This window comes from Pristis pectinata, chromosome 7 (genome assembly GCF_009764475.1).
Source record: "Pristis pectinata isolate sPriPec2 chromosome 7, sPriPec2.1.pri, whole genome shotgun sequence".
Classification (NCBI taxonomy): Eukaryota; Metazoa; Chordata; class Chondrichthyes; order Rhinopristiformes; family Pristidae; genus Pristis; species Pristis pectinata.
Genome location: NC_067411.1, coordinates 58,429,397 through 58,717,754, shown reverse-complemented (window position 1 = coordinate 58,717,754; position 288,358 = coordinate 58,429,397). Strand labels below are relative to the sequence as shown.

Sequence of the window (288,358 nt, the reverse complement as noted above, 5' to 3'; positions counted from 1 at the left end):
GTAGTGGCATCATCTGGGAATGGAGCAGCTTCCCAATGGCATTGGGAAAGTATAGTAATACTACACCACCCATCGCAGACATTATCTCTTCTTTCCCCCTCCTGTCGGGCAGAAGATACAAAAGCCTGAAAGCAAGTACCACCAGGCTCAAGGACAGCTTATATCCCGCTGTTATAAAACTATTAAATGGTCCCCTTGTACAATAAGATGGACTCTTGACCTCAATCTACCTCACATGACCTTGCAGCCTATTATCTGCCTGCACTGTACTTTCTCTGTAACTGTAACACTATATTCTGCATTCTGTTACTGTCTTTCCCTTGTACTTCCTCAATGTACTGACATGATTAAATGATCCGTATGGATGGCATGCAAAACAAAGTTTTTCACTGTACCTCAGTACATGTGACATTAATAAACCAATTTACCTCCACATCCCTCCGGTGTAGTGATTCTCCCATTAGTGGAAACATCTCCACATTTCTCCTGTCATACGCCTTAGGATCTTGTTGATTCAAAATGTTCACCCTTCATTCTTCTAAACTCCAAAGAATATAGATCTAATTTCTTTAGCCGTTCATAATAGGGTAATCCTCTAATCCCAGGAATTAGCCTATTGAATCTCTTTTGGATTGCCTCCAATGCTAGTATTAACCCTGCCTTGGAGATCAGTTTCTCCTGCACTTATTAGGAACTCTAGCATCACTGGAGGTTTGAAGTACATCACCCTGTTACATTGGTATTCCAGTTCCGAAACACATTAACTAAATTTTAAAGCATATTATACCAGATATAAAACTCATTTTTTAATTAACCTGGAAGTTCATCTCTAATTGCTGAAAACCAAATCAAGTAATTTCACATTAATAGTCTCCAAAACATAAATCATCAATTGAAATGGGAATAAAGACCATATGCTTCCTTTGTTCCTCATCAGGTAAAGAAGGCTGCTGATGGGGAAATGAAACACTCTGGGTTTGACCATCTGGTCCTGGTATGGGAAGAATGCAGACAGACAGAGCCTTTGCAACAACAATCAGGTTGTTGGGATGAAAAGGCAATAGTCCTTTGCCACTGAATCCTCATGTCCTGCATGCACAGATGATAAGAACAGGCTTCAATCCTTCTTCATGTAGTGTTGTTTCAGAATTCCAAAATATGTTTTGTTTTGGTAACCTCAGTCAGTCCCTGGTGATATGGTTCCATCACACTCAAGCAACCATTAAGGAGCTTAAATTGGGAACATCAGCAGAGAGAACAAAGGATTAATTTACTGAGTTGGCAGCGTTGGCAGAAAGCCTCACTAGCAGTCTGCTGCATATACTGGTCTTTCATAGATGTGTAGTCCCATTAAATGTAGAGGCATTATACCCTATCAGTAATATACTTTGCCCAATGAGTACAAAGGAGGTGACAATGTATCAGAAAAGTGCTGGAATGTTTTATTTCTTGTCATAATCATCAATTATGTTTATATCCATTTTGTCTATGCTTTTAAAATACTTTAATAACTCAGTGATAATCTTTATATATAGATCTTGTGAAGTGTAGAAAACAGCCAACTACAAATATTTAGCTAATGGAAGATAGGTTTGAAAATAATCTCCAGCATTTCCTTCCTGCATAAAAAGAGAGTGTGCAGCACAACAGTGTAGCAGTCAGTGCTGCTGCCTCACAGCTATTGAGTTTGATCCTGACCTTGGGTGCTGTCTGTGTGGAATTTCCATATTCTCTCCGCCACCACCTGGGTTTCCTCCAGGCTGCTCCAGTTCCCTCCCACATCCCAAAGTCAATTGGTTACTGTAAACTACCCCTTGGTGAGAGAGACAAGAGACTGCAGATGCTGGCATCAGGAGCAACAAACAATCTGCTGCAGGAACTCAGCGGGTTGAGCAGCATCTGTGGGGGGAAAGGAAATGTCGACATTTTGGGTTGAAAATATGCATTGGGACTCAGTAAGAGATAGGTGCGGGAGTGCGGGGTTAGGGTACTATCAGGTTAGAGACTGTGGATGGGAGATGTCCTGATGTGATGAGATCTGTGACAGTACGGGAGATGGTGGCCTGGTGTCTGTTGGTGTGGTCATGGTCCATGGGTGGGTATGAGGAGATATCTGAGAGCTGTCATCTGGCTTCTGTAAGGTAGAGGTCAGTCCACCAGACTACAACGGTGCTATGCTTGTCTGCAGATTTGATAAATAGGTTGTGATTGGTGCAAAGTGAATGGAAGGCTGCACATTTGGAGGGAGTGAGGTTGGAACAGGTCGGGGGGTGGAGAAATCAAGGTGGCTGATGTCACAGTGGCAATTGGAGATGAAAAAGTCAAGAACGGGTAAAAGGCCCGAAGGGGGTGTCCAAGAGGAAGGGGGCTGTTGGAGACATGAGAATGGTTCCTGATGCAGGGTTTAGAACCAAAACTTCAACAATTCCTTTCCCCCCACAGATGCTGCTTGACCAGCTGAGTTCCTGCAGCAGATTGTTTGTGACCCCTTAGTGTTGCTTACAGTAGTTAATGGCAAAAAGAATTAAAGGGAAGTTGATGGGTATTTGTGAGAGAACAAACTGCAGGGTTATAAGGAAATATGGAGAGGCAGAGATAGGCTGCTTCCCTGAGAGCAAGTATGGAACCAATATGCTGAATATCCTCCTTCTGTGTTGTTATAAGATAGAAGATAAAACTTCAATTTGATGAATTGATGAAATGTAAAGTCCAGACGAAGCGACTTGACCCGAAACGTTGACTGTCCATTTCCCTCTACAGATGCTGCCAAACCCACTGTGTTCCTCCAGCAGTTTGGTTTTGTTTTGCTTCGGATTGCTACAGCTGCAGTCTCTCCAAATGTAAACTCTGGTTTTCCCTCCGCAGATGCTGCCTAATCTTCAAAGTATTTCTAGCATTTTTTGTTTTATTTCAGAGGTTCACCCAGGACCTTGTCGAGTGCTTATTTTCTGGCATGTTTCCCTGAATTATAATAGTGACTGCACTTCTGAAGTACTTAATTTTGTGAGAAAAGTTCAATAAAAGCAAGTTTTTTCCCATTTTCCCCCTTTCTCTCTCTCTCTCCTCTCTTAGAATTATCACTAAAACCCACCTCATTGTCCAATTATCAGCTGATTTTGAGGGAGTGAGGCATCTCGTGGTGTTCCCGTCAGATAGACATTTCGGGAATTTAGTTGTTAACATTTTTGATCAAAAAGTTGGTGTTATCATAGTCCTGTAATGGCATGGCAAGGGCCCAATGGCATCTAGGTGAACAATAGGTCAAACAATGGAAAGGCCGAGAATGAGGATGAAATGGGCTAGATAAAATCAAAGTCAAATTGAGTAGCAAATGAAATAAAGGGAAAGGGATATTGGATGAGGGAGGGAGAGAAATGAGTGAGAAAGAGGAAAAGTAAGAAAAAATGTAAAGTTTTAGAACTGGCATTTTAAAAATCTCCAACAACAATTCTCAAATAGAGCAAAATTGTCCACTTTAATTGTTCATTTTCTAAGCAAGAGAAGTCGAATACCTGAAGTTAAATGCATTTCTGTGGTTTAATGTGCAAATGCAACAATTTTAATAAAATGACAAGGACATTAAAGTAAAGACCCTGCATGCAGAACGAACAGTGGAGTGGTACAAATCGGTCAGCAATCTGTGGACATTGCACTTCACGAGGTCACTCTTCCTCACTACAAGATACTGATTGATCTGTGCACATCATTTAAATACCACTGTTTTACACACATTCTGGATCAAAATCGGTTTGTTTAGTTCACTGACTTTTCTTTCATCTCTTCTCTTTGGGGGCACATTGGACTGTTTTTCTTCATAAAAGGCACTGTATAAATTCAGCCTGGTGTTAATGTCTTAATATTTCACTCCTTTACTTGACTGACTTGATGTGTTACATCACTCCCCATGATTCCTTTCTGAGCCTATCCATTTTAAAATGTGAACATTTTCTCCCACCCCTTTTGAGAAAGATCACTGACATATCTCAATGCAAAATGCATATATTGTTAAATTAGTGTCGTACCCTATATTGGTCCCAGTCCTTTCTCACTGACACAATACTTCAACACTGTCTCCCCTGACGGTGTCATTAGCACTCAGTTGAAGCGAAATCACACTGTGTGATATTAACATATAAACATGTGGGCATATTCAGATGAAATTTCTTTGTCTGCTGATTATAACACAATCATTTCCATGTTCCACCACTGATGAAGAAGCAGACAAAGGAAATTTGGAAATGTTTTTAGCTTAATATCATGAAGCATTAATTCATTCTGTAGTTTATGCAAAAATTGTAATAGTGGCAAAAAATTAAGCAGATCAAATAGAAACAATTCTCAAAAGTTCTTTCAGGAAGCATAACAATTCCAAGCAGCAATTATTTTTTTAAACAGGATTGCTGATGGTGAAACTGCTTTCATTCATCTATAAATATTTGTTGCCTGTGTAAACGATTCCTTTGCCTGACTGTATGTTAAACAGTTTCCACCCAATTAGCATGTCTGCACCTTTTATTAATATTAATATGGTTTGCTCAACTTCTGCTAATTATTATCTTTTGACATTTGCTCAGGAAGGAAGAATAGAGATTTCAAAAACAGAGGAACTGAAATGTCTGCAACAAAGAATTAGTGCAAAAGAACTGACTGAAAACCACAAAACGGTTCATTATTTCAGGCCTGGGTCAAAAAGCATCAGCACTCTCTAGATCACATGGTACTTTTGAATGAGTGAAACCATTCACCCTTTTCTGGTATATCCACCCAAAACAATCCCACATTTCCCCTTTGCAGTAGCTGTTTGTTTCTAAAACATTTCAGGGTTGCCACCTCCCCCACATTGTCCAATCCAATTGTTGAACACTCTTTAAAAAGAAACGTCCTTTTATGTTAAAAAGGAAGAGTTGCATTTGTATAATGTTATATATAACACTTATATAACACTCCCACCTATGCACTAGTGTGTAATCTTAGATTTTTGCCCTCAGTTTCTTGAGTGGGACTTTAACCCAGAATCCTCTGATTAAGAGGCAAAGTTACTAGTGAGGAATTTTAGAAGGAAAGCTCAGCTACCTGCCTAATTCAGACAGGAGTCTCCCTAAGATATACAAATCAAGATCCTATTCCTACTGTGATTACAATTTCAAGACACAAATGAATAGCGCATAAGCAGCCTTGTTGTCCTTTGTGTGCTGGACCAACAAGTACCTAATTTGTTTTGGTGACCACAAGAATAGAGGTGCACCCACTGCTGAGATTGCATCCTGCTCCACCTGCCATCGACCCTCTCCCACCACCACCTTATCCCCAACATTACTTCTTGGGTCTGAATGTTTTGGAGGTGGAGGACATGGGCTAGGTCCTAATTAAGTACTTTGTGTCAGTATTTACCAAGGAGAAGGACATGGACGATAGTGAGATCAGCATGGAACATGCTAATATACTAGGGCATTCTGAGATAAAGAAAGAGATAGTGTTGGGTCTCTTGAAGAATGTTAAGGTGGATAAGTCCCCAGGGCCTGATGAGATATACCCCAGGTTTTTAAGAAAGGAAAAAAATGAGATTGATGTGGAGAAACAAAGCACTGCAGATGCTGGAATCCAGATGAAAAACACCATGATGCTGGAGGAACTCAGCAGGCCAGGCAGCATCTGTGGAGAAAAGCAGGCCATCAACCTGGAGGACTGGTGAGTAACTAATGTTGTTCCGTTGTTCAAGAAGGGAAATAGGGATAATCCTGGAAACTACAGACCGATGAGTCTGATGTCAGTGGTAGGGAAGCTATTGGAGAGGATTCTTAGGGATAGGATTTATGAGCATTTGAAAAAGCATAGCCTAATTAGGGACAGTCAGCATGGCTTTGTGTGGGGCAGGTAATGTCTTACTAACTAGTTTGAGTTTTTCGAGGAGGTAACGAAGGTAATGGATGAAGGCAGAGCTGTGGATTTTGTCTGCATGGATTTTAGTAAGGTGTTTGACAAGGTCCCTCATGGTGGGCTCGTCCAAAAGATTAAGATGCATCAGATCCATGGTGACTTGGCCGCTTGGATTTAGAATTGGTAGTGGTAGTGGTCAATGGGACTTATTCTAGCTGGAGGTCTGTGACTAATGTTGTTCCGCAGGGATCGGTACTGGGACCTCTGCTGTTGGTGATATATACAGTGGCATACGAAAGTTTGGGGACCCATGGTCAAAATTTCTATTACTGTGAATAGCTAAGTGAGTAAAAGATGACCTGATTTTCAAAAGGCATAAAGTTAAAAATGACACATTTCTTTCATATTTTAAGCAAGATTACTTTTTTATTTCCACCTTTTACAGTTTCAAAATAACAAAAAAGGAAAAGGGCCTGAAGCAAAAGTTTGGGCACCCTGCATGGCCAGTACTTAGTAACACCCCCATTGGCAAGTATCACAGCTTGTAAACACTTTCTGCAGCCAGCTAAGAGTCTTTCAATTCTTGTTTGGGGGACTTTTTCCCATTCTTCCTTGCAAAAGACTTCTAGTTCTGTGAGATTCTTGGGCCGCCTTGCATGCACTGCTCTTTTGAGGTCTATCCACAGATTTTTGATGATGTTTAGGTCAGTGGACTGTGAGGGCTATGCCAAAACCTTCAGCTTGTGCCTCTTGAGGTAGTCCATTCTGGACTTTGAGGTGTGTTTAGGATCGTTATCCTGTTGTAGAAGCCATCCCCTTTTCATCTTCAGCTTTTTTTTTTACAGACTGTGTTTGCTTCCAGAATTTGCTGGTATTTAATTGAATTCATTCTTCCCTCTACCAGTGAAATGTTCCCCATGCCATTGGCTGCAACACAAGCCCAAAGCATGATCGATCCACCCCTGTGCTTAACAGTTGGAGAGCTGTTCTTTTCATTAAATTCTATACCCCTTTTTCTCCAAACTTGCTGCATCCCCACCACAAAATTCAGCATCACAAGTTTGCAAAGGAACATCTAAACAAGCCTGATGCATTTTGGAAACAAGTCCTGTGGACTGATGAAGTTAAAATAGAACTTTTTGGCTGCAGTGAACAAAGGTATGTTTGGGGTCTTCGATGAGTGCTTTACCGAGGCAGTGAGAGGTATAGATAGAGTCCATGGAGAGGAGGCTGGTTTCCGTGATATACTGAGCTGTGTCCGCAACTCTCTGCAGTTTCTTGCAGTCCTGGACAGAGCAGTTGCCATGCAAAGATGTGATGCATCTGGATGGGATGCTTTCTATGGTGCATTAATAAAAATCGGTGAGGGTCAAAGGGGACACGTCAAATCTCTTTATCCTCCTGAGGAAGTAGAGGCACTGATGAACTTTCTTGGCCATGGCAGCTACATGGTTGGACCAGGATAGGCTGTTGGTGAGGTTCACTCCTAGGAACTTGAAGCTCTCAACCCTCTCGACCTCAGCACTGTTGATGTAAACAGGAGCATGTACAGCATCCCCTTTCCTGAAGTCAATGACCAGCTCTTTCGTTTTGCTGACATTGAGGGAAAGGTTGTTGTCATGACACCATGTCACTAGGCTCTTTATCTTCTTTCTTTACTCCAACTCAGCATTACTTGAGATATGGCTCACTACGGTGGTGTCATCTGTAAACTGGCCACATAGTCACATCTGGCCACATAGTCATGGGTGTATAGGGAGTAGAGTAGAGGGCTGAGGACACAGCCTTGAAGGGCACCAGTGTTGAGAATAATCATGGTGGAGGTCTTGCTGCCTATCCTTACTGATTGCTATCTAGATACTTAATTTTCGAATTCATCATTATACGCTGATTTGCCTCAACTCTCTCCACATATTATTGAACTCGATTGTTATTTTTGCGCTTTCTTGTTACTAGATTGATTTGAGGGATTGAAAATACCAAAGACTATTTACATATTGAATATATACTAGTCAGTAAATTATGCACCTACCAGATCTGGTCAGTAGTCAATGATTTAACTCAATAATGCAATTAAATATTTATTTGATGGCTGTCAGAAGATGAGCTGTTTATTAGAGCAGAAACATAATTCTGTGAATATTACATTCACTCTGGAATTTATCTCCGAGGAAATTGTTGTTGGGTTGAGCTCTAAAGACAGTTGGCTACAAGTATTGTCAGCAAGTGGGAAATGTAATCTTAAACTGATGTGTTTTGGAGTGACTCAACTGAAACAATAATAGGAGATTATTGTGAAGGAGTGGATGGTTTGCTATGGCTAAAATACAAAAAATGTGATATAATTGTTAATGGACTATAAAAAACAAAATGACTGACAACCATCCTAAAATTTCCTTTTGAAAGGAGGTTGTCTACTAATTTGTCAAAATACAATGAATGACTTAGTGCAGCAAGCTTTTAGATCTTTCAGTTGTAACTGCATCCATCACACAGCCTATGAGCTGGATGGGTAATCTAGACAAATATGGCTGATAGCCAGAGAATGCCAGTGCTCTGCATGGATGGTCCAGCTAAAGTTGACCATTCTACTAAGGGAAGGAGGTACAGGGAAAGAAAATGCTGGAAATACTCAGTGAGCCAGGCAGCCTCTGTGTAGACAAAAGCAGAGGTAATATTTCAGGTTGATAATCTTTTGTCAGAACGAGAGGTCTTCTACTGAAACATTAACTCTGTTTCTATGGGCTCCGAGGTAGCAGAAGAGTCCCATGTACACCCACAGGCTTTACCAGAGGTGCGTGGTCAAGTTGTTTAGGATATTGTGATCTCCTTTCATTGTTTATGCATGGCCTCCTTGAGAGACTAGAATGGCAGCATTTCTGTTGCCAACACTGTTTAGGGGTCAGGTCAGTGGAGATGACAAATAACAAGCTGCTGGAAGAACTCACCAGATCGGGCAGCATCTGTGGGAGGAGAGTAATTGTTGACATTTCAGGTCAAAACCCTGCATCAAGACTGGTGCAGTCTGATCCAGGTTCCAGCATCTGCAGTCTCTTGTGTCTCCTGGCGGAGATGGCAGATTGATTAGGCAGTGGTCAGTCCAGCGGTTGTCTGCACTTGTCATGGCCCAAGTTATTGGACATTCTTGCACTTCCTCGCTCAATCGATGATGTAATCAAGCAGGAGCAGTGGGCATTTGTTATGAGAAAAGGTTCTTTGAGATCTCAAAGGTAGAGGACTCTGGACACAGTCCTTGGAGTTTTAAAAATGATTTAATCACAAAGACAAATGCGGGAACAGAATGAATGGAAACAGATGCACACTCACAGACAGGTGACTGCGAAACGTGGGGGAAATCGCAACAGGAGTGAGATGCACACACACACACAACAAACTGGGTACAAACAAATCAAGGAAGAAACAATACGACACCTGCCACCTGCCTTGACTCAGTGCAAGCATCAGCTCTTAGGTCCCAGGCATTCTTAACTAATTACCCTTGCAGTGCACAGTTTACCTCAACATCCCTCGGAGAAGACAAAGTGGCACAACCAATATGCGGCACTTTTTATACTGCTGGAGGGCTGGGTGATCCAGCCCAGGTCGTTCAAAAGGGCCAATGGCTCAGTGCCAGCAAGGACAAAGGTGCTTAAACAGGCCAATTGTTCAGGTGTGCAATCGATGGGTGGGGTGGAGCCAAACCTTGATTGACAGTGGTGTGTCTTCCGACCTGATGAGCAATGCTGTCATCCAACCAGAGGGGTCAGTGTTGTCACTGTCACATGACAGCCATGACCTTTCACACTACATTCCACCCCTCGGAAGTTACACCACATGTCAATCATTACATGGAGATAATTATTTCTAAATCTACAATTATATGTCAGTATATACAGTACCAGTGAAGGGCAGACATGCTCTTAATCTGACAAGCACAGCACAAGATACAGATAGCTACTACAATTAGAACAAGGGCCGTGGCCCAGCGGATGACAGTTGCCCACCATCACCCCCAGAGACCCAAATGGCCACCAGTTTCCCCATGAGGTGTCATGCTGGAGGAGCTGGTACCTCACTTTTTGAATTTTAGCCACCGAATCCTGAATGTGAGCAGCCAAGTTGGTGATGTTGCTGGACTCATCAGGGATAAAGGTACCGCACTCCTTACCAATCACTGCACAGGTGCCACCATCCGCAGCAAGTAGGTAGTCCAGGGCATCCAATTCTGCAGGGCTACCAGCCTGATGGCAGCCAGCTCCACTGCCGTCCTCGTCAGGGCATCCTTGGTGTGTTGCAGTGACATTTTCATTTCGTCAGCCAGCGTCTGGAGCACGCTGGTCATCCGGATGACTTCACGGGACAGTCAGGCTGTGCCATACGTGGGAAAGGCTATCATCCAGAACCTCTCCACCTCATGATGGCTCTTTTGTCCCAGTGGCCGCTGTATGCCAGATGCACCCCAAGGTCATTGAGAGCGTGGATATAGGGCACCACAAATGCCAGAAAGCAGCAGCTGTACCAGCTCGTGGGGAGCCACGGGTAAGCATGGTAGCCGTAAACCCAGTGGGTCCCGTTCAAAGTCCAGGGAGCCCCCAGCTTAGCAGCACCATCGGCAGTGGTCACTGAGGCACCCGGATACCAGTTTTGCTCCCACTCACTGTGGCCAACTGAAAGGGTGGAACTGTGCTCATTCTGGAGCCTGCACCAGCATTCCCCAGGTTTGCCCAGTGGCTGTGGGATGACTCAGAGGGTCGGGACTTGGGTGGAGGTCAAAGTGGAGGGAGGGAAATACCAGTTCCTGAAACACCCACCCCATCGGGGTTCACTGGAAGGGATGTCCTGTAGTGGTGAGGGGAGTGATGGGGAACTGCCATCTGGCCCCCCCCGCCAAACCGATATACTGAACTCGACAGGCACAGAAAGTCTGTGTAAGCAGTTCATTTGAAGATCATCCAGGGGGAATCGGTGTAAGTAATAGAGCTTCACTGGTGTGTGCTGGGGTTTGGACACAAATCCAGCAGTCTGATTTATTGGAGGTGCTGGCAAATTCATAAGCGACTCTGCATCCTTGAATCTTCTGCCAGAGGCTCCAGTCGGCGACCTGCAATCCAAAGGGACACCTGCCTGGCAGGGAGCATGTGGCAGTGCTTATTCCACAGCTTGCTTTGCTGCTTCAAAAGCGGCCGGTTGTTCGGGTCCCCATAAGAACGTAGCTTCCTTACGAGAGATTAAGCCATGGCAGATAGTAGGGCTACAAATATCCAAATCCACCACTGCATGCCAAGGCTTGTCCAGGCACCCTGCAATGGCCTCAGTGATATCACGGCACTCGGTACTGTCGACTATAGATGACCTTGTAGGGAGGGGGAACAACAACTGGTTCCCATTTGGCTGCCCCAACCACAACTGTAGCCCGCGCGACCTTGAACGTAAACTTGCCCCGATTAGTATGAAGGGACTGTCCCTTTAAGACATTGATCCCGAGGATGCACTCAGGCGAGTTTGCTATCAACCTGTTACAGGTTGAGGGGGTTGGTTCCCGATGGCCATGCGGACTGTGACCTCCCTCGCGGGCAAAAGGGAACCCCCCAACCCCTCTATCTGCATCTGTACCCCCGTCCACACGGCAGGGTTATCTGGAATGATGATGTGTTTGGCACCCATGTCGATGAGTGCCATCCACTTCTGTATGTTCCCCCTCCCCCAATGTACTGCCACAGGTAAATGTGGCCTCAGGTCTCCCAGGCAGGAGAGGGCGGTGGAACAAATGTGCCGGGACCCCTGGCCTTCAACTTGTGGGAGGGGGGTGGGGGTCTGCCACCCTGTGGTGAAGGTTCCTGCTGGTGGAGATGGGCTATTTCCTGTCTCAGCAGGTCCCGGAGCTCAGCCTTGAGGGCAGGAGCGACAGAGGCAGTGGCACCGGGGGCAGCCCGCATGGCCTAGAGGTTGGGGGCGCCCCCTGTGTTGGGCTTGATCCCAGGGTTGTTGTGGGTTTTCCCCTGGCCAGATGTCCCCCCACAACGCTCTTTCCAGAGTGCATAAATGGTGGAGGTTGGGATCCCATCTATGCTGGCGTGGTCCACCCCTGCACGCAGCAGGTCCAAGAATATCCGTTTGCGCGTAAAACGGGAGGTTGTCTCTCCAGCCCTCATCTTTGCCCTACAGTCCTGGGTGGGCTTCCCCCACTGCAAGAACTCTAGCCCTTCCAGGAGGGTGATGGCATCCTGCACGGTCTTCCCATTAGCCGGTCCCATGAGGGGCAGGACCACTGGCCTCAAATTGGGGCACACGGTGGTGACCAGGTACCCCGTTAGCATGCTGATCACCCTGGTATTTTCTAACAACTCGTGATCACTGGGCCTCTCATAGATGCCAGTCACCAGCGCCCATTCCCTGACAACCCTGGTGCCCTCACTGACCGTGCTCCACTGCGGTCACCTGTACAAGTCCCATTCGAGGAGGGTAGGGTACTGGACCCTCACTGCGGTCACTACCCGATCCCACAGGGTGGTGTCATTCCCAGCCTCTCCTGGTGGTGCCTGCAGGGCACTGTTAATGCTCTGTCGGTCAGACAAGCTCCCTAGGGCGCTTGCTTCCTGGTGAGAGAGGCTCACGTTGGGGGCCCTCTCATCCTACAGTTGGAGCAGCCATGTGACCAGCTGTTCACCCAACCGCTGGCAGTACTGATCCGCCAGCTAGGTGAGTTCCTTGACGGAGAGATCCCGGGTCTCCGTAGTCTCGGAGGGACAACGGGCACTTTCCACTGCGGGGGCCTCATCCTGAATCCCCTCCCCTCTGTGGCGGACCTGGGACCGCATGGTGACGGGTTGAGCATGCAGGGGTTCGGGTGGGTAGGGGGGAGGGCAGGTGTGATGGGGCCCCGGCTCTTCAGGCACCCCCTCCTCATCAGTATCCATCCATATATCCCCATCCCCCAACCATGCATCCAGCTTGAAGCTGCGCCCAACCAGGGCTCAAATTTTTAATGGGTCTGGCTGCCAGCCAGACCTGCAGGTTGCCTGCGCCTGCTGCATTTGAATCAGCCTGCAGGCGACCTCGGTACCCCTGGCCTCGAGGTCGTTGGCCCGGGTCTGGGCAGTCTGAACTGCCTCCTGCAGCGTACAGTATCGCTGCTGGAGCTCCTTTATTGCCATGTCTTTCTGGAGACATGTATTCTGCATCTGGCTAGTAATCCCAGCTTGGCGTCTCAGGAGGGATGCAAGCAGCCAGAAGGCACCCCTTTGACTCCCTTTGGCCCAGGGAAATCCTGATTTCTGGAGGAGGGCGACCATGTGGTGCCCCAGTTTCTCACCACGTGGATCTAACTTCTCGGCCCAGTCCACTGGCTTACTGTGGTCTGCCAGCATGCTGGCCAAGCTCCCAAATCCCTCACTCTCATCGGTCCACCCGAAAATTCTCTCCTCAGTGCCTGCACTGGCCTTATTTCCCCTGTTCCAGAACATCCTACCCACGTCTGTGTCCAGCAAGATCTTTAAGGCTCTGCTCACAGCACCAAATGTTATGAGAAAAGGTTCTTTGAGGTCTCAAAGGTAGAGGACTCTGGACACAGTCTTTGGAGTTTTAAAAATGATTTAATCACAACGACAAACACAGGAACAGAATGAATGGGAACAAATGCACACTTGCACACTCGCACCCAGGTGATTGCAAAATATGGGGGAAATTGCAACAGGAGTGAGATGCACACACACACACACACACACACACACAAATTGGGTACAAACAAATCAAGGAAGAAATACAACACCTGCCACCCTCCTTGACTCAGTGCAAGCATCAGCTCTTAGTTCTCAGGGTTCCTTAACTAATTACCCTTGCAATGCACAGCTTACCTCAACATCCCTCGGAGAAGACAAAGAGGCACAACCAAGCATGTGGCACTTTTTCTACTGCTGGAGGGCTGGGTGGTCCAGCCCAGGTCATTCAAAAGGACCAATGGCTCAGTGCCAGCAAGGACAAAGGTGCTTAAACGGGCCAATTGTTCAGGTGTGCAATTGATGGGTGGGGTGGAGCCAAACCTTGATTGACAGTGGTGTGTCTTCTGACCCAATGAGCAATCCTGTCAACCAACCAGAGGGGTCAGTGTTGTCACTGTCACATGACAGCCATGTCCTTTCACACTACAGCATTTCCACAATTCTTGTACATATTTCACTAAAGAACCAGGTGTTGGTTATAACAAGATTGTGTCCTAGATATTTCAACAGTAGAACATGAGAACGTAAAAGAGGGAATGGTTCTTAAAATGGTGAAGCTCATGCCAAACCTCTGATTTGGTATTGATTGAAGGCATGAAGATTAGAAGATGGACACTGTCCAGAATCACTGGGAATTACTGGCAGCGAGGTCTGGATTTCCAGATCGAACTCCAGACATTGCTTTGAGTTTTATAGATTAACAACAGTAAACACAGACAATTCCACCATCAGGGCCATTTTCTTATTTTTACTTTCGTGTCAAATGTTGTTTGGTAATACCCATTGAAGTGCCATGTGATGTTTTATTATTTTAAAGGTTCCATATGTGCAAGTTGTTGTTGCTGTACATTGTAATTTAGAATACAATTATAAACAGGAATTAGCAATTTGGCCCCTCATGCCTGCGCCACCATTCAATTAGATTACAGCTAGTCTCTTACTGCAGCACTTTCCTGCACTGACCCCATCTCTCTTGATTCCCTTCATATTTAAAAATAGCTTGATATCCATCTTGAACAAACTCAATGACTGAGTATCCACAAGCTTCATAGGTAGGAGTTCATCACCCTCTGGGCGAAGAAATTTTTTTCTTATTTAGTTCTGGCTGGCTGACTCATTAACTTGTGACTGTGAACCTGGTTCTTCACAGTTCAGCTCGGGGAAACATCATCCCTGAATTTACACTTTCACGCCCTGTTAGGATGTTGTACATTTTAATGAGATCATCTCCCATCCTTCTAAACTCAAATGAGTACAAGTCCAGTTTGTCTAATCTTTCTTGATATCATAAACCTGTTGATCCAACAAAAAAATCTGCTGATCCTTCATTTTACTCCCACTATCACAAAAATTCTTCCATAGATAATGAGACCAGACCTGTACACAATATCCTGGATGCCATTTTGTCAGGGCCTCATATAATGGGAGCAAGACATCTCTACTCTTGTACTCAAATCCTCAATTGGAATTCAGTTAGAATTAGCCCCTTCCTTACGATCACGCCTTTCCAGAAATTTGTGACCTTTCAGACAATGGCATAAGGTCACCAAGGCAGATCAATTTGTCTCCTGTTGGGACTATCCTGGAGCAACTCCACTCAAGGCTGGAGCGCAATTGCTGTTTCGGTTTATCTGTTGCTTTCAAGTTTGGGGCAAACGTGCTGTTGACTGTAGCGTCCTGGTTCCACACTAGAGTGAGCCAGAGGGTCATGAGACATTTGCTTAAACCACTAGGGAGTTGTAGACTACCACATTATTAATTAAGAAATCAAGACCAAGAAGACTGTTCCTCTTCCAGTTTGTTCTTCCAGAAGAAGGTGCACCTGCTGCCTTGATCTTTGAGATGACTGAAATGCCACTGTCAGGTCGTTCACTGTATTCCCACGTACGAAAATGCCATGTCCAGATCTTCAAATGTGATGAAAATATGACATTGCAATAAAGTAAGGTTCAAGTAGGAGTTGTGGAATTAGTCCAGAATAAGTAGACAAATAAAGTATTAAATGAAACAGCTTATCTTAGATGTCTAATGAAGCCAGCTCTGGTTAGAAATAGGCTGAAAAGGGAGTCATTTAAAACACCTTTAAGAGCCACACTATTTCAAAGACTGATGTCAGGCTCCAAGACTTCAGATCAAATCAGATTTCCTTCTCTTTACATAAAAACAATGTCTAAAACCACAGTCTTAAATAGAACCTCTGATCAGAAAAGTTTTGCCTTTATACATTAAAAGCACAATTTTACATCTGCAATTCTGTCATGAGTCAAGTGAAACCACACTCTAAACACTAGCTATTCATTTATTTTAATTTAACTGCACAAGTATGTTATTCCTCTGTCTCAATCACCAGCAGTAAATTAATTGACCCCAAACTAGCAGACAGAACTCAGATCAAAAGGACAAATGCAGACAGCTGAGATGAGCAGTTATTGGAAACAAAGAGCGAAAATGGCCACTAAAGATTTTTCATTATGGCCAACTAATTATCAGGAATTCTGGACTTAACTATTCAGGCATAGAATTAAAAACCTTAATTATATTGTCACCTTTATCCAGTGCTTCTCAAGCCTACAGATGAATCCATTTACTCTAATTGCTACTGATCAGGAGAAGTTGATGGCAACGTCTGCGAGGGGGAAAAGCTGTACACAGTCAGAATCAGAGAGGCGACACTTTCCACCAGTGCAGTCTGCCAGCATCAGCTTTGCACAATAATGAAAATATTTTAATGGGACAAACGCACATGGCAGGACTCAAGTCTGACTCTGGCAGGAGGCCACATTACTGTGAGGAGAAAACAAAAGGCTTTTGTTCTACAAATCCAAGAGAAGAGGTTAGCTAACCTTGTTTCTCATTTTTTCACTCTTGTTAAATATGATGGCTGTTACTGTATGACCCTGGGTTGCTCGGCGAGTGGAAATTATATCACCCTGGCGTGATATCATTGGAGTCAAAAATAAATCTGAGCAAACAGAAGCAGGTTGAACCAGGTACTTCCTGCAGCGTTCACTGATTCAGCTGTGATGTTAAATAGGGGTGAGCATGTGACCAACGAAGCAAGCATCAGGATCCCTTGGCTTGAGCCCCACAAAATTTTAATTATACTGGGCTTGACTCCTGCCTGCATAGGGTAGCAACAGTGTTAGGCTGTAGACAGAAGGCAGGCCACTGTGGCCAAATACCGTCAGGAACATTTCCCAGCAGTTAGTGAATTGTGGGTGTTGGGGCGAGGTGCTGCGAAGGGTAGTCAGGGTCCCTTCGTTTCCAATGTGGGGTCTGGAGAGGTTTTCCTTTGCAATGATGATGGACATTAAGGTCTAACCTCCCCCACCAAATGTATGCATCCATGCATCAACAGAATCCATAACCTACCGTGAGCAGCAGTGCATGAGATATTTCTTACAATTCTTTTGAAGCACTGCATGCAGCGTGTTGCCAGAACAAAGAAAACCAAACTGAATTTTCCAGGAGACAGTGAAAAGAAGTTTGTTTCACATTCATACAGAGCATTCTAACAAACCTCTTTCTACATTCCATCAGTGCATCCTCCGCTCTCTGACTCACCCTGATTACTCACAGGAGGTTGTTAGATTACAAATAAAGATATATTCAGAGCATGCTTTGTCCAAACCTATCAAATCACAATTCAATACTTTGGCAATATACTGAAGAAAATGGGAAAGAGCAACAAGCAATTAGGGACTTAAGCACAGATTTTTAAAAAAGCAAACCTTCAAAGTTAACCTCTAAAACTGAAAATAATTAATGTGTTCTATCTTTTGACAATACTTTAGCCACTAAATTGAACCCTTAGCAACAGAAATAACAATCTAAAATGGGTAGAGGAATATCATTTCCATTAGATAGGAAATGGCATTTTCTGTGTTCAAGTTCTTGCATTAGTTTTCATTCTCACCAGGAAACCACAGCCACGATTTCACTAGATTCCCTAAACAACCAAGGGCAGCTAAGGAGACGATAAAGATGATTCTGCAATCCTGGAATCCCAGCAGGGATGACTTAACCAGAGCTGCAATTATTAAAATTCATTTGCAGATATGTGGCACTAACTGTATGCGCTGGGCAGGAAACAGATGAAAGGTGGATCAGTCAACAGGAAAACTGAGCAGTGTTTGAATGCACCTCCTGTATCCCACCTGGTGGGAAAAATTCAAATCTTGTAATCTGAGAACACTAGCAAAACCCAATACTTAGAAAAAGCTTGGGAGATGCATAGACAATATTTGTAAACTCAACGTTATAACATCCAGATTCTGACCTTCCACTCCACGAGCCTTCACATGCATTATACTATCCTTTGCAATTTCTGCCAGATCCAACGTGTTCCCACCACCTTCCCCTCTCCTCCCCTTTCTGCATTTCACAGGGACCCCTCACTTTGTGACTCCCTGATCCACTCTTCCGTCCCCACCCACCACTTCCGATCCCACGGCACCTTCCCATGCAACTGGAGGAGATGCAACGCCTGCCCATTCACCTTTCCCCTTCCCACCGTCCAGGGACCCAAACCATTCCAGGTGAAGCAGCAGTTCACATGCACTTTTTCCAATCTAGTCTACTGCATTCAGTGTTCACAATATGACCTTCTCTATATTGGAGAAACCAACACAGGTTGTGTGATCACATTGCAGAGCAGCTGCACCCAGTCTGCAGCTGTGATCTTGAGCTTCCTGTTGCTTGCTACTTTAATTCTCAATCCCATTCCCACTCGAACCTGTCTGTCTGTGGACTCCTCCAATGCTGCAGTGTGACCCAATGTAAACTAGAGGAACAATATCTTATCTTCTGTCTAGGCACTTTGCAACCCCCTGGAATGAATTCCAACTTCATGCAAACTGCTCTCTCATTGTTACCATTATAGGCACAGTAGTGTAGTAGTTAGCGTAATGCTATTACAGTGCCAGTGACCCAGGTTCAATTCCAGCCACTATCCGTAAGGAGTTTGTATGTTCTCCCCGTGACTGCGTGGGTTTCCTCCGGGTGCTCCGGTTTCCTCCCACACTCCAAAGACGTACAGGTTAGGAAGTTGTGGGCGTGCTATGTTGGTGCCAGGAGTATGCCGACACTTGTGGGCTGCCCCCAGAACACTCTACGTAAAGATGCATTTCACTGTATGTTTTGATGTACATGTGACTAATGAAGATATCTTATAATTTTATGATTTTATGATCTTATAATCATGTTGTGTCCCTTTCTTGGCTCATTTCTATAAAATGCCTCCCAAACGGTCAGTACTCATGCTCCTTACCTTAACCAATTTCCATAAGTTTTTTCTTCCGCCACCCTCCCCCCACCCCCACCCCAATCCTGTCCTGTAAACTATAACCCATCCTGTCTTCCTCCAGTTCTGTGGAAGAGTCACTACTCAAATGTTAAATATAGAACATAGAACAGTACAGCACAGAACAGGCCCTTCAGCCCAAAATGTTGTGCCGACATAGCTAATCCCTCCTACCTACAGAATGCCCATATCCCTCCATTTTCCTCTCATTCATGTGCCCATCCAAGCCCCTCTTAAAAGCCCCCAATGAATTTGCCTTCACCACCCTATCAGGCAACACATTCCAGGCATCCAGCACTAAGTAAAAAATGCACCCCTGACGTCTGTTCTGATCCTACCCCCTCTCACCTTAAATACATGCCCCCTGGCTTCTCTTTCCACAGATGCTGTTTGACTGGCTGAGTTCTTTCAGCATTATCCATTCTTGTTTCAGTTATTCTCCATCCAATGCCAAACTCAAGCCAATGGAGGTGATGCCTCTTCTTTCTCCTCTTTTTGATCTCTACGAGTGCAGTCAATTCCTCAGAGCAAACTTTAGGATTCACGGTCTGCGGTTCATTAACAGATTTAGTAGACTGACTAGTGAGACTGATCTAGGAGATCAGAGGCACATGGATGTAAGAAAATTGGAGGGTTATGGGCTGTGTAGGAGGCAAGGGTTAAATTGATCATGGAGTAGGTTTATATAGGTCGGCGTAACATTGTGGGCCAAAGGGCCCGTACTGTGCTGTACTGTTCCACGTGACCATTACTGTGAGGCTGAGCTGGCCAATCCCAAGAACCCACTCTATCTACTTTCATGTTTTGATGATGCAGTTTCAGGCACTAATTATTGCCTCACACACCCTTCCTTCCACAAAAAAAATAATGTAAAGCATGGGCATCCTACCAAAAACAATAAATCTTCATTAGGCTTACCAACAGACGCAGGTTGGAGGAACACCTCATATTGCACCTTGGGAGTCTCCAACCTGATGGCCTCAACCTCGATTTCTCTCATTTCCAGTAACCCCACCCCTTCTTTTTCTTCCCATCCCCCCCACTCCTTTGTCTTCCCTTATTCCTGTGGCTTCCTTCCCCCACCTTGATGACCTGCCCATCTCCTCTCCTCCCCTCATCCATCCTTTATTCCATGGTCCACTGCCCTCTCCTACTGGATTTCTTCTTCTTCAGCCCTTTGCCCCTTCGACCTATCACCTCTCAGCTTACTACATCTTCCCCCCCTCCCCCACCCACCTAACTTCCCCCTTCACCTGAACTCACCTATCCCCTGCCTGCGTGTGCTCCTCCCCCTCTCCTCACTTTCTTTTTCTGGCTTCTGCTCTCTTCCTTTCCAGTCCTGAAGAAGGGTCTCGGCCTGTTTATTTCCCTCCATAGATGCTGCCTGACCTGCTGAGTTCGTCCAGCGTTTTTTATGTATTGATCCATAAGGAATATATGGGGCAATTTTCTCCTTGGAGAAATTGACGTTAACAAGGCAGAAATAGCTTCAAATGCAGCCAACAACGATGCCAGCCCACTTACCCTGCTGAGGCAGCCAAGCCATTTTGAAGAGGCTGCTTGCTGGGCACCCAAAGCCAGTTTCAGGTAGAAGACTCTATTAATATGAAAACAGCATCAGTGGACCCACAACATTGTTTAACATAGAATATAACAACGAAAGATAGCAAAATAGGAGCAGGAGTAGGCCGCTTGGCCCCTTAAAGCCTGCTCTGCCGTTTAATACAATCAGAGCTGATCGTCTAGCTATAGCTCTTTCTTCCCACCCATTGATGCCATCTGAGTATAAAAATCTGTCTATCTGCTTCTTAAATGTTTTCAACAATTCAGCCTCCTGAGCCTTCTGTGGTACAGAATTGCACAGATTCACCATGCTCTGAGTGAAGAAACCTCTCCTTATCTCTCACTCTGTATCCTACTGGGTGCTGTGGAGATTAGTGCTTGCGTCTCAGCTATTCACAATATATATAGCAATGATTTGGATAAGGGAACAAAATATAATATTTCATAGTTGCCTATGACACTAAACTAGGTGGAATTGTGAAGTGTGAGGTTGCAAAGAAGCTTCAAGGCAACTTAGATAGACTAAGTGAGTGGATAAAGAGTTGGCAGATGCAGTGTAACATGGATAAAAGTGAAGTGATCTACTTTGACAGGAAAAACACTAAATGGTGTCAGAGTGTGAAGTGCTGATGTGCAAAGAGACCTGGATGTTCTTGTACACTAGTCACTGAAAGCAAACTTGCAAGTGCAGCTAGTTTTAAGAAAGCGAATGGTACTTTGGCTCTCATTGTAAGATGATTGAGTTTCCAAAGCAAGGATGTTTTGCTACAATCACACAGGGCCTTGGTAATACCACACTAGGAGTATTGTGCACAGCTCTGGTCTCCCTATGTAAGAAAGGAGTGCAGTGAATGTTCCTTGGATTGATACCTGGGATGGCAGGGCTGCTACATGAGGAGAGAATGGGTCAACTGGGTTTATATTCAACTGGGTTTATTAGAATGAGAGGGTAGGTGCTCTACATCAGCGAGAATAAGCACAGACTGGGCAAACATTTCACAGAGCAACTACGCTCGGTCCCCAATGGCCATCCCGAGCTCCCAGTTGCATGCCATTTCAGTTTCACTCCTCATCCCCACACTGATCTGTCCATCCTCAGCCTTCTGTACTGCCAAGGTGAGGCCCAACGCAAACTAGAGAAAAAAAAACCTCATATTCCATCTGGGTAGTCTACAACCTGGCATCATGAACGTTGGATTTTCCAATTTTAGGCAACCCTCCCCTTTGGTGGGTTGTTGCCCCATTTTCCCCCCCTCTCTCTCCTTCTGATCCTCTACCGGTCCTCCCTGTTTTTGACTACTTTCCCTCAACTGCCTCCCTGCCAGCCCCCCTTCACCCATCTTCATTCCCCTCCCTCTCCTGATTCCATCCACCCACTACAAACACATTTCATCCACAGCCTCCAGCCCCTCACCCCCACCCCCAACTACCCTATCTGGTTCCGGTTCCACTGCCCATCACCTCTCTCCTAATGGTTCCCATTCTCATCTCCTTTACGTATCAGAGTCCAGCACTGGCAGCCCTTTGTGTTCCTGGTTATCTCCCTCCACCAGCTGTCTCCAACCTTCATATCCCCTCCCCGCACCTCCTTCTGTCTGCCTCTCAATATTTTTTCTCTCTCTCTGTCTGCCTCCATCTATCATTCACCTGCCACAGTTTCCCAACTTCACCCCCTCCCCTCCCTTACCTGGCACAACCTACCTGTCATTTTCCATCCCTCCTCAGTCCACCGATCACCTCGGACTCCTTTCTCACCGCTCCCTTTCTCCTCTTTATACTGGCCATTTCACCTCTCCACTCTCAGTCCTGATTCAGGGTTTCGACTCGAAACATCGACAATTCCTTTCCTCCCACGGATGCTGTTTGACCCGCTGAGTTCCTCCAGCAGATTGTTTGTTTCTCCAGATTCCAGCATCTGCAGTCTCTTGTGTTTCTATAATTAATACAATTCAGTCTTGTAAATTTTGGAAACATTGTAGATCAAAGCTGAGGGCTGGTGTCATCAACAAGCTCTTTTGGGAAGTCATGGGATGCACATACAGAACTCAATTCAGCTACAGTGCATTCAGTAGATTTTCCGGGGTAACAAGCTCAAATGATGGTCACTGGCCTAGGGAATCCTCTTGCCTGTGGCGAGTAGTGCAGCCAAGCAAAGAGGGACGGAGGGAGACAGCAGCTTTCATCACATCCCACAGGAGGCAATGAGAGAGACAGTAGGATCTGGGCAGTCTGTAAACAAGTGGGGCAGGTGCTGTTAGTCCCGAGAAATGGCCCGTCCTCAGCCTGCTCGTTCGGGTGCAACCCTGAGACCCATATCCCAGCAGATGCACCGCTCACCCCAACCCACCTAGCATCAGCCCCCACAGGCAGCCTCTCCACATCAAAGCCCTGGGTGATTCATTGCTGCAGGAGTGCCAATGGATGACAGAGATTGCACCGGATTCCAGCACAGGGAGAGCAGGGATTTGTGCAACTTTACAGCCTAGGGAGCCCAAATGGATTTAAAAGCTTGGCCAGTACGTACCAGTGAGTGTGGGGACTTGAGGAAAAATTATTGATCTGTGGGTTAGCGCTAAGCATGCTGCTTGTGTCATGATGGCTTTAGTGCCCATGGTGTAATAGTGCTGCTTCCAGTGGAAGTCCATAGGTCTGCTCATGGCAATGGTGTAACTCTGTGGAAGCTGACTTCCTCAGATGAAACTTCTGCAGCCTTCAGCAGCGCCCCGTCCTGAATGTTCACAACGTTGTGATGCCGAGGTGTTCTGATACAGAGGTGGCAGCAGGTCATGCCATGGCCCATACTGACACCTGACCAGCCAATGGGGTTGCCTCTCATTTTCTTCCAAGAAGCAAAGATAAGCAGAACCTCCAGTGGGATTCTCAGTGTGCTCAGTCCAAAAAGAGGAGGGTGAAAATAACACCCCTTAAAACCTGGCGAACAACCAGATCTGAAACAAAACATGGAAGCATCCCAAAATAAATGTCAGATGAAACACAGTAATAAGGATGTTACACCACCTGTACATATCTCCAGTGTTTTTATCTTTCAATGGGCATCAGTGTTGGCAGTTCTTTGCTAACGGGAGTGATGGTTGCACCCTGGTGTCAATGAGATCGTTGGGTTGTGAAATGGCATCAATAGATGTCTCTGTGTATCGACCACCTTCATTAAACAGTCCGAATGTGGTCAAAGTTACGGATATCTGCCACGTTCGCCCAGCCCGAGACACACAATGACCAGCCAGCCACCAGTGCCGATACAACCAAAGCAATACCAGTGAAGCAAGCTGACCTCAACAAACAAAATATGTAGTTGCCCACTCACACACAGAAAGGAACTGAATCTTCAAATTAATAATCTGAGGTGCAAAGGGGAAGTGCATGTTTTTTTTAATAATCGTTTCTTTTATCGTCGGATAGTACTTACCAAGTTATTTACACTTAAGTGTATCGTATTCTTTATATATTTATTTTTAATCCTAGAATAACAAACCTCACAGCTGAAGTACTGTGCTGCAAACGGTTTGTCACAGGTGTCGGGGAAGTGAAAGTGACTCTGGCGGTTTATGCAATCAGTTTCTATCCGCTGCTTTTCTCTGGTTGCTGAAGCAACGGCGAGGAAAAGGGAAAACAAAAAGCTTCTGATTACCGTCCCCGAGGACTGGTTTGTCGCCTGTGCTTAGACCTGATTCAGTCTCCAGAAACAATGTGAGAGGATTGAGGGAGGGGTGGGGGGATCAATCTGCTCAGAGTCTGCTGCAGGCAGGGGTCAGTTATCACAGTCACACTGTGGAGTGGCACAACTCAGCCACTGACAGTGGCTCGAGTGCTGCACAGAGGGGCGAGTGCGGGCTCATGTGCATTGCAATATCGTGAACATGCAAACCACAAACTATATGAAAAAGAGAACTGCTTGATAACAATAATGTGGCTGGATATGCAAACAGGAGAATGGAGTTAAAGGAAGTGCCTCAGATGGAGAAAACTCTTGTCCAGATCTATGATTCCTGGCGCTTAGTATTCCTCGTGAAATTGCAATTGTTCATTTTCAACTTAGTTAAAGAGTTGATGAATTCTGCAGTTCTATAATCTTATGCATGAATATTCATCAGACGACTGCACCCCTAATGCCAGAAACCATGCTAATAAACGTTGTTCGGCATCAACAAAACGCATTGAACACCCACACATACAGATGCAGACACGCAGAGACATCCACAGGAGCAGAAATGCAAACGAACACGTGCACATATACGAGCACACGCGCAGAATTCGTCAAGTGTACGAGCAGGATATCCCCAGCATTTGTAAACAAATCCTGAATGCTACCCTTAGTTACAGAAGTAAGACCAGTGTCGGCATTGAAAGTCTTGTTAGCTATGCCAGGCAACGGAAACTGCAAAGCAGTGAGGCAGGAGGTTATGCTATTAGACAAACTCTGGAGCTCAAAGGGACTTGGTAATCTCTAGACTGTTCAAACAGTTCTTGATAAAAATGACTCCATTAAAGCTTAAGGATGCCTTCCTTTGCTCTGGGCTTTGTTACCTCATGCACAACTAAGGTTTTTGAATTTACGACTTCTGTGTCATCTTATCATTACAATTCGGCATATTTGCCTCCACGTATAAATAATGAATCAATATTTTAACCACAGGCTTTCAGATGGTAATAAGTTCATCCTAGATGTGCTATATGTGGCACATAGTAAGGGAAAGGGAAGTATGGGCTCAACCTTAAAGATACTTCCTTAATTTCTAAATTATAAAGTTACTAAATATTATTAATGGCCCAGAATCTGCCCACATCTGACTGAGCTGTATTTGTTAGGTTTTACTCTTTCACTTCCTAAAGAGCTCCTAGTGCAGTAATGGGATCCCCATTAGAGGAAGGATATTCAGGATTTAGAGAGCGTATGGTGCAAATTTACAGAGAGTACTACCTGGTATGTTAAGATGCAAAGGATAGTTCAGCGCTATTTCACTGCATCAGGCAAATTATTGGACAATATGTAATTTTTAAGGCCCAGATTGTGCCCAATCAGTCTCACTGCCCACACTCACCTCACATGCTATTCCTGAGGCCCTCCAGCACCAGTCGAACTGGAGGCCAAGCTGCCACAGTTGTACATGGCGAATGACTAGGCGTCAGGTGAAAAGTCCTCAGGTCCCACTCCTAGACAATACTATCTAAAAGCCTAGTGCTGTCAATGGCCTGGTACTTAAAAACAGTTCAAATGGATTAAAGTAATTAAAGTAAATATTATTAAAATGAATTTCCTTAAAATCACCTTTTAGTGCTGGAAATTAATTACAAACATCAAGTTCTTAAATGTGGGTCATCATATCTATTATCCCTTCCCTCTGTTCTTTTATAATATGTAGATGCAATCCATCCAGACTAGGGATTTTATCCTCTGAGTTTGATAAGTTTATTTAATGCACACTCTTTATCTGTTTTAAGTGCACTTATCTCAGTGCACATTTCATCATCCAATGTCATGTGTGCCTGTTCTATCCCTCTGGTAAATATCAAAACAAAATAACGATGTAATATTTTTTGCCTTCTGCCTGCTATTACCCACGGCTTTGTCCTAATCATCCTTTATTGACCCTATTCCCATTCTAACTTTCCCTTCTTTCTTACTGATGTATTCATGAAATATTTCACGTTTTTTTTATATTCCTGGAAAGTTTAATTTCATGGTTCCTCTTCATCCTACTTTTTTTTGTTTTTCTCCTAATCCCTTTATATTCTCCCTTTTCATGGGCTCCTGCACTATCTATGCACTTAATGTATAGGTTTCATTAGCCTCAATTGTTTCTTTATGTTTTTAATCACCTGTGGAGTCACTTGAATGTTTATTTGGTCTTTTCATGTCGCAGATTATATTTTCCACGCACTCTATTGAACACAACTGTAATTATTTCCCAGTGTTGTCCTAGATGTTAAAACTAACAACAATTTGAATACCACTTGTGGATCTTATGGTGCTAATTGCCACTGATGTTGAATCGTATTCTCACAGCCACCTACAATAGTTTGGAGATGCATAAGTAGTGAGAGTGCGAGAATCACTTCAATTTCTTTTACTTGGGTGGTAAAATATTCTGTGGTCTGACCAGTGAATGTCACACACACACCTAATTTGTTCACTTTTCCAATTTACACTCCGGACATGCAAGGATAAGGTCTGGAAATTAGCCCTCAATGATGAACAAGCAGAAAGCAGACCATGAACATGATCTTGCTGTACAAACTAATCAAACTCCTATGTCAAATTAATACTTCAATTTCAGAATGGCGAAGCAAGGTCAGAAAATAAATTCAATCAAATAAAACCAAGGGGACATAAGTTTGACAGAGTGAACATCATAAGGCATTAAATGTATTTTTCATTCTGTAGTCAAAGACCAAGTGAAAATTTTATATTTTGCTCAAGGTGTTATTTGTTGGTAAATGGGACTCACACACCATTAAGATTAAACATGGACAGTAAGCAGGCAAGTTAGGCACAATGAAATCTTATGGGGTAATTTTATGAGTATGTCCTCAAGGATTAACGCTCCTACCCCAGGGAGAACAAAAGGGGTAAAAGCAACTTACAGCTCAGCAAGAGCCAGGAGCTTTGAGGATGACTGACTCATAAAATTAACACTGCCACTCCTGGAAGAGATGAGAGACCCATTGACATTGTACCAGAGTATCAACAAGCAACACGTGTCTCTTGGCAAATGGAAAGTTTCAACAGAACCAGCTCAATAACCGCAGTTGGTTGTGTACATGCCACAAGAACTTCGGCAAATGAGAATTTCAAAGGAGTTTCACAAGCAGAAGTCATTCAGTAAAGTTCCTGAAGCTATTCTGAACATCATCCCGTACATTCTTGCTATGGCAAGGCCACAAAACTATAACAGCTAAACTTGCCCAGCTTGTTAAAAGTTAGTATGCAGGTCTGAATACATCAATACCTAAATGAATGGGGGCAGTGGGGTGGTTGCTGTTGAGAAATGACTGTAGAATACAAAACATCTTACACTCAGGATTCATAGAAATACATGGAAAGCCATGTCACAAAAACAGACCATTCACAACCAGTCCAAGTCAGCATTTACCATTGAGTAGTCTAATCTCATTTACCCACCCTTTATATCTTTCATTCAACCAAGAGATGGCAACTTTACAGATGTTCCACGGTAGCCTTCTTCTATAGAGCAGTCCCAGTGCTTACCATTCCTTATCAATTTTTAAATTTGGTTGCTTAGCTATGACAACCCCCACCATGAGTGTGCAGAAAGATTGGTAGGGGGAGGGGAAGTCTCATCAGATTTGTCCTTCCTATTGCTGTAAATCTCACCAGCACTCTGAGGCTAACATCCAGTTTCTTGTAATTCACAGTTATACATGCAGTAACTTTATAACTGAAGGACACAGACAAATGTAAGTGACCTTCAGAGGTTTCGAAGAGCCACTGATTTGATGAGGCCCTAATTAGAATCCAGATGGTGCCAGAGTGTTACTATAGGAATCACAAGAACAGCCTTGTGCCCTGATATTAACCAGGACTGTTTAGAGCTGACAGAAACTGTAGGAAAAACTTTCAACCTTAACTTACAATGAAGGAAAATCTATGGACACTCATTCAAGCTGAAAAACAAAAACACTTTGCTGCATTAAAGACGTGGTCAATGACAGGTGAGATTTAGGAGAAAAATGAACTATTGGCATTCTCTAAAACGTTCTCGTTATTAACGTTAACTGCCTGATGAATAGTACACAGGCCTGAGAGTGTGATTGAGAGTAAATGAGTAAATTGTTGCCAAATTTTGAGAAGAGTAAAGGGGTATTTTATCTTTAATGGGGATGTAACAGTTTTAAAATAAATTGCAATACTTAGAACTGACAATAGTCATTTTTTTCTGTGTTGTCCTTTCAGGGATATTATAATTAGTCTGCTGGCATCTCAGCAGTGCCCCGGCCTGAACTGAATGGCCTCACCTCTTGGCACAATTTTATGATACATCCCTTTATACTTCCCAGGAGCAATTAAGAATAACCTCATTTTCTCATGAGGTAGCCCTTCATGTCACAGAAATCCTCTCCCATTTATTTTTCATATTTTTCAGGATCACTTTCTTTCTTGTAAGGGGTTTCTATGAAGGATTCAAGAGAGTAAGTGAACAACATTTCAAATCCTAATGCTTTTGACTATGGCACTCCACTAAATCCACCACATCTTTATCTGCAGAAGTTCAAATTCTGAGCTGGCTCCTCGTGACAATCAAAATGTTCAAACATTTATTAGCTTATGAGAAAGCCATGATTTGCCATTTGGTTTCCCAACATCATTTCTCTTAAGACTTCCAGCATGCTAATATTTAAATTAGAGCACCTTCAGGGTCAATTTCCACAAGTGAGTCAAGTTTGAAAGGAACATCATCTGAAGAACTGGGCAGCAAGTATGGATCACTGAATTGGAGATTTGCAATTGTGATCGGGGGAGGATTGTGTTGATATTTCACTTCCATGACCTAGAAGACTGTGAGACAAGCTGCAGCCAGATTGCTTCCAGCAAAATAACAGAGGTGCCAAAAGACCTTCTGATTCATATCATCTGTCATTCATTGTTATAGCTTCCTCTGTAGAAATTCCTTATTCTAGCTCATGGAAGTGCGGCTTCCTTGTTACGAATCCATTTCTTGTCATTTTCCCAACTGTGCCACTCTGAAAGCAGCACTGAGATTTATGTCCAGAACTTCAGGTGCTGCCAGTCCTGATGGGATTATCAGACACAAGGTATGGTGGTAGCAAACTGACTAAATTACCTGACTAGAAACCCAGACCTGTTCTGAAATGTTACCTTTGTTTCTCTTTCCACAGGTCCTGCCTGACACACTGTGCTTCCACCATTTTTCATTTTTATTTCAGACTTCCAGCATCTGCAGTTTTTTTCATTTTTCTTTTTAGAAACCCAGGGGCTTAGATTAATAATCCAGAGATATGAGTTCAAATTCCACTGTGAAATTTAAATTCAGTTCATATTCTTTTGATTACCTGTCCTGTTGTCTTCCTTAGTTCTAGGTAAATCTTTATCCGATTACTCATATGAAGCATCTTGGAATGTTTCACTACATTAATGGTATTAGAGCAGCCACTCCTCTCTAGTCTGGGACCAATATGTGTTACAACAAGCAGCAATGGACTCACTGGCCAGGGTTCTGTGTCATAGGTTTGGCGGCTCAGTGGACACATACTCTAATCACAGAACTACTGAACTTCCAATTTCCTCAGAGTTGATCCAGTCAGTCCTTCACTGTGACACTATGAAAAGGATTCAATTGAGTCTACCATAGAGTATTATGTAAGGAAATTCTGAAGACTGAATTCCTTACTACAACTGGGACAATGGCCTAAAACTTTAAAGCCACCTCACAAATTAGAAGGGAAGTATTTCAGGCAAGTAGTCTGTGAGTGAGGAAAGCAGACTGGAGTTCGCTGTCTCTCTCTATTGCACACGCAGGAAGTCTTGATTTCAGGGCCTTTATTCTCCTCTCACTCACACTTATGCTAGGAGTTTAATGATTAGCTGCCCTGCCCTCAGACATTTGGGTCTGTGAAGCTGTTTGATCATAAACAATACCATATTTGGATGGCAGTTTCTGAATAAGGGCAGGCTATTTAGGTCTGAGATGAGGATTTCTTCACTCAGAGCCTGATGAACCTTCGGTACCTAATTCTGTTAATAATAAAATACTTTTGGGGTGGGGTTTTGATATTTTGGTATCATTTCAAAATGTTATGTCACTGCTGGTAAGTGCTACTGGACTTTTGTACTGCTGGGATGCAATTCTAGACATATTACTAATGGAAATGGTTCTACTGAGATATGGTACAGTTGGAGAATTGTTCTGCTGGAACAGGGCGCTGATAAGTAAGCCCTCCTGGAGTTGGTCAGATAGAATGCTCCATTCTTCATTATGGCAAATCTTGCCTGAATGGTAATTGCATTTTTGCTGAGTTCTAAACCCTTTTCCCAATCAGGAACATTTCACTGGGTGGGGGGAGGAGTTTAAAAAGGTGTCTTTAAGATGACATCAGTGCACTTAAAGACCAGTCGTGGTCTTCAACATGTGTTAGGTAAGGATTATGAGGGCCAAGGGAACTGCCTACATTGTAGCTGTAAGTACTTAAAAATAGCTGTGACAAGCACTTTGGGAGATCCAACCCAATATAAAGGGCAAGTCTGACTGCATTATAAAATAGCTTTGTCACATCAAATTGTGAAAATTGGAAACGAGGGGGTCAGTTGCTAAGCTGAGTAATGGTCCCATTATTTCAGCAATTGCACTGATTCTTTATCTGCCGACATTGGCCATGTAGCTTAGAGATTTTACCATTTACCCTCTTTGAATCAATGGGGGATAAGCTGAAAAGATCGATGATCACAATTATTTTCTGAAGGTGGCTCAATTTGCCACTCTACACAAAGGGCCTGGCTTTGGCAACACCTGCAACCAGACCACCTGCTAGTTTCCCAACTGTAGCTGATCACTTTATATAAACAAAATTACATAAAGAAATAAATATGTTTATACACCATCATTTTCACTGGGCTTCACACACAGGAATGGGCAGAAAATCTGTTCAGATGGTATCATTTAAAGGAGGGACATTGGACATCAGAATATCTTGTTAGTCTTCAGTTTGTTCAAGGGGCAGCTCAGGCGCAACCTGGTCAATATACCTTATGTATTTCCAACATGCACTCCTGCATTCTCATCTTCAAATTTGTTTATTGCTGTTGCTGTTATGAAGCTGATAATCTCAGAAGGCAACTACAGAAGAAAGCGACTTTTGAACAGTATAAACAAGCTGCAGAAATATTCAATTGTTGATGACTTAGAGGCACCAAAATAATATTTTTGATTCTTTGACTTGGATTTTCTTTTTGGGGGATGGAGCTTCCAAGAGGTAGAACTTCTATTTGTCCATTCCAGCTCCGTCCTATTTTTCAACTCAAGGTTCATTGCAGATGAAAGGCAAGTTCTCACCATCAAGAGAGAGCCTAATAGAGCCAGCTAGAAAACTCAGGTGGTGCTGCAAACAGGAATCCAAGGAGTGCCACATCCAGGAATCCAGCAAGGAACAGAAGTACCCCAGAGAGAAATACTGAACCCTTTTGGGACTATCTAAAGTGAAAAAAAAGCCTGCTACCAGGCTTCTCTCTTCATTTAGTTTAATTCACTGTTGTTTCCTTCTATCTTGCATGTTAACCTTGAGAAGAGGCAGTAAGTCTGATGGAGGATAGAGAAACTGGGAAGGATTGCCAATTCCCTCTCTCAGTTCCAAAGTATATAATAAAGGAACATGAAGCTTTTTGGGCTCCCAGTCTGAATACAATAGTATATCCCTGGTTGGCACCAGCAAATTGGATAACAAACTTGCAGAAACCTAAGTGATACGTTCTGAAAAAACACTGAGTCACACTTTAAACCCAGCTCGTTATCTCCTTTGGACAAAAGGTTAAGAGTTTAATAAAAGAACAGTCACTGTAAAAGACATTATCAATTGAGTTATGGAGATTTCCCAGCAAGATATTTCTTAGTAGTTCACCATTCGAAACATTGACACTGCAGAAATTATGCTCCTGATATTACTTTGTCCTAGCAGTGACACTCCATAGTTTAAAAATTCAAATGCTTTAATAAATTTTGAAATGGAGCATTCCATTTGAGAGGTGGTGCTGATTTTAAAATAACAATTCACTAACATGTTCAATACTCTAATATACAGTATATTCCACTTGAGTAGTCCAAACAAAGCTTTCAGACATATGTCCCCCTGGATACCGATTACATACAGCCTTATACATACATACATGTATATCCATTGTGGTGATAAAGCAGTGAGCCAACCAACATTGGTATATTCATCCAAATATGGATATAAACATGTCAACCTGTAGTGCTTATCACCAGTTGGAATCTTTCCCACTGCTTGAAGACAAAGATATTTAAGGTCATTTAAGTCTTTTATCAAGGTATTATCTTTTATTTATACTCAGAAACCATTCCTTGTGACAGACTTAAACATTCCAGATTGTCACATCACAGGTTGCACCATATCACCTTGACAGAAGCCATCATTGTTTCATTCATTTTTGTGTGCTTATTTTCCAGGACCTGATTCTAACTATGTGCTGATTTTGGTGGGAGGTAGCAAACTGTAAGTTGGAACTCACCTGCCACTGGTGAATTCAGTCCTTAGCCATCTCAACCCAATGCTGAGCTGGTTCTATGTAAAACAGGTAATCTGCAGAAACCTGAAGAAAACAGTCTTTTGAGAGGGTAAAGGGAGGGAAGGAACTGGTGAGGGGATGCCTTAGTTTCCTTAATGAGCATTCTTGCTCTTTCTAGCCTCACAAACAAAGGAAAAACCTTTGGGCCTCATTGCCTTCCAGTTGGCTCTGACTCTCTTCAGTCTCACAGAAAGAAAATAGAAGCATTAAAATTATACTCTGCTTCCATATGTTTAAAGGAGGACCTGGCTCTTTTTGGGTGGGAGGTTTAGTTGCCCGTCAATAATCCTATGTAAAGGCTACATTTGCAGGAAGTCCTTTGGACAATTTCATTTGCCCACCCTTGTGGATTTTTCAGGATGGAGAGGGTTAAAAATTGCTCCATGCCTTTCAAATTCCTTTCTTAAATGAATGCCAATAAAAAGAGATTATTTCTTTTCAATAACCATGCTCAAATGTACAGCAGAAAAAGAAGCACAGGATTCAAATTCATGGCTGGCAGAAACCACAAGGATAAGGGTGACATTCATGAATGAACACCCTTTGTAATAGAAAAACCATGTCCTTTCTTCATTAAAATATTACTAAATAGTTCTCAACAGCAACAAAATCAAAATGCTGTATTCTTGTGCTTAGTTCTGAAGGCCAACAAAATCTTCAAGAATAATAAAATCAGTGCAACCGTAATTAATATAAAAGGCAAGAGCCATAAGACTTCCTTGAAAACCAATCCTCTGAATTAGACTGTAGCATCCACCAATTCCAAGTTTAGAAAAGTCAAGTAAGTGCCTTGGGTAGAACTCCAGTAATTTAGCATTCAGGCAGTGTGCCAATACTCTGATACTCTTCCAGTACTCCAATATTTTAATACACTTCAAATGTAATATACAAATATTACAATAATTTAGTACACTTTGCCTGAGTAGTCCTCAATATTCAAGTGCTTTCAGTGCTTCAGTATGCCAGTACTCTGTGGCATTGCTCTAACATACTAGTAGTATTACACTATGCTCCAACACACCAGTGTTACAGAATTCTGGTGTTCTAGTACTTTAACATTCTAGGACACCAAATGATGAGTGACTGCTGCTGAAATCTGTTGGTTAATATTATATTATGGAATTTGCAGAATCTACAACAGAACAAAGTTAGAATTTTGTAATTGGGGAAGTATTCCAGATGCCACACATACAATGCCGATTATGATTTGCTTTTATTAAGTGCCTTTTATGACCCTATAATGTCCCAAAATGATGATTAATCAAGTAAGTACATTTGCAGTTAGTCACAGCAGTGATATAGGAAATACACTGCCAAATTGTGCATAGCATGATCTCACAGAGTTTTTTTGTATTATAAGCTGAAGGATAAATATTGGCCAGGACACCAGAGAGATCTCACCTACACTTCTTTGAAAAATGAAATGGCCTCCTAACTAGGCAGACAGGGCCTTGGCAGTATCTCCAACAGTGCAGTATACCCCCAGTATTGGAGTGTTAGCTTCAACTATGTCCTTAAGTTTCTGATATGAAATTTGCACTCACAGCATTGTCTCAGAAGTGAGAATGATACCAACTGCTCTTCGTCTGACTCTGCATTCAGAAAACCCATACCTGCATCCTTGTGCCTGCCTTCACTAACTATTTCCTGGCTGAGGAAGGCCCATGAGGGTAGATACATTACCAGAGAGTGAAGAGCAAGGATATAGACCTCTGCTATATTTCCTACAATTTGTAGCATTTGAGCACTGAAAATAACGATTTAAGCAACTGCAGTGATATCTGCAATGAAGGAGGCCCCTCCCTGCCTTCCCACCTAATGTTGCCTTCACGAGTGGAAGACCTAGCAGGCAGTAAAGGGCACAATCATGCCCATGACTTCATATTTTTCCTTGCTCCAGCTCTCCGGTTGAAGTATATTAAAAACACCACTCTTCAGATCACTGATACAGAACATAGAACATTACAGCACAGTACAGGCCCTTCAGCCCACAATGTTGTGCCGACATTTTATCCTGCTCTAAGATCTATCTAACCCTTTCCTCCCACATAGCCCTCCATTTCTCTATCATTCATGTGTCTATCTAAGAGTCTCTTAATGTCCCTAATGTATCTGCCCCCACAACCTCTGCTGGCAGTGCCTTCCATGCACCCACCACTCTCTGTGTAAAAAACTTACCCCTGACATCCCCCTTATATCTTCCTCCAATCACCTTAAGATTATGTCCCCTCGTGTTAGCCATTGTCACCCTGGGAAAAAGTCTCTGGGTGTCCACTTGATCTATGCCTATCATCATCTTGTACACCTCTATCAAGTCACCTCTCATTCTCCTTCCCTCCAAAGAGAAAAGCCCTAGCTCACTCAACCTATCCTCATAAGACATGCTCTCCAATCCAGGCAGCATCCTGGTAAATCTCCTCTGCACCCTCTGTAAAGCTTCCACATCCTTCCTATAATGAGGCAACCAGAACTGAACACAATACTCCACATACACAATACACGAAACACAATACATTTCATTTAGAACATGCTGGCAAAACAGTCTGAACCAGATTAGGTCAGATACCTGCTTTGAACTAGATCTGAATATCTAGCAATGTAAGAAACAGAAGCAGGTGTAGGTCACTCAGTCTCTCATGCCTGCTTCACCATTCAGTAAGATCATAGCTGATCGTTTCCCTTTGTATCACTTCCCTGCCCTAACCCTGCATCCCTTGATTTCTTTAACATTTAAGATCTATCAATATCCATCTTGAATGCCTTTGGGGACTGAGCCTCCACACTATTCCTGGACAGAGAATTCCAAAGGTTCCCATCTTTGTTCTGACTGGCTGACTCCTTATTTTGAGACTTGTTCTAAACACCCTCAGCCAGGGGAAATTTCAATTTCAAGTGTACCCTGTACAGCCACTTAAGAATTTTGCATGTTTCAATAAGATCAATGCTCACTCTTCTAAGCCCTATAGAGTTTAGGTCCAGTTTGCTTAATCTCTCCTCACAGACAAACCCACCATCCCAATAATCAATCTGGTGAACTTTCACTGTGCATTTACAGCTTTTCTCTGTCCCATTGATCAACTTTCAAAACAAAAGCTTATTTTGAAAATGTTTTATGGACACAAAAAAAGGCAGTGTTTCTCAAATCACGTTAGTTCAATTTGGTTTCAACAATGTCTTCCACGATAATGTCCTTGTACGTTCTGCAGAATGCAGTCTAGTGGTGTATCAAAGAATCAGACTACTATCTCTCAGAAAAGTGTTTGTTTTATTCCAATATTGCTATGAAAGCTGTCAGTGCTTCTCATACACCTGATTCATCTGTTTAATGCTTGTGAACCAGCTTCAAACTATTGTTTGTGATGTGCTTTTAATATCTCACTTTTACAGCTTGTGTCTGCAAACAACAATTTATATATATATATGTGTGTGTGTGTGTGTGTGTATATATATATAAAATTGTTATACACCTGTTTAACAATTTGCCCTAAAAAGCATTCAACCTTCTGAATATTGAAATGACATAAGGAAACACAGAATTATGGGGAATCATCTGTGTTCACCCAGGGCTCGCCATCCCACCTGTTGTATAATGAGATAATGAGAGTGCATGGGTTTTGCTGGATATGAGAAAGGTACCTGGAATGAGCTTGAACAATTATTTTAACTATATGTGTATAATAAGTCACTGTACATTAATGATTAATAAAATCAAGATAGCTCTCTCATCTTTGGTTGAGAAGACAATAGTCTAGAAATTGGATGCATTGGCAACCTTTTTTAAAGTACAAATCAAACATAAAGCCAATTTAACCCAGGTTAAATCTGGGTGAAATTGCCATGCACATTTCACCTTAGCATGCCTTATATTTCCCCAGTATCAGTCATTCACTTAATGACATCACAAGTCACACATATCCTACGTTACCAACATAAATTGAAACCTTTGGATCAATGCTCACAGAATAACTAAGAGTACATTGTGCTATTTTGTTGTATGTGTCTATTTAAATGGGACACTTTAATGACATCAGGAAATCAAAATGAGCTACAGGCTGCTCAAGTACCTTCCAAAGAGCACAGAGTGTGTTTCAACTAACATGTTTTTCAGCAGATAGTTACTGGCATATTAATTCAATAGTTGTCTCAGTGGTCATAACATTGGCAGCATTTCATCTGCAACCTTTATGCAGTCTGCAGCAATGTCAGCAGCTGCCCCACCAGTGTCACTTATCTCTGCACAAGTGAGGATACATTTCAGCAGTGCTGATTTGTTAACAATCTTTCATAACAGAAAAAAGCAACCAATACAAACACTGAAAATTATAACATTTTAGTGTAAGATTACACAATCCAGTGCCTTGTCCATTTCATTACCTTGTTCATGTGTTTTGAAGTCCTAGTGCTATGTTGTAGTGTTCCCTGTGTGCCTATCTTTCACTTTTGGCTGCCTTAGAGATTGAGATGGGAGATGAAATGTTGCCCTTATAAGAAGGATCATTAATATCTTGAACGTGTTCGTCAATTAATTGAGAGGACAATGATGTAAAGGTCTGCTGAAACCAGTTCTGATGAAAAGTCATCAACTTCCACATTTCCTCTGTATCTCTCTGCACTGAAGTTGCCTGACCTGCTGAAGATTTCTAGTATTTTATATTTACCATGATCCAGAAGCTTTAATGACAAGGCAGGTGGGCATGTACTGTGAGCATTTGGTGAGCTATCAGGGCTGCTTCAGTGAATGTGTTGGCGGTGGAATGCTACTGGTGATGTTGAGAGTTGAGGGTGGAGCCACGGTTGCTGTGTCAACATAGAGAGTGTGATTACGATTATTGCAAGTGCATGACTGTCCCCCATAAGGTTCTTTTAGTACAGGTCCTGAAAGTATCTGGGAGACGATCCTGGGATCCCACCTGGCCATTATCTCCTGCACCAGAATTTCTTCATCACTTTGAGGGCCATCTCCCTGTCCCCTATAGGAAGCCATGGCAGCCATATGTGTTGCTGCTCCCCAGTTGTCATAGGGAGTGTGCCTTTAGGACTAATCTCCTTCTGTCATTGGTGTGCAATGAAGTATTTCTAACTGTGCTAAATTGAGTGTGGCCCCATCAGAAGGTGCAGAGGTCTCATTTGGGTGCTTCATTATAGGTGCAAAATACCATAACGCGATTTCTAGCATAGTTATGACCTTTCTCACATTTATTTTTGGAGGTTAGGCATTAGTGCTCCGCACAGCACGTTAAGTGCATCTCCAATAGTGCAGCATTCCTTCAGCACTGCACCAATGTCTAAGCCTAGAGTTTTGTCTAATCGGAGAATTACAGCCAAAATTAAAAAGTTGAGATGCAAAGTACATTTTATTCTTTGATGGTTCATTCTAGGAAGTTCTGGAACCCATCAAGAGGCTCAGGACTTTATGGCAATTGTGGTAAAGGACCTTGACTGGCTGATGAGTGGCTGATGGGGGCACTGAAGGCTTCTTTGAGGGAAGCAATCCTCAAGATGGAGTGGGGAGATGGGGAGGTTGGATGGGGAAAGCACACTTGCCACAAGAAGCAGTAACCTGCAGATGCTGGGGGTTTGCCCTCAGTTCAGCTGCTGGATCTTACCTGGCAGTTGTTAAATTTAAAGCAGTGGGAGCCCGATTTATGGAGGATAGCATTTTTCAACCTCCCAAGGATACAATGGGCATCTCACACAGCTCTGCTCAGTGTAAAAGCAGCATCAGGTGGATATTCTACAGTTGAAGACTCATTCCCCTATATTTAACTTGTAACCCCAACCCTCTGTCACCCATTGTCACTTGATTAATATCAAGACCAGATAAACCTCAGGCACTGTCAAATGTACAGCAGTGCTGGCCATTCTTATAAGGAACCTGCACCAAGTTAGGTAATGAATAAGAAGTTCAGGTGCAGTCATCATTAACATGAATTAGATGAGCAGAACTGCCTTTCACAATCTGAGCTTTCAGGATCATGAACAGTAGTGGTGATTATTTAACTTTGCATCCACAGCTAGGGGCTGAATATCAAACCCAGCCACACCCCAAATCCTCCCATGTCCTGGGAACGTATATCAGGAACGCAGGGGTGTGCCACATTCAGCCAACACTGTGATATCATCCCCTATGCCAGAATCATAACATTGTCTGGATTTTATCCTTGCTGTGCATGATTGAAAAGTGGAGGTCGTACTAGGCCTGGGACAAGGCGAGATGGAACATGAAGCGCCTTCAGCCAGCTGTGAAGGACAGAAGCCAATATAACATATTTTTGAAGGAGAAGCTGTTGTCATGGTAATATCTGCCTGGTTGGTGAAATAGCAGTCATTTGGAGTGGATTATCTCTGAGTGGATCATGAGATAACTTTTTCTTTTGGTGGAACATCCATTACCAGTGGGACTTAAAAGTCCTCATATATTAGGTGCTGCTTGCTGCATATTATTTTTGAATTCTCTCATGAAATGCTACCCAATTACCAAGCAATGCATGATAACTTTTAATGAAAATCATGAACAGTTCAAATGGTTATGTTATATAACTGTAACCGAAGCATGTTTTATTGAAGTCATAGTGGTTTGATTGTTGAGTTTACTGAGTTATTGTAATAATCCATATATTGCACATTCAAGGCTTTCCATGGTCAGCATAAGTTCAAGTGACTGTTCGTGAGGTCTCAAGCAGTCAACTCCTCACGTTGCAGCACATGGAAGGAAGATGTCAATTATTCTACTGTACAGAGCAAATTAAATTAGTTTCAGGAAACAGAGGGGAAGCTGCAAACAGAAAACACTAGGTTTCCCAGCTGTTTTGCAAATGCCATTTCCATGCACTTTTCTTCAATAACACTCACTTTATAAGCTCCAGTAATTTTGTTTTACTTCACAAGTTTAGCTGAACAAATTTTGACATGTTAAATTTATATTCATTAAGTTCCAGCTCAAAATCAACCCCCACAGGTGCTTCTACAGTCTCTTTGAATGGGAAAAATGCAAGTCCCTTCAGAATCGCATTCTATGAAGCATAAGGTGGTACAATATGGTTTTAATGGAGGTGGCAAAATCAGATACACAGTCAGAACAAAATCTCTGCACTCCTCATTTCTTGTTATCACTTTCTGAGCTGACAAGTTACAAGGCATATCTAACTAACCCACGGGGAACTATCAAACTTGCACTACTTATTGACTGCAATTAGCATTTATTTGAATGTTCGCGAGCTTGAAATGCTCATTGAGGAGCTGCTGCAAAAGTATTTACTTTTGTCAAGTTGGAGTTCAAAGGGGCTGCTGGAAACATCTTGTTAATAGCAGAATGCAAATTACAAAACAAAACATGGTGGTAACTCACTGCAGAGCAAATAGTGTCTACCCTCCAATGGTAGGTGGGTTGCTGAAATGGTTGATCCAATTCAGCTTCTGGTCAGCCCCAGGATATTCATAATAAAGGAAAGGAATGTGTGCCCCACGCCATCTCCCTTCACTAATAATTATCTAAAATATGTGTAAAACATGATGTTATGGACAAGCATGCACATATCTGGTCCATAATGTTAAGGATTTATACATGGGCCTTTCCAAAAACCAGTAAGTTTAAATCTTGCACAAGCTCCTGTGAGATGACTTGAGTGCAGAGTTGGGACTCCTGCCAGGTCACTATTACATTATTCTGATAATGGAGAACACTAAAACACATTCAACTTACTCATAAGACTGTGTTAGATAAATAATCAAGGACTGAGGGCTGGTTAATTACCAATATATGATGCAGCCGATATCTGTCATTAGGATTAGTTTATGTAACCTACGTCTTATGGAAGCTTTCCACAGATTTTTAAACAATGGATAAATATGAACTGACAGTAAAAATCATGAGCAATAACTTATGTGATAGCTCATCATTCACCCACCTTAAGTTTCCAAAGCTTAAATATGTTTGGGGCCAATCCATAAATGGGAGGTTGCAGCACTCCAACAACTCCTGTAACCTCTACTCCCTACTGTGTCAACCCAGTATCCAACAAGATCTTCATCCCATTTCTTCTGAATACCATAATTTCTCCTCATCACACAACCACCCACCCCCACTCTACTTATATAAATTGCCTCACTAGGAATGACCTCAGCTTTCTGGATGAGTGATCCATGTAAATCTGTGAATCCAACAGCCTCAATGTATGTACCAATAACTACATTATATTGTATTGTTTGATACATTGCTTTTACTCAGCAAAATTATTTTTTTCATACAATAATGGGTCTTTATGCAATTCACAAGTATAGTTTATTTTTGTAGTTTCTTTTTAAACTGATGCATGATGTCTTCCCATCTTGGTTCTCTTACTCTACCACTCTTACTCAGTGTCTGCTTATGAGTAAGTTGAATGTGTTTTAGTGTTCTCCACATCAGAATAATGTAATAGTGACCTGGCAGGAGTCCAAACTCTACACTTGAGTCATCGCTCAAGGGCTTGAGTGAAACTTAAATTTACTGGCTTTGGAAAGGCCCATGTATAAATCCTTAACATTATGGGGAAGACATGTGCATGCATGTCCATAACTTCACAAAATACATAGCAGGGGGCTCATAGTCCTGTCCATTATATCTGGAGGCTGGCCAGAAGCTGAATTGGATCAACCATATCAGCAGCCCCCCCTACAATTGGAGGCTGGACACTATGTGCTCTGCAGTGAGTGGCCTTCTGACCCTCAGAGTCTCTTTAACATTGATATGGTTCAAGTCAGGGAGTGAGGTGGAATATTCACCACTCCCCTGGATTGGGTGATGTACCCCTGCTATTGTCTCAACTCAAACCATCACACTGTTGATTCACTGGATGTGATCTACAACTTAAACTGCAAGAGTTACTTCAACACCAGCTCCCTTTTCTGGGATCTCCACCACAAAAGTAATGAGATCCTTAAATAGGACAATAATGGGAAAAATAACTCCTGGGTCGAGCCATTCTGAATTTTGGTGGACTTCAATTTAGGCAGCTGTGGACAGAATTAGGCCCTCATTAATAAACGTGAGTGGGGTCAAATTGATATGGAGGTACTGTTTCTGTTTCCATCTCTACCTGCAATGTATTTATTTAATACATTTATTTAAGACCATTTATTTAAATGTCCTCCCTCATTGCAGTTGCTTGTTGGGTCTTTATCCTTAAAGACATCCAATATTTTATCCCCTTATTGCTCTAAGTGCTCCAGAAGTTTCTTCAAATTGTTGCTTCTTTTCCCTCTTACCCTCCCAGCCCTCCCTTTTAAGATGCCAGCAACATTGACCACTCTACCAGATTTGTCACTCTCCAAATCATTGAGCTGCATGTAAGGGGCATGGTTAATGCTGGGAACTTATTGATTTACTGGTAGTGAGCCCCAGCTGTAAGTACTAATCAGGCCCACCTGTTGGCTGCATAAGCAGATGAGGAGGTAGCTCCACCACCACATACCCTAGTATACATTTTGAGAAAATTGACCTAGGCATTCCTTTAATGCCAGTCAAGGATACTAATGTATTGGTTATGTTACAAAATTAGTAACAAAAAGAATGCAAGGTCAAATCCCAGTTTAGCTGACTATGAATGTGAATGCATTTTACAAATATCTGGAACTAGAAATCTGGCATCAGTAAAATGGCAATGAGCATCATCATAAAAACTCAACCTCTTCACAAATGTCCTTTTGGGATGAAGACCTGTTGTTCTTACCAGGTCAAGCCCAAGTATGGCTTCAAAGCAGATCGTTGACTAGCAAGTCCATGAGCTGTGTCAAACAGAATCTTGGGGCAGCTAGGGATGGGTGATATTTGACATCCTCGTCACCCACATCCTGAGAATGAATTGAAAATAAAGAACAGAGAGCTATTTTGGGGGTCCATATTAAAATGAAACTTGTTTCGTGGGTCTTCAAATAGAAATTAAAACATATTCATGTAATAATGTTTCACTAACTCCAAATAAAATTGATTTCAAAGTATCATTTTATATATTAATTTAGATGAATAAAATACAAAGCTACATAATAACTAGGTCCTGATATTATGAATAATAGCCCCATGGCTAATTGCAGGTCCAGGGAGGTGAGAAAAATGACAGAAGAGCTTGGGTCAGCCATGTAGGTCAGGAAGACAGTGTAAGCATGTCAGGCTACTGAGAGCAGTGTGGAGTACTAACTGCAGTAATGCATTCCGGCTCCAGCCACTAATGAAACTATCCATACTCATGCTATTAGAAAATGGACCATGACAGGAGAACATGGTTTATTGAGAACTGCGGCTCATTTCTTCAGTGGCTGAGTATCGCAGATTGCATGGGCACGATTTTCTGATGTATGAGATGTCAGTGTACGTTTGGAAATTTAAACCACAACCCACTCGCCACCATCCCTCTGACCCATGCCTCCACTCCAATCCGGCATGTAGTTATACCAGCCACTATGACAGTGAGCTGCCGTGACAGTCCTTGCGCAAAAAACAAGCTGCTGGAGGAACTCAGTGGGTCAGGCAGCATCTGTGGAGGGAAATGGACAGTCAAAGTTTTGGGTTGGGACACTTCATCTGGACTGAAAGAGGGGAGATAGGCAGGATAAAGAGGTGAGGGGAAGGGGTGAGGCAAGAGCAGGCAAATGATGGGCGGATCCAGGTGAGGAGCATTTGATTGGCAGATGGAGTCAGATGGGGAGGGAAGGGTGGAGATAGTGACAGAGGCTGGGAGGTGATGCATGGAGACAACAAAGATCTGCAGATTGTGGAATCTGATAAGAAAGGAAGGTGAAGAGTGAAACCAAAGGGAGGTATGGTAGGCAGATGGCAACAGTCAGGGGGGAGAGGATAGGGGACCAAGTGGGAGGAGTGTGTGGGTGATGGGTAGATGGAGTAAGTGGGGGAGAGGAAAGAAACTAGGTGATAGGGGACTGGAGGGGGGGTGGTTTGGAAAAGAAGGGAGTGTATGAGAGGACCTGGGTAGATCAAAAGGAAAGAGGAAGGAACAGAGAGGGAGCAGGTTACCTGAAGTTGGAGAATTCAATGTTCAAGCTGTTGGCTTGTATATTCTGATGGGGGATGAAGTGTATAGGGACTGGGTGTCCATGGTGAAAATGAGGCAGTTGGCACCAGGGAAATGGAAGTTGTTGAAATGGCAGAGAGCATGCAAAGTGTCCCTTACAAGCTGCTAGAGGAACTCAGAGGGCCAGGCAGCATCCATGGAGGGAAATGAACTGTCAGAGCTTTGGGTCGAAACCCGTCATCTGGACTGAAAGAGTATCGGGGAGGTACAAGCTGGTGGAGGAACTCAGTGGGCCAGGCAGTATCTATGGAAGGAAATGGTCAGCCCATGTCCAGGGCTCAATTAACTGATCTGGTGGTGTAAAATTTGCATAATTGGAATTCCTATTCTCAACCATGATTTCATTATAAAAAGCAAACTCCTTGAACACCTGGAGCTGGTAATTTATTTCTGTGACAGTTAGGGCTATTCAGCCAACCACTCAGCTTATACACAACCTTATAACCTTATTTTTGTTCTAATTTTGTGCAGGATGCCTGGGGACCAGCAGAGGCCTCAAGCCCAGCAAGTCCTTCCCCTGGGAGCTGATGATGGCAGCAGAGAGCCACCTGTGATCACCAATCACCATCTAAGATCTCAGTTATCCTCAACCACAAATGCTGTCAAATCTTTCAAACATATTGAATGTAAGATGTTCAAAAATGACTAAAATTCAAACCACGTACCAAATCTAAAAACTATGAAAAATATTTAAGCAAGCTCAATTCAGTAAAACACTTGTAAATTATCTAACGCGTACAAAGCTCCATTAAAGTTATTTCCCTCCATTGAATGAATGGACTTGCTGTTCCTGCATCAGATACAACTTGGTGCATCCTAAGTGAGCAGGGAGTGAGCAGTTCCTCAGCGCAAATATAGAGAATCATCACAACTTCACAGAAAGTAGTAAACAGGACCTCAGCAAGAAACTATCAAGATGTCTGGTCTGGGATCCTGTAGATCATTTCTACTGACACTAGTGGGAAACTACTAGTGGGCTGGCACAATGGCATAGCTAGTAGAGATGCTGCCTCAGTGCCAGACACCAGGTTTATTCCTGACCTAAGGAGATATCCATTTGGAGTTTGCATGTTTTCCCTGTGACTGCGTGGGTTTGCTCAGGTTCTGTCCCACCTCCCAGAGATGTGTGGATCAGTTGGTTAATTGGCCACTGTAAATTTCCCCTGGTGTGCAAGAGAATGGTAGAAAATGGGGGGAGTTGATGGGAATGTGGAATTAATGTAGGAGTAGTGTAAATGGGTGATTGATGGTCAATGCAGACTTGGTGGGCCATAGGAACTATTTTGGTGCTGTATGTTTCTATGACTATTTTCCAGATACATAAAAAGGCCATTGTTATCCTACTTCCTCCCTCCAAAACACACCAACTGTTTCTGCCCCATTCCTCCTCCCCAGCTTTCTGTCCTTTTATTTAGCAATGTTCACCAATATATCATTACTTCAAATTACTTCACATTATCATTTTAGGAAAACAGTGAAGTGCATAGAAAAGAAGGCAGTTAGGAAGAATCCCTTGGAACTGACATTGGTCAATGATAGTAAAGCAAAATGAGCCAATAGCAAATTGGGATTGATATTAGTGCATAAGAAATGGTAAGCAACATAAAATGGGCGTCAAATTGTTAACAGTACATTTATGATGAGGCATTCACCAATTTTGCTCCCTTACAGTTCTGAATGAATCAGATTTTCAGTTTTATTGTCATAGATTCAGACAGCACAGAAATACACCCTTCAGCCTACCGAGTTCATGCCGACCATCAAGTAACCATCAATATCAATCCGTAGCCTTGCCATTCAAGTGCTCACCTAAATACTTTTTAACTGTTGAGAGAGTCCTAACCTCCACACCCACTTAAGTGGTGCACTTCAGATTTCAACCGTCCTCTGGGCGAAAAGGTTCTTCTTCAGATCCCCTCTAAACCTCTTACCCCCTACCCTAAACCTATACCTTCCAGTTTTAGATACCTCTGCAGCGGGGAAAAGATTCCTACTATCTACCCTATCTATGGCCCTCATTATTTTGTATACCTCAGTCAGATTCCCCCCCAACCCCCCAGTCCCCTATGCTCCAGGAAAAACAAACCCAGCCTATCCAGTCTCTCCTCATAACTGAAATGCTCCATCCCATGCAACATCCCAGTGGATGTGCTTTGCACCTTCCCCAGCACATGTTCTTCCTATGGTGCGGCAACAGAGCTGCACACAATACTCCAGCTGTGCCTAATCAATGTTTTATAAAGCTGTACCATAATCTCAAATGATCTTATATTCTTAGCCCTGGCTAATGGAGGCAAATATGCCATCATTGTGCCTTCTTCAACACCTTATCTACCTGAGCTGCCACCTTCAGGAATCCTTGCATGCGTACACCACGGTCCCCCTCTTACCAAAGACTCCTTACCATTCACTGAGCAGGTCCTACCCTTATGAGTCCTCCTGAAGTGCATCCAATGACACTCAGGGAGCTCAAGTTCTTCAACTGGACTGATCTTATCAGATTGTATCTGATGTGGTTTGTCAGTTTGTTGAAATGCACCATCTATGCCATTGATAATCAGTGAAAAGAGTCTCCATTGCTTAGCAGGCTGCTGCTGTTCGATTCTTCATCCCTTCCATCCCTTGTTCCCCACATGCTGTGGCTTTCCCTGTATTCAACTTGGCTGCTGCTTACTGAATAAAAATCACAAGATAAAGTATTAGGAAATTAAATGATATGGAGCCAAAGGGCATAAACTGAGTGGTGATATAGATCTAACAGAATAGGGAAACAGACTCGAGGAGGCTCAGCCCTCTCCTGTTCCAAAGAATTAGGCCAGTTCACGTACCTTGCAATGCGTCAGCCCAAGATATTTTGAGATTACCTTTTATGGACACAGGCTCCAAAATTCGACTCTTGAGACACCAGCATATAAACATTCAGCATGAAAGAAATTTCACATTAATGTTATCAGTAGAAATGTTAACCATTGTCAAAAAATAAGTTATCATCTCTGTAGGATAGGGAAATTCAGATGAAGATATGAACTTTTGCTGGTGTCCCACACCTCAGCAGTCAATGTATACACCCAGCATCCTCTGCCTTGGAACATTAAGGCTACTCTATGACAAATTGTGTTGAGTATAAATTTCCTGAGTTGACCCATTGGTTAATTCACCAACTTTGGAGATTACTTCCCTCACTCTTCTACCAATGTTACAAACTGCAGTAAATTGGATCACATATTAGTGAGGTACCAGAGCAACCAAAACAAAATTCAGTGCCAGGAAGGATTTAACTCTGCATTAGGTCAGAAAACTTCAAAAATTTTCAAACATCTATACAACTGGCATCAGTCATGCAACATGGAAACAGGCACCGAGCATCCGTCTTATTCTCCACACATTCCCTTCAACACACACCCACCCCCCCTCCACACCTACCCCCAGATTCTACCACTCTCCCACACATTTGGGGCAAATTACAGTAGACAATTAACCTATCAATTCGCATGTCACTGGGTCGTGGGAGGAAACCCGGACATATGGAGGAAACCCATACAGTCACTGGGAGAACATACAAACTCCACATAGACAGCACCACAAGTCAAGATTTAACCCAAATTGCTGGAACTGTGAGGCAGCAGCTCTATGTATATATAAGATCATTTATATCCAGTTCAATAAACATGCAAAGAAACCACTCCACAATTAATGTAAAGAAATATGCAAGCTTCCTGCATGGGCTGTTCTCAAATCTCCTAATTTTTTTTACTCTTCACGAAACAGTGAGGTCACAGCCAATATCTGATTGAGCAAGTAGACTGCATGGAAATGAAACACTTTCAATATTGTTTTGTATACTAAATCCCGTATTTGTCTTTTGACAGGAATGCGTGTGTTGTGCTTGAGGTACAAGGTGTAATTGTTTCTCTGTCAAATCTCCAATGAAATACCAGATTAACACAAAGACAAACCAGGGATGCTGTCAGTAGCAGGTGTTGACAGCTGCAGTGTGTTCCACTCACTCACAGGATGAATGCCACTCAAAGCTGTAACAATATCATTGGATTAAAGGCTAAACTGGCACATCACCAATCAGCTGCCTGAGATTCGTTTGATACATTTTGCTTTGGATTGGTGCTTTGTATCCGAGATGCAAATGATTTCTTGGGTGGTTTACATTTTATTTTTAAAATATTACTGTTTCAAAAAGGCTGCTTTGTTGTGCCCCTGTAATTTCACCTATTTACCCTTTCACCCTACCCATCCCCCATGTTAACTCTTGCCCTGTGCATGGCCTCTTTCAATTAGTAGGATAAGACAAGGCCTTAATGCTTAGCCAAAAGACACAGATTTACTGCAGTGAGGTGGCATGCATCAATAGCTCTCTCCCCAATAAACCCCCATCTTCCACCCACCCCTAAAACAATGTGTAAGCAGTGTTTTCTGAGTCAGGGGCCCTTTTTTTCTGTAGTATGAGGGTGAACAATGGATGGAGATAATTTTCCTGAAATTTAGTATTCTTTTGTGGATGCCCTTCAATAAAAACAAAAACAAACTTTAACTGTTATTTCCCACAAAATTTTATTTTGAAACATAAAACTTTTTCTGTTTGTCTGCAGCTGGCCTGAGTAGGTACTGACAGGAGGGGCTGCTTGACAGTGCCTGTGAGAAGCTCTCCAATCCCCTGTTGAATCTGATAATTAATAAATGAAACACCGAGGGACTCCACTAAAGCTTCCTCAGATGACATATCTGTCGTGAGCTCGGCAAAGCATTAAATGGCCATTTTCTGACAGAATGACTTCACCGCCTTAGAGCTTCCTTGACTTTGTGCGGAATTTTTTCTTGTTGACGGCTCTAGTTCATTTCTGCCTATTTAATTGGGCCCCGGATGAATTTGCTCGACAAGGCCATTTATCATGTGGCAGGAGTGCTGGACGAGTCCAGGGGGAGTCGGCTGACAGCTCTGCTCGCACTGAAGCTGAATTGCACTAGAAGTTCACATATTTGGGCATTAGTGCAGCTATTAGTTTAACAAGCTTCGTTTATCCTTGTCACTACCACTCCAGCTTCCCATGTAATCATTTGAAATGTAGATTACTAGTAGACAAATGGGACAGAGCAGGAGCAAGCAGCAAAGTGACATGGATAGCTTGTTAACCACTGGTTTTAGATGAGAACACTTTGATTAGCTTAATATTCACATTATTCCTATGGTAAGCGTTTTGTCACCTGTACACAGCCTTTGGAGAACAGTTTTCAGAGGTGTCATTGACCCAGAGTACGAATTAAGGTAATTATATCAGGAGTCTGAGGGGAGACTGATCAGACCATGACAATCTCTGCTCAGACAGCAACATAAGGGTTGGAGGGGTGGGGCTGGGGGGGAGGGGAGACCATTGAAACAATGAGCCAAAGTGCAACTAGGCAGGAACATTGACACAGAGAAGCGATTAATGTCACAATGAAAAGCAATGGAAAAACTTATATCACATGGGAGTCTCTCAGTTTAAGTTCCTGAAACTTCCTCTGGAGCACAGATGGCAGTAAAGAGGTGCTGTAGTGGAAGCATTAGTGGTCATTAGCTGAGGCAGTCACACCTTCATTCTTGTTCTTAAGTATGATTGATATTTCTGGGATACTAAATACTGCTTTTCCAACTGAGCTTCCTTACACCCAAAATCCAGGATTATTCAGGGCCACTGCTCCAGTCTTATCGCTAGTATGGGGTTCAGACACAGCTCCGATACAAGAAATCTTGAAGAGTCACTCTGTCAGGTGTTGGGCTTTTCCAACACTGTCTGCTTTCATTTGGATAACCCAACTTGGAGTTATCCAATCTTATGCGCATATAAAACGAGCTACTGATCAACAACAGTGATCTACAGACATGACTTGGAGTGTCATTGATCGACGTGCCAAGATTTGCACATGTTTAAGCGCTATTCTGAAACCAATTTTAGCCACACCCAAAATAAAAACCACCACCTGTGCTTTTTTCTAAATCATCCCCTTGAGCTAAATATATTTTTAAAAACAGGAAATGTTTTCACTCATTTTGAGCAGAGTAAGTGTTTTTTTAAAAAATTTGACCTCAACAAGTACTAGTTTCTGTCGTACTTTCTTTCCTCACACATAATGATCCACTGGCAATATCATTTAATCACATTTCAGATATTTGTTGTAAATAATACAAATCATCACAAAGGCAGGTTGGACTGAAGACTGATACGGGACACTCTTAAAGCAAACACATGAATTCTTTCAGAAGGGGCTGGAGGTGTTTTTAACCATGGCCAAATGCACAAAATATGATTGGCCACTACTTATTTTCCCAAATGAACGTCACTTCCAAGGGAAAGGAAAACCAGGAGTGGTGCAATTGCACCATCTTGCAGACCCATCTGTAAAGAACTGCCCCACACCCTTACCTTCTCGTTCAGCTAGACCCTACTCTGCACCCTTCCACTCTGCCACCATCACCTCCAAGCTATTGAGTGACCTTCCTCTCACCCCTCCAGACCTTCGGCTCGCTCTGCAGACTCTCCCCTCACCCATCATCACTTGCTTTCACCTCCCAACCTTTCCCCTCACACACTTACCTCTTGTGGCCTCCATAGCTGCCCATCCACCCCACCCCCTCCTCTCACCTCCCTCTCTGCCATCCACCCCACCTACCCTTTCAATCCTCCCACTGCCACCTACCCCACCTCACCCCTTCCTATCACCCCCTCCATCGCCATCCCTGCCTTTCACAATCCCACCATTTCCCCAGTACTTCTCCATGGGCCCCTCGTCTCACTCCCTCTCTACGGGAACTCGAAGCCGGAGTACAACGGCGCTCAACAGTTCAACAGTCCTTCCTGCGCTGCTGCCGGTTCTGCCTCAAGTTCGGCGGCAGACGAACGCCCCATGGTCGGCGGTCCGAATGGTCCCGTACTGCCCGCGGGCGCGGGCATGGTGACAGCCGCCCCGACCTTTGCTAGGATGGGGTGCTCCATCAACAAGGGGGAGGCGGGTATCACGGCCCCACACTCATTGGGTCTCAGTGTAGAACCTCATTCCACCTGACTTCACAAATAGGATCAATTACTTTTCCAAAAAGTCTTCGCGCTCCGGCGGAAGAGATGAAGGGCATACGATCCTTGAAAATTTATCAGACGACGCTGTTCGTTCGTTAAAATCATGGACCCTCCCTGATTAGGCGAGTGACTGTAATTTGAGATTGAGAAGGGGCTTCGGTCTGGGAGGAGGCGCTCTCACTCTGACCGCCACACCTTCAGCTCCATGGACTTTTAACATGAAGGTGAATCGAGGTGTGTAGGGTGGTGCTGAGGTAAACATTGAGTGGTGGATCAGACACAACGGGCCGAATGGCCTATTGCTGCTTTATGCTGTGGACTGAGTTGCATTTACTTGGACCATACGGTACTAGGAGAGCTCCGCAGGGCAAATAGTTTATTTGGAAATCACAGGCAGTAGTCTTTTACCAAACGATTTTGGATTTCCGGCATCTATAGTTTTTTTTGTTCCAATTATTCCCCAATATCCTGTTTGGATGAAAGTTGAGATAAATAAAAGTTTTTACTCTCAACAGATGCAGCCTGCTCTGCTGAGTATTTTCAGCAATTTCTGCTTTTATCCTCAATAATCCGCCTATTGTTTTTGAGTTTTCAGTAAATTACACCCTCTATTCACTATCTCTACATTCAATATCTGTTTGCAATCTTTTGACTTTTACCATTATACCACTGCCTCTCTATCAGTCACTCTTTCCTCTGAGACCAAAATTGTTGTTCTTTAAATTTTAATGGATATGATGTTCTTGTTGAATGGTGATATACATTGGTTTCATGTTGCCAGTGAAAAGAAATCAAATAGACTCTGGTTATGAGAGGTGTCACTTTATGAAGCTTTTGCAGGATCTGCAGACCCTATCACAAGTGGGACAAGTGTGCTTAACCACGTGGTAGTTAGGGAGGTTGTGCCTTTGGTAGAGTCTGTGCACTCCAAATGGATCTCACCAACTACCTCAGAATCCACAGAACAGAAGTGAAAGCAAGTCACTGTCAACCCTGATTGTCCTAAGGGAAAGTGTTTCAGTTTGTAATTCTTACTTATTGGTTTCTCCTCATGGCAGTTTACCAGGATTTGAGGAGTGTATACTTTACTAAACCCATAGGATGGGATCTCCCAAAATGAGTATTTAGTTTCTGCCTCTGGAACTGAGCTAAATGCACAAGATTATAGTTACCAAGGAAGAACAGAGATGAGAAAAAATATTTTTTTCTCTTTGTGTCACTGGTGCATAGAGTCTTCTCATAGTTGATGGAGGCTGTGGTCCTTCAAAAAGGCTGTGAATAATCATCTTGTTAGGATTAGTTTACAGATAAACAAGAAAGAATTTACATTCATGTTACACCTATCCTATTAGCCTCAGAATACCTCAAAGCACTTAACAGACAATAAGACAATTCTGGACTATTCATTGTAATATGGACACATGGCCAGTTTGACCACTACAGAAACAGCTGTAAGATAGTTACATGGCATTGCACAGAATGTGGAGATCTAGCCATTCAACTCATTTGTTCTCTTCCTATTGTTTATGCTTTACTCAAGACTACTCACACTTTACTTCACCTCACTCTGTCAGTGTCACTTCTTTTATGATAAAGTAATCTGTTTTAGTTGCATTCATTGAGGAATAAATATTGATCAGTCCCCACCTCTTCTTCAAAGTAGTGCTGTGGGATCTACTGCAGCAGAGAGTAAATTCAAGAAGGTATAAAATAGATTCCGTTCCTGATCCATCAGAGCGAATCCCTTTGTTTCTCACTGGGCATTTTCATGAGGAAACACCCATTAACTACCCACCTTTTTAGAATCTTCTGTACATCGTATCTATTGCATCCTCCATTCCTTCCTTACTGTAATTACTGAGCATATTCTTTGTTTATTAAGGCTAAGCATCGATTTGTCCTCCTTGTGCACACAGCTGCATAAGTGTTGGATCAGGGACCATTTTTAGACAAGGTGCTGTCAGTTGTCTCATACAGGTTCTCACAGCCTACAGCAACCTCAAGTTCTCCTTATGTGAGAAGACATTTTGCATTTTCAATTTTAGGGGATTTTTTTTCTAAATTTTCTGCCCATTACGCGTAATTCACTTTGAGGATTTGCATTTCTGTGTTCTCCGCAATATTTCCCCTTCAACCATCTGGGCAACAGTGTCACCTCACTCACATGTACCCAAGTACCAAGGTCACCTCTTGAGTCATACCATTGCTGCAGCCTCTGCGGTCATCCTTGAGGCAAGTGTTGGGAATCTAGAACACTGGCCTGTTAAGTTCTCTAGACTTTATGAAAGGCAAATCTGATACTATACACTGCATAGGACTCTATTTGTCATTTTCAAACAGTATGTTTTGAGGCCCTACTTGCCATCTCAGGTGGACACAAGTAATCTCAAGGAACTATTTCTTGATAGAAATGTATAAGATTATGAGGGGCATAGACAGAGTGTACAGCCAGCACCTTTTCCCCAGGGCGGCAATGGCCAATACCAAATGACATCAGTTTAAGGTCAGAGGAGGAAAGTTTAGGGGAGATGTCAGAGGTAGGTTTTTTTACACAGAGAATGGAACACACTGCTGGGGTTGGTGGGAGAGGCTGATACAATAGGGACATTTAAGACAGTCTTAGGTAGGCACATGGATGTAAGAAAAATGGAGGATTATGGGCTGTGTAGGAGGGAAGAGTTAGGTTGATCATGGAGTAGGTTTATATAGGTCAGCACAACATCGTGGGCCAAAGGGACCGTACTGTGCTGTACTGTTCTATATTCTATGTTTTATTTCATAAAGATTCTGTGGATTGTCCTGGTATAGCAGCTAATATCATTTTCACAGCCATTATTGATAAAACGGGTTTCTGATCATTGTGTTTGTGGGAGCTTGTTGTGCATAATTTTCCTGCTGAATTTTTTACTTTACAACAATGGTCAGGAATCACTTTTGTCATCCTAAAGTCACAAAAATTGATCGATATATACATTAACAATTTGGATGAGAATGTAGGTGGCATGATTAGTAAGTTTGTGGATGACACCATAACTGGTGGTGTAGTGGAGAGTGAAGGAAATTGTCTAAGTTTACAACAGGACCTGGATAAACTGGGAAAATGGGCACATGAATGGCAGATAGAATTTAACTCAGACAAGTGCAGAGTGATGCATTTTAATAAATTAATCCAGGGCAGAACATACACAGTGAATGGCAGGGCCCTGGGGAGTGTTGTAGAATGGAGAGACCTAAGGGTACAAGTGTACGTAGTTCCCTGAAAGTGGTGACACAGTTAGAAGGGGTGGTGAAGCAGACGTATGGCACAATTGCCTTCCCCTATCGGAGCGCTTAGTGCAAGAGTTGGGATGCCATGTTACAGCTGTACAAGACATTGGTGAGACCACGCTTGGAGTATTATGTGCAGTCCTGGTCGCCATATTATAGGAAAGGTGTGATTAAGCTCGAGAGAGTGTCAAAAAGATTCACAAGGATGTTGCCTTGACTGGAGGGCTTGAATTATAACAAGGGACCGGACTGGCTGGGACCTTTTTCTCTGGAGTGAAGGACGTTGATGGCTGATCTTATTGAGGTTTATAAAATCATGAGGTGCATAGACAATGTGGATGGTCACAGTTTTATTCCAAAGATAGAGGAGTCTAAAACTAGAGAGCATAGGTTTAAGATGAGCCAGGAAAGATTTAAAGGGAACCTGAGGGGGAAGTTTTTCACGCATGATAGGTATGTGGAACAAGCTGCCAGAGGAAGTGTAGAGGCAGGTACAATTACAACGTTTAAAAGACCTTTGGACAGAAATGCAGGCAAATGGGACCAGCTCAGGTAGGCGCCTTGGTCAGCATGGATGAGTTGGGCACAGGGGTGTTTTTTCTCTGCCATATAACTATGACTCTAAATGTCCTGCACTATGTGGAATGTCAGTCCAGTCAAGAGTTAGCTAATGGGCAAAGTTTGTGTTTTTTTTGTGGAGCAGCAAAATATAGACTATTTCTCTGGTCCCTGACATTATGGACCATGCTTGGGATGGGTTAAGGATATAAGAGAAATGGCCCAATTTACTTGTACCAGGAGTGGATCACTGTGCCTACTGAAATTCAGAGACTTGCTATCCAAGGCTGCCTCTCCCTCAACCTTTAGATGGCCTCATGATCTACATGATCTGCACTGCTGGGCTTTAGCACACATAACATGACATGACCAGCAGCACCACCTTAAGAAGACTATCAGGTATTCAGCGCTGGATAACAGAAGTTTGAATTAATGGCACTATAATACCAGGAAAAGCTACAATATGTGACAGAAGACAATTTTACTGTTACCTTTTTTGCATTTGCTCTCAGGATGTGCTTGTTGCTGGCAATTACCCATCGTTAGATGCCCAGAGAAGTCATCCTCCTACATTCCTTCTAAGGGCCTTCTCATGATAATGTGTAAGATAACCTTACTTAAAATTGACATATCAATATATGTTATATTAAACAACTGGATGCTACTCTGGTATATATTGTGTTAACTGTGTTGGAAAACTCCATCTTAAAATATGCCGAGTAGTTGGTCAGGTTCACCTTTAGCAAAATCCATTTGCAAAGTATTAGTATTTACCTGCAATATCTGTGAGGCACGTGGTATGATAGGGCTTTTCAGTGTCTAATGCTACATATTGTTGGCAGCCTAAATAACAGCTGTTACATAGCAGACTGAGAGTTAGCACCAAAAGAAAGCGGGTTTGTATGAAGTTGCAAGCTCCAGATCCTGAATGCTGATGTAGAACAGCTTATTGATTTCAACCTTCATTGCCATAGCCAGCAGCCCTGCTGGTACAGGTGAATAAAGGAGATAAGGGTTAAAAAAAAACTACACACCCCTCAACCAGTCACTTCTCCAAACATCAACAACCCCACCCCCACACAATTGCTTTTCCAACTTCTCCCACAGCTCTCACTCAATAGAAACCCCAACCCTCAGAGTCCCAACCACTATCTGAATCTAAATCCTTCTGACCCCACCGTCACTTCCCCCATTCCCCTAATCTGAAACATAGTCTGTTTTCCTTCACCAACTCCATCTTGGGCCTTGAACAGAATATTTATGCCAGAGTGGTCAAAACTGGCAGGGGACCCAGTGCAGTCCCTGTTTAATGCACTTTTTGAGGCACAGGGGAATTTTCAGACCTTGATCTGTCTTTTAAAAAAGGGAAAGGAGGACTTAGCAGTGGTCTGCAAAGTTGCAGGGCATTTATTATAGCGTAATTAGGAAGAAACTGCGGTTGTGGGTGGGTTGATAAGTAGATGGCATAGATTTATAAACATGGAAAATGAACCAAAGGGGAGTTCAGAAGATTTAATTTAAACAGTGGGTTGATGTGATGTGAACTGCACACCCAAAAGGGTAGTGGAAACTGAGTGAACAATTGGACACGTATGTTGTTGACCATGAAGAAATTAAAAATCTGCAAAATAGCTAACTGAAATGAGTCAAGGACAGTGGAGGTAGACAAAACAAATGTCTTTGCCTTTGCCCTGTGGTGGAAGGAATGGAGGCCACAATTCTGTGAACTATTTTGTGAACTGGCTTTTGCTCAGGGAAGGCTGGATCAGAGTAATTGAAAGTGGACTCAATGAAGCCCCTACCAATAACTTGCTGCAGACTTATGGAAGAGCAGTCTGTGTCTGTGAACTGAAGTAACCTGAGCCCAATGTCTGGCTTGAGCTGGCTATAACTGGTTTAAATGCCCCAATTTAGGGAAAAGCAAGGGAGTAACATCAGAGGCAAGTCCTTATTTGGCAGAAGAGCAATGAGGTTATTCTACCTGTAGCCAGGTAAGCCGGAACCAATGTAATCAATGCATAACGGTGCAAAACTGATAAGAAAATAGAACAAGAATGAAGGATTTTGCATGTAGAGCAGTGAGAATTCTGGAGACTAACTATTGCAAGGAAGATCCTCGTGCCCAGGGCAGGGAGAAGACGAATTAATCATTTGGCCAACGGGAGATCCCCTATTTCAGTGTTATAAGTTATTGGCCAGAGGTCAACAACATGAAAAGGAAAAACAGATATTGCTAACCAGTGTGGCAAAAGAGCAGTAGAGTGGGACTATTTAGAAAGCTTTCTCAAAGAGCTGGCACAACTACAATGGGAAAATAGCTTCCTTTTGCACTGTGATTCCATGTTTCCATTTAAAGTGACTTCACTGCCCATTAAACAATGAATATAAAAATACTCTACCAAAACTGTAAGTGTTGCACATTATTTTAGCCAACACCAATTATTACTTTTTTGAATTAGATCATCTAAGTATGTATAAGCTATTTCCAGTATATGAAATACCAGAATACGTAAATCAAATGTTTGCTTTTCGTTTTGGAATGTGATTAGTTTTCAAGTTTGGAAGGCTGAGTAAAAGGGTGAGGAGTTTCTTGTTTCTTCCTCTTTTGACAGCAAAAACTTTGTCAGGAGATTGACAGGAATGCTCTTAAACATATAAGCATCACCAGGGACCCAAGGAGAATCATCCAATTCCCCCACCACCGCTGCTGTTCCCCCTGCCTCCCTAAGAACAAGGCTCATGTTGAGAGGAATAGCTCACATAAAATAAATAGAAATGTTGATTGTGTCTGTGTGATCTAAAAAAAATGCTATCCGGAAAAAGCTAAGGCCACACTTCATCCTTCTTATGTGTAGTCAAGCATAATGAAACATTTTCTGGACTCTCAGCCCTGGTATCTCTAGAGAAGGAGCCAGGTTATGACATGTGCAAGGAGTGCTACACTGGTTTTCTGGTAGCAAATGAGCACTATCCATGTCTACCAGTTTGACCTCAGTATTGGATCGTTTCATCTGCAGCAGTTGTCTTCTGTGCTTAAGGCAGGATTGTTTCCATGAAGTTGTTTAGATATAAGCTTGGTAGAAAAAAAGAAAGAATTTATTATGTCTATTTTACAAATAAGAATTTTTTTTTAAATTTTATTTACAGCGTAGTAACAGGCCCTTCTGGCCCAACAAGTCCGTGCCGCCCATTTTAAACCCCCAAATTAACCTACCCGTACATCTTTAGAATGTGGGAGGAAACTGGAGCACCCGGAGGAAACCCACACAGATACGGGAGAATGCACAAACTCCTTACAGACAGCAAGGGGAATCGAACCCCAATCGCTGGCGCTGTAATAGCGTTGCGCTAACCGCTACGCTACCGTGCTGCCCCAATTTCACAAGATTCTATTGAAAGTGATACTACATCAATTAATCTAACAATTCAAATAAAACAAATAATTTTTAAAAATTGTCAGACAGCAAATCAAAAAAGCTGCAAAGCCCTTGAATTGGTTCTGTCAGTGGCCAATCAATAACTTCAAACATAGAGATAGAGGAACAAGATTAGGCCATTTAGCCCCTCGTTAATGAAATTATGGTTGATCCATGGCCTAACTCAATATACCTGAAACAAAGACAGTAGGCCAGACAGCATCTGTGGAGAGAGAAGTAGAGTGAATGTTTTAATTCAATGACCCTTCATCAGAATAGGAAATGTGACACTCCTATATAACTGCCTTTTTCCTGTAGCTTTTAATACCTTTGGTGAACAAAACCTTTCCGATCTCAGACTTAAAATTAGTAGTTAACACAGCCTTAATTACTATTTGCAGATGAGAGTTCCAAACTTTCACCACCCTTTTGGGTAGGAATGTTTACTAATTTCACCCCTGAAATGCTTGACTTTAATTTTTAGACTAGATCCTTGAAAATAATGAGTTAAAAAAAGAGCTGGAGAAGTAAATGACACTGAAAGTTGATAAATACCCAGGGTGTGATAATATACATTTCCAGGGTACTAAAAGATGTAGCTATAGAAATAGTGAATGTATTGGTTGTCATCACTGAAATTCTGAGGATAATGAAATAATTCTTGCAGATTGGAGAATGGTAAATGCAATCTCTGTTTTAAAAAGGGAGTAAATAGGGAGCTACTTAATAGTAATGGACAATATAAGAGTCTATAATAAGGACTGTGACAACAGAACATTGAGGAAATATCAATGGGATCAGAGAAAGTCAATGTGGATTTATGAAAGGGAAATCAGATTTGATAAACCTTCTGGAAGTTTGTGAGGATGTAGCTGGTAGGACTGATAAGGGAAAACCAGTGGATGTGGTGTACTTGGACCTTAAAAAAGCCTTTGATAATGTCCCACAGGTTTGCAGATGATACCACCGTAGTAGGCCCTATCTCAAATAACGATGAGTCGGAGTACAGGAAGGAGATGGCGAGCTCAGTGACATGGTATCATGACAACAACCTTTCCCTCAATGTCAGCAAAACAAAAGAGCTGGTCATTGACTTAAGGAAAGGGGGCGGTGTACGTGCACCTGTCTACATCAACGGTGCTGAGGTCGAGAGGGTTGAGAGCTTCAAGTTCCTAGGAGTGAACATCACCGATAGCCTGTCCTGCTCCAACCACGTAGACACCACGGCCAAGAAGGCTCACCAGTGCCTCTACTTCCTCAGGAGGCTAAAGAAATTTGGCATGTCCCCTTTGACACTCAGCAATTTTTATTGATGCACCATAGAGAGCATCCTATCTGGATGCATCACAGCTTGGTATGGCAACTGCTCTGCCCGGGACCGCAAGAGACTGCAGAGAGTTGTGGACAGAGCCCAGCGCATCACAGACACCAGCCTCCCCTCCTTGGACTCTCGTTGTCTTGGTGAAGCAGCCAGCATAATCAAAGACCCCACCCACCTGGGTCATTCTCTCTTCTCACCTCTCCCATCAAGCAGAAGATACAGGATCCTGAGGACACACACCAGCAGGCTCAAGGACAGCTTCTACCCCACTGTGATAAGACTATTGAACGGTTCCCTTATACGATGAGGTGGACTCCTGACCTCACAATCTACCTTGTAATGCCCTTGCACCTTATTGTCTACCTGCATTGTACTTCCCTGTAGCTGTGACACTTTACTTTGTATTCTGTTATTGTTTTTACTTGTACAACCTCAATGCACTCTGTACTAACTCAATGTATCTGCACTGTGTAATGAATTGATCTGTATGAATGGTATGCAAGACAAGTTTTTCACTGTACCTTGGTACGAGTGACAATAATAAACCAATACCAATAAGAGATTACTATGCAAAATTAAAGCACAAGAGATTAAGAGTAACATCCTGGCATGGATTGAAAATTAGGTAACAGATACGAAGCATAGAGTAGGAATAAATAGGACTTTCTTAGGGTGACTAATGAAATGCCCAGTGCTTGAGATCCAACTATTCACAATACACATCAATGATTTTGATGAGAGAACCATATGTAATATTTCTATATTTGCTGATGAAATGAAAATGGATAGAATTGTGAGTTGTTAGGAGGACGCAAGGAGGTTTTAAGGTGACTTAAACAAGTTGAATAAGTGGGCAAAAACATGTGAAGTGGCATAGTGGTGCTGCCTCACAGCTCCAGGGAATTGGTTTCAATCCTGACCTTGGGTGCTATCTGTTTGGAGTTTGCAAGTTTCCCCTGTGACTGTGTTAGTTTTTGCTGGGTGCTCCGGGTTCCCACCACATCCCTGAGATGTGCTAGGAGGATAATTGGCTACAGTAAATTAACCCCATCCTCCACCCCCTCCCCACTCAATCTCCCTACCATTGGTGTAGGTAAATGGCAAAAGAACCAGGAGAATTAGTTTCAGGACTACAGAGGGAAGGGGAATGGGTCTGATGGGACTGCACTGCTAGGAACTAGCATGGACCTGTTGGGCTGAATGGCCTAATGTACTGTAATAGTTAAGGAATGGCAGATGCAGAATAATGTGAATAAATGTGAAGTTATCCACAAGTGGCGAAAAATCATAAAAAGGAGTATTATTAAAATAGTGAGAGATTGGGAAATGTTGAAGTATGGAGGGATCCAGCTGTCCTGGTACACCAGTCACTCAAGTGAAACATTCAGAAGTAGCAAGTGGTTAAGAAGGCAAAAATACATTGGCCTTCACTGCAAGAGGTTTTGAACATGGGAACAATGGTTCTTCCTATAATTATACAGGGTTTTGGTGAGAACACCCGTAGGAGCGTTGTGTATAGTTATGCTCTCATTACCTAAGAAAGGATATATTTGACATAGAGGGAGTGCAGACAGATTCCTGGGATGACAGGACTGTCGGATGAGGAGAAACTGAGTCAACTAAGCCTATATTCCCTAGAGTTTACAAAAATGAGAAGGGGATTCATTGAAATATACAAAATTCTGACAGGGCCAGATGGTGGAAGCAGGACAGATGTCTCCCCTGGTCAGGGGTTTGAGAATGAGGAGTCACATTCTCAGGCTATGGGCTAAGATATCTAAAACTGAGATATGGAGGCTTGTGAACCTGTGGAATTCTCTAGCGCAAAAGATAGTGGAGGCCAAGCTGCGGAATGTACTTAAGAAGAAGGTAGCTAGATTTCTGGATAAAAAAGGCATCAAGACAGAGGAGAAGAGAGTCTGAATATGATATTTTGAGGGTGAGTCACTCATGAGTAAATTGAATGCAGAGCAGGCTCAAAGGGCCAAATGGCCGACTCCTGCTCCTGTTTATGGGACTGCCCAAAAAATAGGATGGATTTGATCAACTATCTCTTAACCTTCTAAATTCCAAGGAATACATATCCATCTCCTTTAATCTCCCTTTGTAATTTACGACTTAGAGTCCAGCTGTGAATCTGCTGCATTTAGTCTGCACTCTGCTCAAGATATATTTTTCCAGGTGCGATTGCCACATATAGTCTAACCAAAGCTTTGCAGTACCTGTGGCATAACTTCCAAGTAATTGCTTCATGTCCTGCAGATAGAAAGGCCAACATTCATTGGCCCTTTTGATTGTTTTATATTAATGTGAGCCTCTTATAGAGAAGATTTCTGAGGAAATGGGATTACTCTGTGAGCCAGCATTGACTCAATGATCTCCTTCAATGTCGTAAGGAAAATATGGAAGTAACAGAGAACAATAGGTTTAAGTGAATGAGGAGCTGAAAGAAATAAGCATGAGTAAAAAAATTGTAAAAATTAATGGGTCTTAAGATCAGCAACTACCCAGGACCCAAGGTTATGAAAAAAGTGTAGTGGATAAAGTGGATGCAATGTTTATCCTTTTCCAAAATTCCACACATTCCAAAATAGTTCCCACAGAATGGAAGGAAAAATCATAACCTGGCCATCTAAGAAGGAAGGGAGAGAAAAAATAGAGAATTGAAGACCAGTTAGCCCAATATTGGTATCAGAAAAAAACGCTAGAATCCTTTATTAAGGAAGCGGTGACAGGGCACTTAAAAAATAATAATAGGACAAGGCAGGGTTGATGTGGATTTACAAATGTGAAATCATGTTTGACAAATCTAGTAGAATTTTTTAGATTGCAACAAGCAGCGTAGATAAGGGGGAACCAATGGATGTGGTGTATTTGGACTTTCAGAAGACCTTCGATAAAGATGTTATTAAGAACCCACACAAGAGCACCTGGAACTGGTTGTAATATACTGGGGAGGGCTGAGAATTGGTTAACAAGAGAAAGACTAAAACGATCATTTTCAGGTTGAAAGGCTAGAAGTAGTGGTGTGTGAAGGTGATAGGTACTGGGGCCCCAGCTGTTCACAATCTCTATCAATAACTTGGATGATGGGATCAAATGCAATATATTCCACTTAGCTGAAGATAGAAAGCTAGGTGCCAATGTGGGATGTGATGAGGATGCTGAGGATTTAGGTGAAGGGCATTACAGATGGAAGATAATATTGAAAAATATGAAGTCATCCAATTTGCTCAAAAAAGTAGAAGCTGGATCATTTTAAAATGGTGAGAGATTGAAAGTTGTTTGTATGCAAGTTACTGGAAGTTAATATCCAGTTTTAGCAATTAGGAAGGCAAATGGTATGTTGGCCTTTATTGAGTGAGGACTTGAGTACAAGAATAGCATTATCTATTGATTCTGTCCTCTCTACCCTTGTCCAGTCCTTTCCCATCTGCATCTAGGACATCTCGCATGCCCTCCACCATTTTGACAACTTCCGATTCCCTGGCCCCCTTTGTCTCATGTTTACCATGAATGTCCAGTCTTTATACACTTCCACCCACCATCAGGAAGGTCTTAAAGCTTTTCTGTAACAAAGATCCAACCAGTTCTTCTCCACTAACACTCTCATCTGCCTGGTACAACTTGTTCTTACCCTAAACCTCTTTTGATTCCTCTCACTTCCATACATATCAAAGATGTAGCCATGGGCGCTCACATAGGCTCCAGCTACACCTGGTTTTTCGATGGGTACATGGAACAGTCCTTGTTCCAAACCTTCTCTGGTACCACTCCCCAAATCCTTCTCTGTTCCATCAATGACTACATTGGCAGTGCTTTCTGCACTTGTGTGGAACTCATCAACTTTATCACCTTTGTTACTAACTTCCACCCTGCTCTCAAATTCACGGACCATTTCCAACACTTCTCCCCCTTTTCTGGATCGCTCTGTCTCCATCCACGAGACAAACTATCCACTGACATTTACTATAAACCCACTGACTCCCACTGCTACCTTGACTACACCTCTTCCCATCCTGTCTCTTGTAAGGATACCATCCCTTTCTCCAAGTGCCTCTCTACCTCTGTCCTCTGTTCTCAAGATGAGGCCTTCCATTCCAGAACCTCTGAAATGTTCTCCTTTTTCAGGAAACGTGGCTGCCATTCTGCTGTGTTTGATGGAGCCCCCTCTCATGTTTCCTCCATTTCCTGGACTTCTGCTCTCACTCCCCTCCCTCCAAATAGAACAGAGTTAGAGTTCCCCTAGTCCCCACCTTCACCCAACTCGCCACCACATCCAGGTCATCATCCTTCATCCTTTATGCCAAATGGAACGGGATCCCTTCACTCGTCACATCTTCCCTCTGCCCCCCCCACCCCCGCCAACCTCTGTCCACCTTCTACAGGGATCACTCTCTCTGTGACTCCCTGGTTCACTTATTCCTCCCCACCCACCCCTCCCTGACCTCTGGCACTTACCCTTGCAACCATAAGAGGTGCAAACTTGTTCCTGCACCTCCTCCCTTACGACCATCCAGGTGAGGCAAAGCTTCATGTGCATCTCCTCCAATTTTGTCCACTGCGTTCGGTGATCCCGATGTGGCCTCCTCTACATCGGTGAGACCAAGCGCAGACTAGGCAACAGATCTGTAGAGCACCTGCGCTCTGCCTGCAATCGCCACCCCAAGCCCTCAGTTGCATGTCATTTCAGCTCCCCTTCCCATTCCCACACCGACCTGTCTGTCCTCGGCCTTCTCCACTACCAAATGCAAACTAGAAGAGCAACACCTCATATTCTGCCTGAGTAGTCTAGGATCCAGTGGTTTGAACAATGAATTTTCCAATTTTAGATAACCCTTATCCCCTGTGTTCCCCTCTCTCTGTCCTTCCTCCCACTTTTGTTCCGTTTTCCATGCCACCCCATCTCCCCATTCCACCCACATCACCCATTTTTGTCCCCCTCCCCTCTTGGCTCCATCCATGTACTACCCACACACTTCACACACCAGATCCCTCCCCCATCTGGTTCTACCTGACCACCTCTCCCACAACTGGTTCCCATTACAACCTGCCTTCCTTATTAGATTCCAGCAGTTTTCGCCTTTGTGTCCCCAATCATTACCCTCCAGCTACTGTCGCCACCTTCACCCTTCCCTCCCCCCACCTGGCTCCACCTGATCCCTTTTTTATTCCCTTATCTTCTGTCACCTATCACCTACCTCTGTCTCCTAACTCCACCCCTTCCCCCACGTGACTCCCTGCCCATCATTCCTCACCCCTCCTCGGTCCACCTATCACCTATCAGCCCCTGTCTCACCCCTCCCCTATATCCCCCAATATAGACAGGGACCTCCTCAGTGCAAGAGGTTTAGACAGGGCGGAATTTGTTAGATGCTTCCAGGAGGGTTTCTTAAATCAGTATGTAGATAGTCCAACTGGAGGAGGAGCCATACTGAACCCTGGTGTTGAGAAATGACCCTGGCCAGGTGACTGACCTTTCAGTGGGAGAACATTGAGGGAACTGTGATCACAACTCTTAAGTTTTAAGATAGCTATGAATAAGGATAAATATGGACCTTGTGGGAGAGTATTAAATTTGGGCAGGGCAAATTATGACAATATTAGGCAAGAATTAGGGAGAGTTAATTGGGAACAGCTGTTTTTGGGGCAAGTCCACATCTGACATGTGGAGGGTGTTTAAAGACCAGCTGCACAGAGTACAGGACAGGTATGTTCCAGTAAGAAGGAAGGACAAGGATGGCAAGGTGAGGGAACCTCGGATGTCACGAGAGGCGGTAAATTTAGTCAAGAAGAAAAAGGAACCATATGTAAGCTTAAGGAAGCTAAAATCAAACAGAGGATTATAAAGAAGCTAGAAAAGAACTCAAGAAGGGAATTAGGAGAGCCAGGAGGCGACATGCAAAGTCTTTGGCAAGTAGGATTAAAGAGAATCCCAAAGCATTCTATACCTACATCAAGAGCAAGAGGATAACTAGGGAGAGGGTAAAGGAGGGAACATGTGCTTGGAGGTGGAGGATGTGGGCAAGGTCTTAAATTAGTACGTTGCATTGGTATTTACCAAGGAAAAGGACGTGGAGGATAGTGAGATCAGTGTGGAACATTTTGAGATAAAGAAAGAGGTAACGTTGGGTCTCTTGAAGAACATTTAGGTGGATAAGTCCCCAGGGCCTGATGTGATATACTGCAGGTTATTGAGAGAGGCAAGAAATGAGATTGCTGGGGCCGTGACCAAGATCTTCGTCTCTTCTCTAGTCAAAGACAAGGTCCCAGAGGACTGACAAGTAGCTAATGGTGTTCCATTGTTTAAGAAGGGAAATAGGGATAATCCTGGAAACTATAGACCAGTGAGTCTCACATCAGTGTTAGGGAAGCTATTAAAGAGAATTTCTTAGGGATAGGATTTATGAGCATTTGGAAAACCATGGCCTGATTAGGTACAGTCAGCATGGTATTGTGCGGGGCAAGTCATGTCTCACTTTGAGTTTTTCGAGCAAGTGACAAAGATAATCAATGAAGGTAGAGCTGTGGATGTTATCTACATAGATTATATTAAGGTGTTTTACAAGGTGCCTCATGGTAGGCTCATCCAGAAGATCAAAATGCATGGGATCCACAGTGATTTGGCCGTTTGAATTCAGAATTGGCTTGCCCACAGAAGATGGAGGGTAGTGGTCTATGGGACTTATTCTGGCTGGAGGTCCATGACTAGTGGTGTTCCACAGGGACACCTGTCTGGGACCTCTGCTGTTTGTAGTATATATATATATATATATTATATATATGATGTGGATGGGTGGATTAGTAAGTTTGCAGACAATACAAAGATTGGTAGCATTGTGGATAATTGTGGATAGTGTAGAAGACTGCCAAAGGATACAGCGGGATATAGCTCAGTTGCAGATATGGGTGGAGAAACTGCAGATGGAGTTTAATCTGGCCAAGTGTGAGGTGTTGCACTTTGGGAGATCAGATGTAAAGGGACAGTACACATTTAATGGCAGAACCCTTAACAGTGTTGATGTATAGAGGGATCTTGGGGTCCCAGTCCATAACTCCCTGAAGGTGGCTGCACAAGTTTGATAGGGTGGTAAAGAAGGTATATGACATGCTTGCCTTTATTAGCCGATGCATTGAGTTCAAGAGTCATGAAGTTATGTTGCAGCTTTATAAAACTCTGATTAGTATTGCATTCAATTCTGGTCACCCCATTATAGAAAGGATGTGGAGGATTTGGAGAGGGTGCGGAAGTGGTTTACCAGGATGCTGCCTGGATGAGAGGGTTTGTGCTATAAGGAGTGGTTGAATAAACATGTGTTGTTTTCTCTGGAGCAGCGGAGCCTAAGGGGAGACCTGATAGACGTTTATAAGATTATGAGAGGCCAAGATAGAGTAGACAGCCGGCATCTTTTTCCCAGGGTTGAAATGCCTAATACTAGAGGGCATGCATTTAAGGTGAGAATGCACTGCCAGGGGTGGTAGTGGAGGCAAATACGATAGAGGCATTTAAAAGGCTCTTAGATAGGCACAAGAATGTGCAGAGACTAGAGGGATGTGGACATTGTGGAGAAGGGATTGGTTTAGTTAGGCATTTAATTACCAGTTTAATTAGTTCTGCACCACATCGTGGGCTGAAGGGCCTGTTCCTGTGATGTACTGTTCTATATTCTATTCATATTGGATATCCTGAAGAAACCATAATAAATCAGCAACAATCACCAAAGTTCATAGAAGCATTGAAACCACTGCCATTTAATCCATCCCGTCTGTTACAGCTCCAAGTAGAATAAATCTCTCAGTCCTATTGTCTTTTTAAATCTGGCTTTCCCCAACAGCCCTTCAAATTATTCAACCTTTTGTTCTTTACATCTCTCACATTTCTATCCTATTTTTCCCCTCTTTAACTTTCTCGCTCTATGGAAATCAGTCCCTGTTCTCTAATCCAGTCACATACATCCTTACCTTGAAGTAAATCTCTTGTCCCTTCAACAAAGCCAACTTACCTTCCTAACGTTGGGCAGAATGCTCCTGCAAAGATTTAGCACTTTTTTTTATATAAGAGATTGTGTAATTTCCTTGTTTTTCTTGCTCTCCCAATGAGCATCCAGAAGCAGAAATGCAACCAATGTGTTTTCACAGGTCAAACTGTGGCACTCACCAGCTGTGGAAATATGTTTTGTGGTTCTATAAATTCTGTCACAAATCCGGTAATTTTACAGAATTGGAAAGATATAAACATTTCAAATTTGGATGAGTTCCGTGAGTAAATGCAACAGATTGGATGGGAGGTCCTGACTCAAGCTTCACATTTTAAAGTTGCATTGATGAGATACCATGCTTTCCTGGAAATTTTGCCAGTTCCTCCCAGATTTCAGAAAACTGTCGGCATTCCTATGTGAACTCAGCGAAGAATATGGATACATGTGGCACTCTTTGAAATGTCAAAACAATCTCAGAGGTAGATGTCCTGTGGGGAAGCTTCCTAGTAGTAATATGGGAATGGGTGTCTCCCATATATAAGTGACTCATTGATTGGGATTTGTGGTGCAGTTATGCTGGGACAGACAGAAAGAAGTCCCACTGCCCTTGCTTTCTGATGATAATGCTCACAGACAGGATCATATGAGGGTTAGGTCAATTCTTGGTTGTTTGCACTAAAGATGTGCTGTAGCTACATATAAGCATTGAACTCAATCTCTAAAGATCAATTCCACTGAAGTTCTGCAGTATTTTACTTTTGACTTAACGACATTTTTTACATATTGGAACCATGGAAAATCTAAGAAATGATTGTTCTCTTCATTTTAAATTTTACTTGCAGTTCTAATTGTTAATGTTCTTCCCAGCAGTGTCTAAGTCTGCTACTAAACTCTGTTAATAAGCTAAGCTGGAAAAGATCTGTGAAAATATCAAATTACCACTTCAATATGTCTGAAACCTGCAACAATCACAACAGTTTAAACCATGCCAACATTTGGAAATTGATACTTTGGACTTTTCAATCTCGATGATGTTTTAGAAGCAAGACAGAGAGTAAACAATATGAAAGTAAAAATCTGGAACAGGACTGCAAATTAACTCAGAAGTGTAATACGAGGAACACAGTAGCAAGGCAAATTTAGGGTACATGTCACGAAATTCCTGTGCAACAGGAAATGATCAATGTTTAGAATTGATTATTGATTAGGATCCACTGCTTAGCCTTGTTTCCTGTCTTGGTCCAGTTTGATCTCCATTCTCTTGGGGAACACTAAGCAATATCACTGTATCACTGAGCCATTTAGGCAAGTGAAAACTTTGCATACATCATGGAGGAAATCACAAATATACTTTAAGATATTGTAGGTAAAAATTGTGGAACAACTGAATTGTACAATACTGAGAGAAGTACATTATGTGTGCCAGCTCTTTAATAGAACTAATTATCTAATTCGTCCCACTTCCCTACTTTTTACCTATTTTTTTCTCTTCCAGTATTTATCCAATCCCCTTTTGGAACTTATTACGGAATCTGCTTCCTCCAACCTCCAGCTGGTACAGTCCAGATCAGAGCAATTCACTGATTTTAAAAAAATCCTCATTTTTTTTTTACCAATTCTCTTAAATATATGTCCTTTGGTTTCTAACTCTGCTGCCACTCAAAATAGTTTCCTCTTATTTACTTCATCAGAACCACTCATAATTTTGAAACCTCCTTTGAATTTCCACATAACCAAAGTCCTGCATCCCTGGCAATGTTCTACTTATTCAATTCTCCACTCCTTTTATGGCTTTGATATTCTTCCTAAAGCATGGAGCACTGACTTAGAAAAAAATTCATCACCCAGAAGATAACCAAGCATAAATACATTGAACTTAAAAAAAGTTTACTTATATTCTTATGTATGAACCAATAAAATTATAGTAAATATTTACAAATAATTATTCTTATATTAAGATTACATACATTGACAGGTCACAAACAATCGTCCTTGTGAACACACATACATTGAATCTACACCCATCTTATTGCGTGGTACTTTTAGCTAAATCTAATATCAGAAAACTCAGGTTGCATTCGACAGTTTACTTGGAACAGAAAGCACAAATCCCAGTATTGCAATAATGATAAAGAAAAATATCAGATATCTTTGGCAAATTGGCACTGCAGTCATTACATTCAAATGTTATTACACAAGAAAGCAACACACACAGCACAAAATAAAAACACCAAGAATTCATTTCAGTCTGTAAATTACATCCTACAAAAACAGATAGAAAAACAGAGTTTAAAGAAGCATTTCCTGCTGGAAGCAACTTTCTCTTTTGTCTCCACCCTTTAAAGGCAGTCATTTTCACAAGAATTTCTTAATATTTCTATATTTACTGTACAGGGTTTCTATAGGACAGGCCAAGTGACCTTTGGTGAATGCATTAGGCATACATTACACAAAAGAAGTGTTACTTTATAAGTTTGCAAGCTGGTTTTACTGCCTTTTCTTGTTGTTCTTTAAAAATCTATTTGTTATTGTGTTGTGAACACTCATGCCCATCCTGGTGTGGCTACCCCAGTTCGGGAGGGTGTTCCGAAGCTGATGAAGGGAGAAATAAACTTGGAACTTGGGTAAAAGTAAAGGACATCAAGGGTGAAAGATCAGGCACCCTGGCACAATTGAGCCATATGACTCAAAGAAAGGACAAGGTCTCACACTCTTGGATATCAAGTTCCTGATCTCAGGCAGGTCATTGAGGGAAACCACCTGAAGGGCTGAGGGACGGCCACAAAGGACAAGAGGAAAGGAGAATGGTAGGAGAGAAATTCAACCTGTGATATTGTCCTGTACCTCCAAGCAGCCAGTCACAGAGTGGTAAATCTAAATGCCTGTCACCCTGGTCTGAAGCAACGCATTGGAATTAATCTGCATGAACTGAGTGAGGAAAAATTCTAAGTGACAGCATTAGTTAGATTTTAATAATTTACTATTAATGGATAATTATTGAAATAATTTCAAAATCATAGTGATGAATAAAATTAATGGATTACCCAGGAGTGGGTGAGAGAGAAGAAAAGTTAATGAACCTTCTCTACCTGTCATCCTGAGTGAAGAGGGGACTAAATTTAGGGCTCATCACTAAAGCTAGGCTGCTTTAGAGGGCATTAGGAGCCAACCACAAAGGACTGAAATCACATGTAAATAGGATTAGGCTGAGCTGGTAGATTCCCTTCCCTGAAAGAGATTACGGAACCAGTTATGGTTTTAAAACAATCCCATGGCCATTTTGTTTTCCTGCTGTCAAATCCACATTTTTCAAAATCAATTTCTGATCCTGGTCTGGTGGGATTTGCGGACAAAGTGTGAATTGCTAAACCAGTATGAGAGGCACTACATCATCATCCCCTTTCTTACCAGAACATGCAAAGAATGCCAATAATAGTCAAAGGTGTAGTCAACAACATGAGTAGGAGAAGGTGCTCCCTGTTTTCTTCTGTTTGCATAATGACAGACAAATAGTAAAAATAATACTAAAAGCGCAGGCCTTCTGGAAATGTCAATAGTCCTACAGTACTTTCGGATGAGATAGTAGTGCCTCATGTACCATTACGAGGCTGAATCCCTCTGAACCAATGGAGGGCAAATTCACACCTCAGCCATGGCAGGCTCCAGGGAACCATCCAGAACTCAACTTGGTTAAGGATTAACCAAACTTGAACAATGAGTTGGGAAATGTTAAAAATATTGTTTACTGATCAATCAGATAAGACAGATGCTTTCTTATCCCATAATTCTGTTCTCACAATCATGAGATGGGCGACAATGTTTGTGAGAAATGGTGCACGCAAATTTGATATCTGTGTGTGTGTGTGTGTGTGTGTGTGAGAGAGACAGACAGACAGACAGAGCGTCAGAAAGAGACAGAGACAGAGAGACAGAGAAAGAAACTGATGCCTAAATCTTCAGCCTTGATTGGTATCACTTAATGGATGGAGTTCTACTCTGCTTCTGAATTTCATTCATTGAAATCACTTCCATTGAAGTCAGAATTTCAGAAGAAACCTGTGTAGCATATTTAGTGTTATCCAGCAAGGATGAATTTCCGGACATAAATGTGTGTGAAAGTATGTGTCTGAGGCTAAAATTTGGCTTTGAGGGGTAACCCCAAAATGTCTGTGGCAGGTTGGTAGCCAGTTTTATATTCCACTCATTCAGATTTTTTTTATTGGAGTATATAACCTGGTTGCCAATTTGCCATCACCCATTTAGTATTAAAGCCAAACACAAATTTTTGACCTGTATGTTTCCATGCAATCAAGTGTAAAATGTCAATAAATTTAATCTTATTGTCTGTGTCTCTACTCATCTGGGGCACAGATTGAATGCATTAGTAGAGGCAGGCTGATACTAAGTTTAACCAACGTGAGTTAAAGAGTTTCAAATCCACTGCTTGCATACCACTTGTGGTTTGTGGTGTCTTCAGTATAGTGAACCAAGCTAATGTATCTCATTCATCTCTCCCATGCAACCCCTCTAAGCTTCATTTAAATTGGACAAAGTGTTGGGCGACAGGAGAGCGCATATAGTCTCCTCCTCGCCAGGAGCAAGATTGCTTAAGGACACTGATGGTTCATATTAATATTGTTTCAGAAGCAGTGAAATGTTACTTCTTCTTCTCTATAGGAAATGGTGACAGCAAAATTCTGCACACACTGGGGCAATTTTCACCTAATCTGTCCCCTGATGAGATCAAAGGGAGAAAGCTGTTAATTTCACTTCATTCAAGTCCAGGGAGGGTAAAATTCAGCAGCTTGTATATCAGGAATAGGACCTCAAACTGTCCATTTCCCATCCAGCAGGTTGAGTTAAAATCACTCCCTATCATTGTTTACCTAGTCATCAGATTTTTAAGGATTAAAGTCAATCCCAGGAGTGCTGCGAGCTGATTGAAGCTGCTTTTAAAGATTTTCACAAGTGCAATTGGCTATTTCATGTAGATCACTGAAGCAAGTAAAATATAGGAAATGACCTCTGACACCAGTAAGAATTTAGCAACACTGCTAACAAAAATGGAGAATAAAAGATGCTCAGGATTTAAAGTACATAATTTTGATATTTGCAGTAATAAACTTGTGAATGAATTTACATTACTATTACTGCATGTACAATATCTGTTAATAAATAATTGGGTCTGTGTGCTGCCTAGGAGTTTACTGATAACACTACACTTTCCTAACGAAATCAAACTTTTGTTTGTTGTGATAATCTGAACATATGCACATCGTTCCCAGTAGCTGAAGTTCACCATATTGGAACAAAAATGATCAACATTTCTACCATGGTTGGGGATTAGCTAATTTTCACATGGCAAGTCTGGTAACACCAAGACTAGCAGCCAACCTTCAGAAGTGACTAGACCAGCTTCTCACTCAGGGGAAAATTCCATGAGTGAAAAAGTAGCTGGAACACTAGGGAATACATGCATGATTATTGTGTTCTTCTGGAGTATTTTCCAATAGCTAGGAGTTCCAGATTCTTTTCCCTGTTTACTCTTCTATGTTTATCTGCATTTTCCGCTCCAAGATTACCTGGGTGTTGGTGGAGAGAGTGAGGGGCCGTATCTAGTCACATATCTAATCTCATAACTATTTTTAGAGCAGGCTTGATGGACCAGGTGATCTTTCTCTTCCCTTCATTTATATATGTTTAACTTAATTTGCTTAAATGGACTGACTCAGGATCCCATGCAGTGTGAATATTTCCTTACTTCACCCAAAGTCGTTCCAACCTATGAAACATAGTGGAGGAAGAGAATGTGTTTATCCTCATGAACTGCAGGTTTTGTTCAAGATAATTCTTACTTCCATCTCATGTTGTGCATGTACTACAAAAAAGACAACCACTTATCTACCTTTTCTTTATGCAAAACAGCCTACAAGTTAACTTATTGACAAAAGAACCTGTGCGTAGCATAGAACATAAAATGGTACCAATATGATTACGTAGTGCACAAAACCAACAAACATTGGGGACTCAGTAAGAAAGCGCCGAGTCAGGAATGGCTGGCTACGTTTCTTGCATCTACTACATCAATAGCATCAACTTATATTTGACTTGGGTGTTTGCTTTTGGGTTGAAAACAGATCTACCCAGAGTAAACCAATATCAAAAGTTGGAAGGCAAAACTCTAAACAAAGAAATGGCAACCTAAGAATGGAGATGGTTTGTGCGCACTCTATGTACATGGTGATGAGACAAAAGATAGTCTAACAAAAGCCAAAGCTCACTGCATATTCAAAGAGATAGAGAGTGAAATGAAACAGTGTAACCGATATCAGGTTGATTATAAAAGCAACAACACGGCTGATTACAGAAGGATTAGCTGGGAAGAGGGCAAAAAAAAATGAGAGGCAATGACAGAATTTAAGAGTATCCTGTAAGTCAACATAAAATGGAATTTTAAAGCCTTCTATAGTCATATAGATAGCAAAAAGGGTAGTAAGAGGAGAGATAGCCCTGATGAGGGCCAAAAGAAAGATTTATGTTTGGAGGCAGAATTCATGGCAGAGGAATTATACATCTATTCTTGCTCAATGGAAAGATGCTGCCAAATCAAAAAGAGAGGAGTCATTTGAGATAATGAACTAAAATCTGATAGGACATACCAGAAATGCTGTCTGTACTTATGGATAAGTCACCAGGCCCATACTGGATGCATCCTAGGATGCTGAAGGAAGTGAGAGTGAGAATGGAAAAAAGTACTGGGCAGAGTTTTCCAGTTGTTCTTAAATAGGGAGGTGATGCCAGAAGACTGAAGAACTGCAAATGTCACACACTTGGTCAAAGAGGGTGCAAGAAAAAAATCCAGTAACTTCTGTTAATTCAACCTTGGTGGTGAGGAAGCTCACAAACAATAACCTTGGAAAAAATTAATAGTCTTTTGGAAATATCGGAAATAATAAAGGAAAGCTAGCATTGACTTACTAAAAATAAATGTTTAACTAACTGAATTAATTTTTAATGACTTAACAAAGAGGGTTGATGCAGGCAATGTCTCCACTTCAGAGGGCAGTTAAGAGTCAACCACACTCATGGACTTGGAATCCTATAGACCAAACAGGGTAAGGATGGAAACATTTCTTTCCCAGATAGACATCAACAACTCAAATTTTTTTATGACAATCCAGTAAAATGAGGGTCTAATTCTATAGTGGGTGTGGGAACAGCGAACCTTGGGAGTAAATGTGCAGAAACCTTTGAAAGTAGTGAAGCAGGTGAGGAAAGTTTGCAGGATCCGGGTTTGTATAAATACTGGGACAGAGACATACACAAAAACATGTTAAAACCCTACAAAACACTGGTTTGACCACAAACAGATTATTGTGTCCAATTCTGGGCACATTTTCGCAAAGATGAGATGTCCTTAGAGAGGTTGTAAAATGAATGCTGGAATCGTCCTGGGGATGAGAGACTTGTGACATGGATTAACTGGAAAAATTGGGATTATCCTCCTTAGAGCAGGGAAGGTTGAGGGGACATTTGGGACAAGTGTTAAAAATTAAACAAATGAATAGACAAAGTAAATTAATTAAAAATATTCTATCAGTGGAAGGTTTGAGGACCAGAAGGCAAAGATTTCCGGTGACAAGAAAAGTAATCATAGGAGACATGAGGAAAACCTTTCCTTACACCAGGTGGTCATGATCTGGAATACAACACCTGAAAGGGTAGCAAAAGCAGGTTTAATCAAGGTTTTCAAAAACAAATTGGATACATATTTAAAGGAAAAACTTGCAGTGGTATGGGGGAAGAACCAGAGAATAGGACTACCAGATAACTCTACCTAAATGATAGGCTGAATGGCCTCCAATTCAACAGTTCTATTAACATAGCATCATTAAAGTAGTGAAATATCACATGGAGATGTCATCAAAACAAAATTAACACTCCAAGATATTTAAGGAAGTAAGAGAAGGAAATGATAGGCTTTAAGTAGGAAAGAAAGATAGAACAGCAAAAAGGTTTAGGGAAGATACTCCAGAGGTTAGTGCCTTGCATTTGAAGGCCTGGCCACTAGTGGTGTTGATTAAAATGGGAGGTGTAGAAGTACTCACAGTTGGAGGAGTACAGATTCACTGAGGGTTGTATGGCTGAATGAGATTACAAAGATGGGATGGGGAGAGGCCTCGAAGGGAAAGCAAGGATAACAATGTTAAAATCAGGAGCCCATGTAGGTCAGGCGGGACAAGAGTGTTGGGTGAATAGATGGTACAAGTTAGGACACAGGCAGTTGAGTTTTGGATGACAAATTCACAGAGAATATAACATGAAAAGTTGGTTGGACGTGCATTGGAATGACAAACTTAGAGGCAAGTGAGGAATTGATGAGAGTTTCAGCAATAGATGAACTAAGGCAAGGAACAGTCAGATAATGTTACAGAGGAGGGAATAGGCTCGCCCTATGTTGGCATGCATGTAGTCAATCTTGGGGTCAGATATGATACTGAGGTTGCAAGGCTGGTTCAACCTCAGACAGTTGCCATGGAAAAATGGATCAGAGATATTGGTGGGAGTTGAAGACAATGGTCTTCTCAATGTTAAGATGGGAGAAGTTTCTGCTAATCCAGCTCTGGGTGTTGGACAAACAGCAGGGGGGTCAAAAGCAGTAGAGCTGGCCATTGCCATTATACCTTTTTGTCTGCTGAATATTTAAGGGATTGATTCACTCACTGATCCTGTTTCCTTCCAGCTACGCCCCAAAAAGGAAGGAAGTGATGTGACCTGCAATTTAAACGGGATGAGCGTGGGTAGAGGTGGGGGAATATTAGCTCTTCTGAAAGTCAAAGCCAGCTGGTGATCTGATCCTTGGTGAGGAAAGACCAGAGGAAGGCAAGCTTTAGAGCAGTTTATGGGCTGGAAAGAGCAAGAGAGACTTCCAGTATTTCACTAGCAAATCTTGAGACTCCTTTGAGTCATGCTAGCCTCTCATTCCAATTGTAGTCAGACTCACCCAACCCATCCCTATGTCCCACCCCATTCACAACACTGAACCCTCGGTTTTCCCCCCGGCCATGGTACTGAAATCCTGTTGTCACCTTGTGCTCTAATTTTGCCAGCCAGGCATCACAGCAGGAGTCTGCAGCAGGTTTTGTGTTAGGTTTGTTGCCATCACACTTCCAGCACCCTCCCTGTACCCTCTTTAACAACGGAACCTTTAATGTTACATATGAGAACTCACACACTCAAAGGTAGTTTTGAAATGGAGCCAGACCGTTACTGAGTGCCTCCCACATTACACCAAGATCATGGATACAGCTGCAGCATGTGGCCATATCTGGTTTTCAGCATGTTTGGCTGTTCAGAACCTGCTCATTATTCTGGGTGTCCTGTGTATTTGTTACTATCAGTGCAAGATCTGTTCTGATTCAGTTCCCACTTGACCCTCAATGTAGGACCTCCTGGCAACTTAGAAAATCCTGTTGCAAAAGTAGTGCAACAATCATTTTTAAATTATCATTGCCAAATATTACTTCGATAAACTCTAATTCACAGTCTGGAAGTAAGTGCAATATTTTCAACTATTTCAGGAAACGTGAGTATTTTAATGAAGCTATTTTAAAGTACATTTTGTCCTTGTACACAGAGGGTTAAGGTGGAGGGTCTTGTGATAGAATGCAGTGTGTCATTAACGTACATATACCTTTCTCTCTTGCCAATAACACTCCGCAAATATTCAAGTGCAGTGATTCAGTAATCAAGGTCATGGTTTTAAATATTGGCAGCCCTTTGCTGCCTTTCATTTTGAAATTGTTTCCCAGAAAAATAATTATATAGAATAAAATATCAACCTCCTAATAAAACCATATTTTTAAATATTTAAACAAAAATGAACAGCCTTTCTTCAATAATAAGTGGATGGACTCTGTCGGTTGCCTGGATAATTATCAGGTTGGGTCCAAGGTCAGCAGTTTCCGTTGCTCTGCAGTGAAAACAGCAAGCGTTTGGCAGCAGTCGTTCCGAGAGGGAGTTTGATTATCCTGCAGGAAGTTCACATCTGACCTTCTCAGCATCACACATTTCCTGTTGTCTCAGACCTGATTGATATGTGTTGTAAGTGCACAATTTCTTCACTACCTGCAGCCTGTGCATCCCCCCACCCTGGCTAGTGACGATCGTAGGCTGCAGTGGCGGCAGCAGGTGCTGACCCACGGGCTGCGGTGCTGTAATAATAGGGGGAACCTGAGAGAGAACAACACCAGAGTTAGAACACTTGGAATAACAAACAGAGGGAAAGTAGTTCACATTATGTAGGCCCATGCCACCTCTGTAAGGAAATCTGGGCAGATGCGCTTGATCTCAACCATTGACAAACCATTGCCCTTTTGGATTAACTCTGACTGGTTGACCACTGGTGCCCCATTTTTATATATTAATTAAGTAATTAAAGCAGAAAATGCCCGGTATTGTTCAAGGACAAGCAAGTAAACAAATAATAGTGTCCATTTGCAGCATTTCTCGATCATAACAACAAAAACAACTGGAAAGGTTGCATATTTCAAAGAACAGTTTCTCCATTCAAGCACATCCCTTGGAATTAATGCGAGTGGAAATTCATGGCCCTCAGCCCCTGATTTTAAATTAATTAATGCACATAACCTCGTACTGCAGGGGCAGGGGCATAATTGCATAACCACCGTCACTCCTTGCAGCAGTACACTTAAGGATATTAATTCAGATATAAGGTAGTTTGAACTCCTGTTTGGCCATTGTTCACTTTTTTATACAGACTGGTATATTCATTTCAAAGCAGACAGCAAATATAGACAGCTCCTTTCCCAATTTTTACCTGCAGGAGTAGTGATCATAGAAAAATCTATTTCATTTGTAGAAAAAATGTACAAAATATTCAGCTAGATAAATAAATCTGTACCCTTCATGGATTTTAATTACAAATATAATAAAAGTTTCCCTAAGCCATTCATTACAAACTGCTGATCAGTAAACACAGAATATACAATGGATAACATAAAATCCTTCATTGGTTGCACCTTCTGTTTTACATAACATAATTCTCACCCCTGTACTCAACAGTTCCTTTTAAGGTAAGTTATCTCTAATATAACCTAATATTACCATTATATTTTAGTTGAAACAGAAGGGAGTGTAATAAGGTTAGGTGGAATAAATAGTGCAGAAACAACACAAGGCAGATTGCATCAAGAAAGCACACTTCCCTATTCAGAGGGCAAGATGAAGGGTGTATTATATTTAGTGTCTATTCATACTGAAGTGCTTTGACATGTTTACTTAAGTTGAAGTTAATTTAGTTATTGCTATAATAATGTACCTTAACATCAAAAAAATCACCTACTATGTCGCCTCTCTACGTTGCCAGCTATCATTGTGCTCTCTGCTGGTAAGATTGACTGGTTGACCTAAACTATAAACATGTCTGCATTAGAAGACTTTGCTCAATTGGGATTCTAAACAGTCAATCCAAATCCATTTTACGTTCGACCCTTACAACAAAAGAAGACTTTAATCTCTTACTGAGCCCCACAGTGAAAGGACAGCATTGAAATCCCTGGACCTTAAAATGATATTATTATTTACTTCTACCCAAAAAGCATTAAGAGGTAACGAGAGCGAGAGCAAAGGAAACCCCATGGAAAAAGAACATGTCTAGACACAGATCATTAAGCAATACCAGAGAATTTAAAAGTTCTCAAGACACAAAAGAGAGCAGGGAGTTCTCCAAGTGTTCTGGCCAACATTTAACTCACAATGAAAGCATACCAGGTCAGATTTTATTGCCATAGAGCATATTATAACATGGGCCATTAAGCTGAATTTGTACCTGCACCATTCAACTAAAAAAAAATTACCCGCTGGGTTTCTGAAGTATGGGATAATAGCACAACGAGTGAAACAGTTTTTTGGAGATCTGAGTTAACAGAGTAACTGATAGACTATCTCTGACAGGATTTAAGAACTAGGAATAAATAGCAAATGATAAGGGAAGGGGTAATCTAAAGGTGGGGGGAGAATTCAATGTAAAATCAGGAAGTACTCGTAGAAGCAGAGAGAGGAAGGAAGATTAAATTAAGAGAGAAAATTGAAAAAGAACACATATAGAGTACGAGAGGTTTAAACTGGTATCCTATCAGTCCATGCCATAATGAGTATATTAATACAATCCTTCTGAGCCAATATGTTTACACTACATCAGGGATTACATTTCAAAATTTGTACTTTGACTGTGAAGTGCTTTGGGGCTTCCTGAACACACAAAAGGCACTGAATAAATGCAATTCTTTCTTTACCCATCAGTTTAAGAATAGAACCATAGAGATAAGTCCTATGAGTATAATTTGAACAGAAAAACTATCCAATGTAACAACATTCAATAATATTCAACAACTTTTTTACGTTGCACACTTTATAGCAAACATTTCAGTGAAACATGTAACTAACTGCACCTTAATGGGCTGTAGCAACCCGGACATTCGTTGAACATTTATGGTGGTTGATGTATTATTGTATTTATGTCAAAAATAGTAACAATAGTAAATCCTTAGGAACAAAATCGAAAGGTTTGTTTCTGTGGAAGAAGAGTGAGGCCATCTTTAATTACAAAATAATTCTGACTTCTACATTTAAACCTCAAGAATGTAATACTGGGTTCAGACTACAGATATGTCCTAAGAACTCTTTAGCAAGTTTGTAAATATAATCAAGAATTTACTAAAACCACTTTTAACTGCAGACTGAATTCCAGATACAATCATCTTATGCAGTGAATCATATTTATTGGCCATGATGCACCAGTCAGAATGGCAGTGATGATTTCTGTTAATTGGCATCACTGGTGATGCTGCTCTCCAAGGTTATAAAAAGTTTCAGTGAATATGAACACAAATGCATCAGAAGGCATGTAAAAATAATATATTGAAAAGCACAATGATGCAATGGTGACAAGCATCACACCATTTCACACTACACAATTATATCCCATTCACAGGACTACACATCCGCTTCACTAAGGATCATTTGAATTTTCACCTCACCGTCATACATTTCAGGCCTCATTGGCCCAAGAAGAAACAAATAGGTGAATTCTCATTATGGGAGCACAATTTCACCTTGCAATGAACCTCTAAAGGTCAATGCCGTAGTCCCCTCACCTTTCAACTGTGAGTTTGATCTAACTCTTTCTTTCAAACTGTCTGTCTGTCAAACCGGCACAACTCATCCCTTCAAGAATAGTGCATCAGGGAGCTGAATGAACATCACAGGGTCTGGTAACACCTTGCTATAAAACAAGCATTGATCATATGGGCAACTGCTATATAGCTCTAACCAAAGGACTGATATTTTTCCTACTGTGGTTCCAATTACATATCATGTGCCTGCTGGCAAACTGGCATGGTGACAAGGAAAGACAAGATAGTGGTGGACGGCTCAACACATAGATAATGATTTCACTTAAAGAGGTAACCCTGAAGCCAACTACCACAACTGGGCAAAAATTCAAGAAGTTAGTCAAAAGGATGCAAAGTCCCTTTGAAGAGTACTACCTTGCCAGAAAGATTATATGACATGGTTATTTTTCACTTCTCTTCAACATGACTACCATTGCTACAAGGCCTGATTTCCATTGTCACAAAGAACAGCCTTCTTTGTGAGTACCTCAAGTGTGCTGCCAGCCATGCTGCATCCTCAAAAGCTAATTACCTTTCAATTTTAATGCAGATCTCACCAGTACTTGACCCTAGTTGATGGCACATGGTGCCCTGGTAATCCTGCATAATGTTTACAGTAGCTGATTTTGTAGTATGGTATAAAATTCTGATTATGTGCAAAGTGTATGAGAAGCATTGTCAGACAGGACCCTGGAGCCAAGAATCAAGGAACGATATGAAGTATGGCAGGATGTCAGTGCCTGTTTAAAGGAATGCCACTCATATTGAATTCATTTCATTTCACAATGGGTTGAGGTAATTCAGCATCCCCCTTCCTTACAAGTATTCCCCACCCCCACACTACTACCATGGCACAGAATATTAAGACAGCAACATACAGTGAATGCAGTGAAGCTAAGAAACCTGAGGGTTAACCAAGAGAGCTCTGGAATAATTGAGGTGGGAGGGAATAAAAGAGTGGATGGGATTTTTAGCAGCTAGTGGGCTGACCAGGGAAGAAGATGGACAAAATAATGGAGAGAAAATGGGATTAGATGCTCAGCTCAGGATAAAATAGGAATACAGTTTGGATCCATCTTAGAAGGTTTCCAGCAAGTGACATAAAGTTGGTGGCTAGGGAATGGAGTTCAATGAGAGACTTGAAAAGAGTGGCTTTAATAATAACCTCTGTACTCTGTGGGAATAGATCAAAGGTGGCTGTATTAAACATCCCCAATCCAACTAAACCGGCAGTCATTTTTATGGCACAGGCTTACCTTGGAGATGAGAGATACATTCCCTGTTTAAGACTGTGCTGTTGAAAGTCTGATTTAAACATATCATCTGCTGCACAAGCTTTTTTTTATATTCATTTGCGGTGTGTCACTGGCAAGGTCGGCATTTATGGGCTATCCCAAATTGATCTTGAACTAAGCAGCTTGTTCGACCATCTCAGAGGTCAGATAAGAGTCAACCTTGTTGGTGGGTCTGGAGCCATCTACCTATTGGCAAGTTTGGTTAGGACAGATTTCCTGAAGGGCATTAGTGAACTAGATGTATTTTTTCAACAGACTCAGTCACTTTTGCAAGTGTTTTAGTTAATTGCATCTAAACTCCCCAGATGCCATGGTGAGATTTAAATTCTTATCTCCAAATCTATAATCCAGGCTACAGGGGTTCTACTCCATTCTACTATTTCCCTTGAGATTCCCAAGCAGGAGCAAGAAGTGAAAGCATACAGCTAAAGTGGGAGACACTGTTGCTCTCCATGGAGGTGGTCCCAACTGTCCAGTCCTTTTAAGTGGGTGGGCTGTCAGAATACAATTTGGAAGCAGAAGGGAAAATTGAATCCATAAATATTTTGTGAAGCTGGTTTGGAATGCTGAGACCATTGAATAAATCCAGCAGCATTTACTTTAAAATAAATCAGTTGGAATGCACTTCAATAACACATCCATCATTCTCACACCATTTCAGAAACCCTAATGGTCGAAGTCATTTTTATCAGCCATGGTACATCAAGGCAGCATGACCTCAGCCCAGAAAGTAACCTAATTATTAAACAGTCATGGGGCAAACAATCATATACAAGGACCCCATACCCTTGTAAAATATAAATGCTTAAGTAGTTGGGTGTATTAGAGTGGGGATTCTGTCATCTTGAGTTAAATTCTGCAGTATAGACATATCGATGTCAGTGAGAAGATAGGAACAATGCATCAAAAGAAATTCATCTTGATCTATGTCAAGTTAAAAGTAATGAGCTAAAATGGCACAGGAGTTATCACATTCAAAGAGCATGAAATTGGATCATTTTTCTTCATTAGATTTTGTTACTTGCATTTAGAGTTCTTTTAAAATATCAATTTGAACTCTCTTCCCCTTTGTTCATTTATACTTAGTTTTAAGCATTCTATTTGAATTTTCAGTGATATCAATATCCACACCATCTACACACTCTCAGTGCACACCAAAAAATTCACACCTCAGCTCCTAATAATTTGTCACTGAAATGGGCAGCCTCGATGAGTCATCATGGCTTGGAAAGCCATACATCACCCGAGACCTCATGGGCCAGCCATTGTTGTAAGAGGCAAGGAAAGAATTGGACACACCGTTTGTGTCATGTTGTATTGGAAATATAAATGTGAATTATTGTGGTCAGGAAAAAATATTCTCGTTTCTTAACTGGGATTTTAAAGCAATCCACGAATTGAAAAGCTAGGCAGTCAAAGACAATGCCCCGCAATGGACTTTTGGCCAACTATTATTAATAGGTATGATATTGGCAAAACAAAGAGCATATGCCAATCGCAAATGCATGAATGATGTGTGTGAGGATCTCATGGATAGAATACTAAAGGATGGTAAACATGCAGAATAAAATAAGTCTGTTTTAGAATAATGTGTGTTTGGAGTGAATAACAGATAATATATGTGATCTCGACTCGATTGTGAAATAGTATATGACTAGCATAAATAATAAGACCACCCAACCCCCACCCACTCTTGTGCCCCTCACTCCCTAAAGCACAGATAAATCTGGACTTTATCCCATGACTACTTGCTTTTATTATTTTTAGAAATGACATGTTTTTATTGAGTGAAGGAAAACTGATTGCGCAAGTGAAATAGTTGTTCATTTTGAAGTGCAGTGGCTGTCTAACAACAGAGATTACAACCCAAGTCATAAAAATACCTCCACATTGTTACCACAAGACCACATACACCTGGAAATTTCAGAAAATGCCAGGGAATGCATCCTCAGTGTAAAGGATCTCTTGATGACAGACATAGGGATAAATCAGAAAAAGGGCACAGTGAGTGGGTACCTGTGGGATGCTGGAAATCATATCCATTCAAAAACCTCTCTCTATCCAATATTTAAAAATAAATGTTTTTTTAGGATGTAAGCATTAGTTGCAAGGACACAAGGGGATATTTACTGCTATCTCCAATCGTCAGAATACCCCGGCTATGGCAGACTAGCCACTTCAGTTCTGCTTTAATAATATCATTTCATAAAACTGTATTTGTCATCACCTACTATAATGTTAAGTACTACAGAATGTTCTTTATTATATACCCAATGATATCTATAGATCTTCATTACATTTTGTATGCATCATATTCAAATACACAGGTGATTTTTAGAAGATGTTAACATACATACTATAACATTACATCATGTTTATACATTCTGACTCAGTTGAAAATATAATACGTGTAGAATACCAAACTACGAAGCAATGTTTCCCAAACATTCCATGGAAATTTTTGCATCTCCCACTGTTTATCCTTTCATATTTAGGCAAGTGGAAGATATTTCTGGTCTACTCTGAACACACTTTGGTACTAGCCATGAGGAGATACAATGGATAGCTCAAACTTGAATAAGCTCACCTCAATTACTGGATATTTCACTTAAGGCTGTCACGTACAAATGATTTTGCTTGGCTATATACAGTATATATAGCCAATCAAAATCATTTGTACATGACAGCCCTAAGTAAAGTTGAGGTTGGGAGTTGCTGAGGGGTTCAATAGTGAAAAAAATTAAATTGTAGTGTTAGTAAAGCAGACCTTTACTAAAAAAGGTGTTTAAAAAGGCTTTCATTACTGAAAAATCCCATAACAGGTTCCATGAACAGATTGACAAACAAAGGACAGAAATATATCATGGCACAATGTAAATAAGATGTAATGATACGACTTGAACATGAAATACATTATGTGTAATACTTTCTAACATAACATTTTATAATATATAATACTGTATTAAATTCCTCTCTCATTTATAGTAGATTGCATACATTACAGCTACCTGAAGCTTTTCTCTATAAATATAACAGAGAATCGGTTCAAATACAATTTACCACACAATGTCACCACCTTGTTAGTTTATAACACTCTCTGGACTTTATAATTAGCTGATTATTTGATGAACCTGTTGAATTCACTGCGTCATGAAGAAAGCTGGTAATTATTAGTGAGCCATAATGCCCCTATTTTAGGAATGAAAGATCAGTAACTGAGGCTTCCAGAGTCATTCTCAATTATATTTGTAAAATCTCTTAAGAGCCTTGACAGGTAAGATGCTGGGAGGATGTCTCCCTTGGAAGGGGAGTCCAAATCCAGAGGACCTAAAGAGTCAACCATTTTTGATGGGGATGAGGAGAAAGTTTCTTTACTCAGAAGTTTCTAAACGTTTGGAATTCTCTGGAACATAGAACTGTAGATGTTAAAAAAAGAGATATTGAAAGATTTTTGGATAATAAGGGAATCAAGGTTGCAGGGAAGGTGGAGGTAGAAAATACACTGTAATTATTATTAAATAGGGGAGCAGGCTTGAAGGGCCATGTAGCCTATTGCTGCTTCTGTCTCTAATGTTTTGATGTGCTATGGAAGGTTAGAATGAGGGATTCAAGCCCAAAGAGCCCATGGTTATCTGCTCCTTTCAGGTAGCTAACTGAAGTGGGACAGAGTGAGAAGAGGAAGAAAATGAGTCAATTCCAAGATGGCCATTCTCATTGTCTAGTGGCCAGATATAAAACAGCGATACCAGATCAAAATCCTGGAACTCTCTACCTTAAAGGACTTTGTCACAGGGTTTGCAGTGATTCAAGAAGGCAGCCCATTGCCAGTGATAACCACATTCCATGAGTGAGAAACAAATAAAAAAAAAGAAAATAGTTCAAATAAAGTCCTTTGCAGCTATTTTATGTTTAATAGTGGAAAGACAAGAAGAAAATAATATAAATACAATGATCCATTATCTTAGCACCTTCTTCATCAACCTGGAATCCCTCACTAGAACATCACCTCTAGTCCATCGCAAAACACAGCAAAAGCTAGGTAATGCTAGCACACAAAAGTGATTGCATATACTCATAAAGCTCTTTATGACAAAATAAGATATTTAAAAATGCATAATTTGGAAAAACTCTTACTTAATAATCCAGCATTGGGAAATCTCCAGGAGTCATTATAAGTTGTATACTGCGGATGGGAATATGGGCTCCCAGAAAAATCGCCTCCTAAAATGACAGAGAGAACAAAGAGGGTGAGATGATGTAAAGATTATCAAGATAATTAGTCTGGTTTCTCTTGGAATTGAAAAATACAGTGAAGAAGTAGTTCAACATTATGAACCAAACCATCATTAATAATCTATCTACATCTAGTCACATCATGCAATTAATATGTTTTTTAATTTTCTGGGAGCCTTTCATTAATTTAACTGCATTTCATGTAACATCTGGGCTCACTGATACAAGAAATATGCTGGAAAACAAGTTGAAATTTATTCACACAATCAACTAACTAGCTTCACTAATTAGTTGTTTGTTAGATCATCTCCACAACATTTTTCTGTCTCTCTCTTATTAATCTCTTTCACCTACATTGCCTTTTCCAATCACAGTTATGACATTAGATAATCAAGATATGAGGGCACGTGATGATTATCACCAGTTTTATTTTGTGAATTCTGGACATTAACCCAATGCAAATAGCCTGTTCCAATTGCTCACAACCTAATTAACATCAACATGTTAGCATAAGCTAAGTAAATACAATAACCAGCTAAACCATTAAAATTCAATTCCTTGCATAGCTTAATGACTTCATTAGAATATTTGCTGTTTTCCCTTCTAATTTAACAAAGTCTGCCTCCTTTATTCGCCAAACTTTGCCTTACACTTCAAGGCTGACAGAAGTGCAGCCATTTTCCCCAACCCCTTAGCTATGAAAATGAGGTGATGGCAATTTGTGTTGCTGTGCATATTAATCAGCAGGCGATGGGAAATTTAAACATCAGGCTGCACTCCTGCTCAGATGATTTGAAGCAAGCCGACACTTCACAATGTGATTCCCTTCGTTCCCCCTCCTCGTTCTCAGGGGGATGCGCCAAGGCCTGACAGGATCAGAGTTCCAATTCTCTGTTTTTTATGCCTCAGTGGTCAGGGTGTCAGGCTCCTGCAGTACAGACCAGCGGAGAGCTGCAAGAGTCACTGAGCACCATCAGCTCAGTGACAGAACCGCTTGCTTCATCCAGAAATATTCTGCATATCGAGCAGGAGCCAGGCTGTGCCAGAGAAGTGGCAGGAGCTGAGTAAAACTGGAGCAGATCAATGAACATGAAAACAGCAAGCCTGCCCCTTTATGGAAATACCACAGTCCATCAGAGGTAATTCTTGACAGCTGAACTCTTCAATCATCAACTGTGATGAGAGGCCGCAGAGAGAGAAAAAACACCTTGATTAACATCAAGCGTCAAGAATTTTAAGGGGCATCAATTCTCCTTATATCTCAGTCGCTACCTGCCTAACAACACAAAATGTTTAATGATTACTGATTAATTAGCCTCCAGTGGACCCTTTGTGTTTCAGCTGTAAAATTCTCCCAATGGGTATCAGAGGTGCTGCAGTTTGTTACTTAATAGCAGTCTGTATGGCTCCTTGGAAAAGAGCTTTGGCATAATCACAGCAAATCAACATGACAAACAATAAACAAAGATCCCAATTAACAGGGATGTGAAGGATTGAGTTTTGCAGGGGGTACAAAAGGTCTTTAAATTCCACAAATAAAGCCTCTGCAGCTGAGCACTCCAGAGGAGATGTCCGAATGGCTGATAACATCCCAGCAACCACCACACTTTCCCCACAGACTATACAAGAATTAATTTTAACACTGGGTCTGGAACAATCACTTTAAGTACTTACATCCCCATCATTAAAACAAAATATACATTACCGTGGATATGAAGCTAACCTAGCCGGGTTCAGGTTGGCTAACTCCTTGTCCAATTTTACTCTCCTCTGAAGTCAGCAGCTGGCTGAGTTAAAATCAGGGTCACTCTAAATTTATATAAATACAAAAATTCTGGAAAACAGCCATAAATGCAGAAAAAAATCGTAGGCATCCACAGGTTGTTAGGATCTGGAGACAGACAAGACTTTTTAATGTTTCCTATGTTGTGACTCATCAGAAAAGATGTCTTCAGTTCTTCTGATGGAGCATACTTGAAGGGTCAGGACTTTGCCTTACCGTCTGCTGAAACTGACTAACCCCCTGGGCATTTCCAGCATTCACTCCTTTTATTTCAGGAAGCAATAATTTTGTAAACTCCCATCACTGTGTTCAAGTTAAAATATGTAATCATCTTATGTGTGTCCTGGTTGCTTCTTACCTGATCAGTTTAGGCCGTTACACACATTTCCTGGCGGCACATGCAAGATCCCTAATATTGAACATCTGTTGACAGCACCACATTTGCCAATGAGGCAGAGGAGGGCACATAACTTACCTCACAACAAGCAGCAAACAAAAGGCAATTGCTCGGAATACAAAGTTTATTTAAAGAAGAGAGGAAACATCTTCTGACTCAAACAATAGCATCTTCTCTTTACAAAAATTATGTTATAAACATGTAACTTTCTTTATTTCTCTCTTGCACTAAAGTCATTACACTGGTGTCTCTGCATATCAGTGCCTATGGCACTACTCACTGAATCAAAACATATGAACATAAATGGATGTTGGTGCAAGCCACTCTGCCCATCAAGCCTATCCCACCATACAATATGATCATGGTTGATCTGGCCCAGGCCTCATCTCCTCTGCCTTGCCAGTTCTGCAGACCCTTCCATTTCCTGATATTTCAAAAATATATCTAGTTCCTCTGTATATGCCCCCAGTGCTCAATAGAAAGGCCAATATGCCATTTGCTTTGCCTAACCACTTGCTGTACTTACTGCTAACTTTTTGCAATTTGTTCCCAAGAATACCTAAGTCTCTCTGTCTTTGCTCATCTGCAATCTTTCTCCAGTTAGATAATAGTCTGCCTTTAGATTCCAAATACCCATGTCAAAGAAACCTCTGATCCATCACTCTTGCTTAACTAGGGCCTTTTCTCTAAGGAGAATGATGGCTCCTATCAATCCTCTTAATGGTGCCAATGAAATACCCAAAGCCTAATTAAGTCTTCACACAATCTTCACACAGATGTCTAATAAAGGTTTCAAATATTAAAAGTTTAAAAGAGCTAAACAGTAAGGTATGACTATTTTCATTGAAGGGACTACTAGAACATGGAATACTTTACCACAAGGAAGGTATTGGGGCAAAGACTGTAGCATCATTTAATGTTCATCATGTGATGAAAAGATGGGGATCGACTGAAGTAGAGATTTAGGGAGCCAGGGATGATATTGGCATTGAGGCACAACAGGGCTTCCACTGCCATCTCAAATAAATATACATAGTTCTAAAATTCCATTTTGCCAGTCAAGACCAAAATTGGATGACTGGGCAAACTGGGACTACAGTTTTAAGTATCCTCAATTCATTTGGATCATGGCTTCCCGTTGAATGGGTTGTATAATTTCAGGATTAACCCTGATTGCTTGCACTGAAAGGCCAAAGTACAAAAACTTTGGTAACATTTTTTTAAAATTGTCATGAATTCATGCACTCATAGCTTTCTTGTTTGCTTTTATCATCAAGTATAATTACAAATGTGGGACTCATTTTTGCATCCCTCTATTCAGCAACAAGTGCTCACAAGTCTTACGCACACCATCAATAGATATCTGTAAGTCGCCCATGTTTTCCCCAATGACTTATTTTCCTGCTTCAGAAGAACATCTCTGCCTGGTGCTAGTGTGAGACTTTTCTACTTCTCACATGCCGTCATACGGTTGCCTCTCTGAGAATGCCAATTTGAAGCTAGTTAGTAGCCGGTAAATGTTCTGGGACCACTAGAAATTGGTTCAAGCAAATTTTCAGTCAGCAACATTGTGGGCCGAAGGGCTTGTACTGTGTTGTGGTGTTCTATGCTCTATGTTGTGTTCATCTTATCGACCTCAACTAGATTTGAAACTTGTTGAATTGTCCATTGCACTATATTGTAACTCCTCATTGATTATTTTGCCTATAATTGGAATGTGCTTATGTGTTCAAACTTTCCCCAATTTCCCCTGAGATAAATGAGCTTAGGATCATGCTTCATTTCAGGAATTTTCAAGATGGCCACCATTTTGCTTGGTATCATTGGGAAGCCCGTAGCCTTACATGGGCTGAGTCTCTTTTCTCTTGGAAAAAGGAAAAGGCAGCTGAGGGGTGCTTGCTAGTGTGGATGAGGCAAAATGGGAGGAAGCTCGAGTGTAACATAAATTCTGCATAGACTGGTTGGGTCACATGCACATCTCTGTGTCACATATATTCCAGGTACCATTTGCAATAATCTTCATAAAATAAGATCTTTCAAAACCTTACACGTGGTCCATAATTATAACAGACATCGTAACAAGCCAAATATTCAGTTACCCAAAAGAGGGGGGGATGGAGTAGTGAAGGAGAATTCTAAGATCCCCAGTAGATTAAAATGGTCATCCTGCAATTTCCCTCTGCATATTCTGATTATAGTATAGTCATAGTGCACATCATACATTTTAAAATATAAGTTCATAGGTCCACAGGGGCAGAACATGTTTGAAATTAACATAAAGACTTTAGGCAATAGAATCAATGTGAGTCTGTATGAAGCAGATCAAATAGAAAGCAGAGCATCACTAGGATATCTACTAGGATTAAACCCTCAGGAGGACAAAATAAAATAAACCTCAATTCAATTTAATTTAACTTAATTTCTTACTTTAACAATTTCACTTTACATATGAATTAATTAAAACCAGTCTGAATCTGTGTAAAAAATGTTAAATGGGAAATAGAATGAAATATTTAATGTATTTCAGATGGAATCTATTACAAACAAGGAATGACTGCATTAAAGTCGATGGCTGTGTATGCTCTATCATAGCAGCAGTAAATCTATTTCATTTTACAGAATTAACAAGAACTAACAGCAGCAAGATGCAGTTTAGTTTATACAAAAGAAAATCCAATCTTTTCAAAGTTATTAAATAACACAAATGCCTTTGGTGTCAGCTATGGCTTAGTGCTAGCACTCTCATCACTGAGTCAAAAGGTTGTAGCTTCTGAGACCCGAGCCCATAATCCAGCCTTACACTTCAATACAGTATTGAATGAGTTCTTTACTATTGGTGGCACTGTTTCTGGAATGAAATGTAAACTGAGGTTCCCGCTATCCTTTCAGATAGATGTAAAAGATCCCTTGAAAAGTATGAAAATTTCACTGGCAGGCCCCATAGACCAACATTTATTCCTTAAGAGATCATAATTCAAACAAATTATCTTATTATCATCTCAATGCTTCATGTGCCCTTTAAGTATGTGAATTTACAGTTCTATTTCTAACATTCACCATAATACAAGTCTATTTGGTTGCTGTAAATCTGAGAACAGAAAAGGTGATATATAAATGCAAGTCATTTTCCCTGAGATTTTCCTGTTTTACTGAAATGAATGGAGTGGGAGTTAGAAGGAGACACAGAGGAAGGTAATTTATCCCAACTGCACATACAAAAAGCATTTCTAAGGGACCAAATCAGCTTTGGAAGATTTGTACATCAATACACTCTGTTTACTTCACTGGTGCTTCACATAATGCAGCCTCACTTCTAATTTGGAAATTGAAAATATTTTGTTTACACGGGTCATCTCTTCTGTTTTCCAGCTGCATTGGGTGTCACAGTCTTCTGTGTCTATCCAAGAACATGAAGAATTTAAGGCTAGATGGTTCTGCAGCTTGGTTGAATGTGTGACTTGGGGAAGGCATGAGCTGCTCTCTATTTTCTGAACTAGATTGTTTTTCAATATTTGCATGTGCTTTATTATAAAGATGAATATAATTTTGATTAACTGAATTATTTCCCATTAAAAAATCAATTAACATCACTGATTTTAATCAGTAACATTGGAAAATAATTGGTTATTTCTTATTGAAGAACCTCTAACTGGAATATTGGGATTCAAGCAAATGAATATTTTTGTACCACTGTTTAAAGAATAATGAAGGCAAGAATATTCATGCAAAACTCCCTGTCGTAACCTTTTATGGGCTGGATTATTTTAGGATGATCTTTAGGGAGCTCCCTAAATCTTTTCTGTGCCAGGGACCTATAGCTGAGTTCCTTGGAAAGCAGTACTGAGGTTTGTAACACGATTGTACTTTAATTTTAAAATTACATTCTGATATTGCCTTGTCCCATGAAAGAACAATGCCAGTAACAGATCTGGTTCAATAGAGACTTCAGTGCTAAAATGAGTCAACAAAAGGAAGGATAACTTCAGATATATATCTCCAGCAGTTTGCCCCAGCTGACATCCCCAAGTTGGATCAGAAGTTGGTGCCAGAGACAGGGCAGAGAAGGGGTTTAATTTGATGTTGGGGGTAGTAGTGTTTCACAAGCTCAACATATACACTGGGCGCAACATGTGTCTTGGTGATGCACAAACTTCAGATTAAACTATCACCAACAAACGTATAAAATGGTCATTTCTATTTCTCCCCTCTTCCAAGTATCAGTGAGCATCACTAATTAAAATAAAATTTGACTAAGTAATCTGCCCTCTCTGTACTTCCACTGGAGAAAATGGAATGTAATGCTAGAACAAACATGCATTTAATAAACAGAAGAACCCTTGAGAAATATCCCCGGACTCTAGATCAGCTCCACCACCACACTGTGTGTCATTAACAATCTCATGGCATTAATATTCCATAAATGAGTGATGAGTTTTAGGTTCAGGTGGGCATACCTTGCTGTGAAGTAATTGTTCCACTCTTGGCCTGCAGTCGCATCTATGAAAATTTAATGCTTCCCCCAACACATTTATGAAATATTTCAAATAGTAATTGCAAAAATAAAAAATAATTACTTCCTAGAATTTATCACCTCCAATTTTCAAAGAACTGCACTTGTAGGCAGGCAAATTAAATTACATATAGTTTGAATAAAGTACTAAGACTCCCATGGGGAACCAAACGAAGGAAACAATAATATCCTTTCCATGTTGTTTTCTGCAATTCTCTCTCACCTCTCATCTGGTTTTAACAGAGAACAACAGCATGCGGGCAGGGTTACTTTCTTGCCATATCATTTATCTTCTCACAGGGATGAAATTTAACTAGTTTACACCATTATCTGAGGCTGTAGGTCACTCTCTACTCTCTTCAGGACTGAGATTGATTTCTCTTAGTTAAGGGTTTCAAGGGATATAGAGCAACCATGGGTAAATTGGGTTGAAGTACAGACTAGCCACGATTGATTAGAATGGCAGAACAGACTTGAGGGACTGAATGACCTCCATTGTTCCTCTTGTCCTTTATAGAATTTCCAACCCAAACTAGGCCTGGGGTGGGCTGTCACTGCAGCTCATGTAAGGTTCACTGTAAAGTTGCCCCCGTTAACTAAAAGACATAATTTCATCCATATCCCAGTTCACGACTGTACCTATTTGCAAGTAATTACACAATAATGGAAATTCAGTTCTATACTCCAATCTGCAGGGTGGGGGAGAAAAAGTAGGGTAGGGAGCTGATTTCAATTGTCAGCACTCATCTCTCTGAGATTGAAAATTGTGGTTTCAAGATACATAAAGACTTAGGCTGCCATGTTAATGCATTACTGATGCATTGTTGGAAGTCCTGCATCTTGGATGAAATGTTACCCCAAGACATCATCTGCACCATCTGCTACATCGTCTTTATGGTTGTGAATGACACTATATAAATGAGAGTCTTTTTTAAAGACCAAGTGAAGAAAGACGATGCTGATGTCGACCAAAGCGTATGAGCAAATTATTATTAACTACCAGCTGCTAGAATCCCGTGGAGTCAGCACGGATATAATTAGAAAAGTAGTGGATGTGTATAATTCCATTGCCCAGTATAAACATCGTTCACCTCAATGAGCACAATACAAGAGGTTTGATCTTGATCAATTAGTCAGAACTTTCAAGGTTGTGGTGTATCTTTGCAGCAAATCCTTGCACTTATCCAGGCTGCCAACACCAACTCAGAAGCTTGGTACATGACTAAGCTTCACAGGATACCAATGATAGAGGCTCCATTTTTGTAAACTCAGCATTCCAGTGCTAGCTTTCCTTCCTTGCACCGTTCAAAGCACCCCCCTCCCCCACCACCACCAATCCCATCAATTCACATCACACCAATCTGTGTTGGCACACAGAGAGAGCTGGTAGAGAGGAAGGCCAGCATGCAGCAAGACAAAATGTCACAGGGCAGAGGGGAGCAGACAATTGGCAAACATAGAGCCAATGGAAGCTAATGTGGCAATAAAGTGCAGTAGCATCCAATATGCCATCCACGGAGGTATAAAGCAAGTGAATAAGCTACAAAACAGCAAAAGATTGAACAAAGATTAATTGCATGACAGTGCTGCCCATTTTCTCAAATAAAAAGGTCCTTAGCAGACACATATCTATACTGTAGCTGATCCAATGCATCAGTATATGGCCAAGCATTCTGCAAGCTGTTTACATTGGGCACTTTGAAAATGTGAATGAATTAACTTTAAATTGCAGTTTGAAAACATATCCTGTTGGAGCTTGTACATGCATGTGAGCAACAAAAGTTATATCGATGTTTGAATATATATTGTCAACAGCAAATCTGGAACTAATTGATGGAAAACCCTTGCCACCAGCATGGCTGGACCTGGAACACCTAATAAACTGTGCTGCAAAATAGGGCTGTACTTTTGGCATCATTTTTCCAGATTGTGAGGATATTGTGAATAAACTTCATCCTGACAGATATACTGTTCTCTGAGAAGGGTCATTTTCAAAAATCAAACAGGGTAAACTACTTTGCACCATCCTCATGCAGTAACACATTGATTTCACTGATTATCAACAGGGCTTTTCCATGCTGGCTCTGATGGCCTTGATTGCAGACTCCATTTCCAGTCTCCAATTTACTTAATATCCTTAGATCTCACAAGGCAATCCTTTCGCTTTTTCAACCACTAGAAAGTATGAAGTAGTTATTCTCCTGTTTCCCATTGGGGCTTTCCACTTCAATTCTATATACCTTCTCTTTCCCTACACAAGCATAAGAACATGAAGCGGGGGTAGGCCATTCTGGCTGCTCTGCCATCCTATAAGATCATGGTTTATCTCAGCGCACTTTCCTGGAATGAAACCTTGATTCCATTAATGTTTTAAAACCTATTGATCTCTGCCACTCTTGACACTTAAAGAGCAAAAGTCAGGGGTAGTCAGAAGGGCTCTATGTTGCACAAGGACATGATCAGCTCCAAGCTCCCATCACAAGATTAGACCTGGGGTTTGCCAGTCATCAGAAGATTTGGCAATGTGATTCAATAACTGGTTGCAATTAACTCAAACTTTGCAGGTAGGCCTTGTAAATGAGGAGTCTGAATTATTGAAATTAACAGATCCACCACCGCACCCCCCCCCCAACACACACACACACACACACACACACACACACACATAAAAATACCACAACCTACACTCCTCAGGTGCTTTTTAAAAACTAATTATAATACATTTAAATCAATTCTAATCGTAAAAGCCAGGTTAACTGAATGTAAACATAACCTGAATCCCAAGATTACAACACCACCTCCATTACTTACAATAGGTTTCTGAGGGTACATTAGCTCAATTCAGGCTCAAGCTTCACCTACCAAAGCTGATGCTACACATACAACATATCTTTTCAATTCTCGTGTCTGAAGTCCAATAATGTCCAATAAACAGCAACCAGTAACTGTACAGAAGTTAGTTCAGCCCTACCCAGACACAAACTTCCAGGGATCACCAGGAAATAGTCCATTCAAACTGCATTGTACATTAATGTAATAGATGTTTCGCATCTGTTTCTGTATCATAATATTCACATTAGTGTCTCATTGTCAGTGCATTGCATTTAATGTATCTTCACATTATCTATATCACATTATCTATATAGCTGTTCAACATACAGTATGTGAGACATTTATTGTTTCCTCTTATCGAATAACAATCAAATTTACAACAGATACATATCATGCATATCACATTCACCCTAACAACATAGTACACTTATCACACTCAATGTGGCTCTCTTAATACATTAGATGAAATTTATAAGGATTTTAGCAAGACTTTCGACAAGTTCCAACATGGCAGACTGGTGAAAAAAGGAAAAGCATACAGGATTCAACGGAGTGTAGAAAATGGGATCCAAATTTGGCTCAGTGCCCGAAACCGAAAGGTAGTGCTTGAAGGGTGCTTTTGCAATTCAAAGGTTTTTGCCAATGAACCTCCACGGGTATCAGTACACAGTCCCTTGTATTTAGTCGTATATATTAGACTGAATTGTGAGGTCAATGATAAAGAAGTTTGCAGATAGTGCCATGACAGTGAGACAGAATGCTTTAGACTGCAGAATGAGGGGCAAAGATACAGCATGGATGGGGTAGATTTTCCCCATGGCAGCTGTCTAAAACCAGATGCCATTGGTTTAAGATAGGAGTTTTAGAGGGGAACTGAGGAAGAACTTTTTCACCAGAGGGTGGCTGGAATCTGTAATACACTGCCTGAGGGGGTGATGGAGACAGACATTCTCACATTTATGAAGTATCGAGAAGAGCAGTTGAATCAGCAAGGCATGCAGTACAAGGCTATGTATCAAGTGCTGGTAAATGGGATTTGTATAGATAGATACTTGATGATCAGAATGGACATGGTGGGCCAAAGGTCCTCTTTCTGTGTTGTACAACTCTAGGACTCTTCCGATATGGATGGTCTTGTCAGCTGGTGAGAAAAGCAGCAAATGGAATTCAATCTGGAGAAGCACGAGGTAATGTAATTGGGGAGGTGCAACAAGACACAGAAATATAGAATAGATGAGAAGATACTGATTGGATCAGAGGAAGAACATGGAATGTACATCCACAGATCCTTAAATTTAGCAGGATAGGTTGATAAGGTGATTAAAAATACAAAAAGGATTCTTTCCTTTTATAGCTGAGGCATACAGTTCCAGAACGGGGGCATAATGCTATTTGACAGTTGGAAAAGCAGGGCATACAATGTGGCAAGGGCTGATGGCAGGCCAGAGCAGTGGGAAGTTTTAGGATCCAAACACCACAAAGCTCATAAGAAGGGAGAACATTGATTTTGATGGAATATTGGTATGTAATACCAAAACAAACAGTAAGAGCTTCTATGGATATATAAATAAGAAAAAGGGAGCGAGGGTAAGTGTGGGACCTCCAGAGAACGAAGCTGGTGAATTAATAAAAGGAAACAAAGGAATGGCAGCTATATTAAATCAATTTTTGAATCAGTCTTCACCATGGAGGATACTGTAAATATCTCTAAGATAAAAGATGGGCTTATTTCATATAACATGGATGAACTTGTAAAAGTCCCAATCACAAGGGATAACATGTTGGAGAAATTCACAGGGCTAAAGGCAGTCATATGTCCAGGACACGATGGCCTGCACCCAAGGGTTTTAAAGGAGGTGGTTGCAGAGATAGTGGACCCATTTGTTGAAATTTTTCAAAACTCACTAAATTCAGGGTGGCTACCAGAAGATTGGAAAACAGCTAATGTGACTCATTTGTTCAAAAGGGGAAGAAGATGCAAGGTAGGAAAGTATAGGCCAGTTAGTTTAGCATCTATTGTTGGCAAGATGGTTTTATGAAAGTTGAGTCACGTTTGACAAATTTGCTTGAATTCTATGAGAATGTGTCGGGAGAGTGGATAGAGGGGAACCTGTCAATGTAATGTATTTGGATTTCCAAAAGGCATTTGACATAAAAGGCTGCACCACATAGAAGGCTGGTGCATAAATTAAGAGCCCAATGTATAGGAGGAAATGTGTTAGCATGGATTGAAAATAAAGAGTTGTAATAAATGGGTCCTTTTCAGGCTGGAAGGATATAACTAATGGAATGCCCCAATTGCGTCTTGGTCCTCAGTTCTTTACTATTTACATTAATGGCCTGGGGGAGCGAATGAAATGCAAGGTTCCCAAGTTTGACAATGATATGAAAAGAGGTGCAAGGGCCTGTGACAAAGACATTGTGATTCTGCAACAGGATATAGATGGATCGAGTGATTGGGTGAAAACCTGTCACATGGAGTTTAAAGTGGGGAAGCGCAAGGTCAGGCACTTCGGTAAGAGGAATAAAAAGGTGGATTATTATCTAAATGGAGAGACACTGCAAATGAGTGAAGTTCAGAGGGATATAGGTATCCTAATGCATAAATCACAATAACAATTATAAAATAATAATTATAAAATATAAAATAATATAAAATAAAATAATAATTATAAGATAACAATAATAAAAATGAATGACAACAACCTTTCCCTCGATGTCAACAAAACAAAAGAGCTGGTCATTGACTTCAGGAAAGGGGGTGGTGTACATGCTCCTGTCTACATCAATGGTGCCGAGGTTGAGAGAGTTGAGAGCTTCAAGTTCCTGGGTGTGAACATCACCAACAGCCTGTCCTGGTCAAATCACGTAGAAACCACAGCCAAGAAAGCTCACCAGCGCCTCTACTTCCTCAGGAGGCTAAAGAAATTTGGTTTGTCCCCTTTGACTCTCACAAACTTTTACCGATGCACCATAGAAAGCATCCTATCTGGATGTATCACAGCTTGATACGGCAACTGCTCTGCCCAGGACTGCAAGAAACCGCAGAGAGTTGTGGACACAGCCCAGCGCATCACGGACACCAGCCTCCCCTCCTTGGACTCTTGTCTTTACCTCTCGTTGTCTAGGTGAAGCAGCCAGCATAATCAAAGACCCCACCCACCTGGGACATTCTCTTTTCTCTCCTCTTCCATCGGGTAGAAGATACAGGAGCCTGAAGGCACGTACCACCAGACTTAAGGACAGCTTCTACCCCACTGTGATAAGACTATTGAATGGTTCCTTTATACAATGAGATGGACTATGACCTCACAATCTACCTTGTTGTGACCTTGCACCTTATTGCACTGCACTTTCTCTGTAGCTGTGACACTTTACTCTGTACTGTTACTGTTTTTACCTGTACTACATCAATGCACTTTGTACTAACTCAATGTAGCTGCACTGTGTAATGAATTGACCTGTATGATTGGTTTGTAAGACAAGCTTTTCACTGTACCACCTCGGTACCAATGACAATAATAAACCAAACCAATAAGTGAACACGCAAGTCCAGCAAGTAGTTGAGAAGGCAAATGGCATGTTGGTCTTTATTGCGAAGGGGTTGGAGTTTAAGAATAGAGAGGTTCTGTTACAGTTGTACAGGGTGTTGGTGAGGCCACACCTGGAAAATTGTGCACAGTCTTGATCTCCTTGCCTAGAAAAAATGTAATAGCATCAGAGGCAGCCCAAAGTAGATTCACCAGGCTAATTTCTGGGATGAAAGGGTTTTCCTATTAGCTTGGTCTTATATTTCTTGCAGTGAGGGGTGACCTTATTCAAACATACAAGATCCTAAGGGGATTGACAAGGTAGATGCTGGAATGTATTCACTAGTGAGAGACCCATGAACAAGGAACATAATTACAAAATAAGATTTTAGTCATTTAAAAACTGAGGTGCGTAACATGTGAAAAGTATTTGGATATGCACTTGAGGAGCTGTGACCTGTAGGGCTACAGACTTGGTGCCGGAAGGTCAGATTATGCTGAGTAGTTCTTTTTTGACCAGGATAGAGACAGTGAGCCAAATGGCCTTCCTGGGTGTCTATGAACCTATAAGCATTACTTTCACAGTAGCAACTCATTGTTTATATCACAGTTATTGTTTTCTCTCATTGCAATTATTTTAATTTTACTGTAGCCTTTTATTTCATATATATAGTTTATTCACTGTGGTCTCTTATTGCATACCTCAATCGTAAATAAAATGCATTTGTTGCAGTCTCTCATTATACATTATCACATTCACTGTATTCTCCTATTGTATGTATGACACATTCCCTGTAGCATCTCATTATATATGTATCACATTCACCATAACTTGTTGTATGTATATGAGATTCACTGTAATCTTTCTATATAGGTATCATGTATACTGAGGTCTCTCTGTATACTACATACTAATTGTAGCAACTCATTAGACATATATCTTGCTTACTGCATTCTCCCATTGTATCTATATTCACTGTAGCTTCTCAATTAAAGGTATATATCATTTGCTTTAGCCTTTCTTTGTATATATCACTTTCATTGTTTCCTCTGATGTACATATATCACACCATAGCCCCCCCCCATGTATAAATATATATATATATTTATTTATACGGTCTCATTGCACTGTTTGTTAAGTACATCTCTTCATACTAATTTTGAATATTCTATTATCTCTCTCTCATTCCTTTGTTTCCTAAGCATCTGTCCTTTCTCTATACATATCAGCTTCTCTTTCTCACCTTCTCTTTCTTTCTGTCTGCCTCACTGTCACTCACCTGCCACAATCAGCTTGTTGGACCATACATGAAGGTATGACAGGGTAGAAGCTGAGAGCTGTTTCCTCAGCCTGGAGATTATAACACCAAGGGTGCGGTCTCAGATAGCGGTTGGCATTTAAGCCTGAGATGAAGAGAAAACTCATTACTGAAAAGGCTGTAAATTTTTGGAATTCTTTAACCCAAGGGTTGTGGATATTCAAGGGTGAGTTTGGTAGAATTTTGACTGCAGCAGCAATCAAGGGGCAGAGGAATTGGGTGGCAAAGTAGTAATGGATCAGCAATGATGTTGTCGAATGCCAGAGCAGGCTCGAGGGGCCATTTGGCCTATCCCGGTTTCTATTTTTTATCTTATTCCTCTCTCCTCTCTCCCTCCTTCTCTATTTTCTCTCACAAGCCTGCAGGTTCTTGGCTGGACATTGTTAACCAGCAAATTTCTAATTAATTCTGAGAATTCAAGAGTCACCAGTATGATATTAACACATTGCAGAAAATGTTCTATATATTTAGACCATTGAAAAGTGCCAGGATTTATAAACTGATAATCCACCTTTTCTAATAAAACCTAATAAAAACAGCATAGGGAAATACTGATGTTAGCAGGGAAAAGCAAAGCAGAGCTTCCCCTGCACCTGCATGATTGCTCTGTTAAATTTCAGATCTCTGTCATTAATTAGTCTCCTGATTTGGTTAAACGATTTCTCGTCCTCAGCACTGTCCTGATTTTTTTATAATGAGATTAATATCCATGACTCTGGATGGATCCTGATAATTGTGCCTTCATTGACATAAAGAGTGAATCTTTCAAAAACCTGGCAAATTTCTGTCAGGTCAATATGTAGAACAACTGTTCTGGTTAAATTGGAGCTTGTAGTTCCAGAGCTCTCATTGCATTTATTGCACTGGTCCATCAGCAAAGGGAATACTATTTTGAAGACTTTCCTTGCCACCAGTTGAATCAACCAGAAATCTGTGTTATTTTCTGATAATTTGTTTAAATCTTAAAAGTAAAAAAAAATGTAAAAGTAGCCTGCATTGTCTTAAATTCCTGTGACCATTCTAAGTTACTAGATCAGGATCAACATGTGCAATCCTTCCCTTGACCTTTATTTTAGGAGAAGGAGATTAATGAAACTTAATTCTACAGCAATGATAATGGATATTGTAGGAGTTTCACTCCCAGCACACAAACGTTCTTGGGAACAAATTCCTTGTAATGATGTCATCTAGGGGATATTTTTAAATTTTTCCCATTGTTGGGCTAATATTGCTCCAGGAGCACAGATAATCTCCATTAATATGTTTCAAGTAAACAAGAATCCCAGATTTTGGACGAGATTTCCAGAGTTTGTGATGGATATAGGGGAATAATTTTGAATTTCAGGAGCGTTCCAGCTGCAATTACTTGTTGAATAGAGTTTTTCACATTTTGCAGTGATGCTTATGCATTGAGGCATTGTTGGTTTCAGAGATTACTTTGCTCTGATTGAACAGCAGGGAATTAGAAATTCATTCCCAGTCAATAGCATAGCCTGTTATATGGTCGAGTCAATGTGTTGTATTCCGTGTCTGAAAATTATACATTGACTTCAACACAATGAATTTTGGAGGCAGAACACACACAATATATGACACATGTGACACTACCAGTTTGGGATGAACTTCTCAGTACTAAGATGCTTACTGAATACTCAGGAGAAATCTAAAGGAAGCCAGTGTTCTCAATTTCAATTACAGCTTGAAACCTGAAGGAAGTAAAACTGTTTTAGTTAATTATTACGAAAGGACTACAACAGATAAATTAACACTGCATTGTTAAAACTGGGCAGCTCTATATCAGGCTGCTTTTCTGAGTCATTGATCTGTAATTAGTCAGAGAGCCACACATAATAAACAAGGGCCTAGAATTTTAATCACATGGCACATGCTTTTTATGTGCTATGTGACTGAATTGTAGCATGAAATAGATCGTTAAATGGGATTAAGCTCTTTTCATGGGCATAGTTCATAATGGTACTTTTAATCATGTGGTTCTGTAATGCATATAAGCTAAAGAACACATAACATGCAGGAGTAATATCAATCCTCATGCAATGTCCATCGATGCTTCCCTTGTGAAATTAATTCATGTATATAGAATTAACACGCAGTATGGGCAACCCAGGAACTGAGGAAAGCTCTTCCCTGCTCTACTTAAAGGGATCATCAATTACTTGCAGGTTATTGGAGAGCGAGTTGAAGCATGGCTCATTGGAGTCAAATATGTGGAACACAAATTTGGGAGTATCCTGAATATTGAAGAGATGAAGTCATTTGCTTGTCTCCTAAAAAATGTGTGCATTAGCTTCAGTCCTGCAGGTCTTCCAGCCTGACCAGTAAAAGGAGAGATGCCAGAGAAGCTGAAGGCAGAGGAGAGAAGGACTTTGACCACGAGACAAGTCCCCAAAGACCCTCTCAGGAGCAATGCTCCCACCTTAAATCTGTCAATGAGACTGAAGGCTAAGAATTCCAAAGTCAGTGACCTCTGTCAGCTTCTACAGGCAGCTCTCCAGCCACACACCCATGCCTGTTTTGCACTGCATGCAAAGGTGGAGGACTGGCCTTGAGATCATCCCAGACAGATAAGTGCTATGACATCAATCTTCAGCATAACAGTGGATACAGGACCACATAGGTACTCCCTGCTCAAGAGAGAGGAATTCATTGCATTTCCACAACTGACCGCATCTACATCGCACTCCAGGTTCCACAGCAAACCTGAATGTTCTCATTAACCATCACATCCTGGAAGAGAAAAGGATGAGTGCTAGGGATTTGCCATATCAATGAGCAATATACATGTAATGGCTGAATAGCCGGATGCAGGTAAGGTGTGAGATTTGCATACGTGTGTTAAGTAAGTGAGTGTAGTGTTGCATTTGTTGGTGGGTGGACTTGTTGCCATTTCCACCTTTACCACACATGGGAGGCTATTCAATTCTGTTTGGATCAGATCCTCAGGTCACCCGCATTCCCCTTCCACTAGTCTTCTAGGCTTCTGGGACCCCTTCCCCTGTAGGATCCCTTCTTCTACTAGTTCAACATCAATAAAATGAGGTGCCCGCTCCCAGCTCCATACTGCCACTGTACTTCCTTGTACATGCGAATAGCGGTTAGCAGCCAACTGCTAAGACCAAGTGTACTATTTGTTTCAATAAATGGTGTTTTTGCACTTTTAGCCCAAGAGATTTGTGGCCCTGCTTTTCCCTCGGAGGTGGATAAGATTTCTTTGTTGATGTAGAGATGGAGTTTCGTGCTGGTCAGAGACCTGCCCAAAACCTTTCTCCAGCAACTGTGGCTTGCTCCTTCACGGCAGCCATGACTGCAGATTGAGCAGGCAGACAAGGCGTCACATTACAGTCAGGTGGCAGTGAAGAAGGAAAAGGAAGGCAACCCTTTGGACTATTTTCTTCTCTTCAAGGAAGTTCTCCTGGATCACTCTAGGTTCAAAGCCACAGACATTGTTTGCCTTTGTTTTACCTTTGGAAGTGTTGCGGGATGTCTAAAGCTGCTGCCAGCTTTCCAGGAAAAGGGAAGTGCTAACATCGCTTCTGAAGGCAGAGCCTCTGTGCACCTTCCTGACGCAGGAAGAGTGTATGCTGACGGTGCGCGTGTTCAAAGCCCACCTCCATAATGTAGATGTGTTGACATTTCTTTCCAGATACATTGAGGGAGGAGGAAATTGCATTAACATTAACAACCTCTTCCAGAACTGGACTGGCAAGTGTCCAATTAAGTAGAAGCATGAAGTGCACAGAAAAAGAGCTGTCATCCACCCGCTCTCAGTTGTCACAGTGGGGGGTGAATCAGAGCTACGTGGTTTATGCAGCCATATCTGCACCAAACCCTAACACCTGGTGTCATAATGCAATGCACTCATCTGTAAAGCCTGCAAGCACCAGACCAAAGACACTTGGAGGAGACCAAGTGCTGCAGCCTGTGTGGGGAGGCAGGTCACCTCTACAGGGCTTGCCCCAAACATTCTTCTGGCTAAACACAGGCAACAAGAGAGGGAACAGGAAGGAGAACACCTCCCCTCCCCCCACTGAGGCTCCAGCTGAGAATGTGCCCAGTGAAAGTCCGGACACGTCAAGCTGCCAAGACCAGCTGTCAGTCCCGACCTCTTCCCCAAGAGACCGAGTCAATGGAAGAAAGGTCACAGAGGAACAAGCGGGGAAATGGCAAATGGTGAAGACGGAAAAAAATGCAGAAGGTGCTCCCAAAAGCAAAGTGACCTTTCACAGTTGCAAGATGAGAGGAAAACTGCAGCAGCTTCTCGTCTGGGGACGAAAGCTCACAGGCTGGTTGATGCTGCAGACGTAAGAAGCATCAAAATGAAGGGGACGGAAAGGAGGGAAAAAGGAAGCCCCAGCCAGGAACCTGCAAGAGAAGGAAACTGCCAAGTAGCCCCCAATACCAGACCAGGAACACCTCAGCATCCAACACACCCCAACACCAGGAGAGCAGGAATAATACATCTTCCAACACACCTCAGCTCCAGGAGATCAGGAACAATGCAGTTTCCAACACATGCCAGCTTCAGGAGACCAGGAACAATGCAGCTTCCAACCTACCCCAGCTCCAGGAAACTGGAAACAATGCAGCATCCAACACACCCCAACTCAGGAGATTGTGAAGAATGCAACGTACAACACACCCCAGCTCTGGGACACCAGGAGCAACGCGGCTTCCGAGGATCCCAGATGTGGGAGACCAAGAGCAAAACAGCACTCAATTCACCTCTGCGCCTCATTGCCCTATCCAGCTTAATAATGATAAAATATTAGTTTGTAAGAAAGGCACCAAGTGACCCAATGCAGAAGTATGTTATTCACATTCTGACTCCTGCCAACAAAGAATCCTCACTCGTGTGCTATGATGTGTTTTCTTAACAAGCAGGCTCAGCAAATGCTGGATAAATTCTAAACTCAGTTATTGCATTTAAAAGAAAATCTCTAAGAGATTTTTGGTTCATCACAGCCTGAGGCCTGAAATTTTACATGCTTCAGCTTGGATTGCCTGCCTCCTCATTGCCTGAAAATAGGCTCTTCAAAGCACTAAACCCCCAGGATATGCCAGTGACAATCTGCAGATATCACTCTGACAGGACACAACTGATAGATGTCACTCTACAGAACACAACTCTATCTATGTCACATTGTTGGAGCACAACTCCCATTGTACACCAGTGTCACACACTGGATGTCACACTGATGACCACAGCTCCCAGAATGCGCGAGTGTGTCTCTCTATAAATTCCATGCTTCCAGAGTACAACTCCCAAAGTACACCAGTGTCAATCTTTACATTTCACACTGAATGATTATGTTGCAGAGAGCATGGCTGCTTTTATAGATGCAACACTCTGATAGTTCAACTTTCCCAGAATTCAATTCATTAATTGTAAATCTAATAAGAATTGCGGAGAGGAGGCCCCTGCTAATAGGCACTAGTGCTATAGGTTCACATCTCCTTCTTCCTGAATGGACAGCCAGAACAATTGTCCCTTCCAAATACAGCATGCTAATTGGAAATCAAAGGCAGATTTCCCTATAATTGTCAAGTAGTCTATGTTCTTGAAGCCCTTCTGCATTCAATTTTAACCAAAAGATGCATTCCTACTGCCATTATCTTTGGCACTCAATTAGTTGAATTTCTGATGTTAATGGTGGTGGACACAATGGTAATGTCACTGTATATCAAAGGTTACCAATAATATTTTCTTTTATGGAGATGGTTATTGACCGGGACTTTTGTGGCATGAATGTTGCTTGCCACTTATCAGCCCATGCCTGAATATTTAGGTCTTACTGCATGTTGGTACAGCCTGTTTCACTTGCTGAGGGGTTGCAAATGAAATGGAACATAATACAATCATCAATAAACATCTCTGCTTCTGGCCTTATGATGAAAGGAATGTCATTGATGAAGGACCTGAAGATTACTGTTCCTAGGTCACTACACTGAGGAATTCCTGCAGTGCTATTCTGGGACTGGAATGACTGATCTTCAACCACAACTATTTTCAAAAATGCGGGTTGCTAGCAAGGCATCTATTGGTTCTAAAAGGTTCAGGAGGACTACCTTTTCGAGACTGGGTGAGAATATGAGGATATTGATCCAGTGATGATAAAGGAAGGAAGGGCATGTCCTAGTCAGAATGGTGTAATGACTTGGCGGCAACACTGTTCCCATGCAGGAGCTGCCTTTGAAAGGTCTAAAGGATGAGAGGTTCTCTGGGAAGGTGTTTGTTTATCACATGGAGGCTATATTAACAGATGCCTGATTTTGTATCCTGCTACTTTAAATGAAAGTTAACTAGTTGATTAGGTTTAAATTACATGCAACAACTTTTGGAGAGTTTCACATTATAATCTGTTTTTTTTTTAGGTAGTTGTGACACTCTTGTTACCCAGGTTATTTCACCTGGCAAGAAGTTCCATTGAGCAGCAATGTTTATTTCAGCACCACACAATTGCAGATGGACTTTTCCCCAAAGTGAAACAGGATAGTGACCACTTCCAAGCAATTGGAAAGTTCCCAGTCTGATATACATGTTTAAAGTATTTCTAGGAGAATTAGACCATTTATCCCAAGGAATGACTGCCACTGGTCACTCTCTGAACAACCATGCCTTCGCTGCTGTTTTGAAATAAGGCAAATCCTTACTGTCCATCCTTTGGACTAATAAATCCCACTTCCCGTGGCACCTACGTACCAGTCCTCGTTGCCCACTGATCTTATTCCCAAACCCTATTTGCATATGGGCCTAATCTGCCCAAATGCCTGATTTACCAAACCCCCAATTGTAAAAGCCCTCCTCAAACTCCCCAATCGTTGACACCCTGAACTTCCAGGTTCACCCCCTTCCATCAGTTGCTGAGTCCCTAAGCTGGCTGGCTGCAAGCTTTACTCAGGTCTGTAATATCAGGCCCACTTTAATGGTCTTCTGTGCTACAACCATACCGTACGCCTTTAGTGGTCCATTACAATTTCTGGGCATCTTTTTCTGTCAATAGCTTCTTTTATTTTGCTGCCCTAACTCAGGCCAACACAGTCTGTTTTGCACATGCTGTTGACCTGAACATTTTCACTTAATAAGTGAACAAAAATAGAGGTTTTAAAATAATGTTCTATAATGAACCATCTTTTAACAGCTACTAGTTACAGCAGTTAGAGCAGATTGGTGTTTTAATTCATGTTCTGCATTCCCAAAATTCTCCCAAATTTTCCCATCTTTATAACAAAATAAAATCCTGGCTTAAAGGGGAACATCCTTTTGAAGACTTACACTGCCTTGCTATACTCACATAGGTTATTTATTTCACTGAATGTAAACCCAGGTTGTAATTTTCCGGCACCATTACACCAAAACTGTTAAATTATAAAGAAAATAAAACTGGCCACAGGAACTCTTCTGTACTAAGGCTCTCCTCCTTGCCCTGCAGTGCTGGTCAATGACCAGTCTACTTTTCCTAAATCCACCTTAATTAAACCAAGGAAAGTTTAGTTCAGGAGTTCAGAGGTTCCACCCACCCATCTTCACCACCCAACAAACAGCAATACTTTAATACAAGTTGATGTGACTGACTTATTGAAGGAAACTAGACAAACAGTCTTTCACTTCATGCCCCAAGATGCGTCTTATGGATGTATGTACTTCAAGGTGGAAAATGGAGGAGCCTCTACCAACAGGAATTTCAATTCAAAGGCTGGCAAGGGTAGAATTGACAGCTCAACTGTAGAATGGAAATATTTGCATGTTAATTTTCACATTGCTTAACTTGCCAGCAGACTGTGGCAGTGAGCGAGTCTTGCAATGCTTGAAAAATGCTTGACTGATTTGGTTACGTTAATGAGCAAATTATGGTAATTTTATTATTACAAATGCACAGAAATTTCTAAAACAATTCAATACTGTTTTGAGGAACCCTTATGTTATATCAGTTGTCATTGGTTGTAGTGTTTTTCCCGCCTTAAGAGGAGATTTTCAGGGATGCTTTATTTGGCATGATCACTTTAGCTAAAGAGGCAGATAGGGGGCATTTGTAAACATGAATGAAATGGTTCTTGGCCAGCACTGTGAGGCAGACTCACAGCAAATCGAATGCCCTTTTGTTCTGCCCTGATTTATTTTTCCAGTTGCAGAAAAAAAGAGAAGAAAATTTGTCATCATTTTAAAAGGAGCTTCCAATTTATCATGACCACTTTGTCCCTCCATTTTTTTGCGGCTTTGGACTTCACAAACGTGGGGAATCTCACACTCAGGGAGCAGTTACTGGGAATCACAGTTACTGGGAAACACTACAATGCACTCAACACCATGGGCAAAATACATCCAGTTGATACCGCAGGGAGAATGCCTAGGAAAATTCTGCTTCCACATAAGACCTAGGCAAGCAGAGAGAGAGTCAAACAAAGACTTCCCTAGCAACAAATTTATCCCTCCATTTTAAATGGGAAGGGATTATAAATTGTGCAATATGAATAAAAGCAACAAGACATCTATTTCATTTGGATTATGCTATTTCAACATGTACAAGAGGTGTGTTTTCTAAGAAATTAATGGAGCTTAATCACTGTGTTAGCATGTGGGTCTTTGACTGAAAGCACCTTTTAAACAAAAAAGCAAAATACCAACTATAAATGATCGGCACTGGACCATGGCTGCTCTGCCGGGGTACAGTATAATATTGGGGATAAATTTCAAGAATAAAATCCGATCCTAAAATTGTAGCATTTCTAACTTTTTTCTGGTATGTTGATTATTATTTTCTATAGACAACTATTTTGTATTTCCCAACCTAATGCTTGAATGTGTGAATGAGAGACAGACAGTAAAAGAGAAAGAAAGGAAAGTGTATGTGTGTGAGAGAGAGAGAGAGAGAGAGAGAGAGAAAAGACAGGGTAGAGAAAAATAACAAGAGAAGAAGAAAGAGATGAATGAAGGAAAGAGGGAAGGAAGAAATACAGAGAATTAGGGGCAAAGAGAAAGGAGGACATGCAGAACAAGATACAGAAAGATGTAAGGAAAGAGTAAATTATACAGAAAGAAGCAAAAGGAAAAGGAGGGACAGGAATAGATGTGGGGGAGAAAGGGGGAATCTGCTACACTATTTTTCTAAAGCTGCTAGTGTATCTTGTATTTAAAATTCTACAAATCTGATTAAGTACAACATTTATAAAAAGGAAGGCTCATTTTCTGCTTGCTGTAATGAATCTGGTTCTCCACCGATTTCAGACATTGGTCTCTCACCTAAGCCACTATACAACTTCCTCAGCTGGAAAGATGAATCAGCCCTGAGCAATGGAGCCTGTCACCCATAAGCAGACACAGATGAATTAAGCAATGAAGAAACCTTTAGTTATGAATAAAATATGTGAGTTTGAGGAAGAAAAGCAACACGAGATACTCACCAGCCACTGTTTGATTTGATTTCAGTTCTTAACCACTACTGTCAGTTTATCGAATAGCAAAAATTATATTTTAAACTTAGCATTTGACTTCAATCCCTGGTCATACATCAATAAAATATAGCCACTAAGAAACAATAATGGATCTAAAAATGTACATTAAAGTAGTACTATACATTCTAATATTGTATAGGGTAGAATGTGGTCTTGCATGACGAAATATAAATGAAGGCCTTTCCCCAGTGATCTCTTGCTATTTTGTTTAATGGAGATTCCAGAGGAAGTAAATAGTGGGTGGGATAGGAATGGGAGAAGACAGCTGCGGGTTGAAAGTTAGGACAGAAAGTTTGTCTAACTCTATAGAGAAAATCAGGGCGGATAGGTATCACAGGCTGTGGAGATAATGGTGAGAGGTTTGGCATTTATTTGGAGGCAATTGGGAGTGTCAACTTTGGGGTTAGTTGGGGGGAGTGGATTGGTGAGATCATCAGAGGAAGGTGTTGGCTTTGGAGATGATTGGAGGAGGATGGTTGGGGAAAAGATTGGAAGGTGGTTTTGGTTTTGAAACTTGTCAGAAGGGATGTCAGGAACTGGATTAATAGGGGCTTGGGAGATATTTAGTAGGTTTAGGGAGGGGCATGTTAGGGTGATGATTGAATGAAGACTGAGAAGTGATCAGAGGTGCCTGAGGATGATGGCAATAAGGGCAGGGATGTGCTTGCTTGGAGGTGATCAATGACTATGAAAACTTATAGATGGCATCTCCCTGCAAGAGCATTGACACCTCAGATCCTTCCATATGGTCAAGATAGACTTGGTCCCTTTAAATTATGTTGAAGCAAGCTTCAAATTTCCCATTATCTAAGCCCCGAGTCCTTTACGTGTCTCACACAAACAATACAACCCTGCAAGTGATGGCAAAAAAAGCATCATTGCCATTGGTTGACACAGCTCATATCCAGTGTGTGCCATGTCACATACTGTACACTGAGGAACAGAATTTAATTTCAGAAGGGACACTACTGATATACAAGGTACCTGATTGTATTCAGTGACTGAGTTTTTTTAAATTACTTCAGATAGTGCATTAAAACGTGGCATCATGCATTGGAATTTCTAGGCTGGTCAGTCCACTACTTCACAGAAGCATTACCAAATAAAATTTGTCACCGAGCCAGGGAAGGAGATATTAAAAATAAAACACGTGCTAACTTTAAAAATGTATATTAGTCAGCTTAAAGGACAGCTGAACTTCTAAGTCCTGTTTAATGACCAAATGGCTAAAAGTTTGGTCAAAGAGATTTTAGGAAGCAAATTAAAATAAAAATGGTAAATAGCAAAGTAGAAAGGCTTACAGAGGCAATTCCAGAACTGAGAGCCTTGGAAACTCAGAACAGTCACCATTGCTGGGGCAATTAAAATAGGAGATGTTCAAGAGGCCTTCAGATATTTTAGAGGGTCAAATGGCTGGAAGAAATTGCAGAGGTAGGGGTCAGCGAGGTAATGAAAGAATTTGAGTCAAGGATGACTATAATAAAATTAAGGCTTTGCTTAACTGGGAGCCAATGCAAGTCAGTAGGGGCAAGGGAGATAAGAGAATGATACCAGGGCAAATTTTGCATAGCCTCAAATTTACAGAATGTGAGGAATGTGTTGAAATGTCTTATCTAGATCAACAAAGGCACAGATGAGGAGACACAAAGCTGAGGTAGAATAAGGCCATGTTACTGAGTTACAAATAAGTAGTTGCAGTGATTACACAGATAAGTATTTAAGACTGGATAGATAAGAAAGGGAAAAGGGGAGTGCAGCCCACCTAGCTGGAAAGGCAATAGAGGAAAATTGTGTGGTTGCAAAAGGCAATGTTTAGCTTATTATTGTTCATGTAAGTCTGAGTCACATCATTATAAATAATGCTGAAAACTAATTTGTTAAGGGTCATTTAAAAATAAAATGCATGTTTTCATTAAAAACAAATTACCGGTCTTCTTAAAGGACAGCTGGGCTTCTGAGTCCTGTTTAATGACTAGATTTTCTACCTACATCACTATCCTGAACACCAAACCCTTTTCTGTCGCAGTATGTTGAACGTCCCAGGAGATTAGTATTTCTGACAGTTAAGTGAAGGAAGAAATATTAGAGATGTATCTACGTGTTTTATCCCTGTGGAGAAGTGTCTAACTGTAGAGAGGTTAATGAGACCCAGCGTCTTAGCTCCTTCTCACACTGCTTTTTTTCAGCCAGTGACTGCAACAGAGATCTTTGTCTCCCCTGAAATATGCAGAACCTGAAACAGTTCAGAAAGTTCCCTCTAAACCCAGCATTTTGCACCAAATGCTGGTTCTCACACTCACCAGGCACCATTCCTGTCAGTGTTGGGGGTGGGTAACTGCCCTGTGCAGCAGGGGGCACATGTGTGAGGGTAACCAGGAAGAGTCGTGCTGGCCAAATCGCGACCTGGAAAACCAAAGCAAGATGTATGAGACCAAGTCATGGCCTTAAATATGTATCCTGACATAAAAGCCTGTGGCTTCTACTGAAATCAGGTGTACTGTGAAGGTGCATATAATGACCACCCCTGGGACTTATCATCTGGTGCTCTCTCCAGCCAGGTGATCCCTTAATGCAGGTTCATCCATGATTCATTGGCCATTCATTGAGGTTGACATCAGATACTTGCTATAGAAAAGTGGATATCAGGCATTGTGTTGCCAAATTGAGGAAATATTAATGAGACTACAGACTGAACAGATATTGTGAGACTTTAGATAGAGGAACACAGAGTCTATAAAATCAGTGGACACTGTAATACAATATTCAGAGGCAATAATGCTAGAATACACATGAAAAGTATAGTGTGAGATCAGAGAGAGATGAATAGTAGTCAAGCAAGCCAATGCTACAAAGCTGTACCTACCTAATATTATGAAAGGTACACATGAAATATCTGATGTATTGTTGGGGTACATATTTGACATGTCTGTTCTGGTGGAGTCCACACCCCAGATATCTGCTGTTTTCGGGGTATACACATCCAGAACATCTGTTTACAAGGGGAACATATGAAAGACATCCGTTTGTATCAGGGAGTACACACTCAAAATACTCATTTTAGTGAAGGGTGTGCACACAAGATTTGTGTTGTTAATGGGGGATGTCTAATTTTTATTAGAAAGGGAAATTTACTCAAGATAATTGTTGGTGTAAAGATGTGCAAACCACATTTTCACATTTGTTGTTTTCAAGAAATATCTGCCCGGACAGCTTCTGTTAAAAAATGGTACACTTTCAAGATGTTTGTTACAATAAAATGGTGTGCACCCCAAAGATGCCTGTTACTATGAAGGGAGGACACTGATAAGAAGCCTGTTCTCAAGAATGGATACACCTTAAGATAAGATAAGATATTTATTTATCAGTTACATGTACATCGAAACACACAGTGAAATGTGTCTCTTTGTGTTACTGAGAATGGGGGCAGCCAACTCTTCTGGCGCCAATATAGCATGCCCACAACTCCTAACCTGTACGTCTTTGGAACATGAGAGGAAACTGGAGCACCCGAAGGAAACCCACGCAGTCACGGGGAGAACGTACAAACTCCTTACAGAGATTGGCGGGAATTGATCCTGGGTTGCTGGCGCTGTAATAGAGTTATGCTAACTGCTACACTACCGTGCCACCACAAGTGTTATCCTTTCCTAATATTTTCAGCTTTTCGAGTTATTTCACAAAAGCCTAAAGAAGACTAGGGGCTCTGGACACAATAGTGGAGCTAGCACCCTTTGGGTACAGTTTTACCTGAAGGAGAGTTTCAGGCAGTGCTCTTACTTGGCCTGTGCTGGCATCTCACTGCCGCACTTGGCATTGACTTGTCCAATTGACACCATCTTACACAAGCATTATCTGCAGGACACAGTACAATGAACAATCTACTTAACAAGTTAATAAGATGGCAAGTGAAGCAATTACTAATGTGCTGAGTTGTAATGATTGCCTGGGTTGCTAGAAGCTTTGCCAAGGTTTATTGATGATGTGCTAACTGGGGCAATACAAGCTAATCACTGGATTGTTAATGCAGCATCAGAATATTTCTCCACTTAGTCCTTTGTATTGCCATGATAAGGATCCAATCTCTCAATTCTAGTGTGATCTGTAATTAAAAGAGTTTATAAATACTGGGAGATACAAGAGACTGCAGCTGCTGGAATCTGGAGCAACAATCTGCTGGAGGAAAGAAATTGTTTCCTCCCACAGATGCTGCATGACCCGTTGAGTTCCTCCAGCACATTGTTAGTTGCTTATAAATACTGGGGCCAATTATTAACTATATTTGTAAAGAAATTCTTTAGATTTAACTTGTTTCTGGTGCTAGAACTGAAGTAGTTGGTGGTCTATTTTATCCCACTGTTTAAATTAAATAATTCACTTTACTGACAAAAGAACTCCCAGCAGCAAGAGCCCCATCATTTGGTTTCCAGTCCAAAACTTTAGCCAATTTCTGTAAAAAAGAATGATTACTCTGCAATAATGCCATAATTTCCCTTAAATGAGCAACACTTAGCAGGGTTAAACCTCTCAGAAGTAACTGAGTGCAGCAAAAACATATTCTGTTCAAACATTCAGTTAAAATCAATTTGAGTTTGATCACTAGTTGTATATGCCCATTGTCATATTATGAAAGAAAGACAGAAAATTTGCCCTGTACTGTCTTCGAAGAAAGCTTAACGCACTGATTCTTATGACCCTAGAATTCAATTGTGCCCTCTTTTGGCAGCTTAATCGAGGATTCTCTGCAAAGCCCTCAGAGGGTTTAACATAGCAGAAATTCACAGGAGACAGCTTAGGAATGGCACAGACAAATTGGAACAGACACTGACAATCGGCACAAGGAAATATGCTTCTGCAGACTCAAATTTCAAATGCCATTTACTGATCCCACCCGATTAACTCATTGGGTTAAAAGCAAGCAAAGGAACTCCTGGGGAAAGAATTGATCTACAGTACCTTACAGATAGTTCTTCTGCACAGGCTTACAGGTCAAAGGCAGTGGTATGTAACACACACACACACACACACACATATATACACACTTCTGTTTCACATTGAGCAATACTTCAATACATTCAAAAAAATAACTAACTTCACTCGTGCTAACAGTTAAAGCCTCATAAAATATAAGCAGAAAGTGAAACAAATGAATATCTGGAAATGCATCACTGATGATAAATGCCTCTCGTGGGTATGTTCATACTGAGACAACAGCACAGTTAATCAACATATTGTTGCCTCTTTCACAAAGGTAGTAAGTACATCTGCTGATTTGGATCTGCTGTTCCAAACTGAACACCTTGGTTACTTCACATGGCTCAATGAATAAATACACCTTGTACAGTGACACTGTGCCACATGAATCACAGCTCCTATTGCTAGTCTCTACACATTGACAATGGGATTTTCACATGGTTAATCAGGAGCAGATCTTGTACACAGTGCATCTTGGGGAATTACAGGCATAACATATGACATTCATCAGAGTAAATAAGGAGAATTTCTTCAGGCAAGAAGTTGGGTAACCAGAGAGCACATAAAAAGCAGCAGAAAGATGAAGAAACTTGTTTTTAACCAGCAAGGTGGTGCAATCTGGAATACACTAACTGAAAGTTAAATTAATATTTGAAAAATAAACAGTTAAGAGAGTGCTTGGAGTGGAATGAAATAGATGGGTCCAGCAAAAAGCTGGCATGGGCACTACGGAGTAAATGGCCTCCCTTTGTAGTGCATCATTCAATTACTTCTTGTTCATTCATTTGAATCAATTAAAAACTATGGTCCATGAACTTGAAAATTCCCGGAATGCACCCACCATGAGAATGTAAGAAATGCAGGCAGATGTTGGCCATCTGGCCCCTCGTGCTTGCTCCTCCACTCAGTAAGGTGTTGGCTGAGAGTTAATTCTGTCTGGGCATACAAGATCATTGCCCTCAGCATTACCAGAGGGACAAATATATTACACATTGTCCCTAATTATAATCACCATAGCTAAAATGTGGGTGCCCTTCCTGTCCAATAGCTTGCAGACACTAGCTAAACTTTCACATAAATAAGGTTGCACAGAGTTGTGACAGACATAGACCTTAACCCCACTCCCAGTCATCAGCTTAAAAAGAAGCAAAGATGATGAAGGTTTGGACTGAATGGGTTTGATTAACTTATCATTCAGGTGCTTGTAATTGTGAGTCACACTACTGGCCTGTCCATGTAAAGGGGCTTTTATTGTGGATACAACTCAGAGCACAGTCTGACTGGGAGAAACTTTTCACCTTGTATGTGTGGGCAGGCAAGAGCAAAAAGGGAAAAAAAATAGTTTGAGCAGAGAGAGCTCCAATGAAGACTTCAGCAGGACTCTCCATCAATGTGGAGAAGCTTAGGCACTCAGCGGCTCTGCTGCTGCTTCCACACTTTCAGTGTTCATGTTGAGTTCCTTCACACATTATCTCATTAGTGTTGGATAAAAGAACATTAACATACATTCAATTGGACTGCTTTCGATGACTAGATTACTCTTTCTGACAAGAGGTCTGCACATTATCTGCACAGGATGGCACTACAGATTCTAAATGAAATCAGTAGTGAGAATGGGACTGACCCAAGGACTGAGAGGGCAAACCTAATAACTCTTTACATTAAATGTTGATAGGGTAGGCACAATTATTGATCACATAACTAGTTGCCTGGAATTAACTGCTGAAGATGGGGGAAGTTAACATTAACTAGAAACATTACAGTAGTGATGTTATGACCCAGACAGGAGGTGAATAATAATGAGTATTCCAGCAGATTACTGTCATTGCAGAGAAATAATACAAGTGAAAGGAAAGCATTTAGTATTAATCAATCATATCTAGTGCAGTGAACAAGCACCAGAAAAGGTTTCCTTAAGGCAATAATGCTGAACAGCTAATAATAAATATAATGTTGAGGTGATGTGACAAACTATGCAATGATAAAAAAGCTCAATGTGGTTAACCACTTGCATTCCACCCCACTCCCACTCTCACTATTGGTCTGTGATCTCCCTATACACTTACAATGAGGCCCAACACACACTTGAGGAACAGCACTTCATCTTCCTTCTGGGAACGTTGCAGCCTTCTGGACTCAAAAGTTAATTCTACAACTTCAGGTAAATATTTCTGTCTGTATCAATCATCCATTTGTGATATTGACTCAGCTTGTTTGTTTTTTTGTCCCCTTTTTCTTTTGTTTTACCTCTGGGAGTGGAGGACATGCCCAGCCTGACCTGCTGGGCATGTTCTCCTACTCTGTACTTCACAAGTCCTACATTATTTTAACTATGTTCTTCTGTCTATGGTCTCACCCTATAACTGCTCCCATTCACTCATTCACCAGGTTACCTTGTTCACAGCTTATCCTTAAGGTCACTTTGGTTTTACCCTAGCAGAGACATTCCCCCCTTCCCCAGCTCCCTGCAGTTTAAAAAGCTTCTTTTGTCTCCCTCCCAGTTCTGGTAAAGAGTCTTTGACCTGAAATGTTAACTCTGTTTCTCTTCTCACAGATGTAGCCTGAGATTTTACAGCATTTTCTGGTTTTATTTTGTATTCCATCTGCTTAATTTGCTTTATTGGCCTACCATGTTAGATTTAACTGGTCTAGCACCAAGGCCATCTTAGAATTCTATAAATCCACTCATCTTTGCAATATTTCCGACTCAAAACCATAGCCGAGGTAATAATCCAAAGCCATTACAGCATTCAAAAAAGTCCAAACAACATTGGCGAATGTCTCACTGTCCTTTCAATTTCCCCTCCAACTTTCTCCCCAGTCACCATTTCTGAAAATAGTTCAGGGCTCAGCCCAGCTTTTTCAAGTCATTCTTCAGGTTCGACCGTAGACAACAAACATTATTTTGGCTATTCAGTCATGAGTGTATCACATGCAAGCACAGACTGTCCTCAACCAAACACATATTATAAGGAATTAACTGCAACTTATGATCTGGATCACCATGCCTCCTCTACCTATTCCATATGATCAATTCTGATCAATTCTTGGGTTCTGTAAAGGATTTCCTCCAATTTTTAATCATAGACTCATACAACATGGAACAGGCCATTTGGCCCACCATGCCCATGCTGACCAGTGAGCATCCTTATGTACTAATCGCATCTTCCAACACTTGGCCCAACACCTTCTATGCTTAGGTGATTCAAGTGCTTAAATGCTGTCAGTGACTTCGCTTCCACCGCCAATTTTATAATATTAATGATTATTTCTGCACTATCTTTCACATCTCCATGTCTGTCTTACATAATAAGATTTAACAGCAAGTCCCCGTGGGCATTAGGATGTAGATTAAAGGTACAAGGTCATGAATTATAATGAATGGTCTTGCACTACAAATAGTAACTTTCAGAACGTCAGGACATCTCAAACTGCTTTACCATTATGAGGTACTTTTTTCCAAGTGTAATCACTCTGGTAGGAAAGGGAAACATGGCATTGCAAGATCCCACAAGCATCATTGAGGTAAACAGCACAGTATCAAGGCAACCAAGTGGCATATGGGACAGATGTCAGTTCCTTGTGTTTGAGTGATGTTAGTTGAGGGATGAACGTTAGCCTGGCTTAAGACTCAGACAGAATAATTAAACAAATATGCTGGAGACAATGACCGACAGCCTAACACTCACTGCTGCTGCACCAACTCTTCAAGTTCAGCAGGGATCAATCTTGCGAGAGGCCAGGGGATACCACTCTGGATAGTAGAGATGAGGTATATGCACTGAGAGCAGATACTGGAGTCAGGCTAAGAAGCAGTAGTTTGCAAGGAGAACAAGCTGTCCCCTGGGTTAGAGGCACGAACGTGGGGTTAACTTTCTTATCACTGGCAGCTGTGCAGAAAGTAAGATCATTCTGAGAACATGAGTAAAACAGTCGTCAATGTCAAATAGCTTGGTGTGCCTGTTATTTATTTTATGTTTGAGTAGGTAAGTGAAGCTGAATGGAATAAGTGTTACTGATCACAGGAGGTAACTTGTATGATCACATAATGTGAAAAAAGCAGCATGCTATCTGATATCAAAGATCCTCTGAGCTAGAATTCACTAATGGCATCTTAATAAACTCATGGAAATACGTACCTGAAAGACATGGATTTCTGCCTCAGGCCACCTGAGGTAATCATTTCAGTATCTCCCATATCCCATCCCACCCACTGGCTTTTGGAATTAATATTGGGCTATACTTTACCTTTTACAATTACTGGTGATGCATTTTTATTATCTATCAGAACATGTGGACGAACTTCGGCTTAGCATATTTTCCAAAAGAAGGTGAGTGTTAACTTGACCCTGTGATAACACGCAAGCTTTCAAGTCAATGGTTTGGGTTAAAGCCCCACTTCATTGCTAGAAAATGCCTGGATTAAAGCTCCAGTGCAGCGCAAAGGGAGTGCATCATTGTTGGATGTGCTGTCTTTTAGAGGAAATAGTAAATCCATTTCAGTGTTAATTAAAGGTCCAATGAGATTAATTAATGGACAGAAGGGAGCTCTGCTGGAGTCAACTAATACCACCATAAACCAATTTAATAGTAATTATTTTACTTGATGTTTGTGGGACCTTCCAATATATAAACCGTTGTATGTAAATTTACTGCAGCATTTATTAAGTATAAATAGATTGGGTGTGAAACATTTTAAACTGCTCTGAGATGCCACATAACTGTTTTATTAAAATATACATATACTTATGATCAAAAATTATGTCAAGGATACCTAGAACAATATTCTCAATTTAAAATAACTTGTAAAATTCTGATCAGTTAGTGGGATATACTTTCTATGTCATTTATTGACATGCACATAAAAGAGTAAAGCTAAGAAATATTAGATTTAATTTTACTGTTTCCTAATCTTCCATTTATTTGTTTTCTTGGTAACCTGGCTTCTTCAACAATTACTGATGCCAATTCTGAAGCTGAATCTTGTTTATTTGGGTGGGGGGGGGGGGGGAAGTGGGGTGGAATCCAATATTTTTTTAAAAAATCATGAATTGTTTTTATATTAAGGGGGGGAAATGACTACTTCTGTCTGTGCATGATAAATGACCTTATTTACAAAAGACATCAGTCATACAGGCACACACACACACAGGCAGGCTATGGTCATTAATTCCACTCAAAACTATAATTAAATACATATCACAAGTCTTCCCACTTGTTAGGCAGAATTAAATTTACTAAGCACATTTACCAAACACAAGTACTGGGCTGAGGTTCTCAAATGGAGTGGTGCATTCAATGAGCTGGGGGCCAGAACTGAGCATTGTCTTCAACAGCCAGGAGAATGTAAGTCTCCTCTGGACTTATGAACTCATTTACATCAGTTTGCCCTAAAAATTGTGAATATATTAGATCCATTAATACTGGAAACATGAAGCTATTGTTGAATATGCTGGAATAATCTATAGGACAATGTTGCAAAAAGAGGACCCCAAATAGCAGCGGGAAATTGCAAAAAGTTTTGCAAATGATCCTGGGATAACTGAGCTAGAAGAGTTTGGGAATTATTCGCTAGGCCTTCCGGCCAACTAGTGTGAGGACTTGCATATTCTTATGAAAGGTTTTCTTAGAGGTTTTATCACATGAATTCCACCTCCCACAGTCCCATCTGTTCAAACAGCCTTTTTCCCCTATTTCCAATATTGTTATTACTAATTGATATTGAAAACAATGGTCAAATAGTTTTCTAATGCCCTTATCATTTTCTCCTGGGTTGTTCAGAATATTCCTGGACAATCTTGTGCAATTGGGACCCCTAACAAGTGCACATAAAGAGAGATGCCTCTTTCTTACTGGCATCTCTGCTGGACTGCTGCATAATAAGGCAGGCAAAGGAAGAGTCCCTGTTTAGTTAGCAGAAATGAGTGGCCAGGAGAACACTACCAAAGAAATCATGAAATGAAAGACTAGACAAACAGGACGCTCTAAGGCCACTTCAACCTTTCACCAAGCAAGTATGACAGGTATTCACAAGTTCAGTTTAGATCTGTGGGTTAGCTCAGCATCAGGCCCAACAGAATTCTTCAAGCTCTATTTGACTTTTAATACAGATGAAGATAACAGCTCAATTTTGATCAGGCCTCAAGCTGTCATCTTCGGGAGTATGGTCCCTATGCACGACTGGAGGAGAATTTCATGGAGGCAAAGGGGGTTTTGAGGCAATCTGCCCCCAAAAAAAACAGTTTTCCAAGTATCCTGTTTCTTTTCAAAACAGAGCTTCTTTTCAATGTTTCTTTCTGTCTGGTCCCCACCCAGACACAACCTGACTGATGTACTAAAAGCAGTCTATGAAAATAAGCAGATATAGCACAGGGGGTTGAGAAGGAGCGGTCCAGTTTCAAGAGGGAGAAGGGGGGTATGCTGGCAGTGGTCTGGTGTAACTAATAGCAGTTTAGGGGAGGGGTTTCCATAGCAACTGTGGAGACCTATAGTGACTATAGGGCTAGCAGGTTAAAGAAATTGTGGTTTTTATGCCACTGCGGGTTCTTACTCTGTACTGGGATAATGTTCAGATTATGCAGAGAAATATGCTAGAGGCCAGATGTGTGTGTTTGGTTTACACATGGTTCTTCTAAGACTGCGCACAAGTGCACAATGTTACATATATGATCAGCTATATCATGCAATGTTGTTACTCTTACATACACACACTACAGAAATAGTTGGGGCAGGGAAACCTGGAGTATGCACTCCTATTCCCCAAGGCCCACGTCACTGCAAAGGCATACAACAAATAAATTCAGCCCGTCTCACCTGCTTTCAGTTGCTATGTCTTCCAGTGCCTGGGAAACCCAGACACCTATTGTTCAAAGTAGAATATGGACAGACTGTTTCATTATAATATTTAAATAGAAATCTGCCTTCCCTAAGCAGGTAGCCCATCTGCCATTGGACGAGTGCCAGTAAAACAGATAGGTTCTAGGTGTGTTCAATTCCTGTTCCACATTTTTTACATTTTGACCCCTTAGCACCTGTTTTTGGGAGCTAGGACTCAGGCCACAGATGAAAACAAATCAGTCCATTGTATCTGTGCCACTTCTCTCAAAGAGCTTTTTGATTCGTCCCATTGTCTTACTCTTTCCTGATTGCAATATAATATTTTTTATTTTTTTAACAATTGGAAATAAATGTAGTTACCTTTCCAATTCCCTTCTGAGAATTACTTTTGAATGTGCTTCCATAACATTTTCAGGGAATGTTTTCAAGGTCATAGCAATCTGCTGCACCAAAAAAATACTCCTCATCTCTTGTTTTTTTTTTCTGCCAATTATCATAAATCAACCTTTTGATTGCCAATCCTTGTGCCTGTTTTCGGCACAAATTGAATAAATTCTTCCACCATAGATCATGAGCCTTTTGGAAACTGTGGAATCTGGTTCACATGGAATTGTCACTTTTTCAATGCATCCTAACTCCCCATCATTAGAACTGAAATTTACACAGAACCACCAAGTAAAATGAAATTATAAAATTCAATAAATACTCAAACCAGTTTCAACCAGTTTAACAGTAGCTATTTCAACATGGCTTTTTTTAAAAAGATTCTCTATGAGCTTTAATTCTTTCTTTCTGAACAGATTTTCCGATCCAGTTTTCTAACACTGCCTGTCATGTTGAAAAGGCTTTAAGGACTTGACTCAATTCTTTAATTGGGACACATTCTCTTCTGTAACCAGCAATGTGGATAATTCAGGCATCATTGGTGATAATATATAATACCTGACAATAATCTACATTCTGAGAACCACCAGAATCTAATCATGCCCTGTCAGTAACAGAACTCACAATGCATAGAACCATTCTGAATCTGCTGAGTAATTTACTAATGAGAACATGTTCCAGGAGATTGACTGAAAAGCATTCACTTTTCATCTGCTACCATAGTCACTTCCTTTCTTGCCAAAGGTTTGCACTGTCAGTAGATGAAATGAAATATGACCAGGAGCCTATTCTCACCACTGATGGGGAATTTGGGGAAAACCCATTTTGCTGCTGCAAACCTTTGAAACTCCCTTAATCTCCATGTTCAATACATTTGGATTATCCAAACATTGCAAGCTTATTGCTGAAATTCTCCTGCTTCAATCCTTTCCCTTGCCCCTCCTTTCATCGGCCACCGTAACCAGCCCAGAATCCTGCTATTCTTCTGACAAACCTTTGACAATCATCCCTTCCTCTCTTCACCTCATAGTGGTGGTTTAAACCACAATTTCTTGATTATCTTTCTTGAAGCCTAATGTATAGGTTAAGGCACTGCAGCCATGGATAGCTTGCCAAGCATCCGTGTTCTGGAATTCTCCCTCTCAGCCTCTTCCATGTCGCCATCATTCTCCCAACTCCCTCTGCCTTTGACCAAACTGTTCGCCATCCCTCATAATACTTCAATTATGTTTATTATGTTTTTGTTATGATTACATCTGGTCACCGAATAATTGACTTTGTTGCAGGATTCTTTTTCAGACTCAAGGACAGCTCCTATCCCATTGTTATCAGACTCTTGAACTGATCGCTCATACACTAAAATATGAACTCTTGATCTTCCAATCTACCTTGGCATGGCCCTTGCATTTTATTTGTCTACCTGCACTACACTTTCTCTGTAACTGCAACACTATATTCTGCATTCTGTTTTCTTTTACCTACCTTGATATAATTAGGTATGGAATGATCTATCTGGATGGCATGCAAACAAAAACTTTTCACTGTATCTCGGTACATGTAACAATAATAAATACCAATACCAATATTCATAAAAAATATATACATGAGGATGTTACTGGGACTGGAGGGCTAGAGTTATAAGGAGAGATTGGATAGGTGGGATTGTTTTCCCCAGAGCGAAGAAGGATGAGGGGTGACCTTATAGAGGTTTACAAAATTGTGAGGGGCATAGATAGAGTAGATAGTCACAATCTTTTACCCAGGGTAGGGGAGTCTTAAACTAGGGGGCATCAGTTTAAGGTGAGAGGGAAAAAAATTAAAGGGGAACTAAGGGGCAAGTTTTTCACACAGAGGGTGGTGGGTGTATGAAATGAGCTGGTAGAGCCAAGTACAATTACAAGGTTTAAAAGATATTTAGAGATGGATAGGAAAGTTTTAGAGGGATATGGGCCAAACACAGGCAAATGGAACTAGATTAGGTAGGCACCTTAGTCAACATGGATGAGTTGGGCCAAAGGGCCTGTTTCAAGGCTGTGTAACTCTATAACAAGAAATTCAAAACATTGCATGGCCTTTTTTTATATTCATAGTATCGATCGGTCTATGCATTGATACTGTTGTCAAGTCAATACATTCGTAATGTCATCAAGTTAATACATTCTATGTGCAGAGTACCCTCACGTGCTTCTTTTAACAAAACAACGTTCAAGTGTTTGCGGGTCTGTTACACAGGGCCCAGCCCCTTAGTGTCCAGTGGCAGCAAGACCTTAGACTACAGTCCTTCCCACTGAACCTTTGCGTTGGTTGCACCAAGTCTGAATGCATGCCTTAGATGTACTCCTGCAGTCTGGAATATGCCAATGGGCAGGATTCTCTGACGGACGTCTTATTGTGCTGGAAGACCAACAAGTTTCAAGAAGTGCGTTGATGGTCCTCTAGCATCGGTTGATGTTTATCTTTGTATTCGTCCTTGGGAACAGCCCATTGTTCACTGTTACGTTCCTCTTGGGATCACCCCTGATGTAGCATTGGGAAGAATTGTATAAACTGTTAGGTTACAGTGTTTGACTTTCAGTGGACTAGTGAAGGGAGCCACTAAAAACGAAGACACTGAGTCTACCTACCATTATTCTTTAAATGAACCAACCCTTTGTTTTACATGTCTTATGGTGTGGGCAATAGTGACAAAGCCATAGTTTTTGCCCATCCCTTCTGGTAGAATAAAGATAATTGCCATCAGTTTATTCAATGAAGGCTAGCTTCAAATGGTGCTTAGAGTCAGCGACAGAGTAGGATTGGGGTTGGTAATGGGCCTGGGATCAGAGATGAGTATCATGTTCCATTCTCTGACAGTACTTGAGAACCAGTTGTATTTTCATATACCCTCCATGAGTATACGTAAATAACCAGTTTCAATATTTGCCACAGCAGGATTCAGAATCCAGATCTCTGGGTTTCTCACCCTGCATCAGAACTATGAGTTACTGCACCTGAGTTTGTACAGAGACCAGAACTGAGATTCCTTCCAGAATATGCACCAAGCTGTGATTTATTACTCATCCGATCTCTCTCGGGACCTTGCACTATTTATGTTGCCCTCCTCTAAAAGCGCCGCTACCCTAAAATACCTTATCTCAACTGCTCCCCACATTACAACATCCAACACAGGATCTTGTCCCCAATCAGCTTTCTCGAACGAAAATATTCATTCCCTCTACCATAGTGGCTGCGGTGTGTACTAGCCACAATACACAATGCCACAAAACAACAAATTTCACAACATACTGTATGTCACTGATAATAAACCTGATTCTGATTCTTCTGTTACTCAGCAATCTACCTTGTTATGACCTTGCACCTTATTGTCTACCTGCAATGCACTTCCCTGTAGCTGTGACACTTTACTCTGTACTCAGTTATTGTTTTTACCTGTACTACCTCAATGTATCTGCACTGTGCAATGAATTGATCTGTATGAACAGTATGCAAGACAAGTCTTTCACTGTACCTTGGTACAAGTGACAATAATAAACCAATACCAATACCAACGCTAGTCTGACAGCATCCCCCAAACCTACAACCTTTACCACCTCCATTACCTCTGTGACTGAATCTGGAACTCCCTACCCAGCAGCATTGTTGAAGTACCTTTACGAGAAAGACTCCAACAGTTCAAGAAGGCAGCTTATCCCATGTTCTCTAAGGCAACTATGGAAGGGCAATTAAAGTTGGTCTTGCCAACAATGTCCAGATCCTGAAAAATGAACACATAATAAATAAATAGATAAACAAATAAAGGGTTGCCTTGGTTTACGCTGTTGGTAGTTATGTTTGTGTGTGAAACAATTCAATAGAAATTTTTGTACTGTGCTTTAGCTCCAAGCCTCCCTCTTAATATCCTCTGAGAAACTAGTGACAAATGATTTATTTGTGGGGCAGTTTAATGATATTCTCTAATTCATTAGTTTTCTTGGAAACCAGTGTAAAGAATCAATGATAAAAAGTTAGCTCTTCCTCTAAATCTTTCATGATAGAAATCAAAGTTAAAATATGTTTGACATCCAGCTCCCTATGTATTATTGCAAAGATACTAATGAAATGAAAAGGAAAACTGAACCTTTGCCCATTAAATCTTGTTTCATTTCCTTTTATAATGGCTCACAAAGTCCTTTAATCCAAGTTGAAAAGAGCTTCTGGCATTTTACTGATAAAGAATTGTAAGAATTCTCAAAATAAAGTAATCAAAAAGTCATGCATAAGTTCTTAAACAGATCTGTGCAAAGTATAAAGTAAAAAAGAAACAGTAAAATAAAGATTTATGGGCAGAGAGAGAGAGAGAGATAGCTGGGAAGAGAAACAGGTAGAAACAGGCATGTGAATGTGCATGGGGAGAAATAGAGTGACAAATAAACAAACCTGAGACAAATAAAGTGAAGATAGAGAGAGAGAGAGAGAGAGCGCGCAAGGCAGAGATAGGGGCTAGAATGAACAGACAGTGAGAGAAGGGCGGTAGAAAAAAAGTCTGACTACAATAAGGTGTGCTTTCATTATCTAGTTAATGGTAATTCTGTAGTTTACAGACTTCTAAGACTTGCTGCCTACATACCACAAATTACCAGGAATGCCACATCCAATGACCGCAGTAAATACAATAAAATCTTATTGACTGGAGCTTGCATGTGCATCTTTAACTTGGCACTATAAAATCTTGTGTCCTACACTCAAACCATTACATAAAGGGTAAAATAGTAAACCAGACTGGGCTGCTCAGCATACATCTGAATGAATTAAAACACTAAAACGTCTTCAAGCTACTTGAGAAGTCAATGCTTAACATTAGTGCTAGTGTCATATCACTGTAAAAATCTTGAACTGCAGTGTTGGGATTTCTTAAAGGTAAATCTCCAGGTCTGGGAAATGATGAGATGTTCTCACACAAGGGAGCTGTGTGAGAACTGTGTTCCAAGTTGATCAATATTAGTCTATGATTGTAAATAAATAAATGTTCACTAGATTTTCCACACTGGCCTAGAATGTGTACGCCACCAGCCAACACAATTAAACCAGACAGATCAGAAGGTCTCAGTTTTCTCCTCATTTGGGCTGAGCTAGCTGGCTCTAGTCAATGGTTGATTTCTTGGATTAAGGAGTGAAGAATCAGCCACAATTCCAGTTAAATGGATATTGTGGGGAAGTGCCAGTGTGAGAAGGTCAGGTGTAAAAAGACAAGAGAGTGATTTCCTTTGGGATTAAACAGGTAAACAAGGCCTTGTAAATTCTCCACACAACCTTGAGTCACTGATGTGAACTAACATAACTAAAACAAATTATCTGGTTACCATCACCTTGCTCTATTGTGGGACATTGCTATGTGAAAATTGGCTGCCATAAGGGCTTACAAAAAAGACAGTACTTCAAAAAATATTTCTTAGCACTTCGAGACACCATGAATTATGGAAAAGCACAAAATAAATTACATGCTGTTTCACACACCTTCTCTTCACTGATTTTACGAGACATTTGCAAAGGTACTTATGACTCTAAATGCACTAAGAAAAAGCATGGAAACAATTAATCTCTCCATAAATCTCCTGGTGTGGTTTTGTACTTTGATCTGTTTTTAATATACCTTTAACCATTACTTATTTTTGTTGTTCTTGCAACATGGTCCTGCCCTACACTGCCCACTCATCGCAAAAAGATTTGGGAAGGTTGGCAGGTCACAACATGCTCCCATTCCCCAGCACAAATGTGACTGCAGAAGAGGAGCAGGCATTGAGACAGACAGACCTCCCAACAGCCCACTGCCTGGACCTATGAATGGCAGCTTGACCAGGCTCAGGAGGAATCCATTGAGGAGATCGCCAGATCATCCCAAACTCCTCTGTATTAGGTTGTCCAAAGAAGCATAAAATCGTCTTTTTCTTGATCCTTTCCAGCAATTTATTGGCAATACAGGTAGATAAGGAAGTGAAGAAGGCATATGAGTCAAGACAGAGAATATAAACATTGAGACATTATGTTACAACTTAACCAAACGCTGATTAGATCGCACCTGGAGTATTGTGTGCAGTTCTGGCTGCCACACTGCAGGAAGAATGCGATTGTGCTGGAGACAGTGCAGAGGAGACTTATCAGAATGTTGCCTGGATTGGAGGACTTTAATCATGGGGAAAGATTGGATAGGCTGGGCTTGTTTTCCCTGGAGCAAATGAGGCTGAGGGATGACCTGATTGAAGTATATAAGATTATGAGAAGCACAGATAGGTAGATAAAATCTTTTTCCTATGGTAGGGATATCAAAAAGAAGAGGGCATAGATTTAACATGAGGGGAAGGAGTTTTAAAAGGAATTTGAGGGGAAAGGTTTTTTTTGCACAGAAAGTGGTTGATATTTGAAACTCGCTGCCAGAAGGAGAGGTGGAATTAGATACAATTACTAAGTTTAAGAGGTATTTAGGCAGACACTTAAATAGGCAAAGTACAGAATGATACAGTCCTATTGCGGGCCCATGGGATTAGTGTAAATGGGCAAAAAGGTTGGCATGGACATGGTGGGCCGAGTGGCCCATTTCTGTGCTGTACAACTCTATGACGCTATAATTTTTCCTTTGCCTCCTCTTCCTCTCTGTCATATAAATGGAATACATTCTCTATTTGTTTTGGTTTGTAAATATTACTTGGTTTAACCTATTTGCAGCATTGGATTCTACACTAACCCTTTCAGACTACTAGACATTACTATTTTCTCACTTCACTAGTGATAGTGGGATGGTGAAGAGAATTTCAGTTATACTAATGATTGCCCAACAAACCATTTGAAACTGTTAGAAGCATAATAAATTAACAATTACAAAATAGGATATCTGGAAAGCAGCATTTTTTATTTAAATGCCTCAAACACAGATTGTTCCTACTAATGAAAATATTTTACTTTTGTGGTCTTCTTTTAAAGATCACCGTGCCTTTTTATAAAAAGAAGAAAAGCAGATGGAAATGAAAACTTTCGAATGAAGCTGAAAAGGATGACGAAGGAATGGAGCAAAGGCCCAATGGGAATTGCAGACGGTGTTCAATGGATGAATTATGTTGAAGGAGAAATGGGTCAAAAGGTAGGTCACTGGAGGAGTTACTGCTTCGAGATAAATGGTCTCATTGCAACCACGCTGGCATGGATCCCAGATGGAAAACCAGCCATAAGCACAGTAACTTTCTGAATATAATTATAATTTTATCTGGTGTTAACTTTTCTTAAGTTAGTAAAAGGGACTTTTGTTTTTATTAAACAGCTAAGAGTGTGACATTTTGTAGAAGGTGACTTTCAATCCAGGAGTGATTAGAGAAAATATTCAAAGTGACGGGCTGTTTGAGAAAATATCTCTTTCTGTTTTGTTAATTAAATTTTGAAGGTCAAGCCTTTAATCAAAGTGCAGTGGAGGTTATTGCTGAAAGCATGTTAGACAATTGGAATTTATTGCAGTTGCATTAAGAAACAACTACCATGAAGACAATTCAAAAGTTTGTCTGCTTTGCCATTTTTGTTATTGAGCTATAATCATCCACAATACACTTTTAAAAGAGGCCATTTAATGCTGCTTTCTTATAAAGATTGGGGGTCAAATTAAATGTTTATGATGTTGACCATGGTCTTGTTTTTATATTCAACGTACTGGCAGTTGGGAAGAGAGATTTCAGAAACCTGCTCCATGGAGCCATTTTGTGGTTGAGGCCTGCAACTACAGTGCGATGTGACCTGACAAAATTGAATTGGAGAACCTTTCACAAATACAGGGCCTGAAAATTGTGACAAGAGGAACGTGGGATGTGGGCGGGGTTTTTTAATCATTTTACAGATTTACCCAATTCAGGCTTCGACATGGGATCACATCTGCTGAAAACCACACACTAAATGTGAATCCTGACGTACAGCTTCCCACTTCAGTGGTGAAGGTGGCAATTTGGTAGTTGGGGGGTGGCGGGGGGGGGGGGGTGGGAGGAGAAGTCAATTGATCCAGAGGAAGATTAAATCATTAATATACAAATGTCTGATGTAGTCAGCTATGCTCAGAATTCTCACTACACATTCCTGTTAGTTCCTAAGAACTAACAAAATAACAACTACTTTCATGTATAACCTGTACTGCCTTGGACACTACACTCTGACTTAATCTCCTGGGATGATATCTAGCAAAGCTCCTTCTGCTTCACTGTGGTGTGGTAAAAACATGTCAGGACATTGACCTGATCACAACATAAACAGATTCCAGTCAGTCCTTGCTGTCTGAACATCCAATGGAATGAAAAACCAGTCTGAAGCTGGTCTACAGACAATGACCTCCCTGTCCTTTGGAAGATCTGAGTTTAAACAATCTAGCACCAGCCAAGTGGGAAAGAAAGAGAAAATATATCTAAAAAAACTAAAAAGCAAAGGAGGATGGGATTTGGGTGTTTTCTCATCTGCTCTGGGAACTGCTGGGTAACAAGGAGCTGAGCAAAAACAACCTGCTGGAGGAACTCAGTGGGACGAGCAGCACCTGTGGGAGGAAAGGAATTGTCGACGTTTCCGGTCTGAGTGCTGACGCAGGGTTTTGACCTGAAGTATCGACAATTCAACAATTCCTTCCACCACACCCCCCCCCCCCCACCCCCACAGATGCTGCTCGACCCTCTGAATTCCTCCAGCAGCTTGTTTATTGCTCCAGATTCCAGCATCTGCAGTCTCTTGTGCCTTCATGGAACTGAGGACTGAGCCTCAGCCTTTGCTGTGTTAACTGCAGCTGGGCCTGTGATAGAGGCTGCACAGCTCACCTCAGCACTCTGGGATAGAGAGGAAAATATCAGCTGCAGATCCCGTTGCTGATCAATGGTCACCTCTTGAGATAAATAGAAACCAAGTAAGAGTGAGACTGGAACTGAATTTTAATGACATTAATAATCTACACTTACACCAGATATTCTTTGCCAGGTATTTAGTCTGGAAGATATGCTAATTTTGAACATAAATAAAACTTTTTGGTCTAATAATTTTTCCAGGCAGTATTTCTGGCATTTAAAACACTGCAGAAACATCCTAATCCTATTGCAAAATATGCATAAATCACAAGAACTTCAGCTGAAGTTCACATTGGCTAGTTTCAGCTCCTGGGGGGTCAGAAGAACCTGGGAAGGCTGGTGAAAAAATACTCTTTATGCATGGGTGCCAAGGAGACTCTGCAAGAGTCTCCAGCAAGGTGTTCCAGAGTGCAGTCTCCAAATGCCTGCACTTTGGGGAATGCATTTACCTGCTCTCCCTGCCCCAACCTCCACAGGCAAATGAGTGAAATGTGAGAGTGTGTTTGAGGTTACAGGAGGTCAGAGATCTTAGTGAGTGCAAAGAGTGTAGTTTGAACATCGGACCTTTAAATAGCGCAGTTTCAGAGGAAACAGGGTTAGTACATGATGGTTGTTCTGAGAGAAAGTAAGAAATTTTCAAATCAGTTATTGAAAATTTCACTGCAATTGAAATTTGCATTTCACACAGCTGTTTTTACAATTTGGGGGAGTTTTACACGAGAGGAAAGTGCAAGAGAGAATGAAAATCCCACCTAGAAAAGAGGAGACAAATTTCCCAGTGGGTGATAAGGCAAAGATTCCCCCATTGCAGCAGTGATATTTTACCACAAAGATGCAAGGAACACATGTTAAAGCACTGAAGCTCACACAAAGCCATTCCCTCCTTGAACCATTGCAGGTAGTGGCACTCGTTGAGAAAAGGCAGCTGAGCAGAAGTTTGCGAAAGGGGATTGCACTGGGGGAGAGAGACAATCATGTGGTGGAGGGGAAGGGATATTGCCAATGAGGATCAGTCAAGGAATTGATGATGGGGAGGATTAGGGATATGAGAGAGGATAGGGGTAGGCAGTTTTTGGAGATGATCAGTGGAGAGGCAGGGAGTTGAATGGGGGAAGGAGCTGACACAGGGTAGGTGCTGTTTGAGAAGACAAATGGAGAGAGTGTTTGGGGACAGAGTTGGGGAATGGACAGGGACATTAACGGGGCTGGGTGTGAGTCAAAGGAAGATTTTACAGAAGAATCTGCCTGGAGAAAAGCGAATGCCTCAGCACCGTGACCTACTTCTCAGGCAAAGCATGCACCGTTCATGGGCTTCATCTAAATAGTACAGTTAAAATAAGCATTGTTGGAATTTCACTTCAATGCACATACCCAGCTGCCTCCACATGAAGGAGCTGGAACAAAAGTCCAGCTGCACTTATCATGGAATACTCCACTGTGTTTTGTAATCAGATCTTTGATAAAATTCTATTAAGTTGCACACTAAAGCAGTGCACTGTACAACAGAAAGTTCTGGCCACAAAGTTTAACAACAACAATAGCAGTTTATGGCAGTGAATTTTACATACTAAAACTGCCCAAAAATTAGTAAAGAATATTCACACGAACATTTATATGGAGTCAAATGAGATATTAGGAGAGGTGACCAATCGGTTGTCAGATGAGTGGATTTTATATTGGGTCTTTAAGATTTAAGATCTTTATTAGTCACTTGTACACCGAAACACACAGTGAAATGCATCTTTTTGTGTGGAGCGTCTGCGGGCAGGCCTGCAAGGGTCTCCACGCTTCCAGCGCCTACATAGCATGCCCACAACTTCCTAACCTGTACGTCTTTGGAATGTGGGAGGAAACCAGAGCACCCAGAGGAAACACACACACAGAGGAGACACTGAATGTAGAGGCAAATGGAGACACAAGAGACAGCAGATGCTGGAATCTGGAGCAACACACAAATGCTAGTGAACTCAGCAGGTCAGGCAGCATCTATGGAGGGAAGTGGACAGTTGACGTCGAGCTTCTGCAACCTCTTGTGTCTTTGAAGAGTCTTAACCCTAAACGTTGACTGTTCATCTCCCTCCATTGATACCCGCCTGACCTGCTGAGTTTCCTCCAGCGCTTTATGTGTTGAATGTAGAGGCAAAGATGGAGAAGAGAAAAATGCAGAGACTAGGGCTGATGACATATTTATATAAGGATAATATTGGTAAAGGTGTCTGTAGGTTGGTAACTGATGACTAGGCTCCATACAGAGTTAGAAAATGCTGGAGCTTCCTTTGCTCTCTTTGAATACTTCAGACGTTTCGAAGCATGATATTTTGAAGTGTCAGTAACATACAATCTACACAATGGGAACAGGCTATTTGGTCCATGTAGTCTTTTCTGGTGCTTATACTCTATACGAGCTCCTGTTCTCTGTCCTCACTCTGTCAGCATATCCCTTCTTCTTGACGCTTACGTCAAGCCTTACCTTAAATGTGTCAGTGCTATCAACCACTCCAAGTGGCAGTGATTGCACATTCTCAACAAGCAGAAATTTGCTTATGTTTAAAATTAAAACTCAACCTGAACACAACTTGACTACAACCAATCTGAACCCAACCCAAGCCCCAAGACATAAAAAGTTTTTCCCACACCTGACCTGACCTTGAAGCAGGGGCATCTGGGAAAGAATGACCTGCTATGCTGCACATGCATTGCTGTTGATCAACAACAGGATGAATTTGGTATTGCTAAACAAATTGCTGAGGAGATCCAGAGAGCCAGGACCTTATATGAAGCATTATTCCCCTTTACAGTTCCACATACGCAACCAATAAACAGCTTCACTTAGACACCACTCTGAAAATTGATGCATTGGGAAACTACACAAGGGGAACATATGATAACAAAAATCTATTCTGCAATTCATTGTAGCTGCAGTATTATGCTTCTTCATTCATTAAGCCGATTAAAACAATGGGTTAACACCTTGCAGTTGAATCCTGAAGGCTCAGTCAACTCCGACATACTGTTTTCCTCAGAAAGTCAATGAAAACAGTTCAGAAGATCGAACAATTATCAACAAACTACACTTATTTTTTTTCAAAGCCATAAAGCTCTTGTGTCAGATTTCACTAAGCTCAGAAGTTTCATCTGCACATTTCTGAGCAGCCAGTCGACAGTTTGATTGGGTTGGTCCCTGGTTCTTAATGCAAACTGACTCCTAGGCCAGTTAACTCTAAGCTGGCTGTGGGGTTGTCAATTTCCCCAGCGCTGTATTGGAGAACACTGCTGAAGTGTCAATTTCATTGTCACTTTGTCCTTTCAAACTGATGGGACCGAGCTGAAGTCAGCACGCTGAGCCAGGGAACTGTATCTGGCAGTAATTAGTAACAATCAGAGGCTGGGAGAGTGCTGACTGCAGCATTTACACAGCATGTGGGTGTCATTGCCTTGCAAATGGTAACAAAGCTTATGAGTGCAGCAGGAACTAAGGATTATTGCAAGTGCTCTGATTGTCCATTTCTTTCACTCAGTACACCACTGCACAAATCGAGAGATTTGGTTATTTACACAGAACTAATGCTGGGCTAATGTATCAATCTGTTTCTTCAGAGCTTTTTGGTCCTTGCTAAAACACATCCTAATTAGAATTTACAAGCCAAACATTAACCACAATTACAACCTTCAGACTGGCTGAACCCTTAAGTCTCAAGGTTTTTATCCCATCCATGTGTCCTCCGTCGTCACTGCACTGAGCATGCCTGCACTTAACTGAGCATCACCCTGCTTGACAAATATGGCTTATTCCCAATATATTTTGGGGTTGATCTTTAACTTGTTGAAATAAGTATAAAAGGCTTGATACTGCCCTCCAAAATGGAATCAGTGGCCAGATCATTCCACAAGTATTAATACCACATATGATGCTGGACACGAAATCAGCAACTTTGGATTGCTGATCCAAAATCAGGCCACCAGATTTTCTTTTCTATGACTATGGGGTCATGATGGCAAAATGACAGATGCTGATCACCTACTGCCTGTTTTACACACCTGCTGAAGCTGAAAGCTTTGCCTTTTTTATGGGAGCCTTTCCACCGGACAGTGGGCTGCCTTCTTGTCTAGAAGGGTAAACTCCTTTTAATATGCTAATCAGGGTTCTTTGACATAAGAGCATGAAGCATAACAGACAGAATCAGGACTAGGCCTCACAGCCCCTCCTGGTTCTGTTTTGTTGCTCTGATGTCAAATAAGTGAAAATCCGCAGCCCACTGAGGTAGACAATTCCAAGATTTACAACTCTCTGTGTAAGAAATTTTTCCTTAACTTAATGTTGAAGCCACATTGTGAAACTATGTTCTTCGTTTTAGACTCTCCACCATACAGAAACAGTTTCTTGGACTTACTCTGCCAATTCCACTGAGAATCTTAATGGACAAACATGGAACCCCAGTTAGCATTTCAGTCAGTATGATCTGGTTAGTTTCACTGAGATAGAATTGAAGAAGCCCAAGAAAAGTTGGTTCCTGTCTAGACCTCCTTCTCCCTCCATGATCATAACTCAGATGCATTAAAGTAACAGAAGAGTAAAGGCAACTCATGCCAAGGTATCCTCAGGGGGCCCTCTTGTCTCCTCTTACTTCTCCTTGATTCTTCTTCTCCACAAACAGAGAGAATCCAGTTAGTGGAATGTTACCTGCACTTACACCGTTAACTAAGCAGCACATCAGCCACCAACCACCTGAAAACCCTGTAGAAGTGAGAAGCAGCAGCGGATGAGTGGAGGTCTCCCATTTGCTACCCCAAAGTATTTGGTAAGCATGAAAGACACAGGTTTAGAAACTCAATCACGTCTATTTCAGTGCAACACCATTGAAAATGTGTTTTACTGGGACATTTAGTGTCACTCTGAAATTTCACCAAGTGTTCCTTGACAGGAGTCATACTTGTTCCTGGCAAATTAGATCACATTGTTCTGGGAGTGACCGCCATTGGTCACTATTAGAACAACCATGTTTTCATTGCACCTCTCTGGACTGGGAACTGACTAAGGTAAATCTCTTTACTTACCTTCTATCCTCTGGGCTTCTCCCCACACCAAGTTACCAACAACCATCCCTTCCCCCCACCCACTGATCTCATCCTTTTACCCCATACTCCAAGCCTTCCCACTCCCCTTCACTCCAATTCCCCAAACTTCTAAATTTACAAACTTCCCAAGCCACAAACTGCCAAAGTTCTGACCTCCCAAATATCTAGGCACCAAGAACCCCCTATCTCCTCAAAACCCATCACTGACCCAACAATCCAAACTCCCCAATGGAAGCCTTGATTTCCATTCCTGGAAATCTGGATACCAACCCCCAGGTGGGTGGTGTGGGCCCTGATTGGGCATGTTGGCAGCACCCACAAAAGATCAAGGGAAAAATTGCATGGAATGAAATATTTTAAAAGACAATTACTGTCATTGAATTTATCATTCTCACCTCCCACAATCGCCACCCTATACCCAGCCTAGCCCCTACTCCACAACACAAATCATGGAACAGCTACATCAATGCACTCTGTACTAACCTAATGTAACTGCACTGTGTAATGAGTTGACCTGTACAATTGGTATGCAAGACAAGTTTCTCACTGTACCTCAGTACAAGTGACAATAATAAACCAATACCAATACTGTTCAGTAATGGCTGGAACTTTTCGCCTCATCTCTCATGCTTGATTCCATTGACTTAGGTTGTCTTTTAATCCTTGTTATTGCCCATTTTAAAACAGCTCAGAATGTACCACCCTAGGCATTTGAATTAACAACTTCAATACACATGCAAACACTGAATGAAATTTATGTTTTAAATATTCAGGGAAGGCACAGTAATCCTGATTGATTTATCACTCCAGGTGGAAGCTAAGCAAGAAATTGCATTTTAGTGATCTGAGTCTCCCAGCTTGTGGAGGAACCCACTGCCTTTATATCGCTGAGGCTGGAGAGGAACTTTATAGATAGTAGATGCTTCAGGAGTCATTGTAACGAGATGATTAGCTGCAGCCTGAAAGGGCTCAGGGACAACTAAATAAAAAAGTCCCCAGTTCTGGAACATCAATATTACAGTGCCACAGAACCATGCCCAGGAATACTCGAGAACATCCAGCTCTCCAAGTCACTGACAAGACTGACAGAGCTTCGGAGACTTATTTATTGGTCAAATACACCATTCGCCTCCACAGTAAGAAAACAAATTGCACAAAGTGAAATATTTTAAAAGAGAATTGCTGTCATTGAATTTTCCAGTGTTCGTGGTATAATCTTCAATGAGTCCTCTCTCTGGCGGAGAGTAGGCAACAATTCAAGCATCTTTATACCACCACTCCTGATGCAGTATCAGCACCAAGGTTCTGTTGATTTGTCATTGGCTCTAAGCTTTTACAGTCTGTACTTTCTAATGCATGTGTATAGTTAATGTTTTGACAGTGAAGGTGGTCATCAAGGATTTACCAAGGGATCTTGATCAGCTGAGTAAGAGGGCCGAGGAATGGCAAATGGAGTTTAATTTGGATAAGTGCGAAGTGTTGCATTTTGGGAAGACAAATTAAGGTAGGACATTCCCAGTCAATGGTAGAGCCCTGGGGAGTGTTGTAGAACAGAGGGACCTAGGAGTACAAGTACATGGTTCCCTGACAGTAGCGTCACAGGTAGACAGGGTGGTGAGAAAGACTTTCAGCACACTGGCCTTCATCAGTCAGGGCAATGAGTACAGAAGTTGGGATTTTATGTTGCTTTTGTACAAAACGTTGGTGAGGCTGCATTTGGAATATCGTGTTCAGTTTTGGAAAGATGTCATTAAATTGGAAAGAGTGCAGAGGAGATTTATGAGAATGTTGCCAGGACTCGAGGGACTGAGTTATGGAGAGGTTGAACAAGTTGGGACTGTTTTCATTGGAGCGTAGAAGAACAAGGGGTGATCTTATAGAGGTGTATAATATCACGAGGGGCATAGATAGGGTCAATGCGCACAGTTTTTTTTCCCAGGATCGGCGAATCAAGAACTAGAGTACATAGGTTTTTGAGAGGGGAGAGATTTAATCAGAACTTGAGGGCCAACTTTTTCAACTAGAGGGTGATTAATATATGGAACGAGCTGCCAGAGGAAGTGGTTGAGGCAGGTACACTAACAACATTTAAAAGGTACTTGGACAGGTACATGGATAGGAAAGTTTTAAAGGAATATGAGACAAACATGGGTAAACGGGACCAGCTTAGATGGGAATCTTGGTTCTCATGGACCAGTTGGGCTGAAGGGCTCATTTCCATGCTATATGACTATGACTTTTTGCTATTTCTTCCTTTATTTCCCTGCAACCTATTCTCTCTCTCACATGCTCATTAATACCACCCCTCCAATTCTCCCACCAGCCATCTACACAAGGGGTTTTTACAGTAGCCAATTAACCTACCAATCATGAGATTTGGGAGGAATCAGGAACATCCAGGTGAAACACATGTAGTCACAGGAGAACATGCAAACCCCACACAGACACCATCTGAGGTACGAATCGACCCCAGGTCACTGGAGCTGTCAGATGTTGTACCACCTGGAGCACCAGTCTGCCGCCCCTGCTTCAGGCCTGCCAGTGGATGCTGAACCCAGCCACAACAGCACATTAGAGCTCAGACTCCAAAACACTGGCAGCAATATGCATCAAAGATACTCAGCCATATTGTAGCATCCACTGCAGAATTCATTGCCAAGCATAACGACAGATTGGAGACAAAACATGTTTGGTCTCTCAGTGATGTGGGATTGGCTCAAGCATGGGCCTGGTTCCAAACTACATTCCACTGAGAATCAGCTCAGCAACAAAACTGTCACCCAATTCAAGAGCTCCCTGAACCATTTCTCATGCTTCCTCTCAATTCACTGTGATACTCCCTCAGTGTGTGTACCTGTGCTGCAGACCTGGCTGCTGACTGTTGCTGCTTGAGTTAGTTGTGCTCTTCATGTGTGATGTATTGAAAACAGGATTGCTTGTCTTCTGAAGAGGGCACATCATGAGTACATAAGCACACGTTCATTTTGACAGTGTAAATATATTACAAAATATGTCATCCATGAATACATAATAGATTCAAAGAGTCTGACCCAATCTGAAACTAAGAAGATGATATCATTAAGTGCAACTCTGAAGCTGTTGGCTTGTAGTAACCCATTTGGGCCATTCATGTAATCTTACCCAGCTTGGCCTTTATGTGACAGTAGTCCCAGACCAACAAGGTTGGCAGGTTGAGACTGTATCCAAACAAAACACTCAGTTTCATTATACCACTTCAAAGTTGCCCACCACCAACAGCTCAGTGACAACCGGAAAGAACAATAAATGCTAACCTTCCCACAATCCTGAGAGACCAAGAAGCACATTAAAAAAAATTCTCAGCCCTGACACTGCAAATCAGGCTCTTGGCTCTTTTCTCCAATGCTTAAACGATTTCCCTGTGTCTCAGTGACAAAAACCAGACAAACTATTAAATATATGGTGAATCCAGAGCCCTGTACAATTTATCATTAATTTTCCCTACTTCCATTGTTTTGACTCTATGTCGTTCAATATTCTATTGGCTTTGTTAACTGTTACTCGACATTTATTGGATACATTGAGTGTCAAAGGCACTGGCCTTTCAATCCTCTTTTGATTTCTGCCTTAGATATTTCAGTACCAGATTCGTCTGCACTTATGTGCGCTTATGTACTCATGACATGCACTCTTCAGAAGACAGATCTGCCAATTTTATACTGTTTTCTAGCTCCCTCTAAAAGGTTTCTGTAGTTTATATTGAAAGTTTTTTTGCCAGTAACTCTGCAAACCACTAAAATTTCTGAACAACAGCTTCCATATTCTCCATCCTGAACAATTCTTCCTCATATGAAACAAATTGTTTCTGCTCATGTCACCTCCCAGCCATTCTGGTTATCTGCCCATTTTTCTTTCAGAACATGGTGATTTGGCCCATAGAAATGTTTTCATTCCCTTTCCTATCTCAGGCTGTTTAAACTTCTACCATCTAACACTTATCCATGTGTCATGCTTTGTTTTAAGTCTGCACTGTTCGTGACTTTCTTTGATAAATGTTCATATCCTCTGATACTTCATGCTCATGTCTTACTTTTGAGTTTTCTTCAAAATGTCACTTCCTGCAATCCTCCAGGAGGTCCTCCTGATCACATATGTTGAGTTCACACTTTCTGGGATGAGCTGATGTCCCAGTCCAACCTTTGCATATTTTGGAACTTTTGTTCCCCACCATTGGTTACATTATTTACTTGGACATCTCGAACTTGGGTCGCTTAATCAAAATATGCTCCCACTTCACTAGGCCATACTTTTGCAAATGTGCTTTAATGAACTTTGACTCATATGCTGCTTAAAAGGCTCATTAGCTGCTTGAAGAGCATTAAAGAGGTTCTTGTTACAGTTCATTATTTCAGTTGCTGCTATTTTTCTTGTCTGTTAATGAAACTGCATTCTCCCGAGTCATGTTTTCAAACTGCTCGTTCCTGTCACTGTTAGGTCACAATTCACTATGAAAATCAGACTTTCTTTTTTCACAAATCTGTGGAAAAAACGGCCCAATGTTTTGCTCCTTCTCAAAAAGAGAACTCACCTATATTTACAAAAGCTCCTCTCTAAGCTGCATTCTTCATACTATTTGAATTTTACAGTATTAACATTATTGTATGCATGAAGCTCTCCATACAAAGTGGATAGCCTCACAAGTGGCATGTCCTATGCATTTTCATGTATCATATCAGTGATTCTTAACAAAAGGTCTGTCAGCTTGGCATCTGTGAAAAGTTCATAACATGGGCAGCACGGTAGCGTAGTGGTTAGTGTGATGCTATGACAGCACCAGCGATCGGGGTTCAATTCCCCTCACTGTCGGTAAGGAGTTTGTACATTCTCCCCATGTCTGCGTGGGTTTCCTCCAGGTGCTCTGGTTTCCTCCCACATTCTAAAAGACGTAGGGGTAGGTTAACATGGGTTTAAATGGGTGGCGTGGACTCGTTGGGCTGTATAAATAAAGTTTTTAATTGTGACCAGCCTATCAACCAAAGCACAGCTAACAACCACTTGGCTGTGTTCTGGTTGATAGGTTGGTCACAATATTAATTAAAACACAGGTTATATTTTTTCCAGAATTGTAAAAAGAACCAAATACCTGAAAACCTCACTTCCACCCATTTGAGTTTTCTTATTTCAGTTTAGAACAGAAAAAGAATACAACACAACTGAACTGATCATAGATCAATAGCAATACCTTACATTTCTATTGGGCCTTTTGATGTAGTGAAATATATTCACAAGAAGACAATCAAGCTAAATTTGACAACGAACCAATGAGGGGGACATTAAACCATGAAATGAGTTTTGGAGGCAGAAGGGTTTAGGGAGGGAATTCCAGAGCTTGGATGAGTTAACTAAAGGCATGGCTGCCAAAGGTGGGGGGAAGAGAGTGGCGAATGGCAAGAAGCAGGAGTCAGAGGGTTTCCAAAGAACATCAAGTACTGGGAATACAAATAGGTGCTGTGGTTGGTACATTCACCACCTGAGTAATTTAAAAAGACATGTTTGAAGCATTTAAACCTTTTATATTAGGAAAACTTAACAATCCCATCATCTCTTCATTTTGACACACAATGAACCTGCTTCATCTACACTTTACGTCCGACTATACAATAAACTTCGTAGAGACAAAAATATCTTGAATCAAGGAAGCTGTCAGTCTATTTATTGTCCCTTTATTACATAAAATTTTAGATTATTCTTGTACTGATCAAGTTTTAAGCAGTCTACATATATGATATCACAAGATATATTAAAGTAATGCAGCATAGCACCATTAGAAGTTTTATGGTTGAGATTTGATAATTACGTAGTTTTCAGTTCTGTGAAGTAACGCACACTGTGTGAAACACAAAAGCAACATTGTCATAATATGTGATATTTCCCTCTCTATCTACAAACTTGAATACAAGTGAGAGCACTTGGCAGCTCTCACATCATATCCTTTGCACAGTTTGCTCTGACGAAAGTGCACACAAGATTGTGAGGGAAAATTTGGCTTTGGTTTCCAGCACTAAACACATGCAAGATTATCAGCTGCCATTTGTACTTTTCTAAAAATGAAATTCCAGAGACTTCAACAGAACCGATGAGTGGAGGTCATTACAAGCAACAGCTGAAATTGATGCCCAAGTCAAAGACACCTTTCTTCTATGTGCATGTTGGTCACTCTGAAAGTGAGAGTCTATGCATATGTTGGAATAACTTGGAAGAATGTTGAGATATGTACCTCTGTTTATCTGTGTCTTACTATATTTCCATAAATGGCTGTGCCCTGTCTGTGTGTATTTCCTTGTATGAACATTTATATCTGTTCCTTGCATGAGAGTGTCCATCAGTCTACATGTTTGTGTGTCCATGTATCTCTGAGTGTTTCCAACTTTATGAGTGGATTCATACATCTCTATATATTAGCTAGTGCATGTTTGTGTGTGATTGTATCTGTGTGTCCGTGTGTGGGCGTGCGTGTGTGTGTGTGTGTCTGTATGCACGCATGCATTTCTGTGTATCTGTGAGGACAGCTGTGTGTGACAGTGTGTAGGTGTCATCATATTCAAGAGAGAGATAAATCTATTTCTTACTACTAAAGGGATCATGCGATACAGGGAGGGCACTGAAGTAGATGATCAGCTATGATTATGCTGAATAGTGGGGCATGCCCAAAGGGCCAAATAGTCTGTTCCTGCTCCTATTTTCTATGTTTGTATATTTGTCTCTGCATCAGTAGTTGTGTATGTGTGCGTGTGTGTGTGCGCACGCTTGTCTCTGTCTGTATGTATATCTGTGTTAGTGAGTCTGTGTGTGTGTGTGTGTGTGTGTGTGTGTGTGTGTGAATTCCTGCATCTGTTCATGTGCTAATACCTCATTTATGCAGTTTCCTCTATGTGCCTGTGTCTGTGCTCACATGGCTGGGTATTTGTGTGCAGAATCTGGCTATTTTTCTGTGTGCATCTCTGTGTGTATGCCAGGATTTCCCACTTGAGTACATGTGCATGCGGAGTTTTTATCACATAAACTCTCACCTCAATTCCCTACACACAGGCAGGCACGGTAGCATAGTGGTTAGCATAATGGTTTACAGCGCCAGCAACCCGGGTTCAAATCCGGCCAATCTCTGTAAGGAGTTTGTACGTTCTCCCCGTGTCTGTGTGGGTTTCCTCTGGGTGCTCCGGTTTCCTCCCACATTCCAAAAACATACAGGTTAGGAAGTTATGGGCATGCTATGTTGGCGCCGGAAGCAATGGCGACACTTGCGGGCTGTCCCCCAAAATCACTACGCAAAAAATGTATTTCACTGTGTGTTTCGATATACATGTGACTAATAAAGATCTTATCTTATCTTACATATCCATCAGCCTATTTTCACAATTTTAAAACTTCAAAGCTAATAATCAAAGTGACCTGGGTTCCTGTCCTCTGGTGCCATCTTTGTGGAATTTGTACATTCACTCTTTGACTACATGGACTTCTTATGGGTGCTTCGATTTCCACGCACATTGCAACAACATGCAGGTTGATAGGCCGATTGGTCACTGTAAATTGTCCCTAGTGTGTAGGTGAGTGGTAGCATCAGGAGGGAGTTGATAGAAATGTAGGGGAGAATAAAATGACATTCATGTAAATGGCTGCTTGATGGTCAGCATGGACACATTGGGCTGAAGGACCTGTTTCTGTTCTGCATGACCCTAACCCTATAAAATAGCACCAGACTTTGTGGGCTGGGATCTGCTAGGACCTGGCTCCCCTTAACCTCACAATTGTTGTGAAAACTACTTTTGCCTGTGTCAGCTGCACTCTCGGCAGAGCATGTGTGTGTGGCTGAAGCTGGCAGAAGTAGTCCCTATGTGTGAACTGCATGTCACTGGATACCACTGTACATGTCCAGGTACCTCCTTGCATTCAAACATCAAAAGCACGGAGAAGCCAAAGGGAAAATCATGGATTTAGTTATCCACCTGGTAAGTCTGCAATTATTTAAATAAAAATTTTATGTGAAAATTCAATTGTGCAGAGGCATAAAATTAAATGATAGAATTATAAACCCTATTTCCTTAATGTTCTGAGGATAAATTGATATGGCTCATAATAATATGCAGGAGACTCCTGGGTAATCATAAAAAGTTGGCAACCAGGGTTATTATGGATTACTATATAAGGGTAACTTTGTTCCTCTGCACACAAGACTGATTTTAAGGGAACAGTTAAGACATTACATTAGTGCTGAATTGCCTTTATGAAAAGACTCCCCCTTGGAAAGGCAGCAAAATGACCAGAATGGACATTAGTCACTAGTATCCACTCTTACACGAACAATGAAATCGTTGCCATTGCCACTAGTTGTAATGTTCTCCTCATCAGTATATTCAAATTAAGATACCTCACTCTAGGCTGGACAATAGTCAAGTGAGACACGAGTGTTAGTGCACTCAGCTCAGGACACACAACTCAAGATACATGGCTCAGGATGCAGATATGCGTCTTGCAATATATGACTCTAGACCTGGAGCTCAAGACTAGTGGTTCAGGACAAGAGGCTAGAGAGGTGCAGATGGGTACATGTGGCTCGAGACAGGTAGATGGAGATATAAGGCTAAGACATGGAGTTGAGGACATACGGATAGATGAGGACACAGAGCTTGAGAGACACTGCTTAGGACACATAGCTAGCAACGTGCAGCTCAGACATGTAAACAAGGTTAAATGGTTTGAGATCCATGGCTTACGACATAGGGCTAGAGACACACTGACAAGTTGCTGGAGACACACAGATGGAGTCACAAGTCTGAAGACACACAGCTCAGAATGTGCAATACATCACTAGAGACAGGCAGGTGACAACAAGCTGCTTGAGGCATGCAGATTGGGACATGTAAATGGAGATACAAAGCTCCAGACCCGTGGCTCAAAACATGTAGCTCAGGACTTTCAAGTGGGGACATAAAGATCAAGCCACATAGTCTGGGATATTCAGATGGAAGCACAAGGCTTTAGACGTGTGACTTGAGGCACATGAATGTGGGACTCAAAGCTCAAGACAAGCAGCTCAGGACAAACAGATGGGGACCCAAGACTTGAGATACGTGGTTCAAAGCCCACAGCTAGACACAAGGATTGGGATTCTTGGCTTGAGACATACAGCTCAGGACATGCAGTTCCATTCTTCGCATAGGGAACTGTCCTATAATAGTTCAAAATCTTCTTGATAAAATCAAATTCATCTTAAAAACCCTGCTATACAATCTCATGGCTCAAGACATATGGAAACATGACTCAGGAGCATATGGTTCAGGACACATGATACAAGTTGCAAGAATGAGAACGAAAGGCTTGACACACATGGATCAGGACTCATGGCTTGGGACACACAGACACTGTCTTGGGACATGTGGCTCAAGGCAGACAGCTGGAGGTGTGTAGACTATGGGAGAAATTAGACAGAATTCTAATTCAAGAATAATCCTGGTGAATGTATCAACTGGTCCAAAAGTTTGCATTGAAAATTGGCCAATAATACCCGTAATAGTTTGCTAAGAAATCCAAAAACTTCTAACAAATTGTGCTATGCAATCACTTGGAATCAAACGCAGGCTTTTATCAAGGTCAAATCCTCTTACCTGTAATAATTGGGTAAGATTGAGGTCCTGGAGCACTGGCCCCTACATCGGCTGGATTTGTTAGACTCGACTTCATATCTTCCAGTCCTCCAGCTAGTGATGCCATGGTGGAATACTCTGCATTCTAGAAAACAAAAAGGAAAGATAGTTTGTAGCTTCCCATGCAAGCATTTTGTTCATCAATATATTGCAATGACAACATTTCCAGTGACACTACTCGTGGTATTTAGGTACTAAGAAGCTGGATGTCTTGGATCATAATAAACCTGCAAAACATGAGGAAGAAATACAGGTTGATGTTAGCTAAATCAGCACAGAACAGCATGGAACATTGTATCAAAGTTAAGGAATAGTATCTAAAACTGTTGGCTGCAGAAATGGCAGGTGCTTTGGTGATGATCTTCCAAAGTTCGCTAGATTCTGGAATGGTCACAACACAGTGCAAGGTAGCAAGTGTAAGAGAGAGAAACAAAAATAGGGAAATATACACCAGCTAGCCTGACATCTGTTGTCAATAAAATGATCAGATCCACCATTAAGAATGTCATTACAGAGCATTCAGAAAATTGTAATATGATAAGGAAGAATAAAGCTGATTTTAAGAAGGGAAAACCATATTTGATTAAACTAATGGAGCTTATTGAAGATGTAACAATCGGGATAAGGGAGAAATTGTTGATGGGATTTAGCTGGATTTTCTAAAGAAATGACAAAAGGTTGTTTCCTATCTAAAAAATGGGCTCTTGTTATTGAGGGTAACACATTAGCATGGATGGAGAAGTGGTTAAAGGCCAAAGAGCAGAGAATAGAAATAAGCAGGTAATTATTACTGCTGGGGTAGCACAGGGATCAGTACTGGGCTATCAGATATTCATGATTTATACTAATAACAGATGAAAAGACCATAAAAATCCAAGTTTGCTGATGACACAAAGCCAGATGGAAAGTGAGCTGTGTGAGGGATGCAGAGACTACAAAGAGATATAGGCAGGTGAAGCAATTGGACAAAAAGATGGCAAATCGAGTATAATATGAGAAAATAGAAGGTTATTTTTGGTAGGAAGATTAGGAAAAAAAAGTGAGAAATTAGTAAATGTGTCCAGAGGGATCATGGTGTACAGGTTCATGAGCTACAGAATACAAACATGCAGCTACAGCAAAAAAAATAGGAAGACTCATGGCATGTTGGATCTCATCGCAAGATACTTTGTCAGAGAGTCACTAGAGTCATACAGCATGGAAAAAGGCCCCTCAGCCCTCTATGTGTATGTTGACTATCAGGTAACTACCTGTACTAAATCAAATTTCCAGCACTCTGCCCTGTAGCCTTCAATGCCATGGTGCTTCAGCTGCTTATCTAAATACTTCTTGACTGTTGTGAAAGTACCTGCCTTCTGGGTGAAAAAAATCCACTCTAAGTCTTCTGCCCCTTACCTGAAATCTATGCCCTCTAGTTATCGAACCCGCTGCCAAGGGGAAAAGATTGACTGAAACTGGAGGACACAGGTAAGGACGTCTTGTACAGGTGGTACCGGTACATTAGTGGGATCACATTTAGAGGACTATGTGCAGTTTTTGTTTCCTCACCCAAAGAAGATATAAATGCCTGGGAGTCAGTCCACTGTAGATTGATTAACTGGAAACTAGAGACGTAGGACATGTCTTGTGAAGGGAGATTGAGTAAGACTGGCCTATACTCACTGCAGTCTAGAAGAATTAGAAGTTCTCATTGAGCAATATATGACTCTGGGAGGAACTAATAGGTATTTGACAGAGATTGCTTCCTCTAGCTATAGAACTAGGAAAGATATTCCCTAGATGAAGGGCTGGCTATTAACACTGAAATGAAGAGAATATCAAGAGGGATGAAGACCTTTGGAATTGTCTACCTCAGAGGCATACAATACTCAGTTACCAAGAGCATTTAAGGCAGTGATTGACAGATTTTTGGAGGCTAAGGGAATCAGAGAATAGAGTAATAGAGTTGTACAGCATGGAAACAGGCCCTTCGGCCAACCGTGTTGATGCTGATCATTATGTCCATCTATACTAATCCCATTTTAATTCCATATCCTTCTGTGCTCTGCTCATTTAAGTGCCTGTCAAGATGCCTCTTAAATGTTGTTACTGTTCCTGTCACCACCACCTCCTCTGGCAGCTCATTCCAGATACCAACTACTCTGTGCGCAAAACATTTACACTCAGATCCATTTTAAATTTCTTTGCTCCCACCTTTAACCAATGCCCTCTTGTTTTAGACACCCCTAAAATGTGAAACAGAGATACTGATTATCTACCCTATCTATACCTCTCATAATTTTATGTACCTCTATCATGTCACCTCTCAGCTTCCTTTGCTCCAGGAAAACAGACCTAACCTATCCAAGCCCTCCAATCCAGGTAACATCCTTGTGAATCTTTCCTGCACCCTCTCTAGTTTAATCGGGTCTTTTCTGTAGTGTGGCAATCAGAAATGCACAAAATACTCCAAGTGCAGCCTCACCGACATTTTGTACAACTGTAACATGACGTCCCAACATTTATATATAGTGCCTTGGCCAATGATGACAAGCTTGCCATACGCCTTCCTCACCACCCTATCTACCAGTGTTCCCATTTTCAGGACCCCATGTTTTCTGCTTGGTTCTACCGGTCTAATGTCAAGGTGGAAGACAATTAACAGGATTAACTTAGCAGATGCAGGGTATTTCAGCTCTTCATCACTTCTAACTCACAGGCTTGCAGTCTCTGAGACAAGAGACAATGCAGGAGTGCATTAGATATGTAATTTTTACTTATACTGAAGGAAAAGAGTCAATGTTCCTCTCCTGAACATGCTCTCATGTTTTGCTTACTTAATGGAGGTACCCCTAAAGTGCATTGGAAGATGGCACAATATGTTGACAGAAAAGGAATCACGGAGACATTTTGAAAGCCATCTGTACTATTAAAGAGGCAGGTACAGTTAAAGAGTGAGGGGAGACACAAGAAAATTATTTTCAGGTAATCACTGATTAACTCAGCCCAAAACACCCCCTTCGAAAGAGTCATCCAATTTAGTTCCCAACTCCAATTTTTTCCCATAACCTTGCAAACCAATCATCCTTAAGAAGATGTTTAATTGCCTTTTAAACATTCCTATGGAATACGTTTCCACCACCCTCTTAGGTAATGTGTTGCAGACCTTAACAGCCCTCCATGCGATGAAATTTCCTCTTCAGTGCCTTTGCCAATTATTTTAAACCTATGACCTTGGGTTACTGACCCACTTGCCAGAGAAATCACTTTCTTCCTACTTTCCTTATCAAAACCTTCCATAATTTTGAATACGTCTATTAGCATTCTCTGCTCTAAGGAGTTCTCTGAGTTCTCCATATAACTGAAATCCCTCATCCCAGTTGTCATCCAGTAAATCTACATAGTTCTGAATCCGGAGATTTGACATTGTTCTATAGTGTTTGTATCCACAACTGTTCATTATGCTCGAGCTGTGGTCAGTCCAGAGGTGTGTAAACTTAATGGGCAGTGTCATTATTTGGAGACTTTCTAATAAAAATGGTCAAGATTTAAATGAATCTAATTGTGTCAGAAGCTGTGCATTGTACAATGAACCACTTCATTTAAAAGGCTTGTTCACCATCTTCTTCATATGTATCACGACTAGGGCTGGTAATTGCATTCAAGATGCCACTTCACATCCTCCTAAGTTTTGTCTTGGAGGGAGGTGGTAGAAAGGTGTAGGAGTTGGAACTAGGAGGTGTAGGAATTAGAGGAAGGAGCTAGAGCAACTTTCCTTTTTATTTCATATAGCATGAAGTTGGATGTGGAATGTGGGATTCATATTCTACAAGAGGGACAAATGATCAACTGCCTAAAGGCTTCCTGCTTGTATGCCTCCAATTAATCCAAGCAATAGCACTGATCACATCCTACACTTCTATCATCATAAATGAATTAAAGCTATTTTATCGTCTAAATGCTGTGATCCTGAGTGGAATCTGGTGATATTAAAGGAGGAAAGAGTGCAAAGATCCTGACGGGATCTGGAACTACCACGGGGGTTTGGAATGCAGAGATTCTGCCTACTACCCGAAAATATTAAAAGGGAACAGAGTGCAGTGATCCTAAATGGGATGTGGAGGTATTAATGGAGAATGCAGTGCAGAGACTGTGAAGAGCTGTGAAAAGGATGATGCAGTACAGAGACCCTAAAAAAGTACCTGGGGCTACTACAGAGTTCCTGAGTGGTAACCAGTGACATTAAGGGAGGTTACTTAGATAGGGCTCTGAGATTTATTTGCATGTAATTTACATCTCAGCGCCCTCTTCAGTAACAATAAAGTATAAGCACTAAAAAGGTTTCAGAAGAATTTAGTTTGCAGTCCAGTGCAGGAACAATTGGAAGCAAAGGACTGCAGCCCATCCTTCCATAACATTACATTCAGCATTTGTCCCTATTTTAAAGCACAGCAAAGCATTTTTTTTACTTTAAATTTCTCAACAGTGAACCTGTAACTCATTGGTTGGTCTTAACTAGACTAAACCATCCGGGTCATTTTCAAGATGAAAAACACAATGATGCTAGAGGAGCTCAGCAGGCCAGGCAGCATCCGTGGAGAAAAGCAGGCAGTCAATGTTTTTGGTCAGGACCCTTCTTCAGGACTGAAGATAGGAAAAGGGGAAGCCCAATATATATGAGGGAAAAGCAGAGCAGTGATAGGTGGACAAAAGAGGGGAGGTGGGGTGGGCACAAGGTGGTGATAGGTAGGTGCAGGTAAGAGATAGTGATAGGCAGGTGCGGGGGAGGAGGGGAGAGCAGATCCACCGGGGGATGGGTCAAAGGTAAGGAGGAAAAAAGTGGGTGTAGAAAAAAGAAAGGTAGGCTAGGAAAGGGAAGAAAAGAAGAGGCATGGTGGGTGTGGAGAAGGTGGGAGTTACTCATAGTGGGAGAACTCAATGTTCATGCCATTAGGCTGCAAGGTTCCAAGACGGAAAATGAGGTGCTGTTCCTCCAGTTTGCGCTTGGAATTCTCCTGGCAGTGGAGGAGGCCGAGGACTGACATATTTGTGATGGAGTGGGGGGGGAGTTGAAGTGACTGGCAACGAGGAGATGTAGATCGTGGTTACAGACAGAGTGCAGGTGTTCTGCAAAATGGTCACCTAGTCTGCATTTGGTCTCACCAATGTAGAGGAGGCCACACTTGGAGCACCGAATGCGGTGGATGATATTAAGGGAGATGCAGGTGAATCTCTGTCTCACCTGTTTGTGTCCCTGGATGGAGGTGATGGAGGTGGTGTAGGGGCAGGTGTTGCACCTATGGCGGTGGCAGTGGAAAGTTCCTGGGGGTGGGAGCAGGATGGGTTTGGGGGGGAGGAGTTAACTAGGGAGTCACGGAGAGAGCGGTCCCTGTGAAAGGCAGAAAGGGGTGGGAAGGGGAAGATATGCTTGGTGATGGGGTCCCATTGGAGATGGCAGAAGTGACAGAGAATGATGTGTTGGATATGTAGGCTGGTAGGATGAAATGTGAGGACAAGGGGGACCCTGTCCCTGTTGGGTCAGGGAGAAGTGGGGGTAAGAGCAGAGGTGCAGGAAATGGCAGTGATGCTGGTGCGAACTCTCTCCACCACAGTAGGGGGAAGCCAAGGTTAGTAAAGAAGTTGGACATCTCTGATGTGCAGGAGTGGAAAGCCTCATTGGGAGCAGATGCAGCGGAGGTGGAGAAATTGAGAAAAAGAGATAGCGTCCATGCAAGAGACAGGGTTAGAGGAGCTGTAATCAAGGTAGCTGTGGGCGTCAGTGGGTTTGTAGAAGATGCCGGTGGATAAGGAATCTCCTGAGATGGAGATGGAAAGATCAAGAAAGGAGAGAGAGGTGTCAGAGATAGTGCAAGTAATCCTTTGTTTCTCTGGGGTCATTTTCAATTTCCCCATCTAGTGGTAATCTTTTGGAGCCTATTGTATAACCATTATGGTTCAAGATTACAAAAAAAACAAAATCTCATTCTAAAACAGATAATAAATCTCATTTTCCAGATTAGCAGCCAGAAGGCTGTTCATAATGAACCCCTCTTCCAAACCCACCATTCTAAATTTGTTTTCACTATTTACAGTTTACGGGTGATGTTCATTTTGCATTTCAATCTGCTAACTATGTTCAATCAGTGACTGATAGAACAAATTCCAGTAAAGGTTATGGAATGCACTGTTGGTAATTAGTCTAACTGTTTTAGTCAACATTAGAAAACATTACACAAATAAATTAGTGGCAATGGCTAAAATAGCTTACATTGTAACTGCATAATAAGTAAGGTTGTTCATAGTGGAAATTCCTCATCAAGTGCAATGAACAATTGATTTCTGCTTATTACAAAATTAGTGGAAGGCTGTAGGATTAATTCAAGAACCTTCACTTCTTTCCTGCTCAAATCAGATCTTTAAATATTTTATACACATTTTCTTCCTGTAAATCTTTCTGGCACTTCCCTAGTGCTAACTCCTGCTTGTAGCTCACAGTGGAAGGGGCCCCTGGGAACAAAGCTTAGATTTTCATGTCAAACATCTCCACATTCGAGTGATGCTTCAAGAAGCTGTTGTCAAATTATGATCGGCCTGAGTCACATGTCTAATCACCCCCACGGCATCATTAGTTTCACTTTTAAACGTCATTGAACTGTTTACTCTAACTTTTTTCTTTGTTGTCCTCGATTGTTTAATCAGTCAGGAAGAGAAAGGAACTGGTTGTTGAAATTCTGGGGTCCTTGCTCCCATTTGCAATTACTGATCTCTGACTGCCTCTGCTAGGAGCTCTTGATCCCATCCCATTCTCCAGTATAATGGGGAAAGCAACACTCAGCCTCATTAGATAACTGACCTCTTCTCAGATTGACTTTCTTTGAGGTCCGGGCCTTCTTTAGTGAAATCCGAAAGACGTGTTTTGCCTCTACCTAAGAATGGTGTGCTGGCCTGGACTTATGAGCTATCCTTGAAACATCACCTACATAAAGGAACTAACAGTTACATTATCAATAGCACAAAGGTCATTACCTCCTTTCATTTATCTTCTTGGCGAGACTACTCTGCAATAAAGCTGATTAAAGAAATTTAATGGCAATTGTAACTAAAAATCCAAAGTGGATCTCCCTTTGGGGGGTGGGGAAGGTTTGGGGAAAAAATATACGATTTAGGAGCAGGGATAGGCCACTTGGCCTTTATCCACCATTTAATGAGATCATGGCTGATCTGATTGTAACCCCAACTCTGCATTTGTGTCTGTTCCATGTAGAGGCCTGGGTTGGTATCACTTCATTGGAGCCACTGACTGATTAATCAAACTCGTTAGTGCAGATTACAAAATGTGTGCAGTGGTGTCAGGGCAGAGATTTTTCCACAGGGTGGCCCAGCTCGATCAGCAACCGACTTCGAACCCGCCAAACTCATCACACAGGTGACTGCAGGCTGACCCTGGCCTGTGCAATTTATACCAATCTCTGCTCCCTGATGTGTGAGCAGAGTGATTTACTGCCACACTGTCCAACCGCACGATACACTCTCCGAGAGGTATGTCTATATAACCCTTATGTCAAGATCACAGCATAATAATCTCCGATATTTATCTGTGGCAACCAATAGAGAAATCAGCTGAAACTAAAGGACACACACCAATATATTGTCTGCTTAAGGGCAATGGAGCAGAAAAGAAGTATTTCTCTTTCTCTCTCTCTCTCTCTTTCTATCTCTCCCTCTCTCTCTCTCTCTCTCTCTCTCTCTCTCTGGTCTTCTATGCCCAAACCTGGTATTTTTTTCTTCTTTTATTCTCTGTCACATAAACAGCTGCATTTTTCCTGTAGCCTTCTCCCTTTCTTTTCTCATTTCCATCTCTCTGTAATGCCGACATGTAAATGTCTGAAAATAGCAGCGGTAATTGAAGATTATGAAGTATGACCAGGTTTTGACAGGCCACTAAGGAAGATGGATTATCCTCATTTTTCTGTAAATTCTGTCAATTTTGGAATTCATAAGCTATCAACATTGATACAAATGTGACTCCCCAGCTGCGTAAGGGATGACGTGCAACTTATCCCGGAGTCTATTGGTTTCCAATCCCCTTTGAAATCTTGCCAATTTATTTCTGATAAAATTGAGCTAATTTCTAGCAAACTGATTCAAATGGGCCTCTGCAAGGGAATATATTTTCTCTTATTTACCTCTCACTGCTTTACAAGATGGCTATCTAGACCTCTTTGTAAGATAAATTTCCACAGGACAATCACAGTCTAGTTGCAGCAATTGTTTTGCCTTTTCCTTTCCCATTTCCTATTACTGGGGAGTAAATACTGCTGGGACTGTTTAATAGCCCACTGCAGCCCATACCGATAACAGATGAGGTTTAATCGTCCAATACAAAAATTATTTAGCCTCAGTAAGGACATTCAATGTCATTTGCATAATGACATTTCCATCTCACACACCAAACATGGTTGCACATAAACAAGTCGTGGGACCATAAATAATAATAAATCGCAATGCCTGTGTTCTCCTCTCAGTAATAGGAGCTGCTCTTGTAGAAATGATTTCATTGGGAAATGGGGCTATAACTCTGAAGATGTGTATCCCAGTTTTTCACTGAACTCAACACCACAACAAGCTACAACCCAAGGGTTTTATTTCATGACATTCATCAATCTATCAGAATACATTTTAAATAAAAACTTGAAACACAATATTTTTATATTCAATATTGCATGTAATGCAAAAAAACCTTAACTGTGGCTTTAGAATTGTGCAGTCATTTTAAAAATTGGATGATTTTCTGATGTAAGAAAGGAGTTAAAAATGACTTTGGATGTGCTTCCAAATAAAGATCCAGAGTGAGAGCTGTTAACACTCCCTATCCCTCTCACCTTGCTAGTAGCTGTCCTGAGTCCTGAAGAGGTCAGCTTTAGGTTGCAATCATATGCATGATGAGTCTGTCATTTCTGCAATAATTGCTTTTTGAAAGGGGGCCTACCTGTGATAAACTAACATCCCTAGCCGCTTGTCAGGGAGAAATCTGCACCCAGCACAGCACCACCCCCACCACAACCCATACACAACAACCTCTTTATTTCCAGACTTCAAGGAGGTCTACAAGCCACTTGAAAATATATCACCCACCACCAGACACCAGGGTATGCAGTGTATATTTTGTTGATGAAATGCCCACTCGTCTATGTTTTGAACAGAAATCTGATTATTCCCCCGAAAACCTTTGTATATGACAGCGAAGGCTATTTGAAAATGGAGGTACTTAATTTCTGCAGGAGACTATAAATCAGTTTATTTTATTTCCTATATCATAGAAAGCTTTTTAACTCTGCAGATGTACAACACCAGGCTGTGGACTTGCTAAAGCTTTGAGTTCCTGAAGAATAATCTGAGAAAATTAGTCACTATTTGTGAATTCTCACACAGCCTAAACATCAGGATTATAGACAGTTGCAATACTGATGATGTGCCTTTACCCCAATTGAATTTTTTATTAAAATAAATTATTTTTAAGTGTTTTTAGCCTTGAAGAGATTACCTTTCATATCTCAAAGAGATTTTGAAATGATGAATTAGATTTGATTGCTGCTGGAATGTAATCAATTACAATCCTTAAGGAAGGCATTTTCTGTTGAGAACAACTTTCCTCATGAATGACCTTCACTGGGTTAAAGCTCCCACATGCCCTCTGAACTCTGAGTATGGACATGGTAAATAGTGCCTGCTTTCATCACTCTGCTGGAGCCGAGCTGCCCCAACACCCACTCTGGATTTCCAAGCCTTTTCATTTTGTTTTGGTATTGATCTTTTGGCAGCAATGGGCTGGGTAATTAGCCAGAAATTAGGGTTTCTATTACACAGGGATGACTGGCCCAGCTGATTTATCACCTGAATAATTTACTGTGATTGAAAGGAAATTAAAATGAACTCCATTTGACAACTGTGTGATTTTATGGGTTTTAGTGAAGAGTCAGAAACCAAATTAATAGCCTCATGTTGTTTAATAGTCTGCTGAAGGTAAATATGGGACAGACTTTTCCTCCTGTATACCATTCTGCATGCTCTAGTGCTTGGGTTAGATTTCTATCTCACTTAATAAATCTACCTCTCATCCAACTAGATTCGAGGATGGTATTAGCTAATGGATAAAGTCCAAATCACACCATAACCAGTGCCCATATTCTAACATTAATTCAGGGAAATATGGACAGAGAGACTGGTAGATAATACAAGCCAAGGCAGCATTAGCAAATAGGTAGATGGACAAAGCATTTGAATAGACCCAACAGTTAAGAAGATTAAAGGCAAGGAGATGGTAAATGTTTGACAAATGTGTAATGAAGGAATATATTAGATGGATCAATGAAACAGCAATATAAATTGTTTTATCAGGCAGACTGTTAAGAGATAAATAAATATAAAATGTAAAAAAATAAAATTGGAAATAAACTTTATGCCTACAAACATCATCCTTATATGTGATACACACACATAGAAAGATACACACACATGTGAATGATACACACACATGTGATACACGACACATTTGATTAATTAGATGGGGATAATGATACCAAAACAGGACAGACCAGAGCACTGAGAGGCATGACAGACATAAATGGACAGCCAGATAAAGCAGGTCAACTCTCGGATACAGTACAGGGAGTTCAAACCAAGGGGAAAACATATATTAGTTTGAGAATAGAAAATACATATTCAACAGCAGAAAAATAAAGGAGGAAAACGTACAACTAAATCATGAATGGAATTAATTGTGGATAGATAGACACAAAAAATATAAAATTGGAAGATTGACAATGGTAGGAAGATAGGCAAGTAGACATATCTGGTAGATAGATTTGTATAGATTAACCCGATAATATAAAATTGGATTTTCAATTATATCATTCAATTATTGGTTCTTGATAAGGCATTTGTCTCATGTTACAGCTGAGAGGAGGAGTTCAATTAAACCTATTAAAGGTGGATGACTTTAAGTTTAAACGAAACTGAAGGCAAGAGGCCATTATTGATGTCAAATAAGCAGCTCACAGTTAGTACACAAATTTTTGCCCAATAAGGGACTGTTGCTGTAGCTTTGCAGATTGTCCTGGTGACTCTTAGTATTTGGTTTAACAATCCATCTTAAAATCAAGTCAGTACTATTTTCTGTACGTTCCACACAGTTATGTATCAGGGCATTTTAGAAGCAAACTATGGAAACTGAAGATCGATTTCTGTCCATCCCTGTGGGTGAATTATGTGGAGTAATTTGTTGCATGTTCTATACTCCAGGACGAAAACTTAGTAAAAAGATGGGGATATTGAGTTGGTTTATAACTTTCAATGGTGGTGCAAAACAAGCAGTAGTGGAGCAATTACCTAAATTGGCCCAAAGGAAGATTATAAACAGAGGTATAGTGTGGCCAGCTAACCCAACGCCTTTATAAGTGGTTACTCAAATAACATCCAATAACCCATGAAGCTATTGATCCTGTTCCAATTGCAGTACCACAAGTACATCCATTGATACCACATGCCCAATGTATATTTTCTGACCAATGTTCTGTATGAGCTCTGGTCCTGAGTTGGGCTTTAACATTGATGAATTTTGTCTCTTTGTTTTTTGTTTGCTTTGTCTCATTTGAATTTTCTGGATCTGGAGATTTGAAAGGGGCTACTTATCTTCTTGGTTGATATATGATAAATCATACGGCAACATCTATTATTCTCCATAGTCTAGGTACATGCTGATTAGTGGAGATATGGATCTCAAGTTTAAATGTGATCACCAAGATTCTAATGTTCACTAAAGCAGGAGCCCTCAAAGGCAACAAGGCATTGATATCTGCTAGCTAAAGCTATAGCTGAGGCGCTGCCTCAGGAAGGCAACATCCATCAAAGATCCCCACCATCCGGACCATGCCATCTTCTCACAGCTACCATCAGGCAGGGTACAGAAGTCCGAAGACCCACACCACAGGGTTCAAGAACAGTTAGTTCCCTTCAATCATTCGGTTCTTGAACCAACTGGAACAACTCTAATCACTACAGCTTAGCAACACTTTGATCACTTTGCACTAAAATGGACTTTGTTTTTTTATTCTAATTGTGTTCTTTCTTGGAAAAATTGTGTATAATTTATGTTTAATTTATGTTTTTGTGAATGCTGCTTATATGATGCTATTTTCCTGTGATGCTGCTGCAAGTAAGTTTTCCATTGCACCTGTGCATACATGTACTTGTGCAAATGATAATAAACTTGAACTTTGACTTTATCAGTATTCTTATTAAGTCTATACTTTGACATTTGTAACTTCTTTTCAAGTTATTCATTGAAATGACATGGATGTCACTGATAATGCTGACATGCATTGTCCATTTCTACTTTCTCCTGAACTGAGGACCAGTGAAAAGCTAGCCACATTGGTGCCTCTGGAGGTATGCACAGACTGGACCAAAGAGGTGTGGAAGATTTCCTTCCCTATAAGACATTGATGAATCTAATGGATTCTTACAACAACTTGGTAGTTTCACTGTACATGCATCAACCTAGCTTTTTATTCCTAACTTATTTAACTAAGTGAATTTAAATTCTCCAGCTACCATGACGGGATTCAAATTCACATTTCAGGTTCAATGATTCAGGCTTCTGATTGGATACTAGTCCAATAATTTCACCACTAGGCCATGGGGTGATTGAAGAGAACAATGAAGAACAATGGCGAGATCATTGTCTGCATGGGTCATACCCTGGGAACGCAGTTTAACGTGGCAGATCACTGGTCACTGAGAATGGACCACTGGACTGAGAAAATGTCCACATTTTATTCTGCCTTCCTGGTTTTACTGATAAGTGAATGATGGGAGGTGGGTGGCGGGGGGAAGGAATAAAGGCTCTGCAGAAAATTTACTATGACTTCCTTATTATTGGCTGTTTCTTTAAGCAAGTGCTACTTGAAGATTTTTTTTAAAGAAAAGCTGACTTAGTCTCTTCAGATTCTATGATTGTGATTTATTTATTAGATTTAAATATTATGAATGATAGAAAAATGGAGGGCTATGTGGGAGGGAAGGGTTGGATAGATCTTAAAGTAGGATAAAATGTCGGCACAACATCGTAGGCTGAAGGGCCTGTACTGTGCTGTATTGTTCTATGTCCTAAATTATGATGAGACCAAGTTATAAAATAAGCTGAGAAAACCATTAAATATTACTGTGTGAGCATCACTCTGGGGGTCTTTTTGTTTTTAATGTAGCTGTTAAACCATTGATTTGAAACATTAACTGTCCAAACAGTAGTATTGCACATTGCGATATCTTGACCATTTGTCACTAAACTGCTAACTCACTCTAATGGATTCAAACCCTACCAAAATATTGCATCTTTGACCTGAATAGACTGGAAATGGTTAATGTTCAAACACACAAGTTTCACTTACTTCTATGTCAATATGTGCATCGTCTTGTACAGCAGTTTTTTACTCCATTTGCTAATTTAAAGACATAAATTGAAAGTATAGAGTCAAGGGGATATTATATGAGTTGTCCACAAGTCTAAAAAAAACTGACTAAGAAAGAAAGATATTCTGCAAGTGTGGAACAGAACCAGTTTAAAAGTAGAACAAGAAATTATTAGATTACAGAAGAAATTGTGGAAATAGACCACTGCAGCCTGATCAGCAGATAATAGGATGTAAAGGGCAAAATATATATTCAGTTTAAGGTAGGCTTCTTAGATCCACTATAAGGTGGATCTAAGAAAATCCACAGAAAAAGAGAGTCTGGGCTGCAACCCAACACAGGATTAAATGGAAAATCAGCAATGAGTTCATTCAGATGGAAATAAAAGTAAAATATCTGACCTCATATCTTCTCTATCCTGAAGTAATTTTTGAACCCATGGTACAACAGAGTATCCATGTACAGAATTAACAATCTTACTGCTTTAGTCTCTGGATAAGAACAGTTTTTATGGGCTAGTTATTGGATCAACTGATTATAGTTCAAATCAAAACAAAATAAATGAGCTGAGTGGCAGAATTTCTCTCAGTGATTTTTCTTTCTTGGTTATCAGTACCGTGCCTTGAGCAAAAAAGAGAAGAGGCAGAACAATCAATTGGGCAATCGATACAGACAGATAATCAAGGTTGAGAGATGAAGCCAGGTTCACTGACAATGAACACTTCCTTCAGTTTCAATACTTTTAATAAAATAAAGGAAAGCAACAACTCGCTAAAAATCAATCAATCCAGAAAATCCTTCAGCCTCGCAGTTTCTTGATCATACCATAGAATCATCATTTTATTGTACTCTCACCTACAAGGATTAGGGATCTGAGCACATAATCCACACTGACATTGCGCTGAAGGAGTGCCACCCTGTCAGAAGTGTCAGATGAGAGATTAACCTCAAATTTTGTCTATCCTCTTAGGTTGACATAATATATCCTGTTTTGAAGAAAAAAAGGAGTATACTCCCTATTGTTTAAGATTACATTTATCCCATAACCAAAAACCTAAAAATAGATTGCCTGAAGTTATCTTACTATCGCTTGTAGGATCTTACAGTGTGCAAATTGTCTGTTATATTTTCTAAAGTACAGCAAGGTCTTTGAAAAGAAGATCATTGGCTGTAAAGTGCTTTGGGATGTCCTGATAATGTGAAATGCTCTACATAGGCACGTCCATCTTCTCTTATCACACTGTGCAATGACCTGCATCTTTCCACTCCTCATTGAACTAGAGCCGGTCGTCTCGCTTGATAGCAATGTTAGAGTGAGGGATATGCCACGCCATGAGGCGACAGATTGTGACGGAATAAAATTCTGCTGTTGCTGACCTGTTCATGGATGCCCAATACAAGCATACAAAATAATCTGTGCCTGATATCACAGCTTTATCATACAACCATTTCAATCTACAGTATTTACCATTCACTCACTATCAAATTACTATACTAACATCAGTATCTTATTGTAAAGACCCTTTACATTTTACTTAATTATTTTGCAGCAATGTCAGTATCTCGCTGCATCATACTGTTCAATCACACCATGCTCTATTGTACAACCAGTGTTATATTACACAAGTACCATTTCCTTTCTGAGTGACACCATCATCTCAATATACATCACCATCATGCCATGCAATCACACCCTCTTCTCACTGTACACTCAAGGCATCATCTTATTGTGCAATCGCACTCTTACAGTACCATATCATCTCAGGATACAATAGTCATCTTACAATATAATTTCTATTTTATGATATAATCCCTTGCATCATCTGACTATATTACAACAATTTACATTTATGGAGCATTATTACTGTAGTAAAATTGCCCAAGGTGTTCCATGAAATGAGTTATCAGATAAAAGCTGCAACAGAGCCACATGATGAGATATTGGGGCAGACGATCAAAAGCTTGTTCAGAGATACATTTTAAGGAGCATCCTAGAAGTATGAAGGAAAAGTGGAGAGGTGGAGGCTTAGAAGGGGAATTGCAGAGCTTAGGACCTTGACAACTGAAAGCACAGTAGTCATTAAAATTGGGGATGCCCAGGAGTGCGGAAGTGGGTCATTACAGACCATTCTCAGTACCAAGGTAGGGAGGGGTGAGGCCATGGAACCATTTGAAAATGAAGCTGAGATTCTGAAACTCAGAATTGCTGGGCTGGGAGCCAATGTAAATAGAATTACCATCATCTTATGTTGCAATCGCTGTCATCCTTTATAACCATCAGCATTTTACTATAAAATTACTACCAGAATCACAGAAAAGTTATAGTACAGCGGGAGGCCATTCAGCCCATCAAATCCACACTAGCTCTGAGTAATAGTGATCCAGTGAGCCTGCTTTCTCTCCATAGCCTTGCAGTTGTTATTCTTTAAGTACTCATTGTTCCCTTTTGAAATGCCACCATGGAATCTATTTCCACCACCACCACAACTGCCACACCACTCCACATTCTAATCACACCTGCAGAAAAGAATTATTCCTCATGTCATTTTTGGTTCTTCTCCCAATCACTTTCATTCTCCTGATGTAGGGTTTCGACCTTAAGCATCAACAATTCTGCAGTCTCTTGTGTCTCCACTTTCATCCTCTGTCTTCTAGTACTTAACCCTTCTGTCAATGAGGGCTGTTTCTCCCTATCTATTATTTAGACCCTTCACAATTTTAAATACCTCCATCAGATCCATTCTCATCCTTCCCTATGCCAAGGACAGAAAGCCAACTTCTTCAGTCTATCCACATAGCCAGATCCCCTCATCCCTGGATAATGTCTCTTCTGAACCCTTTCTCAGGCTTTCACATCTTTCCTAAAGTTTGATGCCCAGAACCAGACACAATCTCCAACCTGGGACCCAACCAGTGTTTTATAAAGATTTATCATAGAAACAAAGAAAATACAAGCAGGAATAGTTCATTCAGCTCTTCTGACATATTCCACCATTCAGTATGATCACGGCCAATCATCCATTTCAGTACCCCATTCCAGTCTACTCCCATATCACCTTGATCCCCTCAGCATTAAGAAATGTCAACCACCTTCAGTGGTAGAGAATTCCACAGGTTCATCATCCTCTGGGGAAACATTTCTCCTGATCTAAGGCTCTAAATGGCCTACCCATGGTATCCTGAGGCTATGACCCTCAATTCTGAACTCACCAGTCATTGCAAACAGCCTCTCTGCATCTAGTCTACCTAGTCCTTTTGGAATTTTATATGTTTCCATGTGATCCCCTTTCATTCTTCTAAACTTCAGTGAATACAGGCCTAATCAACCCAAGCTCTCCTTATACCTCAGTCTTGCCATCCCAGGATTCAGTCTAGTATACCTTCATTGCACTCCCTCCATGGCAAGAACATCTTTTCTCAGATAAAGAGACCAAAACTGAACACAAACTCCATGAGGTTCTCACATACAGCTGCACCAAGACATCATTTCTCCTGTATTTACTTAAATCCTCTTGCAATAAAGGCCAACATACCACTTGCCTTCCTACTTGCTGCATCTGAGTGTTTCACTAGTGTACAAGGACAACAGGTCTCATTGCACCTTCCATTTTCCCAGTCTATCACCACACAGATTATAACCTGTCTTTCTGATTTTAGAATCAAAATGGACAATCTCACATTTATCCACATTATACTCTTAATTCTACCTCTCTCGGTTATTCCATTATTACCATTTTAGCATTTCTTCTTGCACTACTTCAGAATGCACGACTATTCTGCTGTTTTGTGCTCATCGTTGTATTTATTGTTGTATTTATTGTTGTACTTATTATTACCATGTATACTGTTTACTTCGTGAGCTTCATGCGAACAACAAATTTCATTGCACCCTAGCATTTATGACAATGAATGAATCTAATCTGATCATCTGCCATGCATTTGCTCACTCACCCAACTTGTCTGTATGACACTGGAGCCTTTTTGCATCCTCCTCTCTGCTCACATCCCTTCCCTCCCTACAACTTTGTCATCTACAAACTTGTAAATGTTACATTTATTCCCCTTATCAAAATCATTAATATATGTTGTGGCAAAAGGCCTGGAAAAATAGCCATTTATCCCTACTCTGTGTTTACTCTCTGTCAACCAATTCTCAATCCACGACTCCCTTACTCTTCTACTCTCTGCCTTTATAATCCAAAGCCCTGGATCCTGTATGCCATTTAACTGCTTTCTCTATTTGCCTTACCATTTTCAATGATTTATACATATATTCGCCCAGGTCTCTCTCACACACTCTGTACCACTTCTAGAATTATGCTCTCTAGTTTATATTGCCTCTCCATGTTCTTCCTACCAAATATAAAATCTTTTGGCATTAAATTTCATCCGCCATGTGTCTGCCCATTCTATCAGCCTCTCTCTATTTTCTTGAAGTCTGTCATCATCATCCTCACAGTTTGTTAAGCTGCAAGGTTTCCTGTCATCTGCAGACATGCAAATTGTGTGCTGTATAGTTGTCATATATATTTAAGACATATATGGTATATTAGTCTTAAATATATAAGACGACTATACAGTTCCCTCCAGTTCAAAAAAAACAACTGTTCTCTACTACTCTCTGTTTCCTGTCACACAGCTACTTTTCCATGCCTACTGCTGCTGCTCCTTTTATCCCATGGACCTCAGTCTTGATGACAAGCCTATCATGTGACTTTATTAGATGCCTTTTGAAAACCTATAAACACCACATCAACCACATTTCCCTTATTGACCTTCTATACTAACTCATCAAAGTCAAAGTCAAAGTTGAGTTTACTGTCATACGCACAAGTACATGTATGCACCGGTGCAAAGAAAAGCTTACTTGCAGCAGCATCACGGGCACAAAGCATCATATAAGCAGCATTCACAAGAAAAACATAAATTAAGTATAAATTAAACACAATTTTTACAAGAAAAAAAACACAATTAGAACAAAAAAAAAACAAAGTCCATTTTAGTGCAAAGTGATCAGAGTCATCATAGTGTTGCTTAACTGTAGTGGTGATTAGGGTTTTGCTGGTTGGTTCAACAACCGAATGGTTGAAGGGAAGTAGCTGTTCTTGAACCTGATGATGTAGGACTACAGGCTTCTGTACTTCCTGCCCGATAGTAGCTGTGAAAAGGTGGCATGACCCGGATGGTGGGGATCTTTGATAATGGATGTCGCCTTCTTGGGACAGTGCCTCCTGCAGATACTACCAATGGTGAGGAGGGATGTGCCCGTGATGTACTGGGCAGGGTCCACTACTCCCTGCAGCTTCTTACGTTCCTGCACACTTGAACTGCCATACCAGACCGTGACACAACAGGTCAGGATATTTTCAAATGAACATCTTTAGACGTTTGTTAGAGTGTTTGGTGACAAGCCAAACCTCCTTAACCTCCTCAGAAAGTAAAGACGCTGGCGTGCTTTCCTTATCATTGTGTCTATATGCTGGGCCCAGGACAGGTCATCTGATACGTTAACGCCCAGGAATTTAAAACTGCTGACTCTCTCCATCGCCGATCCCCCAACGTAGACTGCCACATATTCACCCTCCTTCCCCTTCCTGAAGTCAACAATCAGCTTTTTAGTTTTGCTGATGCTAAGCGAGAGGTTGTTGTTGCAGCACCACTCAACCAGGTGTTCTATCTCACTCCGGTAAGATGACTCATCCCCACCTGTGATTCATCCAACAACAGTAGTGTCATCGGTGAATTTGAAGATAGCATTGAAGCTGTGCTTAGCCACACAGTCATTTGTGTATAGAGAGTAGAGCAGAGGGCTAAGCAGGCAGCCTTGAAGTGCACCTGTGTTGATCGTCAGTGATTAGCAGTGTTGTTACCAATCCTCACTGACTGAGGTCTGCCGATGAGGAAGTCAAGTATCCAGTTGCAGAGAGAGGTACAGAGGCCTAGGTCTTGAAGCTTGATGATGAGTTTGGATGAGATAATTATGTTGAATGTCAATCTGTAGTCAGTGAACAACAGCCTGACGTACAAGTTCCCATTGTCCAGATGGTCCAGAGCAGAGTGAAGAGCCACAGGAATCACATCTGCTGTTGAGTTACTGTGGCAGTAGGCAAATTGGAGTGGATCCAGATCACCTCTGAGGCAAGAGTTGATTCGTGCCATAACCAACCTCTCGAAGCACTTCATTACAGTTGATGTAAGCTCTACCAGACGGTAGCCTTAGAGGCAGGTCAAAACACTCTTCTTGGGCATCGGTACAATAGATGCCTCCATTCTCCCTGTGTCTGCGTGGATTTCCTCCGGGTGCTCCCGTTTCCTCCCACATTCCAAAGACGTACAGGTTAGGAAGTTGTGGGCATGCTACGTTGGTGCTGGAAGCGTGGTGACACTTGTGGGTTGCCCCAGAAACTACACAAAGATGCATTTCACTTTGTATTTCAATGTACATGTGATTAATAAAGATATCTTATCTCGTCTTAAGCAGTTGGATACCTCAGACCACAGAAGCCAGAGGTTGAATATGTACATAAATACTCCAGCCAGTTGGTCTGCACAGTTCTTTAGTACTCAGCCAGGTACAGTGTCTGGACCAGATGCCTTTTGTGGATTCACCGTCTGGCAGGATGCCTGGACGTCAGCCTCAGGGAATCAAAATACAGGGTCATCAGGAGATGTGGGGGCTCATATGGGTGTGTCAAAGTGTACATAACAGGCATTGAGCTCATCCAGGAGTGATGGGTCATTGCCACTTATGTGATCTTGCCTTGTAGGAAGTGATATTGTGCAAGCCCTGCCACAGCTGTTGAGTGTCTATCTGTGATTCCAGTTTAGTCTGAAATTGCCTCATTGCATTTTCAATGGCCTTCCGGAGGTCATACCTGGACTTCTTATATGACTCTGGGTTGCCAGCCCTAAACGCCACAGATCTAGCCCTCAGCAGATTATGAATTTCCTAGTTCATCCAGGCCTTCTGGTTAGGGAAGACTCAGAATATTTTTGTGGGTACACACTCGTCCATGCACCAAACTGCTCTATTGATTTAGCCAGACACGATTTGCCTTTCACCAATCAATGTTAGTTTTTTCTGATCAATCCTCACTTGATCGTGATCATCATCTCTAAACATTTCTCCATCACCGAAGTTAAATTGACAGGCCAGTATTTTTCCAACCATTTATTGTTCAATCATTTTCATCTTACAATGCTAACAACTAGCACCATCATGCTCTAACAGTATCAGACTGTAAAATCACTCACAATTTATTATACTATTGTAAATATTATGAATGTAATTTTATTGTACTATATTTGGTCCTCTTACAGTATAATCACCAGCATGTAAGTGTAGTATTATGTAATCATCATAATCTTACTGTCACTGTATCACATGACAATCTCCACTAAACACTGCAAACACCATGCTATGATACAGTCACTTGAATCAGCATAATGTACTTTCACCTCCTTACAGTACTATCACTCAGTCCAGTTTACAGTTCAATCACCAAAATCTCCTCCAGCTCTACAACCTTTCAAGAAATCTGCATTCTTCCGATTCTGGCCACTTGAACATTGCCAATGTTCTTTGCTGCAGACTAGTTAAACACCCCGAAGCTCTTGACCTCTCTGTCGTTCATTTCATTTTTAAAATATTCCTTTAAACCTACTTAGAATCAGAGTCGGGGTCATACAGCATGTAAACAGGCCCTTCAGCTCAACTCGTCCTTGCCAACTGTGTTGCCCAATGAGCTAGTCCCATCTGCCCATATTTGGCCCATAGCCCTCTAAACCTCTCCTATCCATGTACTTATCTAGATGGTTTTTAGATGTTGCTAATGTGCCCACCTCAACCACTATTTCTGGCAGCTCATTCCAAATACTTCTTGTTTTTGCCTACCTGTCCTAAGAAGAAATACAATATTCTGTTTGATAATTATTGTTGTAAAGTGACTTAGAACATTTTTCATTAAGGCTGCCATATATATGCAACTTGTTATTGTTTTCCTGCAACAACCTCATTCTCTTGCTGTAGAATCAACAACGATAGCCACCTTACTGTGCAGTCACAGACATCACTTTACTATATAATCTTCATCATCCTATACAAACATCTCACTGTATAATCATCATTTTACTGTACTTCTTTCATTCTTTGATGGTATGGCTTTCACTGGTATGGACAGCATTTATTGCGCACCCTTTAACTGCCCTGGTGAACATAGAGATGAGCCACTTTCATCAATTACTGTAGCCTGTGTGGCGAAGATAAAAAAATAAAATGTTCATGTTTACTGTTTCCATGCTGTATGACTCTGACTCTATGACTCTAAGTGGGTTTAAAAGAATATTTTTAAAATGAAATGAACAGCAGAAAGGTCGAGAGCTTCAGGGAGTTTTACTAGTCTGTAGCAAAGAATATTGGGAATGTTCAAATGGCCAAGGCAATAAAAAGAAAGAAATTACAGGATCTTGACTTAAAGGTGAATACTGTATATTGCGTCAGGGTGTGATTCTTGGAGAGATGGTGTTTCCTGGCATTTGCTGCATAATGATAGAGGTTGTAGGTTTTGGATCTGCTGAAGGAGGCTTGGGGAGTTGCTGTCATGCACTTTTTGAATGATACACACTGCAGCCATGGTGTACCAGTAATGGTGTTACTGAATGTTTACATTTAGATGGCGTGCCAACCTTGGACCTGGATGGTGTTAAGTTTCTTGAGTGTTGAGCTGCACTCATCCAGCAAGTGGAAAAATTCCATCACTCTCCTGACTTATGCCTGCAGATGGTGGCACAGCTTTGGGAACTCAGGAGGGATCACTCACCAGCTGCTGAATCGCTCTTGAAGCCAAAGTATCTGATACAGTTAAGCTCTTGGGTAATGTTGACCCTCAGTGACAGCAAAAATTCAGCAAGGATTATGCTACTGAATGTTGAGGGGAGGTGGTTAGGCTCTCCCTTACTAGTGAAATGTCTCGTCTGCACTTGGGTCACTCTGACGTTTCTTGTCATTTACTAGGCTAAATCTAGATGTATATGGAATGAGCTGACAGAGGAACTGGTTGAGGCTGGTACATTGACAACATTTAAAAGGTATTTGGACAGGTACATGGATAGGAAAGGTTTAGAGGGATATGGGCTAAATGCAGGCAAATAGGACAAGTTTAGATGGGAATCTTGGTCAGCATGGATTATGAATGCAAGAAGAAAATAGGAACTGAAGGATCCATAAGTAGAGGGCACAGTTTAAGGGTATTGGCAAAAGAACAAGAGTTGATTCAATGTAAAAGCTTTCTTCTCAACTGATTGTTAGAATCTAGAACACAGTTTCTTAGGTTGGTAGAAAAAATCAACTATAGGCTGGCTGAACTGCTCTTCATATAAGTCAGGATGCTCTTGATAGGCTGTACTCTTTTATGATTCTTTACATTCTTGCAAGACTATACTCTGCCTCAAAAATCACTATTATTTCATAGTGCAAATGCTTACAGCATCTTGCACTGCAAACACACTTTTGCTGCAATGTCATTAACTTACTGTACAAACCTGGTCATAATATACAATCACCAACCACTCCAACTGTACATTCACCATCCTGCTGGCACATTCTAACATTAAGTATCATTGGACTAAATATTTATCTCTTAAGCAATGTCAAAAAAAACACTCTAGGGTCATTAACACGTTATAATTTATGGGAGCTTGATTCAAGGTAAAAGCTTTCTTCTCAGTTGATGTTAGGATTTGAAGAAGTCAATCAAGAACTGAGGTTGGCTACCATGCTTACATTATGCAGCATTGTTTGGGAGATTCTGAGGTATGATAGGCACTATAACGGTATCAGCTCTTTCTTCTTTCATACTGAATAATTATCTAATTGTGTAGTTGGTTATGAGAAAAATTTGCATCTGTTTGGCACCTTTAACAGCCTCAAGAAGTCACCAAGTACTTTGCAGTTAATTAAGAGAAGCTGATCTACACACAACAAGCTCCCAGAAATTCCAATGTGATTATTTTCAGATGATTCATTTTTTGTTGGTTGAGGAATAAATATTTCATCAGGGCACAAGGGAAAACTCCCTTGTTTATCTTTGAAATACTGATATGGTATCCTTTGCAGCAATCTGAGAGACCAAAGACACACTCAGTTTAATGTCTTAACAGAACATTGGAATTTCCAACAATGTAGCTCTTCTTCAGAGCTGCACTGGCATATTTACCTAGTTTTAGCACAAGTCTGTGGACGGAGGTAATAATCCACAACCTTTTAAATAAGGGGCAAGAGGGCCAACACTGAACTATGTCTGACACTGACCACCTTACTGCACAATCAATTACATCAACTTGCCATAAAAATGATCACTTGCATATATCCCAACATGGTTGTAAAACTGAAGCACAATCTATTTTCCTCTCCTATCACCTGATTTCCGATTCCCTTCCCGTCTCCCCAATTATCTGTTTCCTGACCATCAGACACACTGTAGCAGCTGTTTGCCACAGCACATGTTTAATGACTCCACTCTGACCCTAATCAGCAGGCTAATGAAACAAACTTTACCTAGCTCATGTTGATTACTGGCCTGTTGTCCTATAGAGTTAGCAAAATCAGACGGTTTAAATTATCACAGCACTGGGAATCGTCACATCAGCTGCTTGGAAAAGGGAAGACTTGAGATTTTCTAAACTCCCTGGCTATTGACCAGTGTGTTTCAGGAACAAGCCCACTGCTGCCAAGCCACAGAGAATCAGTCACCCCAGATCCATGAGGGACGTAATGATCATAGTCCATTGCTACTTCTGCTTTCATCAGTCACCATTGAAAGAAAAGAATAATCTTCTACCCTGTCACCAACATTAAACACATTAACAAGAAATGTGTTTTACTATTAGTTTGCTTTTTACTGCATTGCTTATGTTTTAAAGCCCTTCCTTGCAGGTCACTTGGGAGCAGGTCACTTTTACCTCAATGTTCAAGTCAAATATGAGCTCAGTGTCAATGGTTGTCCTGTGCTGAATATTGATGGTTGCCAGTAACTAATCCAAGGCAAGGGGAACAGCTGTCTCAAACTATTTGTGCACCAGAAACAGCAAAAATGCTCAAGCTGTCTCCACAAGTGCTTGGGCCTTCCAGCCCCAGCTTCCCCCAATCTCTGATCATCCATCGGAGTGCTAGACTCAACCAACCTTCCCCAGATGGCTGCACCAATGTCTGACTGAACCAGCTGAAGAGTAAACAGTGAAGCAAAAGGGCAAAATCCTTTCCTCCATCCCTCTCCCATTCTGATGACTGTCAAGATTGATCATCACTGCCAGAATTAATCTTCCTCCATGTCCATCATCATTGCCTCGACTACTCAGTTGCACTGGAGACACAAGAAACTGCACATGTTGGAATCCGAAGTAACACACAAAAAGCTGGAGGAACTCAGTGGGTCAGGCAGCATCTATGGAGGGAAATTGATGGTAGATATTTCAGGTCCAGACCCTTCATCTGGACTGGATGAAGGGTCCCGGTGAAGGGTCTGGACCTGAAACGTTGACTGTCCACTTCCCTCCATAGATGCTGCCTGACCCACTGAGTTCCTCCAGCTTTTTGTGTGCTACTCATTACTCATTTCCACTGATCATTTTATGGATTATTCCTCCTTCCCCACACCACCCCCACCCCCCATCCCTGTTTGGACTGCTCCCCATCACAGTCCCATCATTGTCTGGATTATTCATCTTCTCCTTTTGCCCATCCAAACGTTGATTATTCCTCCTCCTCCCTCCCAGTTTGTTGCCCAGAATTTACCTCCAATCCCTCCTAATCCCTGTCAGACTTATTCCTCCCAATGATTGGCAACTGCATTCATCCAGTCCCTCCTAAACCCTGTCTGCTTTATGAGATTTCTTCTTTCCCAATTGTTGCTCCCATTATTCTGTCACCCTCCCCGATCCCTGGTGAGGTTATTACATTTCAGCCACTGGGCCTCCCTCCACACGTACACACACACAAAGAATCATTGTTGGATATTACCTCTGTTCCCTGCTCTTCTCCCTCCTTCTAATCATGCCTGGGGACTCTAGCTCTATCCCTATATGCCCTCTCCAACCACTCACACAGATCTACAATTACATATTCACTAAATTTCTGCTACCAGTCAGTCATCTGGTGGTCAGGCCTGGAGCCAGTTGGTAGGTAGTCTGTTCATATTTATCTAAGTAAGGCCATGTAGTTAGAAACAGTGGGGCTTCCATATTCCGTGCTGGTTTCTTCATCCACGACTGAGATCCCCCACCTTTTCCCCATTCATATCAGGCTCTTGTGTAGGAAAGCACTTCCTGTGGCTTCCCAGCACTGTGGGCAGTTCATGGCATTTCATGACATTGACTGTACCCCAGTTCATGGGATTGGATAAGGAGAAGCCCTGAACAAACTGTGGCTGCAAAGCTGCCTGAATCACCCAAGTTCAAAGTCAATTAAAGTAAAAATAAGTCAACCTAAGAATCATTACCATGTGGCAATGCAATTCCTCTTTCATTCAAGTTACTCATACTTGCTACAACACCCGAGGAGGTGATTCAGGCTTCCAGCAGAGTAATCCCATCAATCCCTTTCCCTCTGCTTATTTCCCTGTACCCTTACGACTTATTCTCCTTCACATGCCTATCAACATCCCATTGACGCATTTGCCCCTTACTATGTGGTAATTTACTAATTAATTACCAGCTCATCTTCAGGATGTGAGAGGAAACCAGAGCACCAAGCAGAAATCACAGTCACAGGGAGAACATGAAAATTCCACACAAATAGTACCCAAGATCAGGATGGGATCCAGGCCTACACCATTGTGCCACCCCAGAGCCTTATGTTCTGTTTTTGTTTTGTTTAGATTTTCCATGATCTTTAGGAAAAGTACAAATTCCTGTTCGAGGTTCCATGCCTTGTGGACTATTTATGGCAGGTTTGATGTTACCTCTAAGCTAAATCCTGTGTATCAAAAATAATAAGAGGATTTAATAGTGTTGATGGAGAGAAACTAGATCCTCTAGTGAGGGAAGAATCCAAAACCTTAAAGTTAGGCCCGGGCATTTGGGATTGAAATCAGGAAGTGCTTCTTCACCCAAATAGTGGAAATCAAGATCTCACTTCCCTCAGAAGATTATGGATTCTCGGGTGATATGACTGCAAATCTGATACAAAGGGATTTCATTGAAAAAAGGTACTAAGAAAATGGTAAACAGAATTAGGATAGAGATTGATCTAAGCTGACTGACAGTGGAATAGATTCAAGATGCTGAATGACATGTCTGTGGTCCAGTGTAAACTATTTATCACCTGAATACTTCTAATATAATCTCTGTAAGGCCCTGTGTTGCTTGTGTTCTACACTGTATCTCCATTTAAAAGTTGAAATCAGCCATATCTGTGTTGTGCCCAAGAACTTATCTGCCCATCTTAACCACTCTAAAAGTAATTGGGCTATGCAAACTCTCACCTTTACATGCTCTTCACATTGGTGTTTTGTAATAATGACAATTTTATTCCACTTACACTCTGAAATGATGTACTGATGTCACATGAGATCCCTGTTTTTTTTTCTGGCTATTTAGTTGCTATCACAGTAATAGAAAAATAATCCAGACATACATACAGCCTTGGAAGTCTACAGAAGAGAGGCACATTTCAGTTTATTCAGGAGAATGTTGTGTGGTAGTGTTTTTCTCACCTGCTCGGATTTGATCTGCTCTGTAGTTGTGAAGATGTCTGAGTAGTGCTGTCTTTCAAAGACTCTGTCTAACACTTCTAGCTGCTGCTGTGTGAAGAGCTCTCCACGCATCTGCTTCCGCAGAAAATCCCTGCTCGGGTGGGAGTGACCATTGTGCATTGGATTTTCCTGAGGACCTTTACAAAAGAGACACAAAGACTTAGCATAGTGTGTTAGGGATGCCTGGGAAGAAAACAGCAAATGCAATGATGGACTTCTGTCAGAGAATTCTTCTTTAAATAGCCCCAAGATAAATTTTTTGCAGACTTCCTTGCAGAAGTGCATTTACTTAAATTGAGAGAGATGGGTGGTGAAACATTACAAGGAGCCTGGTTACCATGTCCGTTAAATTTCAAAATTAATCATCTATCAACCAGATTTAATTTTCAGCTATCAAATATGCAAATATTTTAAAGCATTTAACAGCTGGAAAAATTGTTTCTATTGCTAAATATTATACAGCACAGTTTGAGAAATGTGAGGAACAACAGGAGACTTAAACATGATGGTGAATGAATTAATGTCATTGCCCTATTGTAAATTGTTTAAATTCAAGTATGAAAATACCAGCAGAATCCTGTGGGCTTTCACATTCTGAATCTAGTTGTTTACTCTTCATTTCTTTCACATGTACAAATTCTCGCATCACAATTTTGGCTTTTCAAGCATCTAAATTCAGAGACAGATTTTCTGTTGCGTTCAAAGGCCTTCAGTTGCAAAAACAAAACTGATGCAATTTTGACAATTCTGTGAAACCAAACAAAATAACATTCCTAACCAGCCCCACATAAACCAAAAGATCAAAAAGAATCATATATTTTTCTAAAGGCAGAAGAAAGAAAAATAAAGTTTTATGATTATATCTTAGCTATATATCTATTTATTCCATATATTTTGAGGTGAGATCATTATATTTCCTCCAAGATGGTTACAGTTTTTTTCTGTAAATCAACCTGAGTAAAAGATAAATCAACAGAGTTCCAAAAATACTTTCCATTTGTCAAAGATATCAGCCCATTTCAGTCATACTGATGGAGTTTCAGTTCTGTCTCCATTACAGAGTAGGCAGCTGGACTCAGGGGCTGCCTGGAGTAGATTATATTCCCTATAAGATGGTCACCGATATATGATCTTCAACCTCTATTGATTGACCAATTTCACAAGCAAAGACTGGTGAAATGAAGCTGAAATGAACATCATGCTTTAACTCATTGAACCTATCAGGCCTGACTTAATCTGGCTGTCCACTCTCTTTGATAGAATTCAATTGATCAATCATGTTTTGGTGATAGTACCATTTCACTAGCTTATTGCTTCTTCATTTCAAAACTTGACCTTTAAGATACGTTTGGACGAGCTCCATACTCCTTGGATATACAGAGATCAGTTATTTCAATACACATCTCTAATGATACATGTGCCCGTTTACAGTACACCAATTGGATGTGCCTGATCCTTAGCCCTACCCCCACACTTTTACTTTAATAAAATAATGAGCTGGTTTTCATTTTTCTTCAGATCTGGTTTCCAGCCTTGTAGTCTGTGATGACAGTTCCCAATGTACTTTTTAGTAACTAGGAGCTCGGCTCTACATAGTAGCTATCTTTCAAACTCATCTTCTCAAAAAATATGGCAAATTTTGATGCCTTTTTAACTATGCCATTATTTCAGAAGCATCTATATCAGGAGACAAAATTATCTGGGACTATCGCATGAGGCACATAGTCATCTGGCTAACCCGATCAAGGACCCATGCATGAAACGTTCCATATCTCCAGTTACATTATTCACACAGTACTGCATGAAACATTTCATAACTCGCAACCTAGGATCTGAAAGAGCTGTTGTGGGTTTATCATCTTCATCTCATCTCCATAGAAGCAGGAAGTTATGGTGATAGCAGAACAAGGCAACTAACTCTTTAATTCGGAGTTTCTTAAAAAATAAGTTAAGGTGGCACACTCTACAGTACATAGTTGTAATATTGTACTACTGCATAGACTAAAATGACATAGAGTTCTTGATGTGTCATTTAGGGTGTGCCTGGAAACTGATTTCACTACTATTAGGAGCACTAGACGTGTACCATGTATACACACCACCACTAGTTCAAGCAAGAACTGGGGTGGAGGCACAGACAGTGGCCACACAAGGTCTTACTGTTTCCTTACAGTGTCACCTGATCCACCTGGAGAACAGGTTTCTGCCATATAGGAGCAGCTTAAAGCTCTGAAGAAACACTGGTGATATGCCACCAAGGAGCAGCTTGATATCCTCAGGGAGCAGAGAGGTACCTCTTGTGAGCAGAACTCAGTGCACACTGAGCAGCAAGATGCCATTTGTGTGCTGATCTGTTAATGGACATGGGGATGCTACCCACTGTACTACAGGAACAAGGAGATACTGCACCTGACCAGCTAACTGCTCTCCACAGAGTTGCTGCGCATAAGTAGGATACTTTCCTACAGGATCAGACAGATGCCGCATGTGGGAGCTTGTCTCTCTTCTACCGAAGCAGAGATGTTTCCTCCCTCCTCCCTTCCCCTATCACTCTTCATCATGATCAGAGTCCTGCTCAGATTGGCCAGACAGCTCACCTGGGGGAGAGTGAACTTGCAGGGAGCAGACACCAGTATTCAGAGCTTGACAGCAGGAAAGTGAAACAATGAGTGCCAGCAGATAGTTTTGCCATTGTCCACCCAAATTCTCAGAAAAGTCACCTGGTGTGCAGTTTTAAGACATTAATGTCCTTCCCAAAATGGCCTCACGGACAGCTTGTACACCAATGCTCAAAGGCCAGACAATCCCAGACTCCTGCCTCAATTAGCCCTGGGAGGCAATCTGGCCAAAAATCAGAAGATATCTGAGCAGATTCACCGGGGAAGGGAGCAGCCAGGCTTCAAAATGCACACAAAAGAGAGTGAAACAGGACAGACACAAAGGTGTGTAATTTTACTGGAAAATGTAATGATCCCCAGTATTGGCATTATCTGATTCTTTTGTTATAAACAATTGTGAACATGCACACTGTTGAAATATATCCTCCTTTAGAGCAAATAGCATCCTTCATTATAGAGTCATACAGCATTGAAACAGGCCCTTTGGCCCACTAAGTCCATGCTGACCATCGACACTGATTTACACTAATTCTACATTAATCCTGCATTTTATTCTCCCCACATTCTCAACAACTCCTCACCTATATTCTAGGGGTAAGTTACAGTGGTCAGTTAATCTACCATGGAAGAAATAGTTAAAATTAACAATTCGCAATCGTATTATCTGGTACAATTAAATGGCCTGATCCCCAGAAGGGAAGTTTTCTTTTATGTACTGGGAGTGTAATTCAATTCCTCTTTTCCAATCTGAGGTTGCCTCTCCAGCTTTGGGGTATTGAGAGCTTGGCAGTGTCTGGAAGCCCCACCAACAGCTTCCTATCTGTCTGCCTGTGAACTGGGCTCAGTGGAATCAATGGCCACCTCATTACTCACAATTTCAAACAAGAGAGCAGCTGCTCTACTCCATCAGCGCACATGCACCATCCGATGCATCTGGGCCTCTATGGAGCCCAAGCAGAAAGTCCACGGGGCTCGGGTGGGCAGTGAGGGACAGGGGTTGGGGGGGGGCTTGTCCTCACGATGCTGGCCCACTGTGTTCATGTGCTTACGCAAAGACAAGTGACACTGGTGAGGCAGCTGCTGGCATTGCTGCAGACCATGACATGCCTTGGGAAAGAGGATTACTAATGGAGAGCTGCCAGCAGCTTTACCACTGAGATACCCACACAATAAGTATTTCAGCATCTATATGCAGTGTTATCATACTCTGTAAACTTTGGAAGGTTTTTAAGGTGTTTAAGAAATTATCTTGTCAGATCTCCCAATATCAGCAAAGTGTCCCTTTAGAAAGATATACATACAACAGAGTAATGCATTGTATTCCTAGTTGTATTGTGAGTGTTCAGCAAAGCTTATAGATTGCACCCAAAAGCCCCAATTTATGTCATAAGGGAGGGAATGTGTGGTACACAACTTGTAACATCAGTAGATGTCAGAGGTTGATTGGATACACTAAAATGAATGGCACACCCATGTTTCAAGCAAATTCCCAGTTTATGCCACTAATTATAAGTTATGTTGAGCTGAGCCAGAGAAGAACTTTACCTTGGCAAAATGCACAAATCACATTTTAGCAAGTGTTTCTCCCTACCTATAAAGCTGGGTAGAGTGGGTCTGGGTCTATGCTGTAAACCTATGACATAAATCTCTGAACTGTAGCATTTACAACAATAGTCAGAACTGAACAAAATAAAAGTCTTGTTCAATGCTGTGGCTGGGTTGGGTTGTCATTTCCTAGCCAAGCAGATCACTATGTCAGGGTAGATGTTTAAACTCAAGTCTATAGAGTGGGACTTGAACTTATAACCACCAGGCATAGAGGCATGAGTGCTACCAATTGGGTCAGAGATACCATAGTTCCTCCAACATGATCCATACTGTTGGACAGATTGTTAATTTTGAATAAAGTTATAACGTACGAATGAGAGGTGAGTTGAATAAAACTGATTGGGAAACTAGATTAAAAGGAGAGGTAGATAAACAAAGGCAAATTTTAAATAAATATTTCTTATTTCTTAATGAATATACTTGTGCATAAAAATCCAAGAAGAGTGATCAATGTGTGGCTAATTTAAGGGATTAAGATCAACAGTAGATTAAAATTAGAGACTTGTAACATTGACAATAAAGTAAGAGGTATGAGTATGGGTTTTAAATATCAACAAGGAATGATCAAAAATCAGCATTCTATAACAAAGCTGATGCAATAAGCTTCGGAGATGTTAATCTTCGTTTTGAATCACCAAAACAATTTGGCAAAAGTTTGAAGGATGTACCTAGAATGAATTCAAGATAGCTTTTTAGAGTTGTGGAACAAGCCAGGAAATAAATTATTTTAAATCTTCTCCTCTGGACACACAGTTAATTAGTAATCTCGTATTAAGAGATTGTCGAGGAAGGAACAATTGTAGTATGAAAGAATCTTACATTGATCTAAATCTACAATGAGATTTGACGGTAATGTTCTAAAACGTGAAACTATAATCTTAATCTGGAAAACCAAGTCCACAACATTGGAATGAGAGATGAGCTGAGTAAAGTTGATTGAGAAACTGATTAATAGCTAAGGCAATAAACAAAGGTATTATTTAAACACATATTTCTTAATTCTGAATGAAGACACATTTCACTCAGAAATTAAAAAAACACAGGAAAAGTGACCAATGCGTGGCTAACCTAAGAGGTAAAGGACAACATTGGATGAAAATTAGAGTCCGTAACAATGCCAAAAGTATAAGATGAATGAGGATTGTGCAGGTTTTACAAATCAGCAAGGAATGACCAATAAACTGAGAGGAAAAGTAAACATGGGTCCCTAGAGGCTGAAGCAGAAGATATAATGAGGAAGAAGAAAATGGTTGAGTTGTTAAATAGATATTTGTATTTGGCTTCATAGTAAAAGACGCAAGTGGCACACCAGAAATACAAGGGTCCAATGAGAATGAGGAATTGAAAGCAGATTAATAAAGAAAAAGAGCTCCTAAATCTCCTGGACCCGATGACGTACACTCCAGGGTTCTGAAAGAGGTGGCTGCAGAGATCATAGATGCATTGGTCCTGATCTTTCAAAATCCTCCAGAATCTGGAAAGGTCCCAGTGGATCAGAAGGTAGCAATATATGAATGCTGTCAAGAGATTTGAGAGTTGCAGGGGAGGAGAAAGAAAACAGGAAACTACAGTCCAGCTAACTTGATTAAAGTTATTGGAAAATGCTGGAATCCAAGCAAAGCACTTGGTTACAGGGCAATAGAAAATCAAATTATGATTAGACAGAACATCAAATCATGTTTGATAAATGTAATTGTTTTTCCCTGAGGATACAACTAATAGGGTGGATAAAGAGAAGGAACCACTGAATCATAAAATCATCAAATCACCCCCTCTCCTCTCCCCCCTCCCTCATCCACCTACCTTCCCCCCTCACCTGGAATCACCTATTAAGTGCCAGTTTATGCTGCTCCCCCTCCCCTGACCTTTTTATTACGACTTCTGCCTTCTTCCTTTCCAGTCCTGATGAAGGGCCTCAACCCAAAACATCGACTGTTTATTTCACTCCATAGATGCTACCTGACCTGCTGAGTTCCTCCAGTGCTTTGCATGTGTTGTTTACAACAGGCAGGGAAGCTTTTCAGCTCAGTATGTCCGACTGGCTGAGAAAGAACTACACAGCTTAATCCCACTTCCCGGCTCTTATGTGTTATGATACAAAAGTTCCCATATAAGTACACTTTAAAGGTAATCGTTTCTGGTTCCACCATCCTTTCACACAGCAAGTTTATATTCTCCACAACCAGCTGGCTGAAAAAGATTGTCCACAATTCCTCCTAATTTTTCTATCTATTAAATCTGTAGTCCCTAGTTACTGACTACTTTGCTTAGTGTTCTTCCTATCTTGGTTCCTCATAATTTTAAACAACTCTATTAAGACTCATCTGAGCCTCCTTTATTCCAAAGAAAACAACCCCAGCCTATTCTATCTTTCATCATCATTAAAATTCTCCTCTCCTGGCAACATCCTCATAAATCTCTTCTGTACTCTCTCTAGTGCAGTCACATCACTCAAGTAATCTGGTGGACGGAATAGTATGCTGTGCCCTATTATTTTACACAGTTCTCACATCAACTCCCTGCCCTTGGATAGATATTCTATATCTTAGCCAATAAATGAATATATCAAGATTTTCAAAAGATATTCCATAATATGCCAGATAAGAGGTTATTTTCGCAAAATAACAGCTCATGGTTTGGAATCACATATTTGCACAGCTAAAGGATTAGATAAAAGGCAGAAAATAAAGTCATTTTCAGTTTGTAAGGTTTTAGTAATGGGTGCCACCATGATCAGAGCTGGTGCCTTAGCTATTTACAACTTTATTAATGATGTGTGAAGACATTGAGTGTAATATCCTGCTAGAAGAGGAAGGAAGATCCAAGGTGGAGGGTGCAAAGTATCTGCATAGATTAGTGAGTAGAGAATAAGGTGGCAGGTAGAATCTCTAATGGAGAGAAGTGAGATTATGTATTTAGTATGAAGAATAGAATCATCAGGGTTATCACAGGACAGAAGTTGGTCATTTGGCTTCATGTCCATACTCACTGCAGAATAATCCAGCCTGCACCAGTTCCCCCACTCTTTTTTCTGTAATCCTGCAAATTATTCTCCCTCAAGTGCCTGTCCACTTCCCCTTGGAAGACCCGATTGCCTCAGCTTCCATTATCTTTACAGACAGGAAGTCCCAGATCATCACCACTTTTCAAATTAAAAGGATTTCCTCACATCCTCACTCCCTCTTTTGCCCTCCTCTTTAAATCTGATTCTCCTGGTCCTTGACTATCTGCTGACGGGAACAACTTTTCTCTAGATACCTTAGCAAAACCCATCAAATCACCTTTCAATCTTTGTTGCAAGGAGAATAACCACAGCTTCTCTAGTTTAACCTAACTGCTGAAATCCCCTATCCTCAGAAGTATTCTAGTATATCTTTTCTGTACCCTCATCAGGGCTAAATTGAGGTGAACTAGAATTAGACATAATACTCCAATTGTGCCCTAATCAGTGTTGTGTACAGATTTACTGTAACCTCCATCATTTTGTACTCTATGCCTCCATTTAGGAAGCCCATAATCACATACAGTTTACTAATCATGCACTCAACAGGTCTTGTCACCTTCAGATATTTACACACGAACATGTTAAGATCCCTCTGTTCCTGTACACCCTTCAAAACTGGGCCGGTTAGTCTACATCATTGCTCCTTAATCTTTCTGCCAAAATGAATTAAAATGTAATGAAAACAGAATGGCCTGGAAATTTATACACATAGCTACATTTGGTTTTTCATTACTACACATAGGAAAATCCATTATTTCTAGTCTGGAGCACAATGTCTGGGTCAAATCCAACCTTTGTGTAAGTTCAATAGGGTGCCTCTAATTGTAAATTGCAGTTGTACCGCTGAGATGATATCCGTGTCAGATGTGCATGGAATGATGTCATCTCCCATGCAGCAAGCATTGCCCAGCCATGTTTTAAAAGGGCTGCTACCTGAACCAGGCCTTGAACAACCACCCAGGACAGTTCCTTTATCTGCGTCCTCTCCTTCTACTATCACCCTCATATTCCTCCACTGCTAAAATACCAACCAGCCCCATCCACCAATCTCATGTCCTGACCCACTGAATCTCTGATCACTCTAATGCTGGCCAATGACCCCACCACCAGCTTCCCCTTCTACCCTGATTACCCCAGACTCTCCAATAACACCCGAACTGGCCCAACAAGCTCCCAACCTTTCATTCTCCCCCAACTCTGACCTCCACACATTGCCCCCAAAATCTGATTGTACCCTGACAGAAACCCCAAATCCCTAATTCAATCCCCAACCCAGAAGACATGCTTCAATTGGCCCCAACTGACATGCTGACTCAATTGCTTTACAAAGGTCCCAGTCCAAACCCTAAATCGCACTCAAAGCCCTGGTCTGACCTCTGACCACTTACCCTCTCCATCCCATCCCAACAACCCTAGTATTGGACCTACCTGAGACTTTCTTTACTTGCTCCCCAATGGCAAAATGTGCAAAGGAAAATACAAACGAATTTTGTCCTGGTGGGCCCTTGACTAAAATGGTCATGTGCACACCTCACAATGATACTTGGCACCAAAGAATTAGACCAACATTTTTCCAGTGAAAAGCTATTAAATGTTGGTGTTCAGAAAGATTTGGACATCCTTGTGTAACAAATACAGAAAGTTAATATGCAGGTAACATTCAAGTGATGGCATGTTGGACCTCACTACATGGAAATTGGAGTAGAAGAGTAAGGAAGTCCTACTCCAACTGTAGACGGCTTTGATGAGGTAGGTTCGGTCCCTATACCTAAGGACTGAAATACTTGCCCTGTAGCAGATGTATCATTGCTTATCTGATTCCTGGGCTGAAGAGTTTGTTCTCTGAGAAGAAATTGAGTAGGACAGGCCTCACAATAGTACAGAAGAATGAAGTTGACCTCATTGAAAGATAGAAGATTCTGAGAGGGACTGCTGAGAGGCCATTTCCTCTGGCAAGAAAGGATTGAAGATACAGGACTGAGGTGAGAACTTTTTTTTCATTCAGAACAAATTAGTGAACTAAATGTGTTTTTACAACTATCTGTAAGTTTCATGGTCACCATTACTGATACTAGTTGTATATTCCAAGTTTACTTAACTAATTGAAATTAATTTTCCTAGCTGCCACAATGGAAATTGAACTCATATTTCAGGGTTATTAGTCCAGGCCTCTGGATTACTAGTTCTGTTACATAAGCACTAAACCACATCATCACAGGCCACTTTACCATACAACACCCGAAGGAGTCTTGCTCCAGATGTGAAACACTTTATATTCCCATCTCACTCTCACAGTGGGACGTACGAGAATAATAATAATAGCCTCATAAAACTCTCAAATGGACTGTAAACCCCCTCAGATGCTTGTAATGGTATTATTTTAAGCAGGGGAGTTCCCTCAGTGTCCTGACCAAGGTTTCTCCATTAACCACCATCAGTAAAATGACTTATGTAGTCATTTATGTCATTGCCATTTTATGGGACCTTTCTGTGTGTAATTTGGTTTCTACGGTACAACAGTAACCACATTTTATTGGCTGTAATGACTTGAGATGTCCTGAGATGGTGAAAGCCATTGTATAAATAGTTTTCTTTCTTTCTTTCATTCTTTATTAATAGTTTAGAGATTCCAGTATCCAGAAGCAATTATTTTGTATGTACATTGGGCAACACATAAAAAATCTTACCACATTCTGATCTTTCATTGGTATTTCAGAATGGCCCATGGAATGAACCCCACACAGCAACGGAAGGCGGCACATCCAATCATGAAGTGCTGTAATCTCTGTCCACAGAGTGACTGATTCCCTTAGTTTAAAGAATTTATTCCAATAATAGGAGACTCTGTTGGGAGGAGTGCATTGTGTGTTTCTATCAGGGTAGGCTTAAAATGAAAAGCAGGAATTCTATTGCATTTCTTGTAGGAGACAGCTTTCCCATCAATTTTCAGAATGAGTAAGTTTCAAACTAAACCGACAGTTCACTAAACTCACTTGCTCTTTTTTTCTAACTCTATAACCTACCATCAATTATTCTACTACAACAATGTAGAGAAGCCCTAGACTTAATAATATGGTAGCAACTAATATTTTGCTTTTTATTTTAAAAAAATGATTAAGGCTAATTTGTTCATACTTCTACAATATTGATATATCACTTCAGTCAGCAATTAAAAATATTACAACATACTCTGCAATACCGCAAGACACTACAATACCAATAATGCTACTTTTCAGCTTACAGTGTTGTTTTTCAGTCTCTGTGCTGTTCATTTATTGTATCCTGGTTTCTACAGGCCCATTTGTGGACAGATCAAATACTGCTCATGAGGCCTGTTACACAGGCAATCCATCAAATCACTCCACCTCCTCATCTACTCCAGTTTGAAAATGTAGGACTGAATCACTTAACTTTATTGACACTTCATTTGCCAAACACTCCCATTGCATGAGGATCATCTGGTGCTCTGCCCAGCTGTAGCTGCAGACTAAACACATCCCTTGAGCCCAGGGAAGCTGGCATCAGTTGTTGCCATAACAAACTCAATTGTTCTCAGCCGTGCTCGAGCAAATAGAGTCATTAATTACATTCTCCTGACCGCTGTTGGCTGAAACAGCAATCAGTGTGAGACTGTTCATTGCCTTCTCTCAGGGAGTGCAGACACTTGCAGGAAAAATAAACTGCAACATGAAGAGAACCCCACTGACTCGACAATGCTGTGCCGTGCACAATAACTGCTGTCATACTGATCCGGGGGGGTTCGGCCATATTTATTTGCACTGAAATTGCAATGTGGGGAAGGCATCGTATTAAGAGATCATTTTTATCTCATAACGTCAATTTACTTATCCTGATTGGCTTCCTACCTTCAAAAATCAATTAAATTGCAAATGTCTTCAGACCCTCAACTCCTTCCCCTCCCCTTGATGTTGTTCCAACATAATTTGATTTATTTTCCTTTCCATACCACAAAGAAAAATCTATATCTTTGTAGGAGCCCTTCCTGCAGTTATTTATGTACTTAGGCTCCACTAATGTACAATATCAGTGTATGAGTATTGACTGCATCAGACAAAATTCTTCCTTCAACATACTGCAATGATTATTTACTTTGTTTCAGATGATCTTTCTTCATTTAAATTTTGTTTTCTCTCTCTTTTTTTCTTCCAATGAACAGACTCACTGGATGGTTTCAAATCACTGGCACCCCCCCCCCCCCCCCCCCCACACATCATTGCCCCCTATTTCCCTGCCTGTTGATCTTAGGAGTTTTATCAAACGTTAAATGGTAAAAATCAATTTATGCTAATAGAGAATTTATGCTATTTTAAAAATCATTGCCAAGCCTCTCTATAATTAATTTCCTGTTCATGATTTACTTATTTGCCAAATGTACTGGAACCCCAAAAAAATTCCTCTGGGCAGTAAAGTGTAATAGTCTGGTTATAGCTGGCTTTCATCAGCTGTGCCATGAAGGATGGTTAAGGTTGTGATCATTCTCACGTCTTCTTGGAACAGAGTGGCCTTTGCCAAATGTACCATCCAGCCTGCCTCTGATATTATGGAGACACAAGAGACCACAGATGCTGGAATCTGGAGCAACAAACAATCTGCTGGAGGAACTCAGCAGGTCGAGCAGCATCTGTGAGGGAAGAAGGAATTATCGACATTTCAGGTTGAAACCCTGCATTAGAACTCATGAAGGGTTTCGACCCAAAACATCAACAGTTCCTTCCTCCCCCCCCCCCCTTATGCCGCTTAACCTGCTGAGTTCCTCCAGCAGTTTGTTTGTTGCCTCTGATAATAGTTGGGAATTGCCCTTAAATCTTCAATAATATCCCACCAACCAAAATTTTAATGATAAATAAAATAAAGGGAGATGATGATGTGGATCATAAACAATGACATAGACTGTTTGGGCAAAGTGGCCTACTTTGGGGTTGTAATATCAATGGAACTGACTAGTTGCTATGACATACCATGGCCTTTCCATCCTACAAATCTTACAAAGCTGTTTAAGATGACATTTTCAGCATAAATTTGTCCTGCGTGCAAATAATAGATCACAGATGCAAATGGTATTTAAAATGGGGCTTAATGTTTGTATGCAGTTACTTAACTAAACAGTTCCATGGAGTGATGAACCATCACTATTTCCGGAACTGCTGGATTTCCACTCCAACGGGATTAAATTTAGCTAATGAGAAGAAGACTTGAACCAGCTGGAAAAACTCTTCATTTTTGTGCTCTTATTACATTTTGATCTACCAGTGCAGAGAAACACAGGCAGCAGGTAATAGTTACATGATCCACTCACATTATTGCAGAGTGCAGATACAGAACTCCACATTCTGCTCTGGCATCGAGTTAGTAGCCCTGCTCATGTTATACCAAATGCCAAGATGCTTAGCTATTTCCAAGAAGAAAAAGTAAAAACTGAAGGGCAATCTACTCTAAAAAGGAACAAGTTACAAAAGGTGGCAGTGTCAAAGTGAATATAATTCTCAGAGGTATTTTCACTTCCCCAGCACCACAGTAGCAGCCTGCACTGACAGCTTTACTGTGATGTGGCAAAGGTGTTGCATTACGATGTTCTTTTGCCCCTCACCCCAGGGTAAATATCCTGGTTTGGAAGTAGCACCAATGACACATCACAAGCCTGCCAATATACAATCACGCATCTGGATCACAGTAAATCTGAAAACTTTAAACAGTACATTTGCTTGAAGCTAACTAATTGGCATGGACTTTTTAATGCACTGTACTTCTTCCAAAGTAGTCAAAAGCATTGCATTAAATTAGCTTCACAATTTACCAAAGCTGCACTAAGTCTGTCAAGTCATCAACTTTCTGTCTGTCCTTGCCCTAACCTATGAAAATCTTACCTACTTTGCAAAAGGAAAAATCATCCCATGAGGTTTCGTTAATTATACACAAAGGATCCAATGTTAAAAGGATCTGATCTGATACTCAGACTTTGCAGCAGGACTGACATGCCCATTAAAACACTTCAGAAAGTACCTGAAATTTTACTTGACACAGCCACTAATCTTTGTAATAAAATCTAGAGAAGGGGGCACAGGCTGCATCTTTACTTCAAGCTGTGGGAATACCCTTGGATATCACAGTTAGAGACAGGGGCTATTCTACTCTGTTTTAAAACAAAGAGAAAACAGGGTGCAGATTAATTGGAAAACAATGGGAATTTTATGAACAAATTTCTTTTAAAATTTGAAGGTTAAGACAGATGACTCTTACCAGATTTAATTTATGCCATTAGGGCCAATGTTTAAGATGTCAAATAAATGGAAAATTACTTTGAAGGTTGAGGTAATCCAGGGGAAGATGGATATTCAAAAATATACAAAATATCAAATCAAGTGGTTTTCTTTTTTAAAAAAGGTTTGTAGCAAGTAGAGCAAATTGCAATATTCTAAGTCAGAATCATCTGCAAAAATGAAGTATAACACTACACATTAAAAAAATACGCATCCAAAAAGAACTACTGTAACCAGACCCATAGATTCAATCATCCCAATTTAATCCCAATTCAGAGTCAATCACTTCTCAATGTGGTCTAATACTGGGAAAGGTATACAAGGTTACATTTGAGGGTGACACATTTATCCACAATGAGACTAACTGAGAAACAACATTCAAGCTAAAATGTGACATGGAGTGATCAATGTCCCTCAGAAATCCTGGCGTAGTACCATTGAGTCTCAGACTATCCATTTTCCTGTCAATAGTTTTGTAGATTAGCCTGTCGAAAGAGGCATTGCTCATTTTGATGCAAAGCATTTAATGAGAAACTGAGATACACAAATTGTTAATGACATCCCAACAAATGAAATGAGCAGTCCCAATGTTCCAAAGAAGTTAACCTTTTAGAATATGGGACATATAAGCAAACAGTTCTCCTCTATGCCATGAACTAAAATGGCTGCTTCAACTCATCTTGGAGTAAAATGTGGGCAGAATTAAGAACCATTTGCAACATTGTAGTGAAAAGGAAACTCACAGGTTTCTCTATGTCAAAACTCCTTCATGAGAACCCAGATTAAGTTGCTGATAATGATTAAGCAACATTGCTCTTGAGCATCTAGATAATTATAAGTTGGCTATCTTCCATCACATTGAAGGAATGCAGCAACAATATAGAAAGACTTTCATGGGGACCAGTGCACTGAACAAATGTTCATTTACTAAGAAACAAGCATTTGTTACTGAGACCCAGTATGAACAAGCAGCAAAAACTCTGTTCGATAGATAGGGAATGATAATGGTGTTGATAATACATTTGCATATCTTACGGGAAGTTGCAGCCAGGCTTCAGTACAGTTCCTTACTGTTCATTGGTTAAGGAGATAAACCCACACAGTGAGAGTGCCTCATGACCAACCAGTGGCTCTATATTTTGGAAAAGAGGAAGATGAGTAAAGTTGGAAGGGTCCTGATGCAGGATCTCAGCCCGAAATGTCGACTATCCCTTTGCCTCCACAGATGCTGCTCAACCTGCTGAGTTCCTCCAGACCACGAGCCTCTGCATCCAACACATCATTCTCCTCAACTTCCACGACCTCCAACAGGATCCCACCACCAGGCACATCTTCGCCTCCCCCCACCTCCACTCTCCATAGGGATCGCGCTCTCTGTGACTCCCTTGTCCACTGATGACCCTCCTGGCACTTATCCCTGCAACCGCACTAAGTGCTACACCTGTCCCTACACCTCCTCCCTAACCACCATTCAGGGCCCTAGGCAGTCCTTCCAGGTGAGGCAGCGCTTCACCTGTTATTTATTGCATCTGGTGCTCCCGGTGCAGCCTCCTCTACATTGGTGAGACCTGACGCAGATTGGGTGACTGCTTCGTCAAGCACCTTTGCTCCTTTCTGCCACAAAAGCCAGGATCTCCCGGTGGCCACCCACTTCAATTCCACATCCCACTCCCATACTGACATGTCTATCCACGGCCTCCTCTACTGCCACGTTGAGGCCAGATGCAGGTTAGAGGAACAACACCTCATATTCCATCTTGGTAGTCTCCAACCTGATGGCCTCAACATCGATTTCTCCAACTTCCGGTAACCCCTCCCCTCTTCTCCACCCCCCCCCCCTTTGTTTTCCCTTATTCCTGTGGCCCACTCACCCCTGCTCTTTCCCCTTCCCCTCCTTCCCTTTATTCCATGGTCTATTGCCCTCTCCTACCAGATTCCTTCTTCTTCAGCCCTTTGCCTCTTCCACCTATCACCTCTCAGCTTCTTACATCCCCCCCTCCCCCACCCACCTACATTCCCCCTCTCACCTGGACTCACCTATCACCTGCCAGCCTGTGCTCCTCCCCCTCCCCCGACCTTATTCTGGCTTCTGCCCTCTTCCTTTCCAGTCCTGATGAAGGGTCTCGACCCAAAACATCGACTGTTTATTTCCGTCCATAGATGCTGCCTGATCTGCTGAATTCCTCCAGCATTTTGTGTGTGTTCCTCCAGCAGATTGTTATTTGCTCCAGATTCCAGCATCTGCAGTCTCTTGTGTCTCCAAGGTTTAAAGAGGTTAGGACTAGAGTCATGGAGTTGTAGAGTCATAGAAGAGGAAACTCAAGCACTCAAAAGAAACTCACGTGCAAACTCCACACAGACAGCACCAGAGGTCAGGACTGAACCTGTGCTGCCCAAGGTTCAAAGGTCCAAGGTGATATACTTGATGACAAATAGGAAGTGAGTCAATATTTTATGGCATAGTTGGTGGTGAGATAACCAAGCCGAGCAAGTACACTGTATTTCAGGGCATCATTGATGATTGACCAATCTGCCTTTGAACATGATAGACAAAAGGAGCAGGCCGCACATCACTTAGAGGCTGCTCTGTCATTCAATCAGATCATGGCTAACCCTATGCATCAGAAGTACTCTCCCACCCAAGTCCCCCACCCTCTGATCTCCTTAGTGTCGAAAAATGTATCGATCTCAGCCTTCAGTATACTGTATAATGACTGAACATTCACACTAACCTAGGCACAGAATTCCAAAGATTTACAAGAGTCTGCATAAAGCTCAGTACTAAGTGGCCGACCTCTTATTGTGAGACTATGGCTCTTAGTTCTGGACTCTCCGGTGAAAGGAAACATCTACACGATAAGTCCCCTCAGGACTCTTGATCCATTCTTGGCGGGGGTGGGGGGGGGGGGTTGCGGGTGGTGGGTGGAATCACCCGTCACCAGGAATTTGAATGAGATCCTATTTGGCTCCGGATAATCTTGCCTTGTCTTACTTTAATCAACTCCAAGTAGCCAAAATCAAGACTATGTCTAACAGGTTATGTAATTAATCCCTGAAACACTCAGCAGGTCAGGTAGCAACTGTGGAATGATGCTACCTGAGAAACGGAGTTAACATTTCAGGTCTGAGACCCTGAGCTTGCCTGACCTGCTGAGTGTTTCCAGCATTTTCTGCTATTATTCTGGATTTCCAGCACCTGTATTTTTGTTTTGATATTCAAAGCATTAATCCTGCTCTCCTGGTGCTCAAAGAGAGCTTGTATCAAAGAAGCCAAGCCCCAAAGTAGTTGGTATAGCCCCCTTAAAGGAATGTTAATATTCTATAGTTTTGTTGTGCTCTTTGAAGTCACATTTAAAACACAGACCTCAAGGACCTAATGAGAGCTTTAATCAATATCTTCCGGGAATATGGAAGTTTTTAACAGTGTTACAGTTGATCCTAATATATACATATAATTTTTTTTTGAAAACAGACATGTTCATCATAACTATTTCAAAGATAAAGCTCATTTTAATATTATTACAATAAATCCAGATCTGTATTCCCTGAACTTTTATTATAGCAAACCTGATGTTCTTTCTTGTAAAAAGAACGCTCCATGGTTCATCTCTGAAGACTCTTTCTACGACCTTTGCTGAAGGCAGCAGCCTAGGCAGCCCTAACAGGAGCCAGACCTCCATTATCAGTTCAGAACGAATGCACATTTCTGTCAAAATCACCTGAAGACACTGACAGTAAATAAATTCAAGCATCTGAGTGATCCTTACTTGTGCACTGTAAAGTTACTCTCTTACTTAACACCATCAGCTAGCTTTTAAATTCTCCACTCAGTGCCAATTTCTGGAAGCAGTACATTCATTGTACAGTCATTGTACCAACACATTGGTAAGGCCACACGGAGTATTGTGTACAAGTCTGGTCACCACACTACAGGAAGGATATGGTAGCATTCGAAAGAGTGCAGAAGAAGTTCATCAGGATGTCGCCTGGAATGGAGGGCTTTAGTTACAAGGAGAGATTGGGTAGGCTGGATGTGTTCTCATTGGAATGTAGGAGGCTGAGAGGTGACTTTATAGAGGTTTATAAGATTATAAGAGACATAGCTAAAGTAAATAGTCAAAGTCTTTTTCCCAAGGCAGGGGGGTCTACAACTAGAGGGTATAGGTTTAAGGTGAGAGGGAAGAAATTAAAAGGAGGTCTGTGGGGCAAGCTTTTCCATTCACAGGGTGGTGGTTAGATGGAATGAGCTACCAGAGGAGGTGATACAAGCAGAAACAATTGCAGTGTTTAAAAGGCATTTGGTTAAGTACTTGGATAGGAAAGGAGAAGAGGGATACAGGGCTAATGGATGCAAATGGGATTAGTGTAGATAGGCATCATGGTCAGCATGGGCGAGTTGGGCTGAAGCACCCATTTCAGTGCCGTTCAGCTCCATAATTCTCTATATGCTTTTATAATTTTGGTTAACAGAAGTTTATTGACATCAGATTAATAATTAACAGTTGGCCTTACATTAATTACTGCTAATTTCTACAGCCTTTGTGTTTAGAAGTGTTTCCTAATTCAGCTCCTAGACAGCCTATCTGTAATTATTAAGCTAGGTTTCTTACTCCAAAACCCCAAACAGCAGAAACACTTCATTTCTATTATATCTGTTCCCCTTAACTTTGATCAACCTTCAGCCTTCTAAATTCAAGGGAACAGAACTCTCTTTCATATAATATCCTATTATTCCAGTTCAGCTTTCACTGTCGTAAATCTGTGCTGCACTGCCTCCAAGGCCATTATGTCCTCTCTAAGGTATGGGGCCCAGAGCTACTCACAATGCACTAAGTGTGATCCACATAGGACCTTGTACAGTCATATAGCATCTAATCCTCTGCATACTGGTTGTCTATCTATAAGGGACAGCATATTGTCAGTCAATTTAAATGATATAGATCCGACATTTTAGTAGTCTACGTAAATGTATCCCTAAATGTCTTTGTATAAAAATATTTTTTCTTACTCTCCCCTTGTTTGTCTGGTGACAACATTAAATTGATCTCCACTAATTACAAGCTCACTGACCAGTTAAAGATGTTCTTCCCTGTCTGCCCCAGTAAAAATGACTCCGATTTTGACTGTTGCATATTTTGCATCCATCCTGAGTTCAGTACAATCTCTCAAAACTGTCATATCCTTTAAAAACATCCTGCTGCCTAATATCTAGTCTTGTGGAATCAAAGCCTCATTGTAGTATCTGAACACAATGGCCTAGACATTAACCATCCCATCCCCACCTACTCAGACTGATGGAAATGTGTCAGTGGATTAAAATATAGAGAAACACAGAATGTATTGTAACCCATTGAATGTGTGCCTGCTGCTTTTTTCACAGTAGTAAGTTCTGTGACACGTTAACATCCCACTGCGGAGTGTCAAGCCACTTCATTAATATATTTAAATAATCCTCCCACCCTGCAATGACTTCACTTTAACAACTGTCATGTGTTTTTCTATTTTCGCCCTCTGCGATAACCTCCCCACCTCCCCTTAATCATAGGAGCCACACTGCATTGCTCCTGCCTTTTGTGAGGTGGACTAATAAACTCTTGGGAATGATCTTCCCTAAACCATTTAGGTACTTAAGTGCTTCAAAATTTGCCAGCAAGAGGTCAAATTGAAGGACCAGTTTAACCTGCATGTAGCAGAAGACATTGTCTTGGTAAATAGGCTAAGCTTCCACTTGGAATGACCATCTCAAGGGCCTCTCAGGATTGAGAATTAAATTGCCTCCTATCACTCGATTAAGAACTCATGGCACATCTTGGAGGCTAAAGTTTGATCTAACATCTTTTGCAGAAGATTTTGAGCACCTTTAAATGTTTATCACAATTTACTGTTCACTTGCTACAGGAGGCTTGAAGGGGAGTTGTAAACCCATTGCAGATCATTCACCAAGACTTCACCAACAATAAATCAACATTTATTCTGGAAATTCTCTTGAGGACTACACATTTGGCATCACTGGCAAAGTCAGCATTTATTGCTCTTGAATTGAAAGGTTCACCCACATTGATGAGTCTGGAGTCACATATAGCCCAGATCAGGGAAGGATGGCAGATTTCCTCTCCTGAAGATATTAGTGAACAGATGGGTTATTAAACAACAATCCAGAATTTTATGATTGTCATTACCAGAATAAGTTGGGTTTTCCCCACTTTTAAAATGAACTGAACTGAACTGAATTTAAATTCACACAGCTGCCGTGGTGGGATTTGAAGTCAGGTCTCTGGATTGTTAGTCCAGGCTCTTGATTACCAGTCAAATAATTTACTTACTAAGCCACCCACTGTGCCCAGTATCAGCAGGAGAAAAGTACCATTGAGTGGATAGCACTTTACCAGGGTTCTTACTTGAAAGAAAGGGATGAGAACAAGAGGCCAGAGTGAGCAGCACCAGTTACAAAAGGAATGGCAAATGGGGGTGGGTGAGGTGAATTCAATTATCCCTGTGAGTACAGGATCACCTGCACATCTCCTCCCCCAGTACCCTGCCCTCCCACTCAGTTGCCAAACCATCCTGAAATATACCGCTGTGTACGTACATGTTCATGCCTTCAGTGGACATGGCAGTGTGAAAGCTACATTAAAAGCTCCATGAAATTTGTGCCCAATCAATGCCTGAGTGTTAAACCTGCAGGTGTCAGTTTTAGCATCTTCAGTCTATTTCAATCATGGTAATCAACAATTAAGATCAAAATTGTTGGCTGGGTAGAGACTTTCAAACAGTTGTGTCTTATTAGCTCAGCACTCCTTTAGCATCTGTTCTCACACTTTTGCTAAAATAAACCCCCTAAATGTGAATGTACAAAGTGCAGTGAATTCCAATTATTTCATAACTGAATAGAAAATACAAAGCACACCATACCATTGGAGGGTATTTTCTTTTGTTGTGTAAGTACTTTAAATCTGAAGCTCATCCCAAGGTCAGAGAAAACCAGCAGAGAATGACTGGCTGTCTTTCATTTTTATTATTTTTGATTTAAGCGTGACACAGAGATTTGCATGTGTGACAAAGTGTGATGTCCAAAGTGTGACGCCTGAACTGTGACGGATGTGTTCAAACCTTTTACATTATAACTTATTCCCATTGGCTGTACATTGAAAGTAGTTAACAGTGCATCTTTAATCATACATATCCCTGTAGAAGACCAGTTCCACTTGGCAAAATGGCAACAAAGTTCAGTACTCAGACAATTCAGAAAAATCAGAGTATTTGTTTTCTTGTTTATCACACAGAAACCCAAGTTGCCGCAGACTTTGGGACACACTAATGCCACGATTAAAAAGTAAAGAGAAATGACTGTCCATTTTACTTGTATTCTGCACATAATACATTTTTATGCAGTCATTTTCTTGTGTTGTTGAAAGCATTGTCCTGATATTGGATTCCTGACATGTGGCAGAAATATGTTGTAAGCAAAGCTCTCTGTCAATTACAGTGACGTCTATGACATGCTGATGTCACTTGCTTTCATTCTAGCTCAGCTTTTGCATTCATGAAAGAAGAATGTTTTCTTCTGAGTGACAAAAAAGGGTGGCAAATGGATAAAAGGGATCAGAAATTAGGACTGGTATCTTTTTGCCTATATTTGTGAACAAGCTTGAAGTCTTTTCCAGGTGTTTTACAGATCTTTTCCAAATTTTTGACTGTCATTTTTATTTTGGTTTGAGTATGCACAGCAATAAATTCAGTGTTTTTTTTCAAAAAAGGAAATCTTTCTTTGAGCTTCAATTGTAAACAGTGCCAGTACAGATTTCATTTAACTCACCATTTATCACCATCACATAGTTATGGGTGTCCATCCACTCTCGAAGTGTCACCTCAGTCAAAGGTACTAGCATTAAAACAATGCCACCATTACACAACTATCATACAACAGCTACCAATAAACTGTCACAGACAATTATATTGTACCATCACATGCAGCAATATTCTACCATCATACACAGTCATTAGTGTAACGCCATATCAAGTCACCAATGTATCCACAGACAAATTAATATATTGTATACGGTCAGCAGTATACCACCATATTTAGAGACCAACATACAACTATTTACAATCACTGATTATTGTGTTATTGTCTACAATCACCACTGCATACTGTATTAACTATACCATCATATTTCCATCTCTCTCTTGAGCAGTTATATCTGCACTGTAAAATAAATCTGTAATGTTCAAACAATTAAACAGGTGAGGTTTATTTTGGTTCTGTTAGATGCATTGTTTTTTTAACATGTCTTTCCTATTTCACCTATGTAAGGATTTACCAGCAAATTAGAGTTATATAGAGAGATACACAGAAACAGGCCTTTCAGCCTACTGAGTTCATGCCTATCATTAAGCACCAATTTACATTAATCCTACATTAATCCTTTCTTATTTTCCCCCACATTCCTATCAACTGTCCCCCAGCCCCGACATTCGACCACTCAGCTACACACTTGAGGAAATTTAACCGGCTAATTAACCTACCGGCCTGAATGTCTTTGGGATGTGGAAGGAGCCCAGAGAACACAGGCGAAACCCGGACGGTAACAGGGAGAACATGCTAAGTCCACATAGACAGCACTGGAGGAGTGAAGCTGGGTCACTGGCACTGTTAGGCAACAGCTCTACTCGTTGTACCGCTGTGTTGCCCTTCATGTTGCTGTTCCATGGAGCACTGCTGCTACAAAATGCATAGTTTTATTGAAAGGGAGACTTTATTGCACATTCCTTGACATATTCCATGGCAATTAAATTGTCAAGTGAAAACCAATCTTAAAATTACAGGAAATATTAATAAACAGCAGCAGAAATATTATTCAAGTAAACAAACAAATGCAGTAGAGTGATTGACGTTTGATAATGTCAGCGTCCCCTGGGAGCTCTTCGGAGGGAATGGGGACCCAGTCTGAAACACAGGATAAATGATTTGCACTCATATATGTCATGTACCAGCAACAAAAGAAACACACCGAGTTATGTATGTGTTAAAAACTATTTTATTAATAATAAGAAAAATAAAAGTAAAAATGTTAGAATGTTAAAAGTAAAAATGTTAGATCTTAAACATTAACCCCAAAAACTAAACTCAAAGTGTGTGTGTGGCAAATTCCCAAACTCCAAGTCCAGGAATAGTTCTCAAAGTGCAGTTCAGCAAGCCGTAAGGTGAAACATGAGCAAAGGCTTCTGCAAAACCACCGTTGACTGAAGAGGACATGTAGAGAGAAAATAGAGAGTAATTACGAAATCCAAATGTTCCACTTTGGAACTCATACGACACCTCAATCACTAATGATCTCCATTCCTTTGTTCCGAAGTATCTGCCACCCCGAAAGGCATCTGAGACGTAGCCATCCACACAAATACCTGTTTCCTTCTACAGGTTAACGACAAAGTGGACACCACTGGATTATTCCAAAAATCCATACGTGGATTGTAGTGACAGACAAAATCATTGTTTTTCATCCATTGATACAGAGACCAGCAGGCAGGTGTCTCTCTCTCTCCTGTCTCTCCTTCTCTCTGACTGACTGCTCCAAAAACGTCAACACGTCCTTATCTCCTGTTGTTGTCATCATCACGCCACACACACACACACACACACACACACACACACACACACACACACACACACACACACACACACACACACACACACACACACACTACTGTGCAATGTCTTAAAGGGACATTCACCAATAGTAACCTAATCTGTAACATATATACAGTCACAATTAAATAATTCACTAATCTAGCATGGGCCCATCTTACTGGCCATTACCGATTGTCCTAAAAGAAGTGCCAGTTTCAACCATTTAAGTGTCAGTGAGCCACAAACTTTTGGACATGCACATCAAAGACCATACATAAATGAAAGACATGGCTATAATGCACAATCACCAGTTTATAATTATGATCAGACTTGAAAGCTACCCTGTCCAGTTCCTCTGTACTGACTGATGCAGCAAGTAACATTCCCATCACAAAACACCAGGCAATGGTCATCTCCAACAAGTGGGAGCCTAACCACCTACCCTGGATATTCAATGATACAGATCCTCCCCAGGTTACGAGAGGGTTTTTTTCCTGTGAGCTGTTCGTAACCCGAACAGTTTGCAAATCAGAAATTTGGCCACCAATCAAGTTCCCAGGCAGCAAAAGATGCTTGCAACCCCACACCAGCCCGCAAATCCATCCACTGGTCTCCCAGATTCTCGTTCTTATGGATGGGCCATACATAAGCCAAGCATTCGTAAGCTGGGGAGGACTTGTATTATTATTTCCAAATCTCTCGTCGCCTGGGATCAGCATTGACCAGAAACACAACTAAAGAAGCCTCGCAAATATTGTGGTGACCAGAACCAGTTAGAGACTGGATATCCTGCAGTGAGTGGCTTACTTACTAATACTCCAAAACCATTCTACTGTCTACAAAACACAAGTCAGGCATTTGAATTCTCTTCACTTGCATGGATGAGTTCATTTCCAACAACTCCCAAGAAGCTTGACATCAACCAGAAAAAAGCATCCTGCTGGATTGGCACCTCATCCATTATCCTACATATTCCTTCCCTCTACCATTAGTGCACCATGGCTGCAGTGAGTATCAATTGCAAGTACACTACATTTTTCCACCTTGACTACCCCGACTGCACCTCTCAAACCTGTGGCCTCTATCGCCAAGAAGGACAAGAGCTTCAGGCACCTGAGGATGACTTCACCTGCTGGTTCCCCTCCAGGTCACACAAATCCCAATTTGACATTACGCCACCGTTCCTTCACCATTATTACTGGACCTAAGACCTGGAACTCCCTACCCAACAGCATTGTGGAAGAAAAACAACAACCGGCAAGTGTAAGAAACCTGTAATGAAAACAGACAATATTGGAAGTACTCAGCTGGTCAGGCAGCATTAGAACTGATAAAAGGTCACTAACTTGAAATGTTAATTCTGTTTTATCCCTCCACTGATGCCCCCTGGCCTGCTGAGTATCTCCAACATTGACCTCAAACTATCATATTAGTCTCATTAATATCCTAAAAATGTGAATCATGTCAACACTTTAATCTTCCAGATTCCAGGGAAAACACCTCGAACCCTTGTGTAATACCTCTTTGTGATTTATAGTGTGCAGATTCCACTCCAATAAATGTATGAGCTATTACCTTCAAAGCCAATATACACTTCCGAAGGAGCTCTGTCCAGCACTTCCATTAATACTCCAAATGTGGCTGAACCAGGGTCTGCATATCTGAAGCACAACATCTACTCCCTTCTCTTTCAGTTTTCCATTTTTTCCTTTAATTTCTGTGTCTATCTATGACATTTCTACATGGAAATATTTTGACCTCCACTGCTTCTGATTTTTCACCATCTGAAACGTACTCTGTTCTATCCTTTGTCTGTACGTAGTAGATGACATCACATTTGCCCACAATGAAATCCATGTGCCCTAGTTCTACTCATTCATGTTATTAATATCTCTGTAATTTATGCTTCTATCTTTGCGACCCCTCTTTGCATCATTGGCAAATTTGTGGTTTCCCATCCCATCGGCTAAGTAATTAATAAACAAAACAAGTCCGAGCAGAACACCACTGATCATATTTTGCTAACCTGTTACATTTGTACCTGTCCATTGCCCCTTCTCTCTGTCTCCTGCCATTCAGCCTGTTTTCCAACCTAGCCATTTATTTGCTTTCAGTTCCATGTACTGCATCAGTAGTTATCAGACCCAGAAATTTGTACATGTGCCACTGTTCTTTCAGCACCACATAAATGAAAATGATTTATTTCTGGAGTGGAATGTGATTGCAACAATTTCCATATCAAATTGTCCACTGCAGCAATTTGACCAGGCACTTGTGGCCATAAAATCTGTTTGTCCAGATGATGCAGTTTCTGTATCAGATACACATAGAATGAAGTATTCCCTGTGAAACCCTCGTCTCGAGCCTTGCCAGGGAAATTAGGTCATGTTGTTTTGAGGTCCAATTATGATTGTGCATGTTAACAGTGGCACATTAAAATCACATTTCAATATCACTGCTCCTGAGCAGATCCCAGCCCACAGTTGGGAAACCCCTCACAGGTCCCTTATATACCTGTTCTCCTTTAGGCACCACTTTCACCCCACCACCACAGTACTGACCTCTTCCACCCACTCACTGAGCCCTCAATCGTTCCTGATTCAGACACTTGAACCCTCAATCATTCCCCAGCTCTGCACCTCCAAATCCCTAATCCAACATCTGATGAAGGCCCTAATTTGACTCATGACCCTCTATCAAGACCCTGACTCAACCACTATCCCTTGACTCCCCCATTCCAGGATTCTGACCCAGATCGACTCCTGAATTTACCTGATATTTTCCTCTGTATGTTCCATAAAGGCACAGTATGCAGAGGAAGGTGTGTAAGGGCCATTCAGTTTGGCCTCAGATGTAGCTGAATTTTGTGGCAGTAGGCATAGGACCAAAACAGTCACTGACATACTACCTAATGAGCTGTTAACATCCACTCTGCAGTGCCAGTGAATACATGGGCCACAATATTTTATCAAATGTCTTCTGGAAGTCTATGGATATATCATTCATGGATATTTCCCTGAACTCACATATGCATTTTTATGTACTTTCTCTTTCAATTTTGTTATCTTTTACATCTTTGGTCATCTACGGGTTTCTTTAGGCACTTGGTACTCTTCCCCTTTTGGGCTTGAAGTGGCTCTGTATCACACTGACTTCTTTTCGAACACTCTCCATTGAGCTTGTTCATTTTACTCATTTACAAATTTGTAAAGTTTGCTATGGATGGTCCCTGTCTCTTGCATTGAACTTACTTAAATCTTGAATCCTTGTATCTGTTTTGTGTTTCTTCCTTCCAGACTTTACATACAACTCAATCATATTATGATTACTATTATATAAATGGTCATATCCCATTAGACCATTTACTAAATCTGACTCATTACTTTTCAATAAATCTAACAAGGTCTACCACATTTGGTCAGGGACATATTATGGCAAAATACTATCCTGAGCACACATCCAAAAATTCTCTACTTTGCTATCCGCTATCCCATTTGAAACATGGTTCAACATCTTTCATTCAAACCACTCACCCTTTGCCACCTACTTGTCTTTTTTAGACATTTATACGTTCTTCCACTCCATCATTGTTATCAGGGGATCTATACAGAACTCCCAGAAAAGCCTTAAATTTTTCTTTATTTCTAATTTTTACCTATAAGGTCTGCACTGTTTGTTTGCTTCTTGTTATATCCTCTCTTATCACTGAAGTTATTAAATCTGAGTCACTGAAGCTAGTCAGTCCTGTCTACCACTTGCCCAATTCTTCCTGTCAACATTATAACCTGGCATATTTAGTCTAGACTATCTTTCTGCCTTGTATCAGTAAAGGCTGCCACATCAACTTGTCCAATTTGAATTTCCACATGCAGTTCATTTGATTTGATCTTTATATTCAACGACTTAGAAATTCTCACGTGCAACACAGCATTTTTATGAACAGCTCCATCCAGTGAATTTAATCTGAAACCAATCACTAAACGCAGTCAGATCCTTTGAGGCCATGATGTGCATTTCCAGAAATTTGATCCATGTCTGTAGTGTGAAAGGTCATGGCTGTCATGTGACACCATTGAGCACTGGTCGAAAGCGACACCAGTGTCAATCAAGGTCTAGCTCCACCCACCCATTAGTGCACACTCTTGACCATTGGCTTCTGTACACACCTTTGTACCTGGCCATGACCTATTGGACCTTTTGAATCACCTGGGCTGGCTCCACCCAGCTCCCCAGCACTATAAAGAATGCCGCATGTGCATGGTTCAGTCTCTTTTTGATTGCTGCAGGAATCGAAACCACGCCGAAGGGACCATTGGAAAGAGTGTGCATTTCCATAGGAGTTAGGAGCATCCTGAGTAGATTCCTGGTAGCGTAGAGCCAATGCTTGCACAGAGTCAGGGGGTTCAGGCATCGTATTGTTTTTTTCCCTGATCATTTATAACCAGTTAGTGTGTGTGTGTGTGTGTGTGTGTGTGTGTGTGTGTGTGTGTGTGTGTGTGTGCACGCACACGCACATCTCACCCCCATTGCGGTTCCTCCCACGTTCGTGATCACCCATGTGTGTGTGTGCGAGTGTGCATCCGTTCCCATTCATTCTGTTCCCGCGTTTGTCTTTGTGAATAAATCATTTTTAAAACTCCAAAGACTGTGCCCAGAATCCTCGGCCTTTGAGTCCTCAAAGAACCTTTTCTCACAACAATGTCCTCTGTGCGTATGGCACACACACACATACCAGGCATGAGCAGTGATATTAAATAGCATGCAGAGCAAGTTTGGACATCAATGTGGCAAAAGTCCTGTGCACTGGGAAGGTCTACAAACAGCGCAGTGGGCCTTATTCAGAGAGTTGAGGCCTGCTTCATTAATTTAAGACAGTCCTATCTTCCCGAGTATTGTCAGGGAGTACAAGGTGTCCATCATCTTTTGGAAGGAGGTCCTTCTTAATGTGGTTTTTTGTGTGTTCATTCTCTGGTATTGGTATTGGTTTATTATTGTCACTTGTACCGAGGTACAGTGAAAAACTTGTCTTACAAACCGATTGTACAGGTCAATTCATTACACAGTGCAGTTACATTGAGTTAGTACAAAGTGCATTGATGTAGTATAGGTAAAAACAGTAACAGTACAAAGTAAAGTGTCACAGCTACAGAGAAAGTGCAGTGCAATAAGGTGCAAGGTCACAACAAGGTAGATCGTGAGGTCATAGTCCATCTCATTGTATAAGGGAACTGTTCAATAGTCTTATCACAGTGGGGTAGAAGCTGTCCTTAAATCTGGTGGTACATGCCCTCAGGCACCTGTATCTTCTACCCGATGGAAGGGGAGAAAAGAGAGAATGTCCCGGGTGGGTGGGGTCGTTGATTATGCTGGCTGCTACACCAAGACAACGAGAGGTAAAGACAGAGTCCAAGGAGGGGAGGCTGATATCCGTGATGCGCTGGGCTGTGTCCACAACTCTCTGCAGTTTCTTGCGATCCTGGGCAGAGCAGTTGCCGTACCAAGCCGTGATACATCCAGATAGGATGCTTTCTATGGTGCATTGATAAAAGTTGGTGAGAGTCAAAGGGGACAAACCAAATTTCTTTAGCCTCCTTAGGAAGTAGAGGCGCTGGTGAGCTTTCTTGGCTGTGGCATCTACGTGATTTGACCAGGACAGGCTGTTGGTGATGTTCACATCCAGGAACTCAAAGCTCTCAACCCTCTCGACCTCACCACCATTGATGTAGACAGGTGCATGTACACCGCCCCCTTTCCTGAAGTCAATGACCAGCTCTTTTGTTTTGTTGACATTGAGGGAAAGGTTGTTGTCATGACACCATTCCACTAAGCTCTCTATCTCCTTCCTGTACTCCGACTCATTACTGTTTGAGATACAGTCTACAACGGTAGTATCATCTGCAAACTTGTAGATGGAGTTAGAGCAGAATCTGGCCACACAGTCGTGAGTGTATAGGGAGGAGAGTAGAGGGCTGAGGACGCAGCCTTGTGGGGCACCAGTGTTGAGAATAATCGTGCCGGAGATATTGCTGTCTATCCTCACTGATTGCGGTCTGTTTGTTAGAAAGTCAAGGATCCAGTTACAGAGGGAGGTGTTGAGTCCTAGATTTCGGAGTTTGGTGACAAGCTTGCTTGGAATTATTGTATTGAAGGCAGAGCTGTAGTCAATAAACAATAGTCTAACGTATGTGCCTTTACTGTCCAGATGCTCCAGAGCTGACTGTAGGGCCAGGGAGATGGCCCTCTCCACTCTTCCCCACAGCTAGCTACCACTCTGTGCTGTCTCCGAGGCTCCCATTTACATGTCAAACCAATGTCTGATCCCAGCTATATATCTGACCAACTGCGAACTACTATCCTATTTGTATCCAAATCCCTTAATCTTCCGTCCTATGTCTGACACTCAACCAAACCCTCCATACCCCGATTGGCCTGATTTCACCAACCCACCCACAACTTTGGTCCATTCTAATCGACTTCGCAGACTGTCAGGGTTCCCGAACCTGCGGATCCACTGACACTGACCCAATTCTCCCTCTGCCTTCCCAATCTCCTCTCCACAATCCCGCAGTCTAATTGACTTCCTCCGCTAACTGCACGATGGTGGGGCTAGCAGAGGAAAGACCTTTGTGCACAAAGTGTGCAAAGCTTGTCCTGTCACATACATAGTCTTAGGCTTGGTGCTTGATAGAATTTTGATGCTGGAGCCTCACAAAAACCATTGCAATGGCATCTCCCCCTCCCACTCCCACCCCAAGTGGAGCCATTTTAATGTGCTTTTTCAGACACTGGAGAACTTCTAGCCTCATGTGATTGTATTAAGCGCACTTATTTGGGCCTCATATTTTACTGACATATCTCTTTCATTTTTCTCCTGGTTTAATGATTTTACATCTTTCGTGGTTCCCTTTAACCATAATGCCTGATGTACACTTTCTGACTATCATTCTGTTCTGTTTTCTTTTGTTTGCTTTGAAGTTATTATTCAATCAACAGTGAACAAATGCAGCTTCTGCACATAGACACTCAAGAACCAGAGCATAATGTGTGTCAGCAAGTTATTTTTTCATTCACCAAGTTTAACATCATAACCATGACATACAAGCACAAATAATCCTAAGTACTGCAAATTCTTCCAAAGAGGTAATGTGATATTGTACCGTTGGCATTTAAAAAATCTCTTCTACAGTCACAATCCTGACATGAAGCTTTTACTAATTGGTTTGTAGTGTGCTACCAGTTTATTGACATTACCTTGTGAAACTAATTCCCACTGGAAGCAAATGTCAACTTAAAAAAAACCATTTTATCTTGTCAAGTTGCTTAGGGTTTAGTAGTCAACACAATATTAAATTTAATTTCCAAGTCATTATTTTTAATATTATCTGGATTTTTGCTCTAAAACTGAATTCTTTGATCTTTTAATACTTCCCAGTTTTATTTTGAAACCTTTACTGGGACCAAAAATTAAACTTGTATGTTCAGAAGTTAAAAGGCTTAAAATCATTTCAACATATAATTTGAATACCTGTAAAAATTTCAAAATACTGTTTTGCGAAGACATAAATCCTAGATCATATTAAACAAATCATCAATATGGCCTGGAGCATCATGAAATACAAATATAAGTTGATCAATAGATCCAGAATTGTAAATCCAGATGGTGCTCACTTGTAGCTCGATGCCTCATTAAATTCCTCTTATATTTTTATGACAATTCTTCCTGTGCATGTTGCCCATTAAAATAAAATCACCCAAACCACAGATTGACAGTGACACAGAAGGTGGTTGTTCAGCCCTTGTCCCTGGGTTAGCTTCCATACAGCTTTACAAACATTTCATCATCAATTATATATCCATTACAAGTTTAAAACTGCTTCTACTGCCTTTTCAAGAATTGGGATCCAGTTCCTAAAAGCTCACCATGTAAAGGAAAATTCTCACCTGCCCCGGGTTCTTGTCAATTATCCTTTATACTACAAGCATCACCCATCTTCTACTCATTCAAAAAGCTGACACACAAATTAATAACACTATATATAAAGCATTAGCACATTATACTCATTCGATTGAAGACAATGGAACGGGTTTTGGAGGCAGAGTACAATGTATAGCGAGTGTGCAGTGTGTTTCGTGTCACCATCCAGGGTTGCATTTCTAGCCACTCATTCCTGCGCTGGGTCTAACCTGGCACAGTTTACTGAGCCAGATTTCTCTGTGTAAGTGCTGATGAATGAATACAAATTCACACTCCAGAGCTAGGTTTTGTGAGGAGTCCAAAATCAAAGTGCATCCTTGAAAAACACCACAATATCCGACAGTAATTGTGGAAGTTTGGGTAATTGCTGCTAATGCCCCACAAAATCTGGGCTAATTTATACTATATGACTCAAGCGACATATTCTGCATAGCTTGACTAAATCTCAGCATTCAGAGCCATGCTATAAATGTCACAAATCACTGTGTTGTATATTATTCATGCAAACACAGAACTTTTGCTCTGTGTATCTCAAGTGATGTAAACATGCAACCAAGCTCACTTCTGCCTTGGGTAACCATTACCTCATCAAACCATTAGACCATCAAACAACCCAAATTATATATTTTTAGTCCCTTCCCTCCCTTTCTATAGCAACCCCTCAGTGTTCTCTTCCAACCTTGCTTCACTTGATCATTACTCTTTTCCAAGCGCATTCACCCAATTTACAGTGCTCCCCTCCATAATCAATCTGCTCTCACTCTTCATATGAACTCCATTTCTTTTGCTGATGTTCTCAAATCTATTGGAAAGGGAAATCATGTAGAGTATCGGGAGGGTTACTGATTCACTGTCTCACATCTTTTACTTATGCTCAAGACCCTTGTTGCCTTTCAAGTGACATATGTGGTTTAGGTCATTGAGCTCTCAAAGCAACAGCTTGTCACGCTGAGGAGACAGTCACCATCATTTGATGGTAGGCTAGTCAGCAATATTTTTACAAGGAGTTTCTCCTGGGTCTCTGCCTAAACACAGCAGATATTGGCAAATCAGGCAGGTTGATGCAAGGGCCTGTAAAGGAACAAGCTGGTTTTAAAATAGTCATTGCATACTGGAACACTGGGCATCTGGGCGCAGGCTCAGAAGATTTCCAACAATATCCAACCCCTCCCCCAACACCTACAATGTAAGAGCCAGCATTATCAAAGATGTCATATGAAGTCACCCTTCAAATACTCACACAGCCTTTATTTTTGCACGTTTCAGGCTAAAACTTAATTTGGTTTTAATTTCAAAGAACTGCACTTTTTTTTCACCAACTATCACCCAATTAAAACAGAATATGACAAGCAAAAATGGCCAACTCATCCTGAAACTGGAAATATCATTAGTTAGCTTTAGGATTCTAGTTTACTCACAATTCCTTGGAACAAGAATTATTCCTTTCACTTGATTAACATTTTGGAAATAGAAAGCAACAAGGAAGATACATTTCACTTTGCTGGAGCTGAACTCAAATTGTTTATGATATAGCAAGCCTATTCTTTAAACAATTTATATTAACAAACAATCATCTCATATTACAGGAGATTATCCAAAGTTGCTGTAGACATTTCCATAGAATTTATCTTTGTTGATAAGGAAATCTTTGGGCATACAAAAATGTGAATTTCTTTTAGTTTATGCATTGTAAAGATCAAAGAGTACCATCTGAAAGGGTGTTGGAAACAAATTAAATAGCAACTTTCAAAAGAGAATTGGATCTTGTTTAGGGAAAAAAATGCAGAGCACTAAAGAAAGTGCAGGGCGGTCAGTTCTTCAAAGAGCCGGTGCAGTGCAATGCGCAGAATAACCTCTTTTTGTGTTATATCATTCAACAATCTTATAATCTCAACACTTTGGCAGGGGTCCCAGAGGAATAGGCTACAGAAGTACACCATGGAGGGTTCAAAGCTGGGTGCCCAGCTGTCATCAGGGACTCATTTGAATTCAGCAGGTGAGCACCAGCCACCTTATTGGTTCCAGTCATAAACCAAGTTAACAACTGAGTGATTTTGGGGCCTCAGAGACAATTGCAACTTGAAGGGGTCAAATATGATAGAAATTCTAGCAGTGATTGATGGTGAATTGCCATTGCACTAAGAAAGTAATATTGAAATTGACAAATCTATGTGAGATTTGGACAATACAGAAATAAATCATAAGCCAGCCAACTGAGTTTTTTTCAGAACTAGTGAATTGGGTTATCCTCTGTGAAGACATATGTGTTTTTTTTGTTGCTGTAGCATGTGTGCCAGCTGCAACCAGAGCAGAAACCTGGGCTGTCCATTATTTTGCCTTGGAATGTTCCTGATGAAAAATCAGCAAGCATGCTGTATATATCTGCATTTTTCAAAGCTCTTTGAATTCAGATGAACAAGGCTGAACAAGATGCTACCACTCCACTCGTTGCACATGGCTCCACTCTTTACACCTAGCTGCATTTTAAATGATACAACATTCAGCAGTGATTGCTACTGTACTGTGGCCGAAAGTTACTTCCTATTAGGTGACTAACCAAAAATTCCCTGCACTCAGAAGTGACCTGGGTCACAAAGGAAAAAAATAAAGATTTATGCAATCTACTTAACTTTTCTTACGTAAATATCTTGCCTTTTGAAATCACCCACATCCAGTGCTAGTGTTTCCAAGTGGTGTTACCAACCCTGAGCAAGCAATAACTGATCTCTGCAAATTGTTTAATGTTCTGGTAAAATTTTACATTTCATGCACCCATCAGCAATCTTGTGGATTCAGAGTGATTGTGGGCTTTGTAAGGAAGTCACAGTCCAGTCTTTATAATCTTTCAAACCCACTCTTACAATTTCCTAATCACTTTCTCTTGGGATCCTTCACCTTTTCTTCTACTCTTTTTCAACCTTGGTGATGACCCTTCACCTGCTCTTCTGAAAGTAATTCATCTCTTATCCTGTGAGTATGGACTGGGAAAACCTTACAATAAATAAATATAGGACACAAACTTTAATAAGCTTCCAAGGCAGAAGATTCTGAGTGGATGTTAAAGTGTTGCCAATTCTCCTACCCCAGAACATCTCAGCCTTACAGTCATACAGTACAAACCATAAGCAATCTCACTGTACCTACTTTAAAATTTCAGTAAAGGTATAAGGCAGAAACGTCAATGCATGACAGGTCAAAACTATAATCCAATCTGCAGGTGCAGATTATGTTCCTGAACTGGTCTCACTTCATTCGAGCTGTTATGAATGCCCTCTGATCCCATGATTAGATTATTGCTTGTAATTCCCCTGCTCTTATCCCATTGTGTGATCAATAGTCACGTAGATGAATTTATGTCAAAACACATCATAGGGTCAATAATCTCAAATGCTGATATCATAGCATTTGTTGCATACAATGGAATCAGGGCACAAATATAGAAAACTATATACAAATAAACTGCAGTGAAATCCTTCTATGTGATCCTATGTTAACACTGAGTCATAAGGCTCTTCACTCCATCTACAAATTGGATTTTACAAGGTCTTGTTATGTAGAATTCCATCAATTCACAGATCTCATGATTTCCCTCATTTCCCCTTCTCTCTGCTGTATATCTGTCGGTTACAGATTAATGAAGTACTGCTGAGATTAGTGTTGACAGCTTTTCCAACTGTTATTTTCAAATGATTGTTAGCAAAAAAACAGCCAAAAAGTAACTAAATGTTTTATCATTTAATCCAGTCCAATAAAGCAGAGCTATTATCACAATGTCATCATCAGCATTGTCATTACCAACATCAGTCAAATTTTGTTGGAGCTAATGAGACTGTCCTCCTGCTTAAGGAAAGGAGCTGAACTCTCTTTCATTAACTTGTTTTTTACTGAAGCTAAGGCATAGATTGCACCTAATTCAAGGAATAACATCTGTTTTTAGATGGTGTTTCCTCCATCAAGAGTCTGCCTGAATGTGCTGACCGATCACAGACCACGCCATCTACTACTATCACTGTAACAGCTTGGCATGTCCTGTGCAACACTTTTTTAAACTAATCATCTAGTATTGGGTGTTTGAGGTATCATTACTAGAAAGTTATTCCCCTATTTTTCCTCACTCATTTATATATTTCTCCATAGTTCGTGGAATATGTTCCTGATTCCAACATTCTGTGGTTTTGTTGTTCTTTCCAATTTCTATTGCTCCTTGGTATTTTCACCTTATTTTCCTCGACATTTGGTTTCTCTACACATTTCATGTAATTTTTTATAATACTTTTATAATACTCTTGTTTCCATGGTATTTTCCAAGTTTTATTACTTATTGCACAAATACACATCAGTGAAGCCGAGCAGCAGCCTCCGCATTGTAGTGTTTGGTGCTAGACTGCTCCAGAGCTTAGCAAAGGAAAGGATCTTCGACAATCTGCCACATTCCATCACAGCTAAGACTGAAGAATTAGCACAGCAGTGAAGATTGGCTCCACATAGTCACAGAATCATCGAACTGTTATGGCTCAGAAGGTGATCATACTGCCAGACCCTGGTCTTCTCCAAATCTAATTAACAAGGTCCACTGCTAACATGGTGTAGTAGGAGAGCACATGGCTGTCACGTGACAGTAACAGCACTGACCCCGCTGGTCAGAGGACAGCATTGCTCCTCGGATCGGAAGTGACACCACTGTCAATCAAGGTATTGCTCCACCCCACCTATCAGGTGTGAGCATAGGGATTCGCTTTGGAGAGGCATCTTTGTCCCTGAACCTGCCTGACCTATGGCCATGGCAGGCACCTATGGCCATGGCAGGCACCTTTGTCCTTGACCTCCAAGCCATTGGCCTGTCTAAATCACCTGGCCAGGCTCCACCCAGCCTCCCAGCACTACAAAAGAGTGTTGCAATCCCCTGGTCTCTCTCTTTTGACTTCCCCAGGAATAGTGAGACAACGCTGCAGAGACCACTGGTAAGAGTGTGCACTACCATGTGGTTTGGGAGCGTCTTAGTCAGATTCCAGGGAGTGTTAGGGCCAATGCTTGTTTGGGTCAAGGTATTCAGGCATTCAAGTGTTTATCCCTTGATAAACTGTACCTTGTTTATTGTGTGTTTGTGTGTGTGAGTGTGAGTGTGTGTGTGAGTGTGTGTGAGTGTGAGTGTGAGTGTGAGTGTGGTGTGTGTGTGTGTATCTCACCCTCGTTGCAATTCCCCCTCACGTTCGTGGTCTCCTGCATGTGTGTGTGCGAGTGTGCATCTGGTCCCATTCATTCTGTCCCCACGTTTGCCTTTGTGATTAAACTATGTTTAAAATCCAAAGCCTGTGTCCAGAGCCCTCGATCTTTAGGATTCCAAAAGAACCTTTTCAACAACACATGGTACTTTAATCCATTTGGATGATATGAGAGGCCAATCACAAGGAATTAGTTTTCTCTTTCCATTATTGCCCATCCCTTGCCCCAAGGGTGCCAGCTCAGGTGACATGATCCACAGAGTGCTGAAAAGTGATATGGGCAGAAAGTGGATTCAGTGTGTTCTTGCTCCCACGATCTCAGCATCCTGTCACTGCACTTCCTTTCACAAAGTTTTGTTACTTCTCTTTTGCTCCAAAACTTAAATGCAATTAAGTTCAACAAAAACTTGAAGAATTCCTCTATTTCTCTGTTGCAACCTTTCCTTTCTTTTTCGTAGTAAATAAGTGATGCACAACAGCTTTCATTTCCCTGCTGGCTTCCAACCTTCACATGAAGATAAAGAAAGCTGCATTTTTTCCATTTGAGCCTGAATATCCAGGCCTTTAATGCTTCTATATCCTTCTGAGTGTTCAGAAGCAGATCCACAGTTGCAACGACCCACATTTCACTCAAAATTCCATAGTTTTCTCCTTTTTATCTGTTTACTTTTTAACTCCCACTGTTTGTCATTCTTCAATTTCATCTTTTCAATTGGATTTCACTCTCCCATTTTATGCTCCACTTATTCTGTTTTGTCCTAAAATATATGTATCTTTTTGCTTTCTTTTTCTCATTATGCCTTCTATGGTCCAAAGGAACAATCCAAGAGAGTAGGCAATTAATGCAATAAAGTGCACAGCTAATGGAGAAACAGCACAAGAGGGAATAATGGAACAATAATCAAAGATCACCAATCAGATAATGGGCAAAGCATCAATAATCAGAGACCAAGCAACTGGTCACCAATCAGAGAATGGTAAAAGGATTGACTATCAGGGAGAGTGCGTAACTGATGACCAGTCAGGTTGTGGGTAAAGGCTCAACATATAGGAGCATGGGCAAAAGATTAACAAATCGAAAACATGGTCTGACAGACAGGACAACGTATTAATAATTAGAAACTGTGTGGGAAGGAGCAACAATTAGGGAGAGTGGGCAAAAGAGTGACAGGTAATAAACCAAAATTAGATAGTGATGGGAACAGAGCAATGATCAGACTGATTGAACAACTTAGGAAATTCAGAGAATGAACCGTGTGCAGCAGTTGAGGAGTGGCTAATATAAACACCCATCAAAGAATTAGAGGTACACAACAATCAGAAAACAATTACTAAAACAAAAATTAGAGAACAGGCAGCAGTACAATAATCAATGGAAGAGGGAAACAGAACAAAGAGCATGTACAAAGAAGGAAAAATTAGAGAAGAAAATGAAGCAACAAATAGAGTCCAAGTTAAAGAGCACCAATTGAAGAGCAGGCAAAAAAACAAATTGGAAAAGAGGAAACAGAAGAAAAAATAGCCACTGTGGGAAGCAGTGAAATAACAGGAAAGGCCAACAACTTAGCAAACATCAGAGATTATGAACCGGACAATCAAGGGACATGCATTGCAGCAAGAATCTGAGACAGCAGACAATGGATTAAGATTCAAAATGCAGGCACAGGGGCAATTTAGCAATCATCAGAGAGTGAACAAAGCAATGTGATTTAAAAATAGCAGTTACAGTAAAATCTGAAGACCAGACAACAATCAGAGAACAAGCAGTGTTGTGGCCATCTGAGAGCAGGCAATGGAACAACTATCAGAAAACAGATAGTGATACAACAATCAGGCAATGGTGAAACAATTAGAGAATGGTTAATGGGGCAATCATCAGAGAACAGAAAATGGTGGCAACCAGCAGAAGATGGGCAAGGGTAAATAATCAAGCGAAAGGCAACATATAACTATCAGAGAATGGCAAGGGAGAACTACAGAACAGAACACAGAACTACCAGTGGACACTGGGCAATGGTGTGATTCTTAGAGAACAGGCAACGGTTCAAGCAACCAAAGACAATGGTGTGACCACTGCCATGTCCTCAAGTCATCCTACAACAAGGAATCAATCATTTGGATTCTTTGCACAAGTGACGGAAGTACCATTTACCAGCTATTTTTACATAGTTATTACAAGCAGAATCGGAGAGAATGCCTAATCCAGGAGCAGTCAGAGAGAACATTACCAACATGAGTTTTGATGGACCATTGGTGCCATAATGATTTATGATTCCATAAACAGAATTGGGAAGTGAACAATGGAAATAAAATTGAGAGAGTGTGCCACAAAGTAACAATTAGTAGGTGCTCAAGTAATAAATAGACAACGATGGGGCTACAGTAAGAAAGCATAGGCAATAAAGCAACATTTTGCAAGGCCGGCATTGGAACAGCTATCAGAAGTGGCCAATGGAACAACAATTAGCCACAGCACCCTTGGAACAATAAACACCAAGTGCAATGGAGCAACAATCAGCAAATTATCTTTAAGACAACAATCAGAAAGTATGGGCAATGGAGTGAGAAATCGGTGAAACTAGTACTTGAATAACAATCAGAGGGCGGACAACGGTGTAACGATAAGATAGCAGGCAATGGAAACAGAGAGCAGACAATAGACTTAAACAATATCAGAGCAGGAAACACAGAAACAAGAAAGTAGGTGATGGCCCAAACAACATGAGAACAGGAAATGGATCAACAATGTAAAAGCAGGTAATGGAGTGTCAATTTGGATACAGGCAATGAGGAAATAATTTGAGAATGGGTAATGGAATCAGAACTGGAGTCCATTATCCGGAAGTGAAGAAACAAGTGGAGAGAGCAGGCACAAACTAAAAACCTGGAAGTCAGCAAAAGAACATCAATCAGAGAATAACAATACAGGAACAATCAAATAGATGATAGCGGTGCAACGGTCAGAGAGAGAGAGAGAGAGCGGGCAGTGGAACAACAATCAGAGAGAGCAGGCAGTTATATTCTGAGGGGAATATTCTGAGGGGAGAGGGTGATCAGCCAGAAGTCTTGGTACATGTAGGTACCAATGACATAGGTAGAAAAAGAGAAGAGGTCCTGAAGGAGGAATACAAGGAGTTAGGGAGAAAGTTGAGAAGTAGGACCTCTAAGGTGGTAACTTCAGGATTATTACCTGTGCCACGTGCTAACAGTAGTAAGAATAGAAAGGTCTGGCAAGTGAATGCGTGGCTGAGTGACTGGTACAGGGGGCAGGCCTTCAGATTTCTGGATCATTGGGAACTTTTTTGGGGGAGGCATGACCTATTCACTAAGGATGGATTACACCTAAACTCCAAAGGGTCCAATATCCTGGCGGGAATGTTTAATTTAGATGTTGGGGAGGGTTTAAACTAATCTGGCAGGGGGATGGAAACCAGGATATTAGGATACAAGATATTAAGGTAAGGGAGGAGGTTTATAGAAACAAGGCCAAGACAGTGTGCAGTGAGGATGGCAAGAAGGACAGGCAGGTGAGAAGTCAGGATAATTTGCTGAACAACAGAAGTACAACAAAATCAATAGCAGATACTGGACTAAATATACTATATTTAAATGCACATAGCATTAGGAATAAAGTAGATGACCTAGTGGCACAACTACAGATTAATAAATACAACATTGTGGCAATCACTGAGTCATGGCTTTAAGATGGATGTCATTGGGAACTAAATGTCCAGGGGTACATAGTGTATAGGAAGGATAGGTGGGTAGACAGAGGGGGTGGTGTGGCCATGATGGTTAGTAATGATATAAAATCAATAGAAAGGAAGGACATTGGGTCAGAAGAGGTGGAATCCTTATGGGTGGAGCTAAGAAATAGCAAGAGTAAAAGGACAATAGTAGCAGTTATATATAGGCCCCCTAACAGCAGTCAGGAAGTGGACCATAAGTTGCAGTTTGAAATAGAAAAAGCGTGCCAGAGTGACAACATTAAGATAATTATGGGGATTTTAACATGAAGGTGGACTGGGAAATCCAGCAAGGCAGTAGATCTCAGGAGAGGTGAGTTTGTGGAATGTCTATGGGATGGCTTTTTGGAGCAACTTGTTGATGAGCCCACCAGGGGATCGGCTGTTTTGGATTGGGTGCTGTGTAACGAACCGGAGGTGATTAGGGAACTAAAGGTAAAGGAAACTATTAGGAACTAGTGATCCACAATACGATTGAGTTCAGTTTTCAAATTTGAGAAGGAGAAGCTGATAACTAGTGTATCGATATTTTCAGTAGAACAAAGGAAAATTACAGTGGCATGAGAGAGGAGCTGGACCAAATTGATTGGAAGAGTAAGCTAGCTGGAGGGATGGTGGAGCAGAAATGGATGAATTTCTCCAAGAAATAAGGAAAATGCAGATAGATATATTCCAAGAAAAAGGTTTTGAATGGAAAAAAGGCACAGATGTGGATAACGAGAGAGGTGAAGGCTAAAATAAAAGCAAAAAGGGAGGGCATACAAGGAAGCAAAAATTAGTGGGAAAATAGAAGACTGGGAAACTTTTAAAAACCTGCAGAAAGAAACTAAGAAGGTCATTAGGAAAGAAAAGATGAACTATGAAAGGAAGTTGGCAGATAACATTCAAAAGGATACTAAGAGTTTTTTAAATATATAAGGAGTAAAAGAGACACAGGTTGATGTAAGACCAATCGATAATGGTGCAGGAGAGATTATAATGGATGATAAAGAGATGGCAGAGGAACTAAATGAGTATTTTGCATTGGTCTTCACTGTGGAGGACATCAGCAATGTACCAAATAGTCAGGGGTCTCAAGGAATGGAACTGAGTTCAGTTAAGATTACTAGAGAGAAGGTGCTAGGAAAGCTAAATGGACTAAAGTCTGATAAGTCTCCCAGACCGGATGAGGTGCATCCCCGGGTTCTGAAGGAGGTAGCTTTAGAGATAGCGGAGGCATTGGTGATAATTTTCCAGGAATCGATAGACTCCGGCATGCTTCCGGAGGACTGGAGGGTCGCAAATGTAGTTCCACTGTATAAGAAAGGTGGGAGGCAGCATAAAGGAAATTACAGACCTATTAGTCTGTCATCAGTGGTGGGAAAGTTATTAGAATTGATCCTCAAGGATGAGGTTATGGAATACCTAGAGGTGCAAGGCAAGGTAGGACCAAGCCAACATGGTTCGTGAAGGGAAGATCCTGCCTGACCAACCTATTGGAGTCTTTTGAGGAATTTCAGGTAGGGTGGATAAGGGAGAGGCGGTAGATGTTATGTATTTAGACTTTCAAAAGGCCTTCGACAAGGTGCCGCACAAGAGGCTGATTAATAAGATGAGAGGTCATGGAATTACAGGTAGGATATTGGAATGGGTGGAGCATTGGCTGGTTGGCAGAAAGCAAAGGGTGGGCATAAAAGGATCCTGTTCTGGTTAGCTACCAGTTACTAGTGGTGTTCCGCAGGGGTCGGTGTCGGGGCCGCTTCTTTTTACCCTGTACATTAACGGTTTGGATGATGGACTAAATAGTTTTGTGGCTAAGTTTGCGGATGACACCAAGACAGGTGGAGGAGTAGGGAGTATTGAGGAGACAGGAAGGTTGCAGAGAGACTTAGATAGTTTAGGAGAATGGGCAAGGAAATGGCAGATGAGATTCAATGTTGAGAAATGTGCAGTTGTACACTTTGGAACAGAAATAAACGGGCAGATTATTATCTAGAAGGGGAGAAAATTCAAAGTACAGAAGTACAAAGGGACTTGGGGGTACTCGTGCAGGATACCCTACAGGTTAACCACCAGGTCGGATTGGTGGTAAGGAAAGCGAATGCTATGTTGGCATTCATTTCGAGAGGCATAGTGTATAAAAGTAAGGAAGTGTTGATGAGGCTCTACGGGGCACTAGTGAGGCCTCATTTGGAATACTGTGTACAGTTTTGGGCCCCATATCTTAGGAAGGATGTGCTGACGTTGGAGAGGGTTCAGAGGAGATTTACGAGGATGATTCCCGGAATGAAAGGGCTTACGTATGATGAGCGTTTGTCAGCTCTTGGACTGTACTCACTGGAGTACAGAAGAATGAGAGGGGACCTCATAGAAACATTTAAAATGTTGAAAGGACTGGACAGAGTAAATGCGGCCAAGCTGTTTCCCTTGGTGGGTGAGTCCAGGACCAGAGGGCACAATCTTAGAATTAGAGGGTACAGGTTTAAAACAGAGATGAGGAGAAATTTCTTTAGCCAGAGGGTAGTGAATTTATGGAATTCCTTGCCACGTACAGCAGTGGAGGCCAGATCATTGGAGGCGTTTAAGGAGGAGATAGATAGATATCTAATTAGTCAAGGTATCAAGGGATATGGGGATAAGGCTGGAAATTGGGGTTAGAATAGGTCTTTTTTCTGCTCATGCCCCCCTCCATTTCTCTTTTCTTTTTCCCCTGTTCTTTGGAGCAGACTCAATGGGACGAATGGCCTGCTTCTGCTCCCTTGTCTTGTGATCTTCTGATCAGCGGAACAACAATCAGTGTGCAGGCAATAGAAGAAGAATAAAAGAGAATAGGTAACTGGAAGAATACCGAGAATGTGGGCAATAGAACAGTAGAGAGAGTGTAATCGAATGATATTCAAAGTAGGCAATAGAGTCAGAATTAGACTGGGCAGAGAGGAACTAATCTGAGCAATATTTCGTTGAATATTTGGAAGAACCAGGAGCAAAGAACATAATCAATGAAAACAGCAAAAATCAGCAAGTGTACACAACTAGTGAGCAGGATGTGGAGAACAAGCAGGGAGTGGCATTGTAGCAATAATAAGGCGGCAGAAAATGGAACGGCATTAGACAGCAAGGATTAGAGCAAGAAACAAAGAGAAAAGGCAATGGAGCACAAGCAGAGACAACAGGCACTGAAGTAGCAAGCTGTGAGTGAACGATTGTGCAACAATCAGAGTGGGTAACAGGGCAACAATCAAAGCAGGCACCAGGACAAAATCGTGAGAGCAGATTTCAAAGCAACAATCAGAGAACAGAAAATGGAACACTTGAAGAGCAGATTTCAGTGTAATACTGAGAGTGCGGAAAATGGGACAACAACCTAAGCAGGTTTCAGAGCAATAATCAGGGAGCAAATTCAGAGTAACAACTGGAGAGCAGGCAGCTGAACAAGGATCAGAGCAAGTGAAGCAAAAACAATGAGAAGACAGATAATAGACCAACTATCAGAGAGCAGGCATTGGAGCAACACTTAGAGCAGGCACCGGAACAATAATCAGAGAGTGGATGATGGAATAATGAGAGAGCAGACAATGAACAACAATCAGAGCAGATAATCACACAATAATCAGACAGCTGGCAATGGAGCAATAATCAGAGCAGCCAATGGAACAACAATCAGAGAGCAGGCATCAGGGCCATAATGAGTGCAAGGGCTTCAGAACAACAGTCAACAGTCTGAGTGTAGCTTTCAAAGTGACAATGGAAGTGTAGACAATTTGAGGAGACTCAAAGTGTAGACTCTTTGAGGATGTGACAAAGCACATTGATGAAGGTAGAGCAGTGGATGTGGTGTATATGGATTTTAGAAAGGCATTTGATAAGGTTCCTCATGGAAGGCTCAGTTAGAAAGTCAGCAGGCATGAGATCCAGGGAAACCTGGCTGTGTGGATTCAGAATTGGCTCGCCCATAGAAGCCACAGGGTGGTGGTAGATGGAGCGTATTCTGACTGGAGGTTGGTGACCAGTGGTGTTCCGCAGGGATCTGTTCTGGGACCTCTGCTCTTTGTGATTTTTATAAATGACTTGGATGAGGATGTGGAAGGGTGGGTTAGTAAGTTTGCTGATGACACGAAGGTTGGTGGTGTTGTGGATCGTGTAGAAGGTTGCTGTAGGTTACAACAGGACATTGATAGGATGCAGAGCTGGGATGACAAGTGGCAGATGGAGTTCAACCCAGAAAGGTGTGAAGTGATACACTTTGGAAGATCAAATTTGAAGGTAGAATACAAGGTTAATGGCAGGAGTCTTAGCAGTGTGGAGGAACAGAGGGATCTTGGGGTCCACATCCATAAATCCCTCAAGGCTGCTGTGCAGGTTGATAGCGTTGTTAAGAAGGCGTATGGTGTGTTGGCCTTCATTAGTTGGGGTACTGAGTTCAAGAGCCACAAGGTAATGTTGCAGCTCTATAGGACTCTGGTTAGACTACACGGAGTATTGTGCTCAGTTCTGGTCACCTCATTATAGGAAGAATGTGGAAGCTTTAGAGAGGGTGCAGAGGAAATTTACCATAAATCGAGTGGACAGTCAGAGACTTTTTCCCAGGGTGAAAATGGCTAACACGATGGGGAATAATTTTAAGGTGATTGGAGGAAGTTACAGGGAGGATGTCAGAGGTAAGTTTTTTTACACAGAGAATGGTGGGTGTGTGGAACGCACTGCCAGCAGAGGTGGTGGAGGCAGTTACATTAGGGTCATTTAAGAGACATTTAGATAGCCACATGAATGATAGAAAGATGGAGGCTCTGTGGGAGGGAAGAGTTAAATAGATCTTAGAGTAGGATAAAATGTCAGCACAACATCAAGGGCTGAAGGGCCTGTACTTTGCTGTAATGTTCTATGTTCTAATGAAACAATCAACCAGTAGATTTCAGAGAAACTGAGAGAGCAGATTTCAGTGTAATAATAAAAGTGCAAAGAGTGGAACAATAAACGGCAGGGTTCAGAGATAGAATCAGAGTACAGGCAATGGAAGAACAAGCAGAAAGCAGGTTTCAGAGCATGAAACTGAGTGCACACAGCAACAACAATTTGATAAATAGAGAGCAAGTTTCAGAAGAATAATGGAAGTATAGAAAATGGAACAACAATCAGAACAGCTTCAGAGCAACGAATCAGACAGCAGTCTATGGAATAGCAAACAGAGAACAGACTTCACAGTGACAATCATAGAACAGGCAACAGAGCAACAATCAGAGCAGGCAACAGAGCCACAATCAGAGAGCAGGCTTCAGAGTAACAATCAGACAAGGCTACAATCGGAGACAAGGCTACAGAGTAACAATTGGAGAACAGACCTCAAGTGACAATCAGAGACCAGGCAGCAGAGCAACAATCAGAGCAGGTATCAGGCATCAGTGCGAGAAACAGAGAATGGCAACAAAAATCATTCAGTGTCAGTAACAGAGCAACAATTAGTCAGCATAGGAAATGGCAAGACAATTGGTGAGAGGGTGACAAAGTGCATAGTGGGACAATAACCCTATTTTCCAGGTAGATAAGTAATACTGAGACAGAACATAACAGCATAGCAGTAATCAATGATGGTGGGTGATGCAGAAACACAGCAGGCATTGAAGCAAAAATCAGTGAGAATGAAAGGAAGAACCGCAAAGAAGGAGTGTGCAAACAAATGACAATCAGATAGCTAGAAAAATAATATCAATCAGAAAGTGGACCGCAGAGCAACAGTTGGTTAGAAGGCAATGGACATACAGTGGAGTAACAACAAGTGAACAGGCAATGGGGTAACAACCAGTGAACGTGCCTTAGCAAAACAATCAGTGAAGAAGTATGACTGAGAAAGAGAACGTAATCCAAAAGCAGCGATGAAATAACAAGCAAGAGATCGAGGAAAAATAGCAACAAACAGAGAGCAGACAACTGGGCAACAATCAGTCAGGGGACAACAGGACCAAAACCAGATAACAGAAACAGAGTGACATCAGAGACCAGGCAGAGGAGCAGTCACTGGAGCAACATTAAGGGTGGCTCAGCAATGTTACACCAGACATTACGGCAATCGGACAGTGAGAAATGCACCTTCAGAGAGCGGACAGTGGAGCACAATCAAACAGAGGATAATGAAGAAACGAGGAGAGAAAAGAGGCAAAGGAATAAATAAGAGGTATTATGCAAAGTAACAAGAATCTGAAAGATAGCAACAATCAGGGAGAATATGGAATGGAATCAGGAGCAGGAAGCATTGTGGTGATGCAACAGTCAGACTGACTGGACAATGAAACCAATAATGAGATTGAGTCCATCAATAAATAGGAGAGAGTGTACAATCAACCACTCAGAAAGAAAGAACAATAACAAAGACAGATCAACCAACACAGCAAGATAACAGAGTGAGTAATGAAACAAAAATGACACAGAGTACACAGTAATCAGAGACATCAGGCAAAAGGACAATGAAAGAGTTTTCAATGAAGCAATGTTTGAAAAACAGGCAACAAATGGGCAAAGAAACGAGTCTAAACAGCCAGCAAAATAGTAACAATTAGAATGAGTGTGCAATGTAGCAACAGTGAGAAATAGCTAGTGACGAAGCAATAATCAGTGGTGGAGGGTCGTGGAACAACAAGCAAAGAAAGGACTGACTGATCAGAAATCAGGAAAAGGTGTAACCTGAGGAAATAGAGCAACAATTATGTGAGTGAACATCAAACTAACAATCAAAGAGCGGGTAACAGTAACAATCAATTAAAAGAACCAACAAAAGAGCAAGCAACTGCACAGTATTCTGAGAGTGTACATGGTAGTAAATATGAGAGGAAAAAATTGCAGTGTGGAAATATTCAGAGACATTGAGCAATGCAGCAATAACCAGAGAGAATCAATGTAACAACAGATAGTGTTGAAGCAACAGAGTATGGCTGATGAGACAATGTCCAGAGAACAAGCAGTTGAACAACAGTCAGGGAGAGGAGGCAATGGAACAGCAGTTAGAGTGAGCCATGGAAAAATAGCATGGAAGGGAGCACAAAGCAGAGACTTGGGCAATGGAACAAAAAGCAGATTGCAGACAGTGCGCCTAGAACAGGCGATTGACTAAATGAGCAAGCATCAGAGATCAGTAAATGGAGCACCAACTGGAGGGCAGGGTGAAGCAACAACAATCAGAGAACAGGTAACAGAACAGCAATCAAAAGCCAATCAATGGAAGAACAGTAAGAGTAATCATATAAATAACCCTCTACAATCACCATCATACTATAACTGCCCAAAGCACATCACAGAAGCGTTATCACAAAATTCGATATGAGCAACAAAGGAAGAAATTAAAGCCGATCTTTGGTTAAAGAGGTAAGTTTTATGGAGCATCTTGAAAGAAAGAGAGAATTACAGAAGTGCTGAGGTTTATGGAGAAATTTCAAAGCTAGTATCCTGGACAGATAAAGACCTATTCCGGAGAATAAACAGCTGAACAACAATCTGACAGTGCAAGAAAGAGGACTATATATAAACTCATTGAAATTGTAGTGCTTTTACACCAGAACCAGAATCCTGAGCTCATACGTTTTGTTGGAGTCTTCTAACCATGGGAATTCTACTGGCTAGGGTACAGTAAAAAGGAGCACAGGTTAGGAATGCATAGCACTTTCAGAGTCCCTGTGCAGTGCACCATGCTGTTGGAACAAGTGTGATATTTTATTGCTGCTGATTTTCTTTTCTCATGAGTTTATTCTGTGCTGCATTTGATGGTGACGATCCCACTGTTGTACTCTCTCTGAAAAATGTGTTCTGCTGTAATGTGAATATTTTTGGTCGTGTGCAATTGCAAGGAAACAAGTAACTTTTAGAAAGAGAGAGCTTTCTGCAGTGTGTAAGTGGAGGAAATGAGCAATATAAACGGAGAAAGCAGGGACTTAAATACTTAACCAATCTGGAAGAAAACTAAGAACAGAAGTGTAGCCACAAAGAACACTGGAAGAAAAACATGCACACACATTGGCAATTTTGCATCATTGTGTAGCTTTGGTCTCAGAGGTAGAAACCCAAGGAACACTTGTCAAAGACAAATGTGGATCAGTTCCTTCACAAACTAAAAATCTGTGCAAAGAATAAACAAAAAAATCAGTGTTTTTTATTTTTCTCATGACCATTCATTCTCTGAACCATGAATATGATAGGATTTTATCATTTTTCTGATTTCCAGTATTTACAGGGAAATGATGACAAGAGCACTGTTGAACTTCAGATTCAATGAAGTGATTCATCTGAAGCATGTGGTTTACACAGAGATATAAAATAAAACAGATGTCCCAGTTTCAGTATACTCAGCAGTAGCACACGAGTAAGAAACTGAAGCAACTTGAGAATAAAATGGTACCAAATGGCAAGTGTTCTATTTAAACTTCCAGCTTCACAAAAACCTGTTTAACAATCACACTCTCTTTAAGATGTGTAATTCAAATAACATGCCACAAATTTCTGAAAGAAAAGCTAGATCAGCTGCAAACAATAGGCACCACTTTTGTTCTCACTTTACATTCCCAATGCATAAGTGTATATTTATTTGATTGAAGAGAAAGTGATTCAGCTTCTTTCTGATTATTAAGTGCATTGTGTTGAAGGGGCCAATAAAGTACAGAGGTAGATTTCCAGAACCAGTTGAATCAATGTTATTCACACTTGAACAAGTAATTATGAATAGTGCAGGCATGGTGAATACCAGACAAAAGTTGACGATCAGCACCATTGCATGCATGCTCAAACAAATCAACAACTGCCTTTACTTTTTGTCATATGCGTGGTTGGAATTGCTACACATAGTGCAGGAAATTTAAAGGAACATCCCCCCATTTCCCTCCCCAATTCACCCCTACCCAGTAATTCCAAAAGATACTTCTAAACTTGCAGAGGAAAAGTCTGTTCATCTCCCCAACATCATTAAGGACAGAAACACATGCTTTAGTAAAATAATTTGTGAAGCGTGGCATTCTGCCATTACTAGACTGTCTCCAGAGTGGAATTATTGGCTGCCGACCACTGTGTCAATTCAGATGGAGCTGAACACAGTGGCAATTACTTTTTTTAATTTGCTGCCACTTGACATACCCGCTAAAGGAGCTGGTCCTGTCCCACACCACCACAGGATGATAGCACAATGCATGAACAGACCCTGTTGTGCCACAGTTATGATTCAAGATCTGTGGCTTTGTAATTTAGTGTAATAGTGGTGCCAATATGAAAATGGTGTGCCTGCAAAAGAATTTTTTCTGAAACGATTGTGTTATTTTGCAGCATCTGACAACCAAGACCCCTTTGCTCAGAAGACCATTTCTATCACTGAAAGAAATATGACCAAAAACAACAGGAAAGCGAGCCCACAATTCGCAGATTATTCTCCTGTTTGTGGTCCTGGGGTTAGCTATTGGAAGATGATCATCAGTTGTTGGGGGGGGGGTTGGGTGAGGGGATGGTCCTAATTCACTTTCTTTGATCTATTAAATAGAACATAGAACAAAACAGCACAGGAACAGGCCCTTCAGCCCATGATGTTGTGGCAAACTAATTAAACACCTAACTAAACTAATCCCTTCTGCCTACACAAGTCCATATCCCTCCATTCTCTACATATTCATGTGCCTATCTAAGAGCTCTTAAGCGCCTCTATCATATTTGCTTCCACTACCACCCCTGGCAGCGCTTTCCAGGCACCCACCACTGTGTGAAAAACTTGCCCCACACATCTCCTTTGAACTTACCCCACCTCACCTTAAATGCATGCCCTCTATTCTCTGCTGTCAGATGTGAGGTCATCTTCTCAGTGGTGAGATCAGACCTGCGCTGCTCTCTAGGGATGCAGAGGATTAATTGGGGCCCTTTTAAATTAGGATCACTGGAATCAGATGGAGATGTTAAACAAAAACAAAAGTCTTCATTGGAATGGCACTGTTTATGGAGTAAGAACAGGGGAAAGAAACTAATTGTATAGTTCTTTTCAAAGAGCCAGCACAAACATGATGGATCAAAAAACCTCCGGTGTTGCATGATTCTATGATTCTCTGACATATTACCTCGCCCACCTTCTCATCTGATCCCTTTCCAGAATTGTAATTAATTATTCCTTGGGTCCACATATACCAGTGTGCTTCTGAGACCATCCTGAATAATTACCCAATGGTCTATCACCCTTTGAATGTAAAATTCCTTCCCTAGCTTCCTCATTTGTATCAAATCAAAAAACTGCAGATGCTGGAAATCCAAACAAAAACAAAAGATGTGGGATACAGGTCAGGCAGTGTCTGTGGGGGGAGAAACAGAATCAATGTTTCTGGTCAAGGACTTTTCATCGGTTCATCTGAGCACTTCCAGCATTGTCTGCTTTCATTTCTCACTTTGATTTCCTGTCTCTTAATGTATGATAACGTGCTAAGCAATTTGTTTTAATTAGTTTTCCTAATATCTTTTAAAATTTTCAAAACCTTGATGTGTTCTTTTTCCAGAGAGAAAAAGGAGCTAAATTTGTACCATGTTGTTGGCTCCAGTGGCTCCCTCATCTGATTTCAGAAGATTTTAGCTTCAAGTTCCACTACATAATCCGGTCTTTCACATCAGTGCTTTGTAGAGGGATTGGTGTTCTGACAAGGGTGGTTTGCTTTATTAAACTGAGGCCCCATCTGATCCCTTAGATGGATGTAAAAATCTCTAAACCACTATTTGAAGAAGAGAAAGGGAATTCTCCATAGTGGCTTTGCCAATGCTTACCCCTCCTACACTATCATTTAAACAGACTAACTATTCACTATCTCATTTGTCGAGCTTGCTGTGTGCAAATTGACTTTCCATTACAACAGTGACCACACACCAAAGAAGTACTTAATTAGCTCTAAAGTACTTCGGGATGTACTGAGGTCAGTTAAAGCACTTTGTAAATGCAAGTTATTGCTTTTCTTTTCCTCATGCAAATCCGTATGTTTGATGCCTTCAAAGAGCAGCAACAACTTTCTTAAGTTATCAAATGAGAGCACAGTTTGCAGGCAATTCTGCTTCATTAAAAAGCAGGAAGAATATTTGTAACTTTTTGGTGGGACTAGCGACACTGGATGGTAGGATGTGGTGAGGATTTTATGAGGAGTTAGTATCATTCTAACAAACCCAGATTAAAATACAAAGCATAGCAAAAATCACTGAAGTTAAACATTTCAAATACTGCCCCAGAATAGACGGTGTCTCAAACAAATGCCAATTCCTCAGTGAAGAGGATTCAATTGTCTTCTGGTCTTTCAAGAAAGTGCTGCCTGACTGCCCTGGCAGCATCAGTGAGTGGAAGCAAGCACTTGGGGAGATCAAAGTAACAACAGCACGACTGACAGTGAGAACATAGTCTGCCACCCAGTTGTTCATGCAGCAGGCCCGTATCTTGAACAATGAATGGGTTTCCGCCAATGTTTCTATCACCCAAAACTTCCATTAATCAGTCCTTTACAAATCCAGACTCTGAGGCAAACAAAACTCTATTCAGAAGCTCTGGCCAGCTTTGCTAAGTCAAAGCAAGGCATTTCTGGCCTGCAGACCATGTTGTCCTTGTGTGTATCCCGGTATTTCACACAGCAGGTGATTAACAGCTTCACCTCCAAGCCTCTTGTGACTGAAATGAAAACTGAAAACTTGTTGGGGATAGTGGACACAATGAGACTGAATTCAATGCAGCGATAAGCCTTTTGCATACGGCAGGGATCCTATTCAAAGTCAAAGGCACTTTGCATGTTTTTTTTTAAAAATAAACTTTCAGTAGGGGCTATAGCCTCTGTTATCAAAGAGTGCAAATGGGACTCTTTAACCAAAGTGTTTCTAGTCATGCTGCTATATTAATTACATTGAAATGTAGAAGAGGGAATGCCTATGGTCACCCAGATAGTCAGGGGTAAATTGCCTGCATTAATCTGTAGATAGCTCCCTTCAAGCAATTCCAAAGTCACTCCTAAACTGTGAGACAAGGGGTTAAGGCTCCCTCCTTTGTATAACAATCCACAACAGATGTACTCACACTAAGACTCAGCAATATACCTCCCACCAAGGCACAACATCTGCTGCAAATCCATTTAATCCAAGAAATGGAGGAAGAAAAACGGCTCTCTAATTCATGCATAAACCCTACAGACATTGCTTTCCATTTATCCCTGTCGACCAGTGTTCTGTGGCCCACTAGATTAAACATGAAGCTAATGTCCTAACAATCAAATGCAAGTTAATACGTAAAGAACAGTAGATTGTTTTTTGAACCCTTCAGGTTAAGCCACATGGGGCAGGAATAAACAGATTCTGCAGGTCAGATGGAACTGGGGAAATCGATACATTGTGAGAAAATACAGCTAGCACTAGTGTAGGTGACACTTAGTTGAATTATCACAAAAGTCAAATTATGAAGTCCAGAAGCAAAACAATTGCTGAAGTATATCTCAGGTCTGTAATAGAAAAACCTCCATTCATATAGTTCCATCCATCTCCTTCACTTTCCCAAGACCTTCACCAAATCATTTTTTAAGAACATTTTGTAGGCAGATTGCTGGCAATAACACTGCAATTAAAGGCAATATGATACATCACTGCTTCATCTGTTATTCTTTAAAGTCGTGCCAAGGCGACTTTTACAAGTATCTGACAGGAGAGATGGAACCTCAATTTAATATCCCTTGGAAAAAGGACCTTGTTTTTATATATCACCTATCACCTATACTTGAAAGTATAGTCACTGTTATAAGGCAGTTGCAAATTTGCCCAAAAACAGCAGTGTAATATGGTACAGCAATGTTTGTTGAGGAATCATTATTGCCCAGGACACTGGAGAAAAAAACCTGCACTTTGGATTGTAATGGGGATCTCTTATGTCCACCTGAGGAGGACTACAGTTTATGATCTCTTCAAACTAGTGTCTCCAGCAATGTCACATTCCATCAGCAGTGCTCGGAAGGCTGTGCCCTGAACCTGGAGTAGTTCTGCAACAGAACTGAAGGCATTATCATTGAGTCAAGCTGCAGTAACAGAACCAACTATGTTGAACATAAAATATGCAAATCAAATCAATACACCCACTCACAAGGACAACAATATAAAATTTTCACTTCCTCTGACAATCAAGCAATTCATCAGGATTCTGCTCTCTACATTTTTGTTATTCCCAATGCAGAACAATATACATCTATAATGGATACTGAATTTCTTTGTAGTCAGCTGCAGATTATTCCTTGATAAATCTACAATACTGGCATCACAAGACATTATTAACCTCCTGTGAGTTTAGCAACACATCAAGGACTTGCCATGCACACCAACGTTTCCTGCAAGCACATTGGGAAATCAGGATTAACATTAAACATTAAAGATGTATATAAGCAGGCTATTAGAGAATGAATAAAAAAACAGTCAGCATCAAACAGGAATCTTAGATTTTCAGATATCATTAGCTATTAAAGCAAAATCCTCCAACTCACAGACACCCTTTCACTCCTCTGCCTTGTTTCAGTCTCCTGGATCTGGTAACTCCTGCCAGGCTACTGCAGTCTCCACTTCCATTTCCATCCACCCAATCCTCATGTGAGAATGAGCTACCTTTTCAACTATGAAAGCCCTAATCCTGTCTTCAGAGTATCTCGATAAATTCAGTTTCCAGAAGGGCTCCACTGGAAAGTGATGCCAAAATGGAAATGCTGGTGAGGGTTTCTCATTCCCATCAGATTAAATTACAATGATCCCTATCATTTCCCTAACTGGATCAGCCAACTCAGGCCATTCAATCCTCTGCTTACACATCCAGCAGCACAGCACCAAGCAGCTTTTCATTCATACAAGGGACTACACTTCAGAAGTTTTTTTTATTGACTGTAATGAGCTTTGCAATGCCTGAGATAACAAAATCTACATTACAAATAAAATTTCTCCTTTTTAAATCATTGTTTTTTTTATTTTATTGCTTATACTACTCAACTATTTTATTGTTCAAATGCATATATGTGTATATGTTGCTGTATATTTTCTAAAGCCTAGGAACCAATGAAAGTGAACAAAATAGGAAATAGGCTTTAACTTACAGTATATTTTAATTCAGTTGGGAAAGAAAGTAATCAGCAACAAAGAAGAGTTCAAAAGAATATCTTGCATTTATATAGCACCTTTTACAATGTCCAAAAGCATGTTACAGTTTTGGATAAAAGCAAAAAATGAATACTTTTCTGATGTGCTGTATAATGAAGGGAATACAGCAGATAATTTGCATTCAGGAAGCTCCCACAAATAACAAAGTATTAATGACCAAATAATTTTATTCAGTGACGTTGGTTAAGAGATAAATATTAGCCAGGGCATCAGGCTTAATTCACTCCCATTGCTCAAAAGACAGTAATGCCGAAAGACACGTCGCAACCACTTGAGACTAGACAGACCTCAATTTATAATCTCATCCAAAAAAGCAGTACCTCCAACAGTATACCATTCCGTCTGCACTGCACTGGAGTACTGGCCTTTTGTGCTCAAGTCTCTCATGTGGTATTTGACCCCATAACCTTCCAACTCAAGCATAAACATGCTACCAACTAAGGCACATTTGATACCAAGGAGGCAATGGTTGAGGTATTCTGATTGGTTGAGTGTGACATGGTGCTTCAAAGGGTCTGTTCTGCAGACTCATCATGTCACCTGTTATGAATTGTGTGAATAAATGAATTGACCATTGTTTATCATAGTTTATAGGTGGCATTAAGCTAAAATAAACAATGATATGTGTAGATGAGAGCAGGAATGATGCACAAAATCTCCATAAGTGATTTAACAGTGACAACTGCACTTTAGACCCAAAAAAAGATAAATTGGAAGATTTTCTAATCTGTAAAAAATATAGGGACTGCACAAGAGTAAAAAAATTTGGGAGTCCAAAGACATAAATTATTTAAAGCCTGTAGCCAAATGCAAATTGCAGTTAGATACCTAGTTGAATGTCAACCTTTATCTCAAGAGTAGAAGTTATGCTTCAGTTGTGATGAGGCTTGATGATACCTCACCCTGATGCCTGTGGCTAGCCTTGCAGGGGTACAGCACTGATCATCTGAAAGGTATACAACTTAGATTCTTGTATAAAATTGAGCACGTTAAAGAGTTTAAACATAAAAAGGACTCAGTTAGGGTACGTAGAGAGAAAACATCCTCTACTGAAGGAAGCAAGAACAGGGGATGTCATCTTCAACTTAGAGTTAAACGATTTGGGAGGGGATTGTGAAAATACTTTTTTGCACAAAAGAATATAGGAAGCTGATATTCTCTACCCTCTAAAGGCTTTGTAATCTAATAGGGACAATCAGAGTTTATGGAACTGAGACTGATAGATTTTTGTTGGGTAAAAGTAAACAGTATGGTGCTGAAATACATTTCAGCCATGATGTATCTGAATGAGGAATCGGGTTCAAAGGGCTGAATGGCCTAATCCTATCACTCTGTACTTCTTTTGAAAATAGACATTTGAAGTTCACATGTAACAAATTTAAGGGCAGATTTTATGTGCAATGTTTAATGAGCTATGAGCTTATTATACTGTACAGGAGTGTCAGGGTCCCTGAAGCTATTTCGATCACAGCCTGCTTTTACTATATACTGGACTCAATGCCTGCAATCTTTCTTTAATGTTACTCACTGATACTGTGAAGCTATCTAAGCTGACGATAAAAAAGTTAATTAAATTCTCATACTTCCTCTTATAAAGTCCATGTATATATGAAGAAACTTATAAGTAAGAAATCCTAATCTGTAAAACAGAGTTGAATAAATTGAGACTGTCTTATTTGATCAAACATGAGCTTTAATTCTCACTGCTCATTAATCTGAGTCCATTAAAACTTTCAACTAGCAAGATTCAACCTCTGGTCTCCTCCACCCTCTCCCAAAGGAGATGGCTCTCTCTCCTCTCCCCTAATGGTGATGAGGTTCTCTCTCTACCAATTTCCTAAAGATGCTCCAGAAGCAAAACACTGCAGAGGCTGGAAATCTGAATTAAAGTAGAACATGCTGGAAATACAAAGCAAATCAGGCAGCATCTGTGGAGAGTTAATACTTCAGGTGTTAATGGTTCTGAGGAAAGCTCATCAGTCTGAAACATTAACTCAGCTTCCATCTGCACAGATGCTGCTTGAACTGCTGAGTATTTATAGCATTGTCTGCATAATCCTTCAAGACGTTAATTTACTCATTCTCCCTAAAAGCGACATTCTCTCCCTTCCCCTTTAGACTCTATTATAACCCTGAAGGTGTAGGCACTCTCTCCCACCCCCTGAAGCTGCTGACCCTCTCTCAAATCCATGAAACTATTGATTATCCGGCCCATCACTAAAGGTGCTGACACTCTCTCCCTTACCCTTAAGGTGCTGAGTCCACCCCACCCTACCCTCTACTTCCTTACTCTCACTCACTCTTATCCCTGTAGATGTTATCTCTCTCTCCAACTACTGAAGGTGCTGACCCTCTCTTCCACTCCGTGAAATTGTTGACTCTCTCTCCTGTGCCCCAAAGGCACTGACTCTCTTCTGCAGTTCCTGAAGGTGCTGACTTCCTCTCCCACCCCTTGAAGGTGCTGACCCTCTCTGCAACCATCCCTGAAGGCACTGACTCACTCTCATGTCCCCTGACTGCGCTGATTCTTATTCAGGGAGGGGCTTAATGGATGGCCACCCTGTGCACTTCCTTCTGTTTCCCATCATTTGAATAACACAAAGAACTGGGTATTCTATAGGCAATTTGGTCACATGGGGTATCATAATTCCACCCTATTCTATACCTGCAATCCACATCACACACACAGACAGGTGCATATACAAATATGAGTGGTGCATGTACATACCCAAACACATATCTATTTATAATTGGAGGACTGGGTTGTTTTTATTTATTTAAGCAAAGGCTATAAGACAAAGTCTCAAAAAATGAAACAGCCCATATTTAAATGCACAAGGAGCTGCATATTACCAAAAGCCTTGAAAACCATCTCTCAAATTCCTTCCTGAACATCAGCCTTTGAGGTAGCAGTCTTGATTTTTATCATCGTCTTGCTACCATTTCTTAAATTTAGCATCATTTTTATTTACCAAATCAAGGTTGATCTGAAAGCACAACTCTTTGTTAACTCATCTGTTGTACCCTAAAGAAAATATAGTATCTATATGGCATTTTAAAGACCTCAGTGCTTCTCATCAGAGTGATGGGCAGAATCATTCACTTTCCAGGTTCACTCTTGGTGAGGGATAGCAACTTTAGAGAGGTGTCATTAGTGCAAAGCTGCTGTGGAATTACCCCATCCACTTTACCGCATTCACCCCTGCCACCAATCTCCACCCCAAACACCAAACTTTTCCTATCAGTAGTCAACAGCTTTCTAACAAGAGAAGTGGAGACAATTAGGGGAAAAGTTTTTTGGCAAAATAATAAAAATATCCATGCTTTCACACAAATCTCATACTCCTCAAGTTAGAATTCCTGACCTAACCAACAATGATTATACACACACTGATCTGAGAGAGATAACATTAGGTAATTTCCAAATCTTCAGACATACTTCATAAACAGTAAATTTCTTTTTTGCACATTCATTGCTGTTAAGTGACCCTCTTTAAGCTATTTGGAAGCCAAATATGTTAGCCCTAGGTCACTTTAGTTTCAGGATGTTAGGGTTGTTGGCAAGGCCAGAACTTAGTGCTCAACCCTAATTGTCTTTGAAAAGGTGTTTTTTTCTTGAACGGCTGCAATCATACTGGTGGTGGTACTCCCCAGTCATGTTCGGTGGAGAGTTCCAGGATTTAGCTCCAGCAACAATGAAAAAACAATGATATATTTACAAGTCAGGATAATGTGTGTGATTTGGTGAGGAACCTGCAGTTCCAAGTGGTAGCACACTCATCCTGAATACTAGCAATCCCACAATGCGAGCACATAAACCAAGGATAACACTGCAGTATTGTTAAATCCTGATGTTTTGATGAAATGCTTAAACCAAGGACCTGACTTCTCTGTTATGCGGATATATGATCGCAGTCTGAAGAAAACTAGGGTTGTTATCCCTGTTATTCTGACAACATGCATCCCTCAAACAAATCACTTAAAAATATTATTCGGTCATTGTCAAATTGCTTGTTGAAGGTCCATGTTATCTGTAAATTATTTCTTACATAACAATATTGCCTACATTTTGAAAGTACTTTATTGGATGTAAAATACTTTTGGATGACCTGAGGTTCCGTAAGGTACCATAAATTCCTTTGCTTTTGAATATTGATAGTGGTGTGTTTTTATGGTAAAGAAACCATGAAAAGGTTGTTTAGAATTCTATTAAAATGTTGAAAATACACAAAACTAAGCCCCTGACCCAGAACAGCAGCAGCGTATGTAGTAAATATTATTCAAGGATTATAAATCCCTTCCTTTCAATTCAAGCACAATTAAACTTCAACCATACCATTGTGAAATTGTACTTTTTTAAACAATGTGTTTGTGAAAGACTGTAATTATTTATGCAATATAATTGTATGGCTAAAATAGTGTTAGGTGACTCTTTTGAGAGAGGATATTTGGTATTCAGGCTATTGGGATATAATTACAATGTTATTAGAAAATATGTACCAGTCTTTGTTATAGATCATGTTGGACAGTACTCCATATTCTGATTATTCAGCACAACTAAATATAAAAAGAATTATTCAATAGTCAAGCAGCCTTTACCTGAAATATCTAAGTGGAAGACTATTTTGGAGAAAAAAATATATTAGATTTTTGAATAGTGCAAAGCCAAGCATTATGACATCCACTGATAGCGTAGAGTACACAACACAATGGCCAAATACAGTTCAGTAACAGAAATATACAAAAGCTGAATGTCAGAAAAATATCACACACTGCATGTACTCTGTAAAATGATAATCATTCTAATATGAATTGGAACCGAACTGCACATCACCTTCCCACTCCCAGCCTTGAACAATTCAGTAAACAGGCTAACAACTACAGGTCTCTAGCCTGCCATTGCTATCACCCTATTCACTCCTGCTCTACAGCAGTCTTTCAATTAACTGGTAATGCAAACAATGTCACAATGAATATGCCCAGGCATACACATCTGTTATGGCAAAATACTTTGCAAACTTTCTGGACTATAAAATCTCATACAAAGTGCAAACTGCAAAAGGGAAGGTAGGGGCATGGAAAACCATTTGCTTTTGTACATCAATAATAAAACAACATAACTTTAAAAAGCTCTATGTCCAGAACATTCAAATTTCATTCTAGCTCCAATAGACAACCAATTATGAGAAATATCATCGGGCTCACTAAACCAAGTAATTTATGATGTGTAATGAAAATCAAATAAAATCTAAAGTAATGGCCCACCTAAAGTGCGGAATGAAGTTCTAAAAATGCTGGCTGAGTTGTAGACAGGGCAGATAAAATTGCAGAAAAGTGTATTAATTGCTGTAATTTGCAAAAGTATACTCCCTCTGTCAACTGGTGTCTTATAAGAACAAATTAAATGTAATTATTTCCAAGAGAGTGTTGCTGGCCTTCTTTACATATCAGCACGTGGAAAACTATGAGATTTTGCAAATATCTCCAGTCCCAGCCTGGCAGGAGCAAGATGCTTTGAGCAGAAGTCCTTTGATCCCATTCATCTTGAAGTCAAGAGCAATGTGGTGACACATTGCTCCAAAGTCAAAGTGTAACTGCAACTGATGAAAGATTTTTGTAAAGATATCTATACTGATGTTCACTCTTTGATCCTTGCCTGAGATTCAGGTGAGACAACAATTCCCTGAACACATAGGCAGTTACGGACTGCTGCTGAAGGCTCTAATACTCAAATCCTCCTCCCTATTTCCAGTGTCTTGTCCAACTATCCATGCCACTCATTCTCCCAATCATGCCTAATTGCATGGCAAATGCCTACTATTGCACCAATATTTGGCAGCAACTGATTTGTGCAGTCAGCTGTGTCCATCAGTGCTTGCCACACATCTACAGAGTTTTGCAACTTGAAATGACTCCAGAAACACCACACACATGTAGAATTGTAAGGACAGCAGCCAGAAAGAAATAGACCACTAACTAAGCAGCAAGTATCTGATAATCCTTATAAACTGAACTGGTGAGATATGGGATTTGCAGGGTAGAGGGATTTGGGGGTGGGGGTGGTGGGAGACGGTACATTCCAGTTGCTAAATGCATATTTAGTCTTGTGAGGCTAAGGAAGGGCATTAGTTGTAGCTGTGCTGTTGAGCACCAAAAAGTTGGCACTGACTTCAGATCACCGTAGTAAACTGATGAATGCACAACCCGCTTATGCTGAATACTTAATTGCGTACACATTCATCATAATGGCATCTGATATGATTCACCACGTGTGTGTGCCAGGAGGCCAGTTTGTTCTAAAGGCACGCCAAATTGGCACCACCAATTTGAGTTTGTCTCATCAGTCCTTCACATAATCTGAACATCACCTGAACAGGCCCTTCGTCCCACCATGTCTGTACCAACCATGATGTCAGTCTAAATTAATCCCATCCACCTGCACAAGATCTGTATCTGTCCAATCCCTGCCTGTTAATGTGTCTGTACAAATGTCTCTTAAATTTTACCATCATATCTGCTTATACCACCTCCCCTGGCAACGCATTCCATGAGCCTACCACACCCTGTGTAAAAAACTTGCTTCACAAACCTATGTCCTCTAGTATTTGATATTTCCACCCTGGGGGAAAAGACACTGACTATCTACCCTATCTATGCCACTTATAACCTTATAAACTTCTATCAGGTCATCCCTCAGCCTCTGACACTCCACAGAAAACAATCCAAGTTTGTTCAACCTCTTCTTATAGCTAACACTCTCCAATCCAGGCAACATCCTGGTGAATGGAGACACAAGAGACTGCAGGTGCTGGAATCTGTAGTGAAAAAACAAACTACTGGAAGAATTCAATGGGTCAAGCAACATCTGCGGAGGCAAAAGGATGGTCCACATCTTGAGTCAAAACTTTGCAACAAGACTGAGAATGTAGAAAGAAGATAGCCAGTATATAGAAATGAGAAGGAGGGATGAGACAAGAGGCCAGGAGGTGATAGCTGGAACCAGATGAGGTTGGATGAGGGGCAGATGGAGCCAGGTGGGGGAGGAAGAGGGGAGACAGAGACTTGTAGGTGACAGGTAAAAACACATAAGGAAAAAAAAATAGGCAGATGGAGCTGGGTAGAGAAGGGAAGGGGTAAGAGTAGAGATAGGGGATTGGTGGTGAACCTCTCCTAACCCTAATCCTCTCCAGAGCCTCCACATCCTTCCTATAGTGTGGCGACCAAAACTGCACACAATAATCCAAATGTGGCCTAATCAATATTTTATACAGTTACAACATGACTTCCCAACTTTTATATTTTATGCCCCAACCGATGAAGGCAGGAATGACGTATCCCTTCCTTACCATCCTATCCACTTGTGTAGACACCTTCAGGGAGCCATGGACTTGCACTCCAGGATCCCTCTGGACATCAATGCTCCTGTGGGTCCTGCCATTTACTGTATACTTTCCTCTTACATTTGACCTCCCAAAATGCAACACTTGACACATCTGGAGCAAGCACCATGTGCCATTTCTCCACCCCAAATTTCCAACTGATCTATATCTTGCTGTATCCTTGACAACCTTGCTCACAATTCACAACTCCACCAATTTTTGTGTTATCTGCAAACTTACCAATCAGCACACCTACATTTTCATCCAAATCAGTTATACGTATCACGAACAACAGAGGTCCCACCACTGATCCATGCAGAACATCACTGGTCACAGACCTCCTGTCAAAGAAACACCCCTCCACCACTATATTCTGTCTTCTATGACCAAGTCAATTTTGGATCTTTGTTTGGATTGGATTTTGAATTGTTGTTTATAAGTGGTAAGAAATTTGAACATTAATTTCCACTTTGTTATATTTTGGCAATGTCAACATCATGTATGCTGATGTTAGTCCAATGAGTTTGGATTCATTGATAAAATAGAAGTTTTACCAGGGAGTCATGCAGTATGGAAACAGGCCCCTCAGCAAGTGAGACTGCGTCAACCATCAAGCGCATTATTTACACAGATCTTACATTAATTCCATTTTTATTCTCACCATGTTCCCATCAACTCCCCACAGATTCTACCATTCTCCACACTAGGGGTGATGTACAGTGGCGAATTAACCTACTGACCTGCACATCTTTGGAATATGGAAGAAAACCAGAACATCAGAGGAAACCCATGCAATCACATGGATAATGAGCAGGTGCACCAGGGGTCAGGTTTGAACCAGGAGCTTTGGGGCGGCAGGTCCACTAGCTGCACCATTGTGCCACCCCAAAGCGTTTGTTTTTCTTTCACTGATTACTGACACATGCTTCTAGATTCCCATAAAGCGCATCTTCTTTTAATCCATCACATTTGCACTTACCTTCATTGCGTTTTCTCTTGTTGTTCTCATTGTTAGATGGCGTGATTCCCAGAATTCCACTGATGGAGTAGGAAGATCCTGCTGAATCTGTGGCAGCAGAAGGAACTGGAGTCACTGGCACAGTGCTTGGTGCTATGGGTGTCAATGACAACTAGGATTAGTTAGATTAGAGACATTGTAAACCAAGATGCAAAACATTCTGCTGTGGAAAAATCAATGTGGATCTGTCATTGCTGGCTTTCCAAGAAGGATTGAGTTTCAAGGACAAGGACCTCACAAATTCATTTGTCACGCTTGGCATGATCATAATTAATTCCTGACTAGGACTGTGAATGTTCACCGTTAGGGGAGGGAAGGAGTAACTCTGAACTGCAACCATATAGGCAATTTCAATTCTAACCAAATTATTTATTGGTTCACGGTGTATAGTCAGTCAAGTACATTGGGACATTCTGTCATATTAAGGATGCTATATCCAAGGAAGTTGGTGTTTGTAAAGTATCTACCCTTTCTTACACACTAAGTCTTCAGTAAGGAGAAATGTGTCTCTTCGATGTCCAAAGCCAAAGAGTATGAATGACCTTTAACACTTGTGACTGGTTCACTGGCCATGCATCATAGAGCACATTTTCTCACCTCAATGACGCAGCAGACAGACCACCCAAAAGAACATACCCAAAAGTCAAAGAATTAACGAAGTGTCTCTGCAGTCCCCATACATACAGTATATTTTGGTACCAAAATCTGCAGCTATTTTACTTTTATCCCCATATCTCTGTTTGGTCACTACAGTAATGTTTACATTCCATCACTTCACCTAATTGAACACAAAACCCAGCATAGTCAATTGACAGTATTAAAAAACTGTGGCTATTTGTCCAATGAATATTGGAAATCTGTGGGTATTGGTTGAACTCATCACAAATCTGTGGGTATTGGTTAAATGAATCTATCAGAACTCTGTGGGTATTAGTTCATTGAATCCAAAAGAAGCCTTTGGATATTTGCCCACTGAACCCCTAAGAAACATATGGAAATTGATCCTTTGAACACCTGAGAATCTATTGATAGGAACAAAATAGCCCAAGTCAATAACGTAGTGTGAAGCAACCTGTACAAAAATAATCTGCTGAAGCTTACTGTCTGAGATGATATATAAAAGATAGACATACTGGGTATGCTACTACTTGTGGAACTGCACCCCAGTACGAGCCACTGAAAGAACAGGGCGTAAGAAGGTACCAAACAGGGCAAGAAGGAATGAGCTTTCAAACACCCTTACTAATGGAGCTATGAATTTTGCCTCTGTTTTGCATATTATCATAATCCAGATGCAAAGAGGAAGTCCTTCAATGAAGTCTTCACTACTTTCAAACACACAGTGACCAAAATCTTTACTTTAGCAGGATAATCAGTTGCCTATTTGTGCTGTAGATATAAACATACACAAGCACTGAGATTTATACTTAAAATAAAGGTCAATTTAAAGAAAAAGTTCAATTTTGGTGGAAACTTAAATCACATACTGCAAATTGCAAAGGCACAATCAACACTGAAAGAAACTGAGAAAGGGGAATTAAACGAGAAGAATAAAACTTTCATAACTCCTTAGTGCTTAACGATGCAGAAAATGTAATATAGTTTCCTTTATGGATGTATTACTTTAATTACATCACATTCTATGGCCATTCTATTGCCACTTTAAATTTTGGATTTCAATTTTGTATTACAATGTGAAATCTTTTTATCGAAATAATCGTCAGACTTCAGAACCCCAGTTATTTTGGTGAATTGCATTTGAACTATAAGTTGCTTAGAAACACTGAGGCAGTGGAGAAGTTGAAGCATTTTGATTGTTAGCCAGAAAAACCCAACAGTAATAACAATCAGATTACATTACAGTTATTGCCCAGATGAGTGGTAACTAATTAGAGGTTAATCCTCTATCCTGTTTGAGCTCAGCTATAAACTGATCAAGAGTGAATATAATAGTAGCCTGATGTATATTCATATAAAAGCATGGCATGCCCAGGAGCAGCAGATGAGGTTAACCAAATTATTTCATGCTCTCTTTGTTCAGTAAGTATATTAAAAGATGTGGCCCTTTGATATTTGGACAGATTTAAAGTTATCAACTCTAGAAGGGAATCAAAGTGGTATTTTAAGGGTGGGGTAAAATCATTCTTATGCTGGATCAGATATAATATCTCAATCATACAAACATTGGAGAGAATCAAATGTTAAACTCAGTTCACTAAGAATCAATTACATTCATGATATTATCATTGCAACTGAACAAAGAGAACAAAGTCTGTGATATGCACAACAATGAACATTTGAGGTTTCAAAGGATCAACAGGTCTGCTCACAATTTTCCCAGAAAAAAAATCTAACCCTTAAGAGCAGTCTAACTTTCATGTGAAGAATGGGCACCCTCCACAAACCCCAACCAGAATAAATTGCTATAATGAGAAAGGACAGGAATATGGGTAGGGGCAGAGGGGTTACAGGTTGGGAAATCACAAATAACAGTTCAGGAAGGGATTGACAGAGAGAGCAAAATTTAACTTCTACTCATATCAGATGTTCTGATGCAGTTAGTCCTCAGATTAAATGCCATTTCTTCAAGATTTAGAACAATGTATGTTTTACATAAGTGAAACAACAGTTTAGCAATGACTCTTACCTATAGTATGGGACGAAACTGGTGATTGCTGATTTGGAGGCTGCTGCACCTTTGTTCGAATAATCCTGAATAAAATTAAAAAGGTGCTTTTAACCCCAAATCATGTGACAGCCGATAGAGCCCATCCAATCATAGGCTCCTAACTTCAGTACTTTTGAGCTAGTTGTAAAGGGTGAGTAAGGGTTAGTTGACCACTAGAGAAAAGTCTTTCATATCTTCATGGTGCCTGAAAATGAATGAAGTATTTTTCAAATGTAGTCGCTCTTGTAATGTAGGTAAATCCAGCAGCATTTTGCACTCTTACTGAGTTCACAAACAAGAAATGGAATTAATTGTTTTCTGTAGAGTTAAAATATGAATGTTGGTCAGTTTGCCAAGGGAACCACAAGGTCTTCATCACAAAAAGTCCATGGATCTTTTCAGTTCATTTCAAAAGAGGCAGATCAATTTTGCTTGTTTTATCTGGTGCGCTGAAATATCAGCTGAGGTTATGTTTCCTACAATGTGAAAATACTGATAGACCAGATGATTGGGAGAATTATAAGAAACCAGCAAAAGTTAATTAAAAATTCTGTAAAGGTGCAAAAAGTGAAATATCAGAGTAAACCAGCAAGAAAAGTAAAAACATTACAAGAGCTTCTACAGGTATTTTAAAAGGAAGCAATGAGCAAAAATAAACATTGGCCTCTTAGACAGTGGGATGGGTGAATTAATAATGGGGGATGGGAAAATAGCAGAGATGTTAAATAAATATTTTGTATCTGTTTTCAGGATTGATAGTGAAAAAAAAAGCCAAAAATTAAAAGAAATATCAGAATTAAACAGAAGGCAATAAATTAAAGCATCATCATCACTAGAGATAAAGTACTAGACAAACTAATAGGTCTAAAGCCTGACAAGTGCCCCAGATCTGATGGCCTGCATTATAGGATTCTAATGGAGTTGACGGTAGAGGTTGTGGATGCATTGGATATAAGCTTCATAAATTCACTGGATTAGGAAAGGTCCCAACAGATTGGATAACTGGAAATATAATAATATATCCAAGGAAGGAAGGAGAGAGAAAGTAGGATTATCATCTACAGGCTTATTATCTGCTATTAAAAAATTGCTGAAATCTATTATTAGCAAACTAGTAACCAGATAATTAGGAACTTATTTGATTAGGCACAGAAAACATGTTTTTATGAAATAGAATTGTGTTTGATAAATCTAGTTGAGTTCATTGCAGGATGGACTTTGGGAACCAGTGGATGTAGCGTACTTAAGTTTCCAAAAGATGTTCATTAAGTTACTGCACAAGATATGGATTCGTGGTATTGGCAGCAATACATTAGTAAGGATAGGAGATAAGTTAACTGACAGAAAGCAAAGAGGAGGGATACCATTCATTTTTAGGTTGGCAAATTATAACTACAGGGGTGCCATTGGGATCAATGCTGGATTCTCATCTATTTACAATTTATATTAAAGAATAGACAAAGGGATTGGATACATTGTATCAAAAATTTCTGATATTACAAAGGTGGATGGAAAATAAATTGTGAAAAGGACACTAAGAGTTTACAAAGACCAAATGGGCAACACAGTAGTGCAGCAAGTGGAGTTACTACCCCACATCTCCAGTGACGCAGGTTCAATCCTGACCTCAGATGCTGTCTGTGTGCAGTTTGCACATTCTCCATGCGACCGCATGGGTTTGTTCTGGGTGCTCCGATTTCCTCCGACCTCCCAAAGATGTGCAGGATGATAATTGAATTGGCCACCAGAAACTGCCCCTAGTGTGGGTGGCTGGTAGAATCTGGGGAAGTTAATAGGAATATGGGAGAATAAAATGGGATTAGTGTAAATGGATGCTTGATGATCAGTGCAGACTTGGTGGGCTGAAAGACCTCTTTCCATGCTGTATGATTCTATGACTCTATGAATACCATGGCAAATAGTGTAAAATATGGAGAAATTAAAAGTTCTTCACTGTGGTAGAAAAAGCAGAGTATCAGTTAAGTAATCTTATTCTTGAATACTGGTGTTCATTGAGACTTAATTTCCAAATTGGGATGTTGACCTTTTTCACAAGGACAATGCAGTACATAGGTAGGGAGGTTTTGCTTCAGCTGGATAGGATTTACTGATGCTACACCTGAAACACTGCATAAGTGAGACTATGCTTGTTGTGGAAGCAGAGCAGAGAATGTCAACTAGATTGATTCCATGTAAGGAAGAGAGATTATGAGAAAAGATGAATTAGAATGGGTTGACTCTCTGGAACTTAGAAGGAAACAAGATCCTGAAGGGGTTTCACAGTATAGATACCAGGAGAATGATTTCTCTAGTGGGGGAATCAAGAACTTGGATAGATTTTTAAACCTTAGAGGAATTGAGCATTGGTGGAGTTTAGGCCAAGATCACTTCAGTCATTAACTCATTGAATCACGGAACATGCATGAGAGGCCCTAGCCTAGTCCTGCTCCTATTTCTAAACTCCTTCTGTGCTCAAATATTGGAGTGGTTCAGAAGCCAATAAACAGTTTCAGAAGCAACTGTAATACCACTGATCCAAGGTTCTAACCCTCAATGTAAACTTTGTGACATTATTTCTTGAGTGTCTCTTAAGGTAGGGGACAACCTAATTGTGAGATACATTGATCCGAGCTATTGATCTCTGTGGTATACGGTCCTTATCTACAAGATGCACTGCAGTCACTTGCCTAGGCTACTCCCACAGCACCTCCTAAATCTGCAGCCCCCAACACCAAGAAGGAAAAGGGCAGCAGGAGCATGGGAACACCACCACCCGCATGTTGCCCTCTAAGTCACACCACATCCTGATTGGGAATATATTGCTGGTCCTTCATTGGTGCTGGGTCTAAATTATGGAATTCTCTCACAATACCATTGTGAAAGGAGCTTCTTCAGAAGAACTGGTGTGGTTCAGGAAGCAGCTTACCACCACCTTCTCAAAGGCAATTAGGAAAGGACAATAATTGCTCACCTTGCTAGTAATACCCAAATCAGATTTTTTTTAATGAGTTTTTGTTTTTGGGGGGTTCGGGGAACTCTCTGCTCCAAATCCAGGATCTCAAAAAATATACAATATATGTTTGCCTTTTAAAAAGAGATGCAATTTGATGTTACTTTTTTTAGTAATAAAAGGTTTATTGCAATTTGATGTGCAGACAAGTTTTGTAATCAGCACATCACAAAGCATGGCCTATTAATGCTGCTGAATAATGTAGCACTTATTCAATTAATGAAACTAAAACATAGCAGCCACTGTTACAGCAAAATGTTACAGCAGTGAAACTACTCCTGCTTTCATCAGTGAACCAGGTTTGGGATTTACCTTAAATATGTGTTCTGCCTCTTTGTGTGCAACTGCTTCAACACTATTTTTTTAATGACATTCAACTGATGTAAAGTTTCTGGTAGATTCAATCATTTTGTTTTCTTTTCTCTGTTACTCTCTAGGTCATTGAAGTATGTCTAGCATAGTACATTTCAGGTGGCTACATTTTTCATATCTGTTTCAAATGTAAAACCTTTATTAAGAACTCTTCATGTTGGTGTAGATCATCATTTCAGTGAAAGTTAAAGCCTAGCTTGAGATGCCTGTTAGTTTAGCACATCAAATTGTAATAAATGTTTAAAACAGGAAGCAATTATGATCAGAGTTGGGTTAGGTCCCTGCTTTAATCCCTTGTTCTGAATTAGTGAAGGTAAACAAGGCAGGCATTACATTTGATCTTGTTTGTCCTGGGATAGGAAAAGAAAAGTTATTCAATACAACATTTTAGAATATGAGGGTGGTTGCTAGGATTTTTCCATCTATGTTGCTCTGAGGTCTTTGTCAAGAATGTGCTATAACTACCATTGTTTTCCTTCTGAAGGTTATTGCTTCTTCAAACCGAGAATAAAAAATGTAGAAACTGACTCAACAATGATTCGCATTTACTCTATATCACACCTCAGACATAAATAAAAATCCTCCAAGGCACTCATGAAATATAATCAAACAAGAAAAGATGCTAAAACATATGATGGTTAAAGGGGTGACTTTTAAGGAGGATCTTAAAAGTGAAGAAAAAATAATGAAGCAAAGAGGTATAGAAAATGCACAGAAGCATTGAAATTAAAATTAGTGATCCTGAACTAGGATTTTGAAAGTGATAGATATAAAAGGAGAAAAGTAGGAGAAATGTAACAACTTTATTGTTTTGAGAAACCAAAGGAATTGTTTGGAGAAATAAACTATTAGATATTTTTAATGTCAACACAGTGCAAATTCAGACAGGTTAAAGGGTATCATGATGGTCTTTTTACACCACAGAAGTAGAGAGGAACCTCTCTCAGTTGTTTGAATAAAATAGAGAAACATTTATGGTTAATAGGGAGAGAATGAAGAGAGGCTTTTGAAGCAGTATTTGATTCACTAAACAAATACAGGCAATCAGGAATGAAGAGTAATTGATGAGAAAACTTCATAAGAAGGTAAACTAGTCTTGGACCCAATTGAGCAAGAGAAGTAAGTCCTGCCTGATAATTTGGCCATATGTGTGAATAAGGGCAATGCATGAAGCCAAATGTTCAAGATGGGGAAAATCTGGCTGAAGACAAAAGAGGCTGCAGATGCTGGAATCTGGAACAAAACACAGAACAATGGAAGAACTCAATGGGTCAAGCAGCATCTGTAAAGGCAAAAGGTGCATGTAGATGTTTCAGGTCAAGTTCCTACAACAGGTGAGGGGAGAGAAAAGATTGCCAGTAGACATAAGTACAAGGGAAGGGTGGGATAGAGGCAGCTAGGTGATAAGTGGAACCAGATGAGGCTCCAGATGATGGGCAGATAGAACCAGGTGGGGGAGTGGAGTCAGAAGGGAATGGGAAAGGTGAACAAAGGCAGGAGAAACCTAGATGGACAGGTGAGTCTGTGTGTGAGATCAACACCATGGGTATGAGTTACCTGGAATTGGAAAATTCTATGCTTGTACCATTGGGTTTTAAGCTACCCAAGTGGAAAGTGAGATGCTGGTCTTTGAATTTGCATTTAGCCTCACTGTGGCAATGGAGAGGGCTGGGGACAGACAGGTCAGTGTGAAAGTGGGAAGGGGAGTTGAACTGACATGCAATGGAAGCTCAGGATGGCTATCTGAACAGAGCACAGGTACTCTGCAAAAACAGTCGCCTAGTCTACACTTGGTTTCACCGATGTAGAGGAGGCTACATTGTGAGCACTGAATGCAGTAGACCAGGTTGGAAGAGGTGCAGATAAAGAATTAAAATAGCTACATTTTGTGATCTCCAAAATGAACAGCAGGAGAAAGATTAAGAAATAATGATCCAGATATTGTACATTAAAAGCAGTCAATTTGATGGAAGCTGATAAATATAGCAGAAAAGAGCCAACAGATTAGGGGATGAAAGAAAGCGGTTTCTTAGGGGAAAAGAACATAGTAAAACCAGAGGTCAATGACTGATCAAAGGGGTCACAGCCTAAGGAATAATTGTTCCAATGGGAGATTAGATTTGTCCTGTACTTAAAGAGCTGCCCCATGGTTAGGGGTCCAACTCTTTAGAAAACAAAATGAAGGAAACTAAATATTACTTTTAAATGTTAAATGTTCAGATGTTTTTTTATCCTCTAGTCTACTTTCTCCAAATATCGCTTGTATATTTTAAAAAACGGATTGAGGCCGCCTTGTTATGAAGGTTGAGGGTCAATTATTGGTTAATGTTGGAAAGTGCACCCCCTATGGGTAAGTACCTGTTAATAGAACTGACACTGGGCACTGTATCATTGTCACAGACTCGTTCTGCCAACAGTCTATCTCGGATCTCCCAGGCAAACATGGTGGGGTTTTGACGCTTGTAGTCGGCGATTTTATCTACCACTTTGGGTGTAGCGACCTTTGGTTTGGATCCTCCAATTACTCCCGGTTTTATACTTCCAGTCTCATAGTACCTTTAAAAACCAGAAAAGAAAAATATTGAGAGCGTTACTTGAGATTGAGCACAATAATGGAAAAAAAACGGAATGAGGTCGCAAACAGAATTTGATCAGAGAGTTAACTCCAATCATTTTTTAATCTGTCATATCTGATCAATTGTCTGAACAGTGTTCTATGTTCTATTGGAATAAGAAGTAGAAAAACGTTCGTCTAATTCTAAAGACAATAAAAACTTTAGTTCTCTTGTTAGTAATATTTAAAGAAATTTGATGAGCAGAGCTGATTTGAACGTTGCTGTGAATGGGCCTACATTCCCTGGAATATATAAGAATGACAGGTTATCTTATTGAAATAGATAAGATTCTGAGAGCGGTTGACAGGATAGTTCGCAGTCAACTGGTGCCAGTTCCTGGTGGACTCGTTCTATCCACAGGCGCTTGACTACGTAACCCTTCTTATGTGCTGGTACACCTGTGTGTATTCGTGCATGCGTGCGTGTACATGTGTGGGTATCTACACACTGGGATGTATAACGTGTTTTATGTATATTTGTGTATTGCGCTAAAAACTGTTATCGCTCAATAATTTTCCTAACAATGAAAGGTCAAGTTAATCACTTCCAGGACACAGCAAGTTCCTTAAGGGGGTAGGTAAGAACTTTCTTATTTCAAGTTTGCTGGAGTAATCTAGTGGTTGTGATAATAGTCCAGAGCCCTAACACTTGTATTGTCATCGCAAAACAAAATTAAAGAACTAAATGCAATAATCAAGTTTTGTTAAACTTTTATTCTGGAAAAAAACAGCAAATAATTAAAGTGATGCACTTCCAGGTCGAGAACGTCGGGAAATGTTTTGCCTGAGGTACCTTAACTGGTTGGATTTACTTCAAAAATGATACTGTTATAACCTGGTTTGACTTCTGCTTTGCCATTATGGATCAACTATTTTCTTTTTTATGTAGAAATATTTCTGTCAGTTCAGTGTTACAATTATTAATACTTTGATTTTAATGTTTCTAAAACTTTATTTTATTGTCACTCGGTCGTCTGGATTAGTTAAACTTTGCGTATACATATCTGACAGGCATCAGTAACCAAAACTTATGGTGGTGTGGGGGGGGGGGGACGTTGAGATTTCTGTAATATCAGAGAAAACAAAAGCAGAAATACAAAGCGAGAACTAAAGCAGCCAGGGCAAAATTTGGAAAAATGAGGATGGGGTTGGAAGGACAACAGAGGTTGAAAGGACGTGCAGATACTGGGAGTTTCAGGAGAACGACGCCATAAACGAGGGGCAAGACACAAAACAGTTGCAAGAGTATGGAAAATAGATCGGAATACCGTTCAGTGACAGGGAAAGCCTTAATACACTGTATGCGTCGATACACCAAAACAGATAAAGGACAGACCGGCGTATATATTATTTCTAATATATTAAAATTATGTACATCAGTAAATGGTCTTCAAAATAATACGTTGTCTGTGGGGAGTTCGGGGACATTTCTGAGGGGTGTGATGCAGTTGTGTGATGAGGGGTGTGTGCAAGTTTCCCGTCCCAATCCCACTGTCCCACCACCACGCCATTTTTTTTGTGCGCAGAAGGTGTTTTCTATTTGAAATGATTCTGTAAAACACTTTCGCCCAGTCACGGTTTCGATGAGCGTTGCGATTTTCGTTTGTCAGCAGACTAAAAAATTTTGGGAGAGAATTATGAAAAATAACAATACTATGTCTGGGTGGGATATACTCGAAGTTATTATGACAGTTAATCCCAGGAGAATCGTCATGTGGTTCTCTAAACTCCAGCTGTGACTTGGAAATGTATCCTATAAAGGGAAGGCCAGAACAAACTTTTTGCCATTAAGATTTATTTTGTACATTTCATCTACTTGTTTAATTAGAATAATAAAATTCCACGTGAGTTCTCTTAGAAAACTTGTTATCAAGTCAACTCTCTGGAGGACTGTCCTTGGGAAACCATTGCCAACCATAAAACTTCATTTTCTGCTTTAATTCTTAGCATCAAACGAGAAACAATACATATCCGGGAAAGGGACAAAAAGAGATAAACTTTTCTTTAAAAAGAACTATGGTCACAATTAACTATTATACTCAAATCATCACAGAAATTAACTGCATTGCAAGCAAAGTTTTGACCAAGGCGACACGTTACCAATTCTATCAATCATAGAAGGTAGGTAAAAAAGTTTCCTGAAGAATTAACCAGCATCGTACTTCACCTGACCAGTGACCAATGACCAATGACCATTGTGCTGTCTTGTGGAATAATAGGATGCACCGTACATTTCCATCTACAACCCTACACCTTCAGTTATGGAATACCTTGCAAACACCACCTCACATTGCTGGGGTGAATAGGACAACGCAAGCCTTTCACTAAAAATAAAGAAAGATTTAATGTCCTTCTTATTCTTATCCCTGACACATGCTTTGCATCGTTTCCTGCACGAACGGCTTTACCTAGTAATCGTTCACAAAGATTGATTTATATAATTGCAAGTTGTTCTTATTATAGTTGTTGATGATGATATTCCCCTTCCCTAAATCTCACACCGTTCCAGTGTAGTTAAATAATCGAAGATAAAAGTTTAAAATAAAATGTAACGAATAAAGGAATGGAAATATTTAGAGTTTTAATTTTAATGAGTCAAAAAAGCATGGGGAACTGATGCTGGTAAGGAATGGGCGTGCATTACGTGAAGCAGCAACATAAGCGACAAAAATGACCATCGTTATTGCGTTTCAATCTTTTGATTGTCTTTTACTTTTAGAAAAGGGTTTCCCTAAATGTAAACACATTCCTTCCCGCCATTCTTCTCTTCGCTTATGTGTGCTTTTCCTTTAAGACGGCACTTTTTCGTCATATCCATCATCGCACCCACGAAATCTGGTCACTTCTTGTTAGTTTTGTCTCTCTGTTTGAGTTTCTTTTTTTTAATATTATTGAAATCTCCGTCCTATGAGTTTGTCTACGCTGTTGACAGCAAAGTGGTGCTAATTTGAGCGACAGTCTGAAAAATACTGTTAATTTTGGCCTTTTGTCCAATCGTGGGCATTGATTTAGAACAGTTAGCCCGGACTTCCACTATCAGCAGGGATGAGATCCTGTCCTTGGTCCTGAACATGGTGGTGGGCTAGATTCCAGTAGAAGGATGGAAAGGACCTCTGTAGCAGAAAAACAGATACAGAAAGACAGAACCTGGTCGAGGGGAAGTGAAAGAGACGAAGAAAGGGAATGAAAAAAGGAACGAACCAGATAGCTAATAAAGAGGAAAAGTGATAAGGGGAGACGACGGCACAAAAACAACCAGCCCACGCTTCCCATTCAAAACAGATCGCCCACATGAATAGTGGTTGACAAATACCTTGAACATATTCAGTCAAAAAAAAGGAAATGTAGAGTGGTCAATAACCTGATTATATTCATGACAAGACTCGCACAGTAGTTACTTTGATTTCCTTCTTTTTATATTTATTGCTGACAGTGGAAGCGAAGCTGGGAACCTCCACAAGGGGCTGAAACATGTCCAGAAGACTAAAAGCTGGCTAGAAAGACAATTCGCCAAACAGAGACACCTTCAGGATGCTCCTATTAATAGCTTACTAAAACTGTTCCCAGAACCAAGTCAGGTGCCTGTTAGAAGCTCCAGCCTTAGTTTACTGCTCCGAGCAAACAAGAGCTGGGCACAGCACAGCCCAGGACATCCATCTAATCACTTCCGGCAAAAAAAACGCCCATTCTTGTTTAAACCGGGTGGATCAAGCTGGCTAAATTACTGCACTTTTCATCTCTCTGGTTCTCTCTCTCTCTCTCTCTCTCACACACACACACACACGCACACAAGGGCATATATTTCTTTCCGTCTGTCGTTCTCTCTGTGTCAATCTCCCTCTCGGCGTTATTCACTGTTTCTGGGTCTCGCTCTTTTTGTCTGTGTGCCGCCGTCTCTCACCCCCCCCCCCCTTTCTCACTCTCTCTCTCGTTCAAGGTCAGACTTATTCTCCGTGAAGCACTGTCCAAGGACAGGTTTCCGCATTACTGATTTAAGTCGACAGTGAAGAGTCTTAAACTGAGATCCCTGTTGTGTAATGGGAAGGCGTGGAAGATGTCCTTTGAAACTCTACAACAACGCAGATAGATCCCAAAATGAAACATTATCTCTGAATTAGAGACCCATATTTGTCCAGCGGGATAATTAGAATAAAAATTGCCTTTATGAAGCCATTGAAACTCCGGAAACATACAAAAAAAGATCTTAGGTATGTTCTTGTGTTCTATGTCCTACGTTCTATACTCCTAAGAGTAGATGTGGCGAGCGGTCAAACTGCTAGCGAAACAGAAAAGGAAGTTTCCAAAGTAACGCTTAAAAAGACAATTTTTTGCTTACTAAAGCAATTATGTACATTGCCCTTCACACTGGGTAATAGATCAATAAATCACCAAATATTTCTGACAAAACAATTACAGTTTAATTCAAAATTATGCTCCTTCTCTAAACAGGATCAAGAGGCAAAGACACTCACATATGAATTGCTCCTATTCCTGCAAGATGCGATTGGAGTGGATCTTCCGATCTGTTTTAAGCGGAGTGGAATTGAATGCAATAGCATCGTGAGCCTCTTAACAAACCTTGCAGGGAATAAATGTGTGTAATAGAGAAGGGGGAGAGAATGACTGGTGGCAACGATGGACTGCTGGTTGTGCTTAAAGCTTAGTCAGTGGGGACCTGAATGCTAATCCCTGCTTCACTGCGCTCCGACCGCCCTTCCCTCCACACGCTTTGCTTCTTCCTGAACGTTTAATTTCTCTTTCTATGGACGTGCGGTTGCTGCTGAGAGTGATCTGAAGCCAGCAGCTTTCCATTATTACTCAGGGTCTGGCCGAGAGAAGTTAGTGGCGGCGAGGAAATGGGAAATTAGAGAATATCCCGAGGTTATTTTTTGCTCGAACAAATTATTTTTCCTTGTAGTTGAAACGTGAAACTTGGCTAGGAACATGTCAGATTTTCATCATCATAGAAGACAATCGGTAACTTTCAGTTAATTGTTAAATTAATTAGTAAATGACAGTCTTCCTATAGTCGTGTCAAATTCATTGAGATTTGTAACTCAAATCGAGCCGTTAGCAATGTAAGCGTTGCAGTGGTCTATTAATTTGGTCACTGGAATTTATTCTAGCTCTTGCCTGTATTAACTCTCCAAGATTTCATAACTTACAAATAAGAAACGCTCTGCCCTGATGTGTAACCTTATTTAGAAGGTGTTTCATTATTCGTTTGGCCAACTTTCAAGCCTGGTAAGGGAGTCAAATGAACTGTCTGCTATTTAACTATGCATCAATTAGTGAATTAGAAATTGTGCAAGAACAAAGCAAATGTGCAAAAAAGGGTGCACGGTACAATGGGAATTGCGATCGGGTTTAATCCACAGAGAAAGAGTCGTATTCCCCAAGTTTGATCAATTATCGCAGGAGGCCTGGCTCCAACCGTAGCTGAACTCAATTGAATTTTTTTTCAGATCCAAGGACCCCGAAAACGACTGGCGCAGATTTCTCTAACATTTCGTTTAATTCATCTGATTACTGGCCATGCTAAGATTTTTAAAAATTGCGTTTTAACCCTAAACTCCAGTTTTCGAACTTCCAATAAGTCAATTAATTTTAAAAACAATGTTGTCTCACCGGGGCCTGTGATAGGTCAGTCACACTTCTCCTGGGGGAACAAAATCACTGGAAGCCTGGAGATTTCAAATCCCTTGAAAATACAATGGAGCTCGTCCAAGTGCAAAGGGAAATAAGAATTAACTTACTAAGGTAAAAAAAAGTTTCCGATGATCACTGACCCAAGCTCTGGCAGAGCATCAATAAAAATAAAAGTTCAGCTCCCGCTTGTGCTTTGATAAATTGATCTGACTTGGGTAATGACGTCCCATCTGTACCCCAGGCCCAGCGTTCATGCACGTGTAATTGCAATTTTAAATCGTGGTATTATAAGATGATAGAAGGGTTTAATCTGCCCAAAACTCATCGTCTCACACAACATCTGCATTAATATTTCTCCACCATAGCATGTGCTGGTTACTCCTCTCCCATCCCACAAGTATAAACGGTGGAACTTTATCAATTTTATTTCCTAACATTAATAATTAAGCAAATGATTCATAAAGGAACTTCTTACTTTGATGTGCAATTGAACGATTTCTTCTACAAAACGCGTCATCATCAAAATATATGAAATATCAACGCAAATAAACCTAATTAACGCGAGTGTCCGAGACTAAGAGAAAGAACACTATAAAGTGTTTTGTTTAGATTTCACTTTTGAGCTGTGAATTTGCATGCCAGTTTGTTTTTCGTCTGTGTAAATAAGTAGTGTTTAGCTTGTTGGTTTTATGTAGGGGTGAGTGCGGCGTGTTCTGGTGCCGATGTGTGCAGATACACATTTTTCTGGGTGCACATACTACCTGGCATAATTTAATTTTAGTTGAGCATTCGAGGCAAAGAGCCTTGTTCGAAATGTTCGCCTCTGTGTATAGGTATGACATTACATGTTTATGTACCCTTCTGCACCTGGATTCGACGCCCTCATCTTTTGTACTAGGCAGCATGAATGTGAGGCTTTCTAAAGGCTGCCAGGGGTCAGGGCTGCCGTGTAAAGTGAGGAAGCAGAATGTGGGGGTAGAATGTGCTCTCGCTGTCACTCTGGTCTCTGCTAAAAAAAGTGACTGCAGAGACTGACACTGAAACAGCAGCAGCGGTGTCTATAATCATTGCCCTGCACATTAATATGAGTTAACCGTGTCTATGCGTTTCCTAGGCATTTCTAATATTTATCTTTGTACCTACCAGCTATTTACGGTCTGTTCGGAAGGGCTGACATATATTAAAGGATTATTTTGCTTTCTTATAACCTAGGGATTTCTTCTGTATTATGCATGGCTTTTACTTGCTAAGGTTTTGGCGAATCGTTTTCTGCTATTCTCCGATATCTGATTCTCTTAATTTAAGGATTACCTTGTTGTTATATCCTTTCTGATGGATTACCTGCAGGAAAGGCTTTGTCTGGGCTATGTCGCTCCTGGATTATTTCTGCTCCTCATATCTGTAATGTTAGGTTTGAATTACTTCTGATTCTCTTGCCTCTAACACTATTTCTCATTATTACTTTCTTGCCTGTAAGATTGTTTCCATTATTACTATTCGACTGAACACACTGCCCAATAATGAACATTTCCTGTTTGCACTGTAATTTCTGATTTATTTAGGCTTTTAGCTTCCCCCTCGGAATTCGGCCTTGTACCAAATGTATAATTTCTTGGCATTTTCAAATTCATGCTCCATTCAGGGTTGAATTTCCTCTAAGATGTTATTGCTGCAGAACTGTAATTATCAGTTTGGACCCCATTTGGTTTCAGGCAGATACCATGTTTGACATTTCTCTTTCCTCTTGCTTCTTACCTGCCCAGAATCTTGCTAACGCAGCCGTGGCTCACTCTGAGCTGTCTGGAGATGTCGCAGGGTCTCACTCCTTGGTGGGCCAGTTCCACGATTCGCTGCCGGACAACATCGGGGAGAGGGCGGCCATTCACAAAGACTCCTCCGAGCTGATTCACCCCGCCATGCCCTGTATACAATACATAAAACAGAGAGAGAAAGAAAAGAAACACTGCAGCTATACAGCAAGCACTCAGTCCGTGTCCCCCACGTAGAATTATCGGCAATGCACGGGCCAGCAAAAAAAAAATACGGGGGTGAGGAGTTCAGAACCCCCTCCTCTACACAGTTATGGAAAGGTAGGATTGGGATGGCTTGGGGGCGGGGTAGGGTGCACAATGGTTTTGGAATATAAGACACGGGCTGGAGAAGTTAGGAGAAGAGCAATGGGGTGAGCAACCCGCCGCATTTGGTTAGAGGGGAACACTTCCAAGGAGGCAAGGACAAAGTGGCTTTCTGGAACACCCCTCACATCACGTCCACACGCTCTCAACCAACAACTGCCCTCAGGATAGGGACAGCTAAACACTCTAGTGGATTATAAAATTAACGTAATATAGGCCAACACTATCTTCAGTTACAGTTAGCAGCTTTAAAAATGTACAGGAAAGATCATTGCTGTGAGGCTGAGACACGCGAGATGTTCACTGAAAGTGAAAGTGACCCACTGAATTCGGAACAGAAAAAGCGCCCCTTTCGATGAAACTTCAGCTTCCTGTCGCTCGGAGATTTGTGGACAGATATTAGTCCCGTTCACAGTCTTCTGGGAGCAAGACGTTTCTTTTGAGTAATCGGCTGCAGAATTGCGAACGGTTGGATTCTCGCAGCGAATGTAACAGAATGTTTGGATATTTACCGCACAGTTAGTGGTAGCTCGCATGTTATCTTGCAAAAGAAAACAGTATATTTTTATCCTAAAGTGATAGTAAATTTCGATGGCTTTCGAGAATGGGAAAGGAAATAATAAATCCTAATTCGGGATGATAATTATTTCAAAAAAAAACAGCATTCCAATTTGGATTGAGGGGATCTACACTCGGAATTAAAATACGTGCCTAAGTGTTAATAAATGAAAATCGGAAACAAAATTGTTTTATGCAAAACTTGGAGTATTTGACATAAATCGTCCCATATAAATCTCCAGGGTTTTTTTTTATTAGTCTGTGTCACAGCCGTAGGGAAGGAAAGTTATAACGAGAATGGATTGATACCTGCAGCAGAGGGGTAATCTGCGCCGGGAGGTACTTAGTCTCTTTCGTTGCTACTTTTACCGGATTTAGCACTAAGTGAAATTAACGCTTTACTAATGAGCCAAAAATATGTATTACTTCCGTTTCGTTGTCGGTGAAATGGTACCTCATTTCAGTCTCTGGAGCTGAAAATTGCGAACTAGAAAATTTGCAGATTTTTTTTCAGAAAAGAAAATCATCCGATTTCACGCCAGATCAGAATAAATTCTTTTTCATTTCCCAGCTTTTTCTGAGATTTTAACCATATTTCTTTTTAAAAAGTATGAAATGAAACTGCGGCTATTTCCTATTGCAAACGGACCAGAATGATTAAATATATAATTCAGTCTTGAAATAGATTCATACCGGCTAGGATTCTAAAAAATACATGACTTTTATAGCAATATCTCTTTATAAAAATCAATAATATTTGTTTCGATCTTAAAGTTAGTGTCTGCGCAGTTGCTTCACATCACTGTGCTGTAACAATTTTAAATCGATACATTTTGTTTTGAGTCGGAGGGATAAACTTAAACCTGTTTTACACTCAGTAAACCTGGCCAACGAGGTGCCATTCCTAAAGTGTGTCTAGACCCTTCTACAATATGATTAGTTCGAGTTGATAAAGCATCTGTTTACAAGCTGTAGGTATAATAACACTTAACACACCGTGATAGGATGTGTCATTTCATATAACATCGACCAAATGGACAAGTCCCAGCCAACTCTGTCAACCAAAACAAACGTGCTGGAGATTTCTGCGTGGTCCAACTCCATCAGTGAAGACTTTCACTGTTTCACCTCGGTTTATGACTCGCCATATATTCACAACAGTAAATGCAATTTGGATAATGCGACATGAAACAGTTAGGCGTCGACCTTATTTATTGCCCCGGTTAATACTCCTTTGCAACTTACTGGCAACTAAATCATTTTGTTTGGTTCAGGAATGTTAATGATCTTCTACTAAAGCCACTGACGTTCACTACAAACCGTGTTCGTCACAGAAAGCAACAATACCATATCTTATTTCTGAGTTAAAGTATATGCAATTAAAATAATATTGTAACTGTGTCCTCGAATGTTGCTGTTTTATATTTAATTATGAGAATTAAGAAATCGATTAATTAACTCGCTTTTAATTCAGGAACATTGGGGATGATAGTAAAAATTAGCCGTGCACGTGTGACTCGGTTGTGATTTTCAGCGAAACACGTTCCCTTTCCAGGACTTCGCGTTGCTCCGGGTCCAGGGACATCTGAACATCGGTTTGTGAAACCGGTACTCCAGCACTCCTTACACACTCTCACTCACTAGGAACCGCCAGACGAGCCAGGGAAGGAGCTGCCTACTTACTATGCATTGCTGCAAACGGGTCGTGCTTACAGTGGATTTCCATGAAAAGGCGCAGCCGGTCTTCAACTCGGAGAAAACCTCGATTTTCTGGTCTGGATTTAACCCCTTCACCTATACTCCCAAAAACAAAAGAGGGTGAGCAGCGCCCCACGCAAACCCAGAAGAAGATCTCGATCCCAGCCACTAATTGTAGGTTCTACAGCTTTGTGATCCTCAAGGTTTCAGGCGGATTGTGCAAGAAACGTGAAAGTTAAGTTTGTCAGATGCAATGCAATGCCCCCAAAAAATGAATCCAATTGCTACTCAGTGACAGCAGTGAATTTTAACTTCGAAATCGTTCACACCCGGAAAAAAATCCTTTTAAGAATTCCAGCTTCTCTTTTTTTTGGCGTTTTCCTGTGCAATTTGTCCGCTGTGTGTGCAAAGGCGGGTTCCTGTTTCCCCGGAGTGCGCTGGCCCCCTGCTCTGTATTCAGTCGCGCTCAGTCTCCTCCATAGTGTTTAAATGTGGCTGAGCCCACAGTGATTCGGCGCTGATTCGCCCGAGGCTCAGCCCTGCGGGGACGACGCACGGCCCCGGCTACTGTCAATCACATCATCACCAGCCAGTCAAGCAATCTTTGCCGTTCCCATTGACCAATAGCACCAACCAACTCAAGATCTTGGCCAATCACCGTGCGAGCTGCTGATTCATTCACCAATGACCCTCATCCTCATCTGCGAAAGTTGACCAATCGTACAGACCTGCTTTTTAACGTTCACCAATTATCTGCAAGTCGTAGCGATTGCACGAGGCGGTCGTTTTGATAACTGGTTATCTCATATTGTATTCTGATTGGTCCATTCTGTTAAACCCTGGAGGAGCGTCTCTCTATTAAAGGGAATTCATTCAAATGTCCAAAACGGAATCTAATTTTTCAATTGAATAATTTTAGACAATTATATTCCAAAGCAAATCCTTTTTGCTTCTTTTTTTGTTTATATAAATAAGTCATTCATTTCTATTCTAAATTAAGGAGTCTTGTAAAATTCTAGTGCCTGACTTTAGTAGTAATACTAGTTAAGAAAGCAACGTAAAAGTTGACACTTACGGCTGAGTAATATTAGCTAGATTAATAAAACGAAACAATTGCGTTACAACAAAATTAAGGCATTATTGGAAAATGTATTTACAAAATTATTCTAAGAAAGGACTGAATGCAATGCTGTTAATAGTAAAGTGTCGACTTGTATATCGAATTATATTATAGATATAGGATCTTGAGTATTTTGTTTTAAACACTCGCCGCGTTTAATAAACCTTTTGTAAAACTTTAGGCAGAGAATCACTTTTATAGACAGTTAACAGGTGTCATGTATTTACAAAGTGCCTCACATCCAGTTTTACTTTGTTGTTATTTAGGTTGAATGCAGTGAAAATGCATTAATAATTTACTAAGTATGTAACATTAATTGAGTATAAAATATTTGTTCTCCTAAAGGCACTTAAGGAATCGTCAACTCCGAAATCTGGGAATTTACGAAAAAAGTCACCCCAGGACGAGTTAATCTTCTAAGCCAATGTAGCTCCATCTTCATTATTTAAAATATCTTAATGGTCACTCACACAGACTTAATTGTCATCGTGGTTAGCCCTGCTCTGAGGGGCACGTTTATTGTTGAATTTCCACCTGCAGCTGGAAACCACATGGGAGCTGATTTTTTTTCTGTACGTGCACGTGCACAGATGTGCATCTGTACTTACACACACAGGGATATATGTACGAGTTGTATTTACACATACATTTGCTCTTATTTGCACAGTGTACTTTTTATTTGTGGATCGTAAGCTTTATCTGTATTGAAGCTACTAGATAATTTTTGGATAATCTTCTCTTAATCAATAACCGTACAATTCCACTTCTAGTTCATAAATTATTGCATTTGTTGATTCGACATTTCTAATAGACAACAGCAGCAGCTCATCAATGTGGGAAGCATACTATTTATGTATCCGCCAGCCAAGATGATAGAAACAAATCGCTTTGTTGCTTTAGTCTGAAAATCAACAAATAATTTTCAAAGGTTTCATAGTAAAACTCAGCAAATAAAAACATGTTTAAAACGCATTTGATATTTCAAGTCAAAAGTTAATTTGTGTATGGCGTATTGTGTATTAACCACTATAATAACTTCGGCCCCTCAGCAGACAACTGCTTTAATATCGATATAAGAATGTCTACAAATATAAGTTAATGGTTTATCGGCAATTCTTCACATTTTATAAATACGGTACAATATTAATGTAAGAGAAATAAAATGTCACCGTTACTAACCGCGACCTGCTGGATAACTTATTTTTTTCATTCAAACATTTCCACAATTCTAAGACACCTAGGTAATCATCAACGAGAATTTTAATCCGTATTTTGTTTTAATGGAACGCTCGAGTTACGATGGAGCATAAAAGGAGCAGAGAGTTAGCTAGAAGGCTGAATTTCATGGGGTTATGGAAACTTCCAATTGAACCATAGGAATATGGTAAATTTTCGACGCTGGGTGATGCTGAAATGAGGACGTGATAGCTGGACGTACCCTTCAAATATGAATAAAATGCCTTTGGTAAGATATTGCAACCTCTTTGTGGGGTTCAATGTATTTTTCTTAATCTAATTCAGCGTTCCTGAGCCAAATTTTTAATAATTTCAATATTCTGGTGCTGCCCTTCCCCCATTTTAGTGCCTTCGCTGAAGCTGTGTGTTTAGTTATCACCTGCGGCTGTGCATAATGATTTTCAAGATATGACTTTGTTTTCACATCAGCAAGCTCGCAGTTTCCTCTCCAACAGCTATCTGACGCCAAACGTAATGTGTTAGTGAACACAGTAAATATTTGGATAGCAGGGACTCAGTGTGAACTTCTCTGAAGTTACATTTTTCTAAAGACTGTGCGATGGATACAAATAGTTACGTTATTTCTAAATGTGAATGAGGCTTCAACCGAGGCCTTGTCCACCAGGCTAGTTTTCAGATGGGTCCAATTGGGACCATAAAAGGGCAATTTTTACCTTTTTTTCTGACATTGACACCCAGAGGTGTTGGTATTATGTCGCTAGTTCTTCATGCAAGGAATCGAAGAAAGCAACCTATTCATCTCTGTAATTTTGAAATGCCTTCGTGTTACAAGCCAAGGAGTGGTACCACGATCCAAGTAAAGCAGTTAATGCCCTTCATAAAATCCTGCGTGCTATCAAAAGCAAACAAGTAGAGACCAGTTTTATCTATTCCAATCTCATTGACTGTTCGTCCTGCTGCAGCTATGAAGAAACAGAGGCTCAATTTCTGACCAAATTTTAGCCCAACGCTCAAACACTTTGGCCAACAGGTGCGGAGAGAATAGGCGGCAGGATGAAGAACTTCCTCGCTTGAATGCCTTTGGGTCTAGCCAAAGGCTCCATCCATAAGTCCAGAAATTCAGTGGGAGGATTGCTCTGACTGCTCATATCCCTTTAGGATCCTGTGACGGCTCGGGAAAGGGGCCGCGCGGTCACAACCCGTCTGCCGGTATCGCGGGACGAAATTATATAATTAGTAGGACAAACTAAATTATTATTTAGTTTTATTTGCCATTTGTACCACTCACTTGGAATAGACAATGTGAGGGTGTTGTATTGTTCTAATCTCCTCCCGACTTCAGTGATAATGAATACCAGCTGCTTGTGTGGCTCTGAAAATTGTTATGCTTCTCGAATTACTTCTAATAGAATTCCCCTTTATATAAGACAAAAGTCAAACTTTTTTCCATTATGTTTGATGTCTTCAAGTGTTAGAAAAGATTTTAAAGTTTTAAAATACATAAAATTGTCGATTTAAATCGTCAAACTAACCTCCATTGTGTTTAAGCCAATCGCCCGAGCTCTCTAAACTACACAATAATCGTTAACTAGAAGCCTTCCCTAATTAGTGATTCAAACCTATAACTTCTGACATAAAAACCTCTTGAGTGATAAACTACGGGTATTGGATCTTTGGTGGCATAAAACTCAAAGAGCAATAGAGCATTCTTCAGTTTACGGGTTCAAATCCATCCCTTCTGTTCCTGTTCATATCGAAAGTATGTTGGGAAACTCTTTGCGTGATTTCATGATAAGAGAATATCTGACTCATTCCAGAACACGAACTTAATATTCCAAATACCTTACACAAAATTGAATTGATCGAAGAATATTTAATTCTAAGTGTCATCGAAGCAGCAGCTAACAAGTGTATCTGCCTAGAATGTTTTTTTTAAATTGGGGACGCACAAGCAGCGACGGCAAAAAGAGAGAGGTGGGGACAACCCCTTTGTACTGCGGGAGGCCAATTAACCCACATCGCAATGCTGGTTTGCGGCGGATTTTGTGTGCCCCTATATATGCACGGAATACTCACCACGAAGGATAGACAGGTCACAAAACACAGCCAATGCGGCCAATGAAGAAATATTACGGTCTGTAAATAAATGTGCTTGGAGTTTACGATTAGCTCTGATTGTCAAAGATCAGAGCATGAGCGTATGTACCCCATGCTTTGGAGGAGTTGAGTTTTTATTTAAGAGCAACACTGAAATTAGTTCTCGAGCAGAATATCAGTCTGGGTTACTAGGCAATTCTGGGGAGCATTTGAGAACTATCCCCCCCCGCCCTTTTGTTGGAATAATTCTGGGGTCGCATATAGGTCGTACGGGAACGGGGACTTGTTTCCATCCTTCAAAAGACAATAATGAAGCAATTGTAAATTATGACATGAAATGTTCTTGATCACTTGTGATTTTTTTTTATTTCGAGAGATATAAATTCTATTTTTAAAACCGAGTGTAAACTTCCTCCTGCCCTGGTTCCAGTAACATGAGTCCTGGCCACTGAATTATGAGTTTATAAAATAGGAGCAGGAGTAAATCATTGGATTATTGGAGCCTACTCCGTCATTCAATACAAACATGGCTGTTCATCTGTCTCAATGCCATGTCATATTCCCGCCCTCTTCCATACCCCTTGATACCCTTTGTGTCCGACTACTACCCTACCTCCCCACAAACCCACGGCAATGGAAAAGCAAAGAACTAAAGATGCTGAAAATCCACAGCAGACCAGGTAGCATCTGTGGAGAAAAAAACGGGGTTAACATTATCAGCATGACGGCTTGAAGGTCGTTGACCTGAAACGTTAATTGTTTCTTTCACCCCAGATACTGCGGACCCCGAGTCCTTCTAACATTTCTGTCTTTATAACCCCCGACAATTCCTAACACCCATCGCCAAACGCGTAATTTCTATTGCGTCTTCGCGTGGGAGGGGGGCATGGTTTGTGGTTGTAGCCCGGAAAAGCGGCTATGTGGATCAGAACTCCAGCTCAATGAGGGTCTGTCAGGTCGGTCTCCCTTCCCAAAGGTCCACCCAAGAGATATTTTACTCAGAACTATTAATACTCTTAGTTTGCGTAATGGATGGAGCTAACCCAGTAAACTTGCATCTTCAGTCTGTTCTAATGGCAACCGTGCGCGTACGTTGCCGGGTTAAGGGTGAAATCTGAAGGATCTGGGGCCATAAATATATAGTAGAATTTTAGTACCATATGGAAAGGTATGTCAGGAGTGCTTAGTGGTAAAGTGTAGTGTAAATCGGGAGTCGAATTGGCCATCTGGTTCAAAAAGGTACTGAAGCAAGAATTGAGCGACCGTCTGAGACAGATTAGGCACAGAGGAAGTATAACTCTATCGCCGAGCTATTTTCAAAAGTGCTTGCAATTCATTTGGGGTCATTCTGACTTCAGAAACTTTTCACTGGATTTTAATGCTAAAATTCTAACTTAATCTTTCTCTCTCTCTCTCTCTCTCTCTCTCTCTCTGTCTTTCAACATTAAAATTAACTTCCTGGGGAACAACCACCCACATGTGTATCCAAACTCCTATACACAGAGGCCTTTTGTTAAATTCGTCATTAGGAGTGGCACGCATTGCAATCGGCGACAGGACTCTGAAAGATAATGCAGCGAACAAACTGGTCTAAGAGCAGGTTTCTAGTGTAACTTCAACCGCAGATAATCTAAGAATTTCTGTGCGCGGAATATTTGAAACTTAAACCAATGCATTCCACTAAGCAGGGGAACATCACACCCATGCTCAAATGAACTGGGTCTTTTTCAATTTAGTCCGCACCCCGGTGTAGATGTAGCTCCTGTGTGCAACAAAGAATAGAAAGAGGGAGACATCTCTTGCGCCACTTCCGTTTCCAGTTTAGATGCAGGGATCAAGAGAGTCCTCTAGAATTTTCCTTTAAACTCCCGTGTAATCGCTCACACTGGGGGAGGGAGCGGGATGAGAACGATGTGAAGAATGCAGCGTTTCTGTAAAGCTGTACATTGGAACCTTCGACAGAGGGCACCAACACTCACCAACTACAGTTTGTCACTTTCTCTTTCCCGGTACCACTTCCCCTCCTCGTGTTTCCCTAGACATCTCGGCACAATTTTCGCTAGTAGTCTATTTCCATTCTATAATCCCTGCATAGTTTCATCATTCCCCAGATCACCCCAAATCGTTATTTTAATTGCATTTAACCGCTCGTGTTTGAAACGTTATTCGTTAGTATTTAGGGATAGACTCTTGGAAAGCAAAGCAGTCGCTTCGACAACCTTCACTTAACGGGTTTGAAGATTAGTGGCAATGAGAGTGAGATCAAAGGGATGTTGCTATTGTCAACTAATTAAAGGCAACATAATTTTGATCGTTATAATTTTGACATAATTTAAGATTATGAACATCTTTGAACCTGATCGTTGGGCCTAATCAATAATCAAAAGTGAGTAATACGCGGAAGTAATACATTAAATTTAGGCAACTATTCATAGAACCACCATAAATGGTTTAAGATGTTGCCTTCGTACACCAGCAATCCAGACGTGTTAATGCAATTTTAATTTAAACACAGATTGTTTAATGATGTAATTCACATCCGAGGTCCAAAGTGAATCCGACAGGCCAGTGTGAGCGACCCAATCAAATAAATGTGTCATTTTCTCCCGAAATTCTCCTGAACGAAAACATTTTGTGTAAAATTAATTGAGATACTTTATTTTCACTAATAGAACCCTGAATTAAAGCAGGGATTAAGTAATGGTTGTGGCATTTAGGACAAAATTAACCCGCTCTAGTAATCAGTAATAGTTTGTAAAGATACATTGCTGGTAAACAGGTTGATGTTAACGAGGTTTTGTCAGTTATTAGGTATTTGTGGAGATTCAAAACTGAGTTAAGGTTTAGATAATGGTCACACGCATTGGTTTCACTGGTTATTTGTTTTTGCATATTTTGTTATGTCCGAAAATTTTCAAAGTGATGCAGAAGAACGGAATCATCTTTAAACAGTTACTCTTCCAAGTCTTCCAAGTTTGACAGTGAAAATGACAGACAGTGCCACTTGCCCCTGAATTCACTCAGATCTACACGAGATGCACGATGCGAAATACAAGTTGTATCAATCACCAATGTGTACCTTTATATAACCTTGTTGGCAGTGTACTTTATAGGTCTGATGTTAGATCTCTGACCTGCTTTTCACTATTTACAATATTTCATATTTGGATCCTGTGGAACAGGTAAAGGGGATGAATTATGGAAAGAATTGTGACGGAAGATAACATATCTATCGATTCCTCTTGTATAATATAGAGCGTACTTCGAAAGGTCTAGCTAACTCTTGTGTTGTCTCGCAGACTGACAGGTGACTGACACTTGCCGCCTCAAAAATCTAATCTTCCTACATCAAGGAACATATAAGGCCATTGATTTAAGGGAGACATTATAGAAGGAGCTGGGAATTGTCTGCGAGTGTGAAGGTGGCCAAAAATATGATTTTTATCCAGGTAGGGAGATGTGGGTCTCGCTAGAAACTCCAAACCACAGTGCTTCCGTGCAGGTTGTAACATCTGAATCTACCAACGGCTAAACAGCAATGAGAAAACTGCGGTCCTTCTCTCTCTTTCTTTCACGCGTCCTCTTAGTCTGGTGGGTTTAGCTATAAAGGAGCAGAAAGTGAAGTTATACTCTTCAAGGGGCGAAGACTAGCCTATTGCTTTTCTATTGTAAGGAACTGCTGCCCGTTTCCTTGGCACGTTTTCTGTTTTTTTATGCGGGGAGGGGTGGGTGAGAGGGGATAGTTGTGTGCTAAATGGGCTTCATTTCACTGAATAGCTTTTCTCTTTGCATCCTCTGGGGGACATTCCTGCTGCAGGTTTCCTGGACCGGAAATCTGGCAGTCGAAGGCCCACTGAGTCTAGTTTGACAGAGATGTGAGGTGTGTGTTTTTTTTTGGCCCCAAACTCACTAATAGGAATTGATCTCCAATGTTTCATAAAGGAATCTCAATCATATAGTAACACCTGTCCCATGTCTTTAAAATGCATCATTGTAAAACCAGACTAGGTTCATTCAATGGGCATTTACCCTGTTAAGTGGACAGTTTCGGCATCTGTTCTGAAGCCAACGTGGAGAAATCCTCGTAATTATTTCTCAAGGATGTCCAATTTGTTTTAAGTAAGAAACAAGTTCCATAATGGAACGTAATTATTCCATTCTAGCTACTAATTTTATTTCCAGTTTTTTTCAATATTATTATTATAGATCAAGTAATGCAGCTTCTCTGAAAGCTAACACTGTTTAAACGTGCCTATGTGCACAAATAGTGCGTGACAGATACCCAGTTAGGGTTTATTTAATCTGCGATTATGCACGCAGATGATGTAAAGTTCATCATCAAAAGGGCAACTAATTAACTAAAAGGCAGCACCTTAAAACAGGCCCGACCACACCGAACAAGCGTGACTCGCACGTGCTGGTACAAAGGCTTTCGACACTGTCATCTGTCAGCCAGAAAGCTGAAAGTAAACAATGATATAGATTATTTCACGGGTCACAGACAGGAAAAGCAGCTAATGTCCTAGAATGGCACAAATTCATTCTTGTGTCAGGCACGGCAACCAGTGCCCTTTATGATCGATAACTGGGCAGGGTCCTTTCGAAAGTTGAACTGGGGAAGGGTGGAGGGGTCAGTCAGGGGGTGAAGGGCGCAGGATCCCACACCCTATCTCTTTGTTTTCGGTGATTCCACGTGAACTATGCGACAGATTTCAAATTAATACGCTGCGTACTTGAGGTCAATATGTGGGATGTTTTCCTTTATATTGAAACATTTTGGATCCAGTCTGCGAATCGTCTATTCTGTTTCTTTTATTTTAATGCATTGTCATTGAAAGGAAGAGCAATCTGTCCTGTTAAAAGAGCGCCCCGTAAATCAACTGACTGCAGACGGCCTTGTGTTATTTTAAATAGAAGAAGGGGTGATGGGCAAACTGCAATTTTAAGAATGCCATCGGTTACCGAGTTGCATCGGCATTGGATTTACTGCATTAAGAATTGAAACTCGCGATTGAGTTTCCTTGAATTACTCGATTCTCTCGACATAAACTATCGTCTATTATCGGGATTAAATATTTAAAAGAGACGAGGGCAGTGGGAGGTGTGAGGCAGTGAATGGTAAAGGTTGAGGGAAGATCCTCCGACCTCAACCATGACAAGTCAAGTAATGGACGTTTTGGTCTGGGTTTACAGAATGATGAACAAACCTGTTGAATTTATGTTTAAATGAGAGTAAAAAAAAATGTCTTGAAATTCTCAGAAACTTATATGCCAGTTCACACGGTGATACATCCCCTGCTTTTATCGCTAACTTTGTAAACTGTTTCTTCCTCATTGTTCACAACAATAAGATCTCAGCGTCCGTTTTGTTTTGTGCTCGGTATATCAAGGCGATTGATATTGGTAACGATTTAACGCTACTCAATGGAGATTACGTCGTCTTCCAGAATCAGTTGGGTCCACAGGTGAGATGACATACAAAGGAAAATAAAACAGTATTTCACAGTCTAAGCACAGAAGAAACAGATCACAAATACAACTTTCCAGTTGTATTATACTTGCGGTCCTATTTCCTAGACCTGGACTGGATCAGGGCACGGGGGTTCGAACAGTTCTGTGAAAATGGCACCCTTCGATTCAATATCTGATTGCATTTTAAGAGGAAATATCCACAAGCGAAAAGAACTGGATTTATCGGAGGAAACGGGGATCGGCTGGGTGTTGCGTTGACAAATTGATTCGAGGGCCGTGAAGGAGCGTGATTTACCCTAAAGGTTCAGTACGCCCTGGTGCTATGACGAAAGTTATTGGCAAATCCACCTACTCCTGTTCAAAACACACAGTTAAAAACCTAGAAGTGGCAGCTGTGTGGTTAAAAATTGCCGATAAAACGTTTAGAATTATTCAAACGACGAATGTTAATCAGAGAAAATAGGGCCAAATGAAAATCCAAAAGTCAATTTAATTCAGTTTCATTTTCCTATAGCGGCACCCGTCTGCACAAAACAAGGGCGTACATCTGAATGATCACAGGTCTTTAGGGGCAGAAGGGCCCATAGATCTTCAGAGAAAAGGCTAGAGCAGTTTTTTAAAGGCAGTTTAGTTTTTGTTTTTGCCTTTTGTCCTTTTAAGATGCTGTAATTTGAACATTTATGCTTATCTACAAGATTGAACGGGATCGGTCAGTCGTCAGCGAGGCCCCACACCCTAATTTCAAATTTCGAGTTTTTGTTTAGAAAGAGTGGCGGTGCTAACTTAAACGCAGTTGTTAGGAGGGGATGGGGGAAGGTAGATATTCACCCACAGGTCAATCACAGCGATTGTCTGGTAATCTCCCAAAGAGAAGCCAGAATGAGCAATTTCCAGTTTCTCCCCACCTGCAATGAATCAATCGAACTGTACACATATTTGAAAAAAGAATGCACAAAGCAAATAAGGCAGTGACGGGGCGCCGAAATCAGCCATTCGGCTATTTTTATGTTGCGAAACAGCACAAAATAGAACTCAATAAACATCCTCAATCAACGAGCGCACAAGTACACACGATCATATACACAGACAATCAAGAGCTCAGCCCCATTCCCTCGCACATGAAAGCAGCAGTTTGTGGCGAGTTGCAGTTTTTTTAAATTCCTAACACTTTCGGCTGCAGACCAGATTCCTAGTTTTCTGTTGCTCAGAGTGACACCAACACGTTGAAAATGTTCAACAGAAAGCAATTAAACGTGAAATAATTTTGCTTTAAAATATAATTAACTGATTGGACCTCAGAGATGACCCGATCTATCTTCACTGTACCCGGAATCGTCCACAGAGAAAAAAAAAGTTACAAAGCTCATTTTTGATGGAGAAACTCTGAATCCAGTGTAAACCAGACACCTTCTGGAAACCGTACATTTCGTCAGTGCCATCACCGTTATCCATGCATAGAGATATACTTTCCCTTTACTTCTGCTGAATGTTCATTTTAAGTTTTCATAGAGCATTAAATTTACTTTAAACAGTTTCCAAGACTTGAATGTTCATTAAGGCTATCTTGATTATCTAAGATATTTCACTTTTTAAAAAAACAAATTGTCTTAAGTCTTGATAGTTTTTTTATAACCACTGAATACTGTTCAAATCTACAAAATAAACACCCGATTGTTGCCAATGCAGCCACTTCATGCTTTCAAATTATTTGTACATTTCACAGAACGATTTATAAACCTACCTGATCGGATGTTCCTGAGGGCGCTGCCGTTTTTTTCCATACTAGTTGTGGTATTTCGAATCCTTTGTGAAAAGACTGGAAAAAAAGTTTCTCCTTTTCGCTGTGTGTGTGTGTGTGTGTGTGTGTGTGTGTTTTGTCGGCTCCGGATAATTTGACTCTTCCGCTACCCCGTCGCGTCTTTGGTGCTGCCCATTGATCCGAAACTAAACGTTTTAGGTGGAGAAAAGGCTCTGAACAAACCGTGAAATGATTAAGGAACTAAAAGAGCTCGCTACATGTGAGATCATGTCCTGTTCGCTTAAAAAAATCGCCAAGTCCCTCGATACAGCGAAAAGAAAGTAAAACTCTCACATCTGCCGGACAAATCACTCCCACCTATGGCACTCGGTAACTTTGGGGTTGTCTCTTTCGCCTCCTGATTCCACCCTGTTTACAATGCCTGGCATTTGCAAATACTTGCACCAGAGGATCGCTATGGACGGGAATTCTGAAACACCGCATCACACGCCGATCAAAGCATCACTCTAACATTCTGAATAATTAAAGCCTTTTCTCACCACTTCACTCTCTGCCTAACCCTCCTTCCTCAATTTACCACACAAAAAAACACATCAGATAGTTTTATCTACAGCCAGGGGCAGAATTTTATGCCCCCCACCCCACCCCCAACCAGAGGGACGCCGTACAGTTCAGAGTTTGGTCAGCTTTCGGTTTTCTTCTCAAACACGGCGCCGCTGTTTACAAATTGTATCGAATTGACTCTTAATGGGAGGGGGCACATTACCAAACGTTTGCTCAGCCTCCAACCCCCATGCTCGTGTACAGTCACGTAAATCTGACATTATTCTAATATAAAATAATATTTGCTCCAGTTATTACCACATTTTATGAGAAACTATTGACTGATTACTGTACCCATGGTTAGAAATTGGCGGAGCGGACTCACTCGGCCATATTTCTGTCTGCAACACAAGCTGAAGTGGTATCAAAATTGGAGTAGGAAAAATGTGCAGCAATTGCTAGCACAGCGTTGCACTTGTTCCACAGGCAGTTCAGATGTTCAGTTACTGCCGCACTTGACCTTTAACCGGTGACCGCAATACAACTTTAAGGAAGTTTTAAATACTAATTCATTCGTGTCAATGGGAAGGTCTCGCTGCAGTTCAAATACCAACAACTGCCCGTGAATTTACACATTTCCGTCAGTGTCTCTTATATAATAAATCCGAATTTTTTTGGGTGTGCTTACATAGTCCTGCAAAAACGCAAATGAGTTCATAAAAAACCTCGAGTTACTGAAACCTGGGTCACTTTGACGACACTTGGAACGTTGAATTTTTTTCGGTATGTTTTACATACATAACACCATAACAACGCTAGTTCAGACTCATTATATATAAGGCCAATACTCAGATCAAGCACCTTAGCTGGGTATAACCTCACGGGAAAGCTCAAAGCATGATTTATAGCCCACATCCAACATCAGTTTTCGACTCACATTACTCTAACACTTAAAAAATATTGTTTATTTTACTCTTTAAAGAGCTAGAACAACCCGTGGAAGTGTTTATGATCAAAAGGACAATTCTTGACTCAACCCTAACGGATTTCAGTCCGAAACATGAACTATCAGTTTTGCAAAGATGTGCCGGTAGGCTACATGTTCTGTTTTTTGAGTTCCTGAAGTGCACTCGGGTCAGAGATGAAATTCAAGGAATATAAAATGCCCAATATGATGTAGCATTAGATACAACCTAACCTAAGGGAAGAAAGGTATCGCCAATATTTTGTCATGTAATAATAATATTTTAAGATCCAAGATAAAATGCTTTAGTTGATGGTCTTAATCGTATATTTAAATATTTGTTCATTCATAGACTAAAACAGGTGGGTTTAGGCAGGATCGCCGCTTAGATCTTGATTACCTAAAATGCTTTTATAAGAAAATTAATACCATCAAATAATCAAAAATAGCTATTGGACAATTGACACAGAATTGAACTGTTTGCAACTTTGTGAAACAACTAAATATTAACTGTAAAGTAGATGTAACACATCAAACCAAATACACACATTCAGATCACTGGATGTTTTATAAAAACCTAATTTGGAAATGTGGATAAATAAGAAGTATGGATAAACTTTATCTAAACTTACAGTGTTAAACATTGAAAATCTTCATTCTAAATTTTTTTAAGAATTTAAATGCCCTTTGGTTTAGGATCACAATACTCCTAAAGGTGTAACCTTAACTCTAATCCTAATAGCTGAAGATCGCTAAATAGTTTGTTTTCACTTAAGAGGCAATTTAATGAAAGGGAGGGGCTGGGGATGTTCACTTGAAGTTATATTGGAGCCCTCGCAGCTAAATCGGAACATAAAAATTAAATAATCATTCCTAATGCCATGTTATGTGTGAAACAAATCCCATGTGTTTCCCCATAGTCAGACGTTTTCATAGAGTACAATCAGATCTTAGTCTTGAACAGCTCTTAAATTATAGGTTCTGCTCACGAAACACAAAAAATAATTTGATCAAGTGAACGCATTGGCTGCCTCTTTTTACACACTTTATACATGTATAAATATAATTACCATCAGAACTTATTCAATTCCGAAATTCTCACAGTTATTTTTTAATTTGACATTCAGTATGTGAGTGCCATGTTTCTTCTTTAATTGTGATCACCTGCTTTAGCCAAATATTCAAAATGTTGCGTTGTAAATATCTGCAATGTGATTAACATCGTGAATCATTAGCCCACGCCGCATTAAAATGTATTGTGTATATTAACGTCCTAACTGATATCAGGGCGCAATAATTATTTGAAGCTATTGCCATCGCTGGTCCTTTCTATTCATTAATGTATCGAGTGAAGCAGGACCCAGAACTAACCTTTGCGATCATTATTTATCGTTGTATCAACAGTATTGGTTTCATTCATCATAATAGGCATCCTATTATCTAAATGCACAAAGTTTTCTCAGCTTTTACATTTCATCAGTGCAGCAGCTTACGGTTTACAACTTTCATACTCTTGAAGTCCTTTTCACAACTTTCAATTGATATCGGCGAGAATAATCCAAATTGTCTAAATCTGAGTGTTCACAGGTAGCAATATTATTATCGTGTTCGATAAAGCCGTGCGTATTCATCGGCAGTCCAGGTTCTTCCTTCGGTTGTGTGGTCTTAGCTATCAATTCCTCAATAAGCCCCCAGCTAACATTGAAAGGGTATGGAAATATATTTAGCTGTCATCCCTTTTGATTATCTCGGTGTACTTACATTTTGCCAGTGTCGCCATTGGTAAAATGAGAAACCGAGATAACAAAGTTTTAAAAGGAGTTACTTTTATGTGATGGACTTTGTTGATTCCAAATGCTGATGATTGATAACACTACACTGGGCTTTAAGATTCCAGAGTATGGCGCATGGGCAATTAAAGAGAAAACGTGGCGGATCTGTATGAGTCTGCAAAGTCTTAAATTCAGAGGTTGACAAAGGTTGTGCTTCACTTGCAATTCAACAACCCTATTTGCCACATACATCTTCAGCTACTTCTCAAAATCGCATCGATGCCTATTTCGGTACTTCCAGGAGGATTTTAAGTACTACTACCACCGATCCACTGATTTAGGCGCTAATGTGACCTTTGATCTGCTGCAGTGTTTCCACTGGAGTTTTTCCTGATGGGGGAATAATGAACAGAACCAGAGGTGATGATTATAAGTGGAATATATAGATTTACATCGCCTTGGAAAAAGATCAATGAACCCGAGTCACCTGAAGAGCGCAGCTGGAATAACCTCTTGCACCTAGTCAATAAACAAACAGGGAAAATGGCAGTCTAATTGATGATTTTCAGTACCGTAAAAGCAAAATAACCGGAATATACTGCCCAAATTGTTTTAATGTGAATACCCTCTGCATTTATAGATGTTGGAATGTCTCCATTTTAAGCTATAAGCAAGCATATTTTTGAAAAGCTATATGAGGAAGTCTGAACCACCATTTATTCCTTTAATGTAATGAAATATATAAACAGAACGAATATTAATTTGCAGCTCTTTGCTTAAGCCTTTTACCTTGGTCAAAATTTAAATACCACGTGGACAGATGTTGACATTGAATTTTCTGTATTTGATTTATCTACTGATTCATAAGGCTTTCACCTGCACATTTTGTTGTATGTACGTCTCAAAAGTACGATTAAAATATGGCACCTGTCATCATTTCGCGCATTAGATATCAGAACTCAGAGTTTCAAGGAAAATCAGTCTTTGTGTTAAAGCACGGAACATCTCAAAATCCACTGTAAGCAGTAGATCCAAGACTAATTCTATATATTCCCAACACGTGACGTAGTATTTATTTTTAAAACATTGATATATGTTATCTTTCCTCCATATCAGAAACAGACAATTTAGCCATCCTGTTCCTTGGCCCCAAGTGACACAGCGCTGGAGATAGCCTCTAGGAGACATTCAGCGCTCAGAATTCGTTATGTGGGAATCAATGACGAAGTCAAGTCAAATGTTCATGTTTGAATTTGTTGCCTTTCCGTGATGACATTAATTAACATATACACATCGACTGGTCACTGATCTGTTGTATATAATATGCAACGGAATAGAAAATGGAATTGTCCATCATAAATAGCTCCAAAATATTGTATAATGTTGCGAGACAACGAACGGAACTAAGTTGTCTCTGATAAAACTATCAATTCAGATGTAAATATAATGTGCTTTAAAAAAGGTTTTCCCTGTCCGTCAAAGTCCAAAAAAGCCAACCGACCGCAGATCAACTATGCAAAAAAACATAATTGTCGAAGAAAATGTAAGATAAATGTCATTCACTCTTAGAAAACAATGCTGCAGAAACTTAAAAGGAAATGCCATATAGATAAAGTACATGGCAAATAATAAGATTAAAAAATAAATATCAGACAGACAAGCATAAGAGCATTCAGATCAAGGCATTTGGTTAAGTTGTGATCCGCCAATCAATCAATCATCTAAAGAAATCGTGCCAGGAACTAGAAAGAAAAAACATAGAAAGAAACTGTAAATGGAATGATGGGAAATGAGTATTAATGCGCGATATAAATGTATATACTGCATGCGGAAATGAACGTGTCCAGCCCAAAGTCATGAAAAGATGTGAAAAGTTGAATTCCGTTCACAATGTAAATGCACATTAAGAGGCTACCCGAAACTTTTTCAAGGTGGACTTTCCCTTCTTTCCTCGTCATGAAGAATCACATAACTTCTGCTTGGTATCTCCCAACAGTGGTATGGCGAAGCCGTTGTGAGAGAATGGGCTCTTGTTCTATTCTTAGGTGCAATCGTCAAACTGTCAAATAATCCCATATACCCAACTTTTAAAAAAAAATCTTCTGTGACTATCTTTCATTATGCAAATCACTCATGTTTTCTTTCATAGAATTATCACCTTTCCATTAAATTAATGTTCTAATGGATGTTCAAGAACATTTGCCAGTACAGAAAGAGATGGTATGCGAAATACATAAATAGAAAAAAGAAAGACCTACATTTATATAGCACCTTTCACCTCCCTTTTCACCACTCACCCCCCACCCAACACCTTATAGCTAATTAAACGGTTCGTTTAACGAGTAATGCGTATAGGAAATCCGTCAGGTATTTTACGCAGACCTTGAGCCAATAGACGGCAATATGATCAATTATTTTTTCTTTGTTGTGATGTTGGTTGAGGAATAAATGTTGGCCGGGACACCGAAGGTAACTTCCCAGCTCTTTCCAAAATAGTGTCATGGCATCTTTAATGTCTACTCGAGAGAACTGTCGGTGCCTCAGTTCACCGTCTCTTCTGGAAGAACCCGCCTCCAACGATGCAGCTTTACCTCAGTGCTGTATTGAAATCCCAGCCAACAATTTCTGTTAGATGCTCAAGTACTCCCGGTAGCAAAACGTGGAATGCTTAAATAAGGAAAGAGCGAAAGGGATGCTCTACTCTGAAGATTTTGTGCAAAATGCTAATTCAATCGGTCTTTCTTCAACACAATTTAAACTGATCTGAATTGTAATTTATTAGAACACTGATCTCATAAAGAATCTCTAAGACTTTGTCGGGATGGAACATATTGGCTTTCTGTTTTTCAGTTATTTTCTCTCCTTTTCCACAACCTTACTGTTATGGTCAAAAAAACTGGGTCAGCAATTCGTTTCTAGGCCATTCCGAACCAACCGCTGGCAGATACCTAAACCTGACTTTCCTCTGATTTTTCTCTCCTTTGATGTTGTCCACATGACACGTCCGATCTTCGCTGTTTTGTGTGGCGTTAACGCATTGGGAATGACGTGCCCTAAATGACAGATGAACACTTCATAGCATTGGTATTAATACTCCACCATGCTGCCTTCAGTTTCAATATGATAACATCTTAATAAAAAATGTAACGAAAAATGAACAAAGGCAACATTTTCTTGAGTTCAGCAGTAAAATCGTTAATATTCGCACATGTACGCACAAGATCATCCTGTATGACCAGTGTCTCTGCCCCTTACAAAAGTCCAATAAATAAACATTTTGAAATCTTACCGACCAAGGAATTTCAGTGGAGTGTGCTATGATTTCATCCCAAGCCTGTAAGCTTCAATGAACACAGAAAGTATATTTCACAAATATTTATTATGTAACCGATTTGAATTGATTTGGGGGAAAATATTTTGTTAACTTCGAAGTGTATTCCGTACACGAATTGGCTTATGTCACAACTGGCTGGAAAACTAAATCAAATAGTTCCAATGGTTGACTTTTGACCTGTGGGTGAAACGCAATTTTTTGGCACTCTGCAGTCAGACATATATAAACTTAATAAACATAAAATTTACTACAAGTTACTATTCATCAAATTGCTATTAAAAGACCATTTCTGTTTTACACTCGGATCACAAGGGACAAATGACATTGGATCTGACAACAACCTTAACAAACTTGTTCTTGTTCTGTTGTTTTCGTATCTTCGCATTCTTTCCTCGGAAGTAAACGTGACGCAGTGGGCTTCACTGGGTAATTGACAATCCGACTGATAACGAAGTGAACACTCCTCACGCTACCACATCCAACTTTACAGCAGTCAGTAGGGTGGTTTGTCCTTTAAAACGGGAAGGTTTACGAATTCTCTCAATCCACATAATAAGAAGGGTGCAGGATGGGGGATTACCCAAATCCTCTGAACAGGAGTATCCCGCTGATTACAATGCAGAACTCAGACCCGGACGGCTGGTCTCTTCTCATTGAGACCGCACCTTCAAAGTCAAAGTCAACGTCGAGTTTATTGTCATTTACACAAGTACATGTATGCCAGGTGGAATGAAAAACTTACTTGCAGCAGCATCACAGACACATCGCATCAGATACACATTCGCAAGAAAAACATAAATTAAGAACTAAATTATACAAAATTATACAAGAAAGAACACAATAGAACAGAAAGAACAAAGTCCATTGTAGTGCAGAGTGGTCAAAGTGGTCATCGTGTTGCTATACTGAGGTAGTGATTAAGGTTGTGCAGTTTGATTCGAGAACCCTTCTGACTCCGGGTGGAAATAAAGGTTCTATCAAGCGGTCAGATGATGTACAAACACTAGCCAAGGTTGTGCTGTTCATAAACGTTACCTGAAGCATAAAGTGAAATCACTCTTGTGAATCCGTTTTTTTTAAATAAATATATTCTGTAGAGAAACTAGAGGAAGTTTTGATTAATTTTGTTCTTTCTTTATTTCTAATGAGGAACATGCAAGATTTTAAAAACCAGGAGTTTCAAGCAGTTAGTTGAAAACGTTTCTAACCATGAACATTTATATCAATATCCTTATGATTTGTTGAAGAACAAACCAACATGTTAACTCAATAGAATTATAAAAATGTTCATATTAACATGTTAATATGAACATTTAAGGTAATTTTGGTGCTTATATCCTATTTTTAATGGAACCATTTCTCCATCTTTGAAAAGCTTGCTGACCTATAATGTCTCCGGGTCAACAGAATTTCAAATTAAAAGTATTATCATTGTGTTCAAGTCTTTTTATGGCACATCTCCCAATTCTATAATAGTTTTGAGCCCTTCAGTCTCCAGTTGTCCAGCCCAAGCTTTTGGAATTGTCTTTGTACACCTCTGGGCTTTCCTATTTTTCTTTCGTCCTTTAAACTGCTTCATATTCCATATTTCCATATCATTTCAGTCCATGAAGTCTATACTGGCTCACAAAGCAATCCTACTCCCCCACTAATTACGCTCCTTATAATCTAGCTCTTTCACGCAGCTTTTTCCACCCATTCTAATATAGATTCAGTGGGGTACAGAGCTGCTGGGCACAGATCACTGTATTACACTGGGGTGCAGTTCAGCTGTGTACAAGTCTGTTATTGTATGACATGGCTATACAATAGCATACTGATGGCTGGATGTGTCTCACAGGTACTAACTGCTATTTCATAGGGTTCTTTAAAAATACTAGCACAAGCATAATGGGATGTAAGAAACTTTGAATTCCACCCATGCATTGGATGACCCCTCAGATTTTACTCCTGTTAAGAGACTGGTACATTTAGGTGAATGATGTTTCTGAGTTACAGAGGGTTCAAGGCTGATGGTGGCACTTCAATTTTCTGACTCATGACAGTAGGAAAAGTTGTATCTCTGAGAAAAAGGAGAAAGTTGTGAAAAACTAGCTTTTATTCCTAAAATAATAGATTTATGTTTTTCTTTTCTGAAAGGCCTCTATTATTGCCTTTGGAATTACCTCAGAATGAAATAGGGCACATTCTAAGGACTGCAGGGCTTTCAAAAACCGAACATATTTCAGGATCAGGGAACTATGCTTCCCTTTTCCTTATTCACCTATATAATATAATTTCACCCAATGTTCACAGATACAGGAATGAATTTGGCTCATTTAGCCTGTACTGCTCCATGGATCTTCTGTAAAAGAATAGGATTTGTTGTGGAGAGAGAAAAACAAAGTATTTGCAAACATTTCAGGTCAATGACCAATTTTCAGAACTGCAAATTGTTACTAATACAAGTACAGAAGAAGGGAAGGAGAGAACAAATGGAGAGGTCTGTGAAAGAGTTGAAAGCTGGAGAGTTTGAATAACAAATGGGATGAAGGTGCAATGCAAGAGAATGGTAAGGACAAGCAAAGAAAGAAAAGATGATTCAAGAGATACTGTAAATGGTACAGCTATGAAAAATTGTGTCTTATGATGCCATTTGCATTTTTAATTACTTACTGCACCTGCATGCTAACCTTTTGTGATTCGTGCACAAGAATACTTAGATCCCTCTGAAGGCTCTCTCCATTTAGACTGCCTTTTGATTACTCCTACCTCACACTTTTCTACATTAAACTTTATTTGCCAGGTTTTGCCTATTCACTCAGTCTATCTTAATCTGTTGCAGAGTCCAAATATCCTCATTACAGGGTGTTCTTCCACCTATTTTTGTGTCATCAGTAAACCTGGATATCTTACATTCTGCTCCCTACTTCAAATCATTAACGTAGCTAGTAAATTACTGAGGACCAAGGACTGATCCTTGGGGCACTCCATTAGTTATGTCTTTTCAGTCTGAAATAGATCCATTTATTCTGACTCTCATTTTTCTTTCTGATAACTGGTCTTCAATCAATATTAACACAATACCCCAATACACTGGGCTCTTACCTTGTGCAGTAGTCTTTATGTGTCATGTTGTCAAATCTCTTCTGGAAATCCAAGTTGCACCACAACTTCAGATTCCCCTCTACTGACCTCAATTATTACATTCTCAAAGAACTCTACTTAATTTGTAAAACATAGTTTCCCTTTCATAAAGCCATGAACAGCTTTTATTTCCTTCATTGTGGACTCCAGCATCTTCCTTAAGTTAACTGGCCTAGAGTTTCCTACCTTTTCTCTTCCTCCCTTCTTGAACAAGAGCATCACATTTATGGCTCTACAATCCATTGGTACCCTCCCAGAACTCAGTGAGTTTTGAAAATTTTCAATCAATGGCACTATTATCTCTGCAGCCTCTTCCTTTAAATCCTTGGATGTAGACCATTGGGTCCTGGTGACTTGTCTGTCTTTAGTCCTACTGGTTTTTGTAATACTTTGTCCCTCATGATAGGGATTGCTATGTGTTCTTCCCTCCGATTGGAAAACAACCTATCTGTTATCCTGGGGACATATGCAAAGTCCTCCACTGTGAAGACCGAAGCAAAGTATTGGCCTAACTTATATCACACTTCTTTATTTCACACTATTAATTCCTCAGTCTCACTCTCCAGGAATCACACACATACCTTAATTATCATCTTCCTTTTTATATATCCACTATAGCTCTTGATTTTTAGTCTTCTGCTGCTGATTCCTGAAAAACTCTTAGTCTTCTGGTCCATCACTAGCTTTTAATACTTTGTATGCTTTAGTTTTTGATTTAATATTTTCCTTGACCTGCTTTGGTAACCATACATTGTTCATCTTTCTCAGCAGGTCCCTCTTTTGGATTGGGTTAAATTTCTCCTGAGCATTATGACATAACTGTTTAAGTATCTGCCACGGCTCATTTATTCACCTTTCATTCAGCCTATTTTTCCAGGCAACTCCAGATAATTCATCCTTCATACCTCGGTAACTGTCTCTATTCAAATTGAGCTGATTGAGGAGTGGACCAGTTGCCACAGAGGGAACGGTGAATTCTGCTGAATGCTGAAAAGAAGGGAAGTGGCAAATGTATTTGATGGCAGCATCACCCTGATGTGGCAAAAATGTTGGAAAATAATCCACTAAAAGTGAAGGTTGGAAGGTTGAAATGTGTGAATAAAAAGAAGCCCCATCATGGTACCAGGAGGGATGGGAAGAGGTGAGAGCTGATACACAGGAAATGAGACAGATAGGAGTAAGGACTTTATTAACTATTCTGAAGGGGAATGCTCAGATGGAATAAAAAGTGGCATCATTAAATCTGATATGAGAGAGACAGAAACTGAAAGGGAGTAAGTGAAGTGGGAGCTTACAGTATATAATCAAGGTAACCACTGAAGTGAGTTGACAAAATAGGTGTTGGTCAATACCTTATTCCCAAAAATTATGAAAGAGCAGTTGGAAAAGTGAGGGCAAAGCAGATAAAGATCAATGTGAAGTGGATAACTAGTGGGATAATTATTGCATCCGCGATTAGCTAGAATAATAATTTTACTTCAGGTGAACTATAAAGGCCATTAGTGAGTGGAGGTGAAAATTGGAAGCAAAATTGATTTTTCTGGTTAGAGACAGAAGCAGAAACAGCATAAGAAAAGAGTGCAAGATGAAAAGATGAGGAGAGGACTGAGGAACTCCCCCATCCCACAAAGAGACAGGCAGAGCTATGAGTCTGATGAACCCCAATAAGTGCACCTCTATTTCGAGGTTAAAATAAAGGTACAATTATGAGGATTAACTGCACCTTTATGATGTTCAACCAGATGGAGCAAAGGGTGATGGGTGGGAATGATTGGACTTCTATTCAAGGAAGAAGCCAATGATTTTCAGGCAGGCGTGCAAGGTTACAGATGTGAGTCCATTTGGGATTTGTAGAAAGGGGGCAGAAACATGCAGTGAGGGGTTGATTGGCTTTAAAATTGGAGGCTAAGGTGGAAGATCTCCAGAGGAGATAATGTCTGTAACAGACAGGGAATAATGGCTTAATGTTCCACATTATCTAGCTGGGAGGTAGCAGAGAGTTTACATTCAGCATTTGCAAGATATTTTATTCACTCACACATTTTTTATGACCATCTGGTATTGGTATTGGTATTGGTTTATTATTGTCACTTGTACCGAGGAACAATGAAAAACTTGTCTTACAAACTGATCGTACAGGTCAATTCATTACACAGTGCAGTTACATTGAGTTAGTACAAAGTGCATTGATGTAGTACAGGTAAAAACAGTAACAGTACAGAGTAAAGTGTCACAGCTACAGATAAAGTGCAGTGCAATAAGGTGCAAGGTCACAACAAGTGACATGAGGTCATAGTCCATCTCATTGAATAAGGGAACCATTCAATAGTCTTATCACAGTGGGGTAGAAGCTGTCCTTAAGTCTAGTGGTACATGCCCTCAGGCACCTGTATCTTCTACCCGATGGAAGAGGAGAGAAGAGAGAATGTCCCGGGTGGGTGGGGTCTTTGATTATGCTGGCTGCTACACCAAGACAATGCGAGGTAAAGACAGAGTCCAAGGAGGGGATCCTTGTATCCGTGATGCACTGGGCTGTGTCCACAACTCTCTGCAGCTTCTTACAATCCTGGGCAGAGCAGTTGCCGTACCAAGCCGTGATACATTCAGATAGGATGCTTTCTATGGTGCATCGGTAAAAGTTGGTGAGAGTCAAAGGAGACAAACCAAATTTCTTCAGTCTCCTGAGGAAGTAGAGGCACTGGTGAGCTTTCTTGGCTGTGGCATCTACGTGATTTGACCAGGACAGGCTGTTGGTGATGTTCACTCCCAGGAACTTGAAGCTCTCAACCCTCTCGACCTCACCACCATTGATGTAGACAGGTGCATGTATACTGCTCCCCTTTCCTGAAGTCAATGACCAGCTCTTTTGTTTCGTTGACATTGAGGGAAAGGTTGTTGTCATGACACCATTCCACTAAGCTCTCTATGTCCCTCCTGTACTCCGACTCATCATTGTTTGAGATACGGCCTACAACGGTGGTATCATCTGCAAACTTTTAGATGGAGTTCAAGCAGAATCTGGTCACACAGTCATAAGTGTATAGGGAGTAGAGTAGAGGGCTGAGGACGCAGCCTTGTGGGGCACCAGTGTTGAGAATAATCGTGCCGGAGATATTGCTGTCTATCCTCACTGATTGCGGTCTGTTTGTTAGAAAGTCAAGGATCCAGTTACAGAGGGAGGTGTTGAGTCCTAGATTTCGGAGTTTGGTGACAAGCTTGCTTGGAATTATTGTATTGAAGGCAGAGTCGTAGTCAATAAACAATAGTCTAATGTATGTGTCTTTACTGTCCAGATGCTCCAGAGCTGAGTGTAGGGCCAGGGAGATGGCATCCGCTGTAGACCTGTTTTGCCGATAGGCGAATTGCAATGGGTCCAGGTTGTCTGGTAGGCTGGAGTTGATGTGTGCCATGACCAACCTCTCAAAGCACTTCATGATGGTGGATGTCAGAGCCACTGGTTGGTAGTCATTGAGGCATGTTACCTTGCTTTTCTTTGGTACTGGGATGATAGTGGTCTTCCTAAAGCAGGAGGGAACCTGAGATTGAAGCAGGGAGTGGTTGAATATGTCCGCAAATACTTCTGCCGGTTGATCAGCACAAGATCTGAGCACGCAGCCCGGGACACCATCTGGGCCAGATGCTTTCCTCGTGTTCACTCTCCGGAAGACTGATCTTACGTCCTCCTCTGTGATCACAGGTTCAGCTGCTATGGTGGCTGTCAGGGTGGATGGTGACAATCCACTTCCCTTTTGTTCAAAATGCTCATAGAATGTGTTAAGTTCATCAGGAAGGGATGCACTGTTGTTAGCTATACAGCCCGACTTTGTCTTGTAGCCTGTTATGGCATGTAAGCCCTGCCATAACTGGCGGCTGGTCAGGGACTCTTATTTTGAGTTGGTATTGCCCCTTGATATCCCTGATAGCTTTCCGAACTTCATACCTCGATTTCTTGTACAGATCAGGATCACCAGATTTGCGTGCAGCAGTCCTCAACTTCAATAGGGAGTGGATCTCCCGGCTCATCCATAGTTTCCTGTTTGGGAACACCCGTACTGTCTTCTTTGGTTCACAGTCCTCCACACACCTGCTGATAAATTCTGTGATGGTGGTGACATACTCATCAAGGCCGGCAGCTGAGTCTTTGAACATGGACCAGTCCACTGTCTCAAAGCAGTCACGTAGGAGCTCATCAGCTTCCTCAGACCAGCACTGCATGACTCTCCGTACCGGATCCTCCCGTTTCAGTTTCTGTTTGTACGCAGGGAGAAGGAGCACAGCCTGGTGGTCTGATTTCCCAAAATGAGGACGAGGGGTGGCTCGGAAGGCATCTTTGATGGTTGTATAGCAGTGGTCAAGGGTGTTGGCGCCCCTGGTGGAGCAGGAGATGTGTTGATAGTATTTCAGTAACACACTCTTGAGGTTGGCCTGATTGAAGTCCCCTGCGATGATGAAGAGGGCCTCAGGGTATCCTGTCTCAAGGTTGCCAACATTATCTGGCAGCTAATGTTCCACATAAGACAATGTTAACAAAAGTATGAACACATGGAATTGGAGAAAACTGATTAACATAGGTAGGGAATTGATTGAGAGCAAGCAATGAAGAAAACATCTGATAAAATATATGTAATTTAGTTGGTAACATCCTCAGAGATCTACATTGGGTTTCAGCTTTACAGTGTACAGATAAATGACTTAGATAATAAAACTGAGGGCAACATATCCAATTTTCCTGTTGAGTTCCAAGTTGCATGCAACAGTAAGTATTGCATATAGGAGAAGAAGTTGCAAGGGCATTTTGATAAATTAAGTAAGAATGCATAATTATAGTAGATGGAGGTCAATACGAGGAAATGTAAACTTGCCTACATTGACTCAAGAAAGATGGATCGGAGTCTTCACTATATGTTGAGAAATTAGGTACTGTGAATGAGCAAAGATATTTAGGAGGTCCAGTAATAATAGCAAGCTGGCTGAGTTAAGTTATCATGATAGGCTGCACAGTTAAGGTTGTGTTGCTTTGAGCATAGAATATCAAGTGGTAAATTATGCAATGTGTTTATTATTAGAAGAATTGACAAGCTAATATTTATGGTGGTGATAGAGGGCAGGATTCAAGTAAAGGGGCTGCTCAGGAGTGCTGTGAAGAAGCACTTTCTGGCTAAAGACTTAAAAGGCAAACTATTGCCAATAATAGAAATAAGAAAGAATAAAAGAAGTTGCTCAAGATAGTCAGTAGGTCAGGCAGGGTCTGTGGACAGAGAAAAACAGTCAATATTTAAGGTTGATGAACTAATGCAAGAAAATAATTTTGTTAGGTTATGGAACTATAGTTAGTTGATGTGTTTGTTACCTTACACCTTTTTACAGGTTCAAGAGACTGAATGATCTGCTGTTGTCTCATTGCTTGTTGCCACTTTCATCTCTTAAAGATTTAAAAATAAACCTGAACTAAAATTTTCAAATTGCCATTCTCAATGCCCAAGAAGGAAGACCAAGGACACAAGTGGATACAGATGATTTATCCAGGCCCCTCCTGAAATATTCCATCCATTCTGGGCATCAACACTTTAGGAAAGATGTTAAGGCCTTGGAGACAATGCAGAGAAGATCTATGCGCATGGTCCTAGGGATGTGGAGCTTTGGTTGCATGGAGAGACTAGAGAGGCTGGGGTTGTTCACTTTACAGCAGGAAAATCTAAGAGGTGATTTAACAGATGCATTTAAAATCAAGAGGATTGTGTTAGACTAAATAAGGAGAAACTGCTTCCAGTAGCAGATGGGCAAATAAACCAAAGGACAGAGTATAAGTAATTGAAGAGAACCAGAGTTGAGAGGAGGAGAAACATTACAGGTGGAATCTGATAAATATTTTAAAGAGGAAGTTACAGGGCCATGAGAAAAGGTTAGGGGAGTGGGGCGAATTGGATAGCTCTTTCAAAGAGCAGGCATAGGCGTGATTGGCCAAATGGTTTCTTTCTGTGACTCTTTAGTTGCAGAGATGGAAACTTCAGTTTTGAATAAAGAGAAACCGGGGTTCTTTGAAAGAATAGGATTTTTACAAGGAGATTGGATACCACTGTCAAAATGTAAAGGGACACTGATAAAATAAATAAGGAGTAACAGTTTCAACTGTGGCTGAGTTAATAACTAGTTCCATTACAAAATGAAAGAAGGAATTGGAATTTAACTTCTTGTTACAGAGTTGTTCCAAGAAGAAATCTCTTTTTTTTAGTTTGTTGCACTAATGAATGCAAGAGCATTAAGTTCCAGCTGTGCAACTCTGCGTGTATTTCAGGTGTTTGAAGACCAATACAAATAATACTGATACTCTGGAACATGTTCAGTATTAGCAATCAAAGATGAATTTCTCCTCTGGATTAAGTGATAGATTAGGAATCCATAAATATGTGTGCAAATTTGTGGAAATTTTAACATGTGGGAAAATGCTCAAAGTTGTTGTTTGCAATGCTTTAGGAAAGGGTACTTGTATTGCTCAGATCACTCTCAACAAAACAGTAAATGGCTGTCAAATGGTACTCATGTTATTATTAAATTGGCTGTCATAAAAAAAAGACAAAAATAGCCTTAAGCAAACTTTCTACCTTTTCCCAAGATTGGGAAGATTTTGTAATGATAAAGAATATCTGTAAGTGGCAAGAATTAGAATTGTAGAATTTTATAGCACAGAAGGAGGCCATTAACCCCAGAAGATTCATTTGATTCTTAGGTTCAAGATTGCTGTTGGACATGGAATATGGCAATGGAATCAAATTGGTTAGAATCAAAGATGGCAGTAAAAATACAAGGTCACTACAATTTTTACAGTAAAGAAAAACGTTTTCAAAGCTATGTAAAAGTCAAAGTCAAAGTTGAGTTTATTGTACAAGTACATGTATGCATGGGTGCAATGAAAAACTTACTTGCAGCAGCATCAAAGGCACATAACATTATATAAGCAGCATTCACAAGAAAAACAAAATTAAAACATAAATTAAACAATTTTTACGAGAAAGAACACAATTAGAACAAAAAAACACAAAGTCCATTTTATTGCAAAGTGATCAAAGTATTGGTATTGGTTTATTATTGTCACTTGTACCGAGGTACAGTGAAAAACTTGTCTTGCATACCGATCATACGGGTCAATTCATTACACAGTGTAGTTACATTGAGTTAGTACAGAGTGCATTGATGTAATACAGGTAAAAAAACAATAACAGTACAGAGTAAAGTGTCACGGCTACAGAGGAAGTGCAGTGCAATAAGGTGCATAGTCACAACAAGGTAGAGCGTGAGGTCAGAGTCCATCTCATCATATAAGGGAACCGTTCAATAGTCTTATCACAGTGGGATAGAAGCTGTCCTTAAGCCTAGAGGTACGTGCCCTCAGGCTCCTGTATATTCTATCTGATGGAAGAGGAGAGAAGAGAGAACGACCTGAGTGGGTGGGGTCTTTGATTATGCTGGCTGCTTCGCCAAGGCAGCGAGAGGTAAAGACAGAGTCCAAGGAGGGGATGCTGGTTTCCGTGACACGCTGGGCTGTGTCCACAACTCTCTGCAGTTTCTTGCTGTCTTGGGCAGAGCAGTTGCCATACCAAGCCGTGATGCATCCAGGTAGGATGCTTTCTATGGTGCATTGATAAAAGTTGGTGAGTATCAAAGCAGACATATTGAATTTCTTTAACCTCCTGAGGAAGTAGAGGCACTGGTGAGCTTTCTTGGCCGAAGTGTCTACGTGGTTGGGCCAGGACAGGCTATTGGTGATGTTCACTCCTATGAACTTGAAGCTTTCAACCCTCTCGACCTCAGCACCGTTGATGTAGACAGGAGCATGTATACTGCTCCCCTTTCCTGAAGTCAATGACCAGCTCTTTTGTTTTGTTGACATTGAGGGAAAGGTTGTTGTCATAACACCATGCCACTAAGCTCTCTGTCTCCTTCCTGTACCCCAACTCATCGTTGTTTGAGATATGGCCTACAACAGTGGTATCATCTGCAAACTTTTAGATGGAGTTTGAGCAGAATCTGGCCACACAGTCATGAGTATATAGGGAGTAGAGTAGAAGGCTGAGGATGCAGCTTTGTGGGGAACCAGTGTTGAGAATAATCATGCTGGAGGTATTGCTGCATATCCTCACTGATTGCGGTCTGTTGCTCAAAAAGTCAAGGATCCAATTACAGAGGGAGGTGTTGAGTTCTAGGTCTCGGAATTTGGTGACAAGCTTGCTTGGGATTATTGTATTGAAGGCAGAGCTGTAGTCAATAAACAATAGTCTAACGTAGGTGTCTTTACTGTCCAGATGCTACAGAGCTGAGCATAGGGCCAGGGAGATGGCGTCTGCTGTAGACCTGTTTCGGCGATAGGCGATTTGCAGTGGGTCGAGATTGTCTGGGAGGCTAGAGTTGATGCATGCCATGACCAGCCTCTCGAAGCACTTCATGATGGTAGATGTCAGAGCCACTGGTCAGTAGTCATTAAGGCACGTTACCTTGCTCTTCTTCGGTACCGGGATGATAGTGGTCTTCTTAAAACAGGTGGGAACCTGAGATTGAAGCAGGGAGAGGTTAAATATGTCTACAAATACCTCCACCAGCTGATCAGCACAAGATCTGAGAACACGGCCAGGGACACCATCTGGGCCAGATGCTTGCCTCGTGTTCACTCTCCGGAAGACAGATCTTATGTCCTCGACAGTGACCTCGGGTTCAGTTGCATTGGAGGCTATCAGGGTGGGTGGTGACAATCCACTTCCCTTCTGTTCAAAACACGCATAGATGCATTAAGATCACCAGGAAGGAATGCGCCGTTGTTAACTATGCAGTCTGTCTTCGTTTTGTAGCCTGTTACGCCCTGCCACAACTGACGGCGGGTCTGGGACTCTATTTTGAGTCGGTATTGCCTCTTGGCATTCCTGATAGCTTTCAGAAGGTCATATCTCGATTTCTTGAACAGGTCAGGATCACCAGATTTGTGTGCAGCAGTCCTCGACTTCAGTAGGGAGTGGATCTTCTGGTTCATCCATGGTTTACGGTTTGGGAACACCAGTATTGTACTCTTTGATGCACAGTCCTCCACACACTTGCTGATAAAGTCTGTGATGGTGGTGGCATACTCACCAAGGCCGGCAGCTGAGTCTTTGAACATGGACCAGTCGACTGTCTCAAAGCAGTCGCATAGAAGCTCAACTGTTTCCTCAGACCAGTACTGCACGACTCTCTGTACTGGATCCTCCGTTTCAGTTTCTGTTTGTATGCAGGGAGAAGGAGCACAGTCTGGTGGTCTGATTTCCGAAAGTGAGGGTGGGGGTGGCTTGGAAGGCATTTTTTATGGTTATATAGCAGTGGTCAAGGGTGTTGGCTCCCCTGGTGAAGCAGGAGATGTGCTGGCTGAATTTTGGTAACACACTCTTGAGGTTGGCCTGGTTGAAGTCACTGGCAATAACGCAGAGGGCTTCAGGGTATCCTATCTCAAGGTTGTTGACCATGGAGTATAGCTCATTGAGTGCAGCCTTCATGTCCGTCTGTGGTGGGATGTAGATTGCCATCAGGATAGCTGGTGAACTCCCTTAGAATGGTCGACACTTCACCGTTAGATATTCCAGGCTGGGTGAGCAGGAGCTCACCAGGACCGTCACATCTGAGCACCACAAGTTATTGATTAAGAAGCAGACCCCTCTGCCCTTAACTTTGCCTGAGGACGCCGTACAGTCCATTCCATGGATTGAGAAGCCCTCAGGTTGAATGGCACAGTCAGGTGAAGTAGGTGTAAGCCATATTTCAGTGAGACATAGCACACAGCAGTCCCTCAGTTCTCTTTGGTAGGTCAGTCTTGCCCTTAGTTCATCAACTTTGTTCTCAATGGACTGGATGTTAGCTAGTAGTATGCTGGGGAGGGGGGTCTTGTATCCAAGATGTTTCAGCCTCGCCTGCAGCCCAGCCCTCTTACCATGCTTCTGAGATAAGCAGTGGCAACTCTTCAGTCCTGAAGCGGAGCCACCAGGTATGTGATTGTTTAAGGTCAGACCTGTAAGACCTGGAGTGGATTCCCCAGGACTGAATGGTAAGTAACTTCTCCTTGCTAAACTTTGAGGACCTGGAGCGGATTCCCCTTGATTGGAAGGTAAGTAACTGCCATTGAACAGACTTGGAAGAATAGTGTTGCTAAACTCTAGTGATCTTGTGCCAGTTGGTTCAAGAACGAAATTGTCGAAGGAAAGTAGCTGTTCTTGAACTGGGTGGTATGGAACTTCAGGCTTCTGTACATCCTGCCTGATGGTAGCTGCAAGAAGTTGGCATGGCCCAGATGGTGGGGATCTTTGATGATGGATATTGCCTTCTTAAGGCAGCACCTCCTATAGATACTACTGATGGTGGAAAGGGATGTGCTCATTCTGTTTTGGGGGTCTTCTGATGCATCAAATGAATTATGACATTTGCTACAATATGGTTCAGAGATAGTTAAACTCAACAAACTTACTTTACTCCATTCATGCTTATTTGATTTACCGAAAATTAGACCAGTTAATCTTTTACAGAGGAAGGGTAATTGTACTATGTAAATATACAGGTACTATATACCTTTATTTAATGATTGTACCTATGTGTGTTACATGTGAGTTCATTGGGTGTGAAAGCCATGGCCACGTTTTTAACATACTAAGAAGGTTCTTAACTGATGAGTAGAGTAATATTAATAGGAGTCTAAGCAAATTCTGTTTCAAAAGTTAAAAAAAAACTCGTAGAAGTTTTCTTGCAAAAGTTATTTAGTTTAAGGGGACCATTAGCTCCATCAAGTCTGTGCTGGCTCTTTACGAGAAAATCTAAAACTAATCTTTGAACCATTTTCTACACTTCTTCTGCATTCTCTATTGCTGCTATTTATCAACTTTTACGTTCAAAGCTGCAATTATTTCCATCTCAGTTACTCCATACAGCAAAGCATTTGATGCTCCAATATTCTTCTAACCCTCCTCTTACTCTCCAATTTGATTTTAAATTTCATCACCACTGTCTCCCCAAAACAGAGTGTATAAGGTTTCTCTTTGAAAGGCAAAACCCTACCAAACTGAAAAGAAGAAGCTCCATTATCTTCTCTATTCTAGTGGAAATAGTCGCAATACTTTAACTCTGGATTATTTTCATAGGACTGATTACTGGCAGAGGAAGACAGTAGAAAAATATGTATCATTTTTGTCGTGACAACACCATACATGATAGATTCATCGTTTTAGCAAAAATATTTAGTGAACTATTAAAAGATTTATAATACACATTTACACTTGGAACTTTGTTTTGTGGAAACTTGTAACTTAATGAAAGGAGCTTGAACCATTGTATTACTGCACTATTTTGACATCAGCAATGTGTAGCACTGTATACAAAATACTGATGAAAAAAAATTCAGGCAATTCACAGCAAGTTAGCGGCAGGCTGGGAGCTGGAAAATAGCAAGGTTGAATTGCAGTGAGATAGAGCAAGGACAAAATGGATATGAAAGATATGAAAAGGAACTCTAGAAGGTAGGAACTTGGTGATAAAAGGTTCCTCCATCATTGGCTTAGAGAAAAAATAGGGTCAGCATTGTAACTCCGAGTTGATGGGAAAATAAAAGCAAATAGCAGCATTGGAAAATGTAGAAGAAGGGCAAAGCAAAATCATGAAGGGTTTGCAAAAAAGGATGAGGACTGTGAAGTCAATTTATCAATGGGTGGGCTTGGCATGCATATGGAAGTTGAATACATAGTGGGATTTAAAAGGAAACAGAATGCAAGGTTGAATTGCATTCTGTATGTTAAACTCATGTTAGGTAGAAGTTGGGAGATCATTGAGGAAATGTTTGAGTCTAAACCTGGATGAGATGTTCATTGACGAAAGGCATAGGGTGGGAGTGAAAATCAGTCATGTAAGACAGGTAGAGTTGCTAACGAGCTAAATGTAATGTTTACTTCTCGGCTGGTCAAATGATATAATCAGTGATGGCATTTGCAAAAATGAAAATCCAGTGGATATCGTCTCAAAATAAGGCAAGACTCAAGCAGTATTTTTTTATATAAAGAAAGATTTTGGTTTTTAAAAAGTGAATTTTACACCTCACAGTTGATGAACTATTTTTCAGTTGTTTTGTAGAGAAATGGAGGACTCAATTTGCACACAATTCATATCAGCAAACAGCTATTTCAGATATGAAGCGGAGGATGATGGGCAAGGACTGTTTTTGCAAATGGAAGCTTGTGACCTACACTGTATTGCAGGGATCAGTGCTGGGAACGTTGATGTTTGTTATACACATTGATCATCTGGGATGTGAATGTCAGAGGTATGATTAACAAGTCTGCAGAGGGCACAAAATTGGGGTGTTGTGGATGGTGAGGATAGTCCTTGGCTATGAAATGACATTGATAAATTTGTAAGATGGGCAGAGTAATGGCCGGTGGAATATGTGACCTGATGTATTTTGGGAGGACAAATAAGACTAGGAAAAATACAGTGAATGGTAGAATCCTAGGAGGTAATGGGAACAGAGAGACCAAGATGTAAATATCCAAAAATACTCCAAGGCAGCAGCATAGGTGGATAAGGTGTGAGATTCTTGCTTTCATTACTTGAGACATAGGTTATAAGAGCAGGGAGGGTATTGGACAACTTTATAAATCATTAGTGAAGCCACAGATGTGGTGTACTGTATACAATTTGAGT

At 40.9% G+C, this 288,358-nt stretch overlaps 1 protein-coding gene across 1 annotated transcript; it reads right to left on the bottom strand.

Annotated features, from left to right (window-relative positions):
* Window positions 1-76,485: 76,485 nt before the first annotated feature.
* On the bottom strand, window positions 76,486-266,221 carry pax5 (paired box 5). Its single transcript, XM_052019516.1, is given in 11 exon segments — window positions 76,486-77,662; window positions 86,055-86,141; window positions 112,293-112,356; window positions 112,358-112,395; window positions 145,733-145,856; window positions 172,930-173,105; window positions 235,536-235,667; window positions 238,222-238,286; window positions 243,983-244,180; window positions 251,643-251,808; window positions 265,906-266,221. Coding segments are annotated over 11 exon segments (1,167 nt in total). The 5' UTR covers window positions 265,946-266,221; the 3' UTR covers window positions 76,486-77,585.
* Window positions 266,222-288,358: the final 22,137 nt, after the last annotated feature.